Source organism: Strigops habroptila, chromosome 13, assembly GCF_004027225.2.
Source record: "Strigops habroptila isolate Jane chromosome 13, bStrHab1.2.pri, whole genome shotgun sequence".
NCBI classification, from domain to species: domain Eukaryota; kingdom Metazoa; phylum Chordata; class Aves; order Psittaciformes; family Psittacidae; genus Strigops; species Strigops habroptila.
The window spans coordinates 1,623,947-1,902,676 of NC_044289.2; the positions used below are offsets into that span (position 1 = coordinate 1,623,947).

Genomic DNA, 278,730 nt, shown 5'->3' on the forward strand with positions numbered 1-278,730 from the left:
GTACAGCAGCACGGGGTAGGTATGGCAGCACGGGGTGGGTACGGCAGCTCGGGGTACCTACAGCAGCATAGGGTACGTACAACAGCAGGGGGTAGGTACAGCAGCACGGGGTAGGTACAGCAACACGGGGTACTTGCACATCACGCTGTGTGCAGCCCGTACAGCGCCCTGTGTTCTCACAGCAGTGAGGGGTACAGCGAGAGCAGTTTGTGCAGCTTGTGCCGTCCTCAGGGCAGGACACAGCGGGTGCAGCAGCACGAACAGCAGTGCCCAGAGGTGCCCGTCTGTGTGACACCGCGCTGCGTGTGCAGCATCTGTACTGTGTGCAGCACCCTGTGTACCGCGTGTACCGTGTGTACCGCACCATGCGCACCGCGCACAGCCCCGGCCAGGGCCACACGATGGAGCTCGGAGCTCTCGCTCCTGCTCTCCCCACCCGGCGCTGCCCGTTCCTCCTGCTCAGGGGTTTCTCCCCGCAGGCTCCGCCGCGGCGGGACTGGTTCTGCTGCGGATGGTTCCAGCCATGGCCCAGGGAAGGTGCTGGGGATATCTCCGCACCTTCCTGCAGCAGCTCAATCTCTTCATTCTGCGGCTGTAATGGGGCTAGAAACCTACTCAGCACCTTACTCCGAGCATGAACTCAGCCGGTCTGAAGGACTCAGAGAAAGCAAGGCTGGGGATGTTCTCTGGAGGTTGTGTCGCTCATCCTCCCCTGCAGCAGGGTGAGCTCTCGGTCAGATAACGAAGCCCCCTCAGCAGAGCGCCCCGTGGCATCGGTTCTGTCACTTCACTGGCTTTTATCAGTAGGATAAATCTTTGGACCATTTGCATCCATCAGCTCTTAGCATTGGAGTAAAAGGGCAGGAGCTGAACAGTGAAGGGTGGAGATGGGGAGTGGTGTTGCCCCACACTAAGGGTGTCCAGGAGCATCCATTCACCATCACTCACCAAACTCAAACAGCAGAGGTTTACATTGGATATTAGGAAGTTCTTCCCTGCGAGGGTGCTGAGGCGCTGGCACAGGGTGCCCAGAGAAGCTGTGGCTGCCCCATCCCTGGCAGTGTTCAAGGCCAGGTTGGACACGGGCTTGGAGCAACCTGCTCTAGTGGAAGGTGTCCCTGCCCGTGGCAGGGGGTTGGATCTGGGTGAGCTTTAAGGTCCCTTCAACCCAAACCAGGCTGTGGTTCTGTGGTTCTATGATCAGAAAGCAAAGGAAAATGGGGAAGTTGTAGCCCAGTTTTGGTTTGTTTTTATCTCAAGTAGAAAGTTGAGTTTCCCTTGGCAGAGTCAGTCAGTGTTTGGCTCTGGTACTGAAAGGGTCTGGAAGCGTTTCATTAAACTCCATAGGCTCTTATGTGATCAAAACCAATTGTTTTTAAAGCTAAATCCCTCCCCCAGCACTCAGTGTTACCTCTTTGTGGGACAGGGGGAGAATCATGTGAAAAGAAATCCTGCCAAATGCTGACCTTGGACCCAAACAAGAGTTGAACTTCAGGTGGGTTTGGGGTGAAACCAGAGCCTGGTCCAGCCTGTGCTGGAGAAAAGGGGAAACAGCATCTTCCAAATTCAATCCTCTTGTGTCCCAAACACAGCTCAGGCAAAGGGTGCCGGGAGCAGGCAGTGCCCTCGGTGGGACCATGAGCCGAGTGGTGCTGCAGGGGAGCCCAGGTAAACCCAGAGAGGTCTTTGGAAGATGATGGCCACCGTAACACCATAGGCCAGGTTTAGAACAAAGGCTTTCCCATGAGCCAGCAGAACCCGTGTGAGCTACTGGCGACTGGTGCCTCCCTCATGAACTACATTTTAAGATGAAGATTCTGTGTCATCAGAAAAAAACACGTTTTGTTTTCATGCAGCATATTTAACACACACATGAGGAGGACGATGGTGGTGCCAAAGGCCCGGGATGATGGGGGGGGTGGTGTATTTTTACTTCTTTCTTTCTTTCTTACCCAGAGGAGTTCCAGTGTTTGAGCGGGTGAGGGGAGCTCAAGCAGAGCCACTGGCTGACAGATGCAGGGGAGGATGCAGGGATCAAAGACAGGGACATGGTGCACAGAGTGTGTGGGAAGAGGCTCCCACGGGAAAGCCACGGCAGGTCTGGCCCCGGTCAGGTCCCACATGTAGATCAGAGGAGCCCTTTCCAGTGTCTGAGCCTCCCTCTGCTCCCTGGCCACCCCTCACCAGCTACGCTTGGAAGGAGCTCTGGGGTTGCCGCCATGTTTGGGTACCTATGGCTGTGTCTCCATGGGATTGTCATGCTGGCACTGACAAATGAGGGACGTGGTCATTAAACTTGCAACGGTGAATTGCTCAGATCTGACCCTGGGTCATCCAGGACCCGAGGCCATCTCTGTGGCGGCTCTTTGAGTCACTGAGTTGTGTAAGAACATCAACTTCTGTGGGTTTTGGGGTTCTCCTTAAACTGTCATCAGTGATGGAGCATCAGTGGCTCAGAACTTGGGAAGCATTAGGCCAGGCATCTTTGAAAACAAGAGTGCTCCCACGCTGCAATGCTAGCTTCACATTGCAGCCACTGGAATCGGTACCAGCGTGGTCCGAGCCTTTTTCTTACCCAAAGTTTCCAAGATGATTTTACAAAGTGAGGAATTCACAGAGTAAAGATGTACTCAAAGACTCACAGAATCCCAGACTGGTTTAGGTTGAAGGGACATTAAACTCACCTAGTTCCAACCCCTGCCACGGGCAGGGACACCTTCCACTAGAGCAGGTTGCTCCAAGCCCCTGTGTCCAACCTGGCCTTGAACACTGCCAGGGATGGGGCAGCCACAGCTTCTCTGGGCACCCTGTGCCAGCGCCTCAGCACCCCCACTGTAATGATCCTCCCATTCCGCTCAGATTTTGTCCTGATGAACAGCTCATGGCTTATCTTAACCCTGAAGGGGTTGGTCCCTAGTTACCAGTCCCTAAGCAGACATAGCTGTGACCTGTGTGTGATGTTTCATCCTGAGGCCAGCACAGGGAGCTCCCTGGGGTCATTGTCTTTCCTGCCAAGTCCACAGGCAAGCAGGAGGGACAGGCAGGGATACAGTGCTGGGGTAAGCATGGGTGCAGGTCACCCTGTGGCTTCCCTGGGACACGCCAAGCAGCAGATGGGTGTCCCCCTCTCCTTTGGTTTTCCCTTCCTCCCAAGCGAATGAACCTCCCCTCCTGAAGCTGCTTTGCCTCTCCCCAGCAGAGCAGAGGGCAGCACTGCGCAGCCCAAGACACGACGGCTGCACATCTCTCTTCCCAAAAGGAACTTTTGACGCCGGATTTGCGGAGATTTGTTCTCATGAACTTTTCCTGCCTGTGCAGCAGGTTAAAGAGCTCTGAAGGGGAAGGAGAACTCGTGGATTGGGTCATCTCCATGGGAACATCATGGGAAGATTGATTCATGCCCCAAGAGGCGGATGCAGTTATCAGCGTGTTCCAGATCCTTTCCTGCAGAGGAAGAAACGGAGTGTTTTCAAGGAGGAAAGAATGTGAACATTTGGAATAGAAGCACTACCACAGATCCCAGCCCTTTCCAGCTGTGGGTCTACATTACCTGCCACTAGCAAGCGTTTGCCATGGCAGAGCTGTGAGTGCTCCGTCAGCCACCAAACCCACAGGGAGCTGGGCTGGTTTGCCCAGGAGAGGACAACCCTGCTACATGGTGAGATGGTACCAGCATCACGAGCCAGATGTGAAGGTGCATAGCAAGGCTGGTGATGACCACTTGATGCCACCCAACCAGTCCTCATCTTTCCTCATTACATCATCCCGGATGGACTCCAGGTCAGCTTGGTGAGATCTGAGCACCCAAATCTTTCTGCTACAGCATTAACCCAGAGGGTCAGAGGAGGCCAGCTCGTCCCTGCATGCCTCAGTTTCCTTCCCAAGGCCTGCTCTCCCTGGCCAGCACTGGGGACCTCACATATGCTAACCATTTTCAGGAGTGATGGTGGGCTGAAGACAAGCCCTTCAGTCCTGCTGGAGCTGAGAATGAGAGACCAGATGGTGCATGACCTGATGAAGCCCCCTGTGATCTTCTGTTTGTTATTCTCCTACAAGCACATTGCCCTGGGAAAAATCCAAGGGTTCGTTTCCAGGACCCAGGCTCTTTTCATGTGGAATAACAACTGCACCTACTCTGGCCACACGCATTGCTCACAGGAGGCCCTGCTGCTGCTGCAGTAAGGCTTCTGGGTGCAGGGGGAGCAGTGAGGTCTCCAAGAAAACCAGGCTTTAGCTCAGCATCCAGCTCCTCCAGGGCACTCCAGCTGCAATTATCCTCCTGTCCCATGTTTGCAGAGCAGCCAACACGAGCGTCCCATCCGTGACCATCCTCCCATGGGCAATACTCCAAAATTACTAGCAACAAGAATATTTTAACATCGAAACCTCTGCTCTGGGCAATATAGGAATTAATCATTAATAAATCATAATCCTCAGGAAGAACTTTAACATTGCAAAGCTGATTTGAAGAGCTTGTCTAAGTGCAGGAGGGGATCTGTAACACGCTGCTCTGATGGAGGATGTCTGCTTCCCTCCCATCCCTGTTAATTTCTGCTGGGCAATGAGATTTGGATGCCAGCCCCTGTGGGGTCAGTCTGTGTCTGTGTGTGCAGCACGGTCACGATTGGAAAAGATTAAGGCACACATTTGCAATAACAATAATAATAATAATGTCCCCAGGGTGACATTTCAAATGCAAATGGAAAGAATAAAAGTATCAGTTCCTGTTATTACTTTGGTGCTGCTGTAACCAAACCCAAGTGAAGCTGCCCCTCTGCCCTCTGAAGCTGCAGTTCTCTGCTTAGTTTCACTCCCAGCACAAGCAGACGAGGACTTGGCCACGACCTGAGAACCGAGGCAGGATGGGGCTGAAGACACAGACTCATGGTGGCACTTACCACACGCTAACCTGGCATCAGGGGTGCAGAGCAGCTGTGTGTGGTGTGGCTGATGGTTAACCCACCGTCAGAGAGCTCAGGACAGACCCATAGTGCGCCCATGGGCCCCGCTCCGGCTCTCGGGGCTCTGCAGGCGCCAGCGCTCCATCCCCTGCTCTTGCAGCCAGCGCTTGAGGCACGGGCCCAGCAGGGAAGATTTCTTTTATTTGGATTTCAGTCAGTCTGAACAGCCGTGGTTCACCTCCAGCACCCGGCTGCATCCCCCCCTCTCGCTGTGATAGCAGACACAGCCTCCTCACCATCGCGTCTGGGATGCAGCGGTGGCGGGTGTCTGCCTGTGTGCTCTGTTGCCTTTGCACAAATGCACGTAGCTGTATCCCACTAATGAGGGCATCATTTCAGCTGTAATCACAGTGTCACTCAGAGTTAGGATTTTAGTTAGAAACTCAGCACACAGTTTGTGTGTGTCCTCAGAAGAGTGGGATGGCAGCGCAGGGGTTTGGCTGGTTCAAGCCCAGAGCATGGCGCTGCCTTCCTCCTGCAAACCATCCCCGCACAGCCCCACTCCTCAGTCCCATGGTGGCTTGTCTGGCAGTTCAGAAGCACTTCTGTAAATCAGTTTATTCACTGCAAAAAGAAGCCCTTTGGTATTTATCACTCAGGATCAGAGTTTGGCTGCAGCAGGGGAAACTGGCAGCCAGGGAGACAGCCAGGATTTATGATCGCAGGTCCCATGGAGGCAGCACTTATCTGGGCCATGCTCCCAGTAGCTTTTAAACCAAGACAGACGACATGTTCTATTTTATGCAGCATGGATATTGTCTGAGAATGAAACTGATGATTTAAAAAACAAAGAGGGAAAAAAAAAGGAACTGAAACTGCTGAGGCTATTTTCAGCCACCAAGATGAATGAAACGTAAAGAAATACAACAGGTTGCAAGTTTTGAATTCTAAAAACAATTAGTCTGAAAGCATGACAATCCAAGCAGATGCTGCCAGCTCCAAGCACTGACAAGGCAACTTTCCTGCTGGAAAACCATAGAATCCCAGACTGGTTTGGGTTGGAAAGGACCTTAAAGCTCATCCAGTTCCAACCCCTGCCACGGGCAGGGACACCTTCCACTAGAGCAGGTTGCTCCAAGCCCCTGTGTCCAACCTGGCCTTGAACACTGCCAGGGATGGGGCAGCCACAGCTTCTCTGGGCAACCTGTGCCAGCGCCTCAGCACCCTCACAGGGAAGAATTCCAACCTCTCGCTGGTCCTTGTGACTTTGGCTTCATTTACCTCCACATGAAGCAGGGAGAGATGATTGGGGCGAGGGGCAATCAGAGCCTCACCAGTGTAATAACACCTTGAGACTCCAGCTCCCCGGGACGGTGCCTCTCCCACAGCCCCCCGCACCAGTGCAGTCATTTGGGAATGACTTTGAGCTGCCCATTTCAAGGGGTTGCCCCAGAAATTCACTTTCTACCATGTAGTGAACCGGGGATGTGCGAGGGTGGGCTGAGGGCTGGGCGGGCAGGACCTGCTGCCTGCGGAGGCTCTTGGTGGCATCAGTGGAAGGAGGAGCTGCTGCAGCACTGGCGATGGATGGGCAGCACCGATGGCAGCGGGACACAGCCAGGCTCAGGGGCCTCTGGCTCACCCATGTGCCCTTCAGCAAGTCCCAGCCAGGGATGAGCTGGTTCCACCCTGAGGTCCCTGCACCGCCTGCCCAGGGCCAGGCTGATGGGGGTGTCCGCAGGTCCCAAGGGCTCAGCACTGAGCTCCAGCTCAGCCCTGTGAGCCAGGCAGAGGCATCTCAGCACGCTGCTGCCCTCCACATCACACTCCTGAGCACCTCTGCTGGGGCTTGGGCAGTCCGGAAGGACTGTTCCTATCTACGACCCCCCTCACACCCAAAGCTGACTGCAGGCAGATCCCCCCCAGGCTGCAGCACTAGGACCCAGAAAAGCCCCTTCCAGCACAAACCTATGCCAACGGGAGACTGGAGGCCCCAAGGGGCGCAGATGGGGCCAAAGAGATTCCCAACTGGCTGCACTTGTATACGGGGCATCTCCTGCCCTTGTGACCATCAGCTGCTCCCAGGGTCAGGTCCCAGCCCAGTGCCTGGCCACGGGCATCCCCTGTCCCTTCCTGAGGATAAGGGTGTGATGGGACACTTGTGCTGACACTGGGACAGGGAACATGCAGCACCCATCCTCTCTGGTCGATGCTCCTCAGCTGAGACACATGCAGTTCATTCTGGTGGAGTTATCCTGGTCAAGGACCAGCAAGACTGAACAACAAAAGGCCAGGTTGGACAGAGCCTGGTCTAGTGGAAGGTGTCCCTGCCCATTGGGACTAGAGGATCTTAAGGTTCTTTCCAACCCAAACCTGTCTGTGATTCTATAATCCTATGGAAAAAGGGCAAAAGCACCTTTCCACCCGCAGGTCTGGGTTCCTGCTCAGGGGCCAGCACACATCCTTTTCTGGCTGAAGCAGAAAACACTTCTCAGAGCCCTGCCCCTCTGGTCTCTTGCTCACAGCAATTTGGTTTGGTGCTGTTCAGCTGTGTTATATTTAAATTACCTGCCCAGCAATTGCAGCACAGTGCAAAGCACTGTGACCACATCTGCCTGCCCTGGGGATGCCTGTATCAGCCTGCGTGTGCTGACAGCAGTAATGCTTCTTGCCCTGGTGACTCTGCAGACACACCACCAGAGCGGCTGGGCCTTGCAGAGGCTTTGCTGAAGTTTATTAGCTTTTATAATGGCCACAAACATAATTGGATCTCAGACACGCACCAGTAACATGGTACAGAGAGAAACGAGGCCAGGTGAGGTGTGAATCAGGCGTAACTGCAGAGCTGTTGATGTGGTTTGAGCAGAGCAGTGAGTGCTGCTGATGTGGTGGCCTTTGGGGAGGTGCTGGAGCCCATCCTTGCTGCAGTCTCACAGGTCCCACCTCAGTGGGATGATGCTGAAGCACTTGGGCTGGTGCTGCTCCCCACAGTGCTACCTGCCCCAGCCACCCCATGCACATGTTGTGGGTATCACAGCACCATTGTGGTATGCTTGGATGGGTCACTGAGGCTCGCAGGTTGCCCCACTGCCTGCTCTGCTCCCATAGGCGCGACCAGCCAAGCTCAGGGCTGCCCATCTCTGCCCCAGTGACTGCACCAGCCGAGTGCAGCACCATCCCCACCCTGCCCCAGGACCAGACCAGATCTGCTGGACAGTTCTTTTGCTAGTTATGGTCTGTGCTGTTCTGCCTTGCTCCTCTTGCACAATCAGACGTTGATATGTCGGTGATCAGGGTCCAGAGGTTACCACCATGAGAAGTATCTCCCAACACCTTTTCTTGGCCACCTTGGCACAGGAGTGCGTGCACCTTCCCCTCCTCACAGCTTCCCCTCCTCAGAGCTTCCCCGCCCCAGCCTCTTGTTTGGTCCAGAGAAAGATCTGTGTTAAAGGGGAAAAAAAGATGATGATGATGGTGATGACGATGAAGTCAGCAGTTTGTTTCTCTGACCTAAAGGTGTAATTCCCCAGGTGTAGTTTCAGCCTCCCTCAGCACAGAGGTGTGCTGACATAAGGTCTAATCACTGCTCTAATTAAATTGATTTGTTAAATCAGTGCAGCTATATCGAGCAGATCAGGCCTAAGTTTCAATTCCGCCTCATCATAAAAAATGGTAATAAAAAGCACCTTCAAGACATCAGTGCTAAGAATTCCAACAGAGAGTTACATTTCTTGTTTGAAATCCAGTCTCGATATTTCTGGGATGTGGGTTTTTTTGGAAGGGGTTATGAAATCCTTGGCATTGGCAAAATTCATCTCGCATTTTGTGAAGGCCTCTGTAGGACATGCAAATATTTATTAATGTTCCAGAAGGGTCTGAGGGGGTTACAAATCTAAAGCCCACTGAAGGTGACAATTCTCTGTTAAAAATAAAGGGGGAAAGGAAGCAAAAAACACTCATTATTTTTAAAATCAGTTTCATAGTTCTTTTTATTCCGCATTTGAGATTGATTATTGTTTCCTTATAAAGTGTTCTCATTACTTCCTCCCTGACAAAATTACTTTGAAGTAGTTATTCCCACTTAAGGTTTCAGTGGATTTCCTCATCAGGGGCTCATGCTTAGGCTTTCATAGCCGTTACAATACTAACATTGCATGTTATTTTAGGAGAGATTTATGTTCCAGCTAAACCCCTGACAAATAAATTTAAACCCAGAGACACAGACATTTTTATATCTAATTTGATAAAAGGCACAACTTTGGCCAGATTCACTCCAATGGAGTCTATTAATAAGCTGCAATAGCAGCTCATTGGATTTTCAGTCTTAGCCCAATAGCAGGACAAGACCAGGCTTGAACACAAACATCACCCAAAAACCTCTCCAGCCTGATGTGCCGCTGCCTGGGGACACTGCACCCCACCGGGACATCACATCTGTCACCAGCACCCATGGGTGCAAGTGCTGCTGGCTCCTGGCTTTGCTCTGTGGGATGAAGCGTGGTGGTCCTGCCCTAAGGAACAACCCCAGCACGCTCAGCGCCTGCCTCTGCCCGTGTGTGGCTGCATCTCGACCCTAAGCCAAGGATTTGCACCCAGGCTGGGCCTGGGCACGGTCTGATGGGTCTGTGAGGGGTGCTAAGGTGTAACCCACCTGCAGGGAGAAGGTGGCCCTTAGCAGACCCAGCTTTGAGCTACCTCTGCTCAGTAATGGCACTGTTCATCAGGCTGATGAGCTTAGACCTGAGAACACCCTCACTCCTTTAAATCATTCTCACCTCATCAGCAGAGGAACCCACAGCTGCACGTCTCACCGCATCACCTCTGCTGGTAGGGAGGAGCCATGAGCCTCATTTGCCAGATGATGAGCTGAAGCACAGAGAGGCTAAAAGCAGGGTAGCCTGTAGCAAGCTGCCTTTGCTGCAGGGGGTTTGTAACCCCAGAAGTGGGGCCTATTTCCACCTTAGCTTTGCCAAGTGCCAACTTGCAAAAGACCTTCTGGTTTATTTTCCTTTTGTGCTGAGAGGGAACCAGGTCTCCCCAGAGCCTGGAAAGATGCAAGATGCTGCATGTGCCTGCTGAGGTCCCCCATGGCAGAAACGCTTGGAGCTGCTGCTGAGACACCCGGTAAGAGCTGCCAGTGTGGTCTGGCTATCCAAGGACAGCAGCCCTGCTGAAGGGGTGCAGGATGGTGCACCGAGCAGGGTGCAGCACTTCCATGGCAGTCCCTGCCGGCCATCCACTGCTGCTGTGGGAAAGCAGCAATCCGGTGAGCATGGCTACAAGCATCACCCAAGAACATGAGTCTGTGCCAGAGCAGGAAAGGAGCAGCTCCTGAAGCCCTGGGAGCACAGGGGTTTCTCCCCTCTCCGGGAAGCACTGCCCAACTGCATGGCACCATTGAAGCTAATAGGGCCATTCACGCCTCATTCAGGCTTTGAAGTCCAAACGCACTCCCTTGTCGCCTGCAAGGCACCCAGCAAAGGGGCAGCTCTCTGTGGTTTGAGGGTTCCCTTCCATGGAGTTTTTGGGGCTGGGGCTAGAACTGAACTTGGGCTCTCAGGCTAAAGCAGGTCTTTGGCACTAGTCGTTGGGGGGGGGGGGGCAATGGCATTTTGTGTGTTGGATGGGAAGACGTACCAAGAGTCTCTGCTGGATTTCCAGCTCTTGCCATGGACTCGAGCTCGGTTCAGAAGTGCTCCTGCGTTGAGCTGGGCGGTCTCTAGGATACGTCTGGCGCTTGGGCGATGAGCATCAGAGCTCCTGTGGATTTTGGATGGGTTCAGGCTGCTCAGATCTCCTGGAGTTGGGCCCAGCATTCTTCACGTGGAGCAACTGCACGGATGGAAGTAGTCCAAGTGAGCAGTTTCTTTCCCAAAATGGGGATTCTTCTTTCCTTTGGATGGGAAACACTACAGACAGGGGAACATTATCTCATTGTGCTGTGAAGGAGAACCATTTATCAACTGTGGGTACCAAATTTAACTCTGGGTATTTTTTAATAGCAGTTCTGGTATGAATAGAAGCGTTTGGACCCTTTCCTTGCAATGTCAGGAATCTGCATCACAGAATTATGTCACTATGTGAGAAACAGCAACTGAGCTCAGCTACGGGAGAGAAAAAGAAGTGAAAGCAGCTAGCTTAAATCCATGGAAATGCGCTGCAGGGCACAGGTTATATGAGATGGCTCCTTACCTCGGCTCTATGTGCAACACGTTAACACTCAAAAAGAGCCGTCCTCTTGCCTCCTACACTTGCCACGTTATTCAAGGGTGGCTCTCCTGTGCTCGGGGCTCCCACAGCACCCACACTGCTGCTGGAGCTGGCGATGGGCTCACCTCCAAGCACTGCTTGGCACAGTGAAGCCAGGAAGATGGGCTGAAGCAAGGTGCTGCGTACGGGCTTCTCTGAAGCAGGAGAGTCGCTCTGATTTGCTAGAAGCAGGGAGGCAATGTGGCATAGGGGAATATACATGCCTGACTGCATTCAGCATTAGCTAATGGTCTTCCAGCAACCACAAACCACCACGCAGATGTGTATGGGTTTGTATGTTAGCTGGCTCCTGGGGAAAACACAGTTACACGCTCCTTAGATGATGATCCAAATGTTCTTCCCACTATACCAACCTTTCTACCACTCCGGGCTCCCTTAGCCATGGCAAATGAGGACATAGTAAAGCTCAAGTGATCCCACCTATTGTTTTCTAACTAATAATTCCCCAGGACTCCTGCAAGCTGCTGCTGTCCCACGTGAAGCTCTGCAATTCAGACTGACCTTTGAAAGCTCCCACTTACAATGGTATCTGCTGGTACTGCTTAATTTGCTCCCCTGTCTTACATCTGCAGCTGTGAATAATTGCTGCAGGTTATTAAAGTGGAAAACAAAGAGCTTTCAAAGCCCTGAAATGACTGAGTTTCAATACATTGGAGAGTAGGTAAAAGGTATGAGTGTTTTGAGCAGGTTACCCTGATGGAAAATGAGAGGGGAGTCACGTATCTGCCTCTTCCTACTTTGTGCAAGTGCCACTTTGTGCAAGCGCCACTTTGCTCTAGTGACAGCAGGTTTACAGGGAACCATGCACATCAGGCAGGCGCCTCGGGCTGTGAAACACTGCAGACCAGCAATAGGAGTACCCAAACCACAGCTTTTACAAATGGGTAAGACTCAAAACTCGTGACAGGCTTTTACAAATGAGATTTTTGGGGGTTAAATCTGGTTTGTAACTGGTCTTTAATTACCTCTTCCCAGCAGAACGCTCTTGTTGCATATGCAGAAGTTTGGGATTTTTTTCCCTTAAAATGTCAGTACCAGAAACTTGCTGCTCCCTCTAACAAAAATAGAGTCTCTTACAAAAGATAATCAAGGAAAGCAAGTGAACTTGGCTACATGGGACTGCTAATAAAACTGCACGAGTTGCAATGCTGTGTTCCACCCCCTGCCTTCTGAAAGAGGGTCACAGACCTCAACTTTTAATATTGTAATAAACTTACCAAGCTTTGGATGTATGTAATTACCAAATCTGTTTCACTTTCGAACTTGAAATGTATCATATAATAAAGTTGAATAGAAAAGAGAATTAACTATAGGAACACAATGTAGGTGGCTTCACCTCAGGCTAAAAGCCAGGTAATGGCTTGGAAAGAGGGCTAGGGAGGGTGTAGGGGTTCGGATGTATGGGATTTGTGTTGTGTGTTGGTGCTAGAGTCTCACTTTTGTATCTACCTTTAGCTTAGGCCTGGCACAGCACAGCATGGTTTTGGCCTGAGCACCACCATGACCCCATGGAATCTGTGCTGGCTCGGATGCTCAGGGAAGGCAGGAGTCCTGGTTCTGCTGCATGGAGCACTGCCCAGCCTCTGGGGTCGCCTTTGACAAAGCCTGTGCAGAGACCCAAGAGCCTGGGGAAGCTGCTGCGCCCCTGAAATCCCTGCTTCAGCATCCAGAAAGGTGCAGGGCAGAAGTGGAGGCTGAAGCACAAGCCTGGCCTGGCCAGGGGGTTTTCTGCATTTACAGCTCTCATCCATGCACAAGAGTGGGGACCAGGCTGCAGCAAGATGTAGGGTCCCATCCCCACGCAGGATGGCAAAGCTGGTCAGGAAAAAGGCACCCACCTTCCTCTCCCAAACCAGGCAAACTGAGCACAGCAGGAAGCCCTGAGTACACCAAATAAATCAAACCTCCCATTCACCAGCATGAACAAGTGGAGGGTTTCCTCCACGTTTTATATCCAGGACGATTTATGATTTAATTTAAAGATGTAGTTTCCAGCCATTTCTTTTTGCAAGCAATCACCTAGGCTACATTAACCTGATAGTGATGTACTGCAGGCCCAGGGAGCCCTGGAGAGACAGAGAGAGACAACAGCGCTCAGAGGCGTGATCTTCCCCCATTTATCTTGACAGGGTGTGCACAGCCTTGCCTGGGAAGCACGTTAACCACTGCACTGCCAGCCCCTGGCCGTACAGCAGTGTCCTGGTGGGCCTTTCTCTTCCTCGGCGAGAGCCTCCCCAGCAACACGGATGGGAGCTCGGAAGGGCCTGAGGGAGGAGCAGTGCAGGTTGTGGGCATGGCGGGGTCCTGTGAGATCAGGCAGGTTTTTAATCCTGCAGCTTGTTGTAACACATGCAGTGGCGCTGGTGGTACCGTTTAATGTGCTTTTGGACAAGTTGTGATCTCCTTGCTCCTCCTGGGGTCTAACAGCAGAGCAGGGGCTCGGCGCAGGCTCTGCTCAGGCCCCGGCCTAACACTGTGGGAGATGAGAGGACCTACCACTCCCAGGCTGTCCTGCATGGAGAGACCCAGCCGCTGCACCCCTGACGGCAGCGAGGAGAGCCCCAGAAGCTGAGCCCCCTTTCATCTCCTTCTCGTGAGCGAGGGGCAAACACCTCTTTCAACAGCAGTGGTGCCTGAAACAGCCTTTTCATTCTGTTTATCTTTAAAAACCGAACAGTGACTAAAGCAGTTTGCATAATAAACAGCTCTAGAGCCAGAAATATTTGCCTGCTCTTGGTAAAAAAAGGAAGTCCTCAGATCCTCTTCTGACGACTGTAAGAAAGTGACAGAGTTTTCCCTTTAGAGGGTATAAATATGCAGCGCAAATAGGTGGCTGCTGTCGCTGCTTACATTTGATGTGTAGCTTCAGATAGCCTGGCAGCAGCAGGTTATTTTAGTGTCAAATCAAAGCCCTGGTTGTGTAAAGAAGCTGAGGAAAGGTACAGTCTGTGTTGCAGCACACGATGGAAGCTCCAGGAAGACTGGAGGCAGTCCTGTGAGACATGCACCAGCCATGCATACTAAACCTGCCGTTCAGCACGCCGAAAAGAACCCTTTAGCAGAGCTGCTGCAGAACAGAAATGAATGTGTTCAGATTGGGGCTGGGGCAGGGAGGTGCATTTCCAGGCAGGTACATGATTCATTCTTACATTAGCTAAAAGAAAATAAAGCTTTTGTTTCTTTTTTACCCTCCATTTCCCTTTAAAAGAATTTAAAGGGCCTGCTTATGCTGGAAGAAAACTCGCACTGGTTTATCCCTTTTTAAAGCCAAAAGCTCTTATTTGCAATGCACCACTGTTGTCCTTGACAGCCCAAACCTGCCCAGTCTGAGTCCCTCCTCAGCATCACTCGTACCTGGATGCAGGGTCACAGCACCCAGCACAGTGGAATCTCTGTGTGGTTACTGCAGCTTCTGCCTCTAGCCCATACACACAGATGAACGAGAGGTGGGCCACACGCTGGGGCTCCTGCCAAAGGAAATAATTCAAGGGACACCTGAATCATTCCGAGATGCTGGAAGTCATGCCGCACATCAGGGCACTTGTGCTTACACAGGTGCTGTAGGAGCTCACAGGGTTCCCCCTGCAGAGAGTGGGTGTTAGGAATGGCCCAAGTCCCCAACTGCAGGAAGGCATAAACCACAGAACCCCAGCCTGGTTTGTGTTGAAGGGACCTTAAAGCTCACCCAGTTCCAACCCCCTGCCACGGGCAGGGACACCTTCCACTAGAGCAGGTTGCTCCAAGCCCCTGTGTCCAACCTGGCCTTGAACACTGCCAGGGATGGGGCAGCCACAGCTTCTCTGGGAAAAGTCTGTGCCAGCGCCTCAGCACCCTCACAGGGAAGAACTTCTGCCTCAGAGCTCATCTCAATCTCCCCTCTGGCAGGTTAAAGCCATTCCCCTTGTCCTGTCCCTACAGGCCCTTGTCCAAAGCCCCTCTCCGGGTTTCCTGGAGCCCCTTTAGGCCCTGAAGCTGCTCTAAGGTCTCCCCTTCAGGAGCCTTCTCTTCTCCAGGCTGACCCAGCCCAGCTCTCTCAGCCTGGCTCCAGAGCAGAGCTGCTCCAGCCCTCGCAGCAGCTCCGGGGCCTCCCCCGGGCTCGCTCCAGCAGCTCCACGCCGCTCTCACGCTGCGCGCACCGGGGCTGGACCCGCCGAGCCCCCACGCCGCGGCGCCGCGGCAGGGGCAGGGCTCAGCCCCACGCGGCGCCATGCTGCCCAGCGGGGGCGGGGCCTCGTATGCAAACGAGCCCGGCCGCCGGCAGGGGGGCACGACTCGCATGCGCGGTGCGCGCGGAGCGGGGCACAATGCACCGGGATCCTGGCGGGGCGGGGCACGGCATGCAAATGAGGCTCGGTCTGCGCTCTCCGATTGGACGAGAGGGAGGAAGGGGCGGGACCGGATATGTAAAACCCGACCCGGCGCAGGGCGCGCGGGAGGAGGGGTTCGGAGCGAGCACGCGGGAATTGGGGGCGTGGCCCGTATGCAAATATACGCACTGCCACTGGCCGGGTGGCGGCCAGATCCCGCCCCTCCGGCGGGCGGTGCTCGCGCGTGCGCACTGCGGCGGGACGCGGGCTCAGTCAGTTACACAACCGCGGTGCCGCCCGCGCTGCGCGCTCCCGCTCCGCGCCCCCGCGGCTCTGCCCTGCCCGCCGCTCCGCCGCTCCCGCCGCTCCGCTCCCGCAGGCCTCCGGCATGAGCGGGGACCAGCTGCACAACGACTCCCAGGTGAGCGCCGCCCGTTCCCGCGGGACCCCGGCCCGCCGCGGTGCTTCCTTCCTCTCCGGGCCGGCCCGGCCGATTCCACCCCCCCCGCCTCCTCTGTCCTCGCCGAGGGGCGCCGTGCCCTGCCACTGCCCCCCGCCTGCGGGGAGCCCTGTCAGCCCGGCCTGCCCCCCGCGCCGAGCCGCGGCGCCCCATCCACCGGCCCCCGGGCCCGCTCCTGCCCGGCGTTGGCGCCGAGGGGACCTGTGTGTGAGCTCTGCCTGGGAGAGGGTGGCCGGGGGGGGGGTCACCTCGGAGCTGTACGGGTATCGGGGGGCGGTTCACCCTGTGCCCCCGCCATGGAGGGCACCGCGCTGGTGCTTTCTCCTTTGGTGTTTAATTTCCTTACAAACGAGAATGAAGGGAGGGGGGGAATTCCAGCGCCCTCTCCCCCAAAATCCCCCCCCGCCCCAAGACGTCGCTGCTGACCGTGTCTCCCTGTCTGCTCTCCCCGCAGATCGAGGCGGATTTCCGAGCGAACGGTGAGTGTGGCCGCGGCGCGCCCCTCGCCTCGCCGCGCACAGACATGGCGTCCCAGAGACTAAGTCCCGGCTCCTCGCTCACCGGCCCCATTGTTCCCATCGAGCCGCCAAAAGCGGCCCCTTCCCGGCGGCCTCGCCCCGCCGCGACCCCCGCCTCCCCTAGACGAGGCACCGGAGGCCCCCGATCCGACCCTATCGCCTCTCTCAGGGTCTCCTTTGGGCCCCGATTCCTCCCTGGAAAGTCGCCTTGTCGACGGTCGGGACTTAGTCTCTGCGCCATTTTCTTTTTCTGTCGCCTCTGTGAGCCTTTCTCTCCCTCGCCTCCTCCCGAGCTGCCGGCAGCGAGCCTTGCACCGGGACACCGGTCGTCGATCCCCGGCCCCAGCCCCTGCTAACGGGGGGGAAAGCGAAGGTTTTAGCTCAGATAAACCCCCAAGCCGTTATTTTTCCATCGCAGCCTCCCCCCCCGCTGCTCCCCGTCTCTGTTCCTTTCAGGGAATCCCTCCCTTCCCGTAAAATGAAAGGTGATTGCAACATGTTGCTCTTTAAAAGAATCTGCTGCATCCATTTTAAGATCAGTCTGATTCTTCCCTTGCTGTTTAATTGATGCAACTTCACCTTGTTGGGGGGTGGTGGTGGGGTTAATTAAAATAAAAGCCCACATTAAAAAAGGGCCCACACAAAATACCCCAAACCCAACCCAAGCAAAAGCCAGTGTGGACAATTCCAGATGGGCAGACAGCATCACTTCAGAAAGTTTGCAAGCTAACTGTTCATTTTGTTCAGAAACACAGGAGCCCTGTCATTTTATGTATGTTTATAAATTAATATATGCACTTATATGTATCTATATTTTTATATACCCATATAATACTTTATTTTGGGAATCAGGCTGCTAACTTTTTCTGCTTGTTTATCCATTTCCTAATTGCATTTCCCCCCCTCATGTTGGTAGGTGTCAAATTGAAGGGCTTAGGGTGGAGGGGAGGATGTACAACCCACCTTTGTGTGTATGTGCTGTTGTCACTGTTGGGGTGTGAAGGGGACTCAGAGCTGTCCTCTGGCTGGGGAGGTGGTAGAGGACAAGAAATGGTTGAAGATCCCTTGACTTAGAGTGATTTTTAGCATGCTTTTCTGGATGATGTCCATGTGCTTTGTAGGCTACTGCATGTAAATATTGACAAACCTACGTCTGGGTGCACCTTTCTTCCTGTCAGTCCATTGGAATGTGGTTGTATGCATGCAGTAGCAGCAGGCAGTAGTGAATATGGAGGTTTTGAACTTGTGTTTCCATTCTGAATCTACAGTAGGGCTCTATGAATAATTCTTAGCAGAAAAAGGGTGCAGTGGATTTCCCAAAGTGCAGGAATAACTCTTGAAGCGACTTAAATAGAAGCATGTATTTGAATGTTTGTAGTCATCTTATGCTGGGAAGTATTTGCTTAAAGATCACCTTTATTTAGGGAAAAGTACTCCCTGATAAGCTTTTGTTATGTCCTGATTTCCATAGGGGAAATGATGCATATTTGACCTTTCCACTCAGCTTCCAGTGAACCTCTGAGAAGGACTGTTCTCCTCTGTGTTACCACGTGCTCTTTTACTCTATAAGGAGTTTTAGGCACACAGCTCTTAAAACCCTTCCAGTTTTTATTTCTACCATGTCTTGGAGGAATTCAATACAGAAATTCAAAGTAAGGCACCTTGATGGGAAAAAAAGAACTGCTAAATCAATCCTATACCCCACAAGCCCAAACCAGCGTAGGTACCAGCACGCTTTGCTGCCTGGAGTAACTTCTGTGTGGCGGAAGTAACATCATTGGGGCTGATCAGAGGGCCCTAAAATCCAAAATCCTTTTCAGAAACATGTGTGTAAGTCCTGTGAAGGGAATAATGCTGAATAGACAGTGTCCTCCCCGACCTTGGGCCACGGTGGATCTCCTGCAGCCCCGTCCCCTCTGCTTGCTCCAAGCCTTGCTGCCTCCACACAGGGGTTCTTTGCACGTCTGTGTCAGGCGCGGATCCGAGAACAGCAGTTCTCATTTAGGCATAGCAGTGAGGCTCTAGCTCTTATATTCTCATTTTGATCCTATTTAGTGGCAAAGATTAGGAGTGGGTGGGAGGAATTTCACATACTTTCTTTCCCCAGATGTTTAGAGTTGGTTCGTACTTTGATTATTGTTAGGCAGCGCTTACCAGTGGAGCCAAAGTCTCCTTTTAGGCTGCCTTTACTTTTACATATGGGGGAGGGGAAGTTTTCTGGGGGCTGGTACTGACTCATTCTAAATGTTGAATGTACCAGCAGTAAACATTTTTGTTAATAAAGAATGTTTTGGGTGACTTCTGTGTAGTGTATCAGTAATAGAGCAGGTGAAGCACTTTGAAACTTCCTGTTGTTACTCATGTTCGTATCTGGGTCGATGGAGCAGGTTGTGATCACACAAGTTGTTGCAGCTGGAGTAAGGTGGGTGGCAGTGGATCTGCTCACCCATCGCAGGTCACCAGGAGCACCCTGGTTGTAGCTGAGGACTTGGATCTGATTACACCCCTGTTCCATTGATAGCAGGGTAGTGTTGGGGACGGGAGAGGATGCCAGCAGGAAATACGTGTTCCTGGCCATTTCTTGTCATTAAATAGCCAGATCTCTGTAAGCAAGAGTGTCCTGGGCAAATTCCAACTTGGGTAATTACATTCCATCTCAATATCCAGATTCTCCCTCCTGTTTAATTTGGCCATAGTGGGTATTTTTTTCACCTTAACTGTATTTTTAGTATCAGAATGCGCTGCAAAGAATTTTCCATGTTCAGTCCCAGCAGTGCCTGTTTGCAAACCATCCCGAGAGCAGGGTTGTGCTGAAACACTGAGCCCTTTCTGCAGGCAACACCCTCGCAGTCCTCACTGTTGTAGAAGGGAAATAGCACTCTGGAACTATCACTTCCAGTACAGCTTGGTCACTGCAGACAACCCCTTCACACACAGCTATGGACTTGGGGAGATAAGAATTCTTATTTTTAAGGGGTTTTTCCCCTCACTTGGGAAAATTGCACTTCAGATGCAATATCTGTTTGGATTCTGTTGAGTTTTGCCTTTAAGAGCTTTTATTAAGGTTGAACTTAACAACCTCCTACTATTGAGGACAATGTTGAGACTAAAAGCAATTTATCTTCACTTTCAGTTCTCCCACTGTGTTTGCAGAGTGCAGCAGATAAAAGTTGCTTTTGTTTGCAAAATAATCCAGTTGCTATCCAGAACTGCTAAATTCCACAGGCTGCTGGTGGTGTCTTGGCTATTCATCAGCCTCAGATCAGGACTTGTTGTGTGCAGAAGGTGCAGGCATCACCCCAAGCAGTGGGTTTTTTTCCTCTGGCTAACTTGACCAGTAACATTTAGATGCAGTTTGAGGTCAGGATCGCTGTAGTAACCATTACAGTGTAGCACCAGGGGTCAAGTGTGAATTTGCTTGTCCAGCATCAGAGGGTGGCTTCTGGAAGCTGGTCGCCCGTGCTGGAGTGGCTTTACTTCAGTAGGGAATGTTTTTGGAGGAGAAAAAGCAGCCCTTACTGCGCTAGCATCTTATCACAGACTGGCAGGTTCTTTATGTTGGCTCCTGTGGCACCTCTGTCTGTGTCGGGTTGGTGATATGAAGGGGAATGAGCAAGAGGGAAACTTAAATAGCAAGAGCACTGCAGGAACACCTCACAAGCTAAGGAATTCCTGCACGTTTTGTGTTTTACATTAAATTGATGTTTCAGTGTGATAGAGCTGCACATGTAAAAGGTGGGAGGGATTTAAATGCAGACAAACTGAAAAGCAGCATAACTGAGAGCCTTAAGACTTGTCAGTGGTTGTGAACAGTCTGTTGGGGGCCAGGGTCGTTCACACCCCTCCCTGTTGGGGGCCGGGGTGGTTCCCCCTCGCTGCTGCTTTGTTGGCACCCTCTTGATGGCAAGAACCCTTTGAAGGGGAGCAGAGCTACTTGTGCTGCTGGGCGCGTGTCCCTCGGTGCTGCTGCACTAACCAAGCCTCAGGAGCTTGGGAAGCTTGAAGGTAAACGCTGCTCTGTATGGCTCTTGTGCACATCAGGGTGAAACTGGCTTGTAAGTTCCCTGGGAACGTGTCATCACCAGCGTGTTTAAATGTCAGATGTTTGGCAAGGGCTCCAAAACACAAAAGGTATTTAGTGGTGTTTAGATGCAGACTGATATCTCCACTGAAAGTTTCCTTTCCTTTGTGATGTGGAGATGTGAATCCTAAAGAATGTGGTTTGTTCCTTCCCAGAGAAGCTTTGGGTCACTCCCCGCCTTCTCTTCCAGGCTGCGGTGCTGGTGAGGAGCCTGCATTGTGAGCAGTGCTGCCCGCAGCCTTGGAACAATACTTGGGGTAGTTTTAAGTCTGAAACCATTTAGCTTTTTAATTGTGGAAGTACTTAACATGACACACCAACCTCTGCAAAATTCCTTGGTCTTGTTTTCCTGTTGGTTATCAATATGTACACAGCAATCTATCGCAGGGCTTGTGGAGTGTGTCAGTGCAGCTTTACCATAGGCGTTGTCAGATTGTGCCAGGTGAGGCTGCTCCGGAGCGAGTGGCTTTTTGACACTCCTCAAATGGAAATACATGTGCTGTTGGTAGGCTGCTCTTCACCAGCGTGTGCTGTGTCAGTTGTTTGCAGCTGCGTTCCCAGCAGTAGCCTCGGAAGGGCTTTACTAAAGACCTTGAGGTCTGTGTGTTAATTGTTGTGACACCTTCAGCAGCCGGGTTAAAGCTTAATGGGTGTCTTGTGGGAGTGGGAGGTCAGAGCGCTTCTGCTTGCTGCAGCCAACTTCTGCGTTTGTTAGAACTCAGCACAATTACCTAATGTGCTGGAAGCTGTGTTTGGGGGGGTTAATGGCCTGTGTGCTCCCTTCTTGCACTGTTCCCTTTTCCTGCAGTGTTAAGCAGGATCTGTTATTAGCATGCTACCAGGACTGCCTTGTTTACTTGGTAAAACATGAACAACTCTTAACCAGGGACCAGTGTCTAAGTGTCTATTCCATGGCTTCACTAAATGAGGCGCCCAGCTCGTGAACATGAGCGGACACAAATTCAGGTGTAATCTCATTTACAGCTGGGACTTGAGATATTTGCTGGATAGTTCATTGAATTCCAGGCTCCCGAGTTGCGCTGTCAGCAGAAACTGCAATAATATGTAATTATAGCAAGTACTTAACATCTCATTGACTCAGATTCCTCTGTTAATGATTTCAGTGGGTTCCTGTTCAAGTCAGACATGCTGAAATAGCACAAGCCACTACCCTGGTAGAGGCTCCAGCTCGGAGTCTTCCTGGTGCTGTGAATTGCTGTAGTTCTGCTCAAATCAGTGGGTCTGCTGTTTGTTATTGGGCTGCAGGGATGGGCTTTAATGGCACAGTGACTATTTAAGGACAATTTAGCATAAGAAATCACTGAAGATTTATGTGGCTTCTCACGATGGGATAGTTTTAAGTGTGCTTTTGCTGGTTGTGCTAATAGAATGTCTCAGCTCCTTGTGAGACATACAGTCATTCAGAAATGGTTGTTAGCTTATTAAATTTGATTGCCTTTATAGAAACTGCCCTGAGTTTTATAGGAAACCTCATGCTCTGAAACGTGGGAGCAAAATGCTATTGAGCATCATGTATTCCAGTGCCTTGGGTTTCCAAACTTGAGAGAGGATAGTTGTAGCAGTCAGGGTTTCTCTCCTTGCTTCTCTGGGGCTGTTTCGTATGACAGATCTGCCCTGCCGGACCTTGGCCCTGCATAACTGCCGGTTCTGAGCTGTTCAGCACTGTCAGGGGTTAAATAGGTATCATTAGGTTTCAAAATGCTTCCTCCCATTAAGAAATGAGGAGGGTATGAACTTGCTGTTCTTTAGCAGTGAGTTTGCTGCTGACCCACTCTTCTGTAAGAACAGAAATGCCAGTTTTCTGGGCTTTAAAAGGAATTATTATTCCTTTTGAACAGTATTCCCAGTTCCTGCTGTCCTTACTCTGCTGTTAGCTGCCTGTCCTCGGAGCTCCCGCTGCACGTGCCTCCGGTGGCTTGTGCTGTTGGACACTGGGATCCCCGGGGTGGAAGTGCTGTTGTGGCAGAGCAGAGCTCCCTTCGCTGCAGGCTCCTGCTGTGGAGCAGCTGAACCAGTCGCAGTGGTGCGTTCCCGGTGTGTGTGAGACTGCAGTGCTCTTAGCACAGCGCTAGTTCACAATGTCCCGGCTGACATAAATACTGAACAGCTCCAGTGGATCCGATCATATTTAGACTTAGAAATACTTTCATCTTGAATGCTTGCGTTTTAAACTAAAGGTCAGAGAGAGTGAACTGCAGTGGTGCCTTCTGGTCTCACAGGAGAGGTGGGACGTCTGGAAGGTGATGTGAAAAGAGGGGATGAAGTTAGTTTTGTATTCCTTTATTTGTGTTTTGTGACCTCGGAGGTGTGAAGAGCAGTGGGGAGCTGCCGTTGGCTATAGGAACACGAGCATACATGCGTATTTTCAGGTTGAAATTTGGTTTCTATGTTTGGCTTCTGTAGCTCCTCAGCTGATGAACAAGTGAGAGCTCCAGACTTGAAAATGGGAGCAGAGAGTACGGAGCTGCTGTCAGGCTTCCTGAGACTTGCTCTTTTGTAAGACCTACTTTTAACATCAGTTGATTCAATCAGGTTTCTTTGAGCTAAAAGTGAGGTTTTGTTAAAGCTCAGTCTGTGTCAGCAGGAGCAGGGATGTGAAATACACAGTTTGGAGCCAGTCCTTGCAAGAAATGATGTGCTGGGAGATCCTCCAGTGCAACTGGTGGAGGTCAGGCTTGATGCTTTTGGGGAAGTGGGAGACCTTTGCAGTTAGTTCTCTTTTAATATCTGATGATAGAGATGGAGTCCTGCCATGAGGAGGGATGAGTAGAAGGGGGACAGTGTTCAAATAAGAATTGCATCATGGGTTTGCTGGAGTGTTATTACAAAGTTCTAGTGATGTTTTCCATCATCTCAAGGCCTTTTTGTCCACTAGAATAACATACTCTGGGGGAAAAAAAGACGACTTGACCAGACAGCTTGTAAAAACTCCATTTGCTTTGCCCGGGGGAAGTGGCCTTTGTTCATAGCTGTTGCTTAAATCTCAATAGCTTCACTTGAGGATGGCTGTGGCAGTAGTTCGGTTTAGACAATTAACTCACACTGCTGCTGCTGTGCTTTGAAAGTGCCGGTGCCCAGCATGGAGCCTCAGGGCTGGACACACTGAGCTTAGCTCAGGGCTTGGGGAGTGTCTGAGGTGCAGCTCTCGGTGGGCTGGGGCAGCGCAGGCTCAGCTCTGGGAGCGCAGCGGGAAGGGGAGGGTGGGTGCTTGTGCAGGCTCAGCAGGCACAGCCCCATGGACACAAACAGCCCGTGTCTCCACCTGAAGTACCTGAATCCTTTTGTAAGTTTGAAGGTGGTAACTTCGGAAGTTGGGGTGATTGCTGGGTAAAGAGGGACACATCAGCCCAGTGGGAAACTGGTTTATTGTAAAGCTCCTGTCAGGCTTGGAGCTCAAAGTTGCTTCCCAGAAAGCTTCTAATGGGCAGATCTTTCTGAATTCCTTATCGGTGTTTTTGGCAGGAGTGTATTTGTTCGTGTTCACAAGTTCACCACATGCTTTGTGCAGGGGTGCGCACGTGTGTGTTTTTATCTTACACCTTCCTCAGAGAAGGGGCTTTTAGGGAGTGTTATAAAGACAATACCTTCCTTCTGCAGCAGAGAGCTGAGCTTCGCAGTGCCCACCAAAGGTGAAGATTTGCTCCTCATCATTCTGCCCAGCACAGACAGATGTGCGTTACAGACAGCTGGATTTCCATGGAATTCAGCGCTGAGCACAGTGGTTCTGCCGCTGGCTATATCTTTCCATGGCTGGAGGGAGATTGATTTCTGCCTCAGGAAAGCTTGGGGCGTACTTGTAGCTTCCTTACACTCAGTCTCTGGAGCTCATCTTTGGCTAGGTCATGGTTGTGTCCATGGGAGACATGCTCCACGGTGAGGGTGTACCAGTGTTCTGGCTTTGGCTAGCATAAAGGTAATTGTCTTACTACTAGCTGGTGCTGTGGGTTTGGATTTAGTATGGGAATCCTGTTGATAACACGCTTGATGTTTCAGTTGTTCAGACAGCTACCTAAGTGCCTAGCACGTCTCATCAGCTGCAGTGTGCAGCTGAGACAGTCTCTTACACACTGTGTTTAGCAGATAGTGCAGCTTCATTGGGGGAGAACCATCCTCAATGAAGACATAGTTCTGATGCTTCAAAATGTCCCTTTTTCTCCCATAATGCCCATTTCCAGTGATTTCTAAAAATAAACCCTGGTGACTTTTCCTACTTGCTCCTCAGTCTGAAATCTCAGTCACTGATCTGCAGTGTTAGTAGTTGCAGCAAGCCCCTGGGATGCAGGAGTAGAGCATTTTGCTGTGCAGGGAATAAATGATGGGAGCAAATGAAACACGAGGTCTCATGTTGAATGTAGGTAAGACTCCATGCGGCTTGTCCTGGCTGGAACCCAGTGCATGAGCACTGCCTGCCTGGAATGAGCTTTACGGGTGCTGTGTCATTCCTGAAGCGTTGGGCTCACGCCACTGCTCGGTGCATGCTGCATGCCATCAGAAGTTGTCTTGTTCCCATCCAAATGTCTTGTCAGGCTGCTGCCGGTACAGCTGTGTGGCAGTGTCTGAATGGGATCATTTTAAGATGATTTTTAGACATTGACCAGAGACTTTTTCATGGTAAAAAGTCAAGAAAATAATGACCAGGAATGGAGCAATCCCGAAGTAGGGATGGCTGTTAAATTCCCCTGGCATTTGTCGCTTACTCTGACCTATTGCCTAACGCTGCTTCTGCCACATGAGAACAGGAACTCGTGGAGTGTTTTCCAGAACCTTTTTCCATGTTTTATTCTGCTGCACACCTTTCCAGTTTGAACAGCGATGCGGGATGTAACATGGAATAGGTGACCTGTGGTTTAAGGCCAGGGCAGTGTACTTGAGTTGAACCTTTTAATGATGGCAGTGTATCCAGGCTTACATTCCAGGGCTTGAACAAGGGCCAGGCTTGTCAAAACGGCTGCTCCTCTTTCTCTGAGGTGGCAGCTTCTTGTTTTGAAGGGTGGCCTGGAAAGACCTTTTAGAGGAGAGGGTGAGGGACAAGTGGGCTCTTGGCTTCTGTGGGCTTGTTTTCTTCCTTTGAAGACATGGGAGGTGTCTGCTGCAGAATTCTGGGTTAATCCGGAGGTAGAGCTGAGGAACACATAGAGGTGTAACTGGAATGCAGAGATTTCTGGAGTTAGGCTTTCATCTTCGTGGTCTGTAAGCAGAGTCCAGGAGCAGGAAGTGCAGGCGGTGGCAGGGGACACCCTGTTACGTTGCTGTGAGCCGAGGAGGGCTGTCTGCCTGCAGCCTCTGCAGCGGGTGCAAGCGCGCGGAGTTCTCTCTGTCCCGAGGGACACCAGTAGCTAAGCTGGCAATTCCTGTTTCTGGTTTGTGCAGTGCTGTTGTGCCGGGCGGCAGCACCGCCTGTGCCGCTCCTGCTGCGGGCAGGCCACGTGCAGAGAGGCGCGTGGGGAGGGACACTGACACATGGTGCTGTGCCTGGGATTAAGGTCCTTTGTGCTGTTTGTTGTGATCCCCTCCTAAGGCCGTGTTGTTTAAAGAGGGAACGCGATGGGAGGAGAGGGAGTGCTGTGCTCTTCTCAGAAGTGGGGAAGCAAGAAGAGCGCGGCAGTGATGTTTTCCAGCACAGTAATGCATGTACAGCTCTGGCTGGGGCTGGGAGTCAGTTCCAGCTTGGACTTCAGCTTGGTTTTTAATTCTCTCTGCAGCTGAAGGCTGAGGTCAGTAAAGCGGGCAAGAAGGAAAGGGAAAAGAGAGGCTCTGCAGGTGTGGTGTGTGCTGTAAATGCGGAACTCATCCCAGGAACTAGAGTGCTGCTTTTTCTGTGGTACTACATTATTTCACAGACTAAGCTGTTGTGTGCTGGGTTTTGCAGGGGGTCAAGTCACTGCCTTTGCACCAGGGGATCGATGGTTCCCTCGTCTGCGTGCAGGGTTCTGGTATCCAGGTTTTAGAGGTTAGCCTTGCTGAGACTGTCTTCTAACTGTGCTTTGAGCAGTAGGAAGAGCATGTTATGTCTTCTGCCAGTTTGTAAATGCTAGCAAGTGTGTGAGTAAGGTGAGTTACTGGAGAGATAAAACAGCTGGGATGGGCAGGTTCTAGTTTTAACTTGCCTACAGAGGTACACTTACTAGTTAGACAAGCATGCTGCATTTTAATGGAGCCTTTTGGGAAGCGGGGAGCAGGAGCTCTTTGGAGATGCATATGAGGGAATGATTCATTGCAACACAAGCTGCCTGTGCAAAATGGAGGGATGGAGCAGCTCTGGTGACGTACTCTGAGGTTTGGAGTCTAGAGTTAATGGCCACCAGATGGGCAATAAAAGGCTGCTGCTCTTCTTCTGAGGACTGAGCATGTCACTGAGGCTGTTGGTGTGCTGGGGCTGTGGTAATGCTGCGTGTGCTCACGAAGCCCCTTGTGTGGGTCAGAGGAAGCTTTCCTTGCTGGTGTAGTGATGCTTAACACTTAGGTGTTGGCATTGGTTTTGACTGAAGATGAGGTTCATTCAGCTTGGTAACAGTTCACTTAGTGGTTGTGAGTGCTTCTTGGCAGTAGAAAGAGTAAAGTGTGTGTTGTTCAGTGCACGAGTGTGAATTGTCAGATCCAGAGCCAGTAGGTTCATGTCAACACAAATACAATGCAGGAGATGAGCTCTTAACGACAGTGGCCTTGATTAACTTGTGCAGCGTGGCTCCGTCCTGTTGGAGGTGTCAGCTTGCTCCATCTCTTTAGGAAGCAGACACTGGCATGGATCAGAGCCAGGCTGTCCGTGCTGTTAACTCTGCTGTTGGCAAGTTGTCTCACTGGGGCTGTGTCGGTGTTTGGGTTACTTCGTTTTGCTCCAGTGGATTGGAACATCTCCAGCTGCCCAGGATACCTTTGGACGTGAATGTGGATAACGTGCATTTTTCAAGAGCCTTTTCCACTTTTGCCTTCTCATCTCCTTCTGTGTTCTTCCTCCTCCAATCCCAGGAAGCCTCTCAGAAGCCAGCATCTTGTCTGAGTCATAATATCATAGCTGTGTATGTCACCTCATAAGCAAGCTGTCCTTGAAATACCTGTTTTTATGGATAGATACAGTCTCCTCGTTTAAAACCTGCTGCTCTCTGGAGTTTGGTAGCTGTCATAAAGAGTGTTTTTCTTCCATCATCAAGTAGGCTTATTCAGCATCTCTTGTCTCTAAAGGAAGGTTCTTTCTGGGTTTTAGGCTGTTCTGATTGTATGCCTGAAAGAGGAATGCACAGCTTGGCGCTTGGTGCTCTATCTTGGCTGCTTCAGCTGCCAGCGGGCGGCCCTGGGCTCTCCCAGCACCGTGCAGCTTGGTTTGCCCCAGCCCATCGCTGGTCTTGCGGCGGATGGAGGCTACAACTAGGGCCAAGCTGCCTATCGCAGCCACCTGGAACCTGGTGTGTGCAGCCAGCAGGCAGCTCACGGCTGATGCTTGCAGCAGAGGCAGCTGGTTCAGAGGGTTTGGAGCTCCCCGGAGCTGGTGTGTGCTTGCGCTGTGCCCATGGCTCCTCGGTGCTTGGCTGGGCTGGAGGCGGTGCAAACCCCCTGGCCACGTTCCTGAAGCAGCTTCACTAAGTCTTTGTGTCCTGAAGTTAAAGTGTGTGTTTTTAAGCACATTCCTTTAGAGAATGAAGCTGTGGAACATTGTTTTGTGAAACAAGTCCCCTGTAGCTGTATTTCACAAGAACATGAAACAGGGTTCAAAACAGATGTGAGCCTTAATGGCAGGATCAGCTTGTTTTTAATTTAAGTCCGTGTGTTTTTTCTTCCTTTTTGTAAATACTCCACCCAGGCCCAGGAGCCTTATGCTTGGCCTCCAGTCCAGACTAAGAAACCTCAAATCCCAAAGGGAGCTCCTTAGCAGGTGATTTTTTTTCCTAAGATGAGTTTTATAGTGACTTTTTGCGTGTACTAACAGTTCAATCTCAGCAGAGCTCTGCAATGAGTCTTTGACAAGGAGCTCTCTAGGAGAACAGAGTCAAAGCTCTCACTTTGGTTGGTTTTCCCCAGTTTGTAGCACATGGACTACAAACAACTGCAATGGTGATTGCTACCACAGCCGCTTCAGCCTGGAAAGGTAAGTTCTGCATTACTTTTCAGTCCAGATGTGGTACTTAGAAGGGTTTTCTTGGGAACATCCACAAAGTATATGAAGTCTTAAAGCTGAAGGCAAATTTGTGTCATTTCTAGGTTTCTCACAGGTCTCGTTCCATGCTCTGAAGCTGGTGTCATTTGGTCAACAAGTGTCAGTGACAGTCAGTTCTTCATCCCATAAAACCTCAAATCTGAACAGTCTCCCTCTCCCTGCCAGGTATCCCAGTGGTATCCCATTAGGCAGTGTGGTCAGTGCTAAGACAGGGCTGTGGTTTCCCAAGTGCTGTGAGCTGAGTGGGTTTGTTTCCCTGCAGAATGAAATACAGATCAAATGATGTGAAGAGATTGGAACTCCAGAAAGGCATCAGTACAGGAGGAGGTTGTTGGGGATCTTTGTGCACCAGGAGCCATGTGAGGATTCCTCCCTGTGCTTGCTCCAATTTTTCCTTGCACTGAATCACAGCGGAGTTACTCTTGTATGTCAGTACAAGCAACTTCTCATGCTCTCCTTGATGGAACAAGTGCTGCTTGGCATTAACTGCACACTTTTCACTGCAGCAAAGCTGGGTTTTCTGGGAATGTGACACTTGGTATCAGCACTGTCTGTGTGTTACTGTCTGTGGTTATTGCTCTCCCTGAAATTGGCTGTTCCTGCAGCAGGGTGGCTGTTGCACGGTGACGTGCCAGCAGCAGAGGCTCCAGTCCTTGTCACAGATGGTAGTGCCGGAAAGCATCGTGGTTTATATTTTAATCTGAAGGTAACTGGTGCTTTCAGGTCTCTTGTTGTGGAACCCTGGGTTGAACTGGTTTCCTGGTGGTAAACCCTCTTGAACAGGGACTAGTGAACTGTCTCTCAGAGATGCAAACAACTGTCCTTAGGAAGCCAGCTCGAACTTAGATTGCCCCCAGCAAATCTGGGGTATTTGGTGCACCACTAGACATGAACTGTTACTGTTACAAGCTGTTGCTTAACTTTCAGTTGTATTATACCTCTTTCTCTGGGAGGATCTTGCTGTGTCCCTGCCGCTTCTTGGTTTTGGGAATGGCGTGTGAAGTATCTTGTGCTATTTGCGGAGTAGGTTATGTATGTTAAGTCTTCCTGGTGTTATTAGGGCTACTCACCGCGTAGTTTTCTCACTTCCCTTAGTACTGCCGCAGTCATTCATGAGAACTTAAGGCTCTGGTGTTTCAGTATCAGTGCCTTTGGCAGTGATTGCAGGTGGCAGTTGTGATCACAGGAAAAAGAGGGGGGGTTTTCTCTGCTCTGCTGGGGACTGGAGTGCAGGAAGTGAGATCCTGGCTGTTATAAACCAGATCTGGGTTCAGAAATCAACTGGTGCACTTCCAAACCTGGGGAATGCTGTCCCTGGAGCGCAGGCGGACCCGGGCCAGTGCGCTCAGGAGCTGAGGGGTGCTCTGCTCCTGCCTGAGCAGAACGTGCTCTGGGTACCTGGTGTGCTGCCCCTGCCAGGCTGGAAATACCGGGAAGGGGAGGGCAGGAAGGAGCTGCAGAGCTGCTGCTTGGGGCTCTTTGCATAGGAGCAAACTACTGCCTCAGCTGGAGAGGCTGCAGACTTCAGGCTGCTGTTAGTCCATGGAGAATGCATCATAAATTTTAACAGATGTATTGATATAATTTTGACTCTAATTAAGAATCATCATAACATTAAAAAATGGTCTCAACATGCCCAAAACTGGCAGCCAGGGAACTTTTATAAATAGCTTTTCCCTGGCCTTGGAGTTGGATCAGGAACAAATCACGAGATTGTAGATAGTCTTCGATGTTCCTCTGGTTTCCTTTGCCCTTTGCTGTCAAATAATAAGTGGAAAGACGCATTTCTTAATTCTTCCTTTGGAATACTCCTGGAAACAAGTGAGAGAACTTGTTTTTCTCATTTTGGGTTATATTAAAGAGGACATCCGAGTCTCGAATCCCCGTGTTACTTCTGTAGCGCTCATCGTTTGGGACGTGTTTCTAACCCTCCCACCAACCAAGCTCTCGTTTCAATAGTGTTAGGTTTGCTGCTGAGGAAGCTTGCGAAGCAGAGGCAGAGCGTGGTGGTGTGCAGCAGCGCTAGAGCAGGACCTTGCCTGGGGGGACATCACCAGTGAAGCACAGTGATGGTGAGCTCTGCGTGACTCCACATCTGCAGCGTGCTCCCTTCAGCTCCAGCAGCTCCCGCAGTGACCGGCATGGGGGAAGCCCTGTGAAAGCTGGAGCAAGCAAGCTGACTTTCCATACCTGGCTTTTCGGGCATGGGTAAGAAAGGATTCCTCTTGAAACTGAGGAACCAGGTCACCGGGGCAGTTGGTTCAGTTCAGTTTCCAAGGGCTATGCTGGCTTTCTTTTAATAAACTTCAGATGTGAACCAAACGAAGCAAATGTTTTCCTCCTCTTCACAAGTCTCATTCTCAGGGCAGGTGTGAGCTGTGTCTGAAGATGTTGACAGTGCATTCCAGCCAAAGTCAAACCAAACCAGCCACCACCACACACCCAAGCGACAGAACTCCCCAGACTGATAATACATTGCATGAGCTTTTTAATTGCAAAGGTAGGAGTTGATTCTGCTCAGCAAAGTAGCCACAGTGTGTTACATCCTGCATTACCAGTGGCATTTTACGGTGAGGTGTGTGTCTGGGTGTGATGCAGCAGCTGCCACTAGTGAGACTTGACCTGGATTTACCAATGGAAACATTACAGGTGCAAAACGAGATTAAAATCAGTGACTTCAAGTACCAGTTTGATTGTGCTGATGTGAATTGCAGCCTTGCAGAGGAATTTGGTGCATTCGAGTATTGCAAGCGTAGCCTTATTGTAAAACTGGCTATTAAAGCTGCTGTGACCTGCACTGCTGTGGTGATGCTTCTTCCTCCATCCTCTGTCCCTTCATTTCAGAAGCCTCACGAGTCCAGTTGGAAGTGCAGAGATCTCAACTGTCATTAAACATTTACCTTTTACTCACTTTCTGGTGTGTTTTGGCTGTAATCAGGTTTCTTCTTCTATGCTAATGGTGGTAGTGTCCCCTTAGGGGAGAGGAACTGCATTCCCTCCCTTGTGTTGAGAGTGGGACTAGGGACAAAGCAGACTTTGGTGTTAAGATGCTTGCAGACAGCCCTTGGGATTAGCCTGGAGTGGGTGAGAGATCACTGAACTCACCCACAGTGGGCACAGAGGTGAAATGGGGCTGTATCCATCCAGTGCAGCCCTACACTTGAAAGAAACCATTGTAGATAGGAAAAACAACAACAAAGCGGCTGGAATCTGTGGGAGTTGCTCCTGCAGTGAGGAACCAGCTTGATGGGGATAAAAGTATAAGTGCGTGGTGTGCTGAGACAAACCTTTGGCAAGACTTTGGCCATGCTTCCCCATCAGTTCAGCTCAGTAGGCATGGCACTGAGCAAGCAGGAGGAGAACGCTCTGACTCCAGGGTGTGAAACAGTGGGGCTGCTTGGCAGAGGTGATTTAAAGCTTGTACCAAGCACTTCTCTGTCTTGCAGACTCAATTTATACTCTTAATAGTGAGGCTTGTGGAAGCCTTGCGCTGTTCCCAAGGGTGCTGCCTCTTCAAATCTTCCCTCCCTACAGCAGGCAGGAGAGCAGCACTGGCCAAAGCCACATCATGTAGTCAAGGGATGGTTAATAAGAGGCTTTGAAGCAATGCCATCAGAGCCTCTCTTGAGGCTGCTGAGCGCAGCCGGTACCGCTCCCATGTGCGGGGCTGTGTGTGTGATCCCGGCTGCTGACAGGAGCTGCTCACTGCACAGCAGCGTTCCGATGCGCCTGCCGGGGCTTGAGCCGCTCCAGGAGCGGTGCTCGGGGGCAGCCCTTGTTCTGGGTCAGGGCCAGGCAGTCGGACACGCCAGCCCCGTGTCCTGGTGCGAGTGCAGGCGCTGGGAGCTGCGGCATCGCTCCCGCACTGAGGAGGTGTCAGGATTTCACATGGACTTTACAAACCAATTTGTAGTGAATCCGGGAATGCTGGTGATGTGCGTGCACAGCAGTGGAAGTGTCTGCGTGACACCATGGCAGTGTGTGATTCCTGACAGCACAGCAGTTCTCCTCTCGGCCACCGCAGTGTTCAAACTGAAACTTTTCTTCTTATGCCCCAAATAATATCAACCTCAATTTTCTTAATATAGCTCAAGTTTCTATTAACCTCTGCAAGAACTAGGAGCTGGAGTTGTGTGCCCCTGTGTTCTCCTGGTGACCTGTCTGGAAGCCTGCGTGCAGTAAGCGGCTGGTGACTTTGCATTAGAAATCGTGTTTGCACCTTTCGGGTGATGGTACAAAGAGCAGTTGGAGGTGGCAGAGCCTTCTGCTGGGGGCACTGACTCAGCCTGTGCATGCAGCACAGAACGTGAAGTTCCCGTCTGCAGTGTGCATTTGTCACAGATTGCATCAGAAGATGTTCTTTGCTACTGACCCAGGCTGCTGGAGAAGCCCTCCGAGCTGCTCCTGGGCAGCGCTTCGCCAGGCAGCCCCAGGAGCTGGTGCAGCCCGGCTGCCTGGGACAGGCTCTGTGCCCCCGCTCGGGGCTGCGCTTGGCTCCGACCCTGCAGCTGAGCGTGAGCTGGGGCTCTCCGCGCTGTGGGCAAAGAGCAAAAGCATCTCTGTGGGATGCTTGGTGGGCGAGCAGCAGCGAGGCTTGCACGTCCCTAGTGAGAGGGGACTGATGAAGAGCCGTGTGTTGTCCCAAACATCCTGCAGCCCGAATCGCCAGCCAAGAACTCCTTATGGAAAAGGGATCCTGCAAACCAGGAGGATGAGGGTGAAGTGAACCATTTTGCTTTGGATTGTGTTGAAGTGAGGGATAGGTTATCTTGTGCAGTCCCTGATAGCTCCGGAGTCTAAACATGATAGAAACGATGAGTCTTGCTGTAGGGAATGTTTTGGAGGTGCAGGGCAGAGAGCAGAGTGACCCTGGACAGGTCTCCTGTCCCTGTTCCCAGTATGGGGTGTGATGGTTTCTGTGCTGAGCCTCGGATCTGTGCTGAAGGTTGGCTGCCTTCTAGCTCTGCAAATAGGATTAGTCCCCCTTGCATTATGTGTTTGAATGCCCTTAGATTTTACCTCCTTTCATAACTTTAAACCAGTTTGACACTCCTGGCTGCTGGATTGGTTTGTAACCAAGTGTCCAGCCCGTCCTGCCTCCTGTGCCGTATGTGAGCTGCCTTTCACATGATGGGGAGGAAACAGGGGCAGATTTGGGAGAGTCCAAGATCAGATGCTCTAGTGAAAACTGTTTGGTGTTAAAAGAATGTGGACGTAAAAGAAATCCCCAGGGAGCATCCTTGCCTGCTTGGCTTTATGCAGACTGTTCCTCGTGAATCCTCCAGGGGCTCAGTCCGGTCTGGGTGTGTAGCAGCAAATGGGAAGCCAGATTTAGTTGCAGTGAGCATAATGCTTTCGAAACCCAAGAGGTAACGAAGCTCAAGCTGGGGCTGTCCTTTGTTTGCTCTTACATCCAGATCCAAAATGGGAAAGGTGATATCGGATGCAGGCAGAGTTGGCTTTGGAGAGGGTCACTGCCTGCTGCAGCTGCTCAACTTCCCACTTTTCTACCTGTTCAGACCCTTTCTGGGCTAGTTTGAGGTGGGAGGAGGAGGAATAAATGCTCACGGAAAGCAAGGCAGTTGTTGCACTGACAACAGCTAGGAGGAAAATGGACATATACCATAGAAACTCGCACATGCTTCCAGCACAGCTTTGTCCCTAGAGTGTTCTGGAGCTCTCCCGAGTCCCACAGTGCTCACTGGGTGGATTTTCCCTAGATCCTGCTCTTGGCCTCATCCGGCCCTCTGCTGTGCAGAGAGGTGATGGGCCGTGGCTTTTGAGACTGGAGAAGTGTGTCTTTGGTGTTGCAGCTTCTGTGAAGAGGCACCTGCAGCGCATGACTTGGTTTGTTCCTGTGGGTGGACACTCATAAAGCAGCAGAAACACCTGCTGAAAGGGAAGGGAAGAGTAACTATGCTAGATACTCAAACGCTGAATGGAGGAGGCTCTGCAAGTGCTTCTACTTGTAAGAGTGTAGCCTTGTAAGAATCAGTATCACTGGGGACGAGAACTGGGTTTCTCTTGCCTTGTTTCCTCAGGAGATGCCTCTGTCTCCCTCTTCCCCAGCCAGCACAGCAGTGTTTGAGCTGCACACCGGTGCTGGGCATGTCCCTGAAGTTTAACTGGCTCTTCTGCTTGTTAATGGAAACATACTGATGGGCTTCAGTCTGACTCTGATTTCTACAATTACAGGAGAATGTTTTACAGCTGGGGAATCCCTGGAAACACATGTTTCTGCTCACAGTGAACTTTTGTTTTTGAATGCAAATAATGGATTGAAACTTCATTGTTGCCTCTCGGTTGGGAGCCCTTTGGCATGTGTAAGAAGCAGCTATTAACTTTGCCTGTCTGTACTGATCAAACGTTCTCATGCTTTATAAGGCTGCCTCAGTCTTGTCCTTTTGTAATAGCATCTCCTGCAATTCTGCTTGCAGTGGTTTATGCATTTCTTCACAGCAGCCAAGATCTGCTGCGGGGTGTGTGTGTGAAGTGCCACCTCTCAGAAGAGGCCATAGGAAAGGCACTGGCAGGTCATACACTCGCTGCTGCTTACACCATGAGCTGCTCTTACAGTGTAGCAATTTAAGACCAGCAGCCCTTGGTGCCACAGAGCTGCTGTCTTAATGACTGCAGCATTAATCACCCACAGGGTGTTGGGTGCTTCCCCAGCAGGTGACAAACTGAGGTGCACAGAAAATGAGCAGTTCATCCAGTGCGGCTCCAAACATGTGCACCAAGGAGCATCTCTCTTTCTCAATAGGCTCCTGCAGCACCTCTTGCTACCTACCCACCTCCTGCTTGTTGGTTTAGATTGATGAAATGCCAGCCGTGACATTTGCTTCAGGTTAACTGCATGTCCTAGAGGCTTCAGTCACAGAAGACTGGGGTGATCAGTCTGGGTTTCTGGCCTCCTTAACCTATCCGTGATAAGCTTCTATAGTTTGAGGTCGTTAGGAGCTATTCTGCTATTTTAGAGGACAGAGAATGGCTGGAAGTGATTCTGTCTATCTATCTATGTATCTATCTATCATTTCCCTTATTCATCACCAAGTTATCCCACAGGTTTCTTCCTTTCCTTCCATTCAACAGCAAGGAATACAGGGCCTTCAAATGACAGGATTAATGGAGAATGCAGTAACTGAGGGGTCTGTCTTGTTCTGAAGCCAAGTTTCCCAGAACAGCCCTTTTAAGGAAAAGACACAGTGGCTGTGTGTCCCTGGAGTAGCTTTTGCCTCAGCTCAAGTGTGAAGGGTGGCTGTAAGGTCGTTGGGTTTACTGTTCTATCAAAGCCTCACTGTTGTCAAGCTTTGGCAGAATTGGCACATGTGGTGTGGTCAAACCCTGACTCAGCCCAGGGGAGTTTGGTCTCGGAGTAACTATAGCCTGGAAAATAGGTTGACTCAGATCTGCTCAGCGATGACGTATTCTTCGTTTGAACCCTTACAAAGGAAGGAGACACTCTGGAGTCTTAATTTCAGCAGTAAAGTCCCTGCCTTAGCCGGGATGAGCTGTTTGGGTGTTCTGTGCTTTTCCAGGCTCCTTCCTCATGAAGGGTTGTGGCTGCCCCATCCCTGGCAGTGTTCAAGGCCAGGTTGGACACAGGGGCTTGGAGCAACCTGCTCTAGTGGAAGGTGTCCCTGCCCGTGGCACGGGGTTGGAACTGGATGAGCTTTAAGGTCCCTCCTGCACAAACCAAGCTGGATTCTATGATTCTATGAAGCTTTTACACTCTTTTTTTTTTTCCCTCCTATTTCTTCCCTTGTATGATTGGAAAAACAAATGACCGAGGATCTGAGCTTCACAACCAAGAGCTGCTCTGTGTGTTCTCCTTATGCTTAGTCAAAATGAATGTAGCTGTTCTGCAGTACACTGTACAACTCGCGTTCCCTCCTCTGCGGAGGGAAGCAGTGACACTGCTGAGGCGTCAGCACCCGCACTGGGACGCCTGAAGCGAAACAAGCCTGTGACGCTGCAGGAGTCATGCTTCATTTGTATCTGACTGCAAGAAGGGTTTTAAGGATTTGGCAACAGTTTCCTGTAGCAGCGTTGATTGTGGAGATGTCTTTCAACACTGGTGGAGAGTTGTGTGTCAGGTTGCTTTCGGAAGGTCTGTCTGTGCCATGACGTGTGGCGCTCTGACCGAGGCAGCAGGAGCCGGGCAGGCTTGTTCCAGTATCCTGGTAGCCTGTTTCCTGACACCTGCTAAACCCCAGGTCCTGCTTCTCATGGAACTCCGTGCATAGGTTGTGGGGAGCTCATGTCGTGCTCTCGGGTGTTTCAGTGACTCCCGGCTCAGGATTCCCCGTGTTTTGCAGTCAGCTGTTGGGCTAAAGCTGCTCAGCAAACAGAGCCGTGGTGCCTTGCCAGGGTAGGTGGTGTGTGTGTGTTCCGTAGCTGTGTAAACAGGGCCATTAGGCCGGTAAGTGACACAGCCATTTGATGGGAAGTTTATTTTAGGTGATGGTTTTCTGCTCCAGTATTTCACCCACGATACCCTCCTCTGAACAGTGCCTTCTGGGGATGGTTTTCTGCTTTGGACACTTCAAGCTGCATACGGATTTCTTCAGGGTGTGTATCTTTCATACCCACTGTTGTGTTTCCTTTCAGCCTGCCCTGCTTGCTTGGGAAAGGTGTAGCTCTGGTTTCTGTTCTGTGGCTTTTCCTCCCCCTTTTTTTGGGCTACAGCAAAGGTAATTCCGACAAACTCCACCAACGCTGTGTGCTCAAATACTGGAACACCATGATCCTGCTGAGACTTCCTCCAACTGGAATACAGATGTTTTAGTGAAGTTTAAACATCTTCCAGACTGGTTAGGTGGGATTATTGTACATGCCTTTCAAACTGGTAAATCAGAACATGTGAAGTCAGATGAGTTTTCCAAAGCCATAACCTGTCTAACAGTGAATCCTGATGCCCTGTGCCTCAGGCTGTGCCACCTTCTCCATATGGCTGTTCTGATCCATAAGTGCTCTGCAGGTTGGCTTCTTCATCTCCCCCAGGGGCTGCTTTCTCAGGTAACAGTGTATAAAACCAACCAGAACCTCACAGGGCCTTTACCATGGCCTGTGAGGTAATGTGCTAACCCATCACTGCTCCTGAGAGAGATCTTGGACAGTCACTAAAGGTTACACCCTTTCTACTTGCCGATACAATCTAGGTGGTGTAAAAGTTGGTGCCTCACTAAACCACTGTGATCAGGTGCCTGAGGCAAAAGGGCATGTTGTTTGCCAGGAGTATGAAGAGTATTGCAGTCACCTTGAACTGCATTCACATGTTCGAACGTTCATGTGTTCAGACTTCCTGGCATCATTTCAGCAACTGAACCTTGCTCACTTTAATAGTAGTGCTTTTATACCCAGCATACAAGAAATTGAAACTCCAGAAGCGATACAATTTGTAAAATACATGGTAACAAATGATAAAACTTTAGTAACTTGAAAGCAGAAGGCCTTTTTCTGCTGATGTGCAGTTCTCAGATGACTGCTTTGGGGAGAGCCTGTGGGGCAGGAGTAAAAATGTTTCCTTTAGGTGGTACAGAATCCGTTTGCCTTGCTGCTTCATCACAGCAGGAGAGAAGGACAGCAGCCTGAGGTGTAAGGAGGCTGCAGTTGTGAACGTGGGATGCAGAGGTCCCTTCAGTTTAGAAGGGACCTTGTGTGTGACTGTAGTAGTTTATTAGAAAAGTTGCTGTCAAAACTGAATTACTAAAGTAGGAAGTAGGCCTGAACCCCTTGAGTGTGATAGGGAATTTGGGGTGGGAAGGAGCAGGGAGAAAGATGTTTAAAAGTATTTTAGAAGCAAATGAATGTCTTGGGCACTAAAGCCCCTCTGCTCTGGAGCCAGGCTGAGAGAGCTGGGCTGGGGCAGCCTGGAGAAGAGAAGGCTCCTGAAGGGGAGACCTTAGAGCAGCTCCAGTGCCTAAAGGGGCTCCAGGAAACCTGGAGAGGGGCTTTGGACAAGGGCCTGTAGGGACAGGACAAGGGGAATGGCTTTAACCTGCCAGAGGGGAGATTGAGATGAGCTCTTAGGCAGAAGCTCTTCCCTGTGAGGGTGCTGAGGCGCTGGCACAGGGTGCCCAGAGAAGCTGTGGCTGCCCCATCCCTGGCAGTGTTCAAGGCCAGGTTGGACACAGGGGCTTGGAGCAACCTGCTCTAGTGGAAGGTGTCCCTGCCCGTGGCAGGGGGTTGGAGCTGGGTGAGCTTTAAGGTCCCTCCAACACAAACCAGTCTGAGATTCTCCGATCCCACACAGTAGTTCTGACACCAGGCTGCTCTCTCAAGCCAGGGGCTGTTCTCGGTCCGTAAAGCAGCTCTCACCTTTGCTGTCCCATGGTGCTCTTCCTTTTCTTCCGCAGGCTACAGCGGCCTGTGGAGGAGGGTTTGGTTTTACTGTACCTCTGCTGTTGTCATTCTGTGTGTGTAGAGACACCCAACCTTTACAGCTCTGCTCCTGGTAGTAGAAGTGCCCGGTTGCAGTGGTGTGTGTACACAGGCGCCGCAGGCAGGGCATGACTCAGCCTTTCCCCAGGGACTCGGCGCCCGGGACAGACGGAGCAGCCACAGACCAGAAGTGCTTAGAATTTCCCATCCTTGGATCAGGCGTCTTTGGAATTAAACAGAGTTGAAAGATGAATCAACGTACAAAAATGCTGAGCTGCTCGTGATTGCTGGAGGTACAGGGATGGCAGGGATAGCGCGGGGACTGCGGTAATCTGTTGGAGGCATACCAGGCATTAACAGGGATCCAGCGCCAGGGACAGCAAGCTTTCTAGAACAGAAGAGATGCCAAAAGCTCTGTTTGAGTCAGAGCATAGTGAAGGGAGAGCCTTTAGGGGTAATGGATCCTTGCCCAGTGAGCATAACCTCATCCCCACTGTAACCTTCGTGCTGGAGAGAGACTTTGCAGTTTTGAGCTCTTTAAATGTCTCACGAGCTTTGGGGTTTGGACTTTGCTCACAATGGATTTTGCTAATGCTCTTGGAGAAGGAATAGTGGCTTATCTCCTTGTTTAGTGTTGGAGGGAGCAGACATACTTGATAGAAGACATAGAAGGCAGGAAACGGACTTGAATGTGTGATAATGTCGGACCTCACTCTGGCTCGTGTGAGTTTGGACCCTCAGCTGCAACTGGGAGAGAGTTACTGGAGGCTGGAAGGTTCTTCTAGGAATCAGTATACTACGGATCTCAGAGAAGAGATATTGCAGACAGGAACACTTCCCTGGATTGCTTCTGTGCTGGTGAGGTTTGGTGTGAGGTGGCCCAGTTCCCAGGCAGGTCATCTGTGCCTGTGTAATTCGGTTGGAGGCGATGCTGTAGGGGTCTCTGCAGTGGATACACAAACTGGGGTGAAATGGCTACACTCGTGTTATGTCAGCTGCCAAATAACCATCAGCTTGGGCTCCTGGAGCCAGTCTGGCACGGAGCATTTGTGTGAGATGACAAACCGTGAATTCTGTCCTTCTCACTGACCCAGTGACCCCATCTCCTGAACTTCATCCAGCCCCATCCTCAAAAGAAAGAGCCACCAAGAGCTTTAGTGCCTACCAAACACAGGCAAATGTCAGCTCAAGGAACATGGGGAGAGACTTTTCAGCAGGGCCTGCTGCAACAGGACGAGGGGTGATGGTTTTGAACTAAAAGAGGGAGATTCAGGCTGGATGTGATGAGGAAATTTTGTCCAATGAGGGTGGTGAAACACTGGCACAAGTCGCCCAGAGAGGTGGTGGATGCCCCATCCCTGGAGACATTCCAGGCCAGGCTGGATGTGGTTCTGAGCAACCTGATGTTGTTGAAGATGTCCCTGCTCATTGCAGGGGGTTGGACTAGATGAGCTTTGAAGGTCCCTTCCAACCCAGACTACTCTAAGACTATTTAATGAGCTCTTTTGATGTCTTCCTTGTTAACCTTGGCATTGTGGCAGGAAGCAACAGCGCGGAGTTGGAATACTAGGCAAATATTCCAGCATAATTTAACTCTTGGGAGACTCTTGGAGACCTGCTTGAGAGGCAGCAGACCTCCATGGAAGTACTGCATTTAAAGTGCTCTCTGGTGTGGGAGGACAGGCACCCATCCAGCCCTGCTGGCGCTCCAACACCCTCCTGCCAGCTCTTCCCTTGACGCTCGCACCCGCTGCTCCCCAGGCGCTTTAGCTATAGGCAGGACACCCCAGGGACAGACCTTCCTGCTGGGAGCGCTTGGTGGATGGCAGAGGAAGCTGAGCTCTGACTGTCGTGGTTTGAGCCCAGCCGGTAACTCGGAACCATGCAGCCGCTTGCTCACTCCCCAACTTCTTCCTCCCCCCGCTCCCGGAGGGATGGGGAGGAGAATCGGAAGAATGTAACTCCCACAGGTTGGGATAAGAGCAGTCCCGTAACTAAAGCACCATACAAAACTGCTGCTGCTGCCACCAATGATAATGATGATAAGGGAAATAACAAGGGCAGAGGATACAATTGCTCACCACCCGCCGACCGATACCCAGCCTGACCCGAGCAGTGATCTGGGCCTTCCGGGTAACTCCCCCCGGTTTATATACTGGGCATGACGTGCTGTGGGATGGAATACCCCTTTGGCTAGTCTGGGTCAGGTGTCCTGTCTCTGCTTCCTCCCGGCTTCCCCTCCTCCCTGGCAAAGCATGAGACTGAGAAAGTCCTTGGCAGGAGTAAACATTACTGAGCAACAACTAAAAACATCGGTGTTATCAGCGTTGTTCCCAGGCTGAAAGTCAAAAACACAGCACTGCACCAGCTACTAAGAAGGAGAAAAAATGACTGCTGTAGCTGAACCCAGGACAGTGGCCCACACTGGCAGCAGAGCTGCTCTGACTGCTCAGGCGCTTCTTACTGCTGCTGTACCAGGCTTTAGTTGTCTGAAAATCCCAGCTAAGGGGAAGCAGCGCAGAGGGCTGGGGAGATGGATGTGTAAGTCCATCCTTTCCAGGGTACAGCCCTGGAACTCCTTTTCCAGAGCAAATACTAATGTCAGCTGGAAAGCACGAGTCAGCTGGAAGGGAATTTGGTGCTGAAGGTAAAACACTGCTCAGTTAGAAAACTGTCTTTCCTTTTGTGACATAGCGTTGTGGCCCCAAGCTCTGCAGAGCAGAGCACTGAGCTCAGCTGCACTCGCTTCCCAGCACTTGGTAGAATAAAATGTACCCCGTGTTGGTATGTGCCTCCTTAAAAAGTGTTACAAAGTGAGTGCGCTCAGTTCTATGAATAGCAGCAGGATGCTTTCCTAGCAATCTACCTATTCATCGAGTGTAAATAGATGGTTGTTCACTTGAGCCGGTGCTTTGGGAAGCAGTGAGTAAACTCCCTGTGGAATAAAGCCCAGGCAGCTTGCAGACAGGCTGAGCTTCCAGCTCCTGCCTCAGCTCAGCGCTCTGGAGTGTGAAATGCGCTGCAGAGACACTTTTGCCAGTGTTATGTGTGTGTCCTGGTGGGCAGAAGGGTTCTGAGGAGCTGCTGGTCGGCAGCTCGGGCTGGAGGTGTGTGGTCCCACACAGCTCTGCCTCCTGTGGAACAGCTTTTGCTTTGAGCTGCTTGAAAGCTCCTTGGTGTTTTATGCTGTAACACCAAATGTTGCACATAACCTGCCACGTGTCTGTGTCTCAAAATACACACATCTATATCCTGTGTACGCCAAAGCTCTGGGAAGCGTTGCCAGGCGCGGGAGGATGGAGCAAAGGTGCACAAGGCGAGGTGGAGGCTCGTGTGTCAGATTCAGAGGTTGGTTTAGGTTGTCTCACTGCAGGTGCCTGAAAACAATACCTGAAGCTGGAGAAAGCAATGGGTGAAAATCATACTCTACGGGTGTTTCTGCTAAAATCAGCTCAGCGGTTTGGGGTTACAAGAGCTGGTGTCAGTTAAGGAGAAAAATGAATTGGTGGCCAAAGACTTGGGGCCAGGAGGGTGAGGTCTGTCCCACATGACCCCAATAGTCACAACACCCTTTGGCTGCAGTTTCCTGTTCTTAGTGCATGGATAGTGGCCTTTTTAGAGGCATGGCACCATCTTTACAGTTAATGAAGCATTAATAGCTTACATCCGAGATCTCTGGTGGGAATTCTGGCACTATTAGCTGGAAACAGTTGCCAAAGTCAGCACAGGCTTTTGGGTATCCTGAGGAGCTTACTTGTTTTAGTGGCTTTGAGAGGCATGTTCAGAACAAAACCAGGGGGGAATCTTGGAGGATGCACAGGTTCTTCCCGATGCTGCAGTGACCTTACCATAAATGATAGTGCCTTTGAGGTGCTAGTTCAGCCTCAGCTCCTATTTGATCTACTTACAAAGAACATTTAAGGACCTAAGGATGCTTATAAATGAGTTTATTTACAATTCAACTCTGTTGCTCTTTTTCTGGGCTGGATCTATTTCCTTCGTGCTTTAAAGGGCTTAATTGTACAGTGCAGGTGTCACTGAGGATGGGAAGTGTCACTTGGTGGATGCTGATACAATAACACTGTTGATGTGGCTTTCCTCAAGTGCCACCTCCCATGTGTGACCTCTCACTGAGCTGGGACCAGCCCTGGCCCCTGTAGGTGGGTGCCCACCAGCACACTCACTGCTGTGCCAGGGGGCTTGTCCTGGTGGGGCTGGCTCTGGAGGGGGGTGAGTGCCTCCTGCACGAGAGGCTGTGAGGAGGGAATTCCTGTCCTCTCTTCTTTCTATCCTTTCTTTTCCCCTTCCCTCATTACTCCCCTTTTCCCTTGCTGTGTGCCTCTCATGTCAGGTGCTGTTGGGGATAGGGGTAAGATGATTTTAACCGGGGAGAAGGAGCTGCTTTGTCTGGACTAGGTACTTGTGGAGGTGTCAGTCTGAATTGTGGGATTAAACAGGCCGAACGTTGGAGCCTTGTGCTCTGTTCCTGCATCCTTATCTATCTGACATGACATACTCGGGCATATGAAGGCAGGTTTGCTGCTTGCTGTAGCCACTTCTTACTCACCTATTTAGTAAGTAGGGCAGCATTTCTTCAGGGTCTGTAAAGCATTTCAAGGTCACTGAACTAAAGACCATACAAATGTGGCCGTTGCCAAGATGAGTTCACTTGTGCTGCAGGAACAGCACCGAGGAGCCCCAAATCGAAGGGATTTGTTACAACTCTTGGCTCACAGAACATAGTGTGGGGTGGGGGGAATGCAGAGGGTCAGGATGGGGGGGGGAGCTTTCCCCCAGCTTCATTTCTTAATCTTTTTTGCCTCTCTGCTTGCAGATTCTCACAAACACAAAGACAAACACAAAGACCGAGAACACCGGCACAAAGAGCACAAGAAGGACAAGGAAAAAGACCGGGAAAAGTCCAAGCACAGTAATAGGTGAGGAAAAACTTGAAGTCCTCATAGGCTAAAACACCACTGCACAAGCAGCCCTGCAAGAATTACTCTGGTAATACACGAGGGCAGAATTGCTGCATTTTAAGTGTGGTTTATGTGAGCGTAGGTGCTTTAAGCCTACCTTGGGTCATTGCATGCATTTCCATACAGGAAGCTGAAGTAGTGTTTCTTGCTGATGTGAGCCAATGCTAATGTAGAAAAGATGATTGTAGCTTAGTGTGTTATTAAAGGTGTTAAGAACTAGTTTAACCCCACCTGCATGAAGATTGATCAGGATTGTTCATAATCTTTATGTGTAGTTCCAGTTTGTCAGAAATGTGGAGTTGTTGGGTGTTGGTATAAACCCCACTGGTTTAGCACAGGTGAACCTGATGTGACTCCTCAGCCTCTTAAAAAGAGTCTGGAAAGATGGTGCCCCAGAATGATGGTGATGTCTTTGGCTTCCTACCACCTTCATAGAATCAACCAGGTTGGAAAAGCCCTTTTAAGCTCATCAAGTCCAACTGTTCCTCAGCACTGCCAAGGCCACCACTAGCCCATAGCACTGAGGCCTCGGCTACACGGGGTGTGAACACTTGCAGGGCCGATGACTCCAGCACTGCCCTGGGCAGCCTGTTCTAATGCCTGAGCACTCTCTGGGGAAGGAATTGTTCCTCATCTCCATCTAAACCTCCCTGGTGCAGCTTGAGGCCGTTTCCTCTTGTCCCACCCCTTGTTCCTTGGGAGCAGAGACCGGCCCCCTCCTGGCTCCATCCTCCTGTCAGGCAGTTGTAGAGAGCGAGAAGGTCCCCCCTGAGCCTTCTCTTCTCCAGACTAAACCCCCCCAGGTCCCTCAGCCGTTCCTCATCACACTTGTGCTCCAGGCCCTGTACCAGCTCCGCTGCCCTTCTCTGGCCCCGCTCCAGCACCTCAATGTCTCTCTTGCAGTGAGGGGCCCAGAGCTGAACACAGGATTCAAGGTGCAGCCTCACCAGTGCCCAGCACAGGGGGACAGTCACTGCCCTGGCCCTGCTGCCACACTGGTGCTGATACAGGCCAGGATGCTGGTGGCTTCTTGGCTGCCTGGGCACAAGCTGCTCATGCTCAGCTCTGTCAAGCAGCACCCCCAGGTCCTTTCCCATGAGCAGTTTCCAGCCGCTCTGCCCCAAGCCTGGAGTGTTGCAGGGGGTTGGTGTGGCCCAAATGCAGGACCCGGCACTTTGCCTTTGTTGAACCTCATCCCACTGGCCGCAGCCCATGGATCCAGCCTGTCCAGATCCCTCTGCAGAGCTTCCCACCCTCCAGCAGATCAACACTTCCCACCGAACTTGGTGTCATCTGCACATCCGCTGCATGTGCACTCAATCCCCTCATCCAGATCATTAATGAAGATACTAAACAAGGTATTAAATGAGACTAGGGCTGGATGTCTCAGTGCTGTGAGGCAGTTAGGAACTTCTGCTGGGTTAGCTGATGAATTTGAATGGATTGCATGCTGCTTTGTCTGATGTGATTGATACACACCACACTGCTGCTGTATGGGGAGGGTGCCTCATGGCAGTCAGCTGCCGTATCATCTGCATTGAACATAAACATACATTTACTCTGTGGTGACCTGGAGCTCTTGAGGTGGTGAGTGCCGAGGTCCAGTTGATCCCCTGGCCTAGGCTGTGAGCTGCAGGAACCAGGACGTGCGGGTCTGGCCGTGGTCATTTGGTGTGATGGAGCACAGGGCAGGTTGTCACACACAGGAAATGCTTTCCACTTGTAACGCCTGGCAGGCAAGTGCCACGGAGCCTGCGTGGGCAATAAACCAGTCCCTGGAGGGTAAGTTTCTGTTGTGACACTTGGTGAATGCAGAGAAGAGCTTATGCTATGGCCAGGCAAGCATTAATTAATCGCTGTGCAACTGTGATAACCCAGTCTAAAACTGGATAAAAAAGCTTGTGTATCAATGGTTTCTATTAAGGAGTGTGGAAAGGAGAGAGGCTGTGCTGAGCAGTGTTTGTTCTGGTGGGGTCACTCTTGATTTGAGTTTTCTGTGACCTGTTGAAAAGCTACACAACCTTCCTGCTCCAGAATATGTTTCTTCTTCTGATTTGAAAGCAAATGGTTGATGGGGTTAAAAAGATCTAGGCCAGGTCACTTCAGCATTTACTGGCTTCCCCAGCAAAGCTGCCGCGCTTTGGGCACATTGTGTGCTCTCTTCTTGCTGACATTTCTGTACTACCTTGACTTCAGCTTTTCATTTTTCTGGTATCTCCAAGGTATGTAGCCCAAAATTTACTGCCTCACATTTCCAGATGTTCATGGCTTCCCATGAAGAACCATTCTTCTGCAGCCTTGGCTAAGTACATCCTGTTGTAAGGAGTACTGTAAGCACCATCTTCACATTTCATAGTCATGGAATCCCAGCCTCGTTTGTGTTGGAAGGGACCTTAAAGCTCACCCAGTTCCAACCCCTTGCCATGGGCAGGGACACCTTCCACTAGAGCAGGTTGCTCCAAGCCCCTGTGTCCAACCTGGCCTTGAACACTGCCAGGGATGGGGCAGCCACAGCTTCTCTGGGAAAAGTCTGTGCCAGCGCCTCAGCGCCTTCTTTACTATGAGGGTGCTGAGGTGCTGGCACAGGGTGCCCAGAGGAGCTCTGGCTGCCCCATCCCTGGCAGTGTTCAAGGCCAAGTTGGATGAATTTCTAGGGTTCATTAATGATTGGATTCACTTGCGTAGGAGTTGGGAATGGTCAGTGTGTTTTTAAATAGAACAACTAACTATGGCTTACAAGGTGGAGCTGCGTGCTGCTGCCTGTGTACCAATGGTACCTGCAATGCGTACCAAACAGTGGCCAGAAGATAAGAGTGCCTAGTGCGTTCTGTGAGGCTAGCTCATGAGATGATACATAATCATGCTTTACCTTGAATACTGCCTTCCTCCCTACAGCGGTGGCCTTAAATCCCCGTGGGCACTGCCCAAAGCTTCCAGTCACTCTCGTGTATCCCTAAAGCATCCGTTTGCCCCATGAGCACAATGCAGTGCATCTGCGAGTCCCAGAGCAGGGTGCACCGATGTGGATGGCATCACTGAGCGTGTGCATGTGCAGGGGCTTTGTTCCTGCTGTGGTTTTGGAGAGAGATGCCCTGATGCTGCTTTGCCCCTCAGGCCCCTGCACAAGGTGGGACTTCACCTCCCCAGGCCTGCAGAGGTTTGCTGCTGTGTGGTTCCTGCCTCTCAAAGCTGCCACCTTAAACTGACTGGATTCCAGTGCTGAGTCAAGAGAGCTGGACTCAAAGGTGGTTCTCAGAGAAGATCACAGACATGGACACACTTGTGGTTCTCTGGTGGGATCCCTCCTTCAGAGCACTCCAAACTCTTCCCTGCCCTGCTGGTGCTCAGTGGTGCCCAGGGCACATGGATGTTTGCTGTGCAAAGGCAGCTGACATCTAACACAAACCACCTAAAAATAGTTGACCTCATAATTGACATTTCAGCATTTCTTCCCTAAATCCTTGACTCAGCTGTCATCCATGTGATTCCATGAATGGAAGTTGTGTCTGTGTGAGGATTGGGCTCGAGGTGACCATTGGCTTGGGAAGGAGATAGGCCAGTAGCTCACAACATAGGGGTGAAGGGAGACCTGTGCTGAGCCTGGGGGGACCTGGCTGGAGCATGTGCTTGTGGCCGGGCGCCTGCAGGAGTGAAACCAGGGCTGGAGAGGCCACAGGGGTGAGCCGTGCACAGGAAGCACTGGAGCAAGCTGAGCTTCCCTTTGGGCTTGGTTACTACAGTCACTGCACCAAAATACTTCCTGGACAAAGCCAAGATGACCACAGAAGTCTGGATTGTAGGATGGCCTCTGTGAGTGCCAGTGTCCATCCTGTCACACTGCTGAGCAGGGGTTGCGCTGGCGAGGGGCATTTGATCACTTTGCCATTGTTAGTAGCTTTTCATTTGCCAGCAGTGTGAGGGGAGGGAATTGCTTTGTGGGGAAATACTGGGGAATTCTCCTCCTTCAGAAGAGGGAGAAAAGGTTCCTCAGGCAGAAGTGTGTGTGCAGATGGAAGATGTGCAGTGCTGGCTGTGTCACTGAACAGGGATACTCATGTCTCAACCAGCTACTGCTTAGGCAAAGGCTTTTCTTGACACTGAGCTGGTAGATGGCCATCTACAAGGTAGACATCAGCCTACAGGGATGCTGGGGAGAGACTCTTTATTTTAGGGATTGTAGTGATAGGACAAGGGGTGATGGGTTCAAACTGAAACAGGGGAAGTTCAGGTTAGATCTTAGGCAGAAGTTCTTCCCTGTGAGGGTGGTGAGGCACTGGAATGGGTTGCCCAGAGAGGTTGTGAATGCTTCATCCCTGGCAGTGCTCAAGGCCAGGTTGGACAGAGCCTTGGGCGACATGGTTTAGTGCGAGGTGTCCCTGCCTATGGCAGGGGGTTGGAACTAGATGATCTTAAGGTCCTTTCCAAGCCAAACCGTTCTGTGATTCCGCAGTGTCAGGCAGTTGGATTTGCTCCCTCAAAGGGGTTGCAGTTTCTGAGCAAATGGCTTCAAACCCCAGGGGAACTCTTCCCTTGGAAGGTTTCCAGACAGGTTAGAAACCAAGTTCTTCATGTGTGCAGCCAGGAGGGGTTTCCTCAGAGACACTGGCATTGGGTTTGGCAGCACAGTCACATACTGATGGATCCGTTTCCATGATGTTCTCTTCATAGCACCAGTTTCATTGGAAAAGCACTTACTTTCTCACCCCTTGTTCAAATGGCACCTCCAGTATGTGTGTGTGTTACTGAGCAATATCTGCTTGGAAGCACACTCCTGACAGCCGGTTTGCAGCACTTGGCTTTCTGTAAAATAAAACTCCTTTTTAGGCTCAGCAGCTCTTGTGAGCCCTTTGCAGCGAGATGAGCAGTGATGCTGTGGCCGCTGCCCATCTCATTACAACTTGTTGTAAAGACTCCACTGGCTCGAAGCTCTTGTTTTTGTAACAAAGGGGACAAAATCCTCATAGAATCATCATAGGATCATGGAATGTTTTGGGTTGGAAAGGACCTTCAAAGCTCATCTGGTCCAACCCCCTGCAGTGAGCAGGGACATCTTCACCTAGATCGGGTTGCCCAGAACCACATCCAGCCTGGCCTGGAATGTCTCCGGGGATGGGGCATCCACCACCCCTCTGAGCAACCTGTGCCAGTGTTTTACCACCCTCATTGTGCAAAATGTCTTCATCACATCCAGCCTGAATCTCCCTCTTTTAGTTTAAACTCCTCATCCTATGACAACAGGCCCTGCTAAAAAGTCTCTCCCCATCTTTCTTATAGGCCTCTTTCGAGTGCTGAAAGGCCACAGCAAGGTCTCCACGAAGTCTTCTCCAGGCTGAACAACCCCAGCTCTCTCAGCCTTTCCTCACAGCAGAGGTGCTCATCCCTCTGATCATTTCTGTGCCCTTCCTATGGACCCTCTCCAGCAGGTCCATGTCTTTCCTGTGCTGAGACCCGTTCCAAACCCCAGCCCCACAGCAGTGCCACTGCGTTACTGTCCCTCCACTGTGCCCATCCAGCGCCTCCCTCTGCAGCAGAACCCAACTGCTGGGGACCCCCAGCAGCCCCCGAGAGCCTGTGCCCCACTGGGGGCTGTGGCAGCCCTTTCCATGGGGGATTTGAAGGGAAAACCTGCCTGTTTGTACTCAAGTGTCTCCTCTGACAGGGAAAAACAAGTGAAAAGTAGCCATGACTGCTGCAAATTAAGCAAAACCTTCCCGGGGCAACAGGAATGTGGGATTTTCCAGGGGTTTTTACCTGTATGGGGAATGTGTAAAGCACTTGATAAAAGCTCTGTCCCCTGTCGCTGAAATTGAAGATGAAGCCTTTAGAAAAGTTTATCTGAGATCAATAGAACTGCCTGGAAGTCTACAGAAACTCCATTCTGCCTTCACAAAAGCTGCTGTGTTACTGCAGCAGATGTGTTGGATCTTGGGTAATTCCAGACAGGCTGAAGGGTGCTGCAGCAGAAATCCAGCTGCTGTTGTCACTGGGACGTCGTTTGTACCTCGGTGGGGTTTTATACAGAGTGTGGGGTCCCCTAATTGTGTTCTGAGCAGGATGGTGCTGTGCTGGGCACAGGCACAGCATTGTCTGCTTGGGTTTGAAGCACATCCTTTGTCTGTCTGTAGCTGTTTGACAGCTTCATTTCCTGCCCTGTACTTAAAAAAGGCTTTGAAAAGAAAACCTGCATCAGGAAGCAGCAGATCTCCAGTGCAGGAGAATAAATGTTTCCTGTATCCAGACTTTGAAGGATCTAAACTGCCAAGAGAAGTCTCAGAAATACCTAAAATAATTTGGGTTTCATATGGCAGAAGTGTGTGGAGCGCTATGTGCAACTTCTGAAATTTGCTTCTTGCTTTCCTCCTCTCCCACTCACAAGATGACACTTGTGTGTCTTAACCACTCGTTTACAGCTGTAGTAAACTGGGAGAGAACATTGGAATGCCTCAGATCTCCAGCACCCCTCAAGGAAAGAAAATTCAAAGCCCACTTAAGAAATATCCGTATCAGGGAATAAATCCACATCACTATGGAGCAAAGTGTTTTCTTCTGCTCCTTTTAGCCCTGTACTTCCCAGCCCCCAAAACTGCCAGAGGGGAGATTGAGAGGAGCTCTTCGGCAGAAGTTCTTCCCTGTGCGGGTGCTGAGGCGCTGGCACAGACTTTTCCCAGAGAAGCTGTGGCTGCCCCATCCCTGGCAGTGTTCAAGGCCAGGTTGGACACAGGGGCTTGGAGCAACCTGCTCTAGTGGAAGGTGTCCCTGCCCATGGCAGGGGTTGGAACTGGATGAGCTTTAAGGTCCCTTCAACCCAAACCAGTCTGGGATTCTGTGAAAAGAAAAATCTAATCCACACCCGTTAAATATAAATGTCAGTGATTAAAAACCCGACATGAAGCAGATCTGCTGTGGCAGTCCCTCTGGCCGTGGGAGATGAGCATTTCAAACAAGCAGACCATGTACAGTAGTGAAGTAATGGGTCCTCTGAAGCCAAGACCCAAGAGATTGGTTCAGAAGTGTCGGCAGTAGCAGTGTCTGCCCAGAGGTGTCTCGGGCTGTGTGTGCAGCGCGGGTGCCGCTGTGCAGAGCTGTGCCGGGGAATGGCAGCAAGGAGGCTGCTCCTCGTGCTGCCAGCGCGGAGCAGCGCCGCATCCAGCGGCAGGGAGAACGCTCCGCTGGCAGGCTGCGTGCTTCTGTGAGCGCAGCTGGAGGTGACCTCAAGTGTGGGACACAAGGGATTTACACTGATCTTCACTGGATCTTCAGAGTTTTATGGTTTTGCTGGGAAAAACAGACTCCAGGCATTAAACATCAGCTCAGACTTCTTGTACGTGTCTGATTTATTACATGATCCCAAAGTAAGCGTCACATGGATTGCAGGCAGGAAGAGGCAGAATAGGTGACACAGGGGAAAAGCAGTTTCAAATGAACACTTGTGCACCCCCTGCTCCCTGGCCTGGGGTGGGGGGGGTGGTTTTTTCCCCACTTGCATGCACAGTTCACCTCGATCAGCTTCCTAATGTGATACTGCCTTCCAGTAACAACTTACTGCTCTTCATTTAGCAGCACACCTGATTCTCACACAGCCATAGGAGGTGCTTGAGACGCCTTATCCTTGGTTCACTGCGTGAATGTTGTTCTACTTCCTGTAGCTGTGGATTAGTCCAGCTTTTATCTTGTTCATCTTGCTGAAGGCTTCATCTGTTATCTGCAAACTGGTGCAAAGACGCCGTTCAGCTCTGGGAAAAGTGGTTGCAGGGGTTTTATTGTACTGCTGAAATCCCACCAGAACCATTGCAGCTCACGTGTTCGTTCCCTGTAATACCAGATGAGAGCTCTCTGACAGTGAGCAGAAAATAGTGCAAGCCAGCCGAAAGCTCGCCCTTGGCTGCTGTGCCTCCTGGCTGCTCCCTGCGCAGTCAGCTCTTCCTTGCCTGGGTTAGGCTGAATGTGATCACGGCTCCCCATTGATACAGAATTGCATCACCTGGGACGTGAGCTGTGTAACCTGGGCTCTGTCCCTGCTGGGTTTGTAGGTTGCACTGAAATCACAGCTCCCTCTTGTTGCTCTACACTCGGTTGCATTGCAGCAGCCCCGAGCAGGGCTGGGCTGGCAGAAGGCTCTGCTGCTCGCTAGTAACAGATTCCCAGGCGTGAGCTAATTGCAGCCGAGAACATAAGAGAGAGGGAATAAGAGACACTTCAGATAGTGCATCCTTCCCAGCTTGCGAGTTGTGAAGCTGGAGTGGAAAGGGCTGGGAAGGGATTATTAACGCGCAGAAAAGGCACCTGAAGGTGTTAGGTTGCTGCCAAGCGGGTGCAGCTCGGAGCAGGAAGCTGTGCTCTGCACATCTGCCGTTCCTCAGGAACACTTTCCACCCGTGACCTTCCCGTGTGACGGCAGGCTGTGCCGCTGCCACGTGCCTGCTCTGCCTCCCTGCTGCAGGCAGGCGCGCTGGGAAGCAGCCGTGCTTGCCAGGGAGCCGGCTGCTCTGTGCACGCACTGTTGCCTGCGCCCAGCCGCGGCTCTCCCGGGCCTTCACGTGTCCTTGCTCACACTAGAGCTTCTGGAAGGCAGCAGGCAGTCAGCAAAGCGGTTCTAGTGCTTCAGGAGAGGTGTTTGTACTCACCTGGCCTTTGTCTGAACTAAGCCCATAGCATCACGATGTGCCTCTAGATGATGCAGTCCCTGGTCCTGCCTGTATTAATACGGTGTCCTGCTGTACCTTGGGAGAATCACAGAATCACAGAGTAGTTTGGGTTGAAGGGACCTTAAAGCTCACCCAGTTCGAACCCCCTGCCACGGGCAGGGACACCTTCCACTAGAGCAGGTTGCTCCAAGCCCCTGTGTCCAACCTGGCCTTGAACACTGCCAGGGATGGGGCAGCCACAGCTTCTCTGGGCACCCTGTGCCAGCACCTCAGCACCCTCACAGGGAAGAGCTTCTGCCTCAGAGCTCATCTCAATCTCCCCTCTGGCAGGTTAAAGCTATTCCCCTTGTCCTGTCCCTACAGGCCCTTGTCCAAAGCCCCTCTCCAGGTTTCCTGGAGCCCCTTTAGGCACTGGAAGGCTGCTGTGAGGTACCTTTAACAAACCCACAAACCGAGCACGTTGGCAGCATGAAGCCCCTTCCTCTGTTGTAGTGGTTCAGCGGAATGCTCGGGGTGAAAAGGAAGACCCTGTTTATCAGCAATGCTGGGCATTCCCAGAACAGATTGTGAGCAGCTGGCTGATGATCCAGCTCTCTTTTTTAGGCTAAAGTGCGCTGAAGTTTCCCTCTGTCTTACCCCAGGGAGTTCAGGCTGGCTTGCTGGCAGAGGGGTATGTGCAGGAAAGGTAATGAAGGAGCCACAGTGCTCTGAGAAGTGAATTCAGGATAAAATGATCTGGGTGCACACGCTCTCGAGACCTTTTTGTTTGGTTGGGTTTGGTTTCTTTAGAGAAAAGTGATTTTTTTCCCCCCACTGTTGAATTGGCCAGGCAGGCAGGCTTCTGAGCTTTAAATTGCTCCCAGTCCCTTCTAATAATAGCTTTGGAATTGTCTGAAATATCTTCTTGATAGAAGGCTGAAAGTCTTTGTTCAGGGTAAGGATGGCATCCTGGTGCTTTCTCTTTTCTGTTGAGATGAGTGTGGTGGTTAAATTGTGCTCCTCTGGAGACTCACACAAGTATCTTGGCCAAATGAAAGACCAAAGCAGCTCAGCTGGACTGAAGTTAATATCTGAGCAACTTGGAGGAAAACAGTTACCCCTCAGGATTGCTGCTTGAAGCCTTTATTCCTGCAAAGTCCCGTTTCCGCATGGGCTGCTCTGGGAGGAGCAGGTTCCAGGCTCTCTTTGGGCAGAGGGGCACATGCCTCCATTGCTGTGCCTGTTGGAACATCCTGGATTGAGTTGGGGAGGTCAGAGCTGTGGTCCATGGCTAGAAACACGTAGTGCTGACAAGCAGTAATCTACTTACAAAGGAGGAGAAGAAATCTCTGCTCTTTTTCCATTGTTAACACTGGAGCAGCAGCACATGGAAGCAGGTTTTGATGGGGAGGTTTCTTGCAGTCCCCCCCAGCAGCAGCAGGACCTGGGCCCTCACCACCAGTTCTGCTGGATTGACAGTGAAGCTGCAGAGTCAAAGTGGAGGCAGAGGTTCCACTTTGGTTTGGAGAGAAGTCACTGCTCTCTGCAGAGCAAGGGGGAAGGAGAGACTTGTGATGAGACAATAATAAACCCCCCCAAACATAACTCTGAGTCAGGAATGCAGACTCTGGCTCCGGTGCTGACAGTCATGGCTTTAGATTGCTAACTGACAGCTTGTCAGTGGTGGCCACTCACTCTCTCGAGAGCAATGTCATTTGAGCTTCCACTTAAGCCTGAGTTTTAGCACTCTTTTATCCCAGCCGAGTGTGTATCCCAGCCCTCTGTGCTCCTCTAGGTCAGTGGCACTTTCTCCCTGTTTCACTATTTGCTTTGCAGATGTAGATTGTCATCTATTAATTCGCTTTTAGTCACGTTGTGGGTACATGCCAGGCCTCTGTCAGTCACATCTGGCAGCCGGTGCTTTTGGCTGGTAGCAAGAATGAGTATGGGGCTTCTGAAAGCCTCTTTCCTTTTCTCCTATTCCAAGCTCCCAAATCACAGGCAGTGCCATGAACTTTCCCTTAGAGAACCAACTCCATCGATTGCAGTGCGTGCCCTGCTTTGAAGATGCAAATGGTTGTCTGAGTAAAACATGTTATTGCAGGTAGGATTTAAATACCAAATAAGAACAAGAAAGAGTCAGAAAATAGAAACAAGCAGAATTGCAGAGAACAAAATGGGTCTGAGCTGTGCGTGTGTTTGGTAAGGGTTTTCCTGTATGACTGTATGTATATATGTACACACCCCCCTTTGTAAAACTGTACTCTGTGGCAGGTGAGGTACCTAGCATCCAGGTAACAGCACAAGATAGAAAGTCAGAATTTCCAGACCTTCCTGAGTTTAAAGAGGATTAGTAACACGTGTGGGCTTTGTGCTTTCAGGCAGTGAATCTCCTTGGAGCAAAGGAAAATGAAATGGGTGACTTGAGCATGAGCTGCTGGTGAATAAGCAGGGTACAGAAGTGGGGTGCCAAAGCTGAGCAAGAGGCACCTCGTGGCTTCCCGAGACCCAGTGGCAGGCTGTGCTGTGTGTGTGCTGCGTGTCCTGAGCACCCAGTACATGACAAGAATAGGCTGCAGTTGTTGAATCTTCACTCCCAGACAACATGTGGTGCTCTGAGTCTTATCTACAAGAATTGCTGGAGTGTCAGTTCCCTTTTAATGTTTTATATGGAGTATGAAAAGGTTGCTAGAGAGATGAAATGAAGCTGGTTTATCTTCCTACTGATCTCTTCTAATGTGACGCAGTACGTGCTCATACCAAGTTCCTTCAGAGATGGCTTTTCATGCTTTAGCTGCCTGGCGTTGGGAGGCTGCTGTGTATCTGCTGGAGTCCCTGCTGCTCAGAGCTGGAATAACCTACATCTCTTGTAGGTTCAGGTCCAGCTGGGGCAGTGTTCATGAGGCTGTGGAATGCTCTTTACTCTGCAGCTGTACAGCTGGGTGTGGGTTGGCATATTTGTGACTGTGGTTGTAGCACACACAAGCTTTACGGGAGCTGGTTAGTGTGCTGCTGCTTTCTGTAGCCATCAGACATCCAGCCCTCTTGAGATCTGGTTTTCATGACAGAAGGAAGACTGGAAGCTTAGATCATGCTCTTACCTGCCGTTCCAGGCTTGCTGTTTTTCAGGGCTGTTTCCTCAGGTTGGTTTGGGCTCGTACTTGAGTGGTGAAATAGCTGAAATAAGGAAGCTGCTTTTCTCTAGTAAAGCTTTGCATTACATCGTGTGGTCCTAAGGAGAAGCAGCGCCGCAGAGAGCAGCAGTGATGGGAGGCCAGTGCTGAGGAAGGAGAAGTGTGAACTGTCAGCGTGAGGAAGGCAGCTTGCTTGGTGCCTGACCATGCGCAGTAGAAGAGAGCCCAATTCCACCATGCCTTTGGCTTGCTTAGGCCCGGGGTGACCTCAGAGAGTCCACACAACCTTGTAGACAACCTTGTAGATGTTGACAAGCTTGTTGCTTGGCTTCCACAGCAGTACTGCTTATCCTCATGGCCAGTTCAGGCAGTTCCTACTGTGAGTCTCCTGAGAGCATTTCCTCACTTTCTGGCTCCAAGGGTCAAGTCATTCCATGAGAAAACCCATTTTCATTTGGAAACAGCCACATGTGTCTTTCTGGTTGATAAGAAAAACTTGAGAATGTTGATCCGAACTTGCCCAAATGTCTCAGAAACCAGAAGCGGGTCGAAACAGAATAAAAAAAGGTTCATTTTCTTCTCCTTGGGAGCACTTCTTTCTTCTCTGAGGGAAGGATGTGGGTGTTTGACCTCTCAGCACGTACCGCAGCGCCAGGCTCTGGGCAGCAGCAGAGCGGGGTCGGGCTCGGCAGCACCGTGCGCAGGGTGTCTCAGGCGGGGCTGGCCGTGCGGTGAGGCTCAGCTGAGGACTGCAGCATCCCTGCCCTTTCTGTTTGACTTTGCATGAGCACAAGGACATCACATCTCCTGTTTGCTCTGGTTTTCCCATCTGTTTGGGAATCAGAGGGATCAGCGGTTTTCTCTTCCAGTTCCCGAGATGAGAGCTGCTACAGAGACAGACTGTTGTCTGAGCAAAAGCTGACATTGACGGCACTGGCAGCTCTGTTCCAGTGACCTTTTATGTGGAACAGGAAAAAGAGAAGCAGAGCCAGTGGGAATTGAACCTGGAGTGTTGGGCTTTAAATGCAGGAGCTGTGGGTTTCCACAGCAATTCAGGCTGATGGGGCTTTCCTCAAGCAGAGCACTTGGCAGCTGTGGTTTCGTGGTATCTCTTCCTCCCGAGGAGGATGGGGGACATGTGACAGGAGACTGGGGGATCTTCCTGTTACAGTGCTCCTTTATTTTGTAGGGTTTGTAATCGTCAGAACCTGTGACTTTCCGGCTGGAAGCCATCTGTGTTAGTGCTGCCTCCCCTCTCAAAACACACACTCTTGTCTTGCAGTGAGCACAAAGATTCCTCGGAAAAGAAACACAAAGACAAGGAGAAAACCAAACACAAAGATGGCAGCTCAGAGAAACACAAAGACAAACACAAAGACAAGGAGAAGAGAAAGGAAGAGAAGGTAGGTGAATCCTGCAGGAGGGACAAGAGGATGGTTCTGGTTTCTGCTACTGAACGGCGCAGACTCAGTGGTTAGATGTAGTTTATGCTTTCAAGTATCAAACTGTATAGAATCAGCCCAGTGCTAACCCTGAGCCTTGGTTTGTGGAGTGCTGCATGTGAACTTGTCAGGGCTTTGTCTGCAGGCATTGGGAATGGAAACACTTCCGCAGTGAAGCTGTGTCCAGTGGCTCCACATTTCTTCCTCTGTTACTTTTCCCTCCATGAGGCTTAGATCCAGAGACAAGGGAGATAAATCTGTTGGATGATGTTCATTCTATGCAAGGACAAACTGTACACCCAGCTCCAATCTACTGAAGAAATTGGAGAACCAGAAAATACTGAATTGACCAAGACTCACACAAACTATTGCCGTTTTGGGGTGTCATGTAGGACACTAAGGGCTACAGGGGTGAAGACACAGTTGCAGTACCCTTTGGTTCCTTCTGCAAGTTGCAATCTTGCCTGTGTTGCATGTTGAAAACATAATGTGCTCTGGGCAGTGCTAATCAGCGACTACTTCTTGTGTTTTTCAGATGAAATCATCTTCTGGTGATATGAAAATAAAGAAAGAAAAGGAGAATGGTTTCTCCAGGTAAGAAATCAGGTCTATGATCTGTAAAAAGTGACAGTTTGACTTTTTTTGGGTGCTCAGTGTTGGGCTCATCTCACTTGGTCTCGGGGAAGGTACTGGAATGCTTTCAACCCTTCCAGACAATGCATTCGTCTCGGTTACGGGGCTCGGTAATCGATCTGCCTACCCTGTAACTGGAGGTGGGTGCTGCTGGTGTCTGCCTGCACAGGCTGGGTTTGTCCAAGCATTAAACAGAATTCCACTGAGGACACATTGAACTGCGAGAACACTGGTAGCTGGAGTAGAAAGAACCTTTGTTGTAACATTAGTACTTGAAGCCTGCAGGCAGTCTTCTGGAGACGGGGCCTTGTGAAGACAGCCCAGGCTGCCTCCGAATCTCTTCTGTGAGTGAGTGCAGCCTAAAGCCTTTGCAGAGGAGGGACGAGTAAGGAGGGTGCTTGTGTAAAGTCAAAAGTACCTGCAGGAAGTGCCTAGGTGCCTGCTCTGCTGAACTCCTGCTCCTGATAGAGCTTCCTGGACTGCGTTGTGGTATCAGGCATCACTAAATAGTCCTATTAAAAACCCAAAGTGAGCACTTAATACAAGAGTGGTTTTTTTTGATAGTTAACCACTAAGTTCTCTTGTGACTTGTTTTAAATCCAGCCACAGGTTATTTTTGAGGTGATAAATCAGGTGCACTGACTTACTGGAGGTCTGTGCTATGGTGGCTGGTGGGCTCAGTCCAGAAAAGCTTTCAGTCATGTCCACTTGTACGAAGCCACTTTAAAAAACAAAACCAGGAAAAAGCCAAACCCACACACCAAAATCTCCCAGTGTCACCCTGTTCCCGGCTGCAGAGGGGCTGGGAGGAGACCCCTGTCTGGTGCATGCCTGGTAGTTCTTCTCTGTGTGTTTTGAATGTGCCCTGTTTACGCGAGTTCTCCTCTTGACACGGGTTCCTCCGTGTGGTTCATTGTAAGCCGCAGGCAGCGGCTCTCCGCGGCGCAGGGACGAGGCGCCCTCTCCAGGCCCTGCTGGGGATGCTCTGGAAGTGCAGAGCAATGGCATCCCGGTGTTCCATGGTGTAGGAGCCAGCTAATAATAACTCTGTGTAGCCTCTGCTGTTGAGCAGCATTGCACGGGTGAGTTGATCTCACCGGGACGGTGGGTGCTCTCATATCAGCGTAACTGGGTCCTCTTTACCTGTAAGAGCATTTCCTGGCGTGTTTGAGGGAAGCCTGGAGGAGCCATCACGGTTGTGCCTCCCTTGGGGCTAAAAGCTGCCTAAGAGCAAGCAGTGATTTTCTTCTTTTTCCCTGCTGAAATATCCTTTTACAAGATGTTCTCACTCAGATGGTTTTGATTTTCTTCCTTAAGCCTTGGTCGGATGAGCAGTGTTACAGTCTTGGAAACAAAGCAAGTCAGGGTTCAGCTTGGTCACACAGCTCCTTTCTTTTAATGCTCACATTTTATTTCCCTCTGTTACAAAATGTTGTGAAATGTTTCAGTGCTAAAAGAGATGAGATAAAATTCCTTCAGCAGCTTCAGCAACAGTAGCTCTGGATTTCTGCCTGGAGGGGAGACTACATGAAATGGGACAAATACCTCTTTTTCCAGCGATGTTTTGCAACTGTCTCCGGGCTGCAGACTCGTGTCTGAGTTAATCAGAGGCGATGCCACAGAAATGGCTTCTTAGAGCAGCACATATCTGCTTCCCCTGAGCTGCATCTGCCAGCACTGCAGAGCTTTACAGCTGTGAAAGAGCAAACTGCTTGTTCTGCTTCACGGACACATCACCAGCTAAAATCAGCCTCCAGAATGTCTCTTGCTGACTGCAGTCTACAAAGCAGAATGCTGCTGCCTTTTTTTCTCCCACTTCATCCAATGGCAGAATCCGCATGTTGACTTGGAAACTGAGTCAATTGGAGCTAGAAATTGCTGCTTGAATATGAATAGGAAAGCCCAAGATGGCACTGTTACTTTTTCTACCTGAGTGGAGCAGCACTAAGTGCTTCACAATGTGGTTTTGGACTCTGAGACATCTTTCTCTTGATGAAGATAAGTGAAATGCGTCTGTGAAGTCTTGAAATGATGAGTCTGTTTAAAGGGATAGTGTCTCTTGCTTGCAAACTCTTATTACTGATGTCTTGGGACTTCACAGCTGAAAAACATAACCTCATATTTGTGGTCTGTTGAAAGGGACAGGATTGTTGCTTCCCACAGTTGGACAGGGAGAAGAGATGGATCAGTTGAACTTTGCCAAATCTTTGTTTCCTCTTCTGGGTTTCACAAGCCTCATTATTGAGTTGGCAAAAGATTCTGAGCAATGGCTTCCAAATCTTTGGTTAGTTGATAATCTTCTCTCTTATCAGGCTCAATAAGGATATTGAGTTGAAACTAAATGATGCACACGTGCATTTCAGTTTTGGCTTAGGGATAGTTGAAAGCGCTGGAAGCTGCAGTTGTTTTTACTCAAAACCCCAAAGAACCACAGTGAAGTCTGAGCAGTTGGAATTGGTCTTGGTGTTGCTTGAGAAATGGCAAGTACGGAGGCAGGGAGTGACTCTTTCTGTTGTCTGTGGATGCTCAGAGAATGACACATCTCAGGTCTTTGGGGTCTTCCAGGCCTGGAAGATGTTGCAGATGTTAATTTCTTAAAACTGAGTTGTTGCTGGTTTCCAAGAGACTTCCTCTTTGAAGCTAGAACCACCTTTCTTTGCTTCTTTTTGTAGTCCACCACGTATTAAAGATGAACCAGATGATGATGGGTTTTATGCATCTCCTAAAGAGGACTCCAAACTCCTGAAGAGACCTCGAGAAGATGATGAGTAAGTGCTGTGGGTGCTGGTGACTCAGGTGGTTGCCTTCAGTTTCAGAAAGATAACACTGAGGGGGGTGGCTGGAGGTCTGAGACCAGGCTCCTGATGCTGTTACAGGGTTTCTGAGCAGGGCAGGGATGGTATTTGTGATGTCCAAGGTGGAATAGTGTTACCATCACAGCTTCTGCAGATGGTGCTGTGAAATGTTGCAGAGCTGGTACATAAAACAGAAGGCAGGTAAAGAGACCAACGAAGATTGTGAAACCTGAGCTATTAATGCTGGCTAAGTGGCTGCAGTGGTCTCCGTTGGGTGAGGAGATGATGGCACAAGGGGATAAAATGTATTGTCAGCCTGTTGGGGGTGGTGGGAGGTTTGCCTGCACTGCTTGGCACGATTCACCTGCAGCTGAAACATGTGGTGAGTTGTGCTGAGGAGCACACATGGTGTTTGTTGGTACAGTGGCCCACCCCATAGAATAAAAGCCCAGCTCCATCACACTCATCTGTCACCACCTGCGTGCATCCAGCTCTTTAGGTAGTGTGACCCCATTAGCAGGTAGGAGGGGGGAAGGGTTTAACCATCATGGCATTCTGTCCCTGGGTGGTATTTCTGTGTCCAGAGGGATGGGTGTGACACCTCTCCTTTTGTGTAATCGTTGCTGCCTTCTGCTGAGTTTTGGTGACCTCCCATCTCATGTCTGCAATGGAAAGATTAAGAATTTGCCAGTAGTTAATTTTGCTACTGTTTGAACTGGTGGGGGCTGAGAAAAGTGAGCCTTGTGGGCAGATCCCAGACCAGTGCCTGGGAAAGGAGTTGAGGGTGGAACATGCCACTGGGCTTTTGCCCATTTATCCCATCCCTGGTGGCCACTCGTCACTGGTGGCTACTCATGCTTCTGAAGCAATTCCTCATCAGTGAAGATGTATGAGCCTGTGTGTGACTTCTCTTTCTTTCGATCATTTTCATCAGCTAGTCTGTGTGTTCTTACAGTGCTGACTACAAACCCAAGAAAATCAGAACAGAAGACATCAAAAAAGCAAAGAAAAGGAAACAAGAGGAAGAAGAGGTAATGTGTAAGATGAGTTTATGGTCAAAACCAACAAGTTGGTGTTGGATTATGTAGAGCAGGGGTAATCCAATTCATGGGTGGGAAGGCAGAGGCCAGTGTGGGTCAAAGCTGCATGTGGCAGGTCCCCACCTCTGGTGCAGGTTAACTTGTCTGAGCCATCGTGTATAAAAAGTCAGGAAGACTTTTCCTCTCCTACTCTTAAAACAACGGATGGAGAGGGTGCCTCCAGGACATCAGCACGTTCCAGGCAATTCACAGTCCTCCTGTTGAGTAGCTCACAGAGGGCAGAGGAGCCTCACTAGTGACATCTGGTAATTGCACAGATGAGGTAGCACAGTGCAGAAGCAGAGGAGAAGAAACTGAGATTAACTGCTAGAAAGATGCTTGAAGCTTTTAGACAGAGCCTGGGTTGGAAATGTCTTTGGAGAGGGACTGGGCGCAGAGGTTATCCATCATTTGAGACCAACAAACCTCACTCCACATCTAGCAAAGACACCCTATGAGGCACATGTTGCAAGCACCCCCTGACCCCAAGGTTAATTCTTCCCTTCAGTGGACGTGTCTCTACAGTGATGTTATGGCAGTAGGTTTCCAGAAGCCCCCTCACAGTGGTGCAGGTGAGCTCTGTAGCATTTGCCAGACTGGTTGCACTGGTGCAGGCCAAGGAGGGTGTTTCTGTAACTAAGCAATCACATTACTACGGCCCAGACTCGCCACCTATCAGATGAGGCAGAATAAGTGACTGTGTGCACTTAGCATGTCCCAGGTATAAAATAAAAAGCATCTGTCTTAACCCAGAAGTGGGACATCAGCAGAGTTCAGCTTGACAGGACGAGCAAAGAGCTCATTTACGTAGTGAGGCCACAGGAATTCAATTATTTGTGGTCAGACTTACACACCCCAAGAGACAGTCTTTCAGTGTTAAAACGTGTTTTCAGGGAGAGGGGAAATACAGTTCCTGGTTCTCACGGATTCTTCCTCATTTTGCAGGACGGCAAAGCAAAGAAAGCCAAGAGCAAAGATAAGAAGGTCCCTGAAGCGGACAAGAGAAAGAAGCCGAAGAAAGAGGAAGAACAGAAGTGGAAATGGTAATTATATCTCAGTGATGGAGGCTGCTCTGCACCTGGGCTCTCCTCACCTCCTGTGCTGAGGAGGCACTTCTGGCTTCCTCTTCCCTCCATTCATGAGGATTTGTTCTGAATAATTGACTTACCTTCTGGTAAGCTCCAAACGAACATCTCAGTCACTGTGTTCACCCTCTGAAACAAGAAAGCAGCTTTTTGTGGGGTTGTTCTTTGTCCTCCTTCCACCTCCTGAACGTAGAGGCTACCTGTAATGGTCAGATACCAGTAGTATTGCGCCTAGACCCTCTCCTTGCTGACGCTCTGCAGAGCCATATGAAAACTCGTAGGCTTGGGGGCATCAGCAGGAATATATAAAGATGTGCAGATGTATTAGCTGGTGTTCTCTAGTGTTCTGTAGAGGGTACAACATGAGTGGGTGTCCACCTTCTTATTCTAGCTGCATGTCAGCTCTGTGCCTCCCAGAACTGCTCCTGCCTCTGGCATCAAAATGGCAGTTGGGTCAAGTGACTAGTTAAGCTTGGGCTGTTTAGGAATGATGTTTGGAAACAAGTTTGGAGTGCGAAGCACATTGTGTCCTGCCCAGGGTCCTACAGGGACACCGCGGAGCAGCTGAAGTTGTGCTTTCACTCACTCTTACATGGTTTTAGAACCTTGTTTAAATAAATGTGACCTTTCTGGTTCCTTTGGAAGACAGGCCTGGGCTGCATCACTAGTGCTCTGTGTAAGAAACCTGCTGGATTGATTTTAGCTGTCCACAGTGATTTAAGCTACTGCTACTATTGAGGAGCTGTTACTGGTGTGTTCTGAAGTTTGGACCTTAGCACTTCCCTCACTTTAATGCATCTGTGGTTTTCAGGAGCATGTGTGTTTTCTGCACTCCTGTAATCTCCTGTAATGTATTTTATGACCTTTTGGGGATGATGTTTACAGGAGTGTTTTCTCAGCTCATTTGGCTATGTTTAATAGACCTGTTGTGTTGCCTTTGCAGTCTTAGTCCTTTCACGTTCAGTCTTTTACCCTTTTATTGTCACTTTTATTGATTCACCCTTAAGCAGAGAAATCCTTCTGTAGTGTTTCTAGTCATTGCTTATTTCTCTGATTGTCACAGCTTGTTCGGAACATCAGCACCTGCATGGCTGTTCGTGCTTGTGTTCTCTGGTAGAAACGTGGGTTTCAGGCACTTCCCCAAAACTCTCCTGGCTTTTTTACTGTTGATTTTTTTACTGAGCACTCCACTTGGTTCTCAGCCCTTTGACACTGTATTTTTCGTGTGCTTTGCCATTAGCAAACCACAGGGACACGAAACAAGCAGGAGCTATGGAAGGTGTCTTTAAGCCTTAATGATCTGTTGTCTTTTGGACTTTGGCTCAGCTGCCCTTGCCGGTTCTGTCTAACTTAATACGCTGTTATCACAGCTGCCTTGTGCTGTAGTCTGTATCCTTCAGCAGCAAAGCTGTACTTGGAAGGTGTCCTGTTCCCCCTCAGCTGCCTTGGCAGCACAGCCCCATGTAGCTCTGTCGAGCTCTGTGATTGCTTCCTGCTGAGGAGAGCTGCCTTTGAAAGCATGTGCTGCAGAGCCTGGCAGTAGGTACCTGCATCCTTCTGCTGATGTCCTCTCGTCCATCTGCAGCTCTGTACAGCGGGGCTTTGCAGGACAGGGATTCATCTGCACTTCACTTGTGTCTCTTAAGGGCGTATGATGATCATCTGAGACAATTTGCTGAACGTCTGGTACCTCACGTGCTTGCCTTGAGCGTTTGCCTCCTCACGGCTGTGAATACTTGATGCTAGGCATTCCCAAGGCATTGGCCTCATTCATCACCATGTGGAGCTCTTTTAGAGGTCATTTTCACACCCCGTCAGTGTGTGAAGAATCTGCGATCCAGAAGGATACCTTCTGAGCACTTCTCCCACCTTGTGTTATAGCAAGTTCATTTCCTTGGAATAGCATACCCTTGAGGTATATTCTGCTTTGTTATTTTCCTTAAGAATCTTCTCTACTTTCATTCCACTTGAAGAGCCCTCCCCAGGCCTGTCTTCCTGAGCAGCCTGGCATTCTTGGGCAGGTTCGGTGTGGGATTTAATCAAGGAAGCTGTTAGTTAGCACAGTGTGTGCTGGTGTCAGTAAGGCAGCGTTCCCAACAGGCAGCATCCTCCTTGCTCCCATGAAAGCATTTGTAGAACACTGCTTTAGGAGCAGGAGCTGCTCTGGGCAGTGTTGCTGTAATGCTTTGTTTCAAACCAAAGGAGGAGGAAAAATTGGCTAAACTCAGGAGGCTCACTTGTACCTTTTGTCTTAATGCTTCTGTACAAGGCTTAGGAAAGTGGAGGTGGGATTGGGAATGGTTTATGATCTTTTTGTGGAAGGTGTTCCTGCCCATGGCAGGGGGTTGGAACTGGATGATCTTAGGGTCCTTTCCAACCCAAACCAGTCTGTGATTCTTACTTTCTGGTGGCTTTGGGCTTAGAAACCACCCCATGGATCCCATGTGTCCTCCCAAAAGGCACGGTGTGCTTCAGCTCTGCTTAGACTATTACCTTTCCAGTACTGCTTTAAATGCGTTCCTTATACAAGGACAGGGCAGAGGAACAGGATTTCTCATCAAGTAAATACAAGAGTGATAAATCTTCCACAGCCACAAGCCTGTCCTGCAGAGTAGTAGCTGCTGTGAATGATCTCCTCATTGTTTCTTACCGGAGTAAAACCCCTCACTGTCAGAGAGGAGCAGCGTGTCCTGGCTGGAGGAGAGGAGAGTGGTTTCAGTTCATTTTGCTGGAAGCAGCTTCTGGGTGAAGAACTCAGGCCTGTGTTTGACAAAATATTTCCATTTCTAGCTCTAATGGATTTCAGAAACAATCAATAGCAATGTAAATATTTGGGATCTAGACTTGCAAATGTCACTTGGTATGATACCAGGTTCTTGTATCAGCACAGTTTACTCAAGGCTTCTTCCCTGGCGGGGACTGCGATCTGCCGGGCTGGTTTTGTGCTGAGAGCTGGGATTTGTGAACTCTGCTGGGGCATGTTCCTGTGCTTCTCCTACAAAAAGGCAGCTCTAGTGCTGTGGTCAGGATGGTGCCTTTCTAACTCCAGCCAAGTGCTGCGGCCCAGGCGGTTGGTTTTGTGCAGGCACCAGTGAAACAGTTTGAGTGTCTTGTAGCAGAAGCTCTTTTTCCTGTTATCCTGGCAGGGATGAAGTGATCTGCATTGGTGCATCCCCATTCCTGGGACACATGCAAGACACACACAGCTTTTTCCAGCTGCTCTTGCACCCAGCATGGGGCTGCTCCATAGGGCTGGCACTAGAGGGAAGCTGAAACCCTCTTTTTGTTGTCGTGGCTGCTCAACAGAGCTGTGTGGTTAATTCAGAGGCTGAGTGCACGTTGGTTAATCACTAAGGTAGAACAGCCTTTCTCAATAAGGAATCCTGTGCCAGCAGCATGGAGCAGCAATGTTCTGGTGGTCATGAAAGGAGCGTGGAACCAGGGGCTTGGGCAGAGGGTGCCAAGGGTGATCCTGGGCGATTGTTCCCTCGGAGCACAGGAGTGGCGGTGCCTCGTGTGTGACACCAGTGCAGCACGTGCACAGCATCTTTAGAGAGGTGCTTTAAGGCAGGTTCACAGTTTGCCAGTGCTGCTCTGTTTTCCTTCAAGTCTGCTTTTCTTACCCAAGAACTGGAATGAATTTCACATGACAGCAGGTTTTAAGCTTTCTTGTCCAAGCAGGTTTGTTCTCAGTTAGGTCGTAAATGAACATCTGGTTCTTTATCTCTGCCTTAATGGCAGACTTGGCCCCATCTGAAAGCAGCTGCGTAACACACTACAACTGCTTGGCTTTGCTGAGCAGGCATCCCGGCCCTGCAGGGAGATCACAGCTGGCTCTCACCAGGCATGATCCCAGCTCTTTTACAACACTGAATTCCTCATTTCCTTAGGTTCTAAGCTTTTTCAGCTGAGGGATTCAGCAACAAAAGCAGCAGTGAGAGGTGAGGAGCATGGTGTCAGCAGATAACCTGTGACCCAGGTGTCCTGTGCATGGACATGGCTGTGCTCTTTTACAAGGAGGAAGGGGAAAAACAAAAGTCATGGTGGGAGTGCATTGAACATTTGTACCTGGTCTGTGCCTGGCAAAGCTGTGACTGCTTGCTGATTCTCATACTCTTATACCCACGTAGCAATCAAATGAAGACCAGGAGCTTAAAACTGTATTGGTTCATCTCTCTCTCTTGAAGGTGGGAAGAAGAGCGCTACCCTGAAGGCATTAAATGGAAGTTCCTAGAGCACAAAGGTCCTGTATTTGCTCCACCATACGAACCTCTGCCTGAAAATGTCAAGTTTTATTATGATGGTGAGTTACTCTGTGTTTCCACTTGCTGGGAAGAGAAATAAACATTCTCAGGGTACTGTGGTGGTCTTCTGGGGACTGAGAGATGAGGAGGTGGTTTTGCTTTAGTGGTTACCTTAAAAGTTCCCCGACAGCTAAGTGAGGGAACAATGTCTGGAAGCAAAGGAACAGCCTGCTGGATTCTGCTAACCAAGCTGACATGGAGATGAACTTGTTCTTGCTCCATTATGGTGGTAAATCTCTCAGGTTACTCAATGCTATGAGTGTGTCTTACACCTGCGAGTAGCAGTGTCTAACCAGTAGAGTATGTAATTGTAGCTACTTCATCACTGGTCACTTCCTGGCTTGTTTAACCTTATTAATTGGAACTTCCATCATCTGTGATGAAATTCATGATCATTTGGTGGCATGAGACAATCGAATTGGGATACAGATGAGTAGGATCTTGTAGGAAGGTGTGGGATGAGCCTGGCATCAAGGACACAGTCATGGTCCCACTCACTGAGCATGGTGTGTGGTAGAACTAGTTGATGTGGGTTTCTGATGCACTGGGTGGTTGTTAGAGGCTGGAGACGAGGTGTGATAACCCGTGTGCTTCCTTTTAGTGCTGTGACTGTGTTAAATGAAGGATCACATTAAGCCAGGATTGGATTCAGTGGGAGGCATTTGAATGGATGAAAACCTCATTTTTGGTGAAAGGGACATCGGGAACTCTTCCAGGAACAATGTGCTGCTTTCATGTGGCATGACACAGTGGTTTTCAGTGCTGAGAAGGAGGCGGCGTTCATTTTCAACAACAATCTAGTGAAGCAAACATACTGCATCCTATTATGGGCTATGTCTAAGCAAGCAGCACAGTGGGCAGGGGTGTCTACCAGCTTCTTTCTTAGGGTTTGATAAGAATTTGATCAGAGGTTGGATTTCCCCCCCCCCATTGAAGAATGTATGATATCTGGGGAAGAGGAGATTGCACTGTAGCTATCCCTTGAGTGCAGGCAGCAAGAAGCTTCCCTCTATCTGGCTATGTATTTCACAAAGCCTCTAGGAAGTGCAGGGATTTCTGCAACCTCTGTGTCTGTCAGGGCACAAATTCATCAATTGGCTCGACAATTATGGGATGGAATGGGGGGGAGGCTGCCTTCCTTGAGAAACTGGGTTTACCCTGCAGCTGCCGAGAGCTGCTCTCTGCTGCCAAGGCATTGTCTGATGTCAGGATTTAGCCAGGATTTAGCCCAGGGTGATTTGTGGAGCCCAGGTCACGCTGTGGCTGCCCAGCCAGCTGCCAGCTCTCACTGGAGGGATCTGTCCCTTGCCTAGTGAATGCACTGTGGTGAGATCCCTGTTTCCATGCACCCTCAGTGGGTTTGCTGATGACACGGAGCTGTGTGGTGGGGTTGACACATGGGATGGAAGGGATGGGGTCCAGAGGGACCTGGACTGGCTGGAGAGGTGGGACTGTGTGAGCCTCATGGAGCTCAACAAGGCCAAGTGCAAGGTCCTGTCCCTGGGCTGGGGCAATCCCAGCACAAACACAGGCGGGGGGAGACTGGATGGAGCAGCCTGAGGAGAAGGACTTGGGGGTGTTGGGTGAGGAGAAGCTCCCCATGACCTGGCTTCAGTGTGCGCTTGAGCCCAGAACCCCGCCGTGTGCTGGGCTGCACCCCCAGAGCGTGAGCAGCAGGTCAGGGAGGGGATCCTGCCCCTCTGCTGTGCTCTGGGGAGACCCCCCCTGCAGTCCTGATCCAGCTCTGGGGCAACAGCACAAGAGGGACGTGGAGCTGCTGGAGCGAGGCCAGAGGAGGCCCCGGAGCTGCTGCGAGGGCTGGAGCAGCTCTGCTCTGGAGCCAGGCTGAGAGAGCTGGGCTGGGGCAGCCTGGAGAAGAGAAGGCTCCTGAAGGGGACACCTTAGAGCAGCTCCAGTGCCTAAAGGGGCTCCAGGAAACGTGGAGAGGGGCTTTGGACAAGGGCCTGTAGGGACAGGCCAAGGGGAATGGCTTTAATCTGCCAGAGGGGAGATTGAGATGAGCTCTGAGGCAGAAGCTCTTCCCTGTGAGGGTGCTGAGGCGCTGGCACAGACTTTTCCCAGAGAAGCTGTGGCTGCCCCATCCCTGGCAGTGTTCAAGGCCAGGTTGGACACAGGGGCTTGGAGCAACCTGCTCTAGTGGAAGGTGTCCCTGCCCGTGGCAGGGGTTGGAACTGGATGAGCTTTAAGGTCCCTCTGGCACAAACCAGGCTGGGATTCTGGGATTCTAATACAATGACTGCTGGAGCTGCTGCTGGTGCAAGAGCAGACTCAGTGAAGAAGCAGCCGGAGCTGTCTTTTAGGGTTTGATATCTGTTTGAGTGATGGTGGGTTAACAAGCACTGCTCATACCCTGGAGGTGGCTGAGCTGCCTGTTTATCTGTAGCTGGGGCAAGGTGAGATTGTAGATGGTGGTGCTGCATTTCAGGCATGGCCCATGGGGTGTCTCTCCTGCTCCTGATGGCCCTGCTTGCTCTCTGCTTTTCAGTTGTTAAGGCAGGTAACTGATACTCATGACTCTGGAATAAAACTCTTTTTTTACATGCCCAGTCACCAAGAGCCTTTTCAATCCTTTGTAGAAAGGAGGAAACTGAGTCCAGTGCAATAAATTCTAAAGTGATTAGAGAAAGGGGACAGAGCCTTCAGCTATTTGGGTACAATACCAGCCATTTTAGCCCCATAACATGTTACTGACTCCATGGCCTCTCTGGAGCTGGGCTCACGGCCTGGAAAAGCGTTTCCCTTCCCCCATTTCCTGTTACAAGCAAACAAATGCTGTATTTTAAGTTGCAGCTTAAAAATTGGCATAGTTACTGTTGCTTTAATGTGGAATATTCTCAGATCGTTGGAAGGACCCTCCTGTTTTATGAGGCCTTGCAGATCTTAAGGCATTCTAGCTGACTCCCATGCTTTCATCTGGGAGATGATGCAACTTTCCAAACACGTAGTAAAGCAGAAGTGGGGTATTTTTTCCCCGGAGCACAGAGCCAGCAGTGCGGTTCCTGTATTCCCCTTTGTGCAGCGCAGTGGGCGTTACAAAGTCCCAGGTGCTGCCTGCCTGCACACCGGTACTTCAGACACCTTGCAGCTAGCTGGAGATGTGAGCTGCATGCAGAGTCCTCCGCAGGGATCACTGGCACTTCCCGTGTCGGCAGGAATGTGGTCTGGACCGAAATGATGCTCCATAGGGATCCACAGCTTCCATGTCACAGCAGTCTACTTCCTCGTGTTCCCAAGGCTTCCCCTGCAGCAGTTCCACTTTGCAGTGCACTCCTGCAGAGGAGCTGAAACGTGGCCTCTCCATTCACTGACAGCTCCCCCTGTCTTCAGAGCGACAAAGGCTGCTGAGCCTGGTCTGGAGGCACAGGAGGGCATTCCCGCAGCAGATCGAACCATCAGCAGCACCCGGATGCGTTGCCCTGCAGTGAAGGAGGGTTAGATATTTTGCATCACTTCCCAGCCTATTTGTGGCATATCCATAGGAAGGGCTCTTCCTGGCTAGAAATAGCTGAAGGCTGGAAGGGGTGTTCCAGAGCAGAGCCCCTCTGTGGGTAAAGAGGAACAGAGAGACTGTACTTCCTATAGGTCTGAGCGCTGGAATGTGAAATGTGACAGAGCCTGTGTGTGCCTCTTTCACTTCAAACAGCAGTGTCTCCCCTGGAGATCCACACCACTGGGGTGTCCCACGTGGGCTTTCCTGCAGGAGGCCTTTTCCCCTTCCTGCCCTGTCTCACAGCAGAGTGCTGTTGCTTTTTTGTGATGTTTAGATTCCAGAGGAAGCCTTTCTCCAAATGTTTATGATGAAAGTCAAGCGATTGTGCTCCTCTGTTTCCTTTGGCCATCCCATTTGCTCTATTATGCAACACTTTTAAGCAAAACTTCCCTGTGGTAAAAATACAGAGTCCTTTAAGGCAGTTATTGTGACCTCTTTGTGGCTTCAATTCCTGGTTTCTATTTGCTTTAAAAATGGAAATCTTTTCTTTCTTTGTAGGTAAAGTCATGAAGCTGAGTACCAAAGCAGAAGAAGTTGCCACATTCTTTGCAAAAATGCTTGATCATGAGTACACTACAAAGGAAATCTTCAGGAAAAACTTCTTCAAAGACTGGAGGAAGGTATGCACATAGTCCTGGGGCAGTGGCTCTGCATGGCCAGCGTCCCCTCGGCACCGGGCAGGGAAAAGGGACGAGTGTTCCATGCACGAGAAGGTTTACTGGAGGCAGCTAAAAGCTGTCTCAGATCATAACTGTGAGTTTTCAGTTCATCTCTAGTTTCACCACAAGGACCATGTCATAAATACTTTCCAAACCAACCAAGTCAGACTTCTCCCAACCCAATTTGCTTGTTCTATATAGCATGGTAGGGTGTAACTGATGTGTCACGTACCTGGTTGAAGAGCCAGCTTTATATTCGAAGGAAACCCCATCCAAAGACTTAAACCCCAGAACTTCACCTCAGTCATCCGCCGTGAGGTCAAACCTCGAGATCAGTTGGTGCAGTTTTCCTGGGTGGATCACTGGATTTGTCTCCCTGTGCCTCAATGGTCCCAGCCACTATTCGGTGTGAGCACTTTGGGAGGGAGTGCAGCATTGCCCAGCGCTTGCAGAGATCAGAGTGCTGCAGGAGCAGCACTCCACATGCTTGGGTTCCTGTGCTTCTCTCTTTGACCTCAGCTGGAGGGAGCATGTGCAGGAATTTGGGGGTTTATTGGGAGAACCTGTCTTTAGGGTAAGTTCTACCATACATAAAACCTTACTGTGTATGAAAACTGAACGTGCTGCTTTCTTTCTGCAAGGAAATGACCCCTGAAGAGAAGAGCACTATCACCAGCCTCAGCAAGTGTGACTTCACCCACATGAGCCAGTATTTCAAAGCTCAGACGGAAGCTAGGAAACAGATGTCCAAGGAGGAGAAACAGGTATCAGAGGGAATTCTAGGAGACATCTTGCTTCTTAGCTGGCTTGTAAACATCTTTGTGTAATCGTTCCTCTGCCTGCCTTGCTGTCTGTAAGTCAGTGTTCACCAGCTTTCATATGAACTGCCGTAGTTGTTATTGTGCAGCTCAGGTAGGGCAAAGCACAGTGTTCACAGCTGAATCTTCATCCTAACTTAAAATGATACTGATAGGGCTAAGGCTCCTCATCAAGAGAATGAGTGGTGCTGCCTCCATGGGAGCCTTGGTCCCTGGCCAGCAGTGAGCAGTGGGCACTCGGTTACGGATAGATTTTCATTTTAGAAGCATCTTGAGTCTGGAGGATGGAATTGGGGATGGTGGAGGGGATGCAGCAATGATATTAGTGATTAAAATGAGAGAACAAATCTTAATTATCAGGTAATGCAGTTTTCTGAGTAAGAATAAACTTTATTTCCCAGTCACAGTGTCTCGTGGGGAGAGAATGAAATGACTGAGATTTCCTGCAATGGAAGTTGGAAACTTGCCCCAAGTTCTCTTTTGCAACGCTGTAATCATTGTCCTTTGAGCAAGGGGTTTGGTAGCTTGGAATTACAGCCTTTGGGGTCAGAGGGGTCCCACCAAAATAGAGAGCCCATGTCTTACTGCTGCTTGCATTTGATAAACAGGGGGTGAGCCCTTCTCAGTTGCTGTCTGTGGTAGTTGCTGTGAGAAAGCAGCAGTGGCTTTCTGTCTCTGGTTCTTAGCCTGGCGCCCCGGTGGTGTGTGTGGGTCAGATGTTTTATCTGAGCTGCAATGTTTCTGTTTCTCTGTGTATAGTCAGAGTTCAAGCACAGAGCTATGCACTGAAATCTCAGCACATTTTTACTTGGGAGCCTGTGTTCTGCTTGCGAGCCCAGTTGCTGACAGAGGCTGGAGACGCGGCAGACTGGAGACATTCCTCTGCCTGCCTTCCGATGCCGAGTTCAGACACTCAAGTCTGAGGTTTTGCACATAAACAACAAGATGTAAAGTCCAGTGGGTGTCAAATGCTGAATAGAGCCTATAAAGCAGCAGTACGGTGCTGGGGCTGCCCTTGTAGCTGGGATATGTGGATAGAGGTACATGCCTCTACTGGGGCAGAATTGTAGCTGTCTGCGCCAGCCCTGATCTGTTTCTCTCAAATACAAGTTTTAAGAGAGTTTTTCCATATTCTTTCCCGTTTCCCAGTTTGCTTGTGCTGCTTGCATTTTATGAATGCTTTTCTGGACAGTCTGCTGCTCTGGGTGTTGATACAGCACTTAGCATGATGGGGATCTGCTTTTGAGTTGGGTCTTCAGCATTAGTGTTGGCATGTAGAGATGCATGTGGTGCTGGATACACCAGGTCATCTTTGCTTTTGGCTTCTTTCAGAAAATCAAAGAGGAGAATGAGCGGCTACTGAAGGAATATGGTTACTGTGTGATGGACAACCACAAGGAGAGGATTGCCAACTTTAAGATTGAACCCCCAGGTCTCTTCCGAGGTCGTGGGAACCATCCCAAAATGGGCATGTTGAAGAGACGCATCATGCCAGAAGACATCATCATTAACTGCAGCAAGTGAGCACTGGATGCTTCTCGCCTTGGCTTTGCTTTCTAGATAGGCTAGCTGCTGGTTTAACCCCCTGCACGGGTTGATATTCAAGCATGTACAGCACACATGCTGCTTATCTGAACTCTTACATGGATAAAAACCTGAGTCACACAAGCAAAGACTGAACAAGGCTATCAGGGGTTTCACGTAGAACTTTGTCAACATACTTTCTTCCTCACACCTACAGCTTGATCTGCTTACCCAGCCTTTCCTGCTGGTATTTCCAGAAAGGAATTTTCTCCTAGGTAGGCTGCCATACTTCGTCTTCCTCGATGCTGAAGCCTGAGGTTTGCTGGGCTTCTCTTCAGTCTTGTCCTGATAAGTGTCCACACTCTTGCAGTGTGCTCAGATCAAAGCTGGTCCTTGCACTGTGTGCTCCTCCCTGTTACACACATCAGGCACACATCGGTGGCAGTCACATTGCTGAGATTTGACTCTTCACTTTGATTCACTTGATTTCCTGCTTGTGGAATAAGTAGTGAAGTTGCCTCAGGCTTCTTCCCCTGTGCTTTCTTTGTGTGATGGTATTAGTTGCTTTCTCCATTGTGATGCTGTTGAAGTCTCTTTAAATAGTTGTTATTTGCTGTTTTGCAGGGATTCCAAGATCCCTCCCCCTCCACCAGGACACAAATGGAAGGAGGTCCGGCATGACAACAAGGTTACCTGGCTGGTGTCATGGACCGAGAACATCCAAGGCTCTATCAAGTACATCATGTTGAACCCTAGCTCAAGAATTAAGGTAAGGATCTACTTAAATTCAATGTTACTGGTCGTGTCTCCAAGAAGCAAGTGTAGCTGTTGGCTGGGAGAGGGGTCGGAGGTAAAGCTGGCTCGTTTCATCCTCCTCTGGTTGCAAAACATAGAAAGTTTGTGTGCTTCTGATCCCCCTTGAAAAGAAAGAAAACAGTTCCTGCACAGGAGAGCAGAGGGAATCTGGAGAACGGCTGCTGAAAAGCAGCATTGCATCATTCCTAGTAGGAATCTTTGCCCTGTGTAAACCTATAAGGAAGCGATTTACCCAAGAACAGACTTGCTCTGGTGGGTATTTCACCTCCGTCTGGCCCTGCCTGCCCCGGCCTGATCAGCTGGTGAAGTTCTAACCACGGGCTGCTCACTGGTCAGTTGTAAAATGAAAGATGTGGCCAGGCCGCTGGCTGAGGAGGCTGTAAGGACTGAAGGAAACCAAACCCTGCTGTGGGAGCAGGTAACCAGTCAATGGATCAATTCCTTAGAAGCAATGAAAACCTGTTGGAAGATGATGAGCCTTCAGCATCAGGGTAGGATTGAAATTTCTCTCATTAAGTGTTTTTAGAAGAGAATTTCTCCTGGATTGGAAACAAGGGGTTTCTCTGGCAAGTATAGGGAAAAATCTCTGTTCCCTGTGAATTCATGACCTCTTTTTGCCATGGCTCAAATATATAATAATGATGATGAACTGTTGAAGTTGCTTTTACATTTTATGGATGTTAATTACATAGCTGAAAGAACATAAGTGTCATCCGAATAAAGCAGAGGAAACCATTTATATGCTGAGAAGCAGGAAAGACATAATATCTTTTGTGTCTTTGTAGCGGCTTCCATGGAAGCGTTTAATATCATGGAAATCAGAATTCCCCACAGCTGCGTGGCAGCAGAGCCCGAAGCCGAGCTGTTCAGCAGCAGAGTCTCAGTGCTTTGTCCTGTCGGACCGTTTGCCACACGCAGGCTTGCAGAGCCTTCAGCTGCGGGTCACACCTGGGCCTTTGCCCGCTGACTAACCCTGCCCGTGTCCCAATGTCCTCTGCAGGGTGAGAAGGACTGGCAGAAGTATGAGACAGCTCGGAGGTTGAAGAAGTGTGTAGATAAAATCCGAAACCAGTATCGAGAAGACTGGAAATCCAAAGAGATGAAAGTGCGGCAGCGGGCCGTGGCGCTCTACTTCATCGACAAAGTGAGCACCCTCCTCTTACCTTTGCAGCCTGCTGGAATGCTGCCTGGCGGTTCCTAAGGCACAGTTGAGCCAGTTACTGGGGTATCCTGCGACTTCCTGGTGGGCAGGCTCCCGTCTCCTTTTCCTTCCCCTTACCTGGGAGCCAGAGCACTGAACTATTGTACTGAGCGCGGCTATTTCAGGCAGCATTGTTTTAGTTCAGGCAAAATTCACAGCCTGGTTCCAGAGCTGCCCGGTTGGATTACTGGGAAGTTTGTGTGGACCTTTTGTCTCCAGCTGTTTCAGTTTTCCGGCTGGGAATTTCTGCTGCTTTGTCACCTCTTCAGTTTGAGGTCACTGCTGTGAGGTTTCATAATAATGCAGTTGTCTTGATGCTTTTAAAGCTGCTTTAAGCCAGTTCCTAGAGAGCTGTTGCCCTGGTGCTGTCGTGACCAACTGGGTTAACTGGTTTTGTTCTAAATTGGTGTAAACCAGGGAATTAGATTTGAATAATTGTGATTTCATAGGAACACTGAAGGTTTTTCCGAAAAAAAAAATAAATGAGGAATTGGTTTGTCCAGTGCTGTTAAACATTGTTAGTGCAGCCAGATGTAGCCTTTAGGTGATGTATGGAACCCCAAGTGCCCTGTATGCTCGTTAAAGTGTATTTATTCAGTGTGCAGTGCAGAGGTAGGATCATAGAAGATGAACAACTGAACTGTGTGATTTTGTATCGGATTCAGTTCACATGGAAGTCACTTTGGATTTTAACACACCAAATGTTTTGAAATGGATTTCCACTAGAACTGTCTCACAGTGTGAGTTGTCTCGTGAGCAGAAGTTGGTAAAAGATCTTGCTTTAAACTTCTCTTAAAATAAAAATGAGGTATAGAATCCCAGAATCCCAGAGTGGTTTGTGCCAGAGGGACCTTAAAGCTCATCCAGTTCCAACCCCCTGCCACGGGCAGGGACACCTTCCACTAGAGCAGGTTGCTCCAAGCCCCTGTGTCCAACCTGGCCTTGAACACTGCCAGGGATGGGGCAGCCACAGCTTCTCTGGGAAAAGTCTGTGCCAGCGCCTCAGCACCCTCACAGGGAAGAGCTTCTGCCTTAGATCTAACCTGAATCTCCCCTGTGTAAGTTAAAACCCATTGCCCCTTGTTCTCTTTGGTAGATTGGTAGATATGTGGCCTTGGGATTATTTAAAACAGATTTAAAGAGAATTGAGGTGGTTTCTATTAGAATTTTTACAAGTGTCAATTTAATCCACTCAAATGCATTTTCTCCCTTTCCCTTCCCCTGTGGACACTGCTGATCCTAGGGCAGGGTCTGAAAGCTTCCAGCGCCTATACGTTGCAGGAATGGTTTGAAATGCTTATGACTTTTCTTGCCTTGATATAAATGTAGCTTGCCCTGAGAGCTGGTAATGAAAAAGAAGAAGGAGAGACAGCTGACACCGTGGGCTGCTGCTCCCTGAGAGTAGAACACATCAAGCTGCATCCTGAACTGGATGGCCAGGAATACGTGGTTGAGTTTGACTTCCTCGGAAAAGACTCCATCCGATACTACAACAAAGTCCCCGTTGAGAAGAGGGTAAGGCACCCCCACAGCATACACACAGCCTGAATGGTGCAGTAATGTGGTCAGCACAGTTTTGATGGCAGTAGCAGGATGCTTCATCACTGGTCGGATTCCTAGCCAGAAAAGAAGTCAGTTAATGTCCTTCCCTTTCTATTGGCAGTGCCATGGAAGATGGACCTGCACACACCCCGAGGTGGTGTGACATAACCCAGCAGATAAGATACTTAAAATCTTACTGCTCTTCCCTGTGGTCTCAGTGTCAAGAGTTGGCATAACATAACTCTTAACAGCTCTGTTAGATGGGTTTCTTGGGTCTCATTCTGATCAGCTCAGTTGGGTTTGTCCCCTGTAGATGGGAGAGCTCCAGGCCCATATGACAAGTAACAGCATAAGAGGTTCTGAAGCAGGGTGCTGGGTGGCACTGTTGGAGCAGCAGTTTGACTTGGGCTTTCATGGTGCTGGCTCCTCTGTCACAGTTCTGCTCATGTTGGAGCTGAGCCCTCACTGAGGTCTTGATCTCAGGTGCTCCACGGCACGCAGAGCAGATGCACTGATACTTCTCGCCTATGAACCTGGGTATCTGCCAACCAGGACGTCGTTCTTAGGCAGTGTTGGTTCCTTTATTTCTTTGTCATTCACCAGTTTCACATCTGCTGTGATCTTGACCTCCTCCCAGAGTAAATCCCCATCCAGCAGTGTGAACCTGGAGGGCACCATCCAAAAAGACTTTGGGTGTAGGAGCTTTGCAGCTGGCCCACAGCTCTGCAGAGAGCACAGTGTGTTAGATACCGCAGGTATGACCCTGAGGTAGTTGTAAGGACAGTTGGCAGTAAAGGTTGGCTTCTGGGAAGCAGAACAACTGGAAAAGCCCAAACTGTGGCTGCCATAGAGTGGAATTTGTACTTCCTTGTTTAAAGAAGAAAACATTTTTCCTGTTTAAATTTATTAGTGTTGGTATCTCTTGGTGTCTTCAATGCTTACAATGGGGAATTGATTATTGTGGAACTAGAAATCTTTGTATATTAGGTGTCTGCAGTAGAAAAATGTGTGTTGTTGAGAAGCTGGGTCTGGGGATTTGGAGCATGCAGAGCTGGGGTTTGTGGTCTCTCTGTAATCAAAGCTGGTTTGATTATTCTCCCTACCTCAGAGACTTGTTCAGGATGGAACTCTGAAACATTTAATGCAGCAGTGAGAAGGGTTGGGGTTTGGTAGCTTCACTCCATGGAAAATGGCTCGGGGGTCTCTGGCTGGAGTCATGGTGGGGAAAGGTGGTAGCTTCAGGGTCCCTGTCTCTGTCAGGCAGCTAAGCTGGAGCAGAATGAGGTCTCCTGCAATCTTGAGCTGAAGGATGAGGATAAAGGGCATTGAATGCTCAGGACTCCTGTTGCTGGGGAGGAGCCTTCAACACAAGCGTTGTACTGAGAAAATGGGTCTTTGCCTGCTGGGAAGTAACATCCAGCATCGTCACTTTTCCTGAAAACAGCTGAAGTGGCTCCTGGCAGTGTTGTTCCTGATGTGTTCCTGGTTCCCAGAGCTGTCTGGTCCGTGCGCCTCAAGTTGCCGCTTTGCTTTTCCTGCAGGTGTTTAAGAATCTTCAGCTCTTCATGGAGAACAAGCAGCCTGAGGATGATCTCTTTGACCGCCTCAATGTAAGCACATGGTTGATGGTGAGGGATGGGGTAGAGCACCAGGAGCAGGCTCGCTCTGCACGGGGCCATAGGAGCTGCTCTGTTCCAGCAGTGGTTTCAGTGGCAGTTTTCTTGCAGAGCTGGCCTCAGAGCAGGCGCTGTGTCAGTGTGGTGCCTGTTGTGTGCTGTGCCCGCAGATCCCTGGAGCAGGGGCCTTTGGGCCTGCTGAGCATGGCTGGTTCTGGCTCAGGAGGGGACGATTGTGGGAGGTGACAGGTTTTCAGATGCTGTCCCCATCTGCACGTTTCCCTCTATGGGAGCACGGTGGTGGCCCAGGCCCCTTCCCTGGGATGGGACAGGCATGTTTCTACCTGCTGGGAACCAAAACCTCCTCACTGAAGAAGACTTTGGCCACTTGTGGTTACTTGATACCTAATCTAATACTTGTTGGGGTTTTGTTCACTTTTCCTGTGGTTTCAGTAATGTTGTGGCCATTGTGTTGTGGTCAGCTCTGTGTGCACCATCCCTCAGCTGTGAGCTACATGTCTTTGTCAGCCATGTCCAGAGATTTCACAAATGTGGCCAGTTCTACTGCTAACTGTCATCTCCTTTCTGCTTCCTTAGACCAGTATCTTAAATAAACACCTTCAAGACCTTATGGAGGGACTGACAGCCAAGGTATTCCGTACTTACAATGCCTCCATCACGCTACAGCAGCAGCTCAAGGAGCTCACTAATCGTAAGTCTTGCCCTTGAAACTGAGGGGAACAGATCTTATCCTGCCACACAGACCTAGCTTCCTTGCCTTAGCCACAAGCCTTACATCTACACCACTTCCTCGTGCACATCATATGTTCCAGTGCAAACGTCAGACAGCTGAGGTCTGACCAGAAATCTGCTGCCACACAACCCTGTGGGGCAATGGAGCAGCCCAGCACTGGGCAGGGCAGAGCTGGCCTGGGCGCACAGCCCCGAGGTGTGCCTGCTGCTTTGTGCCTGTTCTTTACCCACCTCTTGCTTTCTGTTAGTTGCAGAGCGCTGTAGGTGGCAGCAGGGCAGCTGCGTCTGCAACAGCCCCACGTTTCTTGTCTGCTCATTCACAACCTCTCTGTTGAGCACTTCAACAGCTTTACCGAGTGGGCACATTGGATCTGTGAGATCCAGCAGGGTCTTGAGCAGTGTGGCCCTGCTGTCCTGTGCTCTGACCATGGAAGTGCTTCCCCTCTCTTGAACGGCAAATGGTGGTGGTGTTGCTAGTGAGTAAACCATCCCAGAAGGAGTCAGGGATGGAAGTGGTCAGGCTCTCTGGCTGTGATGAGAGTGCAGAGCTGGGCCTGGCCCAGCAGTTCTGCAGTGAGTGTGAGCTTGCAGTCAGTGGGACCCTGGCTGGGGCTGCGCAGCCCTGCAGGACCCACTTGCTCACCACTTCCTTGTGCTTTGCAGCGGACGACAACATCCCAGCAAAGATCCTCTCCTACAACCGTGCCAACAGAGCGGTTGCCATTTTGTGTAACCATCAGAGGGCTCCACCGAAGACCTTCGAGAAGTCCATGATGAACCTGCAGAGCAAGGTACCCCCCCCGGCCAGCTCTTGGCTTGGAGCCGGGCTCCAAGGGCTGCATCTCGGGGGTCACGTTTCCTTCCACCTGCGGTGAAGCTTTTCCCTGTCAGGAGTTGGTTAGTGCTGCACCAGAGCTGGGCCTGCCTGGGGAGGAGCAGTGAGCTGAAAGGGGCACCTTCCAGTCTGGAGCTGTCTTTTCCTTGTAAAGACCAAGACCAGGCCCTCTGTGCGTGCCCTTCATGCCATAGCTGTGTTCTGCTGCCACTGAAGCTTCAGAGCAGCAGCCTCTAGCTCTGACTCGGGTCCCCTCAAGAACGCAGTGGGCACCCGCTCCTGCTGTGTGGCTCCCAGGCTGCTGTCAGGGCAGGCTGTGTACATGGTACATGAAGCCCCTCTGACTTGACCTCTTCCTTTGCAGATTGTTTCTGGTGAAGGCCATGAGGTCCAAAGGGGTTAGGTCTGTTCCTGGTCTGGCTTTAGAATAACCTTCACAATAAGGACTTTGGTTTGGCACTGCAGTGTCCCCTGCTTCTGTAACACCTAACATGGCTGCCTTCACCCTAGACCTTAGAGCTTGGGGATGTTTAAGGGGATGCAAAATGCTAAATCTCCCTGAATCCTGAACTTACTGGAGAAGGACTGCCTGAAGCCTTAACAGCTTTCAGCCTGTAGGGTTTGGGGCAATTACTGATTCCTGCAGGGGGAACAGGGATCATCCTCCCGTGTTACCCTCGGAGAGCTGCTACTGGCAGGATACGGTGGAGGCAGACAAGGAGGGGCTGTTGACCAGTCCCAGACCAAGCCAATTCCTTCACCTGCTTAGTTGTAGTGGTGTGAGGAAGCTCCCAGCACCACCTTGTCTTCAGAAATGAGTGGGGCCCTGTTTTGCGAGGGGGCTCTTTCACCATAGCAGGCTTTGCTGCAAAGGCAAATGGCCTCATTGTCCTGCAGGAGTGTGTCTGACCACTGCTAGATGCAGAACGTGGTCACAGACACACTCCCTGGATCATGCTGCCACCGTTGTCAGCAGCTTGGTCACAGTGCTGCTGTCTGGTTTTGCCTCTCCTAGATCGATGCCAAGAAGGAGCAGTTAGCTGATGCCAGGAGAGAACTGAAAAGCGCCAAAGCTGATGCCAAGGTCCGGAGGGATGAGAAGTCTAAAAAGTAAGGCTGTTGTTAACTAGGCTGTGCAATGCTCCCAGCTCCAAATGGGTCTTTAACCCTGTATTCTGTTTGCCCAGCTTGTGATCTGGGAAGGCTTCCTCAGGCTTTCTTGTTCCCTCCTCACTCTGTGAAGAAATGGCCTTCACGTTGAGGTGGTCTGATGCTGCAGCTCCTGATGTGGTCACTAGCAATGGTCTCCCTCAGGACATCTCCACTGTGTCTCAGCCCTTTGAGCTGAGCACCAGCCAGTGCTCAACCACCCTGCTGCCCAGGAGCAGGCAGAGCACTGGCTCCAGTGTGCAGCGCTGCTCTTGTAATGGGGAGCCACGAGCACAGTTGCACACGCACATCTCTGTGCAGGTGATGGACTCTGTGGGGGGCTCTGCAGAATAGCCACAGGGGTGCTGAGCGAAGGGAGCTCTGAGAGCAGGATCACAGCATGACTATTGCAGTGGGGTAGCTGGGAGGGGTTTGAAGTGGATGTAGCACCAGTACAGTTCAGGCTGTTGCTTCCGACCCTTTAAAACAAAACTGCTGCTCAGGATTTCTGCTGTGCCTCTTGGAACATGTCAGTTCTTAATTGCATGTGCTGAGTGGTTTGTGTCACCATCTGTGCTGACACAGCTGCCCCTTGTGGCTGGTGGCATTGCTTACCTTGAGCAGATCCCTTGGGGTTCCCACAGTGCTGCCAGCTCCAGCCTAGCAGGGCAGAGAGGAATTAAATGATTTGCTTCTTTCCCACCCTAGGACAGTGGAGAGCAAGAAGAAAGCAGTGCAGAGGATTGAGGAGCAACTGATGAAGCTGGAGGTTCAGGCTACAGATAGGGAGGAGAACAAGCAGATTGCTTTGGGCACCTCCAAACTCAACTATCTGGATCCCAGGATCTCTGTTGCTTGGTAAGAATCTGCCTGGGGTGTGCTGGAAGGAGCCACCCCTTCACTTCTGTCCTGTCCCCCCCGTTAGCAGGCAGGGACTGTGGCAGAGCAGTGCCCCTGTGCTGCCAGATGCAGGGCCTTCCCCTGCATCTTCAGATGGGTCCAGGAGGCTACAAGAGCCTCTTGATGCACGTGTGACCTGGCAGGCACCACCAGCGCCGTGCGGGGCGGTGGTGGGTGCGAGAGCTGCAGGGTCTAACACCGGAGGCTGGTGGTGCTCTGCTGGGGTGTTTATGATGAGCAGAGCTCCGGAAGGTGCTGGTGCCTGTGCTGTGTGACTCTAACAGCGTCTCCTCTCCTGCAGGTGTAAGAAGTGGGGAATTCCTATAGAGAAGATTTATAACAAAACCCAACGGGAGAAGTTTGCGTGGGCTATCGACATGGCAGAGGAAGACTATGAGTTTTAACCTGTTTTTAATGAGCTGAATTTTATGGGAAAAGGGAGTAGCCTGGTTTTTAGGGAGATTGATAAAACTGTGAGCCTTACTTGTCCTTGGATGCTGGGGAAGGGGGAGGAAAGGGGCAAGTGAGCATCAGATACAACAGCCAACATCTTGCAGAAAGCATAACCTGGAAATATCCTAAAGGAGCTGAGCCAGTTGTCCTATGGACAACTTATTTAAAATGTTTCAGAGATCCAAATTCTATCTGTCTGGTCTGGGTGGGTTTTCTCTGGAGGCAGGGCAAGTGGATGGGGGATTTGTCAACCTTCCGCCAGGCAAATTCACCATCACACTGAGCGCGTGGGACTCTTTAGCTACTGTATACAAACTCCAGTTATATTGGTGCGTTTTTACAGTTAGGGTTTTGCAATAACTTCTATATTTTAATAGAAAATGGACTCCTGACCCCCCCCTTTCCCCCCCCCGCCCCATTCCAGGATTTAACAAAGAAGCAAAATGTAAGGAACCCAACGCACCTCCTAGAGCTGCCACTATCGTCATGGGAATTCCCCAATCCTTCCCAATTCGTCACTTGGAACAGTCGTGGCATTGGCACATGAATTGCAAACCTCCAGCCCCCGTGTTCAGAGCAAAGCGCGACGGGAAGGCGGCCCCTTGACTCGAGTGTTCCTTTTTCAAATGTGAATTTTTATTTCTTTTAAGTCTATTAAAAATATTTAAAGTGGGGGGTTTTTTGGGGGGTTTTATTTTTGTTCTTCTTCAAGAAGTCGTAGCTTTGGGAACGGGGGGGAAGGGCCGTGGGGACGCGTGGGGGGGCTGAGGACAAGTGACATTGGCAACAAAGGACATTCCCGTCACCCTTTGTTCTGAACACGCTCTGAACACTTCATGACTCTACTTCTTAGCTTGGTCAGACTGTTTGTCCTTTATTTCCCCCCTTTTTTTCTAAGCCCCACTCCCCTCTTTTACTTGAAAGATTTTATTGTGTAAAAAAGACGTTTCACAGGTCAATAAATTTCGAGGGAAATGAGCATTGGTCCAAAAAAAAAAAAAAAAACACCACAAAAAAAAAGGAAAATAAATCGAGATTTTAGGGCTTTTATTTTTTTCTTTTGTAATTGTGTAAAAAAATTTTAAAAAATTAAAAAGCAGAATTTTAATGTGAAACCTTTTTTTGCTATAATCATTAGTCTTAGAGGCATTGTTAGCGTAGTGTGTGTGCGAAGCCCATCTCCTGCCGCCTTTCCTCAACAAGTATCTTCTATTTTTATCATGAATTCCCTTTTAATCAACTGTAGGTTATTTAAAATAAATTCCTACAACTGAACTGCCGCCGGTGTCCGGGTGCTCTGTGCCACGAGGAGCCCCTCGCGCTGCCACAGGGCTGCAGGGAGCGGCCGTGGCAGGGGCCGGCGGGTGGGACTGACCCGCTTCAGGCTTCATCAGGTTGAGCCGGGACATGCGGGTTCACAGTGAGGCCAAACAGCGCCAGTGCCCGGCTGCTGGGAGGGAAGAGGCTTCTGCAGCTGCTGATCACAGAATCCCAGCCTGGTTTGGGTTGAAGGGACCTTAAAGCTCACCCAGTTCCAACCCCCTGCCACGGGCAGGGACACCTTCCACTAGGGCAGGTTGCTCCAAGCCCCTGTGTCCAACCTGGCCTTGAACACTGCCAGGGATGGGGCAGCCACAGCTTCTCTGGGCAGTGGTGCCCAATGTTGCCTTCATGGTTGGTAACTCATTGCTGCTCGCGCTGGGTCCTGGTGGCTGTGGTGGCTCTGTGGTCTGTGGTCACGCAGCCAGAGCCTCGCCGGGGGCAGAAGCTGGTCCTGCAGCACACGAGGGGTGTTTGGAGCCCTGGCAGGGCACGGGGAGCTGAGCGGGCTCCCACCAGCCCGTGGTCCTGCTGCTGCTCCTGAGCTCACGATAACCTGGGGCTTGATGCTCCCAGATCCCTCCCACTGCTCTGAGTTGGTTTGTGCCACCCCAGGGAAACGTGGTTGAATAACGCACTTCAATACCAGCAGCACGATGCTCCGGGCTCCCTGAGCTCGCCCAGCTCCTGTTCCCACCTCAGCAGGAATTGCCTGAGGGATTTCATTCCCTCCTAAGAAGCTGCTTGGTCCCTACTGGAGCCTGTCCATGCGCAGCGAGGCTGTCTGGGACACATTGGCTGTGCTTCCATGGGTTAGTGGGAACATCGGGAATGTGGTTTAACATCTGCATTTGGGGCCCTTTGAGCATCCTGGGAAGTGGAGGCCATGGCTTTGGTGAAATAGGAAGTGACCTGAGGCAGCAGGAGCAAGGGGCATGGCCCGGCTGGGAGCAGGGATGGATGGATGATGCTGCTTTGGCAGCACCTTTGGGATGAGCCAGGACACGCTGCAGCAGGCGCACTGGGAAGCACAAGGAAGGGCAGTGTGAGCATGTGGATTTTCCTTCACTCAGTGTAGCTGGTGGGAATGTTCCCTGCATTGATCTTTGTGCCCAGGATCCTGGCAGCCATGTCCCTGCTCCGGCCAAGAGCAGAGTGACCACAGCACCGTGCTGGAGCCAGCGCCGCAGGGACGGCTGCGGGGAGGCCAGAGAGGCTGGGGCTGTGTGTGGGGAGGGTGCTCTGGGGTGCTGGGGATGCTCTGGCGTGCTGGGGGAGCAGGATGCTCTGTGGTCCCAAGCACTGCTCAGCACAAGGAGCTGGAGGAAGCAGGGTCTGGACTTTCCTCTGCTGTACAAGCCTGGGATCCTCAGCTCCTGCTGGAGACATGATTGTCCCCAGGAGCTGGCAGAGGAGTCCCATGTTCCTCCCAGCTGGAAGGATGTGGCCTTGCTCTGCCCCTCCCTGCTTCGCCCCTATCAGACCATGGTCTCTGGCTCTCCAGGCCAGCACCCCTGGGCACAGGTCACTGCACCTCCTCCCTGGTCCCAGGAGAACCCGGCCTGGTGCAGCGGGAGCAGGAGCAGCGGGATGTGCCCTTCCTGGTTCCTCTGCTGCCTTCCATGAGCCTGGAGCCCTCGGCTGGAGCCGGAGCAGCCCCAGCTCCATCCCTCCTGCAGGGCAGGAGCCTGCACAGGGACATGGAGGTGGGGCTGATGGATGGATTTATCCATCTCTCTGGCACTGGAGAGCCGCCCAGTGCGCTTGGCTCCCTCTGAACACCAGGAGCTCTGTCCCGGGAAGGGAGCTGTATGTTTGCCTGTGGCACAGCAGGGTCAGACCACACATCCCGCGCTGTAAATGGAGAATTCCCAGATCCCGTTGGCTCGCTGTGCGCAGAGAAGCAGCCACACAACGCGCCACGTCCCAGGTCGCATCCACCGCTGCAGCGCCTGGTCCTCGCCTGCCCCAGCGCCGCCACCCCGGGCCAGCTCCTGCGTCTGGCACCAACGGGGGCTGCAGCAGCGGGGACAGGACCACGGAGGGGGAAATTTAGGGTGAAACTGGATCTTGTGCGTTATGATCCCATGGCCAGGGAGGGCTGAGAGCCCGGGGGGGGGGGGGGGCCTGCAGACCCCGCTGGATGCAGCCCCATCCCCCTTGGAGCAGAATCCAGGGCTGGAAATTGGAACCAGGTGAATCAGGGCATTAAAGAAGCGTTCGCTCCCCGGATGCCATCGGGAGCAGGGACAGGGAACCTGGGCCTGCAGCGAGTGCCCCATCCGGTGCCTTCGTAATCCCGAAGGATGTTCCAATGCGTGGAAGGGGCAGGAGGCTGGGGGTGGCATTCCTGCCTGCGGACGCAGCTTTTCCCCCACTCCTCAGCATCCGCAACGGGTCTGTGGGTCTGCGGGTCTTCTCGATGCCGGCAGAGAACCCCCCGTGCTGCTCCGTGTCTGTCTCACTGGCACCGGCACCGCGTTCCCCGCGGGTTTTCCAGCTCCAGCCCCGCGCAGGACCAGTGGAAGCTCTTCCCAGCGCCGGGGCTGGTTTCCCGTTCGCCCACAGCGGGCAGCGCAGAGCAGCCCCGGCCACAGCACCCGAGCGCTGCCCCGCTCCTGGGACTGCGGGGTCCTGCGGTGGGCATCGGGCACCTCCTCCCGGCGCAGGCCCCGGGGAGAGCCGCCGTTCCCCGCGCTGGTGCCGGGGGGGCTGCGCTGCGGCGACCCCGCGCTCAGCCGCGGAGCGAGGCCGGGGCTGTCCCGGCCCGAGGCCCCGCTCGCTGCTGCCCGGGGCAGGACACGGAGGGTTCGGCGCCCCTCGCTGCGGGGCTGCGCAGGGGAAGGTGCTGGCGCCGCTCGGAGGGGAGCGTTCCCCAAGCGCTCCCCCCGCCGTGCGATGGGCACCACCCGGGGAACGTCTTCAGAAGCTGAATGCGTCCGACCCGCTGCGGAACAAAGCCCGGGGAGGGCAGAGCGGGATAACAGGAAAGTGATGGAGGTTTCCAGCGCCCGGCGGGGCCGGGGGCGATCGCTGCAGCCTGAAGGGTGCAAGGGCCACCGGCCGGGCAGGCAGAAGCAGCTCCTGGCGCGCAGCAGCAGACACGGAGCGTTAATGCGAGGCCAAGAAGCGATGAGTCAAACTCAGAGAAGAAACCTCCACCGCAGACCCCATGTGCATGTGCCGGCCCCAGCGCTGCGGGGCTGGGCCGGGGGGTGACGGGTGCGTCCATCAGGCAATGCTGGGAGCGGGGAGTTACCTACTTTGGTGGCCACGCTCCCTCCACAGGTTTTGCCCTCAAAAACAAGGGTGTGCCCATCGCGCTCGGCTATTTTAAGCCCATTGGGAGCCGGCTGCTTCCTGCCGGTCCCGAGCGCGGCCGGTGCACAGCGAGGAGCCACCGCGGCGGGAGCGGGGCCAAGGGTCCTGTGCCACCACCCACACGGGCACCAGCAGCTCCCGTGTGTTCAGCCTCGTCGTGTCCATGTCCCGCCATTGGGGAGGATCCTGAGCAGCCTCGTAGGGCTCCTCGTGTGTGTGCACACGTGTGTGCATGTGTATGTACATGTGTGTACATGTGTGCACGCGTGTCCCTGGAGCAGTGGGGCAGAGGGAGCCGGTGGTGTGTGGGGTGCACTCGGTGACGCAGCAAATGACGCCCCTTCCCGACCCGCCCGCGGGCTGGAGGGTGAGATAAGGGCAGCTCGGTCATGCAGTGCCTTCCCATAGACACACACACGTGTGTGTACATGTACACAGACACACACATACATGTACATGGGAAATCACAGGCTTCGGACCCCTCGTCTGTGTGCGCTGCACATGCAGGACCCCACACAACCTGCTGCGGGGGGGCAGGGCCCCACAGCGTCCTGTGCTGGGGTGTGTGAGGTGGCACATTGGGGACCTTTGTGTGCCACGAGTGTGGGGTAGGGGGTACCCCAGTGCCTCGGGCGTACTGTGGGGTGGGGGTACCCCGGTGCCCTAGGTGTGCTGTGGGGTACCCCAGTGCTGTGGGTGTGCTGTGGGGTGGGGGAACCCCGATGCCCTAGGTGTGCTGTGGGGTACCCCGGTGCTGTGGGTGTGCTGTGGGGTGGGGGTACCCCGATGCCCTAGGTGTGCTGTGGGGTACCCCGGTGCTGTGGGTGTGCTGTGGGGTGGGGGTACCCCGATGCCCTAGGTGTGCTGTGGGGTACCCCGGTGCTGTGGGTGTGCTGTGGGGTGGGGAACCCCGATGCCTAGGTGTGCTGTGGGGTACCCCGGTGCTGTGGGGGTGCTGTGGAGTGGGGGGTGCCCGGTCTCCCGGACGTGCCGCGGCTGATGCCGCACTGGGACCCCCCGCTCAGCCCCACAGACTCCCCCCGGCGGCTCCTCCCGCTCCCGCCCGCCCGTTGGGGCCGCGCTCCGCCCCTTTCCCGGCGCTTCCCTGCCCTCCTCCTTCCTCGCTCCTCCTCCTCCTCCTCCTCCTTCCTCCCCCGTCCCCTCCTCCCGCTCCCCCTGGCCGTGGGGCGCGGCGGGCGGTGCTGAGCGCGGAGCCGGCGCCGCTCCGGGCGCTCCCGCTCCCCATTCCCATTCCCTTTCCCGTTCCCTTTGTTCGCGGCGCCGATGGCGGCGGGGCCGGGCAGCGGCGCCGGGGCCCCGAGCGAGGCGGAGGCGGCGCAGCTCTGCCGCAGCCTGGAGGTGGGCACCGTCATGACCCTCTTCTACTCCAAGAAGTCGCAGCGACCCGAGCGGAAAACTTTCCAGGTGAAGCTGGAGACGCGGCAGGTCACCTGGAGCCGCGGCTCCGACAAGATCGAGGGCGCCGGTGAGTGCGGGAGCGGCCGGGGAAGGCGGCAGGAAGGGCAGGAAAAGGGCTGCGGGTCCCTCGGGGCGATGGGTGCGGGGCGGCCCCGGCCCGGGAGCGGTGCGGGGCTCGCTGCGGGGAGGGAGCGGGGAAATGGATGGAGAAATCCCAGCCCCGGTGTGTGTGCCCGGGGGAAGTGTCCGGTTTCCCTGCCCGGGGCCGGCTCCCGCCGCTCGGTACCCGGCAGCGGGGGGATGCTCCGCCGGGTACCGCCATGGCCGGCGCCGCCTCCCAACTTTCCGCATCCCTCTCGGCATCGGACTTCCCCTGGGATCGGCGAGGTGCCCTTTCCCGGGCGGCACCTCGGCTGAGAACCGTCAGGAGCCTCAGAAGGAGGCGGGATCAGTTCGAGCCCGTTTGGGGTTGGAGCAACAGATGGGGTGAAGCGGAAAGGAGGAAAAGCAGAAAACTCAGACCTGGTGATGTCCTTCCCTCCTCCCCTCCGTGTGTGCGCCCGGGGCTGGTGGCTCCATGGGGAGCAGCACAGCAGCATTCCTGGCTCCGGCTGCCCTGCGCGTGGACCTGAACCAGGGGCAGGGAGAGGAGAAGATGCGTAAGAAATGTGGGTGTAGAACCAGGAAGACGGGTGGGAAGGGGGAGAGCGCGGGAGGCCCCGGCCAGGAGACTCTGAACCTCGCGCTGGCTCCCCAGGTCAGTACCTGCCGTGTGCGGCAGGGACGGGGGCCCTGCTCGATGCTGGAGGTGAGGAAGAGGGGACACACAAAGGTGACATGACATGAGTCCTGGTGTTGGCCTTGGCACTGTCCTTCCCCACGCTGAGGGATGCGACTGGGGCCCTGGCGGGGCTGTTGTCCTACCCTGGAAGTGCTGCTGGCCCAGGGTGGAAAGGTTGGGTGGTGTTGGTGTTGCTCAGATGAGGAAAGGAGGTGGAGAAGATGGTCCATTGCAGGACCACAAAGTGCTGGTGCTTCTGGTTTGGGGCTTTGGTTTGCCTTAAGACCCTTGGAGTCCTCTAGCTTCTGCCCAGCAGCATCTCCAAGGCAGATCTTGGAGCCTTGGGCTCCTTTAGCATTACCAGGATGTGGAGCTCCCCCATGGCTTTCCTGAGCGCTCTCTGGGAGTGTTGAGGCGGTGGGAGAGGCAGGAGGTGCCGTGCTCATGGTCCCTGGGTTTAAGATGTTCTTAAATTGAGGCAGAGAACCCTCTTGTCCTGCTGGCCAGGCACTGGTTTCTGGCAGTGTCTGCAGACCGTGTGGGCCCATGGTGGGACAGGGGTCCCCACTGATGTCCACATGGACATCTGCTCCTGCGGGCAGACCTGAGCATGTGCCACTGTCCTTGTGAAGCTGGGACCGTAACTTCAGGGAAGATGAGAGAACTTTAACTTCTGTACCAGACCGTGGTGGTAACAGTGATGATAATGTGGCTGTGAGGACTTATTGTGCTCCGCAGATCTGTAGCAGCAGAGAGGTCCCCAGGACCGAGAATAAGATCCACAGGTTTCTAGTGAAGTGAAACCAGAAGCTGGGGAACACGGGGCAGCCGTTTCCCTCGTGTTCCTTTAGATGTCACAGTGGAAATGACTCGGGGCTCCCATGCCGTGCTGCAGGCGAGGTGTCGGGCCGTGAGTCTGGGTGCCGCAGCACCTTCCCCCTGCCACACGTGGTGTTCCCACAGCACATGAACCCCCTGAGAGCTGAGGTGGGTCATACTGGAGACAGGGCATGAGCCCGAAGACCTGCTGCATCTTCAGCCGCACCTTTATGGGGCTGGATGCTTTCCTATGGCCTCCTCTCTGCACCCGAGCATCTCGCCCTGTCCTCGGTCCCCTCCTCTGGTGTCACCCAGCACCCTGAGCAGCACCCGTCCTCTTGCCCATTTCCTTCACAGGGCTGAGGGGTAGAGCTTTGCTTTAACACTTCCTGGGCAGCAGGATGGGAGCTCCAGGTGGGAATGCTGGCTTGTGCACACGGGTGGTGGCTGTGTAGAGGCAGGCAAGGAAAGCCACACGGTCGATGGCCGGCAGGATCCAGGTTCTTGGCCAACTTCCCAATTTTAGTCTGGATGTGCTTTCTGGGCGGAAAAAGGATGCCTGGGAAAGCCCAGGTGTGTGACGGCTCCACCTCACGTGGATGTATCCCCCTCCTGGCTCACATCCTCCTGCAAGACCAGGCTTCACGTGGCCATGGTGGGAACCAGGGGGAAATGACCTGGAGTAGAGCAGGGTGGTTCAGCACAGGGTAGTTCCAAGCATGAGCTGGGACTGATGCAGGTCTCCCCATGCAGACAAGCCCCACTGGTGTGGGGAGCAGGAGGCTGGGGCTGGCAGGAAGAGTGGGGTTTGCTTGTGGTGGTGGTACCGGTCAGGCCCTGACTGGCAATATGGGTGAGGGCATGAGCAGAGGAGAGGAGCCAGGAGGGGAGATGTTCCCTTGCATGGAATGGCACCTCCACCAGGCAGTGTCTAGGGGTCTACAGGGCAAAGATTGCTGTGTTCGTGGTCAGTAATGAATGTTCTTGTGTTTCTTAGAATCTCAGCCTGGTTTGGGTTGGAAAGGACCTTAAGATTATTCAGCTCCAACCCCCTGCCACGGGCAGGGACACCTTCCACTAGAGCAGGTTGCTCCAAGCCCCTGTGTCCAACCTGGCCTTGAACACTGCTGGGGGTGGGGTATAATATATCTTGGGATATGGAGGCCAGCAAGGAGCTTCAGACACAAGCTATTTGTCCAGGTAGGAATGAGCCTGGGGTTTTAGGCGCTTTGGAAAGGGTGAGTATCCGCGATACATCGCATGTGGAGGTCTCGGACTCGGGGCACGTCTGTGTAAATGGCCATGTCTTAGGGAGGCGTCTCTCTCCATGAACACCCCAGCACGGAGGGTCTGTGCTCCTTTCTCGGCACCTGGTGGGTTTGCAGGTGGAGATGTGTGTTTGTCCCAGGGGCAGTGCTGGGGGACCTGGCTCCATTACTGACCCTGCTGGGAGGAGCTGCTGCCTCCATAGGGTCTGCGGGCGCTTGTCTGCAGTACTTGTGATCTTGTCTGAACTCTGGGTGGTTCATAATATTCCAGACCGGTTTGGGTTGGAAGGGACCTTCAAAGCTCATCCAGTTCCAGTCCCCTGCAATGAGCAGGGACATCTTCAACTAGACCAGGTTGCTCAGAACCACATCCAGCCTGGCCTTGAGTGTCTCCAGGGATGGGGCATCCACCACCTCTCTGGGCAATGGCCATTGTTTGCCTTCACCTTCATGAAGAGCTGTGTTTTGGTGGTGCTTGGCTTTCTGGTGGCTGCTGACCTGGAGCTTACAGGGGGGCAGAGCATGAGCAGGCATCAGGGCACCCCACCAGTGGAGAGGAGCAGGCCAGGAGGAGGGTCCATGCAAACCCGCATCCTCGGTGCCCGCGATGCCTCAGCAGCGGTGTGCTGTTGGTGCAGCACGCAGCGGGTGTGTGGCTGCCAGCTCCGCGCTGCTGTGCTCCGAGGTGATGGCACATCTTCCATTGCAAGTTACTTCCTGAAGCGAGCAGGGTTGGAGCTGGCCTCTGGCAGGAGTTTTTGGCACGTGAGGACGAACCCCTTGGTGTTAACTAGCATCTCGACAGTGGTGAGGTTTGGCTGGAGGGAGGCTGGCTGGGGAGTCCTTGTGCCTGATGGGGTGGGTGGCATCGCCACGCACGCTGCGCTGCAGGCAGGCAGCCTCGCTGGGCACCATCCAGCTGCCAGCCCTGCTCCTCCTGCCTGGGAGGGGAGGGGGTGAGAGGAGGGGGCAGCCTGTGCTGGTGTGCCCCCCCCACCCTCCTCCTCCCCTTGCTTTGGCCCTTGTGCATCGAGAGTGACCTCATGTGTTCATTGTCAGCGTGTCCCCCCGTCCTCCTGCCCTGAGCAGCTCTGGCTCACAGTGGGCTCCCACTGAAGAACCTCTCCTCTTGGAGAAGACCCATCTCCTGCTCTTCATTCAGCTCTTCAGCTCGTTCCAGAGGCTGTGGCTCAGAACCAGCGGGGAAGAGGGGACAAAGAAGCCTTTTGCTTTGGAAGGTGGTCACCTCCTCACCTCCTCCAACTGCACCTTTTCAGAACCGAAACTGTGCAAAATGCAGTCTTGCTTTGTGCAAAAATATGACTTTTTTCCCCAGTTAGTGGTGTTTTCATCCAAAGGGCTTCAGCCACCTCCAGTTGCCAGTGATAGCTTCTTGCTAATCCCTCTGCAGAGGGCCTGGCTCTTACCATGGGAAGAGCTCTAATAGTTTTCTATTCTTTCTGTTGCTCACCCACAGCAAAGTAGCACCGATCCCTTGAGTCTTTTAGGCCTTTTATTCTTTAACTTCCTGTGTCGTGTTATGTATTTTTACTTCTTTTACCATAGGCATGCGGAGCCCCTGTGCAGGGGGTATGGGCCAGCGTCTCATGGAGCCGTTTGCCTTGAAACATGTCAGAAACCCCAGAGTTTGCTCCGAGAGCGAGCTGGAAATTTGGAGCAGATGTTTGTTTTATAGGGGAGAGAGAGAGAGGGGAGGAAAAAACACCTCGGCCGAGCCCTGGCTGCGTTCTTGCTTTCAGTGAAGAGAGCTCAGGCTGTGGAGGTGGAGGAAAGCTGTTGGTTGTGTGAAAGAAAAGGCAGGGACTGTAAGATGTTGATACCGAGTGGCTCTGAAGGGTGGCTTGTACTCCCCTTGCCCCCCTGCCCCCTCCGTTAGTCCTGCTTTTGGTTTTAATTTGATTACTTTGAGGCCATCTCAATAAGGAGAGAAGTGAGCAAGCTGGGGACGGCTTTCGAGGCTAAACCAACATCAGCGTTGGGCCCTCTGGGATGCAGGAGCTCCTGCACGGCGCATCCCTCCTGCTCCCCCTGAGGCGCCTCGGGCAGGGGGCTGCAGAACTGCTGCAGTGGGAGGGTGAGGGCCTGGCCGTGACCATCACGATGGTTAAAGCTTCCCCTGCTGAAGCTCTGCTGGAGCAGTTTCTCAAGGGAAGGGGTTTTGTGTCGTTACCAGTCCCCTTCCTGCTTATAGGGTGTTTGTGTTGAACTGGGGAAGGCGAGTGCGCTCTGCTCTGCTTTTACCTCCAAACTGCGACAGCCTCTTCTCCTTCCTTTACACCCCTTTGTCATCTCCTTTCTCTTCTTGGTAGCATCCTTCAGGAGGAACACGTTACAAGACCCACAGTCATGCAGTAGTAAGACACATCACAGATTACTTCCTCCCTTCGCATCTCAACAGCCTCTCTGCAACCCAGAGAGCAGCAAAGACTGGGAGACCCATGCTCCACTGTGTCCATCCATCTCGTTCCTTCCTTTACCAGGCAGCCATGTGGAAGGTATTGGCTTATGGGTTTAAGCCCGCTAATTAAAACGTGCTGGAGAGGTTTTGTGTAGCATTGAACTGGTTACGTCTCACCTCTGCCGAGGGCCTGAGCATTCCAGGTTTGTCAGGGTGGAAGTGATGTGCCGTGGCTCTCTCACTGCCTGCAGGCAGCCATGGTGGCTGGACACCATGTGTGGTGAGAGGAGCATCTCTGGATCTGAACATCTGGCTTTGCAGAGGAGCACCAAGCAGTGTTGTTGTGTACAGGACTGCTAACGTGCCCCATCCCCAGCTGAGCCAGCACTCGCCCAGCCCAACCTGTGGTCTTCCTCGTACTCTTTGTTGTAGCTGCCCTGCCTGCACGGGGGGTGCTGCTCTCATTGCAGAGTGTTTGCTCTGTTATCTAATCAGTGTGTGCCCTGCGAGCATCCTGAGGATGTGCCGGCTGTCAGCGATGCCCATCACTGGTCCCTGCTGGGACCTGCTGCAGAGCTTGGGGGTGCTGGTTGATGGAGCTGAAGTGAGCAGCTTGTGCCCATGCCCAAGAAGCCACCAACATCCTGGCCTGGCTCAGCACCAGTGTGGCAGCAGGGCCAGGGCAGGGATTGTCCCCCTGTGCTGGGCACTGGTGAGGCTGCACCTCGAATCCTGTGTCAGTTCTGGGCCCCTCACTGCAAGAGAGACATTGAGGTGCTGGAGCGGGGCCAGAGAAGGGCACCGGAGCTGGTGCAGGGCCTGGAGCACAAGTGTGATGAGGAACGGCTGAGGGACCTGGGGGGGTTTAGTCTGGAGAAGAGAAGGCTCAGGGGGGACCTTATCGCTCTCTCCAACTGCCTGACAGGAGGATGGAGCCAGGAGGGGGCTGGTCTCTGCTCCCAAGGAACAAGGGATGGAACAAGAGGAAACGGCCTCAAGCTGCCCCAGGGGAGGTTTAGATGGAGCTGAGGAACAATTCCTTCCCCAAAGGGTGCTCAGGCATTGGAACAGGCTGCCCAGGGCAGGGCTGGAGTCACCATCCCTGCAAGTGTTCACAGCCTGTGTAGCTGAGGCCTCAGTGCCATGGGTTAGTGGTGGCCTTGGCAGTGCTGGGGAGCGGTTGGACTGGATGAGCTTAAAGGGCTTTTCCAACCTGGTTGATTCTAAGAACAGATGAAATGGTTTTTCTCAGAAGGATGCCTCTGTAGAGAAGGCTGAAAGGAGAAAGGTTTGTGTGTTCAGCAGATACCTGCAGCTGTATGGAGAGAATGATACAGTGTGTGCCAGCTCACAGGAACCTGTGGCTGCCCCAGCAAACACATCCCCTGGTGTGAGCTGGGGGCTCTCCTGTGCTGTCACCTATGAGATGGGGTTGGTCTGTAGCACATCCTCTGCGCAGCGGCTGCATCCTGCCGGGCACCAGCCCTGCTCATCCCTTCCGATGAGCGCGGTTTCTCTGCCGGAGGTGGCACATCAGGAGGGGACACGGTGACAATGGCCATTCCCAAGGGACTCTGCGGTGCTGGAGGAAGCCTTCCTTCGACATGGGGTTAGTCTTTAAGGTTTTTATGTGGCACAAAGAGCTGTTTTACATGGAAAAGGCTTTTGGACATTGATTCGAATTAGAAATATCCTGATTTCTGAGGATTTTCTGCCTTTCTAAAGACGTGCCAGCACTTGGAGCTGCAAACACCCTGCCTGACAGGGCTGTGTGCTCCTGCCCACAGCTGTGCCCGCAGCTCAGCCCTCCTGCCCCAGCTCTCTGGGCACCTTACTGCCTCTTGACACATGCCCACCACATATCAAACACCTTGCTGGTGGGAGCACACATGATTGTGGAGCACCATGAGCCCCCAAAAGGCCGAGGGCTGGTGTCTCCAGCAGGAGCTCGCAGCTCTGCGTCTGGGGCAGTCAGCAGAGCTTTCCGATACCGGCAGCCCACGCTCCGAGCGGCTCTGCTCCAACTGCTTGTCAGCTCTGCTGCCTGTGTGGTCTGGTGGCTCTTGAGCTCGGTTTGGAGCTGGGGGTCCTGAGCCGGGCTGGCTGGAGAGCTGTGGGAAGCCTCCAGGGGCTGGGACAGACCCCTCCTGTGTGTTCCTCTGCAGCTCCTGCCCCGGGTTTGCAGACACTGGTGGTTCTGAGGCTTGGGCTGTGGGGAGCCCTCGTGCTGCCCATGCAGTGCCCGCAGGTGGGCAAACCCACCTCGTGTTTTAACGTTGCCCTGGTGAAGGTGCCCTGAGGGGCTGCTTTGCTGAGCTGGCTTTGGCACAGGGGCAGGACTGTGCCTTACAGGATGATTTTTCTCCCCAGCTCATTACAAACATATTTATTTTCTTTTCCTTGGAATGTGACCTTTTTTTTTGCTTCCCTGACACATGGAGTGATCACACCAGAGCCGTGCTGCCTCGCGTGTGCCGCTCAGCCCCTCTGCCCACCCCAGCCTTTACCTGCATGGGGTGTATGAGGGATGTTCCTTCCCACGTGTGGCCCATGGGGTAGCGACCTGCAGAGTGAATTGTCCTCAGGGACTGGGGTTGCCTTTTCCCTCTATCTCCAAACCCATCAGGCAGGAGCTGGATGCACAGGCAGTGTGCTGTGGTCCATCCCGGATCGTGGTGCAGGGATGGGAGCAGGAGAGGCTGCTCTGCTGCCTCCTGACACCATGAGCTGCCCCACCGTGGTGCTGTCCTCCTCTGCACCTCTGCTGGAGCTCCCCCAGTTCACTCTGTGCCTCTCCTCCTGGGCTTGTGCTGCGCAGGGCCCCATCCTGCTCCGTTTGAGCATCGATCGGAGCGGCCGGGGTTGGGAATGGCTGTCGCTGAGCAGGGACGTTGGGAATGGCTGTCGCTGAGCAGGGACGTTGGGGATGGCTGTCGCAGCTGTACCCCGTGGGGCAGAGCAGCTGCTTGAGAAGCTCTTTCCTGTTTACTTGCTTCCAGAAGTGCCGGCTGATGTGGCTGAAGGACACCCCTCCTGCGTGTGCTGGCATGTCCTTCATCCCTCCTCGCGCCCTCGCCAGGGGCTGTCCCCGCACGTGCAGCCCCAGCCCTGAGCCAGGTCAGAGAATGGGGTGGCTGCGGTGTCGGGAGCATGGGATGTCCAAGAGGACTTTCACCCCCTGGCACCCTGCCCTGTGAATCTGCCTCCCAGCTGGCACGGGGAGGGAGCTGCTCTGTTTGCTGAGCATTCAGGCGCTGCCTGACGTGGTCCTGCTCGGTGCGAGCGAAGGGCACAGCTCCTGGGCTGCAGCAGATCAGAAGCAGAGAGCCTGCAGCCTCGTCCCGGTACCCCTGCCAGTGCTGCAGGCATCTCTCATCCCAGCCTGGTCCCTCTGGCCAGGTACTCCGGGTACCCCCCTCTCTTCGAGCCTGCATCCTTGTCCTGCTCATCCTTGCCAGGTCACAGCCCTCCTGAGCTTCAGAGCACCAAAAAGCTGCCTCGGGTCAGAGCAGACCCTGAGCAGTGCTGGGCTCCCCAGGCTGGCTGGACACAACTTGGCCTCTCCATCCCAGCAAAGCAGCAGGAATTGGTTGGTCTTTTAATGCCTTGTGCCAGTTTGTTCTCAAGGACTTGCTGCTGTTGGAGTATTGTCCCTGTGATCCCCAGCAGCTCAGGCTCTGGGGCATGTTATGCAAAGGCCTGGAGATGGGAGCATGGAACTTTGGAGCGTTGGCACACGGTTTGGCATGGGCCATGGAGCAGGTTGGCGTGCGGCAGCAGGAGCAGGTCTCTGGTTCTGGGCACCAAATAAAGCCCAGGTGAGGTCATTAAGAAGACACCAACCCCAAGGGGTAGAGGAGCCTGGTGTGAAGACCATCACCAGGAGCTCCTGCTTCTCCCATGTAAGCTGAAGATAATGCCTCCTGCTAGGGTGGTGTGCGGCTTAGGCAGAGTCTGCTCAGTGCCCTCAGTTGGATGGTGCTGTAAGAAGATGCCATGGTTATCAACCATACTCTTGCCTTGGTGATGGCACGTGAAGCCAGCACCCCCAGTGGTCCCATCATGGTTAGTGCTGATAGAGCAAAACTGGTGAAAAGGGAAGAGGAGTTTCCCTTTTCCCTTCAGTGTTTCCGTTGTTCAGCACTCTGGGACAGAGCAGGTTTGACTCCTCCAGCAGCCGCTTTGGTGATGGCCTCGTCCTCTGGTTCATGGTGCGACGGTGGAAGGGACTCGCATGGAGAGTCCCAGGAGGAGGTGACAGGAGGAGGTGCCTCAGCCTTTCCCTGTGTTATCAGTGGAGACGGTGCAGCCCTCTGGAGCCTCTTCTGCAGATAATGGCACACATCTGGAAATCACATCTGTGCTGTCGGGAGTACTCAGTTCTTGCTGGCTCAAAACAGCTTTTGAGTTTAGTGTGGTGGGGAGGAGGTCAGGCTGTTGTGGTGACCCGAGTGTCTCAGCAGCAGATGGGATCTTCATCCTGTACTTCTCTTCCCAACTGCACTGTGACACTGAAGAGCTCAAGCCCTGGCAGGGACGGGGACGGGCCATCTCCCTGCTGCACAGTGAATGTCCTGGCCAAGCAGTGATCTCTGCTCCTAAACTGCCGTCACGGGAGCTTGGCTGCATCGCCTGGTGGCGTGGATGAGAACTGAGCCACCGCATCTCAACAGCACTGCCATTTGCTTTTGTGTCCTTCACTTGCCACTCCTCACCTTTGTGCCCTGTCCTGGGGACAGTGTGTGGTCACTCTTGTCTGCGCTTGCTTTGTGATGGGGCACGACTGCCCGGGCATGAAGGAGTCAAGAAGGTGCCTCTGTTGAGTGTGAAAACCCTCGAGGAGCTCCCAGGAGCTCCTGCTACTGTTGGGCACCCAGGTCCCCAGATCCACCTCTGCCAGGACATCCCAGAGCCTCCTTTCTGGCCCTGCCAAGCGCCCGCTGTCAGGCTGTGAGCTGTGCCTTTGCCTGTGCGCTCAGGAACTGCTGCGTTGCCATATCTGCCCTTTCTCCTGCTTGTTCCACGCTGGTCTGCTTGGTCCCTTCCGCTCCCGGGCAGTGCTGGCAGTGGGTAGGGGTCCTCACACAGGCGGAGGACTGGGGACATCAGGGAAACTCAAGGAGAGGGATGCAGAGATGTGGCACAGACGTTCTCCCTGTGGAGCAGCTTCCTCAAGTGTCTCATCCCGCTCCGTGCCGAGACGCAGCACTGTGCGGGTGTCCCTCGATTCATCACTGCCCTCTGCGGTTCCTCTTGGATCTCCCGAATGCTGTGTGTCCACCCCAGAGGGAAGGAGGGAGGGAGAGGTGGGCTGCAGGAGCTGAGCTCGCAGACCTTCAGCTTCCTCATCTTCCTGGTTCATTGCTGTAAGGTCACTACATCCACCCAGGCAGGGCTAAGAGGGATGGAGCCTTTGATGCCATGCAGGAAGAAGGTCACCTTGGGGTGGCTTGCGGAGCCATCCCTAGACAGACTGTCTGTCCAGAGGCACCGGTGCTGAGCTTCCCCTTTCCAATTGAGTCAGTGGAAGCTTGTGCCTCTCAAAATGAGCAGGCTGGTGACTGCAGGGTGGCTGCCACCAGCCTTATTTCAGCAGGGGAAGGGACACAGACTTCTTCAGAGCAGCATGTCTGCAAGCAAAATCCGGGGCTTTACCCTAGCTGGAGAAACTCCGCGTGTGTTTGGGGTGAAAACATGCTCCTGTGTCCTGGTGAAGGTGCTCTTGTGGCTGCTAGCCTTGAGCATGGGAGTGGATTCGCCGAGCAGCCCTGGATGCCCAACTTGGGGATTGGTAGAATCCCGAAATCCTGGTACAAAACCCCACAGCTTCACACAGATGGAATTTCTATGGAGGACAAGAGGGAGCCCTGTAGCATCCCGGGAGGGGGACTGCTGGGGCCTCACTGGTGTTTGCCATTGAGCTGCCCTCGCAGGGCTGTGCTGATGGGACAGGGCTGCTGGTGTCCAGCCAGCAGGAACCAGGCCCAGCACTGGGCTGGGTGAGCTCTGCACCGTGAACTGTGACTCTGCTTTCATCCTGTTCAGGCTATTCGTGTTGCTTGGGTGCCTGCACCCTGCTGCAGTCAGATACGATAACCTCTAAGGGAGACCCCAGCTGCAAAGGTTTGGGTGGTGGGAGATAATCAAATAGGCTCACCCTGCTCTTGCTCTTTCCACAGTGTTCCCTGCTGGCCACCCCAGTGATGAGCTATGGGTCAGGTGAGGGAGAGATATTTCTCTCAAGAAGTTTCTTCCCACCTACCTTGTGCACTTGAGTGGAGTTGGACTGAAGTGGCCATTGGGCTGCGAAGGGAGCCGTGTGGCCGGCTTGCATGGGATGTTCCCTTTCCAGTGCCATGGGAGAAACCCTGGGGAGACCGGGCGAGCCAGTGTGAGCATAGCATTCCATACAGGAGAAGGTCATCTGCTGGGGCAGGAGAGTCTGGAAGTGGGACTGGGGCAACACTTGGTTTTTGCATCCTGCAGTCTCAGGATGCAGAGTGGAGAGCAGGTCCCTCTGGGGTGCGTGGAGGTGCTCCCTGCAATGACCCTGCTACTCAGCTGGTGGCCATTAGCTGACGCTAGGAGGTGACCGTGTCTTGGGGTCGGTGTCCCACCTCTGCTCCTTTGCTTTGCTTGCTGTTGCAGGTTTTTGTCTGGCTTTGGGGTGGAAGGCTGAGAACATTGGGGCTGTTCAGCCTGGAGAAGAGGAGCTGCGTGGAGACCTCAGAGCAGCTTCCAGTGTCTGAAGGGAGCTACAAGGATGCTGGAGAGGGACCTTCATCAGGGACTGTAGTGGTAGGACAAGGGGTGATGGGTTCAAACTGAAACAGGGGAAGTTCAGGTTAGATGTAAGGAAGAAGCTCTTCCCTGTGAGGGTGCTGAGGCGCTGGCACAGGGTGCCCAGAGAAGCTGTGGCTGCCCCATCCCTGGCAGTGTTCAAGGCCAGGTTGGACACAGGGGCTTGGAGCAACCTGCTCTAGTGGAAGGTGTCCCTGCCCGTGGCAGGGGGTTGGAGCTGGGTGAGCTTTAAGGTCCCTTCCAACACAAACCAGTCTGGGATTCTATGACATACTGGTGTGGCATTTGTAGTGGGTGCTCTAGGCTATGCACTCACTCAGTGACACACTCTCCCCATCCCCACAGCTCCAGGGGTACAACTCCGGGGGCCGGAGAAGGAGCTGGAGTGCTTTGCCCAAGGCCGTGCCCCCCAGCAAAGGTAGAGATGGGTCCAACACCACCTTCTCAGCTGCGCTGCGGTGGTGCTGGGCACGGTGGTGGAGGTGGCTCAGGGCAGGGGGGACTGAGACCAGCAGAGTGGGAGCTGCCAGCCCTGACACCCCGCCTGCGCGGGGCTGTGGCAGGGGCTGTGAGATAGCACATCCTGCTTCGCTCATGTCGGGGATCAGCTTTGGGGTTTTCACTCGCGTTTTCTTGCAGCCGAGCGTGAGCAGGAGAGATGTGCTGATGACACGGGGTAGGCAGCTCCCAGCCCACAGCTCCTCTGCTTCTGGTGTTGGGAGGATGTTCATGAGCTCTTGAAGGCCACCTGCATGATGCTAAAGCTGGTGGAGCAGCAAGGTTTGGGTCAGCCTGGGCAGAGGTCCTCAGTGCTCTGTAGGAGCAGGGTGATGTCTGGGCAGGATCTTTGCCTCCCTGCTCCAGCCTGTAGCGTGGATGCATGGGATGGAGGAGGGAAGGGCGATTTCTCGCATCCTCTCCTTCAACCACTCTCTCCACCACCCTCTAAGTAACCATGAGTGGCTGCCCCATCCCTGGCAGTGTTCAAGGCCAGGTTGGACACAGGGGCTTGGAGCAACCTGCTCTAGTGGAAGGTGTTCCTGCCCGTGGCAGGGAGTTGGGACTGGATGAGCTTTAAGGTCCCTTCCAACCCAAACCAGTCTGTGACTCTATGACCTGCAGAGCGATGCAGCAGCACTGTAGCATCTCTAATCTCCCTGCGCATCTCCTCTAGCTTCCTCTGCAGCTGATAAGGATTCGGGGGGGACAGGAGGGAGGAGCTGGAGCGCAGAAGCCGCAGCACACGTGGCGCAGGGCGCAGCAGCAGCGGGGGCACGGGCAGGAAGCGCTGGTGCCCGCAGAGCAGCCGCTGTGTCCCGATGTGCCCCGCTGCTCGCTGCCACTCCCAGGGCAGCATTTCACCTCTGCCAGCTCCTTCTGCTCCACATTCAGTGACAGAGATCCTTGAGAGGTGAGCCAGGATCTGACTTGGGACCCAGGCTTTTCCCAGCCACCCCGGCTAGCTGGTTGCTCCTGCCATCCCATCTCCAGCCCACTGAGCTATTTGTTTCCCAGCGCCTTCTCTCCCAAGGCGTTTTCTGCATGGATGTCACTGCTTCTGGGGTAGAGCTAAATACAACAGTTGCTTCCTAGCAAAATGCAGTGGTTCAGAGCAAAACTTGCTGCTTACTGATGCTGGTGGCAGGTGAGATGAAGCAACTTGCTGGAGCAACCTGAGACACAGCTGAGCTGAGTCTGGAGGGGGAAATAGCTTTACCTGCATCTTCTCCTGAGGCGGGACCGGTACCTGCATGTTGCAGTGGGACCCAAGAGGCTCCTGAGCACCAGGGTGGCTGTGTCTCTCCCTGGGACAGCAGTGGGAGTGACAGAGCTTCTTACAGGGATTTTGGTGCCTCACTGACAGGGCAGCGTGGCCACTTTCAGTTCATAGGGGATGGGGGATTCACTGGGGCACAGGGCACTGCTGGTTCAGTGTTGATGTTGGCCCCATGGATGCCTCAGCCGAGCTTTCTGCCCTCTGCAAAGGTAGTAAGGTCAAATGAGAGGCCTCAGCTGGTTTCTTGTCCTGTCTGTATGAGCCGTCTGCTAATGGCATGGGATTGTCCTTCAGAAACGTGATAGCTGATGCACAGCAGTGCTGATGGCACGGCCGGGAGGAGGATGCGGTAACCTCATCGCTGCGTCTGTGCAGAGGCGTTTAATTCACCATTACACTGTCTGCTTTAGCCTTGTCGATTCAGGGAAGCTGGTGATGTTGAGGCTGAGCTATGGTCACTCTGAAAACCTACGCTAATGAGACACACACAGCTCTTCCCTCTGAACAGGTTTCGGATGGGTTTGGGTTCTTGATTTGCTTCCTGCAGAGGAGATATAAAGTGCAGGACTCCACTTCTCGTGTTCGTTACAGGCACAACGTAGCGTTTGGTAAGAGCCACCTTCACTTCTGCAGCGCAGCCAGATTCCAGCTCGGGTGGTGGCTGTTGGCCCCCAGTCCTCAGCAACCCCGGCGCCCATGGGGATGGGGCTGAGCTTGGTGTGTGGAAGGCGCTTGGTGAAGAGCGCAGGGCAGGAGCGGGGCCGCAGCCTGGCCCCCGTCCAGCGGAGCACTTAGTGCAGCTCGGCCGTTCCCCTGGGACCGCAGGGGGTTCTGAGTGCTGGGTTGCACTCAGCAGGTCCCAAGTGCTGGTGGGAGCAGCCCAGGGCTGGGGTGATGCTGGCAGGAGGAGGCGGGCTGCGGTTCTCCTCCAGGCTCTGCCGCTCCTATTCCCTAGTGCTGGCCTGAATAGCCACTGAAATACTGAGAGGGAGATGGTGCTGCTTCATTCTCCACGCTGTGGCATAATAGATTTCTCTTATTTTTACACATGTGCACATCAAAAGGATTTTTACCACATGCAGCAAAAGGAGCGTGAGCAGCAGGTCAGGGAGGGGATTCTGCCCCTCTGCTGTGCTCTGGGGAGACCCCCCCTGCAGTCCTGGTCCAGCACAAGAGGGACATGGAGCTGTTGGAGCGAGTCCAGAGGAGGCCACGGGGATGCTGCGAGGGCTGGAGCAGCTCTGCTCTGGAGCCAGGCTGAGAGAGCTGGGCTGCAACCCTGGTAGGTCTTTGCCAGCACGGACCCAAGGTGCAGACCCATGCTGGGACACGTGGGCTGCTGCCACCACCGCTCACCTGGGGAGCGTGCTGGTGGAGCAGTGATGGAGCCATGGTCAGACTCTGCAGCTCTCCATCCACTGCGCTCGTGGAGAACCTCTGCTGTCCTCCCAGCTCAGCTCCACTTGTCTGCCCTCTCCTTTGGAATTTCCACCCCCTGCTTAAGGCTGGGTCTGGGTTCCCCCCACAACCCTCCCTGCAGGTCTGCAGAGCCATGGGGCACTGTGAGCAGTTTTGAGTGTGTGGGATCAGCAGCCCCTGGCATTTGGTCCCGTGGTGGGCACAGGCTGGGGGGGTTATAGACAAAGGTGGCCCAAGTGGGAGGGCAGGAGGCTGCTGGGCACTGGGTTTGCTGTTTGCCATCAGGAGGTGGCTGAGCTTGGCGTGGGGCTCTTGCACGCTGCGGTGGAGGTAGTTATGGGTTGAGTATGGTTTATTGCCTGGAATAATGTGTCTGGCCACAGTGGTGGGAACATGGGGAGAGTGGCACTGGGCTGATGGAGAGGAGTTGGTGTGGGCCCGGGGAGGGCAGGGCAGATGGGGATGTGGGCTCTGCCTCCGTTGCCTGCAGCCTTTGTGCCGGCAGCAAAGCTGAGGCTGAGCAGAGCTCAGCTCAAGCTGCTGAACCCACTGGAGCAGGTTTTGCACCGCGGCGGCAGCGGGACCTGGCTGGTGCTGCGCAGAGCTGGGGTCACCCCCGGAGCTGACACCCCAGCAGGACCTGGGCTATGGCAAGGTGGCTTCATCGCTCCTTCCCCTGCACGTGCTGGCTGGCGGAGGGGTGCTGGAGGCAGCGGCCGGTGGAGGCAGTGTCTCGGCACTCGCTTGGTGTGAGTGGTGCATTTGTGCTCACTGCGCTTCCTGCCAAGAGTCATTTCCTTCCACGCCACGAGAAGGTGTTTGAGTCGGTCGAGCCGTGGGTGCGGGAGGCTCCTGTGCTGCTCTGCGGCAGGAGGAGGCTGCGCAGACCCGGCCCTGAGCCGCCTCGGCGCGGGCACGTTGGGAGGATGAGAGGAGCCGGCAGCAGCGGGCTCGTGGGTTCTCACCCACCGCCTTGGGTCAGGTCCTCTGAGGCTGCCCCTGCCCTTGGTGAGTGCCTCGCTTGCCCCGGGCTCTTGCTGCTGCATGGATTTTGGGTATGCAGTTTTGGCACCTTCCTTCAGTAGTTACAACCACGAAGACCCTGATGCCCGTTCTTCCCCACTGCGTTGGTCGAGCCCTGCATCCTTCAAAGACGGGATTCGACTGCAGCCCTGCTCTGCGATCTTAACTGAGATACAAAGCAACACGCTGTGTCACTGGGGATGGAGGCGATGGGCAGGTTACGGCAGGGCATGCTGATGTTTGAACTTCCAGCCAGCTCATTCCCAAAGGGTAGGTGATGCCTTAAGGAGTCACACCCCTTGCTTCCTGAAAGCTTGTCTGTCCTCCTTTTGCAGCCCCAAGGAACTGGGTCTTGCTGTGTTCTTGCCCCAAGTTGATGAGCTTGGGAGGGTTATCATAGAATAGTTTGGGTGGGAAGGGACCTTCAAAGCTCATCTAGTCCAACCCCCTGCGATGAGCAGAGACATCTTCAACTACATCAGGTTATTACAGTGATCAGTCTGGATAAGTTCTGTGCCAGGTTGCCATCATCTCCAGATGCACGCCCATGGTGCTGCACGGTGTATCCCATCAGGAGAGGATCCCGCATTCCTCATGTGGGGCCTGTGAGTCTCCCCAGAGTCAGGCCCTGTGTCTGGCTGCTGTGGTGCTTGTCTGGAGCGAGCAGCATCCCGTGCTGCAGCTCAGTGCTGCTGTGGGTGATGAGCAGGTCCTGTTTCTGCCTCGTGTTAAACGGCAGCACATGGGAGTGGAAGGCGAGCGTGGTAAGTGGAGTTTAATTGGGATGAATTACATGCCAGGTTTGCAGTAATCTCCCTCCTGCATTGCTCAGAAGCATCATCTGCTTTGGAAACGTGACTCAGAAATGTTGTTATTTGATTCCCCCGAGCATTTAAGGAACTATTTTTCCAGGAAGCAAAGATTCTTGGGGTTGGGTTGGGTTTTTTCTTGTAGCTGTGGTTGTTTTCTCTTTGTTTGATGGCAATCAGAGTCCTTTCCCAGAATTTCCTCTGGGGACATTCTCCCTTACCAGCGTCTCTTCAGCTTCTTCTCCTCACTTGACGTCCAAAGCTCCATCGTGCTCACCACTGCCCTTTGCAGCGGAGCACAGCTCCGAGGTTGCTGGTTAGAGTTCCCTGCTCCTCTTCTCCATGAGCCCCAGCAGGAGCTGCCAGGGTGATGCTGTAGCTGCACCATCGGATTCAGCACCCACACGTGGAGCCAGGCGGCTCTGCTCCTCACCAGCCCCAGCCTGGGTTCCCCCTGCCTGGACCTGCCTGACAGCTCTCACCTCCCTGGGCTGTCCCTGACGGTCAGACTGCTGCCTTATGCTTGGTCACCCTTGTGCTAGCCCAGTGGGGGTGCTGCTGAGGTGGGACACCAGCCCTAAAGCTGAAGGAATGTCCTCAGAGTGATGCTGTCCCTGTGTCCCTGCAGCCTGGTGTGATGGTGGTGCTGCGTGCCCTGCCCTAGCCACCATCCTGACCCTGGAAGCATTCACACATCGTGTGATGCAGCCCTCAGTGCCATGGGTTAGTGGTGGCCTTGGCAGTGCTGGGAACGGTTGGACTTGATGAGCTTAAAGATCTTTTCCAACCTTGCTGATTCTGTGGTTCTCTCTGGTGGGCACTGCGGGGGGGGGTTTGTTTGCCCATGGCTTGGTTGCTTGCAGTTCATCTTGCCCTCTTCAGCCATTCCATGGAGGAAGCATGCTGACATTATGGATGTGCATGAGGATAAGAAGCACAGCTCCCTGGAACCACCAGCCCCAGCCCTGTCCAGCCGAATGACCCACTTCATGGCCTGGTTCCTTGCCATCGCCCATCGAGCAAGAGATGCAACTGTCTGAGCTTTCCTCTGCAGTCTGGGCTTGCCCCCCAACAACAGCCCCTCTGCTGCTGCCACAGCTTCAGGAAGAAGCCATTTAAACCCAAAATAAAGTCCATGGGACTCGTGTATGGTACAAAACTGAGAGGTGGGAGCTCTGAGCTGTTGTCCCGCCTCCCTCGGCTCTTGTTCTGACCAGCACCTTGCATGTGTTGAGGCTGTTGATACCAGCTCTCCCTGGTGGTGTCTGTAATTCACGTGAGCTCCAGAGCTGTGGCTCTTTTCCTGCTTTCCTGCATGTTTTCTCTCTGGAAGGTGTTTGGCAGTGAGGTGGGGAGGGGGATCCTGCCTGGAAGCACGGGGAGAGGGTGTTGTTGCAGTTGAATCCGCTCCAGAGCTGTGGCAGATCCACCACAACTGGATCTCTTGGGCTTGGTTGATCCTTGCACTGAGCTTTGTTCTGGGGCATTCTGAACAGCACCCAGAGGTGATGAACACTTCACCCTGCTTTGGCTGGGGAGGATGGAGTTTCCTTGGTGAAGATGGCATGTGTCTGAAGGCAGGGACTGCCCTGGGTGGTGCTCAGGGGAGCTGGGGGGATGCCAACAGTGCAGGGGGGGATGCCTGATAATGGAGACGTAACTTAGGGTGAAAGTGGAGATGGGGGAGGCAGGGACACCATGAGGTTGCTTAAACCAAGAATCAACTCAAGTTTCAGTGTATAACTTGAATTTGGAGAGGAGTGGATCTTGAATCTATGGTGTTTGTAAGGTGGTAGCTGCAAAGAGGATCTCATGTAGCGGGGCAGGAGGCTGTGCCTCACAGGGTTCATCTCTCTAGAAAAGCTTTCTGTAAGAAGGGAAAAAAAAAGAGTTGCGGTCTTGAAGGGCAAATAGTGTGTGGTTTGCAGATGTGCATTGAGTGGAGGAAGAGGAAAGCGTGAGGTGTGAAGCTAAAGGGCAAAAGAGCTCACAGTATAGAGTCATGGAATCATCGAATCAACCAGGTTGGAAAAGACCTTTAAGATCATCAAGTCCAACCATTCCCCAGCACTGCCAAGGCCACCACTAACCCATGGCACTGAGGGCCTCGGCTACATGGTGTGTGAACACCCCTGGGGACGGTGACTCCAGCACTGCCCTGGGCAGCCTGTTCCAATGCCTGAGCACCCTTTGGGGAAGGAATTGTTCCTCAGCTCCATCTAAACCTCCCCTGGGGCAGCTTGAGGCTGTTTCCTCTTGCCCCATCCCTCATTCCTTGGGAGCAGAGACCAGCCCCCTCCTGGCTCCATCCTCCTGTCAGGCAGTTGGAGAGAGCGATAAGGTCCCCCCTGAGCCTTCTCTTCTCCAGACTAAACCCCCCAGGTCCCTCAGCCGTTCCTCATCACACTTGTGCTCCAGGCCCTGCACCAGCTCCATTGCCCTTCTCTGGCCCTGCTCCAGCACCTCAGTAGCAGCGGTAACGCTGCCCTCTGCTCACGGAGCCTGGGGCTGCCACGGGTGAGGTACCCCACTGCTCTTGGGGTAAATAGCTGTGACAGGCTGAGGACCGAGCTGGGGCTCCTGAAGGGCTTGTCAGGGTGAGCAGTGCGGGCAGGTTCTCTGGGCACCGCTGGCTGTGCTGAGCTGCTGGGCCAGAGCTTTGGGTGCCTCCTCAGCGTGTCCTGTCAGCAGGAGAGGACTCCTGGGAGGCTGCTGTGACGGGCACTTGTTGCCTTCATGCAGTGAGTACCTCTACAAGGCACCATCCCCAGCACCTGCCTGGTGTCCTCAGACATCTGGGAGCTCTGCCTGGGCCGGGGCCGCCGTCCCACCCCTGCCTTCCAGCACAGCCAGGAAGCACACCAGTGCCTGGTACCCCAGTGCCGCAGGGTCTGCTGTCATGTAAGGAGTGGTCATCCAGCTCTTCAGATGACTGAAACCGCTTTATGATTGCTCTTCCTCTCTATCCTCATGGAAATTTCAAGCTATTCGCTGAACTCCTTTCTATTTTCCCTTTCTGTTAGTGGATATTCGTGAAATCAAAGAGATTCGTCCAGGAAGGAACTCGCGTGACTTTGACCGGTACCAGGAGGATCCATGTTTCCGACCAGACCACTCTCACTGCTTCGTTGTCCTCTATGGCACAGAATTCCGGCTGAAGACCCTCAGCTTGCAAGGTAAAGCACTCGTGCCTGGGGCTGTGCCAGGGCAGGGGTGGGCAGGCACCTCGCCACCACAGCACCCAGACTTGGATGCATCCTTCCACAAGTGAGCTGGAACGTATCCCTGGGCTGATGCTCTCTTCACCAATCAAGGAGATGTCTTTGGAGGAAGGTGACACTGGTTATCTGAAGGGTGCACGTGCAACCCTGAGTTAAGTCAGGTAATTCACCCAGTAAACCCAGAAGCTGGGTGAACTGAAGCTCCTCGTTCAAAGGTATGCTTGAGATAGAGTGTTTTGTCTCAGCTGGGCACGTTGGTGTCCATCAGCCCCACACAGGAAGTGGTAAAATCTCACCCCTGCTTTGAGCAACCAACCAATGCTGGTGACTCACGAAGCCTTGGTACCTCCAGTGTGTTGGTCTCAGCTCTCCTCAGTGCCTCATCTCTTGACTTAAACTGGACTTGGGGCACCAGCCTTATGTTTTGCTACTGAAAGAGGGGAGGTTTATGCTGTTGAGGCTCCTCCTGTTCAGACAGAGGACAGGCTGGTGGCAGTTCGGCTGACAGATGACCCCTTTCTCTGCTATGAGCACGCAGTCTTGTGTCCTGTTTGAACCCACGTAGACCAGCACTGATGGAGGCAGTGATGTTGACTCCTTAACGTCCATGGTCCATGGCAAATCTGCCTTGTGGCTAGTACTATGGGGCAGAGGGACAGGGACAGCACTTCTGCCCTTAAAGGGGTGGAGCTGCTGAGATGGAGGTTACGGAGGAGCTGGCGCATTCCCAAGCAGGTGCTGGCCCCGTGCCTGGGGACAAAGACAACCTCCAGCTCTGGGGAACTGCAGGGAGGAGAGAGCATGATGTGCAGGGGATGGGGCCCAGCAGCCATGGACATCCCAGGGGAGCAGAGCAGGAACTCGGCAGGGAGAGGAGCCGGCTAGAGCATCTGCATGGGAGGGAGCTGTTATCAGAAGGGGATGAAGGAAGGAATAGGGGATATAAGGTGCTGGGGATAGTCCAAGAGGTTTGGGTTGGTGATCAGCTTCTATGTCCCTTCTTCCCAACTCTCCTGTGCACTTTTCACAGCCACTTCTGAGGACGAGGTCAATATGTGGATCAAGGGGCTGAACTGGCTGGTGGCTGACACCCTAAGGGCTGCCACCCCCCTGCAGATTGAAAGGTGAGGAACTTGTCCTTGTCCTCCACTTGTTTCCTTTTCTTTTTTCCCCTTTTCTGTCCTTGTTTGACAGAAAAAGGTGACCATGGTGCCAGCACCACATTCCCTCTTGGAGCCACGCTGACCTGGCACTCCTGCCTCTGCGCTCCAGAGGCTCCATCCCACTGACCTGATGGGCTGCATCATCTATGGCCAGAGTTTGATCTCACATGCATGCAGGGAAAAGGAGCTTCACCACAAAACAGATGCATTTATGTGTGTTCAGCCTGTTTGATCCTCAGCAGTTCAGTGCAGAGGCCTGCAGAAGAGAACACCTTTGGGTTTTGTCTGGTCTGTGGGCTCACATTTGGGCAGAGGCAGGTTGCCTGCAGGAGATGGGGTAGGCTGTCCCTGAAGGGGAGCAGAGCCACGTTCTGTGGTGGTGAGGAGGGCTGTGGGAGTGGGTTGAGTGGCATTGAGAACTTCCAGAGAGAGCAGTGAACCAGGTGAGGCGGAGGAGCCGGGGCTAAGTGTGTGTGTCTGTGCCTTTCCCTTTAGGTGGCTCCGGAAGCAGTTCTACTCCCTGGATCGCAACCGGGAGGACAGGTAAGAAGAGAGAGAACAGCCTCTGCACGGAGGGTTTGAGCTGGAAGGGTTCATCTTTGGCTTGAAACCCCAGCCTTTGCTTTGGGACACTGTGAAACACCTCACCCCCAGCTGGCATCACCCAAGGACGCAGACACTGAGGAGCCAACAGGCAGCTCTTGCCGCCCCGTCAGGGCTCAACCGGGTTGTGTTTGTTACTCTCCACCCTGTTTGCTTTATTATTCTTCTCTGAGGTCCATGAGACCACGGATCATCCCACTGCTTGGCTGCTAGGCTGATGGGCTGCAGCAGGGCCACTACTTGTGGGGTTCTTAGTGATGCCCTAAGGGCGAAATGTCATGCTTCAACCCGTCATGAGGAAGTAAGGGAGGGGAATTGGCTCATGATCCATCACAAGGACTTAAGGGAAGGGGCAAGATGTCCCTGCTCATTGCAGGGGGTTGGACTGGATGAGCTTTGAAGGTCCCTTTCAACCCAAGCTGTTCTATTATTCTATGTTTTCCCCGTCGAGAGGCAAGTTCCACCACGCTGTTTTCTGCTGCTGCATCGACTGCTTTCCCCAGCTGCATTCCCCCTTCAGCCTCCTCGTCCTGAGCTGCTGTTATTTGCCTCCATTCATGCCTGGGGCACGCTTTTCCCCTGTGATGTTAACTGAGCCCATTAACCTCTCAGCATTGATCTCCATGTTAATGTGCTCCCCTGGGGCAGGGGGATTCCTCCAGTCCTGCTCCGAGGGGCGGTGCTGGACACATGGCTCACACATCGCTGGGCAACCTGTGCCAGTGTTTTACCACCCTCATTATAAAGAGTTTCTTCCTCACATCCAGCCTGAATCTCCCTCTTTTAGTTTAAACCCATCACCCCTTGTCCTGCAGCAACAGGTCCTGCTAACAAGTCTCTTCCCCTATCTGTTGTAGGCCCCTTTTAAGAACTGAAAGGCCACAATAAGGTCTCCCCAGAGTCTTCTCTTCTCCAGGCTGGACAAGCCCACCTCTCTTGGCCTCTCCTTATAGGAGAGCTGCTCCATCCCTCTGATCGTTGAGGCTGGTTTGGCAGAGCTGAAAGCCAGCCTGTTGCATCTCTCTTGTTTTAATTAATAGCATCTATTAGCATCTAGAATTAAGGCAACAAAGTACAATATACTCCTTACCTGTCCACCAAGGGGAGAAGCTTCAATGCAAACCGCTTCATTGGAAAAGCTGCTGCTCCAGCCCAGGCAGCAAAAGGAGCAGAACGGGGGGGGAATGCAGGTAAATGTGGGGTCTCCCCATTTTACACTCATCCCTGTGCTGTCTGCAGAGTGGAGGCAGCAGTTACAGGGCACGTACATCTCCTGGATGAAATCTTTGCCCTTTGAGACGTTGCTGCATTAACTTTGGTGTCACTGGGCTCTGCCGTTGCTTCTCAGCCTGGAAATGGGGTTGAAAAGAGAAGAGTGAGTTGTGGTTCTTTTAAAACACCGCTTCTTTCCCAAACCACCCCGGTCCTTCCCGGGACGGGCAGGATTTGGCAGGGATCATTCCTGGTGCTGGAGCCCTTTCCTCCCGCCGTTCCCGGCTGGGTGCCTCACGTCCCTTCCCGCATGCCGGCAGCTGTGGGCTGTTTTCACTGGCTGCTGGGCCTATGGGTGTTTGTTTTTCCAAGGGAGGTGAGGTGGAAAGAGCAGGATAACAGGATGCTGGGGTTTTCCTCACTGCTACGGAGGAGACTGTTCACCTCTGGCTAGGAGGGCTGCCTGTGCTGGGAGCAGCGTTACAGCACCGGAGGCTGTTTCCATTCCCTGTGTGAGGACTGGATCAGTCCTTTGGCCTGTTTGTCATGAAACCTTCAAAAACTTCCGTAGAAAAAATGAGCTTATTCATTTGTTTTTCACTTTTTAGTCTCAAAATACCACCAGGCTGTTTGTCCAAGGTCTGCAGCACTCAAACATCGTTAACAACACCCAGTCAATAAAATCCTTCCATCCGCCATCCTCCTACTGAGGCAGAGAGGGAAATGCTGGTCACAGCTTGTACAGGGTTTGCTCTCGCTCCTCCTGGTGCCATCACACCATGATGAGCAGTGCCTCGGTCCAACTGCTCCCTGGGTCACAGCCCAGCATCACCAGAGCCGGACGCTGGGTCCAGTGCATCTCCCAGAGCTCCTTTTCCAGGAGCTGTTTTGCAGTGTCAGCCTCTCGCAAGGGGACATTGCTGCTGGGTGGCCCTGAGGACAGTGGATCCCATCAGGGGTCCCACCTGAGCTGTCACATGCTGTGGTCCTTGACACACATCAGTGGTGGCATCTCACTGCGCTCCTGGCTCGCTCCCCTCAGCATCACCCCGCTGTCCTCTCCTGTGACCAGGACCCCGCAGTTAGTTTCCCCATCCTGGGTTGCTCAGCCCTCTGCACATGGCCATGGATACCGGCTGTGCTGGAGAAGGGAAGGGGCAGGTTCCCCTCCCCAGGACACTCACCCTGACCCCCTGGGGAGGTGGAAGCAAAGGGGGGGCACAGCAGAGCTGCTGCTCGTGCCTGGAGCTGTGGCACTGGCTCTGCAGCTCACACGAAGGGGAGGCTGGTGCCGTTTGCCAGCACTCTGGGGTTTGCCCGTCCCAGTCAGCGGCAGGACGCTGCCTGCATGGTGCTGGCCATGGCACAGGATGGGAGCTGGGCCAGGTCCTGCTCTGGCCGTGCTGCTTCCCGGTGCCCCGCGGCTCAGAGCCCACAAACAAGGGCTCTCTGTGTGCTGCCGGCTGCGGGGCCCTGGTCGCTGCAGTGCCTGACACCAGCCTCCTCCTTGGGGGTCTCTCCATCCTTTGTGTCCTTTGAGATCATCCTCGTGCCAGGGAAGAGTGGAAGAGATGCAGTTCATCGCTGCAGATGACAGCGTGTGCCTGGGTTAAACCCCTGCCCAGGACATCTTCCCCTTCCCTGACATGTTTGTATTTGGGTTTCCAGGGTCAGACCTGCCCAACACTTGTGATGAGGGAGCATCCTGCACGTTTCTGAGCCCTCACATGCTCAGTGGCAGCAAATGCAGCATCTATGATTGCTGTGGCGGGCTCCAAGGGCTTGTTTTTAAGGCAGGAGCTGCCGGAAGATGGTGGCACAGAGACCTCTCACTTAGGTCCTGCAAATGGGAGACATTCCTGTTTTCCCTCGCTGCAGGGCCATTGCCCAGAGGGGAACAAGGAGCCCAGGGCTCCTTGCTGCCCATCTCTGCATGCCAAGGCTCAGGATCCCACTCGGGGTTGGCGCTGGAGCCCTTCCCGGTCCGGGAACTGGCACGTTTGGTGTGAAGGGCCCTGGGGAGGACGTGGGTGTGTGTGGCAGGGGCTGCGGGAGCGCGGCTGGGCGCGATGGGGCACTGCTGTGGCTGTGACTAGACACTGAAAATGGCTTTTTCCCTCTTTCTATGATAAAATTATCTGGGTCCAAGCCATTTGCAAAGCCTGCCCTACGTCCAGCTCCTTCTGCAGGCCAGGGAGTGGGGATTGGAACAGATTTGGTCACCCAGCATCCACGTTGGGGCACAGATAGGTCAAGAACGCTCCTCCCCAGTCGTTCCTGTAAAGCAGGAGGCACTGTGTGCCCGTGGTGGCATCAGCTTGAGTGGGCTGAGGGTGCTGGGACTTGCCCTGCAGCGTTAGGAGCTTGCAGGAGCCGTGTTTGCAGTTCCCTTTGGTGTGGAAGCACCTCTCCCTGCTCCCCACGTGCAGCATGGATGTTCACTGGGGTGGAAAATGTTCTCCTGCTCTGACTTCGGTCCCAACCCCAGCATCCTTCTGGATCACACATCCGTCATTGTGTGTCATGGCTGATTCCCCTTTGGGCATCCTGGTCCCAGGGTGAGATCCCTTTGTCCCAGCCCTCCTGAATGTGTTTCCTTTCTTCCCCTGCTGAGCCAGGATCTCTGCCAAGGATCTGAAGAACATGCTGTCTCAGGTCAACTACCGGGTGCCCAACATGAGGTTCCTGCGGGAGAGACTCACGGTAAGTGTGTGACCTCTCTGCTCTCCTCATTGGCACAGGGGACCTCGGCAGCCTGGTCCCTGCCTTTGAGCAGAGCCCGCTGGTGGTTGGACTCCACTGTTTGAACATCACAGAGGCTCCCGGCCCTTCCTGGGAGGTGTCGGAAGAGGTGCCAGGTCCCACTGGGTGCTGCACCCTGGCCCGATGGCGGCCAGCACCTTCCCTTCACGCCATCCCACCTCCCCATCCCTCACGCTCCTGGCCCTGGCCAAGGGCTTTGTGCTGGTGGGGTCAAGTGCAGGAGGATGGGCAGGGAGGCTGCTGGCTGCCTCCTGCACCCCGGGTCCTGCAGCCCCACTGCATCACTGCTGACCCAGAAGTGAAGGCTCAGCTCCTGGTGACTATGGCCACCAGCACGGAACTCTGAGGCCAAAGGAGAGCACATGCTTCAGGTCTTGAGGCTTCCAGATGCTCTCTGCAAACATGAGTTAAAATGGTCCTTTGGTAGCTATTCAAGTAAGCAGCAATGCTTCTATCAGCACTGTGATGCTTTCATGTGGGTTGGGGAGCTTGCGGAATCGTGTGGCTCAGTTTAGGATGTGCCCATGTCCTGGGCACTACGGGGTCCCATGGAGATGTGCAGAGGCAGGAGGCAAAGTCTGGCCAGGTTTTGGCCTTTTCCTCCTCCCCTTTCCCCCAGGAATCCTGGTGGGAGGAGACACTCCTGGGGCCATGCGGAGCTGCCCGTGGCCCTGTCAAACCTCTGGTTTCCTGCTGCAGGACGTGGAGCAGAGGAGCGGGGACATCACGTACGGGCAGTTCGCGCAGCTCTACCGCAGCCTCATGTTCAGCGCCCAGAAAATGGTGAGAGCTGGGTTTGCCAGGGCTGGGAAGGGGAGGGAGAGACCATGGTTGTAACTGTGCCAGGGAGGACAGGGAGTAAAGAACTTTTTGCTTTAGGCTGTTAGCACAGGGATGAGCAGCGGCTGTGAGGAGAGGTTAGATGCTGCTCTGCTCTTCTGCATCAGTTTGTGCTTTCACATACATTGGATTGAGGGCAAACCTAATGCTTCTGCTTCTTCTTCTGCAGATGGATGTCCCGTTCCTAGACAGGTGGGTAAATCTCTGTATTTGCTGGGGACGGGGCTGTTTTCTGCTCCATGACATGCTCTGGTACCTGCAGCAGCGTGCTGGGGATGAGGCATGCTGTGTCCCTCTTGCCACCGCGCTGCTTGTGGTTTTAAGCATCTTTGCTGTAGGCACTTTGGCTCGGGTCAGTGGGGGTTCTCCTCCTCCAGGCCGGGATCCAGCCCAGGTCAGCCGCCTCCAAACCAGTCCCTTGCTTTATGTGGAGCACCCAGACCTGGAGCCACCTCCCAGAGGTTGTCCATGACACCGGGGCTGTGCAGGCTGTGGCTGTGCTCCCCTCCAGGCAGGGCTCTGCCCATCCCGGCCCTGTGCACCCCTTGGCTGTGATCAGAGAGCTTGAATTTAGACACAGGAGCTGAAGGGTGAGACCTGTGACCTTGTCCACAGATTTGCCCATGCTTTTTTCCCTATAGCCATAGGAAAGAGCTGGCAGGAACCTCAGCAGACCAGCACTGCCAGTTCATTTCTGTTTTCTTTGGTGTTAGTCCCCAGCATGGCCCTGGGCTGTCCATTGCAGCTTGGTACATTCATGGACAAGTGCTTTGAGATCATCAGCGACAGTCAGTTCCCTCCTTAGTTCCCTGCCTTGCCTTCTTGAGTCCATGTCCTCTGGATCCCTGTAGGTCTGTCCTGTCACAATCACCCCTTCACTGCCCTGCACCCATTTAGTTATTGTCACTCTTGTTCAAGCCCCTATTTTTTTTGTACAGATCAGTTCCTCTGATGATTTTTGCTGCCCTTCGCCAGTGCTCCGCATTGCCGTTCCCTTGGCAGTGTGAATCCTGGGCTGCTCCTGGAGCAGTCCCTGGCACTGGGGTGTGAATGTACAATCTCACCTGCTGTCTGTTTGCTGCCATGCCCTCCCTGTCTCTCTCTGCTCATGCCCTCTGCTCCTGCAGCACTGCTTGCTCGGGGCACATCTCGCTTGCACACGCCATGGTGGTTGCAGATGGCACCTCACATGGTGCTGGGAGCAGTTGGTTGTGATGTGCTGCATGAGTGACCGAAGCTTCTCCTTCTCTTTCTGCTTGCCAGGGGTGGAGAAAGGTCTGAGCACTTCAGGGTGTCGCTGCTGGAGCTGCAGAAGTTCTTGCTGGAGTACCAGAGGGTGAGCCCGGCACTGGCCCAGGGGAGGGACAATGGGATGGGCACTGGTATCAGTAGGGACGTGAGGGCAGGCTTGCAGTGGGGCTGGGGTGATGGTTGTGGGGTGCTCTGCGTGGCACGGCCACAGCCTGAGCACATCCTCCCTAAGCAGACTTCAGGCAGAAGCTCTTCCCTGTGAGGGTGCTGAGGCGCTGGCACAGGGTGCCCAGAGAAGCTGTGGCTGCCCCATCCCTGGCAGTGTTCAAGGCCAGGTTGGACACAGGGGCTTGGAGCAACCTGCTCTAGTGGAAGGTGTCCCTGCCCGTGGCAGGGGGTTGGAACTGGATGAGCCTTAAGGTCCCTCCCAACACAAACCAGTCTGGGATTCTGGGATTCCTGGAGCAGGAGGCAGAGCAGGGGGGGAGCGCTCATGAGGGCAAACCTCAGCCAGGCACCCTGGTCAGCAAAGAGACCAAGAGCAGAAGGTCTGGGAGGAGTGGAGGTCCCAGGAGGGAGGAGCTGGTCAGGGCGATGTACCCAGTCCCAATGGCCTCGGCTGGGTACTGAAGGTGTGGAGCAGCCGAAGCATCACAGTCCATCCTGTCTGCTCGGGAGGTCTCCGCAGCTCCTGAGGAGCAGCCCTTGGATCTGACCCTTCCATTTGAAAGTGATCCGAGGTCGTTCAGCACAGCAAAACCCAGCAAAGAGAGACAGCGTGGTGATGGCCTACTGAAAGACATCCGGAGGGGAGAAGCCGAAGGAAGCCGGGTTGGCTTTTGCTGCCGAGGGAGGCGGGGTGGCAGATGCATGCAGAGGAGCTGTTGGAGAGGAAAATGCATGGCATTGAGGAAGTGAAGAGCACTTGGGAACAGGGCAGATCCCGCAGTTGCGTGCGAGCCGGCGTTTGTGCTGACAGCGCAATTCCTGGCAGAGCTGGTCTTGCATTAAAAACTGCCTCCTTCATGGTTAAAGCTTCTGCTTGGATGAGCTGCACGTGGGTTTGAGCAATGCTTTCTGAAGTGGTTTGGTTTTTGTGTGTGTCTCGGGGTTTTGCAGGAGCTCTGGGCTGCAGATACCCTTCAGGTACAGGAATTCATGTTCAACTTTCTGAGAGACCCTCTGAGGGAGATCGATGAGCCTTATTTCTCCCTGGATGAAGTAAGACACCTTGAACGCTGGCGTGTATGGAGTGGGGTGGAGTATGTGTGACATCCCCAGTGCGCTGGGTGACACCTCTGCTGTCTGTCTCTTCACGTGTCAGGGTGAGACCTGAAGGATCACAGCTCCTGTAAGCTGTGTTGCTATGAGGTGAACATGGTGGGTCACCCTGTTGCACAAGAGCTGGTTGGCCAAGGAATGGCTTCATGTGCTCGATGTGTGCAGCTGGGAGTGCTCACCAGGCACTTCATTTGGAGGAGGAAAGGGGCTGCACTTGGTTTGATGCCCCTTAGGGTAGCTGGGCAGCTGCTGGGTAGCTGCTGGCAGGGAGGGTGAGATGCGTGTGCAGGTAAACCCGGCTCCTCCGCATCATTAACACGCTTCTGTTTCTTCCGGAGCAGTTTCTCACCTTCCTGTTTTCCAAAGAGAACAGCATCTGGAACTCGCAACTGGACATGGTGTGTCTGGAGAACATGAACAACCCCCTCTCCCATTACTGGATCTCCTCCTCACACAACACGTAAGGACCAGGGGATGCTCCGCCACCCATCCGCTCCCAGCCTCCCCTTCCCCAGGGCGGGATACTCCTCATCTTGCCCAATCCCAGTGGTGGGTCAAGCAGACTTTTCCAAACCAGGGTCAGTACATCAGAGACCTTCCCCTTGGTGCCCCACTCCTCCCTCTATTATTTAACCACCCATGTTTTTCTCAGACATTGTCAGCACCTCACATCTGCACAGGCTGTGCGTTCAGGTCCTGGGCTGTCACTCTCGCCATTCCTTACCATTAGCAACATCACCTTCCACAGCCTCTTAGGACAGATGTGATAAAATCCTGGCAGGCTGAAATTGGCCATTTTCCTTCTGCTAGAAGCACCTTGCAGGAACTGCTTTATTGCAGACAGGCTCTGGCTGAGCTCCCCATTCATGGGATGCAGTGACAACACTGCAGCCCAAATTTAAAGGCCTGGAGAGGCGGCAGAGAGCTCCTGTCTGCCTGCAGGAGCTTGTCTGACCCTGCTCTCAGGCTGCTGCAGGGGGCTCTTTGTGTCACTGATGCTGATACCTATTTGAGGCTCATCTCCAGAGCCAGCAGCCAGGACCTCAGTGTGGTGCTTGCAGCCGGGGCAGAGTTGAGCCCTCCCTGGGGTGGTTCAGGTCCAGAGGAAGGTCCCTCTCAGCAGCCCCGCGCGGCAGGGGCAGCTCTGCCGTGTCCCAGCAGCCCCCCCGGCCCGTGGTGAGCGCGTGGCTCTGCTGATGTGTTCTCTCCCGTGGAAGGTACCTGACGGGGGACCAGTTCTCGAGCGAGTCCTCGCTGGAGGCGTACGCGCGCTGCCTGCGCATGGGGTGCCGCTGCATCGAACGTGAGTGCCCAGCGGCGCGGTGCCCGGTGGTGGTCGGGGGAGGCTCTGGTTGCTGGTTGATGTGCCATTGCCACCGTGGTGTGCTGAAGGGGCTGACGGTGTTGGCTTGGTGGGGCTGGTGGTACGTGCCCGAGCTTTTGGTTCCCCAGAAAGATCTGGACTTTCACCTCCCTGCTTTATTACGTTCCAATGCGGGTCCCAGCGGTGCTTGTTTCAGTCCATCTCATGTCTGTGTCCTGCCTGTATTCCAACCAAGATGCTCCCATGGGTCTCTTTCAGTGGATTGCTGGGATGGTCCCGATGGCATGCCAGTCATCTACCATGGGCACACCTTAACCACCAAGATCAAGTTCTCTGATGTCCTGGTCACCATCAAGGAACATGCCTTTGTCACCTCTGAGTGAGTACAGCCAGGACCTAACAGAGACACCAGGAAGGCAAGGAGAGGATAGAGCCAAGGCTGGAGCAAAGCAGCTTTGGGTAAACCCGAGCAGTGTCAGTCCTTCTCCACCCTGTGCATCGCCAGCAGTGGGGGGGACACTGTGCTGCAGGGTGGTTGCACTGAATGCTCAAGGCAGCACAGGTCACAGTGGATGCGAAGTGCTCCTTGAGGGCACAGAGGCCAGGTTTTTGAAATGGAGCTCAGGTGATGTTTGTTCCATCCGGACACCGTGCTGGTCCCGACAGCTCTTTTCCTTCTCCCAGTTTCCCGGTCATTCTGTCCATTGAGGACCACTGCAGCATTGCTCAGCAGCGGAACATGGCTCAGAATTTCAAGAAGGTCTTTGGGGACATGCTCTTGACCAAACCTGTGGATATCTCTGCTGATGGCCTTCCCTCTCCAAACCAGCTCAGGAGGAAGATTCTCATCAAGGTGAACTCCCATGCCCAGCGAGTGGAGAGAATGGGGGCAAAATGGTGCTGGTGTGGAACCAGGGGCAGCTCCTAACCTCTGGAAGGGGTCTGTTGGCACTGCAGGGTTGGAGGCAGAGGCCTGCTGCTAAAACCAATGGGAGACAAAGAGCCCTCGTGCTTCAGAGGAGCTGCTAAGGAATAAGCTCAGCAGCTGGGTGCTGCCCTTCTGGAGAGCTTGGGGGATGTTGGTGTTTCTGCTACAGGAACCACCTCTGGGAAGAAAGGGTGGGACCTCAGTGCCCTTTGATGATCTCTGTGGCATGGGTCTCACCTTGGTCCTTTCAGTCTAGAGGAACCCACTGCAGCAGACCTGGAGCTTTAGGGCTGTTCACTAGGCAGTCCACGCTGCTTTTTGGGTGCCTGCTCCGCTCCGGGTACCTGACCCACCCCCTTGTCCCACAGCACAAGAAGCTGGCAGAGGGCAGCGCTTACGAGGAGCTACCCACGTCCGTGATGTACTCAGAGAACGACATCAGCAACTCCATCAAGAACGGGATCCTCTACCTGGAGGACCCCATCAATCATGTACGTGTCTCTCTGCCCTGGTCCCGCTCTGGGGGCTCCATAAGTGACATGGTAGCTCCGCAGGGCACGGCGTGGTGCTGGAAGGGAGGGCTGTGGTGCACAGGAGCGAAGAGGCGCTGCTCTGTCCTGTTTCTCAGGAGCCCCTGCGGGCTGGGGGGGTTTCTGTGCTGGCTCTCTCCTGTGCTCTCCCTTAGGCACCTCCTCTTGGCCCTTGTTAGAGGCAGAAGCTGAGCTAGAGGGAGCTCTGGGCTGAGGCACTGCAGCAGCTCTGTGTAAAGCCTCTTATCTGTTGCTGCAGTAAGTTCTAGCCATGGCCTGCTTTTCCTGCCTCCTACCAAGTGCCTACACACCTCCCACACCTCGGCAAGCATTCTGCTCTGTACAGCACCAAACCTGCACTTACTGTGTGCATCTGCTTCCTCACAGTCCCCTCCTTCAGCTGCTTTGCTTCACTGAGGATCTGTCAGGCAAAGTCACGTGTGAAGGAAACACAGTTTTGGAAAACAGGGAAGGGCAATGGTGAAGCACATAACCATCTCTGATTGATAGCCTCATCTGGGATAGCCCCGTGCTGAACCTGTGCAGAGTGCTTGCTTTTTGCATTGATCTGCTTTCCATTTGGTCATCCCCTTTTACTACGTGCTGGGGTGTTTGCAGTGTGAGCTGCAGCCACTTTGGATGTAAGAGCTATCACACGCTGATAAACCCATGCTTTGGATCTGGGCAATGTCTTAGGAGCTCCTGTGACTCCTCTGAAATCAGTGTTGCTGGTGACTGTCCTCTGCAAACCCGATCACCCCTCACTGCTTGTGCTGATCACGAAGAGCTGGTCCCTTGGATGGGTGGTGGGGGCCAGCTTGGTGCTTCCTCAGGGGCCTCTTTGCCCAGAGTTTGTTTCCTTGCAGGAGTGGAACCCGCATTACTTTGTCCTGACCAGCAGCAAGATCTATTACTCTGGAGAGACAACCAGTGACCAAGGAAACGAGGATGAGGAAGAGCAAAAGGAGGTGAGGGCTCTGTGTGTGATGGTGAGTCATTCCCACAGAGAAAGGACCCCCCTTGCAGCACTGTGTGCAGTTCTGGTGTCCTCAACATAAGAAGGACATGGAGCTGTTGGAGCGAGGCCAGAGGAGGCCACAAGGATGATCAGGGGCTGGAGCACCTCTCGTATGGAGACAGGCTGAGAACATTGGGGCTGTTCAGCCTGGAGAAGAGAAGCTGCGTGGAGACCTCGGAGCAGCTTCCAGTGTCTGAAGGAGGCTACAAGGATGCTGGAGAGGGACTCTGCATCAGGGACTGTAGTGATAGGACAAGGGGTGGTGGGTCCAAACTGAAAAAGGGGAGATTTAGGTTAAATATAAGAAAGAAGTTCTTCCCTGTGAGGGTGCTGAGGCGCTGGCACAGGGTGCCCAGAGAAGCTGTGGCTGCCCCATCCCTGGCAGTGTTCAAGGCCAGGTTGCACACAGGGGCTTGGAGCAACCTGCTCTAGTGGAAGGTGTCCCTGCCCGTGGCAGGGGGTTGGAGCTGGGTGAGCTTTAAGGTCCTTTCCAACCCAAAGCATTCTATGAGTTTATGACTCTATGACTTGCCGGCCCAAGGGGCTGAGCACAGCCAACTGCCCGCAGGGGGAGGTAGATCCTGTGGTGGGAAGGGTGGGAGCTGCTGCTGAACGTCCTGGTGGGAAGACCCCTGCACAGAGCGTGGCACCAGAGCCTGCCTCAGGGCGGTGGGTTCCCTGCAGGTGAGCAACAGCACGGAGCTTCACTCCACGGAGAAGTGGTTCCACGGGAAGCTGGGAGCGGGCCGGGACGGGCGGCACATCGCGGAGCGGCTGCTCACCGAGTACTGCATCGAGACCGGCGCCCCCGATGGCTCCTTCCTCGTCAGGGAGAGCGAGACCTTCGTTGGAGACTACACCCTGTCCTTCTGGTGAGGCCCCAGCGCCGGCCCGCTGCTCCGTGTGCTGCTGGAGTGGTTTCGTCTGGTCCCTGTCTGTCTGCAGCGGTGGGCTCCTGTTCCCCAGTGCTCCACACACAGATTCCTCCCCTTTTTCTGTGCCCCAGCATCCTGTCAGCAAATTGTCCCAGTGCGGAAGGGTCAAGTCCTTTGGGACCCTTCCATGACGGGTCTCTGGTGGGGCAGGAATGCCGTGTCCAGGCTGGAGCTGTGCCTGAGGCTGGTGCAGAATCTCCACAGAGGACCCTGGTTCTCCCTCTCGCGCAGGCGCAACGGGAAGGTGCAGCACTGCCGCATCCACTCGCGGCAGGATGCCGGCAGCCCCAAGTTCTTCCTGACGGACAACCTGGTGTTCGACAGCCTCTACGACCTCATCACCCACTACCAGGAGGTGCCGCTGAGGTGCAACGAGTTTGAGATGAGGCTGACGGAGCCAGTGCCACAGACCAATGCTCATGAGAGCAAAGAGTGAGTGTGGGTCTGGGGTGGGTCGTGTCCACTGGGCAGCCAGGACCCCTTGGGACACCCTCCCAGATCAGCCATTCCTTCCTTGCTGGGGCTCTCTGGTCCCCTCTTGCTCCCCGTGGAGCTCTCTGTGTCGCAGCAGCCATGCTGGCCAGCTCTGTTTTTCATGGAGCTGATTGTGGTGGAAGCTCAGTGCAAAGCAAGGAGGTACTGGGCTTGGTTGGGATGCCCTCACCCGTGCTGTGCATCACCAAAGGGCTCTGTTCCTGCCTGCCCCAGAAAGAAGACAGCCCTGTTCAGTGTCATGTACATCATGATCTCTCTGTCCTCCTTTTGAGGATTCAGGCAGCCTTTTAGGGGCTGAGGGGAAACCACGTGGCACGGCAGAGGTGTGGGGTGAGCTGGACGTGTGGGGACCTGTGCTCAGTGACGTGTCTCTCCTGAAAGGTGGTACCACGCCAACCTCACACGGGCGCAAGCCGAGCACATGCTGATGCGGGTGCCGCGGGATGGAGCCTTCCTGGTGCGCAAGAGGAGCGAGCCCAGCTCCTACGCCATCTCCTTCAGGTGTGTCCGTGGTGGTGGTGCAGGTCCTGGGTTCCTGGCGTGTCCATGGTGGTGGGTGCAGGAGCTGGAGCTGGGATGCTGCAGTGTGCGAGAGAGCAGGAGAGGGGCCGTGACCCTGACATGAGCCCTCCCAGAGCTCTTCTCACTCCTGATGGCCCTGGATAGGTCCTACAGCCCCCTGAGAGCCTTCAGGACCCTGCTCCTCCTCCCATCCCCTGCTGGGACATGGCTGTGCTCCTTTTGCTCGCGTGGCTTTACCTTGGCAGAGACCTTCTCCTGCCAGATGCCAAGTGGCTCCTCTCTCCTTCGCTCCTGCCAGGGCGGAGGGGAAGATCAAGCACTGCCGGGTGCAGCAGGAGGGCCAGACCGTGCTGCTCGGCAACTCCGAGTTCGAGAGCCTGGTGGACTTGATCAGCTACTACGAGAAGCACCCGCTGTACCGCAAGATGAAGCTGAGGTATCCCATCAATGAGGAGACGCTGGAGAAGATAGGGACAGCGGTGAGTGTGGGCGGCCATTGGAAGAAGGATGCTGGACAGGTCTGTTCCAAGCTGGTGCCCTGCTGTGTGAGCCATCTCTGTGCTTCACCGTCCACACCTCTCGGGGCTTCATGCCCTGTTGGAAACGCTTCTGGGCTTCAGTGAGATTTCTTGCTGCTCCTCTGACCCGGTACCCAAGTGTGTGCTTGCTGTGTGCAGCATCATCTTTGGTCTGTGCCCTCCCTGAGGTGTTCTCCCTACCTCCCCCGAGGTGGGGGACCTGTTCTCCTGGTATAACTGCTGCCCTTTGCTCCCGCAGGAGCCAGACTATGGAGCCCTTTACGAGGGACGCCACCCCGGGTTCTACGTGGAAGCCAACCCCATGCCCACCTTCAAGGTATGCTCTCGGCTGCCTGCCGTGAAACAGCCTGCAGGGCCTCAGGATTTAGCTCTGTTGTCCAAGAGCTGTGTTGTTTTGCACACTCATTTCTATACCATGAAGGGAGACACGCTCTAGGCTGAGCCTGCAGGTTCCCAGGCTGGGCTGCTTCTTGTCCTGAGCCCTCCAAACTAACCCCATCAGTGGCTCCAGCTCAAAGGAAAGTGCCAATGTGGAGCCATACCAGACCTGTGACCTCTGGTTTGGGATAAATGGGGGCCTTGATTTGTTCTGCAAGGTCCTGGACCTGGCAGCAGGGTTGGATGCTGCCTGCACACAGCGTGCCTCATGGTCCCCCCAACAAACACGTCTGTGGTGGGAGGTGGTCGCTCATCCCAAAGTGGGCTCATTGTCCCTGTGTCCATCTGCTGCCCGGCCTCACGGGAACCCTCCTCATTGCAGTGTGCTGTCAAAGCCCTGTTTGACTATAAGGCGCAGCGGGAGGACGAGCTCACCTTCACCAAAAACGCCATCATCCAGAACGTGGAGAAGCAGGAAGGAGGCTGGTGAGTGGTTCCTGAGCGTCCCTTGTCCCTTGGGACACGCTCAAACCTTCGTGCCACCCCGCGTACAGAGGTGTATCCCCTCCAGGGTGGGTCCATCTGGGGGTTGCTGGCAAGCTGCCCAGCCCCAGAGCCTCACAAACCTAAAAGCAGATGACGCAGGAGCTGCCTGTCCCCTGCCACCGCAGTCGGGATGCTCTGGGATCCCGTGTGGGTGCTGAGGCTGCCCCGTCCCTCTCTTCCAGGTGGAGAGGAGATTACGGTGGCAAGAAGCAGCTGTGGTTCCCCTCCAACTACGTGGAGGAAATCACTGGTCCCGGCAGCCTGGAGCCCGAGCGGGAGGTGAGCTCGCATGGAGCGGAGCAGGGAGGGATGGCGGGAGGAGCACGTGTGCGCACATCCCAGTGCCATGCCCAGCACCATCCTGCCTGTGCTTCCTTCCCTGCAGCAGCTTGATGAGAACAGCCCCCTGGGAGACCTGCTGGGAGGTGTCCTGGACGTGCCCTCCTGCCAGATCGGTGAGTGCCAGCGAGGGCGCAGGGCTGGGGGATCCTGGTCCTGTCCTATGGTGGATGCAGAGCTTCTGGCCAAAGGGCTTCAGCCTCCATCTGCCTGCAGGCACCCGTGTGCCTGCTGGAAGTGCACAGTCTGTGGTGTGTGCTCACCGTGCGGTGACTGCTCCACTGCTGCTGCTGGCACAGGAGGCGCTTTGGGGCTCAGGCACATCCCTGCAGCTCCAGTGCAGCTGAGGAGCACCCAGGTCCTGCCAAGGAGCCTTCAACCTGTGGGGCAGCTGCCCCACAGCAAGGGAGCTCGGGCCAATTTCGTAGGCTCCTCATTTCCATAAGGATTGGTCCTTCCTCGCATACGTGTGGTCCATCTCCCTGCCAGGGGCTCCTGGTGCTGGGTCTGGTCTGCAGCTCTTGGCTGTCCCTCGGCTCCCCAGAGCCCAGAGGGCCTTTTGCTCTGGGTGGCTGTTCCCGCCGGAGCACCTCAGGGCACAGAGTGGTGAAGATGCAGGTGTGGGAGGAAGAGGGCATTACAAAGGCTTCTCAGCCCACTCAGGGTACACTCTTCATCCTCACCGATCACTTCCTGGGCTCCATCTGCTGCCTCCATTGACCAGGAATGGCAGCTTCTCCTCTTAGCTGAGAAGCCCTAGGGCAGCCATGAGAGCCCGTCGTGCTCTCTCTCCCTCTGTGGTGTGAAGGACATGGCTCAGCATCTGCAGGTGACACTGCCCTCTGCTCCCTGTGCCCACAGCCATCCGCCCCGAGGGGAAGAACAACCGCCTCTTCGTCTTCTCCATCAGCATGGCCTCGGTGTCGCGCGTGTCCCTGGACGTGGCAGCCGACACGCACGAGGACCTGCTGGACTGGGTGAAGAAGATCCGGGAGGCAGCGCAGACGGCTGACGCACGGGTGAGCGCAGAGCCCTGCACAGGGCAGGGGCATCTCCTTCCCAGGCTTGGGCTTCCCAAGAGGAGCTGCTGAGGGCTGGTGGGACGGCAGCCTGTGGTGTCACAGCAGTTACAAAGATGGTAAAGCCAGAGTAACCTTAGGCAATAGAGCAAGGGTTGGAGGCCACACATTGTGGGTTGAGAGGTTCAGGCTGGACATCTGGGAAGATTGGTCCATTGGGAGGGTGCTGGAGCCTCGGGAGGTCGGGATCTCCATCTGTGAGGGTGGCAAGGCTCAGCTGCTGGTTCCGCTGCCCATCCTGCTCCAGGGGGGAGGTGGGACCCACGAGAGGTGCTGCTGTGGTGTTCCCCCAGCAGACCTGCTCGTGGTTCCCGGAGCATGGGCAGGAGCAGCCAGTGCTGCCCTCGACCGCAGCTGGTGAGCTGGGTTACCCACCGCCGCTGCTCCCCCTGGCCCTGACACCTTGCTCTCCCTCTCTTGGCAGCTCTCCGAAGGGAAGATGATGGAGAGGAGGAAGAAGATTGCCCTGGAGCTTTCGGAGCTGGTGGTCTATTGCCGGCCTGTGCCCTTTGATGAAGAGAGTGAGCATCTGCTGGCCTGGTGGCCACTGCAGGTGGCCATCAAGGCGTTACAGACCCACAGTGTGGTGTCCAGAGCAAGCTGGAGCCAGTTTACGCTGGAGCTCTGGAAATGTCCTTCTCTAGAGGGTGGAAGTTCCTGTCCCCATCCCTCTGTTGCTGGGGTCTGTCACCATCCAGAGCAGCTGCTGAGGCTGAGGCTGGGGAGCATCATGCCCCATCAGTGAGGTTGGCTTTGATGCCTCAGCCATTGCGTTGGGCTCTTGGCAAACACCTGCCGGGGCAGAGCAGGGTCTGCACAGCCTGATGGTGCTGAGCCACGGGATGGTGTTAGGAAGGGGCCTGGGATGGTTGAAGTGTTTGGAAAGGGAATGTGCTCCTGGCTTACGCTGCACTGTTTCCTCCCAGAGATTGGCACGGAGAGGGCCTGTTACCGAGACATGTCCTCCTTCCCCGAGACCAAGGCGGAGAAGTACGTCAACAAGATCAAAGGCAAGAAGTTCCTGCAGTACAACCGCCTGCAGCTCTCCCGCATCTACCCCAAGGGCCAGCGCCTCGACTCCTCCAACTACGACCCGCTGCCCATGTGGATCTGTGGCAGCCAGCTCGTGGCCCTCAACTTCCAGACCCCAGGTACCTGCCGGCGCCCCTGCCCTGCTCCTGCCCAGGCCGGGGCCCAGGAGGGGCTCTGCAGGGAGCCAGGCTCAGTGGTCACGTCCATGGCTGCCGCAGGGCAGATGTGCTCCAGAGGGCTGGATTGACCGGGGAGCTGGGCTGAGCCACAGGTTGTGGTGCCACGAGGACAGGATGAAGTGGAGAGGGAGCAGGAGTCCCCTGAGGTCCCTGGTGACAGGCAGGGGACAGCGCAGCCCCAGCTTCCACTCCTGCTCCTGCCGCACTGTCCTGCCTTCCCCTGGCCCTTGCCAGCCCCTGCTGGGAGCTCAGCAGCCCGCCAGAGAGCTACGTGCCTCTTTTCCTCCTGGCTTTGCCATTCCGTTTGGGAATTCAAGCATCTCGCAGGGTGGTTTGGCAAACGCAAGAGCCAGTGCAAGGGAAGATGAAAGGAGAGGGAGGGAAAAGAGGTGACCTGTGGAGCAGCGGGCAGTTGGGCAGGTTGTGCATGAGGACATTACCCCGTGGCCCCAGCATGTGCCCAGGCTGCAGTGAAGCTGTGGTGCACTGGGTGCTGCCAAGGGCTGGGCCATATCCCCTTCAAAGGGCTTGTACAAGGCACCAGTCACCCGGATGATGTGGCTGGTGACACGGGCACGGGGTCTCCTCCCTCCATCTCCTGGCTATGCATTCCAGACAAGCCCATGCAGATGAACCAGGCCTTGTTCATGTCCAGTGGCCAGTGTGGGTACGTCTTGCAGCCGACCAACATGCGGGATGACATCTTTGACCCCTTCGACAAGAGCACGCTGCGGGGCGTCGAGCCGCTCTCCATCTCCATTGAGGTCAGTTCCTCCTCCCGGCGTGGATCCATGGGTTGTACCGAGCTTGGGGTGATCTGATGGTGTTCCTGGCCTCTGCAGCGTCTCCTCACCAGCCCCTGAGCCCCAGGCTTGGGGAGTCCCCGCTGGAAGGGGGACCCATGGGTGCTGCTCCCGAGTGCTGGGAGAGGAGCAGCAGGAGCATCCCTGGCTGCTCCCATGGGACCTCTCCCGCCAGGGCCTGGGGCCGGCAGGTGGCATCCATGAGCCGTGGAGGTGACATCCCGGTCCCCAGCACTTGGGAGCATGACAGCTCCCATCGGGATAACACTGAGCTGCGCCGTGGTTCCCTCTTGTCACGCCCTGGGCTCCACGTTCCCACATCCCTTTGGTCATGGTCCCTCTTGGGAAGATGCTCACAATCACAGCGCACTTCTCAGCCCATTTCTGTGTTGCTGGTGATGAAAAGAGGAGGGAGCTGCTGCTGGGGGGTACCGGAGGATGGGCTGTGGGTGCTTGTTGAATCTTTTCCTTCCTGGATGGTGGGACTGGGACTGGCCTGTTCCTGTGTCAGCTCACAGCACAGCAGAGGCTCCTGGAGGGATGGGAAGGCTGCAGCTGCACCATGGCTCTCGTGTTTGGACCAGTGGCTGTCCCTGTAGCCTGTGCAGGCATCCCCAGTGGCCCAGAGCTGAGCTGTGGGTCACCAGTACCCTTTGCAAGTCCTGTCAGCTCAGGCAGCTCCTGGGGAGGAGGCACATCCTGCCTTTAGCTGCTCACAGATTTCTGACCACACACAAAGTGCAGCTCCTCAGAAGAGATCACTCTCTTCTGGAGTGATCCCACCTAAGAGAGCCACAGCCCTTCCCAGTGAGGACACCCCATCGCATCCCATCTGCACCACTGACCCTGTACCTGCTGTCTCCCTAAAAATCTCTGGCACCGTTTCCCTGCACCGTCTGTTTTCCAAACTCTTTCTGCATCTCGGGATGCAGCCACAACCACCGGCATCGAGTCACCGCGCCGCAGCCTCTCGCTGTCTCCTTTAAGCCTTTGTCCCCTGGCAAAACCGTGCCCAGCACAGCCAGCTCCAGGGATGGAGGAGCCGCCTCGAGCTCAGCGTGACTCACAGCACATGATCCAGCGTTGGCAGCATGTCCTTCCCCTGCAACAGCAGCGTGCCGACAGCACGCCGGGGTGACAGATGGCCACTGCAAGAGGGAGCTGGGATTCGTGTCCCTGCAAGGAGGCAGGTTGTCATTTGAGTGCAGCACAGACTGTGCTATGAACAGGAGGCAGAGCAGCAGCAGAACAGCTCCTTTTTGTCCTCGAGCCAAGGCAGGAGGGACAAGTTTCAGCAGGGAAGGGGATGTCCAGCATGGCTCTGCAGGCTGGGATGGGATGCTGCGGGCCCAGGCCTGGCTCTGAAGGCACCAGACACGAACCTGGGGCACTTCACTTGCCTCTTTTGATGGCGTACAGATTGAAGTGGTGCTCAGTGACACCAAAGCAGCTTCCAAGGGTGGGAGCTGTTTTTCTCCAAGGCAGGCTGTGCTGGGCTGGCTCGCAGCATCTCTTCTCTTTCCAATTAGTTGGAAGGAAACTGGTGTGGGATGCAAACACATCATTTTTTCTTCGCTCCCATCTCTTACCAAGTGTCTTCTGGTCCCTGCCCAGGTCCTGGGGGCCCGGCACCTTCCCAAAAACGGGAGGGGAATCGTTTGTCCCTTCGTGGAGGTGGAGGTGTCCGGGGCCGAGTACGACAACGCCAAGCAGAAAACAGAGATTGTGGGTGAGTGAAGGGCTGGGAGAGGGACCCACCACCCCTCCTGACCATGGGTGAGCCTGGGCCCCGGTGTGGGGCTGCCCTGGCTCGGTGTCAGCTCTGCGGGCACAGGGATGTGGGGCTGGGCCAGGGCTCCCACTGACTCTGGTGTCCTGTGATAGCGGACAACGGCCTGAACCCACTCTGGAGCCCGAAGCAGTTCCACTTCCAGGTCAGCAACCCCGACTTTGCCTTCCTGCGCTTCGTGGTGTATGAGGAGGACATGTTCAGCGACGAGAACTTCCTGGCTCAGGCCACCTTCCCCGTGAAAGGCTTGAAGACAGGTAAAGCGCTGGGGGAAGCGGGCAGGGCTGTCGTGGTGGCTTCACACTGGTTGCAGCATTAGCCAAGGAGGTGCTGAGTGCCATGGGAGGATGCTGTCAGTCCCCAGGCTCAGTCCCTCCTGTCCTCATGGCAGGTCACAGCCCCAGCCAAATGAAGGAAGGAAGAAGCCATTTGTTAATGGCCTTTGGGGCTGACTGCCACTTGAGGGGAGGTTGGTGGGGAAGGGGTGTTGGAGACCCCCTTGAGTTCTGTGCCAGGGGGCAGAGGTGTTGCTGCCAGTGACACTGGGGCTGTCTCTGCTGTAGGCTTCCGAGCTGTACCCCTGAAGAACAACTACAGTGAGAACCTGGAGCTGGCGTCCCTGCTTGTTAAGATAGACATCTTCCCTAGCAAGGTAAGGCTGGCCCATTCCAAAGGGAACTGCAGGAGCTTATGTTCTGTTGGGGATCTTCATGTATTAGCTGAAAGCGAAATGACAGCTTGCACCTCTGAGCGTTCCTGGATGTGTCCCGTGCACTTTGCCCAGCAGCCTGGAGCTGAGCCATCTTCCCGGTGCCTCTCTTGGTGGGAAATGCTTTGGACTGAGCCCTGATTTCCAGTCCTTTGATACAGCTAACCCACCTCAGCAAACTGCACCTCAAGCAAGGGCTTAACTGACCTCCTCGGTGCAAGGGACCACTTGATTAGAAGAAAAGAGCCAGGTTGGACACAGGGGCTTGGAGCAACCTGCTCTAGTGGAAGGTGTCCCTGCCTGTGGCAGGGGGTTGGAACTGGATGAGCTTTAAGGTCCCTCCAGCACAAACCATTCCATGACTATGATTCTATGCAGCAGAAGGTGATGGTGCTGCAGGGCTCAGGAGGGCTCTCAGGTGCAGCACGGCTAAGTTGCCAGGGCTGCTCTGGGGCGCTGCTGGGATGCAAGCTCTGCACTTGCCTCCTGCAGCAAGTTGGGGTGTTTCAGGCAGGGTCCTGCCTGGGCTGCGATTGACTCGCCTGGAGATCCCTTCGGCAGGAGGGAAGGGGCAGATGTGCTCATTCCCAGTCCCTGCTGTGCTCTGGAGAGGTTACAGCTCAGGATCATGGAGCGCAGCTGGCTCAGGGCTGTCTGTGTTGGCGTAAAGTCACAGCTCCTTCGGAGATGGAGGTTTCTTTCATTCCTTCATTTAAAATGCTGCTGGTTGTTAAAGCCTTGCAAACCCCAAGACGCCCTGAGCACTGCCTTGACTAGAAGACACACTTTGAAATCTCAAGCCCTTTACTCCTGCAGTTGTTTTTCTGATCCAAGCAGGAGAACGGGGAGATAAACCTCTTCAGTGGGGCAGTGCTGCGGGACCGCGCAGGGGATGCTGCCACTCAGCTGCTGGTGGGCAGAGGCAGAGAGGGCTCCTTCGAGGCACGGTACCAGCAGCCCTTTGAGGACTTCCGCGTGTCGCCGGAGCAGCTGGCTGACCACTTTGAGAGCCGGGAGCGAAGGTAGGGCCAGTGCCCAGCATGGCACATCCCACCCCAGCAGTCTCCTTGGCGGAGGCAAATAAATGCAGCCTCCTCCCAGTAACCCAGAGCAGAGCTGCAGCCTTTTTGCTGCATGGAAACCCTACGTTCCAGCATGGAAGTTGTGCCAGTCCTTGGGGAAGCCGCTGCTTTGGGGTCCATGGGAGTAGGGTGGGACAAGGAGCTGCCACCCCGCAGCCAGTGGCACTTTGCCGCAGCATGGGGATGTGCTGAGCCCCTGCTTCCCTCCCGTGGGGCGGCTTTGGGCACCGGAGCATTGCCCTGGATCATGCCGTGGGCAGCCTGAGCCGTGTCCCCTCTCTGTGACCCCAGCAGGGCGCTGCGGAGGACCCGGATCAACGGGGACAACCGGCTGTAGCCCATCGCGGCGGTGGGAGCACCTCCAGTGCCGGTGGATCTCCCGGCACGCTGTGAACTGGTTTCTATGGAAACGGCACTGCTATGGCCTACTTTCAGGCAGCTTCTCCAGTTTCTCCACTGAAGTGTTCGAGTGGAGAACTAAAAAAAACATATATTGGGAAAAAAAAAAAACCCAAACCAACCCCAAATCCCTCCCGTCACCACCAAGCCCTTAACGAAGTGCACGGGTGCGCACCGCCTGCCAGCCGCCCAGGGGAGGGACACGACTGTCTGTGATGGCAAAGAATGAGACCTGAACCCCCCCAGCCAGCCCCTGCTGCCGCTGCTCTGCCCGGATTCCCAGTGATCCCGCTCCGGGGCAGCTCCCGGGGGCCCCCTGGCACCCGTCCTTTGCTGTACCATTCCCAGCGCACCGGGCAAGGGGGGACCAAGGCAGCACCTATCTCTGTCCTGGTGGCATCGCATCTACCTTCCTGTATAGCCACTGCCTATGGGCCAGTAGTGAAACTCCACATTTACAAGGCCTCTCTAGCTTTGAATGACAATAAAAGTGTCAGTATTACACGTGTGGTGTCTGGTGCATGGCCCCACTGCAGCCCTGGCTGGGTGCAGCCATGCTGGGGGGCTGCACTGCTCCATCCTTCCTCCTGGCTTTAGGGAGTTTGCAGGTACTGGGGGGGGTGAAAATAACAAGGAGCAGGCCCCAGGTTTAATGTTGGCACTCAGAAGGTTATGTGCTACAGCTGACCCTGCTTTGCTGAACAGGAATGGGGACAAGCAGCTACTCCAGGCTGCAGCAGGGGTACTAGGACAGAGGTATCCAGGCTCTGGCACGTGGCTGGGTCACTCACTGGTGGCCTTACCCTGTAAGTTGTGCTTTTAAACCAAAGGGAAGGTGGTAATGGAGCATTCCCCACTTCGGGCATGGCTCAGCCATCCCTGTGCCCGGGGCAGCTCCTGCTGTTGGCATCAGGGGATCACCGTGGGCTTCCCCGAACCCGAGCGCAATCACCAGTCGAGTCACGTTCGTCTTTTCCGCTCTTTATTTAGGAACAACCAAAAATGTCTGGTTTCATTTCAACAAACTGTACAAGCAAGCTCTTCCCCTCGCCCACCCTCACATCCACATATACAAAAGGAAGGGAAACTTGCCGTTCACTTCTCAGAAGTGGCATTGTTGCTACAGGGAGTTCTTGCCCTCAGAATAAGAGCAGGTAAAGTCCATAGCAGGTACAAGCTACCCTAGCCCTAGTAATAGCTACAGCCCACAATCACAGGCAGCTTCACTTTTTGTTTTTCCTCTTTAAAACCTTTACCAAAAGTAAAAACTAGTTCCTGTCTCACACAATTGCCAAGGTGACCATCTAAAACTGTGGTCTTAAGAAAAACACAATAATAACCCCACTGGAACCCCCCACACCTCCCCGGTACAAAGACCCAGCAGAGCCCTTGCTCTGCTCCCTAGCTGCACGGCCACCCTTATGAAAGGTCCCGTTGCAGCTACAATTACATTTTCCTTTGGATAAATCCAAGCAAAAATTCCAGGTCATTCAGCACCAGCATGATTTCTAAATAACAATAATTAAAAATAAAAAAACAAACCAAAAAAAAAAAAAAGAGACCCCATTCGGCTGACTTTGTGGTCTGCTGAGAAACAAAGTGATCAACACGCTGTTCCCAAAGGCTCTCTTTTAGTGCAATGTTAGTATGTGCAAGGGGAATCACAGCCACGTACCCATAACACCACCACGAGCCAGATGGGGCAGAGAGAAAGTGCAATTTTAGCAAGAAGTTTTCTATGCCATGGATTCCTAGCCCAATCTTCACTAGCACCAGTAAGCAAGAGTCCTAATACCACCCTCCATCAGTACAGGGGAAAAGTGGCTTGAATTGTGCCATCACAGGATGGCCAATGTCAGCCAACAGAGCACTCCTCACTGGAACAGGCAGGAACAAGAAAACAAAACCACAACACAAATCACGGCTTCGATACAGAGCTCCCTTGCTCTGCTTAAAGTTGTGTGATGCCAATCCAGCATTCCTGGCAGGGACCACTGCCAGTAAAATATACAGCAGAAAATAAACTTGCCAAGAAAGAAGGTACAGCTTGCAAGTGTCTCATCCCTACACCTCCATTTGTAGTGCTGCCTCATCTTACCCTGCTGGTTTGTGATCAACTGAGGAATGACAAGAGAGGATCCTGCAGTGAGCTGAAGCACTTCAGGCCACCGACTGATTGGAAAACAGCAAAGCCAAAATTATCTGCGCAATAGGAGAGAGAAGTTTACAAGCATTTCAAATGCTATCAAGTTGACAGGAAGGTACAGCATCACATTAACTTGGTAATTTGTGCCTAAGTGCTGAAAACCACCTTTCTCTTCTGATTCCCAGCGACCCAGCTCCACACATCACCTTCCGATCAGGTTGCCTCTGTCATGTCTCCAAGAGAGGGGCTGCAGGGAAGGCAGAATACAACACTTCTACCTGTGACCAAAAACTGTTGCTTTTTATAAACCCCAAAATACCCTAACATGGAAAACCAGCCTTCTCCATCCTCCTCTTCCTCCTGAACAGACAGGGGACACCTAGCAAACATTAACCAAGCAGTTCCAGCTTCTGCACCAGCATCGCCCAAGCAGGTTAAGGCTCTACTTGGGCTGACTACAGGGTCTCCCATCAGAGCTGCCAGCAGTGACTGCTGCTGCTGGTGGCTTCTGGTGGTGACCAGTGCAGGGAAGGGACACGCAGCCACACCAATACCTGCGGCTGGAGCTCTGCGGGCCATGCACGGAAGCAGCCCCTGTGCTGCAGGCCTGATGTGCCTCAGACAAGTGGGAACAGGAGCCTGTGAATTATGGGTTGTTGAGTGTTCTGCTAAAGAAAACAAGAAAAAAATGATTTCCAGGATGGTGAGAAATAAGGTACCCAATGAACGAGGCATGTCTAGAATCCCACAGCAGGGCCTGCTGACACGAACAAAGAAAGTAGCTGTTGTTTGCATCAGGAGGACCAGCAGCTTTTTACACGAGCGGGCCAGGTATGGCACAGATCAGGGATCGGGTCATTAAGCAATTGGATTGTGCCCTTAATCTAAGCAGCCTCAGAGGCACAAGTAACAAGATTCACATGGATTAAAAATGATGGTTACTACTGTGGCTGTCACACACAGAGGATGGAGGTAAAGAATTTCATTTCCCTCCCTTACTGATGCTGGCTACACGATCTCTATCTTACACCCCTCCTTTCAAATCAAGATATTCATCTTTGATTAGATTATGATAAATATTCACCCACTGTGTAGAATCCTGGTGACGCTTCCTCTTACCACCAGAAGAGCTGCTGCTGGGGCTGTCAAGCCACCTCTCATTTCTTCCTTTCAGTTTCAGATGCAAACACATTTCTAATGTCCTGCACCAAAACCTGAGCCTGGTTTTGGAGACGACACCTGCTCCTCCTCAGCTTCAGATAGGGAAACAGGACCACAGAGCTAACCCCTCAGGTTCTGCCTTCACAGAGATTTCAAGTCAACAAAGCAAATGCAGATAACAAGGAATGTAGGAGTTAGAAAGGGAACTCGATTGCTTTCTGATTTTCCTGTCTCTAAACCTCCCCCTCCGCGCGCGCTGGGCCCTGCCAGCCCCGCTGCAGCCGAGGGGAGTCTGCATGGAACCACTTTTTACAATTCCTCCAACCCGAAAGAAAGAAAACTCCTGCTGTGCTTGTATGAATGCGTGGAGACAAAGCTCAAAACCCTCAACAGCTTCCAACCCTCAAGGCTGGTTTTTCTGTGTACACCGGGAAACTCTCCCTCCAGCTCACAAGACTTCTCTTTTCAGTTTGTCTGGAAAACTGGCCAAATAGAATCCAAGTGCAAAACCTTTCAGCTAAGTGCATGGAAAAATGGTTTGAAGGGATCAGTTCATACCATAGTCCTTAAGCATTTCTGTAGATGGAGCGGGGATCACTCTTCCAATTAGCCATAGGCCTTTAAGTGTACACCCAAAATCCCACAGAAAATCACCTTGAATGGGCAAACTACACCTCCAACATATTTATATAGCGAGTAGTTAGTAAAAGTGTACATTTTTCATGTACATTTTAATGCAATAAAGAATCAATGGCATATCTGAACTGTATATATGTGTACTTAAATAAACCTGCATGTACATAGACACTAGAGAGTAAATTGACCTACCTGTATTTGTTCTCTGAAGGTAGCACCATACACACACTCACACTCTCAGGGGACACGACTCCCAGATATGCTGCCTCTGCCCCTAGGAGCACCCAGATTCTCCTGTCACCACTGACATTTAGGGGTGTGCAGGGCTGCACCCATGAGGGTGAACCCCTTGGGGCTCTGGATGCCCCTGCTCTCCCGGAGGATGCAGAGGCCGAGGTGGGAGCGCTGCTGGCTCTGCCTCCAACCACAGCATGACCAGCAGTAGCGCTTCTGACGAGATGCGGGGAGCGGGCTGTCACTGCAGGGTGCTCCAGGTCCATCCCTGCTCGCAGTGACTGCTAAGGGATGGTGGCAGTGTGGGTGCCTGCACCCCAGCGCATCGCCCCAGCTCTCTTTAGGGTGCAGGTCCACTCCATCCACAGCAGATGCTCACGCTTCACCACGGGAGTGACACTGTGTGTCCAGGGAGCTACGTGAGCTCAGGAGCAGGCACCTACCATGGAAGCACGTACCACCAGGCCAGAGGAAGACCCCTCTCTTACAAAGCACTGAACAGATAGAGCATCTCCTAGCAGTTGAGCAAGGCAGCCTCTTAAAGAGGGCATGAGGAAAGGACTGGAAAAGCAACAGCAATTAAAGGTAGAAATCAGACACCAGCGTTGGAAGAGGCTCTGAAAGAGCTTTTTTTGGGTTTAAACGAGAGGTTTTGTAAATCTCTGGATCCAATCCTTTGGGGCTTGCTACCCACCCTTCTAATAAATATCATTTACCACCAACAATAAAGTCTCCCACACGAAAAAGCTTTCACTAAATAAAAACCTTCTACTGAAAAAGTCTGGCTGAGTTAGCTTGACAAAAATAAGGAGCTCTGACTACCCTCCATAAATACATCAGTGGACAGACACCAAAACCTATTTAACTTAAAGGACAATGTTGGCTCCGAAACAAACCAGGAACAAACCAGCCACGAATTAATTCAAACTAGAAATTTAAATAAAGATTCTAACCACTCAAAGGCAGTAAAGTTCTGGAATAGCCTTTCCAAGAGCAAAAGTGAAGGCAAGACATGGAACCAATTTTGAGTGGGGATTTGATTAGTGTGTGACAGAATGGTCTGACACAGCATTTAGCTGGAATAGCCAGCTCAAGAGTTTCCCTTCTAGACCTTGTTTTCTGTTAGAAAAGGATATTGAGAAGATCTTCAAGGAGTTGCATCACACAGCAACCACCCAAGACAAGATGGGCACATTAAAAATGTGCAGGTACAGGGGAGCAGAAGGGTTAAGTGGGCAATTTCCTTTGCTGCTTCACCAGAACTAATGCAGAAGGAATGGGAGGAAAAAAAAAGGGGAAAGGAGAGGGAAGACTGGAGCAAACACTTGGAAGTTCCCAGCGCTGCTGCAGGAGGATCTATCATGTAGGGCTGCGAGAGGGATGCTTCCTGATTGCAGCAGAGCTGCTGCCGATCCCTTGGAGACAACAATGCCTTGAACCTCTCACAGCAACGCTGCGTATTCTCTGCGTTTGCTCTCTGAAGAACAGCTTGTGCTCTCTGAACAATGAAAAGATTCCAGGTCAGGATGGAAAAATTATTATGTGCTAGTTCTCAGTGATTAAAGGGAGACTTGGAGATTGAACAGCCTGCTACAGGCAGTCTCCAGGAGCGCAGGGGAAAGTATTCTAGCTGGCAAGGGAGAAATGACAGCAAACTCCATCTCCTGGGTTGCCTCGGAACCTGGTACTTTCTGGAGAGTACGCAATGCTAAATCTAACCTCAGCCGTAGGGATGAATATCTCACTTAGCTCCCACCAGGCTTTAACGCACAACTGGCAGTTTTCTTTTCAGATCCCTTTCCTAACACACACACACTCATGTGCCCACAAAGTGCTTCATTGCCAGGGCTTAAGGACCAGAAAGGGCTTAGGGGACATATGCAGCCATGCCAACCTTTAGAGAACAAACACCTTAACAGACAGATGAAAAAAACCAAGAAAAAAAGAAAGAAATACTGTGCCATGATAGTCCATATCTAAGCCATGACCTTGTTTACACAACGTCTGAGATTTGTTATGCTTGTATAGGCAGCTGTAGGCATCGGTATATGAATACGAAATCTGAAAGTCTGTCCACTGGAAAGCAACAAGAGCATCACCCTATTTCCTGGGTGCAGGCTGAGCCCCTGCCAGCTCTCAGCCATCTCCTGGGCTGGGCCACCAGAGCTCTGCACCAAGTGCCCAGTTTTTGCACGCGTGCTGTCTCGTGTGCTGCGCTCAAAGGTCTCATTTATGGCAGTGCTTTACCACCACGTCCTGCTCCTGAGGTCTGCATCAGCCTGGCCCACGGGTTTCTTCAACACCAAAAGTTTCTTCTCAGGGGTAATAGCGGATCCTCCGGGGCTGGTGGTTTGAGTTCAGTCTGCCTCTGAAAAAGAACAGAGGGGTCAGAGATGCTGCAGCTCACCACGGGGGCCTGCAACCCAGGCGGGGTGCCGGGTGGGGAGGAAGGGGTGCAAGAGTGCCTCGGGAGGAGCAGAACTGGGAGCCTTGATGGAGTCAGATGCAGAGAAAGGCTAGCCCCATTCAGAGGCACCAGGAAACCCAAAATCCTCACGGGAGCAGAGCTGGGCTCAGGGATGCAGCCTGCAGCAGTCTGAAGCCATGCACCCTCAATGAGCACCTCCTGCTTCTGTGCCATGAGGGGTGGTAGGGACCACATACGGGTGGCATAAGGTCACGCTGAGGGGTGCTAGCAGGGGCGTCTCCCTGCCATGGGCACAAAAACTTACCCACCACCCTTCCCCAAACTGCTCCCACTGCAAAGCACAGGGGGCAACTCACATCCAGGCCTCTCAGCTGCAAGAAGGGCAGGGCCCCATTCAAACCCACGCTCCAGCTCCTCCAAATGAGACGGGGGAGGGAAGTAATGAATTGTAGTTGATTTTTGTAATGATTATCATTGTTTTTCAAGGCCTGCAGCCATGGCAGAGGTGTGTGGGAAGCTCCAAAGCAAGGCAGCGGGGCTGGAGGAGGTCCCAGCTGCCCAGCAGGACAGCAAGGGGCTGCGTGCATGGAGCAGGCGAGAGGCTGCAGAGCCCGCAGCAGGACGGGGCGAGCGCTCAGCCATCCCCATATGGTGGGAACCCTGCCAGGGAGGAAACAGCCCCCAGCTGCACTCTGCAGAGCCCATGGAGGGCTTGGAATCCACCTCTCCTCACACACACACACATGCTTTCAAAAGTGAGTCCTGGAGGAGGGCTAGGGCCGGCAGCAGTAAACACCAGCCCTCCATCTCCTCTCCCTCCTTGCAGCCTCCATCTTCACCACTGAGCGATGCCCCGCGGCAAACAAGGATGCTCACATCTGGAGAGCTGGCAGCGGGAGAGGGAAGGGAGGAAGCTCTCGCGGCACAGGCAGGGGTCACGTCTGCTGCCTGAGGCCAAGGGGAGGGTGGCATGGGACCCAGCAGCCAGGCCCCTTCCTTCCCAAATACCCATCCCCTCCATAAACAAACCCAAGGGCCACCTTCCCCTGGGGCAGGTAGAGACCAGACACTCCTGCTGGTTTGACTTACAATAAAGCAGGATTTGGCTTCTGAGTGAAGCCAGCGACCAAGGCAGGCAGCAGCACTTGGAGCATCTCACTGGACCCTCCTCATCCTCCTTCCCTCACCCGCTCTTCCCCAGAGGGAATTCCTCCCCGCTTCCTCAGCTAAACCCCAGACAGCAAGAGCTGACACTAAACCCTCCCTAAAGCCTCAGTTTCCCAATGGAAAACACTGGGAGCCCCATCCGTGCCCACCCAAGCTCTCACCGAGCCGGGTGGCGGGTGGCGGGCCCGGGGCATCGGGGGTCCCGGCACTGCCTTCGCGGCCGCCCGGCTCCCAGGACTCGCTGCTCTCGGGCACCTCGGAGCTGGCTTCGCTCGGCGCTTTCCGGCCGCCCTTGCCGGCTGCGGGCTCCTCGGCGCCGGCCGCCCTGCTCTCCTCCTCCGCCTTCACCGCGAACCACAGCCGGAGCTGCTGCGCGCCGAGGTGGGCGCGCTCAGCGAGGCCGGGCACGTCCTCCTCCCGCAGCGCCTTGTGCTGCTCATAGTACTCCTCCAGCACGTCGCGGGCGGCAGGGCTGAGCTCTGCCATGCCCGGCGGGAACACCCCGCGCCGGTAGTTCTCATACCACTTGAGCTGCCCGTTCTTGTAGCCGTAGCGGCTGTCCCCGAACCAGCGAATGACCTCGGCGCGCGGCAGACCCGTCTGGGACACAATGGCATCGTACTCCTGGTTCGTCGGCCGCTGGGTCTGCACGAACATCTGCTTCAGGAGGTGCCGCTGCTGGGCAGTCTTCTTGAAGTTCAGTTTGGGTTTGGGAGGGCTGGGTGCCCGGCTGCAGCCACCGTCCCCCTTCTCGGTGGCGCCGGCTCCCACTAGCTCGGCTTTGCCGTTGGACTCGGTCACCCGCAGGTTCTTCAAGTTGATTTTGATGGGACTCACCTTCCGCTCCACTGAGATGTTGCCGGAAGCGTCGACGGAGCCGTTCTCCCCTGCGGCCTGCAGCTCGTCCGAGGAGTCTTCCCCTTCCCCGCCACCGTTTTCCGCCTCCTCCTCCTCCTGCTGAGCCGCCTCCTCCACCTTCTTGTTCTCCTCCGCCACCTTCTTCTTCTTCCTCCTCTCCGAGAACCAGCTGTCGATCTCCCTCCGGGTCATCTTTGTCTCCCCGCGGAGGCGGTTCACCTCCTCCTCGGCAGGAAGGGGGTTCTGGGCAAAGCTGCTCTCCAGAGCCTTCAGCTGCTCCGGCGCCCGCTCCTTGTACTTGGTGGGTGTGAAGTCGGGCGCCTGGTGCCAGGACTGCCGCCGCGGCGGGTGCGGAGGGGCCGCCGCGGGGCTCAGCTCGGCTCCTCTGGGCGGCACGTCGAAGCTCACCTCGGGCAGGGCATCCAGCGCGCTGTCCCCGGGGCAGACGGCCCGGCCGCCCCTCACGTTCCTGTAGTGGTACCTCCTATCGCTGAACCACTTCCGAATCTCCTTGGTGGACAGCCCCGTGAGCTTCGCCAGCCGCTCCACCTCAGCCTGCCCAGGGAACTGGTTCCTGCAGAAGCTGCCCTTCAAGGCTGAGAGCTGCTCGTGGGACTTCTTGTTTTTGTACACGTTTGGATCCAGGAAGGTCTGCGAGGAGATGGCCGGGCAGGCAGTGAGCAGCGGCTGCGCGCTGTTGACCACCTTCACCCCCGACGCGCTGCTGGAGCTCACGGTGCTGTGCTGCGCCGCCGGCTGCGGCTTGGGGACAGAAGTCACCGCCAAGGTGAAGGAGGAGCTGGTGCCCTTCAACCCGTTTGCCATGATGGGCTGTGTGACCAGCAGCCCCCCCGTCCCCTCCGGCTGCCCCACCACGTGGCCCGGTAGAGTCGCCTGAATGAGATGGGGGACGCTGCCGGGGTTTGCAACCAGCGGCGTGTTCAGAACAGTAATGGTGGGTTGTGGCACGGACTGAATAACAGTGTTGAACATCTTCTTCCTGGCATCTTCGATCTCCTCCGGGGACCAGCTGATGCCCTGCTTCAACCGCTGGGCAGTGAACCAGATCTTCAGCTGCTCTTCTGGGTACTTGGTCACCACAGTCAAGTAGCAGAGCTCGGCTTTGGTGGGGTAGGGGAACTTGTGGAAAGAGTTTTTCAGGAAGCTGTTGGAGTCCATGGTGGCGTTGTATGTTGGAATGCTGCTCAGGGGAATCATCACCTTGGGAAGGGACTTGGACGTAGGTAGCTGCTGATGCAATGGGGGCTGCTGCTGCAGTGACACAAGTTGTGCAACACCCGCCTGCAGAACAGGCACGTTTCCTATGATGGAGCCATTCACTACATGAGATGATTTTGTTGAGCTTGCAGCGGGCTGGCTGACCGGCACGGACCCGTTGGGAAACGAATGCTCCCCGTCTTTCACCTCTGCCTCACTGCCCAACTGACTTGACACATTCTCCTTCAAGGTGTGGATTTTTTTGGCCTCGGGTTTACCTTTCATTATTTTCATGATGGGGGTTTTGGTAATGATAATTTCCGACTGGCCATCCACCCCTTCTTCAGGGACCTCTCCCGGAAGGTCGTGGCTGCTGGTGGCCTCACAGAGACTTTGCTCCACGGTTGTACGGTTGTCCTGCTTAGCCACCCTCCAGACAAAGCTCGTTTCGCTGGCATGTGACTCCGTGTTGTGGTGGGAGAGCCCTTCATGGCTGTTTGCAAGGAAGTTGCACATGATGCAGGCGAACGCAGGGTCTTTGCTAAAGTCCAAGTGCTCAGAGTCCAAGTGCCCAAAGAAGTGCTGAATGTCTTGAGATCCGAAGTCACAAGACTTGCAGATGTAAGTGTCACTCTCAGCAATGCCACGGTGCCCGTTAGACAGAGCTCCGTTATTAGTGTTGCTGGCACCAGCATCACCAGCTGCTGGCCCTTCCGCAGGAGCATCCTGTTGCGTTCCTTCACGATCATCTTCTACAGCATCCAGTTCAGTCTCCTGAAGCACCAGTGTTTTCACTGGTATCATGCAGGGAGTTGTGGATTTTCTTTTGCTAGCCATCACTACAGTCGATCCAGATGATTAGTTTCTTTTCATGTACATGAAATTCAGATTGAAAAGGCGCTACTGCAAGTGCTCTGTGGTCTACATTTCAGCAAACTCATGATGTCCCAAGGAGCTGATGTCAGATGTTGACAAACATTCATATTTGCCACTGAACCTGAGGACAAGGAGAGGAAGGAGGAGTTAGTTCCCTTGCCATTAGACAAAGCACAACTGTCCTGGTATTTAACTGTTTCACTCCATAAATCACTTTCAGCCTCTGTCAATAGGAAAATTTAACTTGACCTTGGATTTACTGTATTTGCACACGTACAACCTGTGAATTAGCCCTTTAGAAACCAACACATAAACATGCCTTTTCCACAGCCTGCGTCAAATTCCCATCTGAGGAGGAAATCCACCACAATTTCCCTGCACCCTGCCTTGCCCAGACCCATCCCCGGTGTTCCGTGGGGCAGAGCAGTGCCAGACAGGGCCATCTGGGGAAAGCCGCCTGTTTTCCACCAGGAAAACCTGGTGAAAACTCAGCACATTCCCCACAGAACATTTCCATTTCTTCAAAATTGTCCTTTTCCAACCATCCCATCAGGAAGCTTCTCACCAGCTCAAAGCACCGTGCCCACACCAGGGGCCTCTGCCTGCAGGGACACCCGGAGCTGTGCCGCAGGGAGCCAGGTCCATTTACTTCAGCCCCCCACACTCAGCAAAGCCTGCAGAGCATTTGGGAGCTTCCCTGCCCACCCCCTGCCCACTTCATCAGTATTTTAACAGCAGCTGCTGAGTCTTCATCTGGAGCTGCAAGAGGAACGGCCCCAGCACTCAAGGGCAGCACCACACACGTGTTCCTGGCTCCCAGCCTTCCCTTCCCATCACCTTTGCAGCTCCTGGCATTCACACAACTCGGTGCACTGGGGGTACCTCCTAAGAAAGTGCCATTTCTCTGTGACACAAGCCCATTTTGCTGGGCTGGGGGTGACCAGAGACCTGTCACATTAGAAAAACAGAGGAAAAGAAGGAGAAAGAAAGGAATAATTCTTTTCCTTTTTTTCCTGAAGCTAACACAGCTCCCAAACTGCTCCAGCCCACGGAAGGCCAGGGCTGGCCGGGACATTAGCCACAACTTTATGTGCTGCCTGATGCAGCTTTGCCATGTACACAGCGAGTGCTCTGTGCCCCAGGTCACAACCCAAGGGCAGTGAAGCTGGAGTCACTGCTCTGGTGACAGGGCAGGCAGCACATCCGAGGGAGCAACATCTCTGCTTTAACCCCTCTGTCAATGCCAGCCTTTTACACACCAACTCTGCTTTTCTTCCTTTTAAACACAGGGATAAAATGGCATTTTCCCAGATTGCAGTGTCACTTGGAAGCATATGGACACACTGATTCATATTACAAAGCCTCTGTGCCAGACTTTCCCGGGATTTACAGTAACAGCAATAGAGCTATATAAAAACACTCATAAAAACTTGAACTTACAAAAACCCCCAAGGCCAACTTCCCTCCTCCCAGCTGACTCAGAGGTAACTCCTATCAGTTACAGCTTTCCCAACTCAGATACTCTGAGCTGATCTCATGCTCCGAGAAATGCAGATGGGGCAAATGACTTGGTGCTTATGCAATACCTCCTCTGCTTATCTGTGCCCGTAGCTTCTACAGCAGAGGAATGTCAGGTCCCAATGAAAAAACATCACATGCAGGAAGCACAATTGGACCTCCCTACTTTCATTAGAATTTGGTTTTTAATTGTTCTGGAAGCTGACATCACTTTTTCCAACAGGCAGAGCCTGGATGGTCAACTCCGGCCCCAGCAGCTCTCAGGCACCGTTTAAAAGACTGACGGGAAAACGTGCACTTCCCGTTAATCCCAGTGCTGTGAATAGCGTTAGTCATCCCTGAACTTGGCACCAGAGCAGCCTGTTTGCTATGCTACAGCGTCGGGAAAAGCTACAAATTATAACTTTAATAAAAAATTATAAATTAAAAAGGTATTAAAGCTGTGAGCTGGATTTAGAGCGAATCTCAAGACCTGCTTTATGCCACCTTTCCATGATTAGTCTTTCCCACTGCAGAGGGCCAGAAAGTTATTCATTAGCACTAACAAGTCAAATACTTGGATGGCTGTGAATGGGCTTTGCTATTCAGAGGGGACCAGCATCCATTTGACACCAATCCCAAGATCCTAATTTTTGATGCTAAGTTAAATATTACACAATCTAGCAGGGTACAATGACCTTTCCAACTCCAGTCAATTAGGGAAAAAACCAGTAAGACCAGCCTGAAGGCTACAAAATCCAGCGTGAAAGGCTGAAAGGAGTTTCGTGTCAGGGAAGCAATGGTAAAAGGGAATTCACATTGAACTTTATTCTGCAGCTCTAACACGGGGCCCTCTGCAAGCTTTTTCCTTTCCAGCAAGCTCCTGATAGAGATCCAGCTCCAGTCTCCATTCCTGAGAACGCTCAATCCCAGACGGATCTTACTGAGTGTTTCTGGAGTTGCCTGATATCACAAAGATGATTTTTATCTATCAACAGAGTGAATTTGATACAGAGCAGAGGCACACACAGACCCCCATTGTGCCACACGAAGGGAGTGCCTCTCCAGGGCATGCCAGCACCATTATTGTGGGTAAATGTGAAGGGCCTGACCCACCTCCAGAGAACCTAAAAGCTGCATTTCATTTACCAGCACATTTGCATCAAGCTCTGAGCTCTCTCCAATAACTTCCCTTAAAAATGCAATCAAAGCTGCCCCAGCTCTCCTGCTGGGGCTCCAATATTAATGCCACCTGAGAGCACAGATTGCAGATTTAGCTGGAAGTGAATCACAGTGCCAATTTAGTGGGGGAAAAAAAGGAGAATTAATCAAGTATACTGCTTGTCCATTTCCATGGAACAGTTGCATAACCACATGTTCGGAGCATGTTTTATTCCCTGCTTACCTTCTGGAATGCACTAATACTTTAATACACCACTAATATATAACAGAATGGATCATTCACCAATTGCTGTGGCATTAAAGTGAGGCTGGTTTAATGGATAGAGTAAATTAACAGCAGAAAAATAAATCCATTAAAAAGCAGCCTTACATCAGAGCTCAGTGTAAACCACTGCCTCAGACCTGTGTGAAGAACTTTATTCCCTAATATTTTATGATTTACTGGAGACCTGGCAGCCAGGAAGACAAAAGGATTGTACTTAAATTCATGGTTCCTGTTTAATTTATACTGTTAATTTAATAGTGAGGAAAGAGAGTAAGCAGGTCACCCGTGCACCTAAACCTGCCACTGCTGTTGGAAATCTGAGGGGAAACTGACTTAAAGCAGAGTCAAACTGATTCTGCCCCAGTGATGCTCCCAGAGAAACGTGTCCGGGTGGGTTTTGAATGTGTCCAGAGAGGGAGACTCCACAGCTCCTCTGGGCAGCCTGTGCCAGGGCTCTCACACCCTCACTGTAAAGAAGTTCTTCCTCATGTTGAGGTGAAACTTGTTGTGTTTTAGTTTATGGCCATTGCTCCTCGTCCTGTCACTGGGCACCACTGAAAAGAGTCTGGCACCATCCTCCTGGCACCCGCCCTTGAGATACAGATCTGCATTGATGGGATCCCTTCTCAGTCTGCTCTTCTCTGGACTAAGCAGGCCCAGCTCCTGCAATCCCTCCTCATAAGAGAGATGCTCCAGACCCTGAGCATCCCTGTGACCCTAACACAGGGCCAGCATTTCTGCTGGAGACAGCCCCAAACCTCCAACACTTCCATGAGCATTCCCCTCCTGCCATGCTCCTGTACCAACCCTCCTCCCTGCCCAGCACAGGAGCATTCCTGTCCCCACGGTCCAGGTACACAGCACCAACCCTGCGCAGAGCAGCTTCGCCTCCGCTGAGGGGAACAATGCCCAGAGTGCTCAGAGTGAGCTCAGCAATGGCAGAAAATTTCCTTCTGCAGAGATTAACAAAGAGAGGTTTCGAAATCTGCCGAGTATGAACTTTCAGCTTTTTCCAGCTTGGCTGGATGCGACTGGTTTGGGTTTAAATGTTTCAGTGAATTAACGAGTGAGGTTGTTAATGCAAAACATTCACCAGCGCAGTGCCAAGGGCCCCACTTACAAGATTAATTCCTGTGACCTTCTGCAAACCTCGCCTAGAAACAACCACCAGAACAGCCATCGGGCAGCACCGTGGACCAGGCAGCCCCGCTCTGCCCCAGCCCAGCCAACGCCGGGTGCCCGGCGCTCACCCAAGGGCTGCGTGCTCTGCCATGGCTCTGGTGTTCGATGCGGCTCTGCTGCAGAGCGAATGCTCAGCTTCAAACAGAAAAACATCAGAAATCAGCACCAAAACATACGCAAAATAACAGTTTTCACACACTTTGGGTGCCTGCTAGGCAGGCAGACACACTCCTCAGGTCAGAGACAAAGTTGATGTTTCTGTCTTAGACAAAGCCAAGCACAATATTGGCACTTTTAAGAACAGAAGTTTAGGTTTTAAGCTGAAGCTCGGCAGGCCCCGGCTCATACCAAAGCATAGGGGGGGAAAGGGGAAAAAAAGAAGAAAAATCAAAGTTGGAGAAAAGAAGTTGATGTTTGAGAGTTTTTATCTCTCCCCTTTAGGCTCTACCTCCAGCCAGGGCTGGAGGTGCAGCTTTGGGAAGTCCACAGATGCCTTCCCAACTCCCCACCAGTAATCAGCAAGTAAAGGCCAGTAACTGGGAGATCCCTGGGGCCAGCACCAAGGAGGGGTGCTTTCGGAGCACCCGACCCAAAGACTGAGCCACCTTCCCCTTCCCGCCACCAAGCTGGTGCCAGCTCAGCCTGCGGCTGGGAGCATTCACCTGGGTGCTGGGGACAGGAGGAAAAGCAGGCCCACACAGCAGCGAGTGCAGGCATACGTGGGGCACAGCCCCACAACCACTCCTGTGCCAGCCATGGCAGTCCTGGGGCTCTTTCTCTTGGGCTGCATTAGCATCTGTTCTGCGTTTGGAGTCCATTCATGAGAAGTCATGTAGGAGTTTCACCAGCTTTACTCATTTATTGCCAAAACGTGGCCAGTGTGGGCTGGCAGGAGAGAGAAAGGCTGGAGATTCCTGCACCTTCCAGACTGAGGTGAGAACACCCAAAGGCTTGTTCCCCAGCCAGGGGACCCAACTAGTTCTCACCTGGGTTTCATCACCACGGACTTGGAGTTGGTTACAAGGGGAGAGGGCATGCAGCAGCATCACCAACAGGCTTTGAGGATGCACTCCCCTGCCAGGAACAGCACAGCTATTGCTAATTCATCCCAAGGACGTGCTATGTAGAGGGACACACTCCAGTAACTCAGCAAAGACCTCTCCTGGCTACATCCCTGTGATTCAATACGGACAGACACAGTTAGAGGGAAGAGCCAACCTCTTCAGAGCAAATCCCAACTTCTTGGGTGTGGACAGGACCTCTCTTGTAGCTGTGCCAGCACGGCTGTGTAACAGAGAAGGCAAGGCAAGATCTGGCAGGGCTGAGCTCCTCTGTTCCCGGTCGGCGGCTGCGCGTCCCAGCGTGCTGGGTCCAGCATCCTCCCTGAGTAACCCCGCAGAGCCTGCAGCTGGGAGGGAAGTCACGGGATGGGACCATCTCCAGCAGCAGAGCATCACCCCGGCTCCTGAGGCACATCTCCGCCCCGTGCCCTTGCCCAAGGCTGGCACCAGAGCCTGGTCCATAACCCAACGCCAAGGCAATGACACACTTAATTCTGTTGGAGTTTAACCCATACGGGGCTGCAAGTTCCCATGAATGAGCAGTTAATGAGATTTTCCCCTCCAGAGCAGACTGCTGTGGCACTAACGCTGCAGGAACTCAACATTCAGGTGCTCTCACAAGAACAAGAAAAGCCACCAGCAATACAATAACCACCACCCTAGAGGAGCCGCGCAGGCAAGAAAAGCCTCTTCACATCTTATTATTTCCCGCCGCACAAATGTACAAACACACACACACACGTTTCAGCAGTTTCGAGCTTTGAGCAGCATCACAGCCAACATTTGTGCTAAGGAACAATTTCTCTCTATGTCCACTGGTCAGGGTGCTTTGTAGCTTAAGCCTGGCTTTGAAAACCCGGGCACAGTCTACAGGCAGGGGAAGCGGTTGACCGAACAATCGTATTCATTCTCCATTCCTTGGCAGACCCACAGTAGAAAAGTGTCTTTTCCATTTAGGCCAGTTAAACAGAGCTATTCATTAAAATTTCACCCTTCTACAAACTGCTGTAGTCCTTCATTTAAAATTTGCCTTGAAGAGAAGACCTCTCTCCTCTGCACCGCAACACAACGCTCCTCATCCCCCTGCTTCAAGCCATCGCCCATTGAGGAGCTGGGTTTTCACATTGCTCTGGTGCTTCCATAACAGCAGCAACTCGCCCTTGCAGCGTTACCTGGGCAGGGCTGGCGCTCTGCCTCAGCACTGGGGACTGACGGTAATTACCTCCTCCTTTTATTTCCAGTGGAGCACAGAGCAGAGCACGATGGAAGGCCAGAAAGGGGCGGCTGAAACAGAACACGATTAGAGTATAAAAATAGGTCACTAGGATAATATAACCTTTAGACTATTGGCAAAGTGCCCCCCTTCGAGACAAGCCTGCGTGCTGTATTTCAGGAGAATGTCAGGAATAAAAAAACTCCACACAACACACTTCAAAACAAAACCACTGCTCATCCCTCAGAGCTTTGCGTGCTTCTGTTTGAACATCACTGACATTAATTCACTCCTTTTCCTCTGCCCTCATCCATTTGATTGAGCACAAAATAAACGTTATACAATCATACCATTAACATCTTCCAAAAAAATCATAATCCCTCTTGGCATAGAGGCTTCATTACAGATTTGTTCTGAGTTACTCTACTTTAGCAGGGCCCGCAGTCCCAGCATCCCAGGGACCCACCTCCATAGCTTCAAGCCTCACATTCTGTCTGTGTCGCAAAACATTCCTGGCATTCCACCAAAGGAAAAGGTCCAGCAGACAGATAATCCATCTTTCGACAGAGCCAGCTTCGAGGTTAATGCTACCAGCAGAGCACACCATACAGCATTAATGGAGCTTCAAGAAGTTTCTCAGCTCAGCGGTATCTGGGTCCCCCATCACCTCGCACTCAGCTGGTGAACACCAGTGGGGTGGTTTCTCCCTGAATTGGACAGTATGAAGACACTGGTCACGTTTATAAAGGCAAGGAGCTCCAACAGCAGCCTCTTATGCTTTCTCTAGGAGGTTTTCTCCTCGCTTGCATTGTCAGGGATCTGTTTGTGACTGCAACTCGACCACAGGCACCTCCAACAACCCCACACAGGTCAGGGGTATCTGTCACACCACGTTCGGACTTGCTGCACGCCTTGTGAGCCCACGCTTACAGCTCATTATCAACGTCACCATTTAGGTAGGGCGAGACCAAAGGGCTGCATCTGCAGTCTTGGCAGATGCAGCCCTTAGGAATGCACGTGAAAAGGGATGGGTTCAACCTAAAATATACTTTTTTGTATATTTATACTCTGACATTGCTGAACTGGCTCCAAGCCACAAAGCTATTGGGGAGCTCGGAGTAAAACTTGCAGTTCCCAACACAGAATGAGAACCAGAGGTAGATCTTGGCGCATGTTACATCTCTGGCAAGGGCACTCGAGTCTTTTCAACCAGCAGGAAATGCCTGGCCCAGCGGTGAGGAGCTCAGAGGTAGGAGCACCCAATAGCACAGAGCACCCAATGGCACAGAGCACCCAAGTGCTGGAAGCCCACTGTGCTCCCAGTGCTGCCGCAGCCTGCCCGGTCCCAGGGAGTTATTCTGGGGTCTGAGCTTGTGTTTCTGAAGCACTTCTGCTCACAGCCCCCCTTCCAGGCCTGCACATCCACCTCTGTATGGGAGACCCTATTTGGAGACCACCACCCCAAATTCAGGAGCCTCAGCTCTAGATGCTACCACATTTACCGTTAAAAGAAAACCAGCTTTGACACCAGCACCGAAACGATCCCACTGCAGAACCACAAACCCAAAAGCCTGCTAGAGGGTCAGTTTCTCACCGAGCATCCAAGTCCCCTGCGCTTGCTGAATTCAGGCTGATCCCCAGCTACCGAGCGGCCAGGGAAGGGACAGACCCGCAGCAATGGCAGGCAAACAGTGTCCAGAGCTTTAAAACAAGATGTGGGTGGGAAGGACTAAACCAAGCTACTAAACAGTACCAGACAACAAGCTCAGGGCGCTGGAGCTGATCATCTGCAGCACAGACTGAGGCTGGGAGTGCTGCAGCCCCTTCCCAGCTGAGCACTGCTGGATTACTTCATCCACCGTGCCCTTTGCAATATGCTGGCTTCAGGAGCTGCATTACATTCTGGTTTAGCAGCAGCTCCCATTCCCCCACTTCAGTTGCTACAACCAAAAAGACAACTGCAAAATACTTGGGTTGGGAGCAAGGAAACAGGGTTTGGCAGGTCAGGACCGTGGATGATTTTTTTTCCATCCCTGTGGATCCTGCTCCAGCGTCGTCCTTTCAGACCCCGAGCGCAGGCAATGGCTTTTGCAGCCTACCGAGCCCGCTGGTTTATGGCAATGTTTTTCTGCTCACTGAACTGGCTCATTCTTTGAGCAGAACAAACTGTTCCACGTTGAAGCAGGAGTTGGCTGTGTTTTAACAAAGGATTTTTCCCTTCTGACAGTGTTTTGCAAAAGACCCAAGAAAAGGAGTTTGGAGCCAAGTTACAAAAGGTCAGGAGAGGCGAGTCAAGCACTGGGTGTAGTTCCTGTATGTCACAGCCAGTCAAGGAAATGGGTGGGGAGAAGAGGAATGGCATTTCGAGCTGCAAGAATATGTATCAAGTGATATTAATGAGGAATAGGCTTTTGAATGAGGATGGCAAGTATGCAGGCACTGTAATTTCTGCTTTACAAGAGCAGGCTTGTTAGGTAGGCTGAGGTCTCTGCAATCATTTACCCACATGAAGTATGCATTTGAGAGCGTTCAAGTAGCACTAGTAGCAAGATAAAGGCCGTCTTATTTGCTTCCCCTCCCCAAGCTGATTTCAAGGAGCTGCCATGCTCTCCTCTCCCCTCAGCCAAATGAATATTCAAAAGGCTTTTGCCAGTCAATCACCCACACAATGCTGGGGGAAAGAAATACTGTGCTGAGACCCCTGCGTGGGACTGGCACCTCGTCCCCCTGCCCTGCTCCAGCATCCAGCATCCCAACCACTGTAAGGTGCTCCTGCAGGGGTTTGCTGGGTGCCACATCTGCCCCTTTGCCATCCCCGCAGCAGGACACCACTGTAGCAGAGCTGCGAATGGAGGATGAGCATCCACCAGCCAGGGTGCTGCGGGTGGGGAGGGTCCCAGCCCTCCCCAGGAGCTGATGACAGATCTCCCCTCTCCTCTTCTAGAGGCTGGGACCGCAAATGCTTTTAGCATAGGATGGACAGGTTCCTGGCGAGGCCCTACTCCCTGTTCAGCAGCAGGTAGGGTCAGGGTCTTCCTGTGCTATGCACTGTGCACAGACAAACCACGATGTCCAACTCTGGCCCTGCAGATGTTGGAAGGAGGGGAGCCAAGGGGATCTGAAGCAGTTGACAGTCATGCCCAATCCTCAAGCTTTGCCAGGCCTCTGAGGATCCCTGAATAGAAAGAAACCACCCACCACTGGAACAGAGCCACTTTTGTGGCTGGAAGGGGCAGATGTTCAACCCCTTACAACAATGCAGCACAACACTTGAGACTGTAAATGACGAATGCTGCATCCACTTAAAACTGAAGGGGGAAATTAGGGACACCATCTAATTCTAGAACTACCATTTGGTAATGATGCTTACAGTTCACATACCTACACTGCAAGAGTGGTGCAGGGTTTTCTTCCATTGCCTTAAATAGACAATACCATGGCCTAAAGCATTGAACCGCAAGAACTTCAGAAGCATATGGTCAGACTGGCAAGTGCTCAGCTCCTTTGGCTGGAGCACCATCTTCCAAAGCAGTCCAGCTCCTTTTCAGAACCTACATAAGTGACAGACTTCCAGAAGTCCACACTTCCCAATAGGTCCTGCTGGCACAGAGTAGGGCCATTAAGAGAGGACCATTAAGGACCATCAAGAGAGCTCAGCATCCCAACAGCCAACCCTTTGCTGAGATATGCCTGCTGAGAAGCCGAGCCTCAGAAGTCCTCCTCACACCAACAGGAGGTTGATATTTGAGAGTTGCCAAGAAGAGCAAGCATGGAGAACTACATCGTTCCTCCTTCCTTTCTCCAAAATACTCACCATTTCTTTTAGGATTGACAGTAAGAGCAGAATGGATTTGGGATTTCATTTGAGATCTCCACAGGCAAGATCCAGGCATCCAGATCAGGCACCTGCCAGCCACGCGCAGCCCTTGCCATTTGCTCTTTGGTTTGAAAACTGTATTTGTTCAGAGCTGTTTGTCAAGCCACCCTGCACTGCAGAGTGCAGGGATACAGAACGAAGTTCAAGGGTTATCGGTGACATGAACTGTGCTTGTCAGGACTCTGCTCTTCCCCAGCTGCTCAGTGACACTTGGAATGGATTGTCCTTACTGCACAGTCATTATGTTTTCAGTTGAAAACTCACCATCCTCCGTGGGTCAGCTGTGAGCTGAAAGAATTCCAGTTATTTACTGCTGGAAGCTGAAGGAATTTCCTTACTCTCACAAGACAGACATTTAAAATTAGTTTCAAGTACAGTTGTGATAAACAAATCATGTTGCCCTTTCCCTGTCCTGGTTTTCTGTGTGGTTGGTAAATCATGCCTGCTGGTCCAACCAGCCTATTCCTTAGCTGCTATTGCAACTCCCCATTTAACAATTCATTCACAAGGGGAACTGAGGAAACCCAGCAAAGCCAGATCCCTGCCTTCAGAGCTCTCCTGTTGACACTCAATCCCTAGGCACCTAATTTTTCAAACACCCTTAAGAAACCCCCCAAACCACCAAGTATTTGGCTTTTCCCCCCTTTCTGTGAAGGGCAGAAGGTTGGGAGTTGCGTTGTCCCCTTCCTACAAGGGACAAAGGTACAGGACTTGAGCACTCTGCCGACAGCCACCCAAGTGCAGTCCTTGCTGGCTGGAAGCCGAGCTCACCGGCCCACTCCACCAGCCCGCATCAATAGCTGGGACCAAAACAGCTTCTAGCCGACTAATGGGGAACACAAGAGGCTTTTTGAAACAGTATGATGGCCCAAGTACAGGGTTTGGGGTTTTGGACTGAGGTCTCCAGCAAGTCTTTGTTCAAAATCATAGAATCCCAGCCTGGTTTGGGTTAAAGAGACCTTAAAGCTCACCCAGTTCCAACCCCCTGCCACAGGCAGGGACACCTTCCACTAGAGCAGGTTGCTCCAAGCCCCTGTGTCCAACCTGGCCTTGAACACTGCCAGGGATGGGGCAGCCACAGCTTCTCTGGGAAAAGTCTGTGCCAGCGCCTCAGCACCCTCACAGGGAAGAACTTCTGCCTCAGAGCTCATCTCAATCTCCCCTCTGGCAGGTTAAAGCCATTCCCCTTGTCCTGTCCCTACAGGCCCTTGTCCAAAGCCCCTCTCCAGGTTTCCTGGAGCCCCTTTAGGCACTGGAGCTGCTCTAAGGTCTCCCCTTCAGGAGCCTTCTCTTCTCCAGGCTGCCCCAGCCCAGCTCTCTCAGCCTGGCTCCAGAGCAGAGCTGCTCCAGCCCTCGCAGCAGCTCCGGGGCCTCCTCTGGCCTCGCTCCAGCAGCTCCACGTCCCTCTGGTGTTGTTGCCCCAGAGCTGGATGCAGTACAATATGGACTCGGGAATTTGTGGATCACAAGGCCTTGATATGAGGAGATTCTGTTAAAGAATCCAAGTGTGCTGGGGAATGGCTCCCTTGCCATGTGCTACTCTACCCTTGCACTGCCAGCAATTACTAAGCCTCTGCTCTGTATTCAAAGCTCTATACAACGGAGTTTATTATTTTTAAGCCTTTCAGACATCAATGTAGTGAACCTAAGAGAGCTATTTGGAAGATTAAGATACGAACACCACCATATTATTCAATTTAGCTCCAACATTGAACACTTATTTCTGTAAAGAGTCACAGCTAATGCTACATTTCCAACTGCCAACACAGACAAATACTTACAGCTTTAAGTCACATTGCAGCACAGCCTTGTAAACCAAATTTAGGGAATAAGAACTAGGAAATTACTATCATTATGCAACTAATGCCCAATTACTGCCAAGCCATACTGAGCCTATCTTCAGGTCTTGGCCATAGGCTTCAAAAACACACCCATAGCAATTACAACCCAAGGAAAACTCCACTTTCTGCACATGCAGCCAGGTGTGAAGTTACTCACACCCCCCCAGGAGCTCTATTATATGAGATTTCTAAACACCTTATACGTTCATGCAAGGGCAAAGAGGCTTGTTAGCACCCCACCACCCCAGCTCCATGCCTGTGTAGGACTGTCCTGCAGAGGAGAGCAGCGATGTGCTGCAGACAGGTCCCAGGGCTTTCTGCCCCCCCTAAACAGCAAATAGAGTTTACTGACAGCTGCTTGCTTTGCCCAAATCAGACATGCAGCAGGTGGCATAAAGGGGAAGAACGAGGGAAAGGATTTGTGCCCGTTTCTTGTCATTATGGAGAGCCCAGTGCTGCATTTTGCACTCTTGAAATCATCCCACCCTTCACAAACCTCTGTGTGAGACAGATGCGGCTGGGTGCAGGATGAGCTGGATGGGAACAGCATCCTCCCATGGGAATAAGGGAATAACCCAGGAATAAAATGAAATGAAATAAGAGCCAATAAAAAGTATTAAAATATCAGTTTGCCCATTTGAAGGCTCTCATATCATTGGAGCTGATTTAACTTGGAGCCTTTGGAGAAAAGCTGTCTTCAGGAATCTAGAATTTCCCAGCCCTCTAACTGAACATGGAAAATTTCTCATTGCAAAGTGTACCATGGATAACAAATATTCCTGATTTCCACCACCAAAAGCAGCACAGCCTATGTTATAACCTCAGAGAAACAGAAGTAAGAGTTCCTCCTCCTTTTTCAGGGTGGTCTCATGACACTAGCCTGAATCATTCCTCCTCATCATCAGGGTGAATCCATATTATCAACTCTGTTTAAGGTAACTCGGAAAACATCAGGATAAACTAAACTGCAAGAGGAGTCAGTGCAGGGGATGATCATGCAAAACTAACATTTATCCTGTGTCAGCAGGCAGGCTGCAAATACAGGAGTGGCATGACTGGCTGGCTCGGGGGCTTGGGAATGGCACGATGGAGCCTTTCATTCCTAGGGCAGCAGCCTAAACCACAGTCATGTTAGCAGAACACGGTCCTCCAGGCACCTGCTTCCTTCCTTGGGCTGGGAGAGAAGCAGACTTGGAAGCATCTTAATGCTATTGCACCGAAATGACAGCGTGTCACAGTGGATAAAGCTCAGGGCAGCAAGAACTCCCTCCAAACACAAGCTCATCATCACCTGCGGCAGAAGATGAGCCGAATCGATGTCCGTAGCATGGGGGAGATGTGTTCTCAGTCTGCAGACTCATCCCTGCTCCACTCAGCTGCAGACAAGGCAGCTTTGCAGCGACACCCCCACAGGTAATGTTCTCCAGATCAATCCCACCAGACCTTGTGTGAGGCTGTTCCCCAACTGGCCAGGATCAGGCAGAGCAGCCGAGCGAGAGGGTTCATTAAACACCTCTGAAGTGTTCACACCCCGTGTAGCCGAGGTCCTCAGTGCCATGGATTAGTGGTGGCCTTGGCAGTGCTGCGGAACGGTTGGACTTGATGAGCTTAAAGGGCTTTTCGAACCTGATTTATTCTGTGATTTAGGGAGCTCTCCACCGGGTAATGCTGTAAAACTGTCCGTACGTCCCAGTGTGAGCTGGGGAGGTGGTTTGCAGCACTGTCCAAAGCACTGCAGAGCTCTGTGCTGCTGCTTTTGAGGTCCTCCTCAACCATCTGCTTTCACATGAAAAGGACTCAGCAGTCGCTGTGGGCAGCACCCAAAATTCATGGCCAGCTGCTCCCATCCGTACCCTTCCTGCTCTCCCCTTCTAAAACAGGGCACAAGCCTCATCACTGCCTGGCAAGTGCTGGTGAGTGGTGAAAAGCTCCTAGTGAAGAAGACACCCTCACCCTTGGGATTACTCACGCTGCCACCCTGGGCAAGGTCCCCTGGCACTGCAGCTCCCCGCCAGCCAAGTGCTGCTCGTAGGAGGATATTCAGGTTACAGTGAGCAATGCACCACTTGCCATCCCTGAGAGCATACACGTGTTCTGAAATCGTTCACCAGGGATCATCTGCGATAGGAGATTGCTGCCAGCCTCCTCCTCGCCGCCTGGCACCATCTCCTCATCCCTCCCTTCCCCTGCCAGCAGTTATTCCCATGTTATTTTAGATCATCCCCAGGAGACACTTGCTGAGCCTCTCCCCAGAGCTCCAAGATCCTGCAAGAGACAACTCTGAAGGCGCTCGGAAGCCACACATTGTGTGATCTTCCATACGCATGCATGATCATATACATGATGTGATCATACACATGCATGTGGTCATACACATGATGTGACCATACACACACATGTGATCATGCACATCCATGCCACCCTGGAGCTCACCCTCCCCAGCATACAAAGCACCTTGAATGATTAAAAGTCATTTTAGCACAATTTAGAGAAAATGTGTCCCAGTGTGAGGATCTCACAAACCACTCAAGGGGAAGAGAAGGACGTTAGACAGTAGAACTGAAGATACCACATCCTCTGTATTGACAATTTGATTTCTCCCCTTTCACCAGTGTCAGGCCTGCTGGTTTCACTCTGTTTCACTCAGGGAGGGTTCCCAGCCGTGGCAGAGGCTGAGGGAACAGCAGGCAGACCTACCTATAGTCTGAGGTCTACAACCCTGGTCTAAAGCAGCCCTAACCTGTTATCCTGCCCTGGATTGCCCCTGCTGCCCGCTGGCCAGCACCCCACCCAGCACATCACCAAATAAGATACCCTGACAAGGAAAGGGATTGGGGCTTAGGTTTTTGGGAAGGGCAGGACAGGGATGAAAGCAAAGCTTCTGCCCAAGAGGGATGGATTTTCTCAGCTGCTGGGCTGTGCCTCTTGCACAGGGGAAACAAATGTCATACAACAGATATTCACAGCAAAGCTGACAGGGCTGCCCCCAGGTTACACGCTGCTGCTTTGGTGTGCTCCTCCTCCACAGGCTGCGCAAGCCATCGAACCCAACTGCACGACCCAAGGGAGACACAGACACCTGGATTCTCATTATTCCTGGGAAGTCAGATGTTCCCCAGGAGCACTTTCACCAACCCGCAAACACATTGAGGCCCCATTTTCACACCCATCTCAAAGATGCTCATTTCGGTCTACTCAACCACAGCATTCCACACCGGCTGGAGCTCTGCCACTGACACGGGACTGGGGTCTCAGGTTTTCCCAGATCCATGGGCTTATCCCATGGGAATAGCAAGGAGTCTTCATAGCACAACGTGGAAGCCAGAAAGCCTCATGCTCCCCGAGTTGTGTGCCTTTCCAACTGGGAGGTTTCAGCATGTTTTAAGAATGCTGGGAAGCCTCTCTTGACATCTCGGAAGTGTCAAAGGGGTGGTCAGCACTGCTACCCCCACTGGGAAGGAAGAACTGAAGTGGGGAGAGGTGACACCATCTGCCCAAGGTACATCCACGTGCTGCATGGAGAGCAGCACCACGTACCAGCATCTTCATTCACAAAGGCATCACCTCTCCCCAGCATTCACCCAGGTTTACAGCAGAAAGGCAGCACAGGAGCAAGCACGGAAGAACACATTACAGGAAAACTTCACAGTGAAACCAAAAGAACACCAGAAACCTCTTCTACCCAAAGTGGCCATTGATTGAAAGCTGAAGGAAGAGCTGAAAGCAATGCCAAGGAAGGCTTCTCAACTCAAGGAGCAACCACCATGCTAGTGCATGCCTGCAGTTCTGCAGGGAGCCCCACGATCTCACAGAGCATGTTCTCTGGGCTCCTATGAAGCCATTTAAATGATCATCCTGTTCTGTTTTCCCCAGAACAGAAGAAAGGCCCATGAGATGGGTCAGACTTTCTACTCCACCCAGGTTCTTCACACACCAGCTATGGAAAAGGGTACGGACTGCCTTCCCACTGCCAAACTCCTGGTTGGAAGGGAAATGCTTCCCTGGAAAGTGTGTTCCAGAAAGGGAAATGAGGCACAGAGCAATTTTAAACAACTTGCCCAAGGTTACAGGAAGCTCACAGCAAAGCAAGCAAATGAACCCAGACTTGTGAGCCCCCAGTATTGCATGGAATGATGTGGGTTGGAAGGGAGCTTAAAGCTCATCCAGTTCCAACCCCCTGCCATGGGCAGGGACACCTTCCACTAGAGCAGGTTGCTCCAAGCCCCTGTGTCCAACCTGGCCTTGAACACTGCCAGGGATGGGGCAGCCACAGCTTCTCTGGGAAAAGTCTGTGCCAGCGCCTCAGCACCCTCACAGGGAAGAGCTTCTGCCTCAGAGCTCATCTCAGTCTCCCCTCTGGCAGGTTAAAGCCATTCCCCCTTGTCCTGTCCCTACAGGCCCTTGTCCAAAGCCCCTCTCCAGGTTTCCTGGAGCCCCTTTAGGCACTGGAGCTGCTCTAAGGTCTCCCCTTCAGGAGCCTTCTCTTCTCCAGGCTGCCCCAGCCCAGCTCTCTCAGCCTGGCTCCAGAGCAGAGCTGCTCCAGCCCTCGCAGCATCTTTATCAGAGATGATCCTTTTAGTGGGTCACCTTTAGTCAGAAACCCTCCCAGTTTGCATGCAAAAACACTGCCAGGAGATTCTGCTGAATAATATTGGCACAGAATTAGGATGAGTTTCCAGCCCAAACTCAAAGGGTTGTTTTGGAAACAAAATAAAATGAGGCTTGCTGCATGGTTGCTGTTGCTGAGCAGACACCTCCCTAGTGCTGCAGAGACCTCAACCACCAAAGTGCTTGTAAGGCTGCAGGTCAAGAGGGGAGGTAAGAAGGTGTTTCTGCTCTTCAGTTAATGGCTTTGAGTTGAAGGGTGGCCTCCAGGGAGTCAAAGTTCACCAGTTCCCAAGTTTCACCTTCCATTTGCATCTTCATTCATAAATACCTCTGGATGAAACAGAATATTGCAGCCTTAGCATCGAGCCTCGCATCAAAAAGCCTTTCCCTTTGCATAAGGCCTCTCCTTGAGCCTGGTGTGCATCAGTTTGTGTTGCTACAAAAACAACCAAATGGCCTTTATCCAGCTTTCACAGGCCATGGGCACAGTTCGTTTCCTTCCTAATGAAAACCTGCCTACAGCATCTCTCAGCATCCCCCAGTCCATTCACAGCAAGCAGGAATGCCTTCACTGGAGCCCTGCATACCGCAGGGTACCCTCGCCAGGCAGGGCAGGCTGAAGGCATCTCAGTAGCATCCTGCCTGGGTGCTCCTGTGAGTCTGCAGCATGGGGACACTGTCAGCAGTGACACCCCCCATGTACCCCAATGCCTTCCTGGGGGACCTCACTCACAGAGCCAAGAGGAACAGCAGAGCCCAGGCTGCAGCATCCCCCGTGCCCCAAAGTGACTCCAGCACAGGGAGAAGCCCTCGCACAGGCAAACAGGAACAGCAAACCCAACCCCTTCTATAGACAGATGCAATTCTTAATCCAGAGACAACCAAACCACATCCGTGGCTATCTACAGCGCTCAGATCATTTCCAGCTGATGACAAACAGTGAAAGTGTTGGGCAATAGGTTTGGAAACGGCCACGCAGGATGGAATTTGCCTTTCATGCAATACGGTGTGGGCTGAACGGGGCGGGAGTCAAAGCAGTCAGTGCAGGTCTAGCCAAGAAGTTTATGCAGCTTTCAAGCATCCAGTGGCCTCATCTTCCCGGGTACAAGCAATTTAATTTGTCACACTGATACTGCATGAGGCAGATAGGTCAGTAAGAAGTAAGAGTAGGAAGGAAGAGATGAGGGGAAGGGATGGAAGGGGATCAGGAGAACAGTGTCTGAGGTGAAAGCTGGGGAGACTTCAGAGATACAGATACTGACTGGGGAGACAGGAAAATGAAAATGGGGGTAGAGCCCTGTGGTGAGACCCCAGAACGGCTCCATAGGTCCATGCTCAGGACTACGGCCGCCTGCCTGGGGCATGACGAGCACTGCTCGGTGCTCACCCCAACCTGAGGGAGCATCAGACCCCATCGGCTCAATAGGGACAGAGAAGAAAAGGAAAGAAAAGAGGAAACCAACAAACAAACAAAAACAACCAAAAGGGAGAACTTCACCTCCCCTAAGAGGAAAACCACCACCACCACCAAAAAAACCCAAACCCAAACAGAAGGAATGCCCAAGCACCTCCGAATTACATGGATAAAGCACAATTCTGCTTTCAAAGCCTTTAAGCAGGGAATTGTGTATTTTGTGTTCTGCTGCAGATTTGCAGGTGAACATTTGCTCCCAGTAAACACTTCTCTTCGGGTGAGGAAATGAAATACATGTTTTCCCCATCTCTTCTCTACTGGCTGCACAGCTATTTGGTGGAATGGCTGGTGACGGCACTGAGGGCGACAACCCTGCCCCAGCCCATCTGGCTCTAAAGCTGCTCGTAGAAGATCTTGCTGCCTCTCTTCAACACCCAGCCATAAACCCTGGTGAGGAGAAGGCTCAGTGCTGTAGCTGGGACCCAAGGTTACATGCAGAGCACCCAGTTTTGTGAAAGCCCCACGTGCTTTCCATGCCACGGCTCCTGCCTTCACCAACACCACACCGCTGATGGGGATGAACCCCTCAGCCTCTGCAGAACCACCTCCAGCAGGTTACCAGCAACAAGAGCAAACCAGCAGTGTGGGCCTCCAGATCCTTGGGCCCTACATATGGGGCTGCAAAGGCATGATATCAACTATGGCAAAAACTTGCTCACTTTGACAGCTTACTCCTGCTTCTTCATGTTACAGGAGTGCCCAGAGGGCTCGGCCAAGCCAGCATCTGCCCTGTAAAGCTCAGGCTGGAGAAGTGCATTTGCACATGTAGCGGCCATCTCTGTAAAGCCACTCACCAGCAGCTCATACCTTTACAGAATAAATAATTATTTATATTATATTGTAATATATTATTATATTATATAATATATAGTTTAGGAATAAGTAATGGTCAGGTTTGAGGAGAGGAGGAGCAGCAGTGAGGCGGGCAGGCTATGGGGAGCTCCTGCACCAGAGCTGGAGCCAAGCCACCGGCCAGGCACCACAGACACTGGTGTCCCTGGGTGCTGAGCTCTGCCCCCCAGCAGCCCAAACCCCCTGGTGACAGCACTGTGCATGGAGCAGGACCTCCGAATGCCCTGCAGGAGCGGCTGTTAACCTGAACAGAATTCAGGTCCGACATTGATTCACAGGAAGGATGAAATCAAGAGGTAAAAATAACGTTTCCAACACACCAGTGACATCCCGAGCCCTCAATCCAACACTCTATTTACAGGCCAAGCACATTCCTCGCTGCTCTTACCTTCATCTGAGCCAGTGAGTGCTTTGGAGGAGCCTGTCTGAAGGCAACAGGCAGCCCAGGGAGCAGCCGAGCCCAAGAACTGGGCTTGCAGGAGGAGAAGTTAAATCTCTGAAGGGAAAACTAAGCCCAGTTCACTGGGTTTTGGTCCAAAATCCAAGCGCTGAAGGTTGAAAACTCAAAACATTTTCTCTTTGAATGCACCAAAATCCTATTTTCCTATTTCAAAGTCTTCTACTTGCTTCAGCATCCAGAAATGCACTTCCCAAATGCACTGCTAGGAACTGGGTGTTGTAAACAGTTTTACAACAAGGAAGGTTAATACACGACATCTTTTTCCCATTACTTCAATACATCCTGCAAGCTTGGCAAGCAGGAAAAGTCTATTTAAACACAGAATTTATTATTATTTACTTATTTATGATTTACTATTTATTGTTAATTATTTATTTACTATTTATTATGCATTATTTCTTATTTATCCTTTATTTCTGCAAGCAGGAAAGAGTCTACTTAAAAACCTAGGGTGGGGAAGAATTAGCTCACCAGAACCATGAACAGGTTTGCTTTGCACTTTCAGCCCAAGAGGAGAACAAGGCAGGCGATGTGCTTGCTGATGCACACAACAGCACCATCAGTTTAAAGCAAAGGAACTGGGAGGGAGAGGGCATCAGAGGAGGGTGATGGAGAGAGAAAGTAGCCAAGGCCCAGAGCACAGATCCTGAGCTTGGTTCTTAAAGCTGCCTAAGGCGACACTGGAAAGCCTCCACGTGCCACACAGGACCGCGAGCACCCTCCCTCACGCAGGGAGGGTGGCACACGTTGCTACAGAGCCATGAGCTGTCTCTGGTGCAAGCCTTGAGTAATAAAGGACATGATTTCTGCAGATGCAACACACAGGAATCCTTCCCGCTCACCCAGTGACCCTCCACACAGAGCATCCAAATGCATTATCACCGTCTTTCTGTGGCAAATACCAAAGCGTATAAAATTGAATTCCCTTCTCCCTACTCTCTCTCCCAAAAGACCCCAACCCTGTTCACCACGGCAGAGCGAAACTACAACAGCTTTACCCTCTTCCTCCTGCTGAATTCTCTGTCATGGTAACGCAACCCAGAGAGCCACAATGCTCACTGCCTTTGCAAGATCACACCATGAAGGGTTTGAGGACCCACCTACTATGCCATTAATTGAGGCCAGCTCTCAGGAGGCCAAGGGTGCACGTGGATCCCAGCACATCACATGCTACACCAGTGTCCATTAGTTTATTCCTACCAGTTTAACAGGCTGGATTTAGCCCGCACAACTGGAAATGTGTCAGGAAAGCTACAGCAAACACAGAATCACAGGATGGTTTGGGCTGGAAGGGACCTTAAAGCTCATCCAGTTCCAACCCCCTGCCACATCCAGCCTGGCCCTGAATGTCTCCAAGGATGGTGTATAAATTGCCCCCTTCTTAGAGACACCTAGAGCAGAACCCCAGACCTTTACCCACCACAGCACAGGGCAGGGCTCAAAGGTTAATGCAGCAAACCACTGTATTAGCACTGATTTCAGGCATGGGGGTAGAACAGCCTTAATCATGTAATGCACTGAAATACACCCCATTTCTCTGCCCGGGCTGCACAAGGCAGGAAGGAGCATGGTCCATATGGCACCCGGAGCCCATAGTGGCAGCAGTGACCCACCTGCACAAGGGACCACGTCCTCGGCCTGTCCTTCTCCAGCTCCTCTTCCACACTTCCAGGCATCTTTAAAGTGCTTCAGTCGCTTCAGCTGCGCCGGGACTCAGGGCTGGAAGAGAGGATGCACACCACAAATCACTGCTGCACCTCCAAAGGAGGAGACCCCTGCTTAGGAAAGGAGTAAAACCAAACCACTGATCAGCTCAATGTGTCTGCCAGCTCATACTATTCACCCTGCCGTGCTCCCACAGTGCATCCTCACTGGAGCATCCCAAAACACACGCCTTGGATAGTCTTTTACCCCAATCATTAAGCAAAGGCATAATTTATCAGAAGTTAACTGAGTTGCCTGAATTACCCACTGAATTGCTCCCAACCTGGTATAAAAGGACAAACCTCCTGGATGCAGCTCCCAGCTCCCGGCCACAGCTCCTGGATTCATTAACAGGAGTGGAAACCTCTACTAGCCAAGAAGGTATTCAGAGAAGTGATCACAGCCCATGAGCGACACCGCTGCAGCCAGCAGCTATATATAACCTGCAGCTCTGCTTGGAGCTGGGGGCCGCTTCTCTGCCCTTCATTTTCCTCTGCTGCCATCCAGTCCCCGTTCCCTTGTCCCAGAGAAGCAGCAGAGCCAGCCCTGAGGCATTTCATCATTCTAACCTTAACCATCTAAATGGATAACCAGCCAAGTGGATTTCTGGGATGAAGTTCAGAGCGGGGGAGAAAACAGCACACTGAAAAACAAAGTCACCCTAGGAAAAGGTGAGCCAGAGGATGAAAAATAGGAAAATGGGGTTGTGATTCCCGAGGAAGGAAAATCTGCACTTGTTTGCTGCAAGCACGGCCAGTGACAGGTTCTGCTCCCCCAGCAGCACATCCCAAGTGCCTGTGCTGCAGCCAGCCCACGTGCTCCTGTCCCCTAAGGTTCCCTCCTGCTGATGTGCTTCTGAGGTTGGATCCTGCTCACCGTACCCTGCACACAACCGAGTCTCTTCGGTTAAAACAAGTAACTAAGGTGATGGAGAGAGCTCGCAGAACAACCAGCACAACTCGGGAAGGTGCTCCTGACCCCTCCAAACCCCTGCAGACAGGGGGCTCCTGCTCTGCCTGTAACCACACAGACCAAACCCCAGGGGATGAGAAAGAAAAGGGGGGGGGAAGAGGCAAAGGAATTGGGCGAGTATTGAAGGATGTGTAAAGGTTTTCCCTTGCTCAGGTGTCCCCATGCTCCCTGCTGCAGAGCCACTTGGGCAAAGCTCCCCCAGACCCACAGCACTGGCTGCAGCATGGTGCCTGCTGCATGCTATTTTGCCCGTTACATTGATGGGAAACACACAGCGAGCACAAAACTGGGGAAACTCAGACCCAAGTGTGGCAAATCACAAGAGTTGAGAGCACAAGAAAAACACTTCCAATGCCTGCTTGATGCCACAGCTTTTCCTTTTTCCTTGCTTTGCTTTTTTTCCTCCCCGAAAATGAAGGAAAGGCTTATTCTGCACCAATCGGGTTTCAACACACTTGGAAAGATCCCAGTGGTGAATGCTTGGACCTTGACATAACAGGTGACAATGCTTTCTGTGCCAGAAAAAGTTCAACATACAATAAGAAACAAATATGAGACTGCTGATGGAGTGGGTTTTTATTCCAGCAGTTTGTGTAAACGTCCTGTAACGACTTGCACAACACCAGCATCAACCAGTGCTAACAGCACAGCCCCAGCTGCTTGTCTGCCATTCTTCCTCCACCACCTCTCCCTGCACTATATGAGCTCTCTCTGCTGTGGTAGGCTTAATATCATTGATATGCTCCTTTAGGAATTCAACATGTGCCTGAGGCTTTAACAAACAAGACTTTGTGATCCTTGGAGTACCTAAACTTCTTTCAGATATTAAAATCCCAGCATAAAGAGCCACAATACACCCAGGTTCTGCCTCAGCATTCCCACTGCCTGCCAGGCCACCCATGGTCTTTACCATCCCTCTGCCATCCTCCCCACGTCTTATGGTTTCCTCAGGCTCAAAACCTGCGAACAGTTCAAGAACAGAGAATACATTCCCCAAGTACCAGACTCGACAGAGAGAAAAGTCATCCTCAGGTTAAAACTGTGATGCCTGACCCAGCTGGGACAGCAGGCTCGGGAGCAGGGAGGAGGAATGCCGTCCTGCCAGCAGCATCCCTGTGCAGGGACCCACCGAGGGCCTGGTCATTTGGAAGTCAAAACCACCGCGAGGCCTCGAGAACAGAGATTATTCTGTTCTCCTTTCACCTGGCAGCCCCAGCTCAGATTGATTTATTTCTTCATGGCTGTTTGTTCTCTTCTTGCTCTCTTTCGGGTTTGGTTTTTATGACATGTCTGGAAAGGGGACAAGGCTGTCCCAGAACAAAGCCTCCTTGCAGAGCAAAGCCTGGTTCAACCTGATACTCCCAGGAGCAGACAAGGCAGCCCCGTCCCGGCCCTCGGCACCCTGCCCTGTGGAGGCTGGGCTCAGGGAGAGCAACGCGATATAGAAAAGACAAAAAGCCCTTCCCCTGCCCATTGGTCACCAAAGGGGATGCTCCGGAGATGCTTCACCTTCTCTTGCTGTTCCTAGGACTGGGAAATAGCTCAGCCATGTAGGTGCTTTGCTAGATCCAAACTTTGGCAGAGACGAGCACCTTCCTGTGGAGCCCACCTGGACCTTCCTGTGGTCCACGGGACTTTCTGCCCCAAAAGCCAAGAACACAGCAAGGGTTCCTCACCCTGCTGTTCCGCATCCCAACATCCGCAACATGACAAGTCTTGTGGTTCCCTTCAGTCAGCGTCACAGTCCAGTTTACAACAGCTCTGACTGAGCACCTCTCACAGATGGGCTTGAAGTTGGAGCAAGTCCGGAGGAGGCCACAAGGATGATCAGGGGCTGGAGCAGCTCTGCTCTGGAGACAGACTGAGAGAGCTGGGCTGGTTCAGCCTGGAGAAGAGAAGCTGTGTGGAGACCTCAGAGTAGCTCCAGTGTTTGAAGGGGCTACAAGGATGCTGGAGAGGGACCTTCATCAGGGACTGGAGTGACAGGACAAGGGGTGGTGGGTTCAAACTGAAACAGGGGAGATTGAGATGAGCTCTGAGGCAGAAGCTCTTCCCTGTGAGGGTGCTGAGGCGCTGGCACAGGGTGCCCAGAGAAGCTGTGGCTGCCCCATCCCTGGCAGTGTTCAAGGCCAGGTTGGACACAGGGGCTTGGAGCAACCTGCTCTAGTGGAAGGTGTCCCTGCCCGTGGCAGGGGGTTGGAGCTGGATGAGCCTTAAGGTCCCTTCCAACCCAAACCAGGCTGGGATTCTATGATTAAAGATGTTTGTTATATCAAGCAAACAAAAAGCTCATTTAAACCTTGAGACCAGAGCTGATTTGTGTGATTTAACAGAAGAGATGACGTGCAGTGAACACAGATGTGGTGAATGAAGAACTCACCCTCTTACCTGGCCTGAGATTGTGCACCAAGGGTGTGTGTGGAGGAAACACTTCTGAGCCCCGTGGGACCTCCGAAGAGCCCAGCAGAGACCGTCCGGCCCCGCGGCTCCGCTGTGTGTGGGATGTGAGTTAAAACCATTCCCATTCCCAAGGTACAATGAAAGGATGGACAAGTGACCATTTAGGATCTCTAAAGTGGCTGTTTCTATTTCTCCAGTACTTTCACAGAGCCGGGAACTTGCCTTTACTGATACTTCTTTAAGGAGCAGTGGCTGTACTAAAGGCAACATCACTCATCCACCCTTCTCTGTCTCTTCCAACTCAAGCTCCAGTATCCTGGAAGGGCTGTATCATCAAGAGGCAAGTCATGCAATTTAACATCCACAACGTTCAATTTTAGAATCAAGAGCATAAAATATTTCTAGCCAACATCTGCCTTTGCAGAGGGGCAAGCAAGCCTATAGCATCTTTAGTCACTTCAGTCTTTTTAAGTGACTGAAAATTGAAGCCCCAGAACATCATTTGTCATCTGTTGCTTATTCCAGACTGAAACAACCCTTCCAAGCCTCACCACTCCATGCCAGTGCCGTAGGAAGGGAGCACAGGAAAACATCAAGACAATTCCCACTTACAGGAGGATAACGGCACCTTCATCACGCAAGAATGACCAAGAAATATTCTAAAGATATTTCCAAGCCATTTTCTTCTTCCAGCGGCTCCACAAGCTCTTCAGACCATCACATCCAGTTGTTACTTGGAGGGAAAGTACTACCCAATATTGAATCTGAACTTTTTTCCCTACAATTGTAGGACCATACCTCTTGCCCTCTCACCTGTGAACACAGAAAGCAACCACCACCCACCCTTTTACGCACCCCAAGATAGATGGCAGATAGATAGATAATTTCCTCCCTCCCTCTTCTCTCATCTAGAGCCAACAACTCAGGTTTGTTGAGTGGTTTCTGGACTTCCAACAAGCTCATTACAACTCCCTGCACCTCCTCCAGAAGAGGACCCCTTCCCAGCCCGCTGCACTACACCCCTACCCTACTCCAGGATCCTTATTTTCAGCTAAGGAGAGATGAGTTTTATGCCCAATCTCCAAGAACTTGCAAGCAGATGGAGTCATGGTCCAAGTCACATTTACCTTAGTCATTTTTTCCCATCCAAAAGAGAAGGAATTCTGGAATATTCTCATTAAGCTAAAAATTCCTGTTGCAGAGTTTTATGCATTTTAAATTCTACTCAGGCTGGATTTTAAAGGAGGCACACACGGCACCGAGTGTTACAGCTCAGCAAACCACAGTCAGCTTCTTGTTCCAGGAAAAGGGACCACCGGAGCAGACTCCCACTCCTCTCATTTTCATTCTGCTGCCCACGGGGATGCTCTGAGGACCACGGGGACACACATATCTACATTTCACTACTATTTGAGAGCAGGAGTCATCATCCCTTGGTGAATGTTGTACACTCACTGTCATCCGGGTGATTATCCAGAGCACCAGCTTCCCTTCCACCCCAGAATCCCAACCCGACAGCAGGACGTGGGAAGCTCCTGCTCTGCTGGGAGGGTTCTGCATTGCTGGCTCCAGCTTCTGCTCTGAGCGGGGATATTCTGGGATGGGGAACTCTGTCAGTCCCCTGGATCTGCTTTCCATGCTGAGTAACCTCTGTGAACAGACAATAGGTTCAGCAATAGATCTGAACAGGTCCTCTGCCCGGATCTGCAGCCTCTTCCCATTACTGCTCCCAGTTACGGGAGCAAGGGGACAACAAAAGCAAAAATAGAGTGGTTTTGTTCCAAAAATATCCCTTTTGGCCAAGAAGTGCCCCTGAGCAGGCTGGGACAGGCAGCACTGCCCTTCACTTGGGTATAAAAGAGCCGAAGAGCCACCAGTGACAACGCTGTAATACAAGTTATTAATAGGAGGGACTCATCCCTCTCAGCTCCTGCACTTACACAGCTCAGCTAAAGCCAAAGGATCTGGAGTTTTGTCAGTGCAAGGACCTTGCAAACTCCACACTGAGCACAAACTCCACACTGTCCACAAGATCTCTTTAAGGTGCTTTGTCATTTAAACTGTCAGCTTGAAATCTACTTGTTATAAAAAATGAATAAAATATTATATATGACATTCACAGGCTGCCAAATTCCTCTGTCAGTTTTTACAGGATTATAATCACATTCCTCTTTTAATGTTTTATTCTCTTGCTTCTGGGCCAAAGAGACGGGAGAGAGAGTAAATGGCTATTTAAGAACAGTGTATGACGATCCAAACCAAACCTGAAAATGCAGCGAAGTGCTGCACTCCCCCTCCTTGGGGAGGGGATGCTCAGCGAGAGCTCCTTGATGTCAAGCAACATAGAATCACAGAATCCCAGCCTGGTTTGGGTTAAAGGGACCTTAAAGCTCATCCAGCTCCAACCCCCTGCCACGGGCAGGGACACCTTCCACTAGAGCAGGTTGCTCCAAGTCCCTGTGTCCAACCTGGCCTTGAACACTGCCAGGGATGGGGCAGCCACAGCTTCTCTGGGCACCCTGTGCCAGCGCCTCAGCACCCTCACAGGGAAGAGCTTCTGCCTCAGAGCTCATCTCAATCTCCCCTGTTTCAGTTTAAACCCACCACCCCTTGTCCTGCTGCTACAGTCCCCAATGCACAGTCCCTCTCCAGCATAGGGTCCCTCTCTTGTGCTGCTCATAGCCCTGCAGCAGCCCGGTCTTCTCCCAAATCCCCCTACATGAGGTGGATCAGGCAGACGGACCAGTCTCTGCCCATCCCACCACAGACGAGCTGTGTCTGCACAAGCTGCCAGCTGGGTCCCACCCCGGCTCCTGCAGGGCCTGGCACAGAACAAGGATCTTGGTATTTCTTAGTCAGGACATAAATGCCTTTTCCCCCCCAAAAACCCTGCCTGGCACACAGCAGTGCCCGTTCGTACAGAGACAACAACAAACTTGTCTAGAAATGGAAGTAAAAACTTGCCCAAATTAATGGCAAATTTTACAACATAAGCACAAGGAAAACGTAGGGTTTGGGGTTTTTTTGTCCTTTTTTTTTGTGCACTTTTACTGCAGGACAGTGTTCCTTTATACAGCATTCTTCTGAAAGCCCTGCTCCCCTGAAGCTCCCCCCCCAACAGCTACTGTTACAAATGGTGATAAAAGCTGTATTCAGCAGGGTTTGGCACATGAACAGCACCCAAACCAACACTGCCAAAGCCTCGTCGCTTCATCACCAGCTTCGAATGTTTGGAGAAAGGAAAAGATGCTCTTGTGGGAGCATCAGGTAGAAGTGTCAGCTCCCGGGGCGTGAGAACCTCACATTGCATCAGGGGAAAAAGGGGGGAAAAAGGACACAATTCTGGAGCAAATCTCTGCAGCGGAGTGCAATGTGCTCCAGACTGTCAAGGGCTGGTGGCCCAGAAGAAGAACCCTTCCATGGATTATCACTTGACCTGATCCAGCTTCAGAAGCACCACCAAACGCAGGGCAGGGCAGCCGGTCCTCACCCAGTGCTCAAGGACACGTGTGGGATCAGGGCCATGGAGGTGTCGTGGGGCTGGAAGCAGGGCCCTGGAGCTGGGCTGTCCCTGTTATCCCTCGGCATCAGCTAAGCCTCTGTGAAAGAGGGGCTGAGCCCACAAGTGTGTAACACCTATAGGGTATATCTCTGCCCACCCAACACAGCTCTTCTGTCCTGCTGCTTTCCTCCCATGCCAGGAACAAACCGCAGCCAAACTGGATCCGGCAGCCATGGCACAAGGGAAAAGAAACATCTCAGCAATGAATAGATTTCAGCTGGAATCTCCCAGGAGACAGGATTAAAATGAAGGGGGGAGAAATAAATAAACGGAGGAGAAAAGAATCAAGTTGCTGGTATCAGCCCCGAACACACAGCAGCGGCTCCTGGTCTGGATACCGGGAGATAGCCAAGATAATGGAGGGTGGTGCGGGGAGGGCATCTCCATACCTCTCTGTGCCCAAGAATTCGTGTTTTCCAGCTTCCCCCTGTAACCACGAAGCTCTGGAGGTCTTTTTTGCTTTAAAAAGTCAAGATTTTCACTGAAGTCCCTGGTTCTGAGTACTGGGCTCTGGTCAGGCATCAGGAGATGGTGATGAGCTGCCATCAGCCAAACCCTTTCCAATCAGCTCAGCTGGGCTCTGGGTTTGAGAATTCGCACCAATGCATTTGGGAGATGTTTCCCAAACTGCAGAGTTCAACCCCACCGCTGTATGAAGCAGCAGCAGCAAGCACAGCTCTACAGTACTCTATAAATACATCGCTATGTACCACGCTCACCAGGCCCAGCTCTAAGTCTGGTTCACTCATCAGCCACAGAAAATAGAACTATTCTCTGGTTTTCAGTGCACTATTCCCAAGCTGATCCCCAGAACCTATGGAGCCACTGAGCTATAATTAGAGGTTTATTATAAAAGGTGTTTGGGATGCCTGTCAGCACAGAAGGACACTCTGTATTTAAGGTGCCCTCAACACACGTAGCAGCCACAGGCTGGTTTTTGGCTTTCACTAAAAACCAGCCAACTTGTTTACTCACCTCGAGTGACTTTTCTCAGCCTCTGCTGCTTTGTGAGAGTATTTTCAGCCTCTCACTTGATTAACGGCATTGGAAGAAAGCAAAGAAGACAAAGCCATCAGCGAGGTGGTTTCACAGATAGATCCTGATCCAAAGCTCATTATGTGATTACCAGCTGAATCTTGCTTTTCCCAAGTGCAAATAAAACAGGATTGGGCGCAGGACAAGCACATCCACCGGTTGGTTATTGTAGCATTGTTGACATTAGCTTTTATTTTTAGCAGGACATGAAGTGTGGAGGGGAAATGAAACAATGCGACACGTCTTTGAGCCCGTCTCTACCATGGGGAAATATGCACAGAAAGCACCGTAGTGACCATCATAAACCCTGACAGTGACCATCGAAGCCCCTGGGCTGGCCTGACTTACTCTTCTATTTGTAATGACATCTGAAAACATCACCGTGTGCTGAGCCTTTGGGAGGGGAGGACCCAGGAGCCCCCACCAGGGATGATGCTCCCGGGACCCAGCTCTCACACCATGGGGTGCCGAAATGGGGGCATATTGGATCACCAGCTTCATGCCAGAGCGAGCATTCCACATCGCAGGCACGTCCGATTGCCCCAATCCTGCCAACCCCTCCATTAAAACATTGCTCCATCGAACACACCGGGATCTCTCACCTTTACAACGCAGTGTTGTACGCTCACACACAACACTTGTAGGGCCAAGGTTTGAGCAGCCCATTCCCTGCATTTCTAAAGGCAGTATTTTTAGGCCTCCAAGCACTGAGCTGTATCACAGCTTAGCAAATGCTGCTGGAATTAAGTTTAAACTGCAATGAAAAAGCATCTCAAGTGGTTCAACACCCGGTAGCAGCATCAGCTCTGCTCCGCTGTTGGAAAGCGAGTCCTGAGGGTGAGGTGGCCACGGCCAGGAGATGACCAAGGGCTGCTCTAGGAGGGGAAAACAACATTAGGAGAAAAATCACCTCTGCTAATGCTGAATGTGAACACGGGTGTGTAACTACACCAGCTGCCAGCTATAGCTCTGCAGAGGGGACCTTCCTGGTGCTGCTGGACAGGACACCATGGAGGTACCAAGGCAGAGAGGATTTCTCTGAGCACCCACCTTTGGGCCAAATAAAAGCAGCAGAGGAAGGCAGGGCAGAAACAGCCCCGGATCCCTGTGGTAAAACAGTGCCCAGCTCCTGGATGCTCCGAAATCACCCCTTCCCACATGCTGCTTTCCACCCATCCCTTTAAAGCACAACAGAGTATTTGGGAGCTGGATGGATGCACAATAAACATGGAAACTAATTTCACTATTAATGGCTTCCAGTGGACTTATTTTTGCATCCTGCAGCAAAGCACCACTGCAAGGGAATGTTTTCTTCTTTCAGCACACTATTTATTGCCACACACCTACAGAAAATTATGGATATCTGACTTACCGTTTCTATTCCCCCCGAAAAAGCGAGTGAAATGGAGCTTCTCAGTTGCAAAATTAGCAATACTTGGTGTGTGCAGTTCAGTTTCAAGAACATCCCTCATCTCTGTTTTCTAATCCATAGAGAACAGCTTCCCTGCACACACCATTTCTCACTACATTGAGCTTGAGGGAAATTGAAGAGTTCCTCCCCGCCCCGTCCTCTGTTTAATGGGAGCTGTGATTATTGAAATGAATTCAGGAAGCAGGCAGCATTCACCAATCAGCTCAGCAGTTCGGGGTTTCTTCATCTGCTGGTTACATGCTAATTATTGTACTGGTGGGATTATTTCCCATTCACATTTGGAATTTACAATGCAGCCAGGAATGGATTAAATTAGAAGAAAACAGACTAAAAAAACAAAGAAATCAATCAGTGACATTTTCAATTCAACATATTTTGCTTCATTTTCTTCCGAGTCTCATGCCTACAAGGACCTGACAAACTTGACCCCAGCGGCACAGATACACATGGCAGCATTCCCGAATGTTTAGGGGCAGAGCAGTGATGGCATCTCTGGAGCAGACATTTTGGGAAGGCAGTGTAACCCATCCATGTTCAGCAGTACCTCTGTTGTTTATCCCATCCTCCACTGCCTCACACCAACCACCTCACTCCCTTTTCCACTCAGCTGACATCTGTAATCAAGACGGAAAACCTCCCCACGTGTGGGAAACAAGCCCCCATTCCCGAGCCCAACACTCTGGCAATGCCAGAACACCCATGTTGGGACAGGAACTGGGGTTTGCCTGAGCAGGGAGCAGAGGTGGCGATGGCAGATGCAGCTCTGGTGGACTTGGGTGGCTTCATCCTTGCCCCATAAGAGCAAAAGGGACAGAGCAACACCAGTCCACAGCACCCCAGGAAGGACTGAGCTCTCCGGCTATCAGGTCTACCCGCTAAGCACAGCTCCTTGATGGAAACTCTCTTCTGAAGGTCCCCAGCAGAGAGATTCCTCTGTGGATCTCAAATACTATTTACCACCTCATGTCACCCGGGTGAGCCCATGTGCCAGTACTGCCAACAGCAGGGCTTTGAGCACACAAGGGACACAGTGTTCACCTTGCAGCGTGGTTTATTTAGTGGTTACCCTGAATGCAAGGGCTCCTTCTCCTCCACTCAGCTCCAATCATCCCGTTGGAAACTACAATTAAATCCAAGCAAACAAACAAAAACCCAACCAAACCCTCTCCTGGGCGCCAGAGAGGATCAAATGAGAAGCATGAAAGCTTTAAAGTTCCTTTGAACAGCCCAGTCTCCTGCTCCCCACCCGCTGCTGGGCACCCACAAGCTGCCCCGGGGTCTCCCCAGAAGGTGACAAGAAAAGCAAATGTCCTGAGACAGCAAAGGGAGTCAAAACCACCCGGAAAACAGGCGGGTGCCCCCAGAGCAGGGAATACGATTGAAAATCCCATCTAAAGGACAGGCCTGATGAAGCAGTGGCACGCACGAAGCTTGGGAAGGGTAGGTCCAGGCGGACAGGGCAGGGACTATTCACATGAGGGGTTTTGCACAATTAACTCCCAGCACACTGGCTCCAAAGGGCCTCCTCCAAAGCACCTTCATTTCTAGAGCTTTTATAAGCACTCCCATGAGGGCCAGGGGCAGATTCCCAAATTTCCATTTTGGAAAACGCAGCTCAGCACTGCGAGTCAGCACTGGGGGAGCAGCACACCACCACAACAAGAATTGACGATGGAGGGGAACAAAGCAAACAGCGAAGGACCACAAACCTGCAATGGTTGCTACATCACTCTCTGTCTCCATCCTTCCTGCCTGTAAAGCAGCATGGAAATGCCAGACACTGGAGCAGAGAGATCAAGCTGCTGTTTAGACATCTGCTGCACTTCCCAGTGCACACAGGACTGGAGCCCAACAGGTAGATTATGGTCTTAATGAAATATCCACACTCATCCGCCTGCTCTGAGTCCAGACCACATGCTTGCTTCCCCTCTGCTAGCACAGCTGAGGGGGTTTGTGCCTGCATTGGGGGTGTTAAATGAGCTCTGCCTCTGTAGAACAGAGACATTTGTCTTACATCTTTTCTGACATGGAAACGATTCCCAGCAAAGAAAGAGCAAGCAGGATATGTTTCAGAAGAGGATCTTCTGAACCAGAGCCAGAAGGCACAACACAGGCTGCAAGAGAAAACCCACTAGCACTGGAGGATGAAATGGTCCTTGTGCTACCGGTGCCCCAAGGCAGGACCTGGAGCCACCAGGAAGGTCTCCAGCCTTTGAAGCCTGCCCTGAGCACAAGCACGAGGGGCCAGCCATGTGGTTGGATCCTTAATGCAGAAGCCCAAGAGCTCAGTTCATTAAACATGCTACACACCACTAAGCATTCAAGACAACTTCGTTTCGAACATCCTCTTACATAAAGTACATTCCAAGTACTCCAATGTGCTACAGCTACAACCCTTGCTACTCCTACACTGAAGTGATCTGGAGATTAAGAGCTACAGGATCAAGGATCCAAGCCCTCAAACCTAATTTTGGACCTCTTAAACGAAACTCTTTATTTTTACCATTTTAAGAGCAGACAAGAAGTTTCAATCCTTCTTTGAGGACAAACACACAAATATGCTTAAAAAGAAACAAAGGAGGGGAAAACAAAATGATGACCCGCTCAAGTACTTGTGCAATACTGGCCTGACACCTTAGGGGAATAAATATTTGCCTGACCTATTTCCAAAGGAGAAGTTGTTCTAAGTTCCATGAAACCCTCTTTATTTATCAAGGCAGGAGCAGAGCATGCGCAAGCATCCCGCACGGAGCAGGGCTCCAGGAGCAGCCAGCTCCCTTCTCATGGGAACAAACTCATCCCCTTTGTACCGCTGGGACATAAAAAGTCAGCCCAAAACCACCATCAACAGACCTGTTCAGGAGAGGAAGAGTTAAAGGCACCGAAACAGAGAGCAGAGAGCCCCTTGCCTTGCTGGAAGCCCCCTTCAATGGATTCATCTGCCTTCTTGCTCGCTGTTTAAACCTGTCCCACCCAGCTCTTCAGCAAGGATGCTCTGCCAGCGGAATGCCAGAGCTCAATCCCCACCCTGCTGCTGGCATGGCCCTCTCAAGCATCTCTATTGAAAGAGAAAAACCCCCAAAGCTCTTCCCCTGGCCCTGAGCAGCGAGCAGGGGAGTCCCATCACCCAGACGGGATTGTCAGAGCATTACTGGGCAGAAGGCTTTGGGTGGAGCGAGAATGGAAACTTTTGCAACCTTAATACCATCTATTTGATTTTGGTTTATTTTCCCCAAGCAAGTGCTAAAACACATGGTGGGGACTGGCTAGAACAGGAAGAGCAGGATCACCTTCAGTAGGAAGAACATTATGAAAGCCATCATTGCAACTGGATGCCCAATTTAGAAGGCACACGCTCCAATATAAAACTGAAAAGAAAACAATAGGAATAAGGAGTGGAGAGCACGCGGATAAACAGGGAGCTCAGTTAAATGTGCGCGTAGGAAAAGGAGAGGGCACCCTCGCACAGCGTCCACCAGGAAGGGGAAGGAGAAACCACCAAGTCTCTGAAGGCCTGAGCACATCCTGCACACGGAGATGAGCCATGGCCTGGGGACAATCCAGCTGCTCCTGCCCTACTCCTGTGCCATGTGTCATCACCAGCTCCTCCAGCCCCACTGCATCCGACCACGGCTCCTGCAGCCACTGCCCTTCACACAAACTCACTCCTTTCCCATTTTAAACATTGTTATTTAGAACATTTGTCCAGGAAAAAAAAAAGGAGGAAAAAACCAAACAAACAAAGAAGGGGGGAGGTACAAGACACTTTTTTGTTTGCTTTTTAATTGGAACCATCACCCCTCTCCTACTCAACAAAGCAGAAAAGCCATCACAGCGGCAAGAGGGAGAGATGCTGCAGATCTTCACCACAAAGACCATCAAGCGGGATCTTCTCCAAATTAGCTTCTGTGGCAGGACTACACTCATTCCACCTGGAACACATGCCCAAGTGACAAACATCATCATCCTGGGCTCCTTTCAGTTAATGCAAAGAGAGAGGCACATCCGAGTGATCGAGAGCCTGCATGGGGAAGTCATGCTGCGGATGGATGAGCAGGGTGGGGGGATCTGGACCTGGCTCTGGGCTCCTGCCCTCCCAGGCCAATCCCTCCATTTTGGGCCATGCCAGCTCCCTGCAGGAACAAGGGTGGCAATAATGTACGTGAACCTTGAGCAAACCAAGGGCCTCTGCACGGGATCAATCTCTTGCAGGGCTCGTCGCTGCTCAAGATGCTGCCCCATGTCTGGAACTAGCAAGTGACACATGGATGCGACGGCCTCGCATGGAGCAGCAGCTCTTTGCACCCAGTATCCCAGAGGAGGCTCCCATGGGAGCGAGCCAGGGCTGTGCCCTGCCAATGATGCTGCCTCCAGATCCATCCCACCACACAAACAGGGAAAGCGATGGACACAGACCCACGTCCCAGGTTGGACTGTAATCCCAAATTGTGGATAATTCCAGGAGCTACAAGACAAGCTGCTTTTACACAGTAACACCATAGTAACCAAGGGGGATGGTAAAGTTGCATACACAAGGGCACCACAGTTTCGGAGGGAGGGAAGAGGTGGTCTAAATAGAAGGAAAACTCCCCTGCGGAGCGAGGGGACACACAGGAGAACAGAAGCCATGCTCCCGTTTAAATCTCCCCTCCATGGACTACCCAGACAGCAATTCCCACCCGGCTCGCCTGCTCCAGGCTTCCCTGCTCCGGGCTGCCACATCCATCCCTGCACGTCCCCAGTGAAAGCCAGCAGCTCCCACAGGGGGGTTTATCGATAGAGATGTGCTCCTGCAAGTGACTCTGGTGCTTCAAACACATCTACTGAGACTTTCTCCCCATAGCAGGAATTGCGGAGGCTGAGCCCCCTCAGAGCCTGATGCTACACCCCAACCCAGCTACGATATAATTAACACGAGCTACAGATTCGGCTGCATCTGAAGCGAAACACAACCAACAGCCTCCTCTTTCCCACCCCCAAAGGTGGGTCAGGACTCCAGAACTGTGTGGGCATCTGTGTGCTGCGAGTTACTGGGATTAACCAAGAGGAAACAATGAACAGACTGGAACAGTCTGCTCTCTCTTCACAGTTACACGTCCCGAGCTGTAGAATACATCAAAGTCACGGCCCCAACCTAGTTAATACGAGTGATCATTAAATCGCTGTTTTCTTCTACAGTAAATAAAATGCTTCTCATCTTTGGGTATTTTTTTTTTCCTCCTCCTCATCTTTTAAAGAGAAATTAGTTTAGAATAAGCTGTTCCAGATAATGGAGTAAACTTCTGGCTTCCTATCCGTGGAGGATTGTTCCTCAGGACACTGTGACTCTGGGTTGGGGACTGCAGCTGGAGGTGGTCAGGGGGAAGAGCAGCAAGAACCTCGGTGCCAGCCAGAGCCATCTTCCCATGCCAGGGGAAGGGAAAGCCAACAGCGGCCGGGCAGAGCTGCTCCTCGGGGAGCAGAAATGGGAGAGCACAGCTCAGGAAGGGTTTGTGTGTGGGTTTGTTCCAGGAGCCCCATCACCTGCTTCTCCCCCAAAAGTTTCCCATCTCATAACCAGAATGGAAGAGGCCCCTTGAGAAAACCCTCTTAGCTCCAGTTTTGAGGACACAGACTAAGCACATCCCCGGGGATGCAGTTTAGAGCCCTGGGCATGAGCTGAGTCCTCCCTCCTCGGAGCCGCTGCCCGTCTAACCCAGGCGGTGCCACAGGCGCGTCCCCGCTCCCCACATCGGACGCACGTCCCCGTTACCGGCACGTCCCGGCTCCCCGGTGCCTGGCACAGGCCCGGCTGCCACCGCAGCGGCTGGCACGGCCCGGGCAGGACTTTACCCCGGCAGCGAGGTGCGAGGTTGAATCACCGGCCCCGACCAGGCGAGGGAAGCACCGGAGGGAAGCCGGGAAAGAGCGACCCCGGGCTCATTCCCGGATCTGGAGTCGAGCCCCCGCTCCGACACCCATTCCCTCGGCGGCCGCGGCACTTGGCAGCAGCCCGGTTTCCGCACCGGGTGAGCGAAAGGGACGATGCCGCCTGCTCCCGTCCGGTGTGTTCCGAGGCCAGGCACGTTAAACCCGGCACCAGCACCGACAAACCCACACTCGTGACCACCCCGACCGCCACCCGAGCGGGGTCCCCGCAGCAAGCGGGGCTGGGAACGGAAACCTCCTCCCTCTAAAGACCCAGACTAAAGGAGCACCCAGCGCAGACGGCGCCGAGGGAGCGGCCGGCGGTGCCGGCGCTGGGGCACAGCTCGCCCAGCGGACGGGCCGCCCGGGGTGCGCTCATTCTATTCCAGTACAAACTGATGAATACCCGCGGACCCGATCGCGGCGCGAAAGGACACGCGTGTCCCGATCCCCGGCGGGCGCCCGGCGCTGGGGAGAGGGAGCGTGGGATCGCCTCGCAGGGTCCGCGGCGCCGGGGCAGGTCCCGCGGGACGGAGACCGCGGCGGCTGGGCTCAGGGCACTCACCCGCGGCACGTCCCCGGCTCGGCTCGGTCCGGCGGAGGCCCCGGCCCCGGCGGCGCGGGCGGGGCGGGCGGCGCAGCTGGGGCGGGCGGGCGCCGCCGAGCCCAGGCATCGGGCGGGGGGCGGGCGGGCGCGACACACACCGGCATCAGCCGGGACCCATCGCCGGGCGGGGAAAGGCGGGGCCTGACGTCACCCCACCGGGGCGGGGCGGGCCGCGCGCCTGCGCACCAGGCAGGCGGGGCGGGAACGCGCGCGGGGGGCGCGCACCGCGCGGTGGCGGGTGTCGGGAGCGCGCACCCAGCGCGGGGCGGGCGCCGGGAGCGCCGGAGCCCCAGCGCCGAGCGGCGGCTCCTGCCCGGAGCGAGCAGGTTCGGTGCAGTGAGAGCGGTGAAACCCTGACACAGGGTGCCCGGAGGAGCTGCGGCTGCCCCATCCCTGGCAGCGTTCAAGGCCAGGTTGGACACAGGGGCTTGGAGCAACCTGCTCTAGTGGAAGGTGTCCCTGCCCGTGGCAGGGGGTTGGGGCTGGATGAGCTTTAAGCTCCCTCCCAACACAACCCATTCCATAATTCCATGACTGTGCTGTAGCAGGTCGGGGATCGAGCAGAGACCAACTATTTTTTAACTGAAACGTGGTTTGGAAGCATCATCTGTCTGGAAACGAGACACCAGCTTTGGACGAGAGATGAAAGGTTTTCCAGCTGCCTGGCTGTGCACGTCATCCCGCTTTCCCTGGATCCAGGGCTGATGGTCAGGCTTTTACGTCACTGTAAAGATGATGTTGCTTATCTAAAGCTTTACAGCACGGTCCCAGCTGGGTCAGCAGCAGGGGAAGGTCCTCAGAACATCGTGAGTTCAGAGACTTCATTTCCCATCACCCCCCGTGCTCCGGGCTATCGGCTCTCCCAGGTTTGGAGCGTGGCTGCACCTCCCTTGGAGCTGCTCTCTGGGTTTTCTTTTGAAGTAAAAGCAAGTGGTGTTCACAGAGGAAATGTGGATCTCTGGCAGGTCAGAAACAGGGAGCCAGACCGAGCATGTTTGTGAGTCAGGACAAATGGTTTTCAACCTGTGGCCGTAATTCGGCTATTTTGATGCTTGTGATGGGTGATTGAGTGTGGCATTTCTCCTCTCCAGGCAAATGGCTTTCCCACCTGCTCCATCACACGCCAGGCCAGTCTGACCTGATCTTTCTGGGAGTAGGAAAGGAAAACAACCAACAGCACTGTTCCTGTTGTATTCCTGGCTCCAGTCAGAGCAGCTGGACCTACAGGAATTGCCCCATTCCCAAGGGAGCAGGACACCTGAGCCTTGCTCCCTGTGGCTTTCACAGGATGGGAATTTCACCCCATCCAGCTGTGCTGACTCCGTGTTTCTGCCTCTCCTGTTTTGCTGAATCACCCCTTTCACAAGCCTCTGGAGCTCAGTGTTGATCCCGGGGAGGAAATGGGAGCCCCGGCCCAGCTGGCTGAGAGGGGCAGGAAACTCGGCCCCAGCTCCTGCAAGAGCTTCTCTCTGCTGGGAGAAGGGGCTGTGGTACCAGAAAAACCCTTTCACATCCCAGCCTCTGGCCAGGATTCCCTGGAGGGTGGAGGGATGTTGGTTGGGAATTGGGCCTGCTGGGTTCATTGTGTCCCAGCCCTGGGGTCTGCAGGGTGCAAACCACTGCCCCGGGTGAGACCCGCTCCCGTGGCATCACCGAGCAAAGGACAAACCTGAGGTGGCACATCCGGAGGTGCCCGGGCTTCGGGCTGCAGCGCTGGTGCCAGCCCGGGCTCCTCGGGGACCGCGGCCGTGCCCAGCCACCCACAATAGCTGCTTCCCGTCCAGCTTCACCGAGGGCAGAGCTCTCAGAAACATGCCTGGGAAGCAGGCTGCCTGCCGTAGCTGGTTTGTCACAGCCTTTGGGAATGTTCCCAAGGGCCTGGACCCCGTGTCCCGGCTGTGCTTGGTGCCATACGGGCACAGGGGGATCTCTGTGCCTCCCACTGCCACCAACCTCTCCAGTATGGCACAGCTGGAGGCAGGGAGGCATAGGGAGGTGACGGAGCTTACCTGGGATTGAGCTGTGGTGTTTCTGCCATCAACCCATCAGCTGTGACCGACCTGGGTGCTTTGGACCCTTCTCCTCAGGGGGTGAAGAGGTCCCAAGCAGCCACCCTCTGGCTCTGGTGCTTCCCTGCTGTCCCGGAGCAATGTCAGCTCCATGAGGGATGGGTGGAAGAGCCCTGTGCCCACACCAGCAGAAGAGCCTTCCTTCCCAAAGTGCCACCAGCATTCCTGCAGAGCAGGAGCTGTGACTGCTCGGTCCGCATCACTCCAAAACCCCTTCACAGCAGGTCGGGCTCACAGCACAGAGCCCACACCAGCCACATCCCTGCCCTTGGGGAGTCCTGCTCCAGGGGGAGCCCATGCACTGTTTGGGGGGCACAAACACCCCTTGTCCTGCCTCAGTTTCTCATTGGAGCCCCCCAGCTATCCCTGCATCGCTGCCCCAGTGCTGTCAGGCCCGCTGAGGTCTGCAGAGCTTCACTTTTCTTAAAGCCTCTGCTTTGTTTTGCCTTTCTTTCAGCTCCTGCTCTCTCTTCTCATCGCACTGGAGATAATGCAGAGCAGGGGAGTCCCTGGGGCTTGGCCACCCACTCCCTCCCTTTATGTCTTGTTAAAGACTTCACTGCTGGGCTTTGCTTTTGTGGTGCCTCTAAAATGATGCTCCGTGCTGCTTTGTGTCCCAAAGCTTTCCTAAGGCTGGAGGGGACAAAAAACCCACCCAAAACATCAGAAAGGCAGGAAGCCACAATGATGGAGGTGGAGAGGTGATACAAGGCTGCTGGGGTGCAGGACACCCTGGGGCAATGTGGGACAGGGAGGGCTGGAGGCTGGGGTAAGGCAGGGGGGAGGCAGCCCCCTGGGGAGGTGTTGGCAGGTCTGTGGAGCCCCAGGGTGGGTGCAGGGGGTAGAACAGGCTCCCTGTGGCACACAGCACAGCAGCAGTTGGGGAGGGCTCTGCAGGAGGGCAGGGGACATTCCCTGTGTCCCAGCTGGAGCTGCCTTCCCCAGCTTGCCCAGGGCACGGGCTGGCTGGTGCGAGAGGTCCCTGAGCTCTGGTCTGGTCCCAGTCTCAGGTTGTGCAGTGACATAAACTCACCCAAATTCACACTTCCAAAGGTTGCAGTTATTGAGGGGGCAGCTAAAATTACCCTTCAAAGCCTCCAAAACCTTGGTGCAGCCTCGTTCCTCCCTACAAGCACCACACACCAGCACCCTTCATGTTCTTCCCTGACTGAACCTGGCCAAGGTGCACCCAATCTTACATCAAGTGTCAATTAAGTGAGCAACACAGCGATTACCACCCTACCCACCCTTCATGGTCCTAGTCTGTATGACACTATAGCAATCCCTATAGACCTAAGGGAGAGGGGCTTTGGACAAGGACTTGTAGGGACAGGACAAGGGGAATGGCTTTAACCTGCCAGAGGGGAGACTGAGATGAGCTCTTAGGCAGAGCTTTCCCAGAGCTGTGCACTCAGTCTGTTCCAGCACCTTTTCCAGAGGGCTCAGTCTTTCCCAAGAGCCTGGGCTTTGTATAGTTTGTGCCTTGGGGGGGTTAAAAGCTGGGACATCTGGTCTGGAAAACGAAAGAAGGACTGTGTTTAGAAATCCCAGCCTGGTGGGTCAGGCTGCGGGATGCTGGGGAGGGGGAGGGGGAGGGGGAGGAGGAGGAGGAAGGGTCTCCATCATTGCCAGGCAGCTGCGGCTCCGCAGGGAGCAGACGAGCAGCGAATGGGACATAAGCGCTGGTGGGAGCGAGCCCGGCTGGGTGCCGGGTCCGCCCCGCGGGAGGCAGGGCTGTGCTCGGTGCGCTTCGGGAGCCCTCCCCTTGCTCAGGTGAGAGGAAGGAAGCGGCAGGTACGGGAGGAGGAGCTGGGGGGGAGTGGGTGCTGGTGGCAGGGAGCAGCCCCGGGTCCTGCGCTGGTTTTCCCGGGCTTGAGCTGATGCTGAGGTTCAGCAGCCGCGCAGGTAACGGGGAGGTCCCGGGTAGTTGGAAGCAGAGGGATGGGGTGGGAAGGGTGCGCTGCTGCAGGGGGGGCCCGGCTCGCTGCCAGGGCAGTACCTGGCTTGTTCTGGGAGGGGGTTTAGCTGCAGAGGATGTGAACTGCGTTGCCTGCACAGGAAAGGTTTCCCCCTTTGCTCTCTAGGAGAGCTGCGTGGTGAAGGGCTGGGATCATCCTGGGGTGGAGGGTGGGGATGCGCCGTTCCTCTGGAGGGTTTATTTGTTGCATGTGGGTTGGTGTCCTCGGGGTGGCCTGAAAACCCTTTCTCCTACCCTGTCCACCCATCGACGTCCTTTCAGAGTGTAGCTTACTCTTTGTGTCCCTGACGGACCGGCTCCATCCATGGTGGGGCTGAGGGCTGCAGGGAGGAGTCTGAGCCTCTTCTTTCTGTTCCGCCAGCTGTCCTGGGTGAAGCCCACAGGGAGTTAAACTCAGCAAGCCGAAAGCTGTGCCAGAGCCATCCTGTCCCCCTGCCCTGAGCTCTGGGGCTGAGCACAACTCCAGCAGCGTGCAGGCAGAGGTGTGGGGAGGGGGCTGCTGCTCACCGAGGCCATGGGGCATGAAGCCCATGTGGGGATGCTGGCCCTGCAGAGGGGATGGAGCCCTGTCACGAGGCTGTGTGTGCTGCTGGGTGGCTGCAGTGTGCTCCACATCACCATGAAGGTGCTGCTCAGCGTGGGGCTGTTCCTGGGAGCTCTTTCCAAGCCCCGTCCCCAAACACCACAGGCTGTGCAGGTTTATCTGCCCAGGATTGTCCCTATGTGCAGGTCTGTGTCAATGTCCATCCCAGCTGGGAGCCCCCCAGCGCTGCTTTGGGAGCACTAGGGCCAGCCTGGCTGTTCCCCCTCCCTGCAGCGAGGAGCTCTGTGCTGTGTGCTCCAGGCCGTGCAGCTGGAATGCTGCCTGTCCCGGGAAAGCTGGGCTCAGCAGGTTGGTGAGTGGCCGTGACCCTGGCCCCGCTCACAGCAGAGCTGCTGAAGCTTCGGGAACAGGCTCGCGCTTCCCTGCCATCCTGCCCTAGGGAGCCTTGGGGCTTTGGGTTATTCCTGGCTGTCAGGGAGAGGTGGGGGCCAGGGCATGGAGCAGGGATGTGCAGACCACCTTCCAGGAGGGATGGCTGGGAACAGGACGAGGCTGAGCTTGTGCAAAGCAGACCAGAGAAGCTGGGTGCCTGCAGAGGGCTTGTCCTCATCACTTTGGGTAAGCTCTCACCAGCCACCCCTTGGGCTGGGTGTGCGCCAGGGGCTGTGCTGAGAGCCCCCGGGGACACTCAGCCGTTGGCTGACCGTGCTGCTGGCACAAGAGGCTTCCTTTAGCTCATCCATGGTCTTTCTGAAGTGCTCGTCCTGTGTCCTCATCCTCTCCTTGGGGCAAGGTGTGCTGCAGGGCTGGCAGCTCGGGAAGCTGTGTGGTTCCCAGCCTCTGGTGTGATGTGCTGACACCAAGACTGTTGTCCTGCTGATCCCAAGTGCTGAGCTAATGGCACAAGGGCCTCCTCCAGCGCAGGGACTGGGCCGCGTTCAGCGATGCCTTCCCCTCTGAGTGGGACATGTTAGGTTTGGACTTTGTTCAAAGTGAGTATGTGGTGAATGCAGCAGCTCCTTGGACTTCCCACCTCTGCCCTGAGTTATGGAGGATTCTGGGGTTTGGTGGATCTTTGTTGTTTTCCTTTATGGACAGTGCAGGGCAGGAAGTCTCCTGCCAACCAAATTCTTGTTTGAGCTGGATGTTGACAGCTTGGTTACACCGTGTTGCTGTGAAGTGGTATCTACCCTCCTGAGGGGCAACTGTGGTGGTGCATCCCACTGCCAAAGGCATCTCTCCTCCAAGCTGGATGCGGTAACTAGTGCTCTGGCTTCTCTCCTGTTCCCTGGTGCTCACGGCCTCTGGCTGATCTTCTGCAAGGCCCTTTGTGTGTTTGCCTCAGTTTCCTTAGGGAAACTTGCCTGTCCTCATGGTGGGGCTGCGTCTGCGGCTATGAGATGACTTCTCCTCATGACCTCACCTTGCCTTGAGCTGCTGGAGCCCTCTTCCCCATCTGAGTGTTCCTGTCTCTCGTTGCAGTCTCAAACCATGAACTACATGGGGCAGCTTGCTGAGACGGTCTTTGTCACGGTGAAGGAGCTATACCGGGGCCTGAACCCCGCCACGCTGACGGGCTGCATCGACGTGGTGGTGGTGAGGCAGCCCGATAACTCCTTCCAGTGCTCCCCGTTCCACGTGCGCTTCGGGAAACTGGGTGTGCTGCGCTCCAGGGAGAAGGTGGTGAGTGGTGCCTGCTCCGGGACTGCGCTTCTCCACACCCAGCATCTCCTGTAACACATCGGTTATGTGGGTTATGGGATTTGAGGGGAATGGGAGCCCTGCTGAAAGGGGGGCTTGGCAATGCTTGAGGGGAGTCTGGGTGGCTGTCAGCCCCATGAGCAATCCCAACCCATCTGCTCCCTGGGGAAATGCCTTCCTGCTCACTGATGGGTGATGGACAGGCTTCTTCTGCCCCTTGCTAGGTTGACATTGAAATAAATGGGGAGCCTGTGGACCTGCACATGAAGCTGGGTGACAATGGAGAGGCCTTCTTTGTCCAGGAGTCGGAGGAGAATGAGGTTGGTGATGAAGAGCTGCTGCTGGTCTGTGTCCCACCATGACCACCTGGAAGTGCAGGGTTGAGGTGGAAGGACCAGGTTTGGATTGCTCCTCTTCCCCAGGGTAACTCCATTATCCCCTCTGATGCTCTGTGTGTCCGGAAAGGTTCTTACTTAAAGGACCTTGCAAGCAGGGTGGAGGATGTGAGCGATGGAGCACACTGAGAGACTGAGTATCTGAATCCCAGCCTGGCCTCCATCAATGGGCATGGCTGCTGGCCAGCTGGGCACACAGCTCAGAGCTTGGCCTCTTGGGGATCTTGTGACAGGGATGGGAGAGAGCCAGAGGCTGTGGCAGGCTGCCCACTCCACTGGGAAGCAGGATGAGACTAGCTGTGGCTTCCAGAACTCTTGGCAGCTCCCTCCCAGGCTGACTTGTGGTCGCTGCTAGCTTGGGCTGGGTTTGAGAGCAGGGAGAGGGCTCTAGAGCTGAATCCCATCTGCAGTCTTTGTAATTCTGGTCTCGTGGTGCCATCTCCTGCCTGCCTCTCCTTGCCCACGTTACAGATGTCTTTAGCATGTGGCTGGATACCCCAAGGTGTTTGTGGCTTGGGGTTTGGTTTGTGGCTTGGTTTTTTTTTGTGTGTCACCCGTGTTGTGTCGTCCCTGTCCCATCCCCCCCCCATTGTATGTACAGAACATTTTCTTTCAGGCCTAGCCATGAACCCACCCCGAAATTGAGGGCTCCATAGAATCATCTAGGTTGGGAAAGACCTTCAAGATCACCAAGTCCAGCCATGGTGTTGGTTGTGCTGGTGGAGTATGTTGCATAGACAAGAAGCATGAGCTGCCAGGCTGGAAAGGAGGGTGCTGGCGCTGATGGGCTCTCCCATCCCTGCTGCAGGGCAGCATCCCTTCCCGCCTCTGCACGTCCCCCATCCCCATGGAGCAGAGCCTGGAGGAGGATGCTCAGCCCCCTCATGGGCAGGAGGCTGCCTTGCGCAAGAGGAGGCGCCGCAGGAGAAAGCCCAAGAGGAAGGAAGTGTCAGACACCGAGTTAGAAGGCTGTGAGGAGACCAGATGTGAGATGTCCATGGAGGAGCCATGCAAGCTGCCAGCCCCAAGGTGATTGTCACTTGCTGGTGCCCAGTGGAACTGAAACATGGGGAAAGTGTTTCCTAGCTGGACCCAGCCTCCTGTGGAGTAGAAAGCCAGTGGAAATGGGGAAGTTGGGTATTGCCAGCTTCCCAGGCTGGTGCCCAAGAGCAGCATCATGGACCTCTTCCCCTCTTTGCAGTGATTCAGTGTATTTCTCCTTCGCTGATCTCCCTGAAGAAGGAACCATGTCGCTGCAGTCCCCAGAGGTGCACCCTTACTCTGATGGGGAGCTGGCCTCTGCAGACAGGTAACAGGCAGAGCCAAGGTGATCTGCTTGGCTTTGGTGACAGCAGGGGGCATGCCTTGTGGCTGGGAGGGTGGTATGGAAAAGGGACTTGGTGGTGGCAGGAGGGGAGGGTTTTCCTGGCGTGATGTGGTGTGGCTAGAGGAAAGCTGATAGCCCCAAGGGACACTTCTGGCCATGGTCACAGACAGATGAAGTCTGTGTGTGCAGGGCTCTGCTGCTGAGCTGCATCTGGACAACTGGTGGCATAGCACTTTGCTTCCTCGGACCTCAGCTTACAGAATCCCAGCTGGTTTGCGTTGGAAGGGACCTTAAAGCTCATCCAGTTCCAACCCCCTGCCACAGGCAGGGACACCTTCCACTAGAGCAGGTTGCTCCAAGCCCCTGTGTCCAACCTGGCCTTGAACACTGCCAGGGATGGGGCAGCCACAGCTTCTCTGGGCACCCTGTGCCAGCGCCTCAGCACCCTCACAGGGAAGAGCTTCTGCCTCAGAGCTCATCTCAGTCTCCCCTGTTTCAGTTAGAACCCATTAAGGTTCAACCCATAGGACTTGCTCATTTGTAAGTGACAGTCTTAGGGGGCAGAAGTGACTCTACAGGAAAGCAGCCTTACAGGGCTCTTGGCCCTCAATGTGCTTGCAGCAGCAGGAAAGCATGGGGCTGTAGAGTAGATGAGGTCTCACGTTGCCTTTTCTTCTTGTAGCTCCCTCCTGAGCCATCCATCTTCTCCCAGAAGTGATTCTGAGCTGGAGATCAGGCCACAGGAGAGCTTTGCTCTGGGGACTGAGTCCCACGTGCAGTGGACCTGGGGAAGGCTCCCTCAGGTGAGCCCCTGCTCTCGCTCTTCTCCAGCAGCCGGTGGCAGGGGGTGTGTGAAGGGCTGCGGAGAGTGGAGCAGGCTGTGGCCAGGCAGCCTTAGAGGAGGTGTCCTCTAAGCAGGACTGATGCTTTGGGCAACTTCCCATCCTCAAACCTGTTCTTCTGCTTTCCTTAGGTGAATAAATCCGAACGAGTTGAACCAGCCAAGTCCACAAAGACCATTGCTACGGCAGAAACCACTATCTCTGCGGCACTGGCCCCAGAGGATGAGGCAACCCATCTTGTTGCCAGCTCTGAAGGTGTAGGAGGAGGTCCATGCCCAGCAGGACCTCAGGCCATACCCTGTTCCTCTGCTGTGTCTGTTATTGAGCCAGCCTCTGCACCACGGGATGGGAACAGCTTCCCCAGGCTGCAGGATGTCCCCAGTGCTGCGAGGGCAGAGAGCTTGTTGGACACCCCCTTACCCCCACAGGAGGGAGGCAGGAGTGTGGTGCCAGAGGTTCAGCCAGGTGCTGCCCTGGGGCAGGTGAACTCAGAGGGCCCTGAGCCCCATGTGGAAAGCCAGAGGAGACAAGGTGAGTGCTGACTGGTGCTGCTGGGAGTGGTGTTAGAGCCTGCGGGTGTGTCTGACCTGCATGGAGGGCTGGGTTCTTCATTCAGTGTAACTTCCCCAGGCATTCAAGGTGTGATGTGTTTGCTCTGCCCTCTCCTTGTGCTACCAGCTTGTCCTGGGTTCGGCTATAGCAGTCATTTTTCTCCTTCTTAGTAGCTGGTGCAGTGCTGTGTTTTTGACTTTCAGCCTGGGAACAACGCTGATAACACCGATGTTTTATTTCTTGCTAAGTAATGTTTACTCCGACCAAGGACTTTCTCAGTCTCATGCTCTGCCAGGGAGGAGGGGAAGCCGGGAGGAAGCAGAGACAGGACACCTGACCCAAACTGGCCAAAGGGGTATTCCATCCCACAGCACGTCATGCCCAGTATATAAACCGGGGGGAGTTACCCGGAAGGCCCAGATCACTGCTCGGGTCGGGCTGGGTATCGGTTGGCGGGTGGTGAGCAATTGTATCCTCTGCCCTTGTTATTTCACTAATTATTATTATCATTGGTGGCAGCAGCAGCAGTTTTGTATGGTGCTTTAGTTACGGGACTGCTCTTATCCCAACCCGTGGGAGTTACATTCTTCCAATTCTCCTCCCCATCCCTCTGGGAGCGGGGGGAGGAAGGGGGGGAGTGAGCGAGCGGCTGCGTGGTTCTGAGTTACCGGCTGGGCTCGAACCACGACACAGCTCCTTTGCTTTGAAGAGACATTCCTCAGGTTTCCTCCTTTCAGTGCCCACTCAGCTCCCCAGGAAGGCTTTCTTGCCTTATGCTTCCTGAGGTCTGTGCTTGGATGTCTCTGCTTTGTGCATGTTTAGAAGATTTCTCAGCAATGTAGACCATACCTTAACTTGAAGTGTCTGGCAGCACCTGGCCTAGCTCATGTCTTCATCCCAAGCATGCCAAGCCAGGTGGAAAATCGCACAGAGCAAAGAATGATTCCCTTGGCAGTGTATTTAAGGAATTTTATCCTTGTTACCTATCCTAACCAACCTCACTCTTCCAGGCAGCGTAATTTGAGAATGAAATTGTCTCCCTGAAGAAGAGACACTTGGGATTCCTCATTGGATAAAAAGGGAGATCACAAAGTGTTATCTTGCACCGTGCTCACTTCAAACAGCACCTCATGTTGTCATAGCAGAACAGAGGCAGGAGCCTGGCCTGGCCTTTATGTCCTTTTGGCAAGTGGTTTCATGTCAGTGCAGGTGTCTTGGGGTACTTCTGTCACTGCTGATTTAAGGCAGCTTTTCAAATAAGAAGAGAGATGCTTGCTTTAAATGATATACAAATATGACAGAGGAAAATGCCGTTAGCTTCCTTGATAGATGCTACGGTGGTTGGAAAGGAGTTTCAGCTAAGCTCTCTCCCTTCTGTCTGTGCATGGAGGAGCCATCAAAAGAAGTCCCCACGTGGGTCCCGGTGACGTTTACCTGCCAGACCTCTCCAGCCTGGCTGCGGAGCAGGCAGCTCTCCGTTTCCCCAGGAGGTGAGGCTTGTCCCTGCTGGCCGAGCTCAGGCCTCCTTGAGCAATGCCCCTACAGCGGGTACGTCCAAAGCTATTGCTGATGCTGCCGCTGTTTGTTCTCTTGCTGGCAGTGTCCTGGAGCAGAGTTCAAAGCCTGCGGCAGCCCCCAGCAGCGCTGTTGGTGCCCAGCTGCCACCCCACGTGCCTGCTGACAGCCCCACGGCCCCCGAGCTGCTGCCCGCGGCTGCCCTGTCGCTGTGCGGAGGCCTGGGGGGCAGCCGGCACATCTCTCACGGTAGGTGGGAGGAGAGGGGGAATCTGCTGTCCCTGTGTTGTACACCAGTGGCATGACACAGCCTCTGTCCCACCAGAGAAGTTCATGGAGCACGTTGTCTCCTACCAGCAGTTTGCTGAGAATCCAGGGCTCATCGATGACCCAAACCTGGTGATACTGCTCAACAAGAAGTGAGTGCCCTGCTCTTCCTGCTGCTTCCCTTTGTCCCTACAGAAACACTCCAGTAGGAGCGAGACTCCATCCCAGACAATGGTTGTACCGCAATAGTTGTGGGAAGGGACCCTCTGGCCACACTGCAGGATGGTGATCTGGAAACAGCCCTTGCTCCAGGAGTGGTGATGTCTGTATCTCTCTTGCTTCTTCCAGGTATTACAACTGGGCAGTGGCTGCTCCCATGGTCCTGTCCCTGCAGGCTTTCCAGAGGAACATTCCTGAGGTTAGTGGCACAACCCATTTACTGGACACGCTTCTTAGCAGGACTTGAAGAGTTGCTGGGGGACTGCAAGAAGCCAAGCTGCCCATCTGGGGCTTTGTGGGCAGAGCTGAGCATCCCTCCAGCCCAGAAACCCTGAGGTCTGTCCTTCAGAGGGACCTCAAGGTGGATTTTAGATACCAGGGTACCCTGCCTGGACAAGGATGGCCTTAGCCTGCTGGCAGCTGAGCCTCCCTGAGCTGAGGGCTGACTTCATCCCATGTTCACAGAGCACCATCGACCAGCTGGTGAAGGAGAAGATGCCCAAGAAGGGCAGCAGGTGGTGGTTCTCCTGGAGGAGGAGAGAATTCCCATCGGAGGAGGTGTGTCCCCAGGGGACAGGCATCACTGGCAGCCGGCAGGGGTGAGAGTAGGAGGGCAGCAGGGTCCCGGGCATGGCCTGAGGCTGGGTATGAGGACAGCCAGACCTGTTGGCAAGGTGACCTGTGAAGGTTGCTGCTGTCCCCTCAGGTCTGTTAATGCCTGAGCAGCAGGACAATGCCTGGTAATGTGGTAACATGGACCTTGTGATGGTGCTATGTGCCCCTCATGCCACAGCCAGGCACCAGACACTCATGCTGGTCTCCCTGCCCAGCCACAGCACAAGGCTGTGGCTCCTCTTCCATGGAGCAGTGTCCTCATGAAGGCAAGGGGATGCATTGTCACCTCTTCTCTGGTATTGCTGCTCCAAGTGGCAGTAAAGCAAAGCAGCTCCTGCCCTTAGCACTGGGGTGCTCATGACACCACTTTCTGCCTGCAGCAGCAGTTGAGGCCAGGAAAAGCCAACGTGGGGATGCTGCAGCCTGGTTCCACTCAGCAGAGGTGAGTGCCTCCACCCCAAGCTGCCTTTAGGAGTCTGTGCATGCTCCTGATCTCTTCTCCTCCTAAATGACTAGATATTCCCAAGTCTATGGCATGTATGAGGGCAGAAAGCTCTGTTAAGAATCTGGCTGACCTCGGTCCAGCTAAGCTCCTCCATGCCTGCTTCTTGGGTGGGTTGTCCTGGGACCCCTCCAGACCTCTCCTGGTGCTCACAGGGAAAGCTGTGGTCTACAGAGTAAAGCCAACGTGCTCTTCCCTTCTCTGTATAGGCAGGAAGAGGGGTCATCCAGTGATGAAGAGCCCCTGCACCCTGGGGACATGTTAGCAATGGATGCTCCTGAACAGAAATCTCTGCCAACCTACAAGAAATCCCTGCGGCTCTCCTCTGAGCAGATCGTATGTACTGCACTCCTCCTTCCCTGCTCGTGTGTGGGGTGAGACAACCCTCAAACAGGGATTTCTCTAATCCTGACTCATGTTTTTATAGAGCACCCATGTATTTTGCTCAGGGTGGCTACCCTGCAGAGGTTTAGGGTCTCTGGTCTGTCTGGGCAGCAGTCTGGCCCATGGCAAGCCTTGGGCTGGTGTGAGCCTGTGACGATGTACTGCTTTGTTCCCCTGTGCCCCAGGGAAGGCTGAATCTGCAGGATGGCCCCAACGAGGTGGCGTTCAGTGTGACGACCCAATACCAGGGCACGTGCCGCTGTGAGGCCACCATCTACCTGTGGAACTGGGATGACAAGGTGGTGATCTCGGACATCGATGGCACCATCACTAAGTAAAGGGCCTTTCTCTCACCGCACGTCCCTGCTCCTTATGTTAGGGAAAGTGTCCTTGCAAGGCTTGTGCATGCAGCCAGGAGGGACCACAGACCCACGCGGTGGGGATGGGTACCCACTGGGTTGGATCAGCCTAACCTGGTCTCCTTTCCGTCTAGGTCGGATGCTCTTGGGCATATTTTGCCGCATCTGGGAAAAGACTGGACTCACCATGGGATTGCTAAGCTCTTCCATAAAATCCACCTGTAGGTGTTGGATCAGCTGAAGCCAGGGGGAAGTGGGAGGATTGGATCCCATGCTGGTTTGGGTTGGAAGGGACCTTAAAGCCCATCCAGGTCCAACCCCTGCCAGGGGCAGGGACACCTTCCCTGGCCCAGCTGGGGCCGCAGGGGCTGTGCCCGCACACGGGGCCACCCGAGCCCCTCTGCGCCCCGGACACCGCCTCCCTGCGCCGGGCCCGGGGCGCGCTGCGTCCCCGCCGAGCCCGGCCCCGCGGCCGCGGCCGCTAAGAGGCACTGCGGGCCCGCGGATGGCCCGGCCCGGCCCGGGGGGGGAACCCGCCATGGCCAGGAGCGGCTCTGGCCGAGCAGCGAGGCGGGCGGGGACGGGGCGCAGCCCGGGCCTCTGTTGGGTCGCGCTGTGTCTGAAGCCACCCGCTTGCTGAAGGGGTGAGCAGGTTCGGGCTGAGGCCATGGAACCCCTCGTGTTCGGAGGCGCAGGAGGATGCCCTGTGCAGGGCACAGCTCCGAGGGTTCCCTGTCCTCTCGCTAGGAATGGCTACAAGTTCCTGTACTGCTCAGCCCGAGCCATCGGCATGGCGCACATCACCAAAGGCTACCTCAAATGGGTCAACGAGCAGGGCTGTGCGCTCCCCAAGGGCCCCATCCTGCTCGCCCCCAGCAGCCTCTTCTCTGCCTTCCACAGGTACTGCGTCCTCTCCTCCTGCCAGCCCTGTGTCCCCGGGGATGGCACCCCCTTCCCTAGGTCGATGCTGCTCCTTGCCTCCTTGGTGCAGGATGCCTTTCACGGGAGGCAGCCGGGGAGCTGCCTGCCCTCCCTGGAGCTTCCCGAGGAGCTCCCCATGCACAAAACCTCTCTTGCCCTTCACATCTCTTCTGTGCAGCCTGGCTGCCTGCAGTCCGGAGCAGCTGGTGCATCTGACCTCTGCTCTTGTGCTTCAGGGAGGTGATTGAGAAGAAGCCAGAGGTGTTCAAGGTCGCCTGCTTGAAGGACATCCAAAACCTGTTTGCCACCAAGCTGCCCTTCTACGCGGCTTTTGGGAACAGAGCCAACGTGAGTGGGTCTTGTGGGGAGGAGGGAGGGCTCAGGCTGCGGTGGTGGTGCCTTCCTGCGGCTCTCATGCCTTGCTGGCCTGCCCTGGGCAGGATGTCTATGCTTACAAGCAGGTTGGCCTGCCGGAGAGCCGCATATTCACAGTCAACCCCAAGGGAGAGCTGATCCAGGAGCTCACGAAGAACCACAAGTCAACGTAAGTGATGTGCCTGTTCCTTGGCATCAGTGGTTAACTTGGCTTTAGCCCAGAGAAGCAGCTCATGGGGTGGAAAACAAAACCCCAGTGCCCCCAGTGCAGCCTCTTTCTTGCCCCCATAGGTACGAGCGGCTGTCGGAGCTGGTGGAGCTCATCTTCCCTCCCCTGGGGCAGAGCGGGAGCGTGGCTCTGGTGTGTCCGGAGTACAGCCACTTTGCCTACTGGAGACCCCCACTGCCTGCTGTTGACTTAGATGCCTTCTCCTGACCTTGTTACCTGTGGAGACCTGAGGCAGGGCTTTCCTGTGTGTCCTCTGCCAGGATGGGGTGCTCCACATGCCTCTGCTCTTCCCTGCTTGCTGCTCAGACGTTTTGCACTTCTCCCAGGGGTCATGTTCTGCACTAGCAACACTCCTCAGGGGCCTGAAGAGCTCTGACTCTACAAAAACTGCATTTACTAAACTAAAACTCCTGTAAGCTGGGCCTCTGCTTAATGTTCTTACCAGCTTTAAAGCCTGGTTCTTCGTTAAAAGTGGTGGTGGGTCACTCACTGTCTTATTGATGAGCATAGCTATTGCTACCTCCAGTATGACCAATGTTTCCAGCAATCCAGCTCCCTGCAGTGTGGAAGCTGATGGAATGAAGCTGTCCTGTGGCTTAACAGCTTGTTAAGGTGGCTGGAAGCTGTTTGGGGTTTGAGTGTTCTTCACCAATAGCACTTAATCTGGGCTGCTGCTTGTTTGCTGTAGCCCTGTGCATGGAGGTGGGAGCCAGGCTCTGTGCCCTTCTCCAGCTGTGGGTGAGTTTGGTGCTCAGGGCCCTGCCAAGAGCATCATCTTGGTGGAGATGGGGGTAGGATCTACTACAGCTTCCTTGGCCTGTGGAGCCAGGGCACTGGAGAAGAACTTTTCTTTCTTTCCCTTCTTTCTTTCTTCTGCCTTCAGGTACTGGTGCAAACCTGATTTCACACAGGAAGCAAAGCCTGGCTTTATGTGCATGGGGTGAATCTCCAGTGCCTGCGGCCTGCTGCAGCCTCGTGCTCCTGTATTGGAGCGTTCAAGCGGGGTTGCCCTAAAGCAGGGTTGGGCTGGGACTCAACCAGCGTGTGCTGGGTGAGGGACCTGTCGCAACCTGGTGTCCTGCTCTGGGAGCTCTCGGCTGTGACTACATAAACAGAACCAGGCAGGAGCACTGCTGGGCTCCTTCCCCAGCCTGCCATCCACATTCTCCTTCCTTGATCACTGGTGTGAGTGTAAATCTACTCTGCCTGCCCTGTGCTGTAGCTCTGCTCCTCTGAAAGCCACACACATCACTGTGATCCTGGAAACCTCAGCAAGAAATACTTTATTTTTTTTTCTTTTCCAGTACAAACACTTTTTCAGCTTTAAAAATCTGAACAAATGTACAAGGTTTTAAACACAATAAAACACAGCCTTTTCCCAGCATCACTTAGCAACTGCCTCAGGGAGCTGCCTGTGCAAGGACAGCCCCATGGGCACCATCTCCTTCCCTCTCTGCAAGCAAAACCACAATAAAAATGCCCTATTTTGCACAAAGTTCCTTCACTTTTTAAACATGAATAGCTGAGAACTGAAATACAAACTGTCCATAGCTTCAAGTGACTCGTCAGGTATAGTCCAAATGTAGCACCATTTTCCGGAAGGTCAGACTTCTTCCTTGTCCTGGTTTTGTTATGGCCAAGTCCTGGCCCCCTCTGTGCTGGAGGCAGCCGTTGCTGTCCCAGGCCTGGGAATGGGGAGCCTGGCCCTTGGCTTTCTCTTTGGTTGTTCTTTGCAGTCTGTTTTCTCCCTGTTGTGAGGATGGGGATGGGGCTTGGGCACGATGCTCCGGTGGGATGAGGGCTGGCTTGAGACTCCTTCCTTGGACTGCAGAAAAAGCCATAGGTTTTGTTGTCCAAGAGCAGGTTTTGCAGGATGCCCAAAGGCAGCTGGAGGTCGCCCCTCGGCTGGAGAAGTGCCTCAGTAGCTGCAGCACAGCTCCAAATCAGCAAAGCCCAGAGCAGCAAGAGTGGATTCTGGTGCTCGGAGCACAGGGCAGCCTGTGAGCTGGTGGGGATAGGTGAGTGGTGGGAGACCCGGGTCCCCTCTCCCTCTTACACAGCCGATGGACCATGATCCTCTGGCAGGGGAAAGAGCTTCTGCCACATCAGGGTAACACGATGTGGCCCCAGTGATCCCTGCTGTCCTCTCTAGCCTGGAAGCATCTGTTTTAGGGAGCTCATCCAGTTTCCATGGAGGAGAAAAGGCACCCAGATACACCTCTGCAGGGAGCCGCTGCTGCTTTTTGCTGGTCAAAGCACAGAGCTGCTCCTTTACGGGGTGGGAGAGCAGGGACAGCCTGGTGAGGGTGATGGGCACTGGGTGGAAGCTGAAAGCAAGCTGGCCTGGAAGGGTCCATGAGCTGCAGTGCTGAGCTGGTAGAAAACATGTTCCTCTGCTATAAAGTGCCAGATGGAGGCTCTTTAATCTCTTCTTCATCCTTTCTGGTAGTGAAGTCTGTGTTGGCTGAGCAGCAGAGGACATCCACACTGGGCTCCCTGGGAGAGGTGGCTTTTGTGAGCCACAGCTGCTCAGTCCAGCCTCCTGCTCCATAGGGCAAGGCTGGAGTTGCTCAGAACACATACAGTGTTTTCCAGCCTGCCTGCTGGTGGGAAAACAGCCAAGCTGGCTGTGTAAATCACTCCGGTTCTTCATTCCCAGGCTGAGCTGAGGTCCCAAGAGGTCATCTCAAAGGTACCCTGCTCCACATTGGTGCGGGTCCCCAGGGCTGCTGGCACCCCAGTGAGCTCAGAGGAACATGAGGAGGATGCAGTCTCCTGCTCTGCACAGGGAGAGCCTCACACTCACCCCCTGGAGTCGCTGCAGCTCTCCTGCCCCGGCATGAGATGAGGAAAACCATGTTCACAGTTTCAGCGATAAAACAGGAGAGAACCAGAGCTGGAGGACAGGACTGCTCCATGCCCAGCTCCTGCAGAGGCCTATGGACACACGTCTCTTGGAGGAAGACACAGGGTTTCCATAACCCTTCGTATCAGCCCCAGGTGTAACCAGCGATCACAGCACAGTGGGATTGAGGGACACAGATATCCTGAGGGACAGGTTTTAGCTGCTCAGTTGGTTCTTCAAAATACAGCAAGGGACATGGGGACAGCAAGAGACAACTGCAATCAGATGAGCACCATAGCAGGTGACTGTTCAGAAATATACATACACACACCATACATCTATATATGCATGTGTGTGTTTTCCTAATGCATATCCTCACGTGCTCCATAAGGAGAACGCACAGTGTAAATGGATTTACCGTACACAAGCAGGGCTGTTGTCTCAAAGGGGGGAAGGCAGCTCCTAGGGGATGTGTGGACGCATTTGTTCTTTGAGATCCACAATTCCTGCAGTGATTTTTGTTCCCTGTAAGGAGCCCTGGCTCTGCTCAGTCCCTTCGTTAAGATGCAGGTGGTCTTCAGGTCAGAGAACCTCTATTCCTCAGCTGATAACTACAGGGGTTTAGTCTTCAAGAAGTGAGAAATCCACAAAAATAAAATAAACCCCCCAATGTTTCTGCTTCCAGCTTCCTCCTGAATTGTCCTTCTGGGACCATCAGCCCAGGAGCCAAAGCAATGCCGCAGCTGGAGCAGTGATGCTGCTGCGCCAGGGCTGGTGGGTACCGATGGCCACGTTATGGAGGAGTGGGGCAGACAGGATTAAAAATAAAAATAAAGGGGTTGTAGCAGCTTTTAATTTATCTTTTCATTAAAAAAAAAAATATCCCAAGAACTGTTGTCACATTGGAGCAAGTCTGTGTGGTGGAAGTTAATCCCGTCCTTCACAGGGAGGAGAAGGAGGAAGCACATGGCAAGATGGCTAATGCTCCTTCCCCTGCGCTTGCTCTTCCAAGTGGCCAACCTGCTCGGCCAGCTCGGAGACCTTGGCTTGGCAGTCCAGCAGGTTGTCCTTCAGTCCTGTTATTTCCTGAGAGTGGGCAGCCAGGGTCCCGTTCATGTGGTCCATGTAGTCCCACAGGCTGCCCGTGTGTTTCTCCAGTTCATCCCTGACGCCATCCAGGCTTCCCGTGATGGCACCCAGCCTGCCACAGACACTCTCCACCCGGGCCACCCGGTCATCAAAGTGAGCAATCTCCTTCTGCAGGTCATGGGCCACGTTCTTGCAGGAGCTCAGGTCACTGATGATCCTGGCTTTGAGTCGCTCCAAGTCTCCCTTGAGGTTCAGGACACGCCGGTTGCTGAAGAACAGCTGGGAGCCTTGGTCGTTGACTTTCTCCTGGATGGAGTGGACCTCATCCTCAATCTTCCGCTCATGCTCATCCAGTGAGGAGTTAACGTGTGCCACGGTGTCCGAGTACTGGGAGACGGAGTCCTTGAGCCCCGTCAGAGACTTGCTCACAGTGTTCAGGTTGATCTTTAGCAAAGTGATCTCCCCTTGCAAAGCCCCCGATGCTTCCTCCTCGATCCGCCGCTGGATCTCCAGGATGGTGGCGTTCAGCTTGCGCAGGAGGTCGTAATTGCTGTCCATGCGCAGGAGCAGGTCCTGGTTCTTGTTCTGGCAGTCTTCGATCTCTGTGCGGAAGGTCTCCACGTCTTTGGAGGCGGAGCTGCAGCCCAGGGAACAAGTGCTCTCCAGCGTGATGAGGCGATTCTGCAACACCTCCAGTGCCTCGTCTGTCCGTTTCCTCATGCTGGCAAGCTCCCCCTCCAGCACGGGCACCACCGCGCCGTCCATTCCGATGGGAGAGCTCACATTGTTCAGCTCCCCCATGACGGTCATGAACCTGTCCTCCAGGGTCTGCATTTTGTCTTCAAAGGCAGTCCTCATGCCATCCACCTCTGCCACCACCGTGCCTCTCATGCTGTCCTCTATACCAGAACAGCAGCTCCCCGTTTCTCTCTCTGTAGCATTGAGTCTGGCTTCCAGGTCTTCAAAGCGCCCTTCAAAAAGGTTCCCTAGGGTGACAGTGGAGATTTCCCCATCCAGCCGGGAGTGCAAGTTCTTCTGGGACTCGGAGATGCTGTGGAGGCCTTTCTCAAGGATGTTCATGCGATCGGTGAGGTAGTCCAGGTTGCTGCAGCAGCTTTCCACCACTGTCAGCCCTTGGATCTGGGTCTCCAGCTGGGAGATCTCTTTCTTGATCTCTAGCTCCTTCCCGTCCAGCGTCTGCTGCAGCCGCAGGTTGGCAGCTTTCTCCTCCTCGCACTGCTGCCGCACCTCCTGGATCCGGAAATCACACGTGCTCTGGATCTTCCCCAGCTTCTTCTCGAAGCCGTCGAGCAGCTCCCCGCGCAGGTTGCTCAGCCTCGTGTCCACGTACTCCTCCAGCAGGTCGATGGAGGTGAGGGGCGAGGGCCGGGCTGACTCCAGCAGGTGCTTGATCTGCCCGTCGTGGTCCAGGACCATGCCGCGCACCTCGTGCAGCAGATCCGCCTTGGTTTTCAGCACGTCGCTCACCTCCGTCACCTTGGTCAGGATGTCCCCCACGGGAGGGAACGCGGCGATGTCGGCTTTGTCTGCCGCATCCACCAGGCCGTCGGGAATGATGCCGAAGCCCACCGTCGAGTCAGGCGTGCCGGGGCTGTTCATCAGCGAGCCGATCATCCTGGTGGTGTCCTCCTGGATGGCCAGCCGCAGGCGGTCGCCCAGCCCGCTCACCATGGTGTGCAGGCTGTCGTAGGACTGGGAAAGGCGCCTCACCTCCTCCTCCAGCCGATCCAGGCGGTCCCCGAAGAGCCCCGGCAGCTTCCTGCCTGCACGGGGAAAGAAACAGAGAGACAGTCAGGGCTGGTGTTCCTTTAATTTCCCTCCTTGGCTACCTTCTAGACGAGAGTCCTTTCCCCTACTAACATTAGCTCCTGCGTCCCTCTTATTGCCATGCCAGCGAGCTATCAGCCCACCCTTCCTCCTTTCCTCTACATCTCTTCTTAAGCTGATCAGGAAACCCTCTTTCTTCTGGGGATCAAGTCCTCTGTTCAACAGCAGGTGATGAGAGCAGCCTGGGGGAGCTTTGTCTGGAGACACACTCTATTGACCCCAAAATGAATGGAAAATGCTTGAAAGCAATGAGGGAAATTTTGCAGTGGCACATTTTGAAACAAACTACATTTAAAAAGCAAGTGATCCTCAAAGCAATCAGTGTCAGGTCTCGGATCACAAAGCACATCATCCGCTGATGGTTTGCCAAATCCATGCCCTGTGCTGGAACAGAACAGAAAGAACCAGGAGGTGTGACAGCATGCAGTGATGCGGTAACCTGGGGATGTGAAGAAGGAGCGAGATCTCACCATACTGATTCTTCTTTGGTCCTGGAAACAGGTCAGGGTGGCTTTTGGGATAGGGCGGAAGCCTGGGGATTGGAAACATCTTTTGCCCGGGAGGCACTCTGGGGCTGGGCTGCTGGGGCAGGAGGCCGGGTTGGTCAGTGGGGCTGTCGTGGCACCCTTCTCCCATGAAGCCGGGGCAGCACCTCCAGGCCAGCTCAGTCACTGTCTTGTATCCAATCTTGTATTTGGGCCTGAAGAAGGTGCGGTACCTTTCCAGGAGAGGGGAGGAAGAGAGAAGACAGTTTAGAGAAGCAACCTCAATGTCAAGCATTGAGAAGAGCGGGGCCACGGGTCCTGTTGGGCACATGGGAAAGCCTGGCTGAGACCCGTGTCCTGCACTTGCAGACCATGACCCACCTCCTCCAAGAGCTCTTGCTGCACCATAGGTCAGTGTAGCAGTACAGTGCCCGGCCAGGGACACAGCTCATCACACCAGCACTCCAAAATCTGTGCCCACCCTCTCCAGGACTGGACCTGGAGGTCTGACAGCACATGGTGAGAGAACAGCCCTCCCCAAAAAGTTGGCAACACAACTAGACAAGCCTGAGAACCAGCCTGGGGTGAGGAGGGACTGTCTGAGCAGAGCCATTGGTTCTGAAGCTGTGGTTTCTGGTGAGGTTTCTTGGTTGGAATTGTTTTTAACCTGAGACTCCCGTTGTTAGTTTAGAAAAGCACAAGTGTATTTGTTGCTTTGGTCTCTGGCCCAATATAGATGACCACTGTGATAGATGACACACAGTTTGGCACCTTTTGGCCCAGGAGAGCACAAGATCATAGAACCCCAGACTGATTTGGGTTGGAAGGGACCTTAAAGCTCATCCAGTTCCAACCCCTGCCACGGGCAGGGACACCTTCCACTAGAGCAGGTTGCTCCAAGCCCCTGTGTCCAACCTGGCCTTGAACACTGCCAGGGATGGGGCAGCCACAGCTTCTCTGGGCACCCTGTGCCAGCGCCTCAGCACCCTCACAGGGAAGAGCTTCTGCCTCAGAGCTCATCTCAATCTCCCCTCTGGCAGGTTAAAGCCATTCCCCTTGGCCTGTCCCTACAGGCCCTTGTCCAAAGCCCCTCTCCAGGTTTCCTGGAGCCCCTTTAGGCCCTGGAGCTGCTCTAAGGTCTCCCCTTCAGGAGCCTTCTCTTCTCCAGGCTGCCCCAGCCCAGCTCTCTCAGCCTGGCTCCAGAGCAGAGCTGCTCCAGCCCCCGCAGCAGCTCCGGGGCCTCCTCTGGCCTCGCTCCAGCAGCTCCACGTCCCTCTTGTGCTGCTGCCCCAGAGCTGGATCAGGACTGCAGGGGGGGGGTCTCCCCAGAGCACAGCAGAGGGGCAGGATCCCCTCCCTGACCTGCTGCTCACGCTCTGGGGGTGCAGCCCAGCACACGGGGGGTTCTGGGCTCAAGCGCACACTGAAGCCAGGTCATGGGGAGCTTCTCCTCACCCAACACCCCCAAGTCCTTCCCCTCAGGTCTGTAATGAAATGAATCATTAGCTGATGGCCCAAGTCTGTGGAAGAAACGTTTTCCTCTCATGTATGATGCAGCATCTGAGGCTCTGCAGAAAACTCAGCTGTGGGTCCAGAAAACACCCTGTTTTCACCCCAGTTTTGTTTGAAGGGCTGGAGGGGCTGAGGAGCAGACACTGCGGAGATGGGAGCTGCTTTGGGGATCTCCTTCACGGGTACCAGCAAGTGCAGAATGTCCTCAAGTCCCCAGATGCTGCTAAAACACTTGTGATGGGATGAAGGGACTTTCAAAGCTCATCTAGTCCAGCACCCTGCAATGAGCATCTTCAACTAGATCATGTTGCCCAGAACCACATCCAGCCTGGCCTGGAATGTCTCCAGGGACGCATCCCACCAGCTTCCCATGACTTCCTGATTTATTTCTGATCAGAGATAGGCTCCCTCTCCCTCCTGACAGATCCCATCTTGCTTTCTCTCGGCACCTCTGCCCTGCATTAACTGCCTCAAACAGGAAAAGCCCTTCAGCCCCTTTCACTGTGCTCTGCAGAGTGGGGTTGATGGTCGGACGGGTGGCATGGGGCCTCGGGAGCCCAGCCAGAGCTGTGGCCTGGTGGGAAGGGAGCTGTGGGCCAGGGTCCCCCATACTCACAGGACTTTCCCCGGGCACTTGGGTCCCCAGCTGCACTTGTGGTACTCAGCCTTGACGTAGCTCTCGGCCCCGTCCTGCAGCGCGCACGTCACATTGCGCTGCACCACGTAGGCACAGTAGCTCCTGTAGGGAAGCACAGTGAGACATTGTCACCCTGGCACCCAGCAGCACCGGCTGTGCAACCCGTCCCAGGCAGCTCTGCATGACCCTGATGGCGAGGTCTCACCAGGGGCCAGACCTGGAGGGACCCGCCAGCCCAGCCCACCCCACACACTGGGGACAGGGACAGCAGAGGGGTCTGGGAGTGCGGGGAGTGGGGATGGAGCAGTGCCCCCAGTGCCCAGCCTGCTGCTGGGTGCCTGGGCTGGGTTATGAACTGGGTCCTGCTTCTGGTGTCCAGCACCCAGCTCCGAGCCTCCATGAGAGCCATCACTGCCCAGCCCCACCAGCCACCCTGGTGCCACCCCCAGCAGCGCAGATGAGCTTCTTCCTCAGCCCATGTGGGTCCAGGCACCTCTCCTCTGGGTTAAGGGGTGCAGCTATGTTGGTGTTGGAAGCAGGATGAGCACCCTCACCTCTGAGGTGCTGCCGTGTATGGGAGGCTGGGTGCTGAGGGCAGTTGCTGCTCTCACAGTCACGGCCACGTTGCTACCAGTGCACGGGTCACCCAGAGCCTCAGAGCTGGGCTGTGCTGGGCACATCATGGCCCGGGTGGCCAGACAGGCAGGGAAGACAAGCAGAAACCCCCCTGCAGCAGCAGTTATGGGAACAGCATGCCAGAAACAGCTCCAGCAGCATCTGGCAGGGGTGATCTGTCCTTCTGGAGTGCTGCCAGTGGCAGCACGAGCCCTAAAGCCTTTGGACCTTGCTGTGGGTACTGTCACACTGGTCCAAGTGTGATGCTAGAGTGAGCAGAGGAAGAGGAGGTGCTGCCCGGCTGCTCTGCGGGGCTGCAGCATCACAGCTCCCTCCACCAGGGAGGCAGGAACAAGCCAGGTCCCAAGTGGGATGGAGGCTGGAAACTTCCTCAGATCCCTTGGATGGATGGTACATGGAGCAGAGTCTCTTCCCTCTTGCCATGGTGCCTGCAGCCACAGGTACCAGCCAGCTCCAGGCACATTGACCTCTCCAAAGCCGAGCAGCAAACCCAGGCATGAGGATGAGGTGCCCGGGAGGAATGCTGCGTGGGAAGGATGCAGGAGCGCTGGTGGGACAGATGGAGACCAAGGCTGCTCCAGCTGAAGGCAGGGCTGCTGCAGGAGCAGATGGACTTGGCCCACAGCGGCAGAGACAGCAGGGATGTGAGGTGAGGCAGGGATTAAGGACACAGAGATGTGGCAGACGGCAGAGCGGGAGAAGAGGAGGGTACAGGCACACAGAGCAGAGCTGAGGCAGGAGCAGATGGGCAGCGCGAGGTGCTCAGTGAGGCGGGAGGACCCGGCTCTCCCCGGGGTCACTGCGGCTCGGCTGGGAAGCAGCTGGAGCTCCCTGGCATCACCATGGCATGGCCTGAGAGCAGCCTCGGGACTGCCCAGAGAAAGGAGCTGCAGGGCCTCAGCCCAGCTCTCACGGGCTTGGCAGGACGATGGTGCCAGTGGCACTGAGACACCTCTGCCAGGGAGAGACGAGCGCAGGGACCAGGACAGTCACCACAGAGCAGAGCACCCTGGGGAGAAGGACTGAGCTGCCTCCTGTTTGGGGGAGTGAGTGTGCATGTGTGTGTGCACAGGGCTGTGCACAAGTGCGTATGTGCACACGGGGGGCAGGTGTGCACAGCCCTCCCACTGTCACAATCCAGGAACAGAGCAGCAGGGCTCTGGCTCATCTTGAGCGGGTAAAGATAGGTGAAGGAGAGCCAAGCAATGATGGCAAACATATGAACACAAAGTACAGCCCCTGCCCATGTCAAGACCCAGCATAAGCCCCCCAGCGCCACTGATCAGGCTCCTCTGCCTCCAACAGCCCATGGGGCAGGAGCTCCCTCCATGAAGCAGCAAGGTGTGAGCAGGCTTATCCTCCTTCCAACACCCCGGCTCTCCCTGCTCCCTCCCAGCAGGGACCCCCAATCCCACCCCCCCAGTGCATCTCCCTGCTACCCCTGGGAGCAGCACCAGCACCTCTATCCCAGCCCCTTGCCGCGGGCTGCCTTTGCTGCCCTGGGATGGGCACTCCTGGCATTCCCAGCCTGCCCAGATGCAAGGGAGAGGCGGCCAGGCTCGGAGCGTGTGCAGGGATCCGTGCTGCTCCCTGCACTTCCAAAAGTGAGTCATTTATCTGAGCACTGGGCCACAGAGAGCACAGGCCATCCACTTTTCTTAGCTGGAGGGAAGGGAGATCATGTGCATGTGGAAACTTAGAATCACTGTCTACCCAGAAATCCAGGACCTGCTTGCAAACTGCAAACCCCTTCTGCAAGGGGTAGCCAACATGGGCAGATCTACTGGCCACTGCTAATGAACACTGCCTACCTGTGGCTACTTGGGGAGGGTGGTTCTGGCTCACTCTCCTCCTCAGAACCCCCTTTCCCTCTCACCCACCTGAGCTGCAGTTTTATAGCTCCAGCCCGATGCTTTAGGAGTGAGCAGCTGGAAAATGTTACAGGGTTTAGAAAGCTCCTACTGGCACTGCCAGTATTGTTCGTCTCGAATGTTACTTTATTCATTTCAGCTTGTTCATAACACCACATCCTCCTCTTCCCAAAGCAGCCACAGAAAGGGTTCTAGCGAACAAGGGGGGAGGGAAGCGACCCCCCCTCTACTAACAGCCTTTTTGCAATTGAATGGAAAAAGTCTATAGTGCGTGTATAAAGCCCACATTCCTCATCTGCTGAGCTTTCCAGGTTACTTGAAAACCTATTTAAACTCCACTGAGTCTGTGCTTTACAAGCAAATGAGCAAATTCCCTCCAAACCAATCCGTGTTTCCATGCGGAGGTCTGTGCACCGCCACCCCCCCGCGCATCCCCTCCATGCCCATGTCCTGCAGAACAGGTACATGCACCTACCCCGTTAACACACACGGGCACCCCGGTGCCCCCCGCAGCCCTGCCCCACGCGGGACCGCAGCACACCCGACGCCCCCCGCACACAGTCCGCCCGTCCAGCGCTGAGCCCCCCCGTCCTGCCCTGCTCGCCTGCCCCCGGCACCAGGACTGCTCCCCAGCAAGGCCTGCCCTCGTTCGAGCCCGGGGGATGCTGCCCATGGCCGGTGCCGCGGGTGCGGTACCCACCGCGGCTGCTGCTGCTGACCCCAGAGGCGCTGCCGGTCCCCCGTGCCCGCCGTCTGTGCCCGGTACGGGATGCCCGACGAGCCTCGCCGGTACCCAGGGCCGATGCCGGCTCCCGGTACGCGCCGGGTCGGTTGCGCGGACGCGGACGCGCAAAGCGATCGCTTACTTGTGCTTGCCTATGGGCTTGCCGGGGCCGAGCTGCGGGCTGGAGCCGGCCGTGTAGAGGCTGTACCTGCCGCCGTAGGGCAGGGGGGCCGCGGGCGGGTAGAAGGCACCCTTGGCGTCAGCGAGGGCCAGCAGCGTCCCCAGCGAGAGGCAGAGCAGAGCCCCGCGGCGGCGCATGGTCCCGGGCCCGGCGGCGGCGGCGGAGCGGGACAGGCGGGACGGGGCGGCCGCTGCGGAGGGGACCGGAGCGCCGCCCGCTGCGCCCTGCCCTGCCCTGCCCTGCCCTGCCCGGCCCGGCCCGGCCCTGCCCGGCGGCACACGGGGCTCCTCCGCACGACCGACCCCTTTTGTACGGCTGCGGCGGGGCGGGCCGCGCTCCTCCTCCCGCCCTCCCGCAGCCGCCGACCCCCGGCCCCGCGGGCGGGCAGACAAAGCGCAGCCCCCCCCGGAACCCTGCCGCGCAGCCCCGGGGGGGCTGCAGCACCCCCGAGCCGTGCCGGAGCTGCCCCTTCCCCCGCTCCCACCCGCACCGCCCCTGGTCCCCCCCAGCCTGCGGCCCGGCCCTGCCTCACCCCGGAGCGGAGCATGGGAGGAGAAAGGCAGGAGGGACCTTGACTGTGCCCATTCGGCGTATTTGGCCCGAGGCGATGTGCGCTGCTGGAGAGCGGCAGCGGTCAACCACTTGGCCCCATGGAACCCGCATCACCAAGGTCCCAGCAAACCCAGCATCTGCGGTTTGCAAGGAGGGGAAGTGGGAAGCGGTGCTGGTTTGGAGCTGGCATCAACCCTCCCCAGCAGATCTGGGCTTTGGTGCCAGGCTCCAGGAGAGACGAAGGAATCCCTTGTCTTTCCCTATGGAGCCATGCATCTCCCACAGCCATCAGCATTTCCTCCTTGGGAAGGCAGGTTCGGGTCTCCTGTCCCTCCTCTGCGCTGCAGATCCTGTTACCCTGCACCCTGCTTGTGCCCGCAGCAGCGTGTGCTGGGTGCTGAGCACCCTGCCCTGCCCTGATAGCACTCCCCATGCACCACGGCACTGACCACAGCGGTGTAAGACCCTTTGTGTGAGCCATGGGGAGCCTTTTCTCTTGGGCAAGGGGGAGATGACCCCCCCACGGGGCACTGGGCAATTTGGGATGGGGATAACATCCCTCCGGCTATGCAGCGGAGGTCAGCTCACAGCCCTGCAGCAGTGAGGCCCTGCAGAAGCAGAGCCTGGGCTGAGCATCCTGCTCTCCTCAGGACACTTACGCTGTGGGCATCCCCTCAGGACCAGAGCAGGGGTTTGATGAGGCTCCTGTCCCCTGTTAACCCGGACAGGGAAGCACCACGCGAGGTGTGCGACGCTTCTCCAGAACTCCTGGAGGAAAACAACAAGTGGTTGAGAAAGGGTGGAATCCCAAATGCAGGAGTGAAACCTGCAGCTGATGGGGGAAGGAGGCATGGAGGCTTGGGCTGACACTGAGACAGAGATGATATGATACTGAGACAAACGACTTTTTTCAGTTAAAAGGAGTCTTTGGCTCAGCCTGAGGTGAACGCAGGAACGTTAGCAGCAGAGCAGAGCCGGAGGAGGCAGGCTGGAGGGAGCACGAGGAGGAAGTGTGTGTAACGAACCGGTGCGTGCTTGGAAGCGGCTGCTCCGCTCGGTGCAGCGTGGTGCGGGGTGTCGCTGCGAGCCGCCTGTCAGGCTGCACCCCAGAGGTGGCTGCAGGGCGGGTTGTACATGGTGCATCTGGCAGCGCACGAGGCGGGTACATGGACCTGTTCCACTCTGCTGGGATGCTGCGGGAGGGACGGTCTGTGAGCAGCTCTGTGCAACAAACAAAAGTCAACCGAGCTGCATGGTTTAGTGCTGGGTGCCAGAGTTCAGAGCGAACCTTGCTCACAGCCTTAGCTCTTTTCCTCTGTGCGCAGGGAGCGCGAGCCAGGTTTAATAACAGCATGCTGCACGTGTGTGTCTGAGGCCTCAGGAAAAACCAGCTGCTGGAGCACAGTGTCAAAGCCCTTGGTCCTGGCCTCGAGTCCTCTCCTGCGATGGGTGGGCAGAGCAGGGCAGAGCTGCTTTCCCATCCTCGCTAGCCTGGCCGTGAAAGGGAAGGAGCGAACCATTGCACTTGTGTGGGTGCGTGTGTATATCTGCCTGTTCCTGCCATCCAACCCCAGTGCTGAAGCTCCAGGTCACTTTCTGCCAGATTTCATCCTCAGAGAGGCTGAATTCCATTTCCTTATGCTGTTGTCTAATTGTTTTATGAAAAAAAGGCATCTTGGTAGCCAAGAGAGTGCCAAACTCAGGTCCTCACTGAGGAAATAGATTCATCATCAGTTCTATTACAAGACATCAAAGAATCCACATAGGACAGAGCCATTATGAGTGCCCCAAACCATGGGAAAAACTCTCATGTGCCTTATGAGCCGTGAGCTAATCCAACCGTGAGACACCGAGTGGCAGGAAACTGGGATTCTTTAAGTTGCACTTATGGAGCAGCCCGGGTCTGACTCTGTGATGCTCAGCTGTGCTGCTGCTGGTCCCCACCACACCATGAGCTCTGCCCGGGCATTGTGTGGAGCCTGGCACAGCATCCTGCTCTGGGAGAAGTGCTCATGTGGAGACTCCTTCTACTTGGGCATTCTCCTGACATGGGCATTGTCCCAGAGAAGATGTCAAGCCCCATCTCCCAGAGCTGTGAAGGGTGCTGAGCACTGGGCTCTCCAGCTCAGAATGGAAGGGCTTTGCCACCCTGAACTGCTGCCGGCCCGCTGGGAATGCCAGCCCTTGGTGCTTCCCAGAGGAAAGCTCTGCTTTCCCTCCTCGCCTTGGCTGGAGACTAAAGGGGATCAGACCAGAGCTCCTGCTGCTGATCCAATCTGGATGCTGGGCAAACCTGAGACCCTCCTCACAGGGGTGCTTGACCTGGAGGCAGTGTCCGTCAGTGTCCATCAGTGTCCCCATGCGAGTGCTCAGTGCAGAGAGCTTGTTTCTCCGCCTGAACTGCCAGGAGCTCATGATTTTGGCTACACCTCTCGTCCCTGCACAGCCCTGCTCCAAGCCAGTCTGGGAATGAAGAGGTTTTGTGCTATTAAGGGTCCAGCAGAGATTTAGCCAAAAATCAGGGCCATCGTGCAGGACCTAGGAGGTGCTTCTAGGAGGAGCTCATGAAGGAGATAAGAGCAGAGGTTCCAGGGGCAGCTCTTCCCCTGCTGTTTCTGGGGGAAGGGCTGGGTGAAGCACCGGGAGGCTCATTTCAGGAGCAGATGACACCAAACAGTGACCTGTTCTGCTTCACATCCCTTTTAATTAACACCTGCATGGCCTCATCAGCTGAACAATCCCTCCCTTCATGGGTCAGCAGCCCCTGACCCTCCGTTCCCACCCGGGTCCAATGGGCAGTGCCTGCACAGGGCAGTGGCTGTGCCCCCAAACCCTCCCACAGCAACAGGAGGAGGGACAGGACAGTGCAGGGGCTCTTCAGCTCTTGGCCAGCACCAGCCTTGTCCACCCTAATCCCGAGCTTTAAAGAGGTGCTGCTGGAAAGGCACCCAGGTGGGCACAGAGGTGAGAGTTGTGGCCATGGGATGGGAGCAGACTGCAGTGAGGGAAATGGAAGCTGGATATTAATAATACAAAACTATCTGTTAGTAAAATGGATGTAGCCCAGGAGGAGGCTGGATTGAGCCATCTGGAGATTTTAAAGGAAAGGTTAGATAAAAAAAAGTCTGTCAGGACCAATTTGGGGCAGGGAAAGGGGTTGGATGGCTTCCCAAGAGCTCTCCCAGCCTGAGTTTTTCCGAGTACAAATTCATTTCCCAAAGTGGCAAGGCAAGAGAGCAGCTAGATTTAGAGGCAGAGTTTCTCCCTAACGATTCCCAGCGGATCAAAGGCATTCCTTGAATTGGCACTCGCAGAGGCCTTTTCCCTTGGCAGCAGGTCTGTGTCTGTGTGCGAGGGAGCCTTCTGGAAAGCCCAGCTTTCCCAGGTACGCATCCAACAGGATCCATCCAGGGCTCGCTCTGCCATCGGCGCCCCTGTGAAGACACCACAGCTCTCCCATGGCTGCTTCCCCAGCCCCAGGGAGGAACAGGGACACTGCGTGGCCCAAGCTGGCACAGGAGATGCATGTCCCAGATGTCACGGCAGTGTGGGGGGTACCAGCCCGCGGAGAGCAGTCACCCAGGAGGGCCAGGAGCCCTCCAAGTGCTCCAGTTCTCAGCTAAAACTGAGTTGATGGAAGCCCACCATGGCCATGGCTCAGCTGCAAGACTGGAAGCTCCTTCTGGCTCCCAGTACATGCTTCTGCCACATCCCAGCTCCATGTGGGGCATGGACCACTTCTCCCATTGGCCCCAATGGGAAGCAGATGCGGGTGTGCGGGCAGGAGGCAACCGGTGGCATCAGCAGCCAAGGGGATGCCCCATCATCTGCTCTGTGTGCTGAGGTTTTGTTGTGGGTCAGACCCTGGCTGAGGGTGTGAGTGCAGTGTGTGCCCCCCAAACTGTGGGGCAGGGGGCACCCAGGTTTGCCCAGGCTCCGGAGGAAGCTGCGCCCAGGGGCTGAGAACAGAATCCCTTTCTTCGTGGGAAAGTGCAATGACTCGAAGTGGTCAGACAGCCTTATCTCTGGTTTCCAAAGCCACACGCTGATCATTTGTCAAGATTAGCGCGTGCGGTAGAAGGGATGGAGCTGTTCCAAACCCAGCTCACAGCTCTTCCCTGGGCTCAAAGCCATTCATAAAAATGCCAGAGCAGCAGTGGTGGCGGCGGCACATACTAGGGCTGTGGTTTGGGGAGGACGAGGACGGGTCAGCCACAGGTTATACAAGCTCTGAGTGGGGAGAAGAATGCACAGGTTGTGTTATTTATACATCCGTTAGCATCGTTCCTCCAGGAAAACTCGCAGGGAGGCCGGCAGGGAAGGTTTAGCAAGGACGAGCGGCAGGCAGGAGGTGATGTGGTTAAAGAAACCCTTTCCCAGCCAGGCTGGGACCCAGGGGAACAAGAAAAAGCATTTTCAGGCCACAGCCATGGAGCAGGAGCAGTCTCCAAGGGCTGTCCCAGCTGGATGCAGCAGCACATGGATGTAGGGTGAGGAGGATGAAGATGGAGCAAGAGAGGAGGTGACACCCGCCTGTAAGCCCTGGGGAGGAGCAGCCCTGATCTCAGCTGGTCCCCATCAGTTGGGGCTCAGCTGGGCAGGAGCCTGGGAATGCTATAAAAGGCTGGGTGGCTGGGGCAAGGTGCAGGTAGTGTTTAGGATATGGGTTCTGTGTTCCTCTAAGCAGGATGTGGGGGAAGAAAAGTTGCTCTGTTGCAGGTAAGGATCTGGGTGAGCAGAGGGATCCTTGTTGCAAGAAAAGCTTGTCAGCTCCTGTCTGCCTTCAAGGGTATCCCCAAAGCCAAGGGAGGATGGTAGGAAAGGAAAATGCCTTTGGGGTGGGGGCTTGATGCTGGGTCTGGCAGGAGCAGGGCTCTGACTGTGTTGTGAGGGAAGGTGCTGCTACAGCTGGGAAGCTTTTGCAGGAGGGGTCCTTCCTGTATGAGTCCTTGAGGGAGGTTTGTGTCCCTGGCTTGGCTGCAAGGGCTCTGACAGCAGGTCCTGGGCTCCTTCAGCCTGGTTGGGACCATGGGGGTCCCTGGTCCAACCTGCTTGAAGCAGGGTCTGCTGTGACATTGGGTGTTTGAGCTGCCCATCCCACTGCTCCAGGAGAGGGCTTTGGTGCCAGCTTGTCCTCCAGCACCAACATGTTATCCTACAAACCCTGTGCCTCCAGTGCCAGGGCAGCCCTGGACGTGGGGAGCTGTGCGGGCGACGGAGGGGATGTCTGCAGCAGGAGGAGGTCACCTCATGTGCTACTGCAGTAATTCAGTGGTCTCCAGACTGTTGTGGTAGTTCAGCACTTGTACTTGGGATGATCCTTCCTGTCTCTCCTCCATGAATGCTGTTCCCAGAGACAGCCCCTGGTGCAAGAAGCAGGTTCACTGGAAGTGGGACGAACAGCAGCCTGGCATTTGGGTTTAGAGAAATGTCCCTATTGCTGGTCTGTTTAGTTGCTTCTCCAGGGCTTAGGCAGGTCTTTTGCAGAGCTGTGCCTCTGGCTTTAGGGAATATCTATGTTTTTCCTTTCCATTTCCTCCAGCTGGGTCAGATTCTGCCTTTCCTGGGGACAGGATGATGGCAGCAACCCAGCGATTCACAAACCCTCTGCTCGGTGACCTCACTGCTGCACACAGCGGAAGAGAAACACCGCAAGAGCGGAAAGAAAACACATCTCCTTTGGGAGCCAGCCTATAGTGAAGGACACTTGTACAAACTGGCCTCTTTGGCTTTGTTTTTGGTTTATAGTCACTCAGCACCACGGCACAGCTGAGCTAATTGTAACCCCTGAGCTCTCCTTTGTGCCCTGCCTTCAACACTGCTGTAAGGCAAAGAGTTTGCCTGGTGTTGGCGTGCTGGGATGCTCCTGAGGGATGAGTGCCTGTGGATGCCCGGTTCCTGCAGGCAGGGTGAGGGGCCAGGGCTGCTGGGGTGTCTCCAGCAGGAGAGATGGACCTGGAGGCAGCTGCGGGTGCAGGTTTCCCTGCACGTGGTGGGTCCAGGAGGGTGATGGCCACGTGTGGAGCCTGCTGCAGGGCTCTGCGCAGAAGCAGCCTGAGCGTTGTCCTCTGTCTCCTGTATTTTGGGGCAGGACCCCCATGGAGCTTTCCCAGCTGCCCAACAGCCTGCCTGCATGAGGGTTGTCTCAGTGGCAGATATGTGTTTCTGGGGTGATGATGGAGAGCAACCCTTTGAGCCCACCTGGGCGAAGTTACCCAACACACACGATTCTCTATTCTGTGCCTGTTCTTGGTGGTTTGCCCACAGATGGGGTCCTGGGGCAGCAGGGAGACTTCCCGCCCCGCAGGGCTGCTTTTCCTTGGCTGTGGTCAAGAGCTGCTTGCTCCAAGCATGGCCAGCGCCGCTCCCACGTGTCCCCAAGCACGGGGTGACTTTGTGATATAGCAAATGTGGGAACAGCTGGGCTGAAACCCTGCCATTATCCACGTCGCCTGCGGCAGGGGGATGAGAGGGAGTTATTTCTGGGTCCTATGAGGGGCCTTTTGTGCCCCCCCTGCAGCCAGCTCTGCCCTGTCCTCCGGGGTGACCCTGCAGGCACGTGTAGGGTGTGATGTGAAGGGCCATAAATAACGGGTGGTTATTTATGCACGGGCAAAGGAGCAGTGTAACTGATACCAGCTTGGGCTCCTTCCAGACCTGCTTGGACCTCAAGGCTGATACTTGGCTTCCCTGGCTTCCCTTTGCAAGCAGCTGGGCCCTGCATCTGCGTTTGGCCTTGTGCAGTGTTTTGCTGATCTTTTTCTCACTGTACGTGTGCTCGCCAAGGTCCCACTGACCCATTACCAGAAAAACCCTTAAAAATCAGAAGAACTTGATATCCAAGTGGAATAGCTTGGGTTCAGCCTTGGAGAAAGTCCCGAACTCTCAAGGAATTTCCTGATCTGAAGAATCTGCCAAAATTAGGAATCTGCCTCGGTTGGGCTGCACATACTTTCAGAGCTCACACTGCGGTGTTGTGAATTGGGTTTCCAGCCCTGTCTTTTCAGGGACGTGCTCTATCTGCACAGGGCAATAAGACCTGAAAGGGAAAACCTCCTTCTGACCAGACACGGGAATACACAGGGATTTACTTAACATCCTCCCCTCCTTAATTTTGGGATCAATGGGATTTTTGATCCTCAACTCCTGCCTTGCTTCCTTGTGCCAAATGCTGGGCTGTTGCTGCAGCCCTCATGTTAACATGGAAACTTGGGTGCAGTTTAGGTTAGTGGCTCACTGGCAGACCTGGGATTAAAGCCATGACCCCACATTGACCAATATCCCCTATTTTAATGGAAAGATAATGGTTTTGCAGCAGAAGGAAGCCCCTTTGCTTGAACTGGGGCTCGGTGTTCATGTGTTTATTGCATGTATTTCAAAAGCAAACAAGCTCCTGGGTGGGAAAAGCACAGCCCTTCCCCTCAGAACAAACCCGAATGAAATTCCTCAAGGTCTTCTTCCAAAAATTAATGCTGGCTGGATTTCGACCAGGTTGTTTTTGACTGGCTTTAATCTGTGAAATCAACACCAAGTCAGGAAATGCTTAGATTGACTCTGAATGAGGGCTTGGCCAGAACTCCTCTCCTACTTATGAGGGTTAGTTGGAAACAGCAAAACCTCCTGGAGGTGACCTGTGCTGACCTCCCTGCTCACCCAGCCCAGCCTGGAGGGGCTTTATTGTCCTTCAACACTTGATTTCATCCCCAGGAGCTCAGCAGCCCCATTGCGTTGCGCATGATGCTGGAGGCTGGGACTGCTTTTCCACTGATTTCAGGGGACTTTGGACCAGGTTGGTGGGTCCAGTTTCCCTATGGGCCAGCAGTGCTGTTTTGGGGGATACCCCAGTGCTCCCCGGCTATGGGTCAGGGCTGAATCCTCTGGAACACCATCACCTCCCAGCTCCGACATGAGCCAGCCCAGAGTCACTGTCTCTGCCTCCCTGTTTGCTCCTGATGCCTCTGTGTTGTGAGGTGTCCAGCCTTGTGGTGGGGCTGGGGCTGAGGAGAGCCTGGACCAGAAGAGCTCATGGTATTCCCTGTGTCCCCCCTTCCCCGTGCAATGCTTTGCAAGGGCATTGCAACTGTGAAAGGGAGGAAAAGAAAGCCCAGCATGAGCACATGTGGCAGGCAGGGGGAAATGGCTGTGCAAAGTAAGCAGTGCCTTTAAAGAAGTGCTTGTCTGGGGTTTGTTTAGTTATCCTCTAGGTAATTTTACAGCTGAGGAGGCCGGGCCATTCAGGCAATGGCCCAAACAATATCCCCACTGTCTGAGCAGCTCCCGCGGCCCGGCAGAGCTGGGGGCAGAGCGAGACGGGGAAGAGAAGTTCCTTTTACCGGCTGTAGGCAGAAATGCCACGGAGGATGTCCTGTAATTAAGACATCGCTTCGAATGAGCAAGTCACTCGGCTGTCAGGTTGAATAAAGGTCTGGGCGCAGGCCGGCTGTGGGAGCGGGAGGCAGAGATGTCATTGGGAAAAGCCCAGTCCCATCGTTTCAATCTGAATTGTGGCTCCGGACATGGGATGCTGAGGAGGAGGATGGGGTTTGGGGCTCGGTTCCCTTGCTCTCATGGGCAGGGATTATGTGGTGCCCTGCATGGAGTTGGTGCCCTGCCTGCACCCCGCTCTGACCCCAGCCCTGGGGCCAGCAGCTCCAGCCCTTTGGAACATGGGGAACCAGGACTCTAGAGTGGAGCGCAGTTCCAGTTCACTGTCCTTGGCACAAACCCTCATGGGGTGTATGTGCCAGGGCAGGTCCTGCCCCTCACTCTATCAAGGCACGCTCTGTCCCATCCCCCTGGCACATCCCAGGCTGAAATCGCCAGGAAAAGCTCCCCTTCCTCTTCCAAAGGGCTCGTGCAGCCCAAGCTGGAAACACGGGGGCTCGAGTCTCTGAGCACTACGTGCAAATAGCTCACATCGGCTCACAGCGCTGTTCCCAAGAGCCGGAGCACTCGCTGCTGGCAGCCAGCTTGCAGGAGGATTCCGATATTTCATGCAGACATGGCGAGAAACCAGCCCTGTTTCCCATTCACCAGGGGTGGCTCCAAAACAACACAGAGATCTGTCACAGCGTATATGCGGCATCTGTGCAAATTGGCCTGACTGCCTAAATAATTCCTATATATTTATAAACTGTGAGCTGCAACGTTTTTTCCTGTTTACTTTTCGGTTGAATTCCTTGCTCATGGAAATGAGAGCTGCAGCGTGGTGGCTAGACATAACCATTGTGCAGGCAAGGCACTGTACAAACTGTCCTAGAAAATTCGGCCCAAATGCCAGGCACTATCAGCCTGATCTGCAGCCCCTTCCCACACACGCTCCCCCTGCTCCAGTCCTCTGCATTGAGCTGATTCCAGCTACATGCTCTCATGCCAAGGGAGTGTTTGCTCAAGTATGAATTGTGACACTGCTGCAGGTAGATTGGGTTTGGACCCACAGCGAGGAAGGTGGAAAAGAGGGAGAACAGGCTGGGGAAGTTTTCCATGCTGCTGGGATTGATGTGAAGCTGAGCTGGGTAAATCCGCTGTGGGTTAAATCAGAAGAGGGCTCTGCCCCACCAGCCCCAGGTGGGATGTCCTCCTCCATGCACTGCTAAGCATCATGGTGCTGGCAGCATCCTGCACTGGCGCTGAGGGTGGCTGGTGGTGTGAGCCCTGCCATGGCATGGCTGGGACCATCCCCATCCCCACGGGCATCTCCCATGCCTGATCCCAGTATTCGATGCTTGCTGAGCATCTCAGGGTTCATCGTTGTGCAGAGTTGGCCAAGGTGGTGCTCTGGTAGCAATTTGGGGAGCCAGGGGCAGGTTCCTGTGCTCTGCTCCTTGGTTTGTGTTTGGGGCCAAGGACATGGGATGGTGTCTGAGTTACATGGGAGCTGCCATGCTTTATACAGCAGATCTTTAATGCTTGTGTGGGTTTGGGATTGAGGTGTCCGGAGCATGTGGGTGCTCGCAAGGTGAGGGATAGGTGCAGCTCACACAGGAGCTCACACAGCTTCTGCACCAGTCAGCAAGGGAGTCAATGTGCCTTGCTGGAAACAGGGTCGTAAACAGCACCATGAAGGGCCAAGACGTGTTGGAGCCAGGGTAACACATCTGCTGGGAAAGCAGGGAAAGGAAAGGGGGAAAGGGTTTTAAACATGGAAAGTGAAATCTGAACCCGTTTTATGGCTGCTTGGAGGCCACATGCGAGGCTGCGGCTGCCATGGGGGCTCTGGGGGGTGGAAAGAGGGGCCCGCGCCACCGCGGGGGCTCAGCCTCCCTCATGCACATCCCACCCTGCCCGGTTCCTCCAGGTCCAGTGGAGCAGGAGCTGGTGAGGATGGGAGGAGCAGTTGGGAGCTGGAGGGATGCAGGAGCTCTGTGTCCTGAGGGCTTTTCCCCATCCCACTGCGCCCAGCTCCCCTGCCATGGGCACTCTCACCCTGGGGGCACTCAGTCACAAGTACGGGCTGTAGCTCATCTCCCCCTCCAAAGCAGGAATGAAACAACCACCTCTGTGGCTGACAGGCAGCAGGGATGGAGCAGGGCAGTTAGAACACATATGGGGTTTCACTGTGTTTGCACTTGCATCACACTGGTTGCTCCTGACCTCAAAACCATGTCACCTGCTGGTGGTATCTTTGCCTTTGACTCTATTTATACTGTCAATTCAAGGTAGAACTTATTTAGCAGTGACCACAGTCATTGTGTCATATTTATTTATAGTCTCCCGCACTTGCTTCTGTTCACTCTCGGGTATTTCAGTCACGTTTCTCAGCCCTTACATAAAGGTCTGGGAACAGCTGTGCTGGAGCACATCAAAGCAGCCCCACGTCCCCTCTCAGATCCTTGCCAGCAATGGGGATGGGGAAGGAGGAATGAAGGAAGCGTGCCGGGATCCTCCTGGCAGTGAAAGGGTGAGGCAGAGCCCCGGGACCTCCCCGCGTGGCTCTAATCTCTTCTGCAATGTGGTTATAGCTCTGACCTCCCCACTGCCCCCACAGCACATGTCACGTTTCACGGTGCCCTGGGTGAAAGGGGGCTGTGGCCGCGGCCTCCGTTCCCCTGGGACCCTGGTGGGGGGGGCTGGCTGATGGTGGCAGGATCCCCTGCGAGCAACGGGGGCTAAATGTGATCATTATAGAGAGTAACTGTTAAATTCATAGAATTGGGAATGACTTGGAATTAGGGATTTCTGTGCTCGCATGTGGCTTGGGAGCAGGTGGGGGACAACAGGGGAAGTTCAGGTTAGATCTTAGGCAGAAGTTCTTCCCTGTGAGGGTGCTGAGGTGCTGGCACAGGGTGCCCAGAGAAGCTGTGGCTGCCCCATCCCTGGCAGTGTTCAAGGCCAGGTTGGACACAGGGGCTTGGAGCAACCTGCTCTAGTGGAAGGTGTCCCTGCCCGTGGCAGGGGTTGGAACTGGATGAGCTTTAAGGTCCCTTCCAACACAAACCAATCTGGGATTCTATGGTGGCCTCTCAGCACTGGGGGATGCTGCAGGATGGCTGTGAGCGTTGAAGGCACTGGAAGGTCCCCTGCCCCACAGGCCTGACTTTGGGATGAGCACTGAGCTCCTGCATGAGCAAAGGTCCCCAGACATGCTGGATCCTGGATCCAAAGGCAAGCGGGCTGTGGGGTGGTGAGAGCAGCTCTGCCTGCAGGAGGGAAGATGGGGCTCCTGGGATGGAGCTGGGCAAGTGAAGAATCACCATTAAAGCAAGTGTCCATGGAAATCCTGGCTTCTGGACAGACTTGTTTCATACAGTGCATCAAAAGGAGGCGAGGCAGGAGAAGGGAAAACCTAATTGGGTGTTTTGGTAATCCTTTTCTGAAGGAGGCACGTGAGCTCATCTGACCGGAATGGGATAATGGCTCATCCACTCCGGGATGCTCTGCAGGATGCCTGGGAAAGGCCCTGGACCATGGAGCGGGCATGGCACCAGCTCCGGTCCAGGGCATCCCACCTCCTGCTTCTCTCTGGGCAAAGGGCAGATGCAGCAGCTCCTGGACTGGAGAGGGGCTGGAGAGGCTGTCCCATAGCCACTGGTGCTGCTGCTTCACCAGCAGTGCCCATATTCATCACTGGGAATGGCCCCTTTGGACAATCTCAAGCCTTGTTCTTGACTTTTATTGGGTGATGGACATGCTGAGGTGTCCCTGCATTCTCTCCTGGGTGCCACATGTCCCTGCCTCAACTCAGGATCCTGGCTGAGGCTCAGGGCCATGTGGCTGATGGGCAGTAAACCCTTCACTGCAGGACTCAAACCCCGGTGTTCTTTGCTTTAGCAGCCTGACCATGCATTGTCCAGGAGGGGAAGGGCCTGGGGAGTGCAAGTGGGGACAGCACAGGGGGCAAGACACTGCCTGGCTGGTGCCTGGACCTGGTGGGAGGCAGGAAGGTGGTGGTGGGGAGGTTCTGGTGCTCTCCAGGGATGCTGCTCCTGTCGCTCCATCAGGGTTTTAACCAATGTGGAGAAACCTGTAGCTGAGCCGTTCCCGCTCTCCCGTGACACCGGATCTATTTCCTAGGATTACATGGAGCATCTTAAAGAAAATATTTACAGAATTTATATTCACATCCCGCTCGGCCTCAGGGGGCTCCCCCATGCCCGCCCTCCCTCCCGCTCCAGCTCCCCATCCTGCCACAATGCCCGCCTTTGTGCGAGGAACAATGTTTACTCTCCATCGAGGATGGGGGGATTGGAAATGAAAAGGGCTGCCTCCCCCTCACCCCGGCCGCAGGTGGCGGGAGAACGAGGAATTCCTGCAGGAATGTCGATGGCGAAGGCTGGCCCGAAGGCAGCCCAGGCGAGGGGATAAATATTCATGCAGGAGGAGAGAGGGAGGGAAGGGCCTGGGGACCAGCGCAGCGCAGGGTCCATCGCTCTCTCTGCAGCTGAAGGGTGCGTTGGGTTCCCCGCCTGGGTTTACAGGTCCCTGATGCAGAACGGGTGCAGCCCCTTGGCCTAACGCAGGAGATGAAAGGCACGTCTGGGCCGGGGGGCCCGTGCAGCAGCCCCAGCAGTGGGGAGCGGGCTGTGGGGCTCGCGCGGGCTGCGGGAGCCAGCATGTGGCTGCAATTACAGGGATGCTTGTGGGGATGGTGTGCTGGAGCCTTGGAAAGGCAGCGCTTCCCCTCCCCGCCCTTCCCCGGCGCTGGCTGCGTTTCCCCACCAGAAGCCAAGATTCCTCCTGCTGCTCCTAGCTGGGAAGCCATCCAGTTGGATAGGGGAGCGCTGGAGGAGGCCTGCCCCGCAGCCGGGGGGACCCCAGCCCGGGCACTGCGGGAGCCGGGGCGAGCCTTCGACAGCGAGGTGGTGCAAAGGGCAACCTTCCCCTTCCTGTCACGGAAAACACACCGGGAGAGCTGGGTAAGCCTTTATTATGGGATGGCTTCCCCATCTCCAGTGCCCTCTGCCGTCCAGCCCCAGCAGCCCTCGCTCGTGGCAGCCGGAGTCAGGCACCGCAGCTCATTCCCATCGCAGCACTGGCCCCCCGCCAGCTTCTCTAAGCCTTTCCCCATGTGCAAGGGGCTGGCCACAGAGCCTGCCGCGGGCCAAGGGTGTTTGGGGGTCCCCAGATGCCTGTGGGAAGGGCTGGAGGGGCAGGGAGGATGTGTGGGGCTGGCGCGGGCACAGCGATGGGCTTCGGGGCCAGCCCTGGTCAGGAGATAGAAGCCGTCTCCAGAAGTGAACAGAGAGTCTGGTACAAGGCTCTTTCTGTTTCCTGAAAAACTCAGTGTCTAAATATAGCAAGTACTTGGGCATTTTGCTCTAGGAAGGGAAAACAGGTCCAGTGCCAAAGGAGATCCTCTTCTGCTTGCGCAGCGTTAGGGCTGCATGTCCTCTGCCTGCTCCCATCGAGGGGGATCTGTGCTGACAGGGGCTGGCTCACCCCAGAGGCATTCACTGGGATATTCATTCAGTCAAACTCCCCCACTGGAGGTTTAGGCATGGGGACGGGTGCTGTGGTCCCTCTGTGTTGCAGGCGGGACCACTGGCAGCTCTCTGGACACCATTCATTTCATCGATCTCCCTGATTTCTTAACCTGATAGGTGTTATGGAAGCCCTCAGTCCCCCCCCATGTTTTCTTCACCTCATTTCCACATGCTAGAGGAGAAACAGGCGGTGCAGTGTACTGTCATGCAGCTGGATGTAGCCCTGCTGTCCCTCACCCATCCTTGGGCTGTTGGGTGCTGCTGCGGGCATCCGTGACACAGCCTGTGGCACTGTGTGAAGGGGACAGCAGGTCCCTCTTGGCCACGTCACTCCCTGTCACCACGGAGGGCTGTGTGTGGTCTGGGCACCCCACCTTTGCCCCGGCCTTTGCTCCCTAAATCAAGGGAAACAAATGAGCAGCAGCCACATTGCTTTGTGCTCCTGGGGCTCTCCTTCAAAGCAGGATGCTGGCTCAGGAGCTCAGAGCATCTCCATGTGCTTAACCAGGGCTGCATCCCTTGGTCCAGCACATGGGGTGCTCGCGGTGCTGGGCGATGGGTGACTGCAGAGAGAGCCAAAATGCATCCTGGGCTCTGTCTGGGACTCTGATATTCACAGGCTGTGCAGGGCTCCAGCACAGAGGCTGGGAGGAACACAGGCAGGGAGGCTTTGCTTCCCCCTATGAATTAGTTTGTAATTCCCCAATGGGGTGGAGCTGCAGCTACTGCCAGACCAACAGCACATCAGGGCTGTGGTGAGAACTGTCCTGGAGACACCGCAGGGAGATGTGGTGTCTGGCTGGGAGAGAGCATCATCCTCCTGGGGCAGGAGGTTGAGATCTCCACTGCCGCGGGGCCAGTCCTCGGCCCACAGGCATCACCCAGCACCGGTTCCTGCATCCCCTGGGCAGGACGGGCGCGATGCTCTGCCCCAGCGCGGCCTCCAGGGTCACCGCTGGGAGCTGCAGGGCTCAGGTTTGGCGTTGGGTGGCTTTGCACAGGCAGGATGTGGCCCAGGCTGTTTGCAGAGCAGGGCTCCTCTTGCTAGGTCACTTGGAGGCTCCAACAGAGCGGGAGCGAGTTAAAGGGTGGGAAGAGGCTCTGGATTTCTCTGGAAACACCAGGATGATCCTTCATTTTTTTTTTTTCTTGTGGTATTATTTGATGGTTGGAGAAAAAAGTCTGGAAGCAGAACTGCAGAAAATGCTGTTGTTTCTGGCTACCCCTGCAGAGCACAGCTCTGTCCTCACCAGAGGGACCAGCTTAGAGATCCTCCATCCCCAGCGAGCCTTCCAGCGGCCTGAGCCTGCCCTCTTTCCATCCTGAACCCTGCTCCCACCGCCTGGATGTGCAGCAGGATCAGTTCTGCTCTCTGAGCCGGGAAACGGAGGGTGCTGCGCTCCACGGGCCCCGCTCTGGAGGGACCGAGCCCTTGTTTGCTTTGGGAAATGAAAACCGTGTCCAGCCTGGATGGAGGCAGTTGGGGAATGCTGCTGCAGGCAGTCTGGGGTGAGCACTGGGGCTGAGCTGAGGCTGAGGGTACAATGCGGCCGTGGCAGAGCTGTGCTGGCACAGCAGCGTGTCCCTGCTCTCCTGTGCAAGTGCAAAACCTGCTTTCTCCTCACCATGGGTGTGCAAGGGGGTTCGGGCCAGTTGTCCTTCCCCAGGGACAGTACTGCTCCATATGTATCCGTGATGCCTTGGGGACCGGGAGGGAGGGCAGGAACAGGGACAAGGGGAGCAGGACATGAGAGGAAGGATCCTGTGGCCGGATCTGCAGGATCAGCGTCCAGCAGGAATGAGGAGGTGGAAGATGACCAAGTCTTTGGGCTGTACATCCTGATGGAGACATCGTACCTGGATGAGCCCCACTGGACTGGCAGCTCTGGCCAGTGTTGAGTTATTCCCTGTAAGCACACAGCTCCTTGCTGTCCCCACTGCCAAAGAGCTGCCCCAGCACTGAGGTGACCTGTTGCTCGCTGCAGGAAGCTGTTCCCCACTGGCATCACCAGCTCTTGCACCACGTATCACGCAGCAGAGCATGCAACAACTCCTCAAGTGCAGGAGCAACCATGTGTTCAGCCTTGTATGCAGGGAAAAATATGTATGTGTTCCATATGCACAAGGAAGAGGCCTTGAAAACCAGGAGGATGCAATGATCAATAAATTACAGCTTGGATAATGTTTTCCACCATCACCAAATAAATCAGATCTTATTTTTCCCCTATGTCCGCAGATTTAATGGCAACAACAGTGCCCTTGGTGGTCATAAAACTCCATCCTCTAGCTAAGGGGCCTCCCAAACAATTTGTCATTTGGCCTTTGCTTGTTTGCTTTAAAATTAGCCTGTCCAGACATTTAATAGCCCAGGAGCTAAGAAATCCATCAACCTACCCCAGCTTCCAACTATCTCTGTGTGCACTCTGCGGCTGCACTGCAGTGATGGGTGGAAGGAGCGATGGGGAGGGAGCAAGCTGTGGAGTCAAGGATCATGGGGGATATTTTCCATCTGAGCTTTAAGATCACCTTTCCTATTTCCACTTCTTTCTTTCTCCCCATCTTTCCTTCCCCCCCTACTGCCACATAACCTCTCCAGCTGCCATCAGCAATACCCCCCTTCCAGCAGCAGTGAGCAAGCCAGGAGCTGACCCTTTCTCATAGGTGTAAACACTGCCTTGTTAAAAGGGGATAATTGCTGGGGTCTGGTTAACCCTGGTGTAAAATCAAAGTGAATAGCCATGTGGACCATGACGCCTGGGCTCTGGGGTAAACAGCCCAAGCTTCACTGCTTGTCAGCTCACTGCATTCAGTGGGAAGTTAACTTCTCCCTGAAACAGAAACACTGTCTTTTGGGCTGATTTATACCCCCCATGCGCAGCTGAGGGTGGGTCCTTTTCCCATCAGAGAGCCTTGCCAGGAGTTTTCTGGCTGCCCTGTTGGGAACGAGCAGGGTTGAGCTGTGTGGCGCAGGAGCGTGTGTCTCTGCATGGACAGTGGCCACTGCTTTGACCTGCTGAGCACTTTTAGCCCTGGAACCCCTGCACCCTGTGGTGGTCCCTGGGCTCACATGAGAGGCAAGCCCAGGGCTGCGCAGAGGAGCTGGGAGGCTGCATCTTGGCTCTGTTGTCCCTGTTTCTCAGAAAAGCTTGTGTGTCACCATCACAGAATGGTTTCTATATGGTCAGAGGGCTGCCACAGTAGCCATTGGGCTGCTGTTGCATTTCTAGCATCGTCTGCCTCTGACCCACATCCCCTTAGTGCCCCACCGCCCTGGCTCAGCAGCAGGTTCAGCAATAGGGATGCTCAGAAGGCTTTTCCCAAGCAGCAGGAAGGTGTGCACAGGGGGTGGGAATGGAGGCCAGCCCTTTCTCTCTGCATCCTTCCCAGCAGCCAGACATAGGCATGCCCAGAGGCTGGGAAATGGGGGCAGCAGCACCCCGGGGGATGTTCTGAACAAGCTGAACAAAAGCCAGTCCTGCCTCTGCAATCCCGAAGCATCTGCAGGATGTTCCCAGGCCAGCACACAGGAGCCCTTTGGGCTCTTCCAGCCACACTGAGGGCGAAGCCAACTCCCTCATGTTATTTTTTCCTATTGGAGCAGTGGGCTCCAATAGGAAACTCCAATAGGAAACTCCAATAGGAAACTCCAATAGGAGTTCAACCTGAAATGCCAAGAATCCTGCTTCTGCCTTTGCTCACCCATGAGCTCTGCCCATGGCCTCAGAATGAGATAACCGTGGGTGAGCCTGGGCTGTGAGCGAAGCCCAGGCTCGGGGCTGGCTGCAGACAGCACAGGAGAGAGGAGCTCTGCAGGCATCGAGCTGAAGGCATTTTGATTGCTTCCAGGATTATTACCCAGCATGTTTATTCCTTCAGCAAGGAAGACTTCATAACTCAGGGACTCCTGACAATGTATACATATTGAAATCTTATAAGAGTAATGACCATATCCAATGATATTTTGTTCTCCTCTTGCCAATATAAACAACTCGCTGGACTTATTGAATTGCATCGGGTCATCCTGAATAATTAGGCTTGCATGTTCCATTTATTACCTTGAAAATCCTTTCTCATTGTACTTTATCTATCCATCTATCTATCTAAATGTAAATATGTTTAAATGAAAACCAGATACAGCTCTGAAGGAATTTGAAATATGAGGCTGAGAGTACAAGAAGCAGCAGAAAGGTCCTCTGCTAGTAGGGAAAGCCCGTCTGGGGCTAAGGAAATAAGGGAAGGTCAGGTGAGAGCTGCTGCATGGGACTGGGCTCAGCCACGTCTCCGCGGACAGGCTCGTGTTTAAGGATAACCAGTCAGTAACTGGTGAGGCTGCTGATACTGCTGCAGGATGCGGGGAGGAGCGGGGTGGGATCCTGGTGGCTGGGACTGCTTTGACATCCCCTTCAGCACTGAGGTCTCTCTTCAGATGGCCAGAGAGTATCTCCATCTGTCCAGGGCCCAGAAAGTCTCCCACAGCATCAGCAGGCAAGAAACTGCCAGTGCCCAGGGAACTGAAACTGTAAGGGGGGCAGGCAGGACTGGTGGCTGCCCCTCACGTGGGGTGAGGAGAGAGCCTGGTATGAACCAGAGCATTGCCAGTAGAAAATGAAAACTCCTTCCTTGGAGCCATCTCTGAGAAAGAAGCACTGGATGTGAATCATAGAATCATAGAATAGCTTGGGTTGGAAGGGACCTTCAAAGGTCATTTAATTCCAACCCACCTGCAGTGAGCAGGGACAATTTAAATGTATCTTAATTAGGATGAAATATCATCTCAAGGTATCTTGAAATCACACTTGTGCTGTGCTAATCAGCACAGACAAGAGCAGCTGCCAGCAGTGACTTGTGGTGGCTGAAAATCACGACTGTCGTCTGTGAAACAGGAGACCGCATCTTAACCAGGGCATCCCTGATGCCAATGGGTTCGTGGTGGGGTTTGGATAATCTGACACTGGTCCCCGAATTTCACTGGTGATGTCCCTGTGCAGCACAACTGAGGCAGAGCAGTGACCCCCAGGATAAGAGCCGCGCACAATCCCTCTCCCCCTCTTCTGAAAGGCCATGCACAAAACCAGCTGAGCATCCCTGCAGTGGTTCCCAGCCCCAGCCTGCTGTGGCTGTGCCGCAGGACACGGTGCATCACGTCTTGTCTGTGCAGGAAAGGCAAAGCGTCATGGTCCTTCAGAGCAAAAAACACCTTTTGCAGCTTTGCTTCCACTATTCTTCCTTTCTAAAGAACAGCCCGCAGCAAAATGAGGAGGAATTGTAGTCTGCATGGATCTCACAGACCCAAGCAAGGTGAATGCCTCAGGTGTGTACATAGACACAGACATAGCTGTGACTGGGAAGCCCTCTCTGGACACTTTATACCTTACTGTTGCCTGCAGGGTCCATGCCTGTTGGCCTTTAATGTCAGGTCCATTGCTGTTTTGGTTTGTTCTCTCAGCAGGGACAGGAAGTCTGAAGGTGGGGTAAATACATCTTGTGTCAGTGCTCATGCCTTTGCCATCTTCCTCCTTGGGGATTGCCGTAGAAACCCTCAGAATGGGGACCAGACAGGAAAACCTGAACCATAGAATAGTTCGGGTTGGAAAGGACCTTAATATGATGTAGTTCAACCCTCCTTCCATGGGCAGGGACACCTCACTCTAGGCCACATTGCCCAAGGCCCTGTCCAACCTGGTGCTCTGCTTAACTGAAACACCGCTTTCAGGTCACTGGAAGGTGTGAGCTGCCGTGTCCATGCCATGGGGTCGCTGTCCTCCAGTGAGACGTCACCCAAAGTCACCTGAAGCCATCGAGAACCAGCACTTGGCTGGCCATAGGGATCCCGGTGGGAGCGAGCTGCAGGCAGGGCAGCAGGAGCACCCAGCGAGGACACCTGGGGTCGGTGGGGCGGTGTGTGGGAAGCTGGAGCAGCCCTGCCGGCTCTCCCCATGGTTCTGGCCGGCGCTGTTTAGCGCTTCACTTGCATGAGCAGCGAGAGTAAAACCAAAATGACATTCATTAAGTGTTTTAAGGAGTGTTCAGGCATGTAATCCTCCTGGAATGAGGCAGCCACAACAAGTTACTGTAGTTATTGATAGTCATGTCAGTTAGCCTTTTCCAAGGATTAATCACCATCCTGCTCATGCCATACAGGATGTTTTTATCTCCGTTTTCTCCCACTGCTGCAGCGTGCAGAGCTGGCTGGGCTGACCAGAGCGGCTCCCACATCTGGAGGGGGAAGGCGGGCTCCTCAAGCTCAGATCCTGGATGTTTAACAGTTCGGAAGAGCATTTAGAGGAATTGCTGTGGCAGAGCTGCAGCGTTTCTGCATGTCACCATGGAGAGTCCGAACTCACAGGTCCCCATCACTGAGGTCTGGTGTGCAAAGCAATGGCACTTTCCCCAAGGCAGTTTGCAGCCTGCAGGAAGAATACTGCCCAGGAGAGGACTCGCTTTGGTGCCTATTGCTATTATAGGTGCATCTAATGTGTCATCCAGAGAGGATGGTGCAGAGCCAAGGCAGAGCTCCTCATACAGCAATGGCAGAGCTCCTCATACTCCTCATACAGTGTTCCATTAACTAAAACACTGAAACTGGTAATTCTTTTGCTTTGTTCTGAATGAAAGGGGAGGTGGAGGGAGGTGTGATAGGACCATTGCTGAGCTCGGCATGGGAAGAGCGCAGCACAAGGGTGACACAAGCAGCAAGCACCAGCACTTTACCAAAACTGAAGAACCATTGAGTTTGAGCAGCCCCAGAGGCTGAGGCCACTGTGTGCAGGTGGATATGTCCTGGCCACCAGCCTGCAGTGGCATATGGTACCTGAGTCTGAACTCCTCCGCTCTGCGCTACCCCTGAGGATGCACAGTGCCATCCCAATCCCACCCAGGACAGACTGGAAGCAAAGCAGAGGGCAGTGTCCATCCGCTCACTCGCAGGAGGGAGATCCCGGCATGTTTGGCTTGGATCTTCACCTCTTATTGACCTGCTGGCTACTGCAGCCAGGTGAGGGCCAGGATCTGTGCTCCTTGGCAGTGCCAGCATAACCCAACCTGCAGCTGGAACTGGATTTGGCCTCTTGCCCCAGGGTGTTTGCATTGGCACTTCTCAGCTTGACCCTTCTGCTACACAGGATGTCCTCAGGGCTCATTTCACTGGTGCTGTAGTGGTCTGGAGCCTGGAAAGGGCTGCAGAAGCCACACAGAAGAACCCGATGTACTGCTGAGGGGTGTCAGTGTCTCACTGATGCTGCTTTGCTTGGAGGGAGGGAGAAATTCAAGCTCCCAGTGGGGGCTGGCTAACTTCCCAGCTCAGCACTTGGCAACAGGGCTCTCCATGCTTGGGAACATCCCTGGGTTTGGGCAGCCCCATCCACAGCCTGTGCTCAGGATCAGGAGCAGCGGGGGGTGCCCCATGGGGAGGCTCTCACAGGTTTCTTGCCCTCACAAGACCTGGTATTGCCTTCAGCCATCGTGCTTCCAGGAGAGCCAGAATCCCTGAACTCTCCCAATCACCCAGCATCCCTTCTCTTGGGAGCAAAGATTTGCCCCAAGCCTCTTCTCATCTGTGCATATCAATTCCACAGTGTCTGCAGGGGCATGAGGGTGTTTCTTGCCCTCCTGGTGCTCAGTTCCTTGACTGCTCGGAGCGGCAGCAGATGGACACAGAGCTCTCACTGTCTCTCTCCATGTCCCTGCTCATGTCCCACCAGTGGCTGGGTGGCTTTGAGACGAGGCTGTCCTGATGGCAAGACACAGTGGGGGAGATTCATCAGCCCCACCAGGACGACTATGCACTCCTGACAGCAGGTCCCTGTGCTGAACCCAGGCACGCCATGAGGCTGGCAGAATGCCACAGAGCAGAGAAATCAGCATTAATCAGTCCTAATCCCGGAGGGAATGGCCCTGGTGTGCGGTGCTGTGTCCCAGACAGGCTGGCGGGACCCCGGTGACTTCCCAGTGTTGCCCCCCGAGTGGTGCCCTCTGACGTGAGCTCTGCACCCCCAGCCTGGGGGACAGAAGGAGGAGGAGAACAGTGGTGATGGGTTTTCCCTCCCCGCGGGCAGCCCGGCCCCCTGCCGGCTTTCCCACAGTTTTCCCAGGGGATGCTAAGCCAAACTGGGTTGGATTGCATGTACGTGGGGGCTGCTTCATTAGGGACCCTGCTGCGAGCCCACCAGCGTGGAGGAGCCTCCGTCTGCCCCACATGGACAACCCTTCCATGACCATATCCTGGTTCCGGAGCGGTGGCCGGAGCCACGGGAGATGAAACAGCTTCAATTTGCTCTGCTCAGCTCAAGGCACGCTCAGCTCCAGCAGGAAGGTCTCTGCTCGGTGCCTGCAGACATGAGGTGTTTCACACCTCCTGGCCCCAGGAGCTGCCAGGAGCAGAAGAGCTGCAGGACTCTGACTCCCTGCTCCAAGATCTCCCAGCTCTGCCTTGCGTGCTGCTTAGGGAGTGGTAGAAGAGCCAGGTCGCTTGTCTCCCAAGCCAAGGTCCAACCTTGTCCACTCCAGCTTTTCTGTCCATCTCCCAAAACTGGTGCAATGGGGTAAATTAAGCTTTCTGTCAGCATCATTTCCTCTGCTTCAGCGAGGTGGGAAACTGCATTTTACAGCCCTTTGGCTTCTCATCCAAAAGGAAAAAAGAAAAGAGAGAGAGGAAAAATGCCCTTTAAATAGAACTTTCCATGCTGGAAGTACCTCTGGAAACACACGGAGGGGGAGCCATCAGCATGAGGTGCAGGTGCAGAGAGGTGTGGGAGACAGGAATGGAAGGGGACATGGCTCATGGACCGGCTCCTCTGTCTGCCTCCTGTCATGGCCATGAGCTCCTTCTCCAGCCGCTGGCTCGGTTCAGGCTGCCCATACTCTGCCCTTGCTGGGTGATACCAGATCTTGAGCTCTTGCCCTGTTCAAAGTCACCCCAGGGAGCCTGGGGGCTGTGCTGACCCCTCCATGACAAGGGCATCTGTCACCCTGGTGCCCTGCAGACACAGGTTGCTCCATCATCACCCCCAGCGTGATGGGAAACACCCTCCATGCCCCAGCAGAGCCTCTTTCTCAGGGGAGCTGCAAACGCCTCCCCTCCCGCTCTAATTGTGCTCAGGTTCTGGTGCATCCCTCCCCAGCCCAGGTTAACCTCTCCACCTACTGTGCTTATTCCCCAAATGTGCTTAACTGGAGAACTCCCAGGAGCAGCTGGTGGGAATGAGGCTGCCTACAGCAGGGAAGGAGAAACAAGATGCTTGGCTCCTTTTCCCAGCTCCCTGGCCCCCGATAAAAGCCATGCTCACCAGAGGAGACCACCAACCAGGCCTTTAAAGTCCAGACACAACTGGCAATTCATGTTCAGCTAATGATGCTGTGGATGTAGAGTGCCCTTCACCGCTGGAGCCATGAGCCATGCAGAGCAAGGAGACCCATGTGTGCCTGAGCGCACCCTGGGCAAGGAGAGACCTGTCACCATTGTCCCAGCATCTGGGCAGCGTGGCTCTGGTGTGCCCTGCTCAGCAGCTTCTGGCTACATGGAGGAAAATCGTGGTGGGGGAATTGGTTTTCGGAGCCTTTTACAGTGTCAAGCTGCAGATATGGGCATGCCCTCAACTAAAATGCAGCCATTTGTAGGGGGAGAGCACAACTGGATCTCCTCTGATGGAGGGCACAACCCATTGGAGATGGGAATGAGGAAGGGTCTCTGTATAATGGGAAGGATGCTTAAGGACACAGATGCCTTAAGCATGCACAGATGCAGTGCCTCTGTGCACTGCAGAGCTCAGAGCTCAGGGCAGGTTTTACATTGCTCCAAATAGCAATACAGGCTGATTTGCAGCAAATGCTTCTCCATTGTCAGAGTAATTTGCTTTTATTTATACTCTTTTTTGCCACTTTTGCCCTTCTGTGTTATCACCAGGGATTGTTATTTCATTTGTCTTGCTTAGCTGTGACTTGGTGTGCGCCACCAATTCTGTTTCTCTGCTGGGATGGGATCATCGTGACCCAGGCTGGCAGGAAGGCTGGGATAAGCCATTGGGATGCTCCATTGGCTTGCAAAGTTGGAGCAGACCTGAGGGGGATGGACCTAGAGAAAGAGTTACACCATTTCTCCTGTTTCACCCCTAAAGGGCTAAATGTGCTGGAGATGTGCTGGCTCCGGCACTGCTGCTGACCTTAGATTGAACGTGTCTCAAGCGCAAAAGTGGACACCATCAGCCCTGCCTGTGCCAGGCACTCTGGTGACCCCTGTTCTCCTGCATCCCCATGTGTAAAGCCTGAGCATTTGGTTTCCATCGTGCTCTGCACAGGTGAGGGTCAAAGTCTCAGACACCGGCACAGGATGAGAGCAACGGTGGTCCCGGCTCAGCGGCACGAAGCTCAAGTCCTCCGCCTGAGCTCATCTCCACAGAAAACATCAGGGGAGGACACGTCCAGTTTGGATTCATCATGTGGAGCCGTTTGGCAGGGTCAAAAGCCCCTGGGGCCCTTTGCAAGCATTAACCAGTGGATTAAATGAGCCCAGCCACCGCTCTCACTGCTGGGATGTGGCTTTCTCAGCCGAACACTGCCTAGACCAGTGGAAAAAGCACAGTCTGTCCCTTTAAGTCCAAAACGATGAGTGTATTTCTGGAGGCTCTGGAAAAGAAGTCAAGACTATTGGCTTCTGCGTCACCAGCACCGGCCATTGATTCCCTGGAAATGTTTCATATTTGGCCAAACGGGCTGTTGATGGAATAGTTTCTGATTTAACACTCTCGGCTGCAGGCGGGAGCCAGATGGGTCTCATTAGCTCCAGAGAGACCGTCCTTCCTGTTGGCTGCTGCAGAAATACTTCCAGCACAGCCCCCTCCTCCTTATTCCCAAGCAGACACTTAAGCCACTCTGCCGAGCTCTGCACAGGAATCCTGGTTATTCCAGCCCCAAGCCTCTCGTGGCATTTATTGTTGTTAGTATTATTATTTACCTTCTGCTTTACCTGCCCTGGTGACCAGCCCCACGCTGGTTTCCTCCCCACCTCCAGCCCAGCCTTCTGCAGGGAGCAGATGTGGGTGTCCTCGGGATACCTCCCAGCCTTGCACCAGCACCTCTGTGTGTTCCTGTTGCACCCCATGCTCTGCAGAGGGTCCTTCCCTCTTGTCCTCCCGCCCCGTCTCTCCCAGCCTCTCCTCCCCTCTGCCCCTCTCGCTCACTCTCTATTTAGTCTGTGTGTTCAAAACCCAGCACAAAAGCTCTTACAGCTCCCCGGGCTGTGACCCAAACAGTAAAGAATGTTTATATGCTGGTCGCCTTCCATTTCTGTGTATTAATATTGCACACACACACTCACACACAGCGTTTCTGGTGCCTCTGCGGGCTGCTGGCCAAGGGAGCCCAGCCAAAGTAAAGGCATCTGGGCCCTTCTGGAGAAAGCAAGAAAAAGAAGAAGAAAAAATACAAAGAAGACAAAATACAAAAGCAAAAAGGATTCGGAGACAAGCAGCTCCTCCAGCCTGTGCCCTGCGCCTGCTGTGGATGGGCAGGGAGGCCAGGGCTGCCAGGCTGCCCTCTCCCAGCAAGTCCCGCCATGCCCCTTGCCATCCCCTGGCTTTCCTTCTGTGCTTGGTCTGGGGATGGGGTCTCAGTGTGAGCCACAGACTCGTATCGAGGAGGGGGAGATATGCAGGAATGGGGGGTCTGGCTTTGGACATGGCTGCCTGCCAGGAAGGTGCAGCAAGCTGCTGGAGCCTGCCTCGCAGCACAAGCCAGGCTGGGATGCTGGAGCCCCGGAACACTGCGGGGATGTCGGCACTGGTGGCTCATTTAACAGCTTTGTCATTTGGGTTGGGGGATGGATGAATTTTTGTCTCCTCTTTGATGCCACACAAGAGCCTGAATGTCAGAGGCAGGATGGTCCTTCCTGCCTCTAAAATCACCTGGGGACGCTGCTACAAATGGGGAAAACAAGTCAAAATGTGAGGGTGAAGAGGCGAGGAGCTGCTTCTCCCCTGCTCTTGCAGGAAGATGCTGGGGAGCTGGGGCTGCATCCTGGGACAAATCCACAAAGCCAGTGGCTGACTGGGAAGGGTCAGATCTTTGAGCTCATCCAGCTCTTCTCCAGGATCCTCCAAACAGGGCCACAGGCACATGGCATCACCAGCACCTGCAGGCTGTGGTTTAGGCATGAGGCAAGAGGAGCCTTGCTCACCTGTGTGGCGAAGATGCTGCCTTATCCGACACACGCTGCCCAGGCTGGTCTGGGCTTGAAGGCAGCCGGGCTTCCCTGAGCTCGTCCCCCACCTCTCTGCAGGACACACAGCCTGTTCTTGACCCCTGTGAAGGGGAAAAGCTGCCTGGTGCCAGGGAAGCTGCTGAGGCTGCTGCCAGATGCTGTGAAAGCTCCGTGCATTGCACAGCTTTTAACCCCAGCAATCTGATGGGCACTGAGTTTCCTTCTCATCTTCCAGAAAACTGACCTCCTGGAGGTCTCAGCAGGGGTTAACTCTGCACAAAGTAGTCACGCAATGGGGAGGGCTTGTTCCAAGCACCAAATAACTTGCAGAAGTAATGCATTTGTTCCTAATTAGGCTAATTGCCCCATCACTTTTCTCTGTGGCATTGGCCAACCTAACTCACAAATGTCTGAAAACACCAGCTAAAGTATGACCAAATTTAGGAGCTGAGTCGCGTAATATATCGCCTTGATTTGTCCTAAAACATGAATTGGCTGGGACTCCTCCTGCATATTGCATTTCCAGGGAACATAAGGAACCCATTGTGTAATTAGTGGTAGTATTTTCAACACGCTGCAGCGCGCTGCCTTCGCGGTGCTCTGCCCTCCTCTCCTGGGCTACTGCACCTCCGGGGACCCCAGCTCATGGACATGAGTAGTTGGGGCTTATAGAATGTGTCACTGAAGTGTTGAGCATGGTTATGGCAAAGCAGGAGATAAGGGCTTGCCCGATCCATCACCCCTCCAGCCCCCTGTTCGGAGGTGGCTGGGAGGAGATCTGGGGACAGGATGAGGTCCTGTGTTGGAGGATCCAGCTCACAACCATCGCTGCCCACCTGCAGTTGTCAGCAGCCCCATGCCCTCCTGCCTGCCCATACCCTGTTCCCTGCCCTCACCAAGGCTGGCTGGAAGGGCTCCTGTGGTCTCTGGTGGGAAATTTGATGGATCCATTCAGAACTGGACAAGAGCTGGGCTTTGCCACCCTCCCCACTGTGCCTGCAGGATGCGATGCTGAGACCTCGCCGGGGATCCTGCCTGCACCGGGCGCCCCTTGTTTTGGGTTTCTGCTCTCCCATCACATGGATGTCTCCTTCTCTCTTCCCAAGCCACTTTGAGCAACTCAGGCCATATGCACTGGTGACCCCACATGAGTTGGCTCTTGGATGAGATGGGTGCTCAGCGTGACCCAGAACATCCTCAGCACTCCAGCGTTCCCCACCTTGGTCTAAGCCCATGTTTGACAACCCTCGCTTCTCTTTCCCTTGTATGTCACCTTTTTAGCATGCAAGGGACCATGTCTGAAGGCCATACCTGAGGCTGAGTCTGTCAAAGGCAAAGCCCTGGAGGGTGGCATCCTCTCCCTGCCACGCACCAGTGTGCCCTGCACAGGCAGCTTGTAGAGGTCACCTCCTGTATCTCTTTCATGCTCATCTTTCCACATTTGCTCACTCCCTCCGAATGCCACATGAGGCTCCTTTCCCCAGGGGTGCTGACATTTAAAGGTATTGGGAGAAATCCATTTGCACTGTAAAAATGACTAATGGTTAAGCCTGGAAGTTAATTCTGTCTCCTCCGTGTCTCATCCCTGCCAGTCCAGGAGCTGGCCAGAACACAGGCGAGAGCGCTTCCCTCCTCCCCTTGGCTGTTTGTTGTCAGCCCCATCTGTTTACCTCTCACATCTCATCCCGGAATGTTTTCCCCCCTTGTGACTTTGGGAAGCGTTTGGAGGGATCGGGTGTTGCTGCCCTGGTTAAGCAGGGTGGGGATGGTCTCTCTCCCACCCGCTGTCCTCCCTCAGAGGGTTAACAGCAGAAACACTGCCCCGAGCAGGAAAAGGAACCAAGAGAGGACTTTCTGTGTGCCAGGACACCAATTCAAAACAGCTAGCTGGCCTGTCTGGAGCCCCGCTCTGCTAAAGGCATACACTTTCCCTCTATATGGATTTTCCACCTAATCTCCACATTTTACATGGACGTGCTGGGGGGGAGGGCCCAGGCTGAAGTGTTCATTCATTTCCCCAGCCCAGCTTTGCTTCTACACGTTCCACCGGCTGTCTGCTAGGCTGGGTACATCTCTGCATCCCCTCTCCCCTTCCCTCCCCTCTCCCCGCTCCATCCCATGGCAGTGTGGGAATGCACCTCTGATAAACACCACATTTCTGGCACACGTCTGTGTGCACGTATGGCTTCATCACAGAAAGAGAGGGGAAAAAAGAAACGCGTCCCTTTCCTTCACAAAGCCATGGAAACGTCCTCGGCGGTGTGTGAGCAGATGGCTTTGCGATTGACTCCGTGGCCTGGGCAGGCTGCATGTGCACAGCAGAGCTGCACTGAGGCCAGAGAAAAACCCAAATGCTGAGACGAGCACGTGGCTGCAGTGCAGAGCGAAACCAGCTCCACAAAGGTCTCCTTGCAGATAAAATCAAGCACAAGATGGGATGTGGACCTGCGATCCCAGAGCAGCTCTTTTCCCCCTGGGACTTCCCAGGCTCCAGCTGAGCAGTGGTTTTGTCCCATCGTCTTTGTTTATTGTTTGACACTTGGGGAGGTTTAAACCGAGACGCAGCAATCCCAAAGGAAGCCTGAGCTGCTGCAGGAATCTCAGCTGGGGAAGTCAGTGATGGGGGTGCAGCACCTGATCTCGTGGGATGAGCTCCCCCTCCATGGGGTGCAGATCTGTCACCGCTCCTCTAACCGCTCCTTTTTGGAGCTGTGGCTCAGCTCATGTCCCATGGGGCATTATAGGGTCAGTATTGCCTCTCCAGCTCTTTCCTTCTGCCATCAGGTAGCAGCTTCTAGGGAGAGCCGGCCCCCAGCCGTTTCTGTGCTCTCCGGAAAGCACCTAAGCCTCTTGCTTTCAGTCCAAGAGCATCCCCCTTAAACCTCCCTCCTGATTCTGAGCACTTAGTAAGTCTTAGCATTTTATTAGGAGATGCTAATAGCAATGGCACAGAGCCACATACTTTGAATTCAAATCCTCCTTGGCTTAGCATGCACCACTCATCTCCCTGTTCACCTAGCAGCGAGGATCCAGACGTCTCCTGCGTCTTGACTTGGAGCAATTCCCGCTAAAGGGGTGAGCAGCCAATGTTTCCAGCTAGTTGCAGTGCTGGAGAAGGGGGATGCTCAACCCGTAGCACCCAGACCTGCGCGGAGGGAAGGAGAAACCACCATGCCCAAAATGCCTTCAAAAACTTTCTCTCCAGCCTCCAGCAGGGAAGTGGATCTCTACCAGGTGAGACGAACCAAGGCAGCAGCCCAGCTGGTAAACATCAATGGCAGTGTAGAAACTGATCCAGAAGGATGTGTAGGCTGCTCCCTCTTGTGTTTACCAAACTGATACCACAGGCCCAGTGGGAAGGTGGCTGCCTCTTTCCTCAGATGCCCCCATTTTACCTCTCCACCTCCAGGTCCAAAATGTTTCTGCCTGAAGAAACCCTTGTCTGGTTCCTTCTTTCCAGCACCCGTCCTGCCTGAGACTTTCTCACAGGCAGGAAAGCACAAAATGGGCCCTGGGGAACCAAGTCCCTTCATTCCCTTTAGCTCCCAGTCTTCAAACCATGGTTATAGGGAATCCCCAAACAAGTAATACTTCTCGTCTATGTGATGGTGGCCTACAGACAGTCTCAAAGAGTGCCATGGGAGACCAGGAACTGTTCCTTATGAGCCCCCTTCTTTCTCACACAGAGCTGAGCAAACCAGTGCTCAGGACCATTCCCGCTGACCTCCTCCCAGCTGAGATGTGGAAGCTGAGGTGACTGCCTGGGGTGCCCAAGGCTGCGCTGGGGAGAAGGACATGGAAAAGCATCACTCAGGAAGCACACAGGAGCCAGGGCAGGTCCTGCTGGCAATGGAGACGGTTGCCCTGTCATGCACAGCACCACGAGCTGCTGCTCCCTCCTGCCCTGCGAGGAGCAGGCAGACGCCTGGAGTCCGAGCTGCACATCTGGAAGTGGGATCCATTCAAACCAACCCCATTACATAACAGCACACATCTGGAGCCCGTTACTGCTGCGTTTTTAACAAAAATAGGTTTTTGATATGATCTCTCCCAAGAATGTGGCAGCGAGGCTCGAGCCAGAGCCCTCGGCCAACGGCTGCGGCTGCTGCTCATAAAGCATCCCCCGCCTCCCGCTCGGGGCGGGGTTGTTTCCTCCCGGCGCCTCCACCGTGGTGCTCAGAGCACAGAGGGGAAGGCTCCAGGCTGAAGGCAGGTGCAGGGCTAGGGGCAGCGCTGGAGGATTCACCAGCTCCCAGGCTCTGAGGTCTGCGCAGGCTCCACACTGCCCCTGAGGCCAAGAGAACTGCCCAGCCTGCACCCAACCTGCACTTTGTTGGTGCAGGGGACTCACTGAAGGGAGGGCAGTGTGTCTATACAGTGTCTGTGCACGGGAAGGAGCCCACCAAAATACTGGAGAACACAGAGGGCCGGGGGGAGCTGAAAACGTGGTGGCTTTTGCCATCGAGGTGTAGCAAACTGTGATTTTTGCTGTGATGATGAAGCAAGCTGTGGGTTTTGCTAATCACCCCAAAGCGGGGGACAGGGGCTACGTGCCTCAGGGCATTCCCCTTCGTCCCCTAGAGCTTGGAGGAGAGGGCTTCCTGGATGAAATGCCGGAATAAGTGAACCCATGTTTCAGTTTCCTCAGGTTTTGGTTAACCCAAAACTTCTTGTCCAGGTAGTTTTGGAAATGCTTCAGCAGGTTCCATCTCTGTGCCCCAAGCTCTGTTAACCTGCTCTGCAATGGGCCTCGCTAAGTCCTTGGACTACAAGTGCTTCATGGCCACACATTTCCCCAGCACATCACCTCTCTGGATAGCCTTGAATAAGAGCCCTGACTGGTTTTCATCATCACTTGTAATCTTTGCATCATCCTTAGATGTCTCTGGAAGTCCCATTCTTGCACCACTCACTCTACTCCTTATAGGAGCCTGAATGCTGAGCTCCTACAACCTCCACCTCTCTGTTTTGCTGATGTGCTCTTGAGTCTCTGCTGTGCCCTTGCAAGGACCCAGGCTGCAGCCCTTGTCCTGCAGGCAATCTCCACGCTGTGTCTGTGTTTTTCTCTCCCTCAGCTTCCATTAGCTCCTTATTGCAAATCAGATTCACTGTCCTCATGGGCATGGTGCCATCTGCCCATGGACCTTCCCCAGGTCTCCTCTCTGCTTCTGGTGCTCATCAGCTACCAACTCCCCTGTCCTTCGCCAAGTCACCACAATGGCAGGATTGAGGCTTTCCTGCCAGGTGGTGTTTTCCATCCCTTTGTTCCTTGCTTCTCCAAACGTGTCTCCTTCCTCTCCAGCTGGTGGCTACAACAGGACAGACTCTATCCTTGGGCCCCCTGTACTTCAGCTTTCTCCAACTTCCCCCATGGACCATGTTGCCTTGTTCCTCCTGAAGGCTCCACCCTGGCCATGAGCTCACCATGGCCGAGCAGACCAGGTCATGGCAAGCCCAGCAAGTGCTCATCTGGGAGAAGCAGAGGAAATCTTGAGCTGGCGGTGACTCAGTTGGTAGCTGCTGTGCTCCTGGAGCCGGCTCAGCAGCAGTGCTCTGGAAAGGACATGGGAGGTCACTTGGGCACATGCGTTTGGTGCTAAATATTGAAGTGTGGTTGCTAAGGAGAGCTCGGTGCTCGCAGCCAGGGCGAGGGGCTAACTGGGGCGCCGCGGCCAAGATCCAGGCTGAGCCTCTACCAGTTCCTTCCATAGGTTTCTAATGGTGCAGTTTTCTGTGGTGTCACTATCCTGGCTCCCCGAAGCTCCTCAGCCTGTCCAGGCCATACACTGACTGTCCGCAGGTCTCAACCCAGAGCTGGACCTGCAGCTGAGGAGGTCTTGCCTGATGCTAGCAGACCCCAGGCAGCAGCAGTGGTAGCAAGGAGGGGTTTGGCTACACCCCGGCACAAATAATCACAGATCAGAGTTGGACCAGAACACAATCATCATAGAATCATGGAATCATGGAATGGTTTGGGTTGGAAAGGACCTCAGAGATCATCCAGTTCCAACCCCCTGCCACTGGCAGAGGCACCTTCCACTAGACCAGGTTGCTTCCCATGCCAGCCCCAAGCACATGGAGAAAAACCTCCTCCTTCCCCAGATGGAGAGCAGCCAAGCAGGGAGCCCTGGACCGACGCTGGGTCCTTACATCTCCATTGGCCCCTCACTGAGGGCGAGGCAGCCAGGCACAGGAACGGGGTTTGAAAAGATACCTGGACACGTCTGGAGCACAAGTCCATGTGAGGCCTTGTGATAAAAGCTGTTCCTGTAAGCAATGAAAGGGCTTTTGGCAGGAAGGGACACTGCTGCCCTTGGGATAGCTCGGGTACATAGTGCTGGGTCCTGGCTGCTCCCTGTTCCTGGCATGCAATTCTCCAAAGAGGGAGAGCAAGGAGAAAAGCGGATCTGTTTTGACTTGAGGGGTAAATGTCTGTGTGGATTTTAGCAGTTGTGTTGCCACATCCAAGTGGAAGCTGCATTCTGTGCAGGGGCTGGGGCTTCAGTGCCTCAGAACAAAGCTGCACCCTTTCCTTTCACATCAATCTATAGAAGACATGGATTTAAAACCAGCCTCTCCTTGTTGCTGTCATACGTCCCAGCCAGACTTCAGTTTTCCAAAGGTTACAACCTGGGTCGCTTTTCATCTCATCAGCAGGAGATGCAGCTTTGGGTGAAGTGCATCCCCCTGCCAGGACAGAAGCTGCTAGAGCTGTCATGCTGAAAATGTTTTTCTTCTTCCCTAAACCTGTCCTTGCAGATAGTGCTGCTGTGTTGGCTCATGTGCAGCCAGCCTAGGGAAGTTCATTCAGAAGAGTCTGATGAAGCTAAAGGCAAATGAAATCAGAGCCTTGTAACTGGAGGTGGCAGGACTCTCATTACAGGTGGGGTCACCAGCTCCACTGACAATAGAAACTGCTGGAAATTTGTAAGAATGCTCTCTTTTTCCTTTCTTTTAGAGACTTTCACCCACTGTGGCTAAAATCAAAGCAATGCTACCATCATCCTCACTCCTGACATGCTATTAAGTCCTTCCTGTACCCTGTAAGCATCCCACGTGGGCAACACACAGCCAGCTTCTGAGAAACTGAGGGTAGGGGGAAGAGAGGACAGTGGGAGGTGAGACAAGGACACTGCTTCCTGCTCCAGGCTGACATGAAGCTGGTGCCTGCTTTTGGTTTCACCTTAGCAGTCATCATCTTGGGTGATGTCCAGCTGCTTCAAGCCCTGAAAACAGAACGGCTTTATTTTCCATCTTTCTTTATGTTTTCTAATGGAAGATTCAAACACTGGACATTAATGGAAAAGTCCTGCACGGAAGGAGCAGCACATGGAGGCGGCTGAGAGACGGGCTCTCAAACTGAGCGCAGTTTCTCTCTTCATGTATCTTTGATGGCCCCTCTGCACTGCTCTTTGCTGGAGCTGCCTTCTCTCCCTGGCTCTCTTGCTCTCCCTCCCTTTGCATGTGGAAGGCAGTGGATGCTGCCTTGGATTTTCTAACGATTTTATCAAAGAAAGACTGTGAATAAACAGAGCGACCTGGACAAAAAACAGAGGCTGAGATTAGCTTCAGCTTGCATTTGCCTTGTTATTTCCCACCGGTGCTCTCCTTGCCCACATCCTGTGGATGTCATTTCTCTTGCTGGAGAAGTAGCAGAGCTGCTGGATCTGGTGCTTTCCTGTGCTGCTGGCAGACAGCTCTCACCCGGCCACCCCTGTCTCCGGGAAGCAGCTCCTGGGACTGGGGCGAGGGAAGAAGAGATATTTCTGCAAGCACCAGGAGCTCCCATGAGTGATGGGGTCAGGGGCAGAGGCTGATCCTGAGCCATGCTCCAAAGGGAATCCCTGATTCCTTTTGGCATATGGAGGCAGGAGGAGCCCCCATGTTGCCCAGCCCCAGGGATGGTGTTGCTGTCTCCAAAGGCACAACCACTGGCTGCCACATTCCTCCCGCTCTTAGAATCATAGAGCCCAAGACTGGTTTGGGTTGGAAAGTATCTGAAGATCATCCAGTTCCAACCCCCTGCCACTAGGGCAGGTTGCTCCAAGCCCCATTCAACCTGGACTAAAATATACATAGGAAAAATTCTTCCTGGTCCCCCAACAAGGAAACACCCCTGGATCAATGGCAGTGGGGTCCCCTTGCACCCAGCTCCCTCTTGGATGTTCCCGCATCCTCTGCTGCAGCTCCCGGGCTGCAGATCAGCCTGGGTTTTCCACCTCGGGGAGCTGCAGGAGGTGCCTTGGACCCTGGTATGCAGCCAGATGCCCCCCAGAAGGTCATACTCACCCACTTCTCCCAGAACAGGCCAGCACCAATCTGCCATGTCATGGGGATGTACTGCTTGGTCCCATTGCAAGGAAGGTGCTGGTGGGCTGCTGCTGCTCTGCCCAGAAACACAGGCTTTTGGCTTCAAAATGCTGGAGCATGAGGAATCTACTAAGAAGAGCAAAACATTAAGGCACTGATTTGCAGATACTGTTATGAACCAAAGCCCAGTGCTCTGCTCATTGTAATATCTGACATAATCAAGGTCATTATTTATACATTATCTGCATGAACATTTGACACTGGGAAAATGCTTGCAGTTCCTGAAAGACTGGCAGATTCTAGCACAGTGTTCATTCATGCCAGAATCTAATCCAGAAACTGATTTTTCATCCTCTTAGGATATATCATGTGATGAGAGCAAGGGCTGAGGTGAGCAGCAGAGCCGGGTGTTTGCACTTGGGCAGCCTACCCGCTGAGGAGCCTGCATGGGTGATGGAAATGGGAACACATCAGAAACTTGTTTGGGAATGATTCCTAATGAGTCCATGACGAGCTCCGGACCAACCCTCCAGATGCTCCCTGGTCCTGTCCCTGCATCTCCCAGCAGATGCACGCCAACAGCAATGGGCCACTTGGGAGATGCTCCCTGACGTCCCTGTCCCAGGACAGAGAGTGGGCTGGGGGGGTGCTGTGGCTGCAGGGGGTAGGAGAAGGCATGAACCACCCTCTCCCCCAGCACTCATGGACCAGGGATGCCATTTCCAATCACAGACCCGGCAGTTGGACCCCCAGGTTACAAAGTCATCCCTTGCTGAAGACATCAGGAAACAGCCTTGGCAGCTGCCGCTGGGGAAGCAGCAATGGGAAAAGCTGTGCTTGGAGGGAGAGGAAAGAGGATGGCTGTCAAGGTCTTGTCCAAATTGCCTTGAAGCTCCCTGATCCAGGGAAATAGCCTCTGGAGATCCCAGTGCTTTTCCTTGATTGGAGGATTAATCCAGCCCCCAATAAAGAGAGGTGCTCCTGCAGCTCACAGCCAAAATCCCAGCGTGCAGCTGAATCCCGTCACCTCAGACCAACCCTGCCAGCAGTGATTTACTGCAGGGAAGATCCTTGAGGAAATAAATAAAGAGCCGGAGATGGCCCAAGATGAGGAGGAACGATGGAGCAGCAGCGCGCAGCGAGGGCTGTGCCGACAGGGCTCCTGTGCTTTAGATAAATATTTGAAGGCCCTGTAAATAAACATCTCTCTTGGGAATGTGGAGAAACACTTTTGCTTTTCCCCAGCTGTCTGGGAAAGGAGAATGCTCTGGCCATGAGCCAGGCAGGGAAGTGCCCCGAGGGATGTGCTTGGGCAGGGGATGCGGGTGGAAGTGGCTCGGGTCACCAGCAAACCCAGCTCTGACCCTCCTGTGGGTCACCCGTGCGGTGGCCTTGGGGTGATAGGATCCTCTGAGCTCTTCTCTTCCAGCATGGGAGGTGGCATCAGCTCTGGATGCATCATCACCCTCAGAACGTGCTCGGTGCGGAGCAGAGCGCAGGGCTTTTGGTTCCTTGCCCCTATGAGCCTCCACATCCCAGTGAGAACAAAACCAGCCCCGTTTTCCTTCCCCTCCTGCACCCCCGGGCCTTTGGACCCTTCGCACCGCCAGAGAGTTTCCAGCGCTGCTGTCAAACCACAGCCCGTGCTCAGGAACCTGAGCCTGCGGCTGCCAGAGGGAAGAAAACGGGATCGTCGGAAATGCAGCACATGGAGGGGGCGAAGGGGGGTGAAACAAGCGGAGTCATTTGTGCCGCTCCCAGAGATCCTGCCGCGGCTCCTGGCGCGCTGCTGGTGCCAGCGCACGGGGGACACGCTCCCGGCACAGCCTCTGCCCTGCGGCTCCTCGGGGGGCGCTGGGATGGAGGAGGGGGGCGGGATGGAGGGTGGATGGGGGGTGTTTGCTCTGGGATATCCCCCCCTCCTCCAGCTCCCTCCTTTAGTCATGTATTTACATCCCAGCATGTCACCTAATCCCGCCTGTTTTCCATGGCTGTCACATCCCCACCACCAAGCCAAGACACAACGGAAAGTTGCTAAAAAGTCTCTCCCCATCTTTCTTATAGGTCCCTTATAAGCCAAAAGCTGGGTGAGAGCTGGGGTCTATAGGAGGGAAGACGACTGCTTCTTCCTTCTTGAGGGAGCTGGCGGGACCTGGTGGTTAAAAAGGGGGTTCCCACCCAGAACCATTCCCTCTCTTTCTTCTACCCCCCTTCTTTAATGATATTATTCTGAATAATTTTATCTCATTCTGCCTATCCAATGGCAGCAGCCGAGGTGTCAGCATCATGACAGCCAGTCCCAGCACAACTTAGGAGCAGAGCAGAGCTCTCAGCAGGATATATCTCCTGCATGCCTTTGGCCAGGTAAAAAGCAAGAGCAAAACACGTGCTCCCGCTGATGGAAAACCTCACAACTCCATAGGGGGACACCAAGGCCCCCAAAGGCGAGAGCCATGGGGAACCAGTCCCACAGTCCAAAGTCACCCCTTGGACATATGTGTCCACCTGCAGCACCAGCGCTTCCTCGTCTGCTTTGCGTCCTCATCTTTAGTGCCATGGGTTAGTGGTGGCCATGGCAGTGCTGTGGGAAAAGTTGGACTTGATGATCTTAAAGGGCTTTTCCAATCTGGCTGATTCAATGATTCTGTGATCTTCCTGTTGCCAAATGGTTCTATACCCTAATTACAACACTCTGTAATTTCCAAGCATCCCAACAGTACTTGATTGCAGAGGCTGGGAAAGAGGGCCCCAAGCATGACCCTGCTGAGATGCCAGCTCACAAGGGGAGCTGCTGCTGGCTCACAGGGAATGGTCTCTGCTCAGCCCCATGCCTTGGATGTAAAGAGGGGAAGGGTCTTCATGCTAAAAGGTGGGCGAGCAACATGGATGCCCTGACAGCCCTATGCATGCTGGAATGGCAGCGATGCTGATGCAAACAAGCTTTACTTTAACTTTACAAAAAAGCTTTACTGTGCTTTTCCAGCCTGCACAAACACTGGGGGTTGCGTGGAGCTTTGTGCCAAGATCCAGCTCCGCAGCCCCGATCCCAGATGAGCCGGGTTAGAGTTTCCACCGCACGCCATGCAAGGGAAGAAACAAAGCCAAGGGGCAGTGAGAGCCTGACCTGAGTTCAACTCTGGGGGGCTGGTGTCTCTCCAGTCCTGCATTCCCCCTTCGCTTTTAGGGGTGATTCCTTCCCATCCCTGCTCATCCCTGTTCATCCCAGGGGGATGGATGCTCAGCCCTGCTGAGGAGGAGGTGGTATGGGAGAGTCTGTGGGCCTCCATGGCTTTAGTGCCTGTGTGAAACCCACCCCATCCCCATCCCCATCCCTATCCCCATCCCCATCCCACTCCCGCAGGCATGCTGGGCTGATGGCCCAGGAAATGCTTTCACTTCAAACCCTGCTCTTGGCCCGCTCAGAGGCAGCTTCCTCCCCAGCTCCCACATATAGAAATGTTCCAATCAATCCAATCTTCAATCAGAACCTCCTGCAATTCTCACAGGCATTTTCTCCATTCCCTTTCCCATTTCAGCTCACAGCATCCCATCCATACCCTCTGGTGGGACACGGCCTCGCTTCCACCCCTGCAGCTTTGCTTGTGGTGTGGAGGTTGGAGGTGGTGTGGTCAGGAGGTGCTGTCTGACCCCAGAGCTCCCCAGCAGCAAAGGGATGTGGGGAAGCAGTGCTGATCCCTTGCCTGTTACGTGGGGCTGCTCTAGCACTGGGGAGCAGAAGGAAATAGCCGGCATTCCTGCTCCATGCTCTCATTTCTCAGCCAGGCCCTGCACGCCCGAGCTCACCTGCTTCCCGTGGCATTACTGAGGGAGATTGTCTCTTCCCAGTGATGCCACTGAAGGGAGGGGAAAGGGAAAGGGAAAGGGAAAGGGAAAGGGAAAGGGAAAGGGAAAGGGAAAGGGAAAGGGAAAAAACAACAGGGAAAGGGGAAAGGGAAAAGAAAGGGAAAGGGAAAGGGAAAGGGAAAGGGAAAGGGAAAGGGAAAGGGAAAGGGAAAGGGAAAAAACAACGGGGAAAGGGGAAAGGGAAAGGGAAAGGGAAAGGGAAAAAACAACGGGGAAAGGGGAAAGGGAAAAGAAAGGGAAAGGGAAAGGGAGAGGGAAAGGGAAAGGAAAAGGGAAAGGGAAAGAGGAAAGGAGAAAGGGGAAAAGGGAAAGGAAAGGAAAGGGTGTCAATGCTTTAGCCCCCCTCTGGCACTGCTGGCCGGCAGCTTTGCACAGCTCCTCCAGCATCTGGAATCTCTTGGCCACCGGCTGGGCTCTTGCAGGACGTGTGCGCTTGTGCACACACTGGCTGAGACACGGCACGCCGGGCGAAGGGAAACTGTGTCTGTGACCAGAGAAGAGGGGAGACTGTGCTGCCCGTGCTGCCTGTGCTGCCTGTGCTGCCCTGTGCCACCCGCGCCGCTCATGCTGCCTGAGCTGAGCTCCAGCTCCAGCCCTCCCTCTCCTGCTCTCCTGCCCTCACTGAGCTGGATGGCACATCCTACCCTGTGGTGCTTCTGACAAGGAGAGGGTGCTGAGGGCTGCTGGGGCTTTTGGTCTGGCACAGGTGAACCAGTGGGGCCAAGCCAGATTTCCACCCCTGGCCCCACTGCTCCACTCATGGTTCCCAGATGTGGGAGGCAGCAGCCAGCACGAGGAGCGTTCCTGCAGCAAGGCTTGGGAGAAGCCCACATCCTGGGGAGATGCGCAGTGGGGAGATGCTGTTGCCAGCTTCACCCCATGCTGTGGGGATGGTCCCTCTGCCACCCCCAGCCACCCCCAGCACCCTGGCACCCCCAGCAGCCACTGCTCTCAGGGGTACCCATCATGCGGAGTGTCCGGTCATTGGTTCCAATCACAGCACGGAGGCTCCCGGGAAAGTGGGGAAACCCTTTAGCTGTGTGTAACAGCCACCATGAGGGCTGCAAGGCAGCTGGGCACTGAATCTGGGGCATGCACACTCATGGGATCCTTTTCACCACTCCAGATATGGCACCAACCGTGCCCGCCTTGAGCATGCGTGGCGGGATGAGGTGTTCTGTGGAACATGGATTGCTCAGCTGTAAAGAACTGAGTTTTGGAAGCACTTCACACTGCTCAACCCCTGCTGCCATTCCCTGCCCCATAGGGCCCTGGGCTGCTCCGGCCCTGCGCAGGGGACATGATCCAGCCGGCCGTGGGCACTGGAGCAGGGCAGGAGTGGCTGGAACATCGCAGCTCCGTCCCGGTGCTGGTACTGATGGAGTAAACCCTGGCTGTGCTCGCCCTGGCCGGGGCTGCAGCCTATTTCTGGAAGCTCTGGAGACTTCCAGGGAGGAGCTGCCTTTTCTTCCCCTTCATTCACAGACGGGTCAGTTTGATTTGTTGAGTGTTTGTGCAGGGATTTTTATTGTTGTTATTATTATTATTTATTCATGTCCGGTCTTTCATTTATGGCATCAGAGCAGCAGAGCTGAAACACAGCAGAGGTGGAGGGGAGGCTTCAGGCTTGGCTATTTGGGGAGCTAAAGCAGCCAGGACGCAAACACGGTGGGGATGTGAGTGTCTCTCTGCCACGAAATGTCTGTTCTTTGTATCTAGCCAGATTTGGGGATGTGGATGGAAGGGGAGGAGCTGGCAGGTTTCCCCCTGGACCACAGCCTGGTTCCCCACTGCCTGGTGAGGATGCTCCGAAAACTGTGGTTTGCCAAGACACTGGGCTCCAAGACTCGGCACCCAAAAAAGGACCAGCCTGGCTCTGACTGGGGACATGGGGCCACTCAGTCCCTGCGCACCAGCTCTGTGGATTCCTAGCCCAGACTCTTCCTTGCTGGGTGGCTGCTGCCTCCCTACTCCACGTTTCCTATGTGACACCCAGGACCCATTTCTGGGGAGTCCCTAATCGTGCAGCAGTCTCCCAAAACACAAGTGCATCTGTTCTCATGCGGAGCAGCAAAGGACCCAGGAGAGTCAGGCCCAATAGACCCGACTTTTAGGAGAATCTGACCCTCTCTGCTATGGCGAGACACTGGCACAGGGTGCCCAGAGAAGCTGTGGCTGCCCCATCCCTGGCAGTGTTCAAGGCCAGGTTGGACACAGGGGCTTGGAGCAACCTGCTCTAGTGGAAGGTGTCCCTGCCCGTGGCAGGGGGTTGGGACTGGGTGGGTTTTAAGGTCCCTTTAACCCAAACCAGGCTGGGATTCTATGGTGCAGGTTAGACCTCCACCTCTCTGGTGACGCCAGTGGAGGGCAGAGAGGATTGCCTGATTTGTGACCCATTGCAGATGACGACAGTGGTTTGGATGCCTCAGGTGGAAGGGGTTAGTGTGGGCGATGGCATCACCCTGGTGGGTGAGCATCTCTGGAGCCACACCAGCAGAGGGGACACCAGGAGAGCACATCAGGTTTTCCTCTTCCTGGGGCTGCCCTTCCTCTGTTACTGTCACATCCAGTGATGCTCAGAGGAGCTTCCCCAGGGTTGGATCCCCTCGAGTGCAGGCAGCTCAGTGGAGTCCTGGCCAGTGTGATGCTGCGGTGCTGCGGTGCTGGGCTGTCTGAGCTGCCTGGGAGCAGAGGCAGGAAACACAAAAGCAGGCTGTGCTGTGCTGTGCTTGCCAGTGCTGGAGCTGCAGCACGCACCGGGACTGCCACGTCCGTGAACAGAAACAACAGGGCCTAAATACGCTCCTTTCCCCTTGTCCCCTTCTTCTCCTTCCCCATATGGCCCACAGGAGAGGGGAGAGGGGGGTCTTGGGGAAAGGTCTGGGTGAGCCCCAGGAGCACAAAGGCTCAAGCGTGGTTGCTCCCAAGGAGGATGTGGTTGAGTTGGGGTCCCATGGTGAGAGGAGAGGGGAGCCCTGGGGGTGTCTTAGCAAGGGTGTCCTCCTCCTGCTGTGCTTGAGCTCCTCGTCTCACACCACCACCACTCCAGCTGGGCACAAGGCTCACCTCCATGGCCCTGCACCATGTCCTGCAGACACCAGGTTTCATTCCTCCTTGGGGAAAAGTGCCACCAGAGTCGCTGGGAGGAGAGCACTGAGCTCCTGCTCAGCTGAGGGGGTTGGAGGTGGCACTCAAGCAAGTTGTGCTGGTGGGGAGGACAAGCGGGGGCAACTGCTCCACAGGGACATGGAAAGCAAATCAAAGCTCCCAAACTCCATCTGCAGGACTCGACTCGGTGACATGTAAAAGTGTTTATTTCATTGGAAAAACAAAGCTCCAGCAGAGGTGCTGGAACAAACCCCTCCACAACAGCCAGAGACCTGGTGGCTCCCATTCCGGCAGTGCTCTTCTGCCTGGGGCCCGGTGCACAGGAAGTCCATGGCTCCGAGCCCCTCCAAGGAAACAGCAAAGACTGGGAAAGGGCAGTAATGAGTCTGTGAACAATTAACACACACGGGGCCAGACTCTGCTCATTTAACCTTGGCGCAAAGCTGGGTCTGGCAGTGTTTCTCCAGCTCAAGGCCAGGGAGGTGTGAGCAGGCTTTGGTCTTGAGAAGAAAATGCAATAAAAGAGTTGAAATCTCTCTGAAGTAGTGGGATAGAGTGGACACAGGGCAGAGAGGAGCAGCAGGCAAATCCCACAAAATGGCATTACATGGAAGTGCTTGTTGAAATCTTGACAGCTAATGTAAGACTACACAGAGCATCTCTCCAATTTCCTCTTCTGGAGGTGGGCTGGCAGAGGACCACTGGTGTAGGACACCTATATTCCCATCATGGGACATCAGACCATGGGGCATTTGCAAGAAGAGAAGAAGAGCTCAAGGCACTTGGGATGTGCTTTCCATCAGAAGAGCTCAAGGCGCTTGGCGTGCACTCAGAGGTGAAGCCTTGGAGAAGGGGCCCACTGGGGCGGGACTCGCGCCCCGCTGCACTGGCCAGGAACACTTACGTGACTTTCCCAAGCTCCCCAGGTGACTCATAGACGAGGCTGAACCAGATGTCAGAGCCCTGACTATGGGTCTGACTGGTCTTGGGACCTCCCAAATCTTTGGAAGAGCAGATGTGCTGAGAACTGGACTTGACGTAAGTGTCCAGCCTTTGGAGCAAGGAGAGGAAGGAGGTAAAACTGCTTTGAGGTGGTGGAAGGCCCCGTCCAGAGTTCAGTGGTCAGGTGTATTTCTGGTTTGCCTTTGCTCATGAAAGCAGTCAGATGGAGAGGCTGTGACTCCGGGGCAGATGTGCAGCGATGCTCGTTCCAGCCCTCCTCACACGATCCCACGCCTCCAGCCCAGCAGAGAACTCCTGGAGGAGCAGTTTGAGAAGACATCAAGTACCTTCGCTGCCTAGTGAATTCCTGGCTTCTCCTCTGATACATGCTAGGAATGGGTCCAGAGAATGCCAGTGAGGGGGAGTGTGGGTAATGCACAGAAAGGAAACAAGGCTGAGAACAGCCTTCATTTCCCACTGGCTGCAAATCAGCACACACATATATATAAATATCTCCATGTATATATAACGTGTCTGGAAACTCACAGGCAGATCTGGTCAACATGGCTCTCCATCACTGCACCAGGCACTTTAACCAAGGAGCTCTGCACCGTAACACCGTGGGGGATGGGATGGGATGGTGGCTCCCAGGCTAAACCCCACCATTCAGCCCTCGCTGGGCTCCCAGTCACTCCCACCAAGGACCTGTCTGTGATAAAGCAGGCAGCTGATCTCCCATTCCCAGCTCCTACACAGACCTGCGCTTCCTTCACACTGTGCAGCAGGGACCCTGCACCGTGTCACCCCAGTGACGGGCCCAGCAGAACTGCAGCTGGGAGAGTCAAGCCTGGACTTGATGTTGCTGGGCTGGTGGTGCCTTTGGTTGGGAGAAGAAGGAAGCCAGGACAGAGAGGACAGGGGATGATTTTCAAGGAAGACATATTTAATGGTGAGAATAGTGAAACACTGGCACCGGTTGCCCAAGGGGGTGGTAGATGACCTCCCATCCCTGAGAATGTTCCAGGTCAGGTTGAACAGGACTCTGAGTGACCTGATACAATTGAAGATGTCTCTGCTCATTGCAGGGGGGGTAAGCTAGAATCATAGAATCCCAGACTGGTTTCCTAAGAGCTCATCTCAGTCTCCCCTCTGGCAGGTTAAAGCCATTCCCCTTGTCCTATCCCTACAGGCCCTTGTCCAAAGCCCCTCTCCCTTAGGTCTATAGGGATTGCTGTAGTGTCATATGGTTTGGAGCAAATCCATCAAGACTGCTAGATCCATTGGGGTGCAGCATCTCAGCTGCAGCCCAGGAGACCTGGCATTGGCACAAAAGAAGTTTGTCCTTCCCCGTATTACATGTACAGAGCAGAACATGCTCTTCATTTCATGAGTTAACACAGCTCCCCTCCTGTGCCTGCAGCATGTGCTTTGCTCAGCTCGAGACACTTCCGATGGATGGGAAAGGCTGGTAGCTCAGTTTCCCTCCTGGTGCTTTAGCCATGAACCACCTCAGCTCCCCTGTGGCCACAGGGCTGGGCAGGGGAAGGTGGAGTCTGGAAACATCCTGGGGATGGACAGAAAGCCAAGAAAGTTTCCAAGGTGGAAGCCATCCAGCATAAATACAAGGGTTGGCCATGTGTGTGGTCTCCATGAATTAAAGCTACTAATTGGCTTTAGAGTGCTGTTAAATGAATATGGTAAGGCCTTATATCTGAAGGTAGCACGCGTGAGTGGGGTCCAAGTGATGCCGGTTCCTCGGTGCCCATCGTTCACTGTAGGGTGAGCAGCCAAGAACAATCCTTCCTGACATGTTCTCTGGAGTTTTCCCTCCTGCTCCCTCCTCAACGCCCTCCAGTGCTATCTGCCCCTGTCAACACACACATGCTCCTTTGAAAGCTCACTGGCAGAAGAGAAAATCCTCCAAAAAGAGTGGGTGTCCTTAAGTCCTGTCAAAACTCTTCAGCACTGTCTCTGGAGCACAGCTCCTCAGCGCCTGGCCTGACCCCGAGATCCAGCTGCGCCAGGCTGGTCCCTGCAGCACTGGGAATGAGCAAAGAGGAATTCACAACAACGGCTTGGTTGTATCGGTGCCCTGCTCCAGCCCTGCACCCAGCAGCACATCACCAGTGCGGGCAGGGCACCGCAGCACCCGCATCCTAAAGGAGCATCCCAGGGATGCGTCAGCTGCCAGCACGGCTTGCAGGGACCACTGGGGATCTGAACACCGGGTGTTTGGCAGATGGGCCCAAGATGTTGGTGGGGCTGTGGAGGAGGTGGGGAAGGGGCCAGGAGTCCCACGGGGAGGGGAGTGGGACGGTCAGGAGGGTGTCTGCAGGGCAGCTGTTGGTTTCCTCACCCGTAATTAAAGGAGCAGGACATGTCACTGAAGATCCCTCACTCAGACACAGTCTGCTGTAAATCTTCAAGGGTTGGGCTGCCAAAGAGATTGAAAAGGGGTTAAGCACTCATATCTCCAAGGCTGACAGAGTTCGGTGCATGTAGCCTGGAGGTTCTCCAAGAGGCCCAATGTTTTATGTCTTTGGGATGTTTTTGTCTTCCTTCAGTTGTATTCAGTGCTGGTATTGTGTTTATATCAGCAAAACTCTGGATTATCGCCTTTTCTTTTTTTCAACAAATGTCTGCTGCTTCTGCTTGTGGACTGTTGTACCACCGCATCCTGCATTCTGCTCCTGCATCCTTGGAGCTTGGGAGAAGCTCCAAGCAGGATGTGGGTGGCAAATGTGATGCTACATGGAGCTCGGCAGAGAGCTCAGCCTGCCACTGTTCTGAGTGACACACAGCAAAGCGGCTCCAACTTGGCTGCTCCGCTGGCTTCATTTAGGGAATTAGGTGAAGCTCCCTGCTGTGATGGATAGCAAAGCCACAGGTTAGAGGGCTTGAGCAGAAATAGCTTGTGAAGTGTATTCTGGCAGGGTCCCAGAGCACCCTTCAGCTGGAAACATGGTGGGACCACAGCTCAGAGGAGAGGGCTTGGGAGCAGCTCTCCATGGCTGGCGAGGGGCTGTGTGCCATGTTGTCCTGCTGTGCCTCCTGGATGCTCATCTGATTGGAACCAGGCGTACATAGGACGGAAGACCCATTGCATTAGTACGCCGGCAGCTAGGATACTGCTTCCTCGTGCTCCACAGGGACCTGGTCTCTTGCTGTGAGATGTCACAGCCTCATCTGCTGGAGCTCCCATCCCTGTCCAGCCTCCAGTGCCAGCCCCATCCCTCCCAGCTCACTGCCTGGTCCTCTCCATACAACCCCCTGTCCCTGGGCTGTGTTCCCCATCACTCGCGCAGCACCACCTCCCCTTCCCGGACCAGCTACCTGGGCATGAAGCCAGCAGCAGCCAAGGGAACCCATCACCCCTCCTGGTCACTCATGGCCCCGCTGCCATCCCCTGCTTTCCACCAGCATCCCGAAACGAATTGGAATGTGAGCAAACACAGAGCCCACCTGTACCCCTCCCACCCCAAACTTCACTGAGCACCGAACAGGGGCTGCTGGCAAGCACGAGCAGGTTCACTCAACTCTGGATTTACTCAGGAATTCCAGCCAAAGAGGCAACAAAGGTGCCAGACACCTCCCCCCCCGCCCCAGCTTTTCAACCCCTGCACCCCAGCATCTCCCACTGAGCAGCTCCCCACGTCCCAGGCACCGCTCCCCTTGGTTCCATTGTTTTTCCTTCCCTCCTGATTGCTGGTACCTATCCCTGCCTGCCGGCCTATCTCTCTCTATTCCTTTCTCTCTGCATTTACTGGACCAAAAATATCTCTACAGAAGAAATTGCAATCAAATCAAAAGAGAAATGGAAAGAAGCACCTCAAAACTTGCTAGACAGGCGTTTTCTGTGCAAGATCAAGGGCCACATTCTGCTTTCATCACACTGGAGAAAAATCTGGACTATCTCCCCTTGAATTAATGGCATTCTTTTGTAAGGAGAACAGAATTTCATTCATTCGCGCCTTGTACAGCAGCACAGGGGACATTAATCCTTACGGCTTCCAGTCACGTCTTCCCCGGCTCGCAGCTCCAGCAAGTCCTGCATGGGAAGTCCCAGCTCATTTTCTAGCATCCTTGCCTTGTCAGCTCATGATAAACAGCACCTCGTCCCGATCCCAAGCGTACGAGCACACTGAGTGATTACATCACCTCCAAACCCGCTCCAATAAGATAAAATGGAGCTCGCATCCAGTTGGAATAACTCTGTGCTCCCCAGTGGGCTCTCTCCTCGTGTGCGTGGTGCTCAGGGGCCAGGCCCCGGTGTCTGCTGCGAGGCATTGCACTGCACCCCCTGCCTTGAATTGAGGGGTCCCTGGTCCAGGCTCCTGCCAGGATCTCTGCTGGGAAGCCCTGGCCTGCTGTGGTGGATGCTTGGCGCTGCTGCCGAGGAGGGGCTGGCCTCGCTCCCCGCACACAGCAGAGCTGTCAAACCACCTTCCCAACACCGGTTCACAGCCCTGATAAGAAGGTGAGTGAGTGCTGGAAACTCTGATTTTCCTCCCTGGTATTGACAGGAAGGGGGAGAGGGTGCTTCAAATGCCTGGCACCTCCAAACATCTGGGCTGGCCTCTGCCAGGTGCCCTGAAGCACCTTCAGGTTCACCTTAATGCATATCAATTGCCTTGACCAGCCTCACCTGGGACCCCACCACACTCCTGCCCATGCACCCTGGGCTCTATTTAAGCTCAGTCCCAGGCTATTGCTTCACTAGTATGCATCTTTCTTCTGGATGGACCTTAGGGGGCTAAAGTTTGTCTCCAGTCCTCTCTCTGGCTGCTTTTGCTGCTGACTGGGCTTCCTGGATGGACCTTGGATGCGGCTCATTGCTCCCTGGAGCTCTACCTGCTTTGTTTGGTGCAGGTACCCTCTGTACTGCTGTTACCCATGGCTCACCCTTCACCCCAGTCTTGGTCTTGCTACTCCCTGGAAGTGGCGTGGCTTCTTCCCTCATCACTCATCCTGCTCCTGGACTTTACTCCTGGTAGGACAAGGGCTAATTTACTCTTTGCTGTTGTGGGGTTTTTTTGCTAAAAATTATAATGTAAGTGCAAATAAGTAGCAGTATTGAGGATAGAGAAGGTGGTACCCCTTAGCATTAAGGTTCATATCTACTTAGAGATGGGTTCAGATGTAGGGCCAAGCTTCTTTAAAGCTCAAATTGGCATCTAAGGTTGGAAACTTGTCTTCGTTAGTGCAGCAGGTCTTCTCCTGCTTTTCAAAGGGAAGCTCCACAATGGACAGCAGATGGGTACCGCACTGGTTGGGATTGTGTGTTGGAGTGATACCACCAACATGAGGAGTAAGCCATGCCCATGCAGCAAGGTGTATGCTGGACTTGCTGGGGAGGTGATGGAGCCCACAGAAGTAGTCTGGTGCTCTCAGAAGCTGTCTGATTCCCTGTGTGGTGCTTTCAGCACATGACTAATCTGCCTGTGAGTCCCAGCCCCACAGTGGTGTTGTTCCCTTCACCCCAGCAGCATCCCCAGGAACATGAAGGTCATGTTTTAGGAAATACGGCTGCTGGACAACCCAGTGTTTGTGGGAATGAGTGTCACACCCAGCACAGAGGCACTACAGGGAGCCTCTGCTCCAGGCTTGCCCAGGACATCTGTGAAGGAGCCAGCTTGGCACATCCAGCACCTAAAGCCCCATTGATTGCACCTCAAACCTGTCTGAGATGTACACTGTTACTTATTCAGATCGAGGGCAGCAAATCAATGATGAATTTGCTTATCTAGACACTTGAATCTCAGTGTATGTACACTGAAGGGTCAGCAAGATGCTGCCAGGCAGCAAGAAATTCTCTCTTTACACCTCTGAAGAGCCTAACAGTGAAACTAAAGGGCCAAGCCAGCTTCTCAGTACTGACAGGATGATAAAGACTGCCAAAGCAATGGCCTTGCTGCCTTATAGGGCCTCCCTTCACAAGACATGGAAGGGAACATGCATCAAAGCACCTTTGCCCTTGGGAGCGGGTGTGGGATTAAGGGCAAGAGAAACTGGCAGGCTGAGATTCGTGTAGGAAAGCCAGTGGTTTTCTGGGTACTAAAATGAGCTGTGAAAGGAGAGCTACCTGCCAGCCCCTGCGGAGGGCTGGCCTGCAGATGGGCAGCAGGCAAGAGCACTTCCTTGCATTACATCTCTGGGACTGCTGAGAGCCCCCAGGTAAATAAACAGCTCCAGTTTCCTTCCAGCTCTTAAACCTCTGCAATAAGAAACTTTTAAAATAAGCAAATCCAGGGAATTCCTGCTGTTTGTTGTCTTACTGCGGGGAAACGCTTGGCATGGGAAGGAGCAGGAATGGTGCCAGGCCAAAGGCTGCTGCAGCACATCTGGAGTGGCTCCATTGAGAGGGCTGATGTTACTGCAGGGTGATGGAGCTCACCAGCCCGCTGCCATGCTCTGCTCTGCTTCTGCACCACAGTTTACACCCCAGGACTCCTCTGTTGTGCAAGCAGGAGGCCAGGGAGCAGGGGAGCTGAAGTACTTTATCCCAGCAGCCATCCAGCTGAACCTGTGGAGGTGGGTTCCTGTGAAGAAAGGAGCTAAATGGACTTTGACCCAGCACCTCACATCAGTTCTCCCATTTGGAGCAATTTGGTGTTGACCCACCCCTGCAGATCTGCTATAAAATCAGAGTGAGGGTGGAGGACAGCATCCCTTGAGCCCCACAGTGCTTTCCTTCCAGAGCACACTCAGTTTGCCTTATTAGACCTGGAGCTCTGTGAAAAATCAATGGGAATAAGCCTGAGCAGCCTGCTGACAGCTCAGCACCACAACGGGGAGCAGGAACCAGCCCTCTGTGGGCTGTGGGAACCTCTGGCCTGGGGTCAGTCTGATGGGGCACGATCCTTCTGCCCTTCAGAAACAATCCCCACTTAGGCAACAGGCAGTGAATGCCTCTGCTCACAGAAGCCCCTCAGGGCACCAGCAGATTTGGCCCAAGAGGGTGGCTCTTGGGTTCTTTTTGTTTTTCATTAAGCTTGATCAGCTTCTACATGAGACAAGAAGCCTCACACAGCTGGAGTAACCCTGTTGATTTACACACATTCCTCCAGACACACGCTGGGGTTTATGCTCTACTGGCATTTGCATTTCTACAGTCTGGACTCGGGCTGGGAACTTTTCTTGGGTGGATTCTAGCAAAACAGAAGGCAAGGAGTAAAAATAACTTCTTTTTTCTTCTGGGCTGGGTTGATTGCTCTTACACTGCCATAAATCCAGGCCGGCTCTATTGATTTTTAAGGAGCAACTGGGTTTATGCTGGTGTAACTGTGTCCCCAGAGCTGCATGAAATGCTCACAGCAAAACCTGAAATTACATGGAACCAGCAAGGCTTTGCTGTTTTGGAGGTTTCGTTACAAATTTGAATCTCAGACTGAGCTCGTCAAAGGATTCCTTAAGGTTCATGAACCTTTCAGTCAAGCCTTGGCCTACAGTCAAGCCGAGCCTGAGCTGATTTATAGCTTTGCGTGGAAATAATGTGGAATCAGTGGGTTTTGTTTGGTCTCGAAGCTGAAGCGTGATGCTTGCAGCCGAGTTTGGCTTTTGAGAGGTCAATTCTCTTTGACAGTCGAGCTCAAACCTGAACCTGCTGTGGGAGATGCTGTCTAGATTAAAATCACTCATTTGCAAGGGTAATGAGGGTGGGGAGCTTTTGCACAGCCCTCTGAGTACGGAAGCAGCAAGGTCTGAGCTGTGCTGCTGCTCCATGCTCGGGGCTGGGTGAGAAATCGGATGCGATTCATTGGGACATCAGGGCATGTAAGGATCATTGATTCAGCTGGCTGCTGGGGTGAGCTAGGTACTGTTAGCCCTGATCTCTGATAGTCCCTGTGACTGCCTCTTGGAGAGGCAGGAGATGGGAGTGTTCCTCTGACACTCCACTTTGCACTTCAAAGATGGGGTGGCTACTGTTGGTTGTATGTTGCCTGTGGGACTGAGATTCCCAGGCAGCGGTTGACTGTGGTTTGGCAGTGTGGAGCCAGCACCACATCCTCCTCCTTGGCCAATGCTGAGTGCAAACACTAGTGGCAGCCTCTCAGCTGTGTGGGGCCATGCTTGGAGTGAGCCCAGTCTGCCTGCCTTGTTTCTTTGGGGTGAGGGCAGCCAGGAATGGTACCTTCACCATCATCCATAGCACTGATGTAGAAATGGCCATGGCTTGGTGGTATCTGGCTCCATGAAGCGCAGTGTGACCCATGGTGTGAGCCAAATCCTGCTGTGGCATGGTTCTACAGGAGCAAGGGCTTTGCCTAGGCTTGTGTTTGACCACGTCAACATGACATGTTTGACCATGTGCATGTTTGACAGCATGTGAGACCTGCAGTCTCTTGGCAGCAAGTGGAAGAGGCTGGTGTGGGCCAGAGGAAGGAAGTGTTTCTGCACCAGGAGGAGGACAACAGCAGCCCTGGGCTCCATGCCACCATGCAGCCCTTTCCTCAAAGGCCTGTGGGATGGATGGGGAACACAGCATCTCTTCTGAAAGCTCCCAGTCAGGTGGCTGGATTTTTCAGTGAAGTGTTGCTGTGGTTTCAATGCTCTGGTGATGCCTGGAGCATCCAGATGCAATTGGAACCTTGCATGTCCCAGCCCTTGCCGGAAAGAGCTGGCCTGTCTGTGTCCCTAGGCTTGCCACCATGAAGGTGCTTCTCAAACTGGCAATAGCTCAGGAGCTGAGGTCTGCTGGAGGCCCTGCAGAAGGTACTGCAATACCCCAGACAGGGTCTGAGGAAATAATCCTGTACAATGAGGGTGGTAAAACACAGGCACAGGTTGCTCAGAGAGGTGGTGGATGCCCCATCCCTGGAGACATTCCAGGCCAGGCTGGATGTGGTTCTGGGCAACCTGATCTAGTTGAAGATGTCCCTGCTCATTGCAGGAGGTTGGACTAGATGAGCTTTGAAGGTCCCTTCCAACCCAAACTGTTCTATGACTCTGTGACCTCCCAGACAAGGGGCTGGATTTACAGAGCTGGACCATCCTTGACTGCTCATGGGCCTGTCTTCAGCAACCATCCTGAAGTGATGGAAAAGATCCCAGCAGAAATGGGACCCAGCATCAGGGGGTGAAAACCCAAACCCTTCAGTTCCCCAATCTTACTTAAGCAGTATCACCAGCCGCATTCCCACAGGACTATTTAATTGCACTTCTTGGATGGCTGGATAAGTGCTCAATAACTGCTTGTCAAGCTCTTTGAATAATGTGATCAGTCTGCCCTGGCTGCTTCGCTGCAGTCTCATTTAAGTGTTTTGGGGACTGAGATTCACTGGCAAAGCTGTGCTTGTCTAATCTGAGACTAGAGAGCAACATGTAATCTTCCTGGGCAATCACAGCTAATGAGTGCAGTTCAAATGTTAACTTTTGGCCAGCCATGCACAGAACGAAGAAGCCAAAATGAGATGAATTGAAAATCATGTGAAGGGACTTGACGTGCTCACAGAAATGGCCCAAGTGAAAACTAGAGGCTAAATTCAATGGATAAATAACTCATTGTGAGTTATTTGCTCGGCTCTACTTAAGTGGTTGATTATGTGGGTCTTTGGTTAATTGACTTGCTGCGTGGCTGGCGTGGGCTTCTGGCTGCTGCCCCGCTCCCTGCACGTTTTTGCTATTAACTCAGCTGTTTGATGGAACAAGTAGGCTATTGTCTGCTCCTTTGCTGGCTAGGTTGGTATTGGGTTGGATGTTGGCTCTTGGGCTAATTGAACACATGTGCTGGCTGCACGAGGGCTTGCCTGGTCTGTCACTGGCTCTTTGTTCCATTGCCTGTCTGGTGTGTCGGTGGCCCAGTTTGTCACCGATCAGATGCTTTCCTGTCTAATTGCCTCCCTGATTTCCTGCTCCTTTGCACTTGCAAACCAGGTTCTTGCCTTTCCTGGTTGTCATTTGGGCTTGTCATTGACTCTTCCATGATGCTTGGGCTCCCGAGGGCTCCTCCTCCTCCTTGGCAAGCTCTGTGTTCGGTGTATCATCTCTAGGACATCTGAGGATTGTCACTGGGAAGGGTGGACACTTTCTGGAAGTGTATTCCCAGCTATAGCTGTGCTCTGCAGCTCTGGCACGGCTCCATCCTGACCTTTCAGTCTTTCCATTGAATTCCTCATTGCTTCTGCTGGGAAATGTGGCACAGGAGATTTTGGGTTAGAAGTAGGTGGGATGCTGGCTCAGAGGAAGAGCAGAAAAAGAGGAAGGAAATGAGGAGAGCAGGGGAGAAGACCTGGGCAGGAAGCAATCTCAGGAAGTCTATTAAACTCAGTTGATTGTGGCAGGCCTTCTTCATGCTCTTTTGGTGGTGGTTGGCCCTGATTTAACTTTAATTTTGGGGTGAAGGAATATTTTTCTACTGTGGTAAGAGCCATTCCTTAGCCATGCACACTGGGTAGCCTAGAAATCAGTGTCATGCAGGGAAAGAGATTTTTGAGGAGCCAGCTGTGGGGAATTCATGAGGAACAAGGGTGGGAAGCAGGGAGAGCCTTCCCTGTGCTCTTCCTCCGTGCCTTCCTGGAGGCGCTGAGAGCCATTAGCACATGGGTGCCTCAGGCCAGCCTGGCTGGGCTCTGGCTGATGGGAGAGGTGGTGACTTGACAAGGCCCCAGGGAGACACTCACATTAACCTTAGAGCTCTCCTGCTCTTCCATTTCACCTGCCATGCTGTAAAACACTCCCAGAGGAGATGGCAGCGTGTGTCCTGCTGTGCGTCCTGCTGTGCTGTGCTTCCTGCTTGTCTGGGGGAGCCCAGCAGGATGCTTGGACAGTGCTGTGGCAATGCAGGTGCCCCCATGTCCCCCAGATCGCTTTGAGTGACCCTTTTGTACTGTACCCTGCCCCTCAGGCTGAGCACCTCCTGTATGAAGACAAGCTGAGAACATTGGGGCTGTTCAGCCTGGAGAAGAGAAGCTGTGTGGAGACCTCAGAGCAGCTTCCAGTGTCTGAAGGGGGCTACAAGGATGCTGGAGAGGGACCTTCATCAGGGACTGTAGTGACAGGACAAGGGGTGATGGGTTCAAACTGAAACAAGGGAAGTTCAGGTTAGATATAAGGAAGAAGTTCTTCCCTGTGAGGGTGCTGAGGCGCTGGCACAGGATGCCCAGAGAAGCTGTGGCTGCCCCATCTCTGGCAGTGTTCAAGGCCAGGTTGGACACAGGGGCTTGGAGCAACCTGCTCTAGTGGAAGGTGTCCCTGCCCGTGGCAGGGGGTTGGAACTGGAGGAGCTTTAATGTCCCTTCCAACACAAACTACTTTGGGATTCCATGAATTAGCTCCTTCTGTACAAGCCCTCCAGGTCAAGGTTAAAGTCATGGCCAGGGTGGGAATGCAGTGAAATCTGCTCTGGGAGCATCCATCCCTCAGGTGTCCCTTCCCTAGGCTTTGCGCACCTCAGACTTCATCCTCAGGCAGACCAGCCATGCCTCAGTGACCATCCCGAGGGATGCTGATTGCTCCCCTCAGACACATCATGAAACTCATGGTGTTGGCACAAGCTGCTTCCTAGGTTGGAGGAAGAGCATGCCCCATGTCTGGGCAGTTTCTATTGCCCCAGCGTCCTCCTGCAGTGCCATGCAGAAGGTATCCTTTGGCTCTTTTCCCTCTGCTCCAAACATGGGATTCTCCTGGTGAGCTGCAGCAGTGAGTCTGGTGCTGCAGAAGGAGCAGTCCTCTCTGTGCAGCACTGCTCTCCAGCTCAGTGACAGGACACAGTGTTTTGTCCTGGTTCCTTACAGGGAGAAGGATGCCTGTGCCCTTGGTGATTCCTTGGCAATGCGATGGAGGAAAGGGGTGGGATAATGAGGTACCACTGAGGTCAAGCCTTCTGGTTCAGACCTTATCTTGGATTCCCCCATCTGTACAGTGGCCAGAACATCCAAGGTGAGTGGTGAATGCAGTCCTGAAACTTAGGGGTCCCTTGAGCAGCCAGACTCCCTTGGCACTGTGCATGCCCAAAGAGCAACCCGTGGGCCCTGGAGAGTGAAGCTTCTGGGTCCCACCACTGACTTGTTGGTAATGCCCATCTTGGTGCATCTCTGCAGAGCTCTGGGCCAGGCAGGGTGGGAGCAGGGATGAGGAGTACCAAAAGATCTCGCTTCAGCTATTTGGTTGCACCAGGAATGTGATGGAAAAGATTCTCACATTAGTGCTCAACTCATCTTTTTCTCTCCACTCATCTCATTCTTCTCTTTGGCTGTTGCTGTGGCCTGTTCCCCAGCAGGAACCCTGGGAAGGGCTGGCAGGACCTGTCCTGGGGCACACCAGGGAAGACGCTGCCTGTCTAAAGCTCCCTGAAGGTCACCAAAAGGTAAGGGATGAGAATAGGCCAAATTCTACACATTCTTGTTGCTGTCTGAAGCTTCTCCTGTCTTGGAAAATGCCCGCAGGGTCATCTTGCTGGAATCCTGTGGATAAACGTGGGGCTTGGGGAGGGCAGATGAAATGAAGGTGGTTCAGGGGGGTTGGATTTGTTTGTTTAGCTCCTTGGAGAGGCAGTGAGGAAGGAAAGGGTGAGTGATGGAGTGATTCCTACTTCAGTTCATCTGCCAGCAAGGCTGCTGGTGGAGTTCTGTCTCTTGGCAGCATGGATTGATGCGGCAGGTGAGGGTGGCTGTGCAGGCACTGAAAGGTGCTAGGGCTCGTGTACTGACATCACTAATACTTTGGATTCTGAGGCAGTAAAGCTGTGGTGCTTGTCACAAATTCTGTGTCTGCATCATAGAATCCCAGAGTGGTTTGTGTTGGGAGGGACCTTAAAGTTCATGCAGTCCCAACCCCCTGCCACAGGCAGGGACACCTTCCACTAGAGCAGGTTGCTCCAAGCCCCTGTGTCCAACCTGGCCTTGAACACTGCCAGGGATGGGGCAGCCACAGCTTCTCTGGGCACCCTGTGCCAGCGCCTCAGCACCCTCATTGTATGATGTGTATATATTTGTGCATCCAGTTTCCTGGGCAGTACGTGGGCAACACGGAGCCTTCTGACATCAAGGGCTGCTGGAGCTCCTCCTGGGCAGCTTTACTGTGATGGCTCGTGCAGAATAAATGATCAGCAATTAAAACCAGGCAGAATCTGCCTGAAGAAAGGGCTTGAACAGGGATCACCAGCAGCACCCAGCCACGGGTCCAGCCGGGATGCAGCAGCTGGATCAGCTCCGCTGTATTTCTGCAGACTGGTGGCACCCAAGCTCCCCTGATGCTGGCGCCTCTGCTCCCGGCAGCCCCTGCCAGGATGTTTGCTTTAGCTCTCTCCCCAGCCCAGGCAGCAGCATGTGGCTCTGCCCTGCGGCAGCCCAGGCGGGCTGCTCTGAATTAAGCAGTGAGCTGCTTTATAAACCTCCCAGCCATCCAGAAAGATACTGTAAGGATGGGGATGCAGGGGGAGAGTAAAGGAGCTCCAGAGTGTCCTGGAGCCCGCAGGGTTTGTGAGTGCTCAGCCTGGCACAAGTATTGCTTACCCTGGACCTCCAAACTGAGTTTTTTAGCCCCAGTGAAGTGAGGACAAGTATTAATTTATGGATTCTTCTTGTTCTATAGCAAGGAAGAATTTTCTGGATGAAAGCTTTAATTAGGTTTGTTTGGACCATATTCATATGCCTCCCGGGTTCACTTTCTGTGAATACTTTAAATAACAGTTTTATTGGCAGGAACATTTATGCAAACTGCAAATTTGGGGTCAGCATCTGAGCTGATATAAATCAGTGCAGGCCTCTCCGAAGCGGCGGAGATACACCGATTTACACCCACAGCCTCACTGAATATTGGGAAATTAGTCTTGGAACAGAGACTTGGAGTGAAAACCTCCAAGTGTTTGTACTGGAAACCTTATCCTGAGGCTGCAGCAGCTTTCAAATTGCAGCAGGGAGCATCAAGCGCTGGTCGGCAAGGATCCTGGCATCCGCCAGCATCTCCTCACCTCCTCTGTCTCCTCAGGCTGCAGTGCTCTGCTCCCAGCCAGCCTTTCCCATGCTGCTTACTCTCTTGTTACCACCATCTAGGGGGAGCTCCATGGTCTGGCCTGGCTGCCCTATCTGCATGCAGAGCCCTTGCCCCTTCTGGGGCTCAATTCAGCCTGGGTCCTGATGGGGGCTGTTGGGGTGTTGAGTTCGGAGGCTTTGAGAGATGGAAACTAGGGAGGATGGGGCTGAGTGTGGGGATGGAGGAGAAAAAGGAGGTGAGGGGCCCTCTGATTGCTGCCTCCTGGAGGAACTGGAGCACGCCCAGAAACAATAAATGTCCAGCGATGATTTGATGAGAGTTGGGATGGAAAAACATCACAGAGGGTGCGTCTGAGACAAGCTCTCACTTCAAACTGCAGCGAGCTCTTGAACAAATGCTGGTGCATTTGCAAAGCTGTGCTCCATATGGGCCAGGGCACCCTGGAGAGGAGGTGGTTCCTCCCTGGGGATGCAGAACCTGCTCAGGACACCTTTGGGCAGTGCTGCAGATGGGGAGAGGTGAGGTCAGGGATGGCTGTGCTGCTGCAGGAGCACAGGAGGGAGCAGAGGTGTTGGATGCTGGGCAGAGAGGATGTGCTGCCTCAGCTCCCCACCATTCCTGGGAGCACTCAGGATCACATCTGGCAGGGAACAGGTCCAGGCCTGGCATTGCTGGCAGGATGCTTCACTGAGTGCAGCAGCCTGCATCCAAAGTGTTCCCCAGAACATTTTTCTGGCATGATGAAGGTTGTAAGAATGAGCTTTAAACCTAAAGGAGGAGGCGAAAGCTACTCCCAGGTCACCACAGGTAAAACTTTAGACACCAACCATGTTCCAGGTCTCTATGGACTCACCACCCATCACCTCTCTGGTCCCAGTCACTGATGGGGCAGAGCTCCCACAGGCTATGAACAGGACTGGAAGGGGGTTTGGGTGGGATCCGGGGCTCTTTGGGAGCATCAGCACTCGCAGCCTTTCAAAGCCCCTGTTTGATGTCAGCACCCGCAGCTGAGATCTCCTGGGAAGCCCCCGCTGGGCTGGAGCCCCTCGTGCTGTGCCTCCATCACGGAGGTGGCTCTTGGAGCCCTTCTTAGGCAAGTTCTGCATGTTTAGCTGGAGCCCCCAGCTCCAAACCCCTCCGTGCAGGTGGGCAGCTCAAAAGGCCAAGAGAGGGTTTTAATCCTTCACTGACCCAAGCAAATTGTTCTTGCTTCCCAGGCCAAGTATCTCGGAAAGGAAGGATAACATCAGGTGTATGGAGCAGGCTGCCCAGCTCACAGCACATGGATGGATGGCAGGGACTTGGCAGCAGGAGGTGAGGAGTGAGAGAACAGCAGCAGAAAACGCATTTCCTGTTGTCTGCATGGGTCAGACCTGACAATTCCCTGCCTTGCCTGGCCCACCGGAGGCAGTGGTGCGGAAGGGGTTGGGGAGATGCTCCAACTTCCTATTCCCTGACCCACTGCACATCCCAAATACTTTCCATCCCAGCGGGTCTCAGTGCATTTGGTTTTGGTGGGCTAGAGACTGTTGGTCCTGAGGTGGATCCTTGGACATCTTCCATCGTGGTACAAAGGTGCAGGGCTAAGCTGGAAGCCCCAGTATACCACTTGGTCTCAGCAATGGCACTGGTGGCAGCCAGCCCTGGGCACGGAGCAGTGCTGAAATCATCAGAACATCAGTGAAATTACCCCCATGTCCATAAATACCACCCAAACCAATTAATCATCTTGCTGGTGACACTGCTCTGTGTGGGGCTGGGGAGCTGCTCCCTGCCTCCCCGGCAGCCAGAAACAAGAGGAGCTACTTGGAGAAGGGAAATCCCTGTTTTGCCATAGGGCTGGGGTGCAGGGGGATGAGAAAGGCCTGGGGAGGCCAGGCCAGGACTTGTCTGTTGCTATCCATCCCCAGAGCACAGGAGCCTCCAGCCAAGGTCAGGCAGGTAAAGGGCTCCAGGGCCTGAGCACTCACCTGGAATAAGAGGGGCAGGAATGCGCAGGGACTGTGGCCTCACTGAGGGGGTTTGGGGTGATGAGGTTGAGAGGATGGTGTGAGCACCCCCAGGGGCCTTGTGGGGAGTGGGGCTCCTCTGGGAATGAGGTGTCAGTCCTCAAAATGAGGCAGCAGAAGGAAGAAGCAGCAACCCCCTGCTCCAAGGCAGCACCCAGCCAGCCCCAAAGCCACCTCATAGAGCAGCTTGGTTCTTTCTCCATGCACAGCTCTGGCAGCATGGTGCAGGGGTCCTGCGCATGAGCACCCGTGTGCAGATGGTCCCTGCATGCACAGTGGAGAGCATCCTAAACAGCCCAACCCAAATCCACTTCAGCATCATTCTGGGGAGGGAGCGGAGGAAGGCTGCATGCGAGTAGCCCTGCCCTCACACCCAATCAAGTGTAGCTGCGTCTGGTTTGTATCTGAAGAGGAAAAGAGAGAGAATAAGCCTCTCCAGAGTGAGATTCCTCACATGACAGCGTGCTGACATGCTCTGGAGTGATTCTGGCAAGAAATAGGACAGCTAAGCAGGAGCTGGGGTTTGCAGGACTGAGTAGGCACTGGTGGGGCTGCAGTGCTGTGCTCTCTGTACCCTCCTGCCAACCCCTTGCCCCAAAGCTGCTGCCTGCCCTCAGTGCTGCCCTTCCTGGGACACTGCCCTGCTGAAAAGGAGCACTCTGTGATGCAGGGTTTGAGGGCTTATTCCCTCTTTTTCTCCCCACTGTTCCTCCATCTCTGGCTAAGCCATTAGTGAGGGGATGACCAGCAGCCTGGAGCTTTGATGCATTCCACTGGTGCAGGTGTGTGTCCTCAGCTGGTGATGGGTTGAGTGGGCACATGGGGTTGGGAAAGGGAGCAGGGAAACATCAGGCTTCCTCTAACCCCTCACCCCCTGGGCTCCAGGGAATGCCCAGGTCTTGCCCTTGGGCAGCAGGCTGGTGGGAGCAGCAGTGCAGCGCGTCCCATGGGGCTTGGGGAAGGAAACACGTGCATCCCATTGCTCCCTGGGGATGTCCTTCTGGAGCCACCCCTGCGGTTAGGGATCATCTCCCAGCCTGCACCCCACTTGGTCTGTTTTGATGGCCTTACAATGTGCTGGGGGGGGGGGGGTGCATTTTGGTATAGGGATTCTCTACAAGCTGTTGGCTTTGGCCATGGGCTCTATCCTGTGCTTAGCTTTGGGATGGACCCCAGCAGGAGGGAGCCACAGGATCTGCTCCACCATGGGCTGTGGGGTTCACTGGTTTCTTTTTCCAGCATCTGGTGCCTGAATAGTTATGAACTAGGAGCACAAACCCAACACTGAGAATCAAAGAAGCCTAAACCTGGTACTTGCAGTTGCTAAAAGAGTAAGGAACCAGTTTCTTCCCAGTGGCAGGAGCAGCGTGTCCTCTGGGACAGAGAGGCAGGAGGTGTTGGACAAATCCATCATCCAGCTCCATCCCAGCAGGGCCACACTGGGCTTCTGCAACCTGCAGCAGCTGCGTTATTTACACCCTCTGCTGCTCCAGCCTCAAACGTTTCTCTCCTCCAGCAGGATCCCACTCCTGAGGTCTTTCTGGGAAAGCCAGTGCTGCCCCTGCATGGCTCTGGTTCAAAGAAACAGCTCCCTTGCCTGCTGGCAGCTGGAGCTCGGGGAGAGCTGAAGCCGCTGCTGCTGGGATGTAGGCAAATCCCTGCGGTCCCGATCCAGCCTCAGGAGAGGAGGAAACCTCTGGGTGACAGCTCCCTAATGGGCTCAGCACTTCGGGGATGTTGGGAGCTCTGTGCAGCAGCAGCATCATCCACACAAGCAGCACAGGAGGCCGGGTTCGTGCTGCCAGGGTTTAGTTCTTCAATCTCTGCATTTTTTTGTTATTTCTATGTCCATTCCCAGTTCTTGCATGTGCTGAGTCACAGACACAAACGCGAAGATTTTCGCCTTCAAGTTTCCTTTCAAATGCTAAAGACTCACTGGCAGATTCCCGTTCGCGATGCACCGAGTGCTTCCAGCATCTCTATTTTCCCCTCCTGGAATTCGATCTCCCGAGCTCCCTTCTCCAGCTCTTTGCTGGCCGCAGCCCTCGCAGCTCCTCCAGGGCCCGTGTCTGCTCTCGCTGGGATGCCACCTTCTGGTGTTTCTCTGTTATAACCTGATCGAGAGCAGTTCTGTGCTTTTCTGGGTGGTTTTCCAGCGTTCTCATCCGTCCCTGGTACAACTTCATTTCTCCCTTCCCCTCTGATAGAATGGCAAAGCTTCTGCCCGTGCTGCCCCTTTCACCTGATTTCCTCCCACCGCGTTTCCACTTCCTCATGTTCAATTTTTAAGGTAGACAATGTCAGTGGAAGCTGTTGTTCGAGGCAGTGGTTCATACTTGTTGCTGTATTTACTCAGGTTTCAGAGGCTGTGACTGATCGCTGAAGGAGTTTTCTCTCCCATTCCAGGTTTTCTCTAACTGCTTCCAGTCTGCCCAGTTCATGCTGCAAAACAGTGAGAAACAGGTTCAATAACTCCATCTGTATGTGTGTGATTTTGCTCTAGTGGCAGTCCCTGCCTCTCGGGATGCTGTGGACATTTCCCATGCCACCCTTTACGTTCCATCTTTCCCGTCTTACTCAACCAGTCCCATCCTCCTTTTTGCCCTTCTCTGAACCTCTCCTAGCTCCAGGGTGGTTTTTTGGGGGGAGCTGCCAGAGCTGCAGCTGGGATTTAAAGTCCAGACAACCCATGAGTTAGGCGGTGGCATGATGATGTTCTCTCTAGTAGGGAGAAGGAAAGAGAGAACAAGCCCAGTGTTTAATTTCCCATTTTGGAGAAATTAACTCTCTCCGCCTTTACCCCTAGCAGAGGCGACCATGCTCAAGCTGGAGGCAGAGAAAACATATATGTGAGAGGGTGTAGGCACAGCGGAGTGTTCATGGGCACGGGTCAGCAGCACGGTGACAAGGGATGGGGCTTTACTTGTGACAGCGTGAGGAGGTGCTCAGTGCAGAAGAGGTGAAGGCTGCGCTGCTGCTGGCTGAGCTGGTGCAGGGCTGGCCATGGGCAAGGAGGTATTTCTCTTCTGCCCTCGTTGCGTGGCTGAAGCAGAGCCTGTTCTGAGCCCATGGGACATGCCAGCATGCAGAGGAGTGAGCGCTTGCCCAGGCAACAGCAAGCACAACCTGTGTCACCCTCCACAACAAGCCTTGGCAGGACCTGGCCACATTAGAGGATGCCTCCGAGCTGCCCAGAGATGGATGTTTCTTATCTGCAAGAGTGGCTGCTGCAGGAGCAAAGGAAGAGTTTGCGGGTTGAGAGAGGAAAAGGAGGAAGAGGTAAGAAAAGACCAAGTAATGTTTGCTCTTGAAGAGGGCCCATGGGCTCCTTCGGGACTACAGGGGTTTCCTTGGAGCCGCAGTGCTTCTCAGGGGGGTTGGAGTAGCCACAGGTAGCTGTTTAGCCCTTAGCAAGACCTGAACCATATTCAACAACAGGGATTAGATTGGACGTTAGGAAACTATTAGGAACAGTTCCTTCCCCAAAGGCTGCTCAGGCACTGGAACAGGCTGCCCAGGGCAGTGCTGGAGTCGTTGTCCCTAGAGGGATTTAGAAGATGTGTAGATGTGGTGCTCAGTGACATGGATTAGTGGTGGCCTTGGCAGTGCTGGAGTAAAGGTTGGACTTGATGATCTTTAAAGAGCCTTTCCAACCTGGTTAATTCTATGACTCTAGAACAAGGGGAATGGCTTTAACTTGCCAGAGGGGAGATTGAGATGAGCTCTTAGGCAGAAGCTCTTCCCTGGGAGGGTGCTGAGGTGCTGGCACAGGGTGCCCAGAGAAGCTGTGGCTGCCCCATCCCTGGCAGTGTTCAAGGCCAGGTTGGACACAGGGACTTGGAGCAACCTGCTCTAGTGGAAGGTGCCCCTGCCCGTGGCAGGGGTTGGAACTGGATGAGCTTTAAGTTTCCTTCAACCCAAACCAGGCTGGGATTCTGTGATTCTAATATGCTGGTTCCTAGTGAAAGAACCAGGCTGGTTTCAAGGGTATTCGAAATCTATTCAAAATCTTTCAAACCCTCAAACGCTGCTGTAGATAGCCTGGAGGAGGAGGTGGATATTGGAAGGAGTAAGGGGGAAAGGAAGGCCGGATGCTGTAGGAAATTGTTGCTGCTACCGGTTGGCTCTCCGAGGAGAAAAAGCCGAAAGTGCAATTGTAGATCGTTCCCACGAGATGGCTCCCGAGGAACAGCAATGCTGAGCGACCGCAGCAAGTCCATCCCGTCACCAGCGGTTCTATCATACCGTGGAATCACACAATAGTCAGGGTTGGAAAGGACCTTCAGGTCAATTCACCCTGGTTTTGCATCAGGCAGGCGGTTCGTGCTGGGTATCTATGCTAGAAAAGGCTTTTTCTGGGTAAGTGACCTCCAGAGGTGTCTTCTAAGATAAAGTGAAGGAGATGAACTCTTTCTGCCTGATAAAAAGCCATGCTGTGTCTGTCATGGAGTACTCTGTGGCTGGCTGGAGACCTACAAAGTTTCCTCTGTCATCAGGAACAAGCCACAGTGAAATACAAAACTTTACCATCTCTCCCTTATCTTGTTTAAGATTCTAGTTGGGGTTTTACTGGTGCTCTTCTGGCTCTGGGTTGGCTGCTTTCCCCTCCTGCCCCTAGGGCCGTGTCCCTGGAATGAGGGTGATGCCAGGACCTCAGATTGACTTTGGGAGATGGAGAACACGAGGAGCCAGGCCGGGATGAGAAGCTGGAGAGGACACAGCAGAATAGCTCCATAAGTACAAAGAGCTTCAGCATTAGCCAGCAAAGGTGAGGAAGGCAAAGCTGCTGCTTCTAAGGCTAAGTCCTCCTCCTGGAAAACAATAAAAGCCATTTTGGGTGTTACTGATGAGGAATCAACTAAATTCCTCCTTTGTGTCCTCATCTCTGCAAGAGATCGTTCAGCTATTCAGCTAAGGCTTAACACACGGGCTTTTGAAAGCATCTTGGTGCAAGTGCTTGGAAAATGCTATCGTTTAAATCCATAATAGCTCCATTAGGAAACATGCCCCAGGCATCGCACATCAGCTCTTGGTGTCTCAGAGTATATGTCTGGTAACATACGTGCTTCGTATCACCCAAGTCGTAAATAATGTGATTCAAAGGCAACATCAGGCTGCCTGGGCTCTCGGCAGCCTCAGAGCATAGGCTAAAATGTGGTCCAGTGTGCTTGTCCTGGCTCCACTGGGGCTGGGTGGTGGGAGAGGCAAAGTGAGGTGCAAAGGGATCTGTGCATCTTTTTCTCAGAAACAAGTAACGCAGCTTCTGGAAGGAAATCCGGGAATGAACAGCTGAGTGCCATCAACTTTGTGACCCTCAGAAGCCACAGGTAGCAGGAGGTGTGAGTAAACCCCACTCAGCCTGTGCTGTTGGTGGCAGCATCAAGGTTAAAGAGGGAGGTTTGTTAGAGCCTCCACTGATGTCTCCCCCTGTTCTTCTGATAAAACATGGAGATCTGGAAAGCGCTACTGCAGTTACTGAAATGCTTCTACGAATCATGGAATGGTTTGTGTTGAAGGGAGCTTAAAGCTCATCCAGTTCCAACCCCCTGCCACGGGCAGGGACACCTTCCACTAGAGCAGGTTGCTCCAAGCCCCTGTGTCCAACCTGGCCTTGAACACTGCCAGGGATGGGGCAGCCACAGCTTCTCTGGGCACCCTGTGCCAGCGCCTCAGCACCCTCCCAGGGAAGAGCTTCTGCCTAAGAGCTCATCTCAATCTCCCCTCTGGCAAGTTAAAGCCATTCCCCTTGTCCTGTCCCTACATCACTTTGTGTTTGCTTCTGCCCACACACATTTCTGAATAATCATCGGTCTCTTCTCTAATTGTGTTTATTACACACTTGCAATGATGACACTGTGTATGAGGCTGCAGCCAAGCTGGAATTCTACTCCAGGCGAGCAGCTATTCCCGGGGTGCTGGTGGGGAGTTGGAGGGAATCTTTTGGTGTTGTCAGGCTCCCTCTGCCCAAGACAGCAACACAGCAGGTTGCTCAGACATTAATAACACAATCATCTTTCCTGTGTATTTTGCTAACACAAGCTAATTAATAGTGATAGGTCAACAGTTTTTAGGCTTTTAGGATTAGGTCCAGGTTTAGAGGAGGATCTCACGCATGTCTGAGCTGTGGTGCACAGATGTGGGCACATAGGTTGCAGTAAATGATATGACCCACATTTTAAAGTGGGTTTGGTTTCAAAGGTTACAGACTTAATCTTCTTCTCCCGCCACCTGCCCCAACTTATTCAATCCCTCTTATTTAGGACAAAAAGATACTTCTGCTTTATCAGGTGAATGATGGCTTTTGGGTGAGATGGCCTAATGGCACACCAACGAAGGATGAGCTACAATAGATAATTCCACTTATAATGAGCATGGAAAATTAAACAGAGAGGACAGGAATTAGGTGGTTCCTTATTTTACAGAGACTATTCTCAAGGGGGTTTCTTACCAGCTTTGCTGGGCAGAGGCTGCCCTGCAATCCATGGCTGTTGCTTTGCCTCCAGATGTATAAATGTCCAAGCATTTTATGCTGGGCTTTTTTCCCCTCTTCCAAGCATCTGTGCCTGTTGAAAGTGCTTCTGTCTTTGATCCTGCAGCATAGGATGGGTTGTTGAAGTTGTTGGTGCAGGGATGAGAGTGGCAGCAGGAGCCCGAGGTGCTGCTGAAGCTTGGTGTGAGTTTTGGGTCAGGGTTGGCCTGGAGCTGAGCGAAGTCCTCACTGCTGGTGCAGGGTTCTTCGTGAGCTGCTTGGTGGAGTTGTCACAACAACCCTACTATGATACGAGGGGAGATGAAGAGTATGGGGGTCTGTGCTGGGGATCCCAGGCCCCTGCTTTCAGCTCTAACTATGGAGCAACACCTCTGTAATGGGACTGTATATCAAGTGTAGGGAAAACCCTACAGAGGAAGCAACTTGGATTTCTGGAAAACATCATCTCCATGTCGAGGCACAGACACAGGGTCCCTCCTGGGCAGGCTGCAGGGAAGCAGCAGCGCCCTGGGCTGGGCAGGGAGCAAGGAATGCTCTGGGGTCCCTTTCCAGCAATTACCTTCCCCAGCTGGGCTTTCTGAGGAGAGCAGCACTGGCATGGGGAAGAGGAGCTTCGGCCTTGTTTTTATTTGCTGAAGAAGGGCTCTTCCACCCACTGCATAATTAATGGCTTCCTAGGGCCATTCATTAACCTGACAAGTCGACCAGCGAACCCAGAGCAATGATTCTTCCTGCCTGCCAGGATGTCTTTTTTTACCCTAATAAACTTTCTCCCTCCTTCTTGCTCAGCTGATGGGTCTGCCCTGAGCTGCAGAGAAGGGTATCTCCAAAACAATGAATCCACGTCAAAAGATTTGTGAGCAGCCAGCCAAACAATTCCAGCCACGGAAAGGCACGAGAAAGAACAGCATTCCTGAAAGCGCTGCCTTATTGATTAAGCATTTGTGATCCATAAACCATAGTCAAAATGTGGGGCTGGCTGCAGAATAAATGCTGCCATAAAGGTCGTCTTTTTACTGTTTCTGATCTTCAAGGACAAGGGGAAAGTAGGTTTAGTACTGAGCAGAAATTCATTTGTGTAATGATGGTTTTTGATGACTTGCAAAGGTTATTTTATGATTAGCCATCTAATTATGAAATGGGCAGCAACTTCATCTTATCCAAACCGGCATCGGCTAAACTGTGAAATGCTCTTGTTTTATGCAAATTCGGGCACTATTGCTTCTCTAACCTCCCAACCCCTCTGTCTGTCAATAAGGCTTCTCTGGAGCATAAATCTCAGGGCAGTGCCAGAGCTTGATTCAACTGCAAATAAAATGTGGCAAAAGAATTCTGCAGGAACCCAGAGAAGGGTGATCTGTGGTGGAGATGTGAGCGTGGGGCAGCTGCGGGTGCCTGGCCCCATGGCCTGGCTTGAGCTGGGCTACCCTATCCAGGGAGGTGCTGGCACTGGGAGGTCAGAAAGATGATGTTCTTACAGAAGGGTTCATTGATCATCCGATGGACTGGGGATGTGAGAGGTCACAGAATCCCAGACTGGTTTGTGTTGGAAGGGACCTTAAAGCTCATCCAGTTCCAACCCCCTGCCACGGGCAGGGACACCTTCCACTAGAGCAGGTTGCTCCAAGCCCCTGTGTCCAACCTGGCCTTGAACACTGCCAGGGATGGGGCAGCCACAGCTTCTCTGGGCACCCTGTGCCAGCGCCTCAGCACCCTCCCAGGGAAGAGCTTCTGCCTAAGAGCTCATTTCCATCTCCCCTCTGGCAGGTTAAAGCCATTCCCCTTGGCCTGTCCCTCCAGGCCCTTGTCCAAAGCCCCTCTCCAGGTTTCCTGGAGGCCCTTTAGGCACTGGAGCTGCTCTAAGGTGTCCCCCTCAGGAGCCTTCTCTTCTCCAGGCTGCCCCAGCCCAGCTCTCTCAGCCTGGCTCCAGAGCAGAGCTGCTCCAGCCCTCGCAGCAGCTCCGTGGCCTCCTCTGGCCTCGCTCCAGCAGCTCCACATCCCTCTTGTGCTGTTGCCCCAGAGCTGGATCAGGACTGCAGGGGGGGTCTCCCCAGAGCGCAGCAGAGGGGCAGGATCCCCTCCCTGACCTGCTGCTCACACTCTGGGGGTGCAGCCCAGCACACAGAGGGGTTTCGGGTTCAAGTGCACACTGAAGCTGGGTCATGGGGAGCTCCTCATCCTCACTCTCTGGCTGTGCAGGTGATGGAGAAGAGCTGCCCTGTGCTGCCTCTGCTGCATGCAGAGCTTGCCTGGCCCTTTGAACCACCCCCTGCTTTCTCTCTGCTTTAATCTCCCTTGGTCAGTTGGGGTCAAGAATATTTTTGTTTCCTCCACATTGGAGGTGGATGGCTGTGAGGAGCATTGTTGAAGGTACTACAGCAATGGGCCATGAAGTACAAATTCCTTCTCTTCCTGTTGCCTCCCAGCACTGCAGGGAGGGTGGGCAGGGGAAACTGATGCACAGCCCTGGGGTCCTGTCTCCCACGGGGCTCATGCACGGCTTCATGCAGACAATCTGTGGTCCCTGGGCAAAAGTGTAGGTTCCAAGGACCAGCAGATAAGGTGACTGAGGCTGCAGGACGCAGGCTTGGTTAATGGCTGCTGTGACCCCAGGCGGCCTCAGGGAGGGCTTAAGAGCACATCTCTGGCTGCATGGTGGGACCTGAAGCCACATTTCAGGACATGAGTAAGTCTTTATAGATAGCGGTTGTGTTAGTGGCAGAGCCCAGGCTGGGAGGGGGCAAAACCTACCACGCTTTGTTCCTTGTGCTCTGTGGTCCACAGCTGGCTGGGAGCTCTGGGAGCAGCAAACTTTATGGCTTGGTTACAGAAGCCTTCCTTAGATGTGAGGTGAGCTAAAAAAGCATGGTGTGTGGACAGCACCGTTTTAAAGCGCGGTCAATGCAGGTATAAAATTTGGCTATTGAAGCTTTTGTAGCCTCAGGTATTTTGGAAGGGGATGCCAGGAGCAGAAAGGTGATGTGCGGGTAGGGCACAGCAGGAAGGCATAGAGCCTGGCCCCCTTCCTTCTGTTTGTACCGACCTAGAGCTGTATCTCAATATTGCAGTGTGGCCCCATGGTTTGTGTTGTTCTGAAGGCTGGGGCTCTGAGCACATAGGAAAGAAGGTGGCTTGAAATGTTTGTGTATGACAAGAACTATATAGATTTGGATGCCTTGAAATCCTGGCAAGTGCAGCGTTACTCGCTGTGTGAGATAAGGGGCTTTGCTGCACTTGGAGGTGGGCACATCTAAGACTTGGATATAGATGGGCATGGGACTGTTCAGAGCTGCTGTTGAAGCATTCTGTGTGTGTATTTGTGGCTTCTTTGCTTGGAAGAGATGCTGATGGCTCGTGAGCTTTGTGAGATGGAACTCACTGAAAAAACAAAATAAACTCCCATTTCATAAACGATAAAGCAAAAGAAATTGTTGCTTCAGCCAATTGGTTACAACTCTCTAAAATGGAACATCTTGGCTACTGCTGGGAGAGAACTGTCATTCCAAAGAGTGCAACTTTCCTCACAGCGCTGGGGAAAGCAATACTGAAGTAAAATAGTCTGAGGCTGGTGATTCTTGCAGAGCAGGATGGAAAAAACCCACACCGTGTGTTTTCCATTCACCAAATTGGGTGTTCGGGGTTTTTGCTACTTTTCATGATCCTTTTAAAACAAACCTAAAGGCTTGTGCCTGTATCCCCAGGACCATCTGGGTCTGGGGGAGCTGAGGAGGAGATGGTAGGAGCAGAGGAAATGCAGTGGGAATTAGGAGCTGGTCTGGGAAACCCTGGAGGGTTCTCAAAGGCTTTGGGATGGTCCCTGTGAGAGCAGCTCCTGGCCCTAGCGGGGCTCTGGCACAGGGATCTGCCATGGCAGGGGTGGGGATCTTGGTGCTGGACGGAGGGAGAGCAGTAAAGGAGAAGATGACACCAGAAAAGGGGGAGGAAATGGGGGTTGTAAAGATTAGGTGCAATTACATATGTGCACTTTAAAATTCAGGTCCTATTAAACACTCCTGGTTTAAACCCAGGCCCTGTTATATGGTTGAGGCTCCAGACAAAGTGCTATTAAGTGGAGCTGCTTTGAAATCCACACACTCAGACATCACGAAGATCAGGTCCTATTAAATATATTCAGTTTGAAGATGGGGCCCTGTTAACCACAGGCTGTTCAAAGCTGGCCTACAATTAAGCAGAGACTGTTGGAAAACCAGAGCTTGAGGGGAGAGGTGGATCTGTGGAGCAGCCCCATGGATCTGCAGCTCCTCCCTTCTGGGACTGATCCGCTGGCCAGTCATGGGCAGAATGCATGCAGTGTATTACCCCAAATCTATTCTTCAGCATGAAGGAAGCAAGAGTGGTCTCCAGGCTGGTGGTCTCCAAAGGCTTGAGGCTTCCAGAGAGGTTTGGAGGTGATGCTCACTGGAACAACTGGGGGAATACGACTGACTGGGAAATGGGGGAATAAAAGGGTACCTTGTGTCCCCCTCAGTCTTCTCTGACTGTTGGAGATGTAACATCTGAACTCCCTAGACCTAGATAGGACCAAAGTCTGTGGATGGGGTGGTTGTGTGCATGGAAAGTCCTGGGTGGCCCCAACGTGTTTGTGTGTCCTACAAGGAAATGTAGACACTGGGTCTTGTAAGACCCAAAGAGCCATGCATGGCTTGGGATCTGCACTTTGGGTGTCTGAGACCTCCAGTCTCAGCACCAGCCTCCCTTTCGTGCTTGCCACGATGGTGCACGAGGCAGAGGTGCAGACCCGGTACTGGTTTTACTGTAGGATTGCACAGTTCCTCTTGATCTCTTGTGTGGGCTCCATGGCTCCTTCTTGAAGGCACCCATTTCCCTCATGCTTGTCAGTGCTGCTCCTGCTCTGCTTTCAGTGTATGATGCACAAAGGTGTGAAGAGCAGGAAGGGTCATTTTCTGCCTGACCCTACATAGTATAGGTCAGTGAAGAGCCCTTGAGATGCTCTTGCAAACATTTCTGACATCATCGTGATTTGCTTCCAGGAGATTTATCTGGTGCTGCTTTTGGTCTTGAGCCTCAGTAGTATCAGATAACTTTTAATTAGAGCTGGGTGCTTTTATCTTTGATGGAGCAAAGGGATTTTGCCATTTGGATTTTACCCTATGAAATATTAACTTAAATATATATTTAATTTTTGTGTTAAATATTATATAGCAGCACAGTATTAATATTAAAACTTTAACACAATGTAAATGTCAGAATGAGTTGTAGTGATAAAACCTAAATGAAATGTATTTACCTCTCTGTTTCACTTACAATAGCAAAAGATTTTGATGTCAAAACAGATTCTTTTCCCTTTTCAATACAAGTGCCACTTCTTTGTTCTTCCAGAAACCATTCCCATAGAGGTGGGGTTTTATTCATTTTTTTACCACTTCTAATTTGCATGACTTGAAGACCCAGGGCTTTAATGAGCACGGAGGCCAAGACCTGCGGTGATAGATGGGAGTGCTGGCAACTCCCGCATCTTCCTATCCGGATTTGTCCTCTCCTATTTCTTCTTCTCCCTCCCTGTTCTCTTCTCAGGAAGCGGACATGCGTTCCTGGCCCTGGCTGATGCTCTTTTGCAGCAGGTTACCCACGAGGGCCGGCAGGAGGAGTGGCAGCTCTCTGATGCTGGGTAGTGCTCAGACAGTCTCTTCTCCTGTGACCTTTGCTGAGGCGGCTCAGGTAGCACCTACACAGCCCAGGGTGGTGCTCAGATGTCATGATGAGCATGAATTTGCTGTGTGTGTGCTTGGAATCCTGCCTGGTGCCTGCGGTGTGTGTGGTAGTGAGGTGGGGAAGCTGCCCCAGGCACACAGGGAGGATGCTTTAAACCCT

General features: G+C 53.7%; 5 protein-coding genes and 1 long non-coding RNA gene across 26 annotated transcripts; 4 read left to right on the top strand and 2 right to left on the bottom strand.

Moving 5' to 3' along the window:
* The first annotated feature begins 15,700 nt into the window (after window positions 1-15,700).
* Window positions 15,701-84,221, top strand: TOP1 (DNA topoisomerase I). 3 transcript variants are annotated; one of them, XM_030502526.1, is made up of 21 exons: window positions 15,701-15,899; window positions 16,393-16,417; window positions 43,925-44,027; window positions 57,110-57,230; window positions 57,805-57,863; window positions 60,575-60,670; window positions 61,653-61,728; window positions 62,722-62,819; window positions 67,049-67,164; window positions 71,175-71,296; window positions 71,977-72,099; window positions 73,486-73,673; window positions 74,302-74,446; window positions 75,494-75,637; window positions 77,024-77,209; window positions 78,778-78,846; window positions 79,450-79,564; window positions 80,269-80,396; window positions 81,456-81,550; window positions 82,298-82,447; window positions 82,791-84,221. In XM_030502526.1, exons 1-21 carry the CDS (start codon window positions 15,867-15,869, stop codon window positions 82,891-82,893), a joined length of 2,295 nt encoding a protein of 764 aa, XP_030358386.1. In that variant the 5' UTR covers window positions 15,701-15,866; the 3' UTR covers window positions 82,894-84,221. The 3 variants fall into 3 exon arrangements, 2 of the variants coding, with proteins under 2 accessions (XP_030358386.1, XP_030358387.1); XR_003993915.1 differs by lacking the exon at window positions 81,456-81,550; XM_030502527.1 differs by lacking the exon at window positions 78,778-78,846.
* Window positions 84,222-88,749: 4,528 nt separating this feature from the next.
* On the top strand, window positions 88,750-133,582 carry PLCG1 (phospholipase C gamma 1). 6 transcript variants are annotated; one of them, XM_030502782.1, is made up of 32 exons: window positions 88,750-89,069; window positions 109,142-109,294; window positions 110,370-110,463; window positions 110,998-111,045; window positions 114,936-115,020; window positions 115,780-115,863; window positions 116,090-116,112; window positions 117,184-117,256; window positions 118,291-118,392; window positions 118,794-118,912; window positions 119,670-119,755; window positions 120,035-120,155; window positions 120,461-120,629; window positions 121,073-121,195; window positions 122,101-122,202; window positions 122,937-123,124; window positions 123,419-123,619; window positions 124,064-124,183; window positions 124,503-124,683; window positions 124,982-125,059; window positions 125,504-125,607; window positions 125,850-125,946; window positions 126,053-126,122; window positions 126,868-127,025; window positions 127,510-127,606; window positions 128,012-128,236; window positions 128,912-129,060; window positions 130,714-130,828; window positions 130,984-131,145; window positions 131,452-131,540; window positions 132,432-132,619; window positions 132,971-133,582. In XM_030502782.1, the coding sequence occupies exons 1-32, from the start codon at window positions 88,868-88,870 to the stop codon at window positions 133,014-133,016; spliced, it is 3,852 nt and encodes a 1,283-aa protein (XP_030358642.1). In that variant the 5' UTR covers window positions 88,750-88,867; the 3' UTR covers window positions 133,017-133,582. The 6 variants fall into 6 exon arrangements, with proteins under 6 accessions (XP_030358642.1, XP_030358643.1, XP_030358644.1 ...); XM_030502783.1 differs by having other exon boundaries at window positions 132,974-133,582; XM_030502784.1 differs by having other exon boundaries at window positions 132,435-132,619.
* Window positions 92,955-94,437, top strand: LOC115615090. The gene is made up of 2 exons (XR_003993944.1): window positions 92,955-93,108; window positions 94,201-94,437. It is a non-coding gene; the product is annotated as an uncharacterized LOC115615090 (long non-coding RNA).
* Window positions 133,583-134,043: 461 nt separating the features above from the next.
* On the bottom strand, window positions 134,044-181,065 carry ZHX3 (zinc fingers and homeoboxes 3). Of its 7 annotated transcripts, none has more exons than XM_030502788.1 (4): window positions 180,892-181,065; window positions 164,928-165,033; window positions 141,012-143,923; window positions 134,044-139,623 (listed from the first exon to the last, which is right to left on the bottom strand). In XM_030502788.1, exons 3-4 carry the CDS (start codon window positions 143,761-143,763, stop codon window positions 139,613-139,615), a joined length of 2,763 nt encoding a protein of 920 aa, XP_030358648.1. In that variant the 5' UTR covers window positions 143,764-143,923; window positions 164,928-165,033; window positions 180,892-181,065; the 3' UTR covers window positions 134,044-139,612. The 7 variants fall into 7 exon arrangements, with proteins under 7 accessions (XP_030358648.1, XP_030358655.1, XP_030358650.1 ...); XM_030502795.2 differs by having other exon boundaries at window positions 141,374-143,923; window positions 180,892-181,055; XM_030502790.1 differs by lacking the exon at window positions 180,892-181,065 and adding an exon at window positions 168,379-168,427.
* Window positions 181,066-181,368: 303 nt separating this feature from the next.
* Window positions 181,369-197,218, top strand: LPIN3 (lipin 3). 8 transcript variants are annotated; one of them, XM_030502797.1, is made up of 20 exons: window positions 181,369-181,739; window positions 187,007-187,207; window positions 187,450-187,545; window positions 188,429-188,649; window positions 188,822-188,929; window positions 189,630-189,750; window positions 189,921-190,320; window positions 191,732-191,831; window positions 191,942-192,105; window positions 192,182-192,275; window positions 192,472-192,541; window positions 192,808-192,900; window positions 193,338-193,399; window positions 193,669-193,795; window positions 194,029-194,177; window positions 194,337-194,423; window positions 194,950-195,102; window positions 195,360-195,471; window positions 195,564-195,667; window positions 195,790-196,198. In XM_030502797.1, exons 1-20 carry the CDS (start codon window positions 181,638-181,640, stop codon window positions 195,932-195,934), a joined length of 2,709 nt encoding a protein of 902 aa, XP_030358657.1. In that variant the 5' UTR covers window positions 181,369-181,637; the 3' UTR covers window positions 195,935-196,198. The 8 variants fall into 8 exon arrangements, with proteins under 8 accessions (XP_030358657.1, XP_030358658.1, XP_030358659.1 ...); XM_030502798.1 differs by lacking the exon at window positions 181,369-181,739 and adding an exon at window positions 184,639-184,775 and having other exon boundaries at window positions 191,735-191,831; XM_030502799.1 differs by lacking the exon at window positions 181,369-181,739 and adding an exon at window positions 184,667-184,775 and having other exon boundaries at window positions 193,341-193,399; window positions 195,790-196,143.
* Window positions 197,219-197,990: 772 nt separating this feature from the next.
* On the bottom strand, window positions 197,991-207,692 carry EMILIN3 (elastin microfibril interfacer 3). Its single transcript, XM_030502804.1, has 4 exons — window positions 207,517-207,692; window positions 204,123-204,245; window positions 201,980-202,227; window positions 197,991-201,445 (listed from the first exon to the last, which is right to left on the bottom strand). The coding sequence occupies exons 1-4, from the start codon at window positions 207,690-207,692 to the stop codon at window positions 199,551-199,553; spliced, it is 2,442 nt and encodes an 813-aa protein (XP_030358664.1). The 3' UTR covers window positions 197,991-199,550.
* Between the last annotated feature and the right edge of the window lie 71,038 nt (window positions 207,693-278,730).

Excerpts from the sequence above, each read along its gene's own strand:
- TOP1 (XM_030502526.1), top strand. The coding sequence starts at position 15,867 with ATGAGCGGGGACCAGCTGCACAACGACTCCCAG. Across the intron at positions 62,820-67,048 it reads GAAGAACAGAAGTGGAAATG|GTGGGAAGAAGAGCGCTACC; the intron begins GTAATTATATCT and ends TCTCTCTTGAAG. Across the intron at positions 82,448-82,790 it reads CCCAGGATCTCTGTTGCTTG|GTGTAAGAAGTGGGGAATTC; the intron begins GTAAGAATCTGC and ends CCTCTCCTGCAG.
- PLCG1 (XM_030502782.1), top strand. The coding sequence starts at position 88,868 with ATGGCGGCGGGGCCGGGCAGCGGCGCCGGGGCCCCGAGCGAGGCGGAG. Across the intron at positions 128,237-128,911 it reads CCTCAACTTCCAGACCCCAG|ACAAGCCCATGCAGATGAAC; the intron begins GTACCTGCCGGC and ends TATGCATTCCAG. Across the intron at positions 132,620-132,970 it reads TTTGAGAGCCGGGAGCGAAG|CAGGGCGCTGCGGAGGACCC; the intron begins GTAGGGCCAGTG and ends CTGTGACCCCAG.
- ZHX3 (XM_030502788.1), bottom strand. The coding sequence starts at position 143,763 with ATGGCTAGCAAAAGAAAATCCACAACTCCCTGCATGATACCAGTGAAA.
- LPIN3 (XM_030502796.1), top strand. The coding sequence starts at position 184,671 with ATGGGACATAAGCGCTGGTGGGAGCGAGCCCGGCTGGGTGCCGGGTCC. Across the intron at positions 188,650-188,821 it reads TGCAAGCTGCCAGCCCCAAG|TGATTCAGTGTATTTCTCCT; the intron begins GTGATTGTCACT and ends CCCTCTTTGCAG. Across the intron at positions 192,901-193,337 it reads GAGAATTCCCATCGGAGGAG|CAGCAGTTGAGGCCAGGAAA; the intron begins GTGTGTCCCCAG and ends TTCTGCCTGCAG.
- EMILIN3 (XM_030502804.1), bottom strand. The coding sequence starts at position 207,692 with ATGCGCCGCCGCGGGGCTCTGCTCTGCCTCTCGCTGGGGACGCTGCTG. Across the intron at positions 204,246-207,516 it reads AAGCCCATAGGCAAGCACAA|GAGCTACTGTGCCTACGTGG; the intron begins GTAAGCGATCGC and ends GCTTCCCTACAG. Across the intron at positions 202,228-204,122 it reads AAGTGCCCGGGGAAAGTCCT|GTACCGCACCTTCTTCAGGC; the intron begins GTGAGTATGGGG and ends TCTCCTGGAAAG.